The 282891-nt window shown below is 47.3% G+C and overlaps 7 protein-coding genes and 2 long non-coding RNA genes across 30 annotated transcripts in view; 4 read left to right on the top strand and 5 right to left on the bottom strand.

The window, feature by feature from the left end:
• ARL4C (ADP ribosylation factor like GTPase 4C) overlaps positions 1–3255 on the bottom strand; it is a 3425-nt gene extending 170 nt beyond the window's left edge. Inside the window, exon 1 of the mRNA XM_030487468.1 lies at positions 1–3255. This exon is cut by the window's left edge and continues 170 nt beyond it. Coding sequence (XP_030343328.1) covers positions 2519–3097 — 579 coding nt within the window. The 5' untranslated portion in view covers positions 3098–3255 and the 3' untranslated portion in view covers positions 1–2518.
• A 47552-nt stretch (positions 3256–50807) lies between these two features.
• On the top strand, positions 50808–85721 carry SH3BP4 (SH3 domain binding protein 4). The gene is made up of 5 exons (XM_030488357.1): positions 50808–50883; positions 71736–71941; positions 73348–75710; positions 82497–82685; positions 83060–85721. Exons 2-5 carry the CDS (start codon positions 71824–71826, stop codon positions 83282–83284), a joined length of 2895 nt encoding a protein of 964 aa, XP_030344217.1. The 5' UTR covers positions 50808–50883; positions 71736–71823; the 3' UTR covers positions 83285–85721.
• Positions 85722–89376: 3655 nt separating this feature from the next.
• On the bottom strand, positions 89377–120689 carry LOC115608460 (UDP-glucuronosyltransferase 1-1-like). Of its 5 annotated transcripts, none has more exons than XM_030487290.1 (6): positions 104343–105145; positions 97674–97767; positions 92819–92950; positions 92465–92552; positions 91826–92045; positions 89377–90414 (listed from the first exon to the last, which is right to left on the bottom strand). In XM_030487290.1, the coding sequence occupies exons 1-6, from the start codon at positions 105101–105103 to the stop codon at positions 90117–90119; spliced, it is 1593 nt and encodes a 530-aa protein (XP_030343150.1). In that variant the 5' UTR covers positions 105104–105145; the 3' UTR covers positions 89377–90116. The 5 variants fall into 5 exon arrangements, with proteins under 5 accessions (XP_030343150.1, XP_030343149.1, XP_030343147.1 ...); XM_030487289.1 differs by lacking the exons at positions 97674–97767; positions 104343–105145 and adding exons at positions 95430–95570; positions 97815–98554; XM_030487287.1 differs by lacking the exons at positions 97674–97767; positions 104343–105145 and adding an exon at positions 119789–120689.
• Positions 108797–114438, top strand: LOC115608462. Its single transcript, XR_003991547.1, has 3 exons — positions 108797–108903; positions 109186–112950; positions 113924–114438. It is a non-coding gene; the product is annotated as an uncharacterized LOC115608462 (long non-coding RNA).
• A 5899-nt stretch (positions 120690–126588) lies between the features above and the next one.
• Positions 126589–156509, bottom strand: LOC115608461 (UDP-glucuronosyltransferase 1-9-like). Of its 2 annotated transcripts, XM_030487292.1 has the most exons (6): positions 149903–150817; positions 146317–146391; positions 130091–130222; positions 129738–129825; positions 129091–129310; positions 126589–127626 (listed from the first exon to the last, which is right to left on the bottom strand). In XM_030487292.1, exons 1-6 carry the CDS (start codon positions 150770–150772, stop codon positions 127329–127331), a joined length of 1683 nt encoding a protein of 560 aa, XP_030343152.1. In that variant the 5' UTR covers positions 150773–150817; the 3' UTR covers positions 126589–127328. The 2 variants fall into 2 exon arrangements, with proteins under 2 accessions (XP_030343152.1, XP_030343151.1); XM_030487291.1 differs by lacking the exons at positions 146317–146391; positions 149903–150817 and adding an exon at positions 155605–156509.
• Positions 144533–145192, top strand: LOC115608463. The gene is made up of 2 exons (XR_003991548.1): positions 144533–144639; positions 144922–145192. It is a non-coding gene; the product is annotated as an uncharacterized LOC115608463 (long non-coding RNA).
• Positions 156510–161575: 5066 nt separating the features above from the next.
• LOC115608795 (UDP-glucuronosyltransferase 1-1-like) lies at positions 161576–196752 on the bottom strand. 3 transcript variants are annotated; one of them, XM_030488130.1, is made up of 6 exons: positions 173685–174153; positions 167627–168052; positions 165019–165150; positions 164665–164752; positions 164017–164236; positions 161576–162615 (listed from the first exon to the last, which is right to left on the bottom strand). In XM_030488130.1, the coding sequence occupies exons 1-6, from the start codon at positions 174111–174113 to the stop codon at positions 162318–162320; spliced, it is 1593 nt and encodes a 530-aa protein (XP_030343990.1). In that variant the 5' UTR covers positions 174114–174153; the 3' UTR covers positions 161576–162317. The 3 variants fall into 3 exon arrangements, with proteins under 3 accessions (XP_030343990.1, XP_030343989.1, XP_030343988.1); XM_030488129.2 differs by lacking the exons at positions 167627–168052; positions 173685–174153 and adding an exon at positions 195847–196752; XM_030488128.1 differs by lacking the exon at positions 173685–174153 and having other exon boundaries at positions 167627–168533.
• LOC115609025 (UDP-glucuronosyltransferase 1-1-like) lies at positions 179279–183619 on the bottom strand. The gene is made up of 2 exons (XM_030488667.1): positions 182876–183619; positions 179279–180166 (listed from the first exon to the last, which is right to left on the bottom strand). Exons 1-2 carry the CDS (start codon positions 183617–183619, stop codon positions 179279–179281), a joined length of 1632 nt encoding a protein of 543 aa, XP_030344527.1.
• Positions 196753–199296: 2544 nt separating the features above from the next.
• TRAF3IP1 (TRAF3 interacting protein 1) lies at positions 199297–282234 on the top strand. 15 transcript variants are annotated; one of them, XM_030485551.2, is made up of 41 exons: positions 199297–199423; positions 203237–203453; positions 203952–204019; positions 204551–204664; positions 205942–206106; positions 206529–206675; positions 209593–209736; positions 211618–211746; positions 212800–212901; positions 213255–213362; positions 214190–214511; positions 215094–215175; positions 215909–216080; positions 217379–217463; positions 218439–218509; positions 219751–220070; positions 220973–221099; positions 222533–222590; positions 223210–223263; positions 224788–224876; positions 225502–225588; positions 226698–226734; positions 228269–228333; positions 228890–228964; positions 230638–230764; positions 232073–232167; positions 233336–233454; positions 233553–233618; positions 233861–234071; positions 234205–234300; positions 235034–235128; positions 248992–249069; positions 256595–256670; positions 261541–261639; positions 264152–264236; positions 265153–265236; positions 265967–266087; positions 266238–266274; positions 267090–267166; positions 278997–279220; positions 281841–282228. In XM_030485551.2, exons 2-34 carry the CDS (start codon positions 203255–203257, stop codon positions 261553–261555), a joined length of 3798 nt encoding a protein of 1265 aa, XP_030341411.1. In that variant the 5' UTR covers positions 199297–199423; positions 203237–203254; the 3' UTR covers positions 261556–261639; positions 264152–264236; positions 265153–265236; positions 265967–266087; positions 266238–266274; positions 267090–267166; positions 278997–279220; positions 281841–282228. The 15 variants fall into 15 exon arrangements, with proteins under 15 accessions (XP_030341411.1, XP_030341420.1, XP_030341421.1 ...); XM_030485552.1 differs by lacking the exon at positions 199297–199423 and adding an exon at positions 199476–199542; XM_030485560.2 differs by lacking the exon at positions 209593–209736.
• The last annotated feature ends 657 nt before the right edge of the window (positions 282235–282891 follow it).

The following is a 282891-nucleotide window of genomic DNA, read 5'->3' as shown; positions in this document are numbered from 1 at the left end:
GGTACCTCATGAGAGCTGCTCAGTTAAACCCAAAAACGGTCATTCAAACCTATGTCAAGACCCACAACCTTCCAAAGAACCCAGCTCGTTTCCAGAGCCACAACCCAAGCGCTTTCCCTTCACCACTGCTTTGCTGAGGCACATCTTCCAGGCCACCGCCGGCGACGCGCGTCTTCATACAGGGGGAACGAATCGGCACGGGGTTGGGAAACGTCACGGGAATACCACGGAAGCCATTGGGAAAGTCTGTTTAATTATTGCAGAAAGCAGAGTCGGTGGGAACGGCACCGCCGCAGCATCCCACCTCGGCTCAGCTGAACCCTCCAGCTCGCTGTGCTCTGCCACGTCTCCAAGGGGATGCTCTAACCAACACCGAGCTCCAGAGATACATGCCACCAGGCTTCCCAAACCAGTATTTGCTAATCCAAGCTGTACAACAAGGAAGCAAACCCCTGCACGTGTTGCCTTTATAAACCCGATTGCTCGCGGGGAAAGCACAGCTTTACATTTCGCCTCCAAAACAAAAGATCGATGCATGTGGCTTCTGTGGCATCAAAAAGAAATGTGTTAAGTTCCTTTTTCCTCTCTCGACAACAAGTGCCAGCGTTCGAGGTGAAGACAAAGCAAAGCAAAGCCAAGGGAGCGGGAACAGAGCCACCTGAGCTGATGGGACCAGCCCACTCAGCGCACAAGCTGCGACTCGTGTACCCCAACCACCCCAAAAGCCGCTATTGGGAAGGTGCCGCGCTCGTCGCTGCAAAGGGGAGAATCAACTCCCTGACACCTGAAGGGCATTTTCCTTTTGTCTGCTCGGTGCTTTCCCCTTGGCTGCTCTGGGAAAGGGGTTTTCAAATGGGAAAGCTGGTGCAAAATCACCAGGAAAGAACCCTGCCGCGCTGCATGGCTCTAAACTCGGGATATCAGGACCCTGAGGGCTGCCTGCTTCTGCTCTAGGGGCAGCGTGGGAAGCCAGGGAGGGCTGGGTCCCAGGCCAAAAACACACACAGCAAATGGCTTTTGGGCCCCAGTCCCATCCAGGTACCAAAATGTTCACCTACAGAAGGCCTTTTTCAAGGCCAGGTTGGACACAGGGGCTTGGAGCAACCTGCTCTAGTGGAAGGTGTCCCTGCCCATGGCAGGGGTTGGAACTGGATGATCTTAAGGTCCTTTCCAACCCAAACCATTCAGTGATTCTATGACACAGGAAGGCCTATCTCTGCCCCAGGCACTCAGCAGGCAGAGGCAGCAAGGGGCTTTCTGCTGTGAATCGGGTTTAAATCTTCATATATATATAAAACTAACCTCCCCCCCCCATGTTACCCACCCCCATTTCCATGTCTCCTCACACCCTGCCATATTCCCGGCACTGCCGAGTCCCTTTCCAGCAGAGATTTTGCAAGCTCTGGCCATCCGAGCTGTCCATCCCACCCTGCCATGACCCCCCCTCAAACCTGCCTTTAGCAAGCTGTGCCCTGACTGCTCACCCAGCGTGACCAGTACCACAGAGCTTGCTTTTGGCTTGGTTTTATTCCCTAACCCCTAGTTTGGATCACCCCAGCTGGAAGCAAATGAGCACCGTGGAGCTGAGCACAATAAAGACCCGCTCGGGGCTTTGCTTCAGAAGGTGACACGCTGAGTCTTTGAGATGGGGCGCTCCTGGGAGACCCTCGTGATGCTTCCAGCAGCATCATCCCAAATCCTTGTCTTTCTTATCTGCTTTTTCCAAGCAAACAGCTTAAAGCTCAGCACCAGTCAGCTAAGCACCCCTGGCACCGCAGCCTTATAGGGCTGAAGGCTGCCTGTCCTTGCTCTGCACACATCTGCACCCTAAAACACCAGCCTGCGGGGTGGGTGTGTGTCTCCTCACCCATCACCCCCACACACACACCGACATTTTGTGCTGGTCCAGCCCCCCCTTCGGCTTTCAACACCCCTTCCCACCGACAAATGGAGGGATGCAGCGGGAAGCAGCGGGATGCAGTAGCATCGGGGCGCAGCTTGAAGCCCCCTCACCGCTGACCTTGCCGAGCCCTGGCGCTGTTTTCACCCCCCCCCCCCAAAATGTACACGTTAAAGATCCAGAAGCACACTGGGCTCCTCTCAAACGCACTTCAACAGGGTCCTGCCCTGTTCACACACATACACACACACCCCCCCCCCGCACACAAAAGCTTGGTGGTCCCGAAGGATGGAGGGGGTCTCGCCCCAAAAGCATGTTTCCGTCCGGATCCGGCCCTTGGGAGCACGGTGGTTCTCGGAAAGGGGCGGTGGGAAAGGGGAGAGATCCCGGCTCATCGCCCGCAGCCGGGATCTGGGCTTGGCTGGCAGGAGCGGCTTTGTTATCACCACTATTGTCTTTGCACTGGGAAAGGAGGGAAGAAAAATAAGCAACGAAAAAAAAAAGGAGGAAAACAAAAAAAAAATAGGAACTATTAAACCCAAAAGAATCGCTTTGGTTCTCTCGCCCCCTCGGTTCCTTTGTCTGCTTCCCCAATCCCTCCCCGCGTTTGCGGGGCTTCTACCGCTTCTTCTTCTGCTTGAGGGACTTCCTCCGCTTCAGGATCATCTCGTAGAGCTTGTCCATGCCCTCCGTGAGCCCCTCGCCGATGATGGCGCAGGCGGGCTGGATATGGTAGGTGGTGGAAGGGGTGAGCTCATGGAGAGCCAGCTGCTTCTCGATCTCGGCCACCGGCAGGGACTTGGGCAGGTCCTGCTTGTTGGCGATGACCAGCAGCGGGGTGCCCTGGTTCTCGGCGAACTTGGTCACCTTGTGCAGCTCTGTTTTGGCCTCCTCCAGCCGGTCCACGTCCACTGAGTCCACCACGTAGATGATGCCATCGGTGCAGCGGCTGTAGGACTTCCAGAGCGGGCGCAGCTTCTCCTGACCTCCCACATCCCAAAAGTGGCAGCTGATGCCCTTGGCCGTCCCGTTGCTCAGCCGGATCTTCTCCGTGTTGAAACCGATGGTGGGCACGGTGTTGACGAACTCGTTGAACTTCAACCGGTACAGCACCGTGGTCTTCCCCGCCGAGTCCAGGCCCAGCATCACGATGTGCAGGGACTGGAAGGCGGAGATGTTGGACGAGATGTTCCCCATGGCCACGGCTCACGCCGCGCCCTCACAGCCCCGCGCCCATCCCCGCGCCGCCGGCCCGCAGGGGCACGGCTCGGGGTGAGCTGGGACGGGCAGGGAGCGGGCAGGGAGCGGGCAGCGCAGCTCCACGCGGCGGCGGCGGCAGCGATCGGGGACTGGCGGCACCGCCCGGGAGGAGGGACCGCGCCGCCGCCTTCCGCCGCTCCGTTCCCCCGCCCTGCCCGCACCGCCCCTGCCTGCACCGCCCCTGCTCCTGCCCGCACCGCCCCTGCCCGCATTGCCCGGGGTCAGCCCCGCCGTGCGGTACGGGGGGAGTTTCACCCTCCTGCGGTTAAAGCTCGGTTATCCCTACGCTTTCCATCGTCACCGGGCACTGAAATCCCAGCCTGGTTCGTGTTGGAAGGGAGCTTAAAGCTCCTCCAGTTCCAACCCCCTGCCACGGGCAGGGACACCTTCCACTAGAGCAGGTTGCTTCAAGCCCCTGTGTCCAACCTGGCCTTGAACACTGCCAGGGATGGGGCAGCCACAGCTTCTCTGGGAAAAGTCTGTGCCAGCGCCTCACAGGGAAGAGCTTCTAACCCTAAAAATAGCACCAAGCCAAGGCGTTATTCACTGCACGTGAGACACCTTCTGCTGCTCCATTTGTAATCCCGGACTAAGGAAGCCGGGCTGGGGGGTTCAAAGTGGTTTAGGCACAGCTCACAGTGTACAGCACGGCTCAGAGACCCAGCTACTCCTTCCAGGCCAACACGGGGACAGGGAAGCCACCCTTCCTGCATGCTCTGGGCTGCCCTGCTCTTTGCTGCTGCATTTATTCCTGGCATTGCTCCTGAGGCAGCAGCAGGGTTGTTCCTACAATACTACACATCCCTCTTTTACAGCATATGTAGAATAAATATCAACTCTATCTGACAGCTTAACTAGAAAGCCCCAGAGAAAGAAGTGCACTGCAGAAGACAGATACTGCTTTTAATTTAAGATGCTTTCACCACGCAACGTGCAGTGAGGATTGTCAGGCTGGAGTGGGATCGTTTCTCATCTTCCTATTTCATCCTGAGGATGCGTGCTGCAGCTTTGCATGGAGATGAGTACCTGCTAACACATCCCATCGCTGCAAACGCCCGCAGCTCACTCTGATGGGCTCAGAGGCGCAGCTTACATGGGAATCACCATGTGGCGACAGCGTGAAAGGTGCAGGGACCTTTCACACTGTTCAGGGTTTCCTCTGTGACCAGGCAAAGGTAATGAGCTCCCAAGAGCATGTGCAGGAAGCTCTGAGGCGTCACCTCACTCCAGGAGCTGGAGCATTAAAGGAATGCCAGAAATAGAAGAACAGGGTCACATCTGTGAGCAGCGTCACCAGCAGATCCGGCAGCGCTCCCACTTCTCCTGCCTGCATTGCTCCAGCAAAAGCTTTCCTTAGCGCTGCTGTGAAGGATAATCCACAGGCAAGTGCAAGCCGGGCTGAGGAATTCCTCCTCTCCCCTCCATCACTTCTAACCCTCTCCCTCCCTCTTCCTTCATCCCCACTGCTGAAGACAGCTTTGAGTCTCAAGTCCAAAGGCTTCCTTTTCTAAGCAGGACACCAACGTTTCTTTCACCTCAAACAGCCAAGGCCCAAAGGAGAGACTTCCCTCCTGCGCACCCCTCTTTTATTCACGCCAGCATTGACTGTGAGTTAGGAACAAAGGTAAGGTTAGATAGAGAGGCTGATCAAACCTGGGGGATGCTCTAACAAATGGCCTTATATTAGGCGATCCCAAGGGGATGGAGATAAACCAGGAGCGTTGCGGTGGTGATTTATGCTGAGCTAATGCCAGCTATCCATAAATAAGCTGTTAAGATCTCCGCTGAATATTAAGCACAGAAATAACAGTGTTAATCGCAGCGGAGAGGAGTCTGCCAAGTCCATCCAGTGGCAAATTCAGGGAGAGGAAACCCACCTTTTCCATAAGACCCCACCTTCTCCTCTGCTTTCTCACCCGCTTTCCACCTCCCCAAGGTCAAGCAGCCAAGGTTAAAGCCAGCATTAGCATCTAAATGTGTGCCTGCAAGTCCCTGACAAAGGGACCGCTCTCTGGTCCCCAACACTTCTCTCCAGCAGCAAGAAGACTGTTGCTGCCATAGTAACTGTTTTCAGACACGGCAATTACTTCTTCCCACCCCCCATTCTATCCCATCTCCCTTCCCCCAGCTCATCCTGTGCTTCCAAGTATCTTTGGGTTGTTTTCGGGGGATGGAACACAAAGCGCCGGAGCATGCACACATCCCAGAGACGCCAGAGGGATGCTTCCCATGCTTCCAGAGCCCTCTCACGGATTATCTCTAATAGTGACTTTTAATCTGCAGCCAATCAGCCCTCCATCACCCAGGCCGAGCCAAACCTCGGAGCAGCAGCTTTTGCCAGCAGTTTGCTGGCAAATCTGTTGACTCAGAGCAGGGGAAATTGGTTTGCAGAGAGCATCCCAGATCCCGAAGCACGGAGGATCCTCTCCCCCCTCCCCTGCCCCTTTCTTCTTAATAGCATCATTTGGTTTAGTCTGCTCCCTTTTGTTTCTGCATCAAAAGCAGAGACACCAGCCCAAACAAAGCTATCAGGCAGGGCTGTAATTAGGGCTGCCCCCGTTCTTGGGGATCGCTGAGGATAGCAGCCGTGTGACTAATGCCTGGATGTGGGAACACCTCTGGTAGTCATCCTTTTGTTGTGCCACTCTCCTTCCTGCCTTCATCCACTCTCTTCCCAAGGATCTTCCAGCCCACTCACTGGATAACGAGGCCGGGTAATGCAGGATCATTAAGTGCTGAATAGCCTGTGAGTCCCATAGGAGCCTTTTGGATGTTAACTCTGAAGGGGAAAAAGCATCATGGATTTAATGGGACTCCTTTTATCCTGCGGGGCTGCAGGATCAGGGTGATACAGTTTAGGTATCCCCACTGAGAGGGTTAAAGAGGGAGAGCAAAGGGACACAGGGGAATAACAAGAGACAAATACTGAGTATTTCACACCAGGATTATCCCTCTAAGAGCTCACTTCGCACCTCTGCAATCTCTTGGAGACAGCTTCACTTGTGTGTTTTCCTGTGCTCTGTCTCACTCCCATGCTCTGGGGGTGTCCCTGCCCCTTGGAGCGGAGCCCTCCATCCCTGCCCTCTCCTGCCCATTTGAGCATGAAGGCTTTTGGGCCAAGGGCCAAGGAGGTCTTGTAGCTCAGAGGTGTCTCCAGGAGCTCCTGGGTGGATGGAGGATGGAAAGATGTGTGGAGACCTTATTGCAGCCTTTCAATACCTAAAGGGGCTACAAGAAACCTGGAGAGGGGCTTTGGACAAGGGCCTTTGGGCAAGGGCTTTGGACATGGCAGGGGGTTGGAACTGGATGAGCTTTAAGGTCCCTTCCAACACAAACCAGGCTGGGATTCTATTATATGATTCTATGACGGATGGGTGGAGGGAGGGATGGAGAAGGGATGAATAAAAGCAGCAGCATAGTGGAGAAATGACTAAATCCAGGGAGCTCCTAACGCAGGAATGAGAAATAATCCGTTCATCTGCAGCACAGCAGCTCGGCTTCTTTTCATGACCTCAGGTGCCTCCTCAGGCCAAGCGGAGTCCTTCAAGGACCAGCTAAAGCTGACTTTACAGCCTCGTCCCCAGGAAACACTAAACCAGCCACAAACTCCTCCAAAGGAGTTCCACGAGGACAGCCTTACCAAGGCAGCACAAAGTCCATGTAGCCCAGCATCGTGTCTGTAAACAGACAAGGAGGAACAGGACCAGGGCAGATGTGTATCAGAATGAAGAGGGATCTCCTCCATGTGAAACTGCCTGGAAGTGCCCTCTGCAGACTCGCACAGCCCATGTACAGCCCTGCAGGTGAAAGCAAGGCAAGAACAAAGGTTTTCTGGTGGTTTAGGCTGGGATCTCCACCAAAACCCATTCTTTTGGTGCTATGCCTGCATTGCAGCCCTAACCCTGCCTGTCACTTCCCTCCTCCTCCTCCCGGTGCATGAAACCCGGCAGGAGGAACAAAACATCTGCCTGACTTGAGCAGGCAGAGACAAAAGAAGCACAAGAGAGCTCTGTGCCTTTGTCCCTCTCATTCACTGAGGTGACAGACGTCATCTTTCCCCCAGTTGCTGCTGTGCCCCACTGCTGCAGCTGAGGGCACCAGGAGGGGCACGGGGCTGTCTCACACCGCATCAAGCAAAACAGCACCTCTTCCTTAACATCTCTGCTCCGGTTTGGATGTCCTAAGTGACAGCTTGGATGCTTGCAATAAAACCCTGTGTGCTGAGAGTGAGGGAAGCAGATGTCCTCCTTTGATCGTTTTAGAGGCTGAGGTTTTTCAGCAGCCTTAGGGTTTATCTGCTGCATTCGGGACTCCATGCACCTAAATTGCCCCCTGCCCTCAGAAGGGTGCAGGGACATTGCTGGCAGGGGAACTTCACTGGTGCTTCATTCCCGAGCATCTCCTGACCCCCGGGGCTGTTGCTGCTGGGCTGCACCCCCAGAGCGTGAGCAGCAGGTCAGGGAGGGGATTCTGCCCCTCTGCTGCGCTCTGGGGAGACCCCCCCTGCAGTCCTGGTCCAGCTCTGGGGCAACAGCACAAGAGGGACGTGGAGCTGCTGGAGCGAGGCCAGAGGAGGCCCCGGAGCTGCTGCGAGGGCTGGAGCAGCTCTGCTCTGGAGCCAGGCTGAGAGAGCTGGGCTGGGGCAGCCTGGAGAAGAGAAGGCTCCTGAAGGGGAGACCTTAGAGCAGCTCCAGTGCCTAAAGGGGCTCCAGGAAACCTGGAGAGGGGCTTTGGACAAGGGCCCGGAGGGACAGGAGAAGGGGAATGGCTTTAACCTGCCAGAGGGGAGATTGAGATGAGCTCTTAGGCAGCTCTTCCCTGTGAGGGTGCTGAGGCGCTGGCACAGACTTTTCCCAGAGAAGCTGTGGCTGCCCCATCCCTGGCAGTGTTCAAGGGCAGGTTGGACACAGGGGCTTGGAGCAACCTGCTCTAGTGGAAGGTGTCCCTGCCCGTGGCAGGGGGTTGGAACTGGAGGAGCTTTAAGCTCCCTTCCAACACAAACCAGGCTGGGATTCTGTGATTCTCTGATTTTAGCCTTTTTCGCAGGAGGGGAGGAAAGCCCTGGGGAAAAGAGATGTTATTTGGAAAGATACTCCCCCTCTGCTTTGTCTAGGACACATCCAGGGGTGGGTGAGACGCTTCCAGGGCTGAGGGTAAGGGGGGAGCAACCCTTTCCTTCCACCTGGATGATCCATGATACCAGATCCCCAACACCCTTTGCACAATCAGTGCCTAGAGGGGAATAACCCCTGATGGTCCCGGCTTCCAGCTGGGTAAATAACTACACTGAACGACTGCTTTTGTGCTCACAAGCATCCTGGGGCCAGAAGGGAGGAGACTGAAACCCGGCTGGTTTCACAGCCCCAAGACACTGCACTGGGTTTGGATACAAAGCATAGCTCTCTTCGGTCCAGCCGAGGGGAAATAGCGGGGAGAGAGGGAGAAGTACCTGCACTCACCTGGACCTACCCCTGGGAGGGTGTCCCATGCTGTGGTATACACTGAACACCCTGTGACCAGTCACTTGGTGAGGATCTGGCCTTGAAGGGCTCATTTGGAGCTGTGTAACCCCATATGGTGGCAGCCTGGAAGCTCAAAGGCAGGCTAAAACACCTCCACATCAAAGGAAGGATGCTGAAGCGGGGAGGGTTAAGCACACACGTGTGATGTAGAGTGTGGTTCAGGTTTGTCTGCAGGCATATGGTTGCACATCCTTCCCTCATTCCTGTCCTGGATAATGATAGGCCTCAGCACCCTGGCAGAATTCCTGCCCAAGGCCGCACTGGCAGTAATTCTTGGAGCCTATCGAGCTGCAAGCACAGCAGAGAGAAAGCACGGGGCTGGTGGGGATTTAGGGCTCCTGAATCACCCAGTGCTCTCAAGCAGCACAGCAGCATCTCAGGGAACCTCCTGCAGTGATTTGCACCACACATTTCTGCTGAGCCCCCCCGAAATGTCACTGCATTCACTTCCCTTCCCTTCCTTTCCCTTCCCTTCCCTTCACTTCCCCTTCCCTCTTAAAGGAGCTGCTCCATGGCCAGAAGGGAGAACTCCTGCTCTGCACTGCCTTTACCGGGTTACACTTGCTTACAGCTCCTTTAGTCAGCAGGAGCCATGTAGGAGGTCAGCTCCCAGCTCCTAACCCACAGCTGACTAATGCACACCAGCCTTCCACTCCAGGCAGCCCCAAAGTGCCTCTGTTTACACATACCGAGCCTGGAAGGATGAGGTGAGCCCAGGGCTGGCTGGCAGGAGACAGGGAGGCTGTCCCCCGGGCTCTATGGGCAGCACAGGGGAGGGGACACCCCAGTTTTAAGGCAATCAATCATGCCTGTGCCCTGCTGGCTTCCTTCTTACGAGAGGCAGAGGTAGGCAGGGACACCTTCCACTAGAGCAGGCTGCTCCAAGCTGGGAGATGAGCACGAAGAACAGATCAACCTCAGGAAGGCCACCAGAGGGGGACATGACTTGGGAAGGAGTCTAGTTTGGGGCTTTGTGGTCAAACCATGGGACGTCTATGCTGATGCTTGTGAGATTCAGTAGCCTGAGGCCAGGAGAAACCCTGTGGCTCAGAGCTGCTGGTGCTGCTGGTGTCCTGGTCCTCGCTACACATCCTGCTCCAGCCTGTACCTATGTTTGCTGAGCAGGGAAAGGAATCGGAGCTAAAAGCTGCCCTCTTTTGGCCTTTTGTATTTACTGACCAAAGTTCCTCCAGCTGCCCGGAGAAGTGGATTAAGAGCTGGATCAGGAATTCCTTAAGGCATCCCGGAGAGCCAGCACGAGGGATGGGCACTGGACCTGCTGTTAGGTGGACAAGAAAGCATCTTTCCCTGCTTGAACTTCACAGAATCATAGAATCCCAGCCTGGTTCAGGTTGGAAGGGACCTTAAAGCTCATCTAGTTCCAACCCCCTGCCATGGGCAGCGACACCTCACAGTGCCTCCCTTGCATGAATCTCCATTGGGATGCTCTCCAGCTGCCAGGCAGACAGCAGTGGTGGGTACCTATGTGACAGTCACAGTGCTGGCATCTCACTGTCCCTGCCACAGATGTCTGCTCTGTCTGCACAGTGCTGCAAAGGAGCCCTATTTGATACCCTGTGGCACCCCCTGTACTGCTTGGCAGCAAAACCAGTCCAAGGGGGTCAGGGCCAAAAGGGCCTCCCAGAGATGCTGGTGAAGAGGGACAGATGAAGCTGGCCTCTGCCCTGCTTTCCAGAAACCGAAGCAAACCGCATTAGAAGCAATCTGATTTAAACAGGCAGCAAGACTGGCAAAACCTGTTTTCTAGGGCCACCTGGTGATGGCGCAGAGACAAGCCTTGTTTTGGAGTTCGGGGGCCCACAGAAGTCCTTCATACCTTCCCTTCCCCTCTTCCCTTCCCTTTTTTCTCATCAGACCTCGAGTCTGACCTGAGTTTCCACCATTGCCTCAGAAGCCCATGTTTTCATGCTTCTGTGAGCAGTGAGGAGCAGAGAAGGACCCACAGAGGGGGACGAGGTGTTCCCTGGGAGCCAGCGACCACACTGGCAACACCCAAAGCACCTGGTTAAGCTTTGTGAGCTCCTCCTTTCCCCACAGCAGCCACGGCCATCTCTCGCCCAGGCCAGGCAGTGCTTGCCCCGCGGCATTCGCATGTTTTTGCTGCTTCAAAGCTGTCCCATGCCCATCGGTCCCCACCCTGGGGGTCCCTGGCCATGAAGAGCTAACCAGGTGGGTTGTGCCCCAGGTGCTTGGCACTGCTCTTTGCAGTGCCCTGGGGAAGACAGGGACTTCCCAGCTCCTTGCGCTGCTCCTGCTTATTCTTCTGCAGTTAGGCAGCCAAGGGGACAGAGGGACTGAACTTACTGCACCCAGCACGGTCCCCACCAGCGTCAGAGTGAGTGCTGGGGCTCCATCAGTGCCCATCCCTGCTGCCAATCCTGCAGGAGGCTGTTACTTGGAGCTCACTGCCTCAGAGATCAACCCAACCCAGGCTTTCAAGAAGGGGAACTGATGAACCACCCAATTGCATCCTCCTTGTCATTTCAAGTACATGCTGGTCCTCAGGGCATCTGGACCATCTGGGTGGCAGAAGGGTTATTTCACAGAATAATATCAGAGACTAGTTTGTGTTGGCAGGGACCTTAAAGCTCATCCAGTTCCAACCCCCTGCCACGGGCGGGGACACCTTCCACTAGAGCAGGTTGCTCCAAGCCCCTGTGTCCAACCTGGCCTTGAACACTGCCAGGTATGGGGTAGCCACAGCTTCTCTGGGCACCCTGTGCCAGCGCCTCAGCACCCTCACAGGGAAGAGCTTCTTCCGTTGCACTTGTTATCTGTGCATTTATAGACCCAGATTTGTAAAGGCTGAGGCCAAAAAACACCCCAAAACCCAAACCACCCCCATCCCCTACGCAGTGATACAGGTTTGTCTGTGACTGCTGCGCCTCCTCCCCGCTGGAGCCCCTGCTCTTGCGCTCTTGTGTCGCTAGAGGGCAGCGCTGGATCGCGGGATGGAGCTGCTGCTGCAGAGTCCCGCTCCCCCCTCCCCGGCTCCTCCCACCGGGGGTCGCTCGGGCGTGCGGGGCCCGTCCAGCCCCAGAGGCCCACAGCGCCAGGCGCTGTCCTGGCCCGGGCTGCGGCTTTAGGGGTCAATCCTGGATCATAGAATCCCAGCCTGGTTTGTGTTGGAAGGGAGCTTAAAGCTCATCCAGTCCCAACCCCCTGCCACGGGCAGGGACACCTTCCACTAGAGCAGGTTGCTCCAAGCCCCTGTGTCCAACCTGGCCTTGAACACTGCCAGGGATGGGGCAGCCACAGCTTCTCTGGGCACTCTGTGCCAGCGCATCAGCACCCTCACAGGGAAGAGCTTCTGCCTAATACACCTTTATAAATAACATCTTTATAAATATAAGATCTTTTCAAATGATGTGGATGATGGGGCAGAGGGTACCCTCTGCAGTGTGCAGGCGACAGCAGACTGGGATGAGTGGCTGATACACCAAAGGGTTGTGCGGGACCCCGACAAGCTGGAGTAGAATCCAGTTGGAGGCCTGTAGTCAGTGGTGTTCACCAGGGATCAATACTGGGTCTGGTCTTATTCACCTTAAGTTTATCAGTGACCTGGATGAAGGGCTGGAGTGCACCCTCAGCAGGTTTGCTGAAGATGGGAAGCTGGGGAAGTGGGTGACATACGTGAAGCTGTGCTGCCATTCTCCATAGGCTGAAGAATTGGGCAGAGAGAAGCCTAATGAGGTTCAACAAGGGCAAGTGGAGGGTCCTGCCCCTGGAGAGGAAGAACCCCAAGTACCAGCAGAGGTTGGGGCTGACCTTCAGCTGAGAAGGGCCTGGGGGTATTGGTGGATGACAAGTTGACCATGAGCCGGCAGTGTGCCCTTGAGCCACGAGGGACAAGAGTGTCCTGGGGTGCATCAGGAGGAGTGTGGCAGCAGTCGAGGGAGGTGATGCTCCGATGCTCCCCCTCTACTGACCCTGGTGAGGCCGTATCTGGAGCACTGTGTCCAGTGCTGGGCTCCTCGGTACAAGAAAGACAAGGAGCTACTGGAGAGGGTCCAGTGGAGAGCACAGGGATGCTCAGGGGTCTGGAGCATCTCTCCTATGAGGAGCGATTGTGAAAGCTGGGCCCGGTTTATTAATCATGGAGGAAAGGTTTTGGTGACCCAGAGGGATGCTGGGATGCCCAACGAGGGCCAGTTCTCATTCTCCAGGCTCTCACCTCAGCTGGCAAACAGAACAGGGCTCAGCAGGGACGAACACAAGTGACAGCTATTTTCTAATGGAGCTTTCACGGGTGACAAAAGCCATTTTACGCATCCTGCCCTGCACTGCTCCAGCTGGCAGTGAGAGAAGGTCCTGCCCGGGTGGCCACAGCTCCCAAAGGCAGGATATGTCCATCCCCCTGATGTACCTCTCCTGAGAAGGTGACTTCCCAACCACATTGCCGTGGCATGCTGTGTGGTTTTAGCCTCTCTGTAACCACCTACCTGGTGGTTACCACCTACCTGGTTACCACCTACTTCTGCCTCTCATTGAGGGAAAGGGCTGATGACACTGGTGACAGACACACCACAGCCGTGAAACCAGCTTAGGCCTGCAGCTAGTCCCATAATGTGCCTAACAGGAGCAATCAGTATTGGTGGCCTCCCATAACTACCCCTACAACCATTCCTAGAAGGTACCACTTGGCAATGTGCAACAGGTCAAGTTTGGCTGGGGCATGACTGGTGGTGGTTTTGAAAGATACCTCCAACAGGATCCTTGTGCTATGATGGCACCACAGCCCCAAGGATGCCAGGCTCCACCCTGCCCTGGGGCTCAGGGCACAAGAGATGGCACCTCTATGCCCCAGGGGCAAGGCCAGCAATGATGGGCAGCAAGAGGTCTTGCATCAGCAAGGCAGGCAGCTGCCCACTGGTGGCTCAGGCACAGGGGAGGTTGCTGCAGGAGCCAGGTACAAAGAGGAGGAGGTGGGAAACAGGAGGTATCACTGATTGTGGCGCTGATGGTGTGGAGCCCATGGAGGTGGATCCACCCGAAGTTCAAGAACAACCCATGGAGGTGGATACCACTGCTGATGTGGCTCATGGTGGGGAGCCTATGGAGGTGGATCCACCCAAGACCAAGAAGAACCCATGGAGGTGGATCCACCCAATGACCAAAAGGAGTCCATGGAGGTGGACACCACTGACATGATGCTAATGGTTGGGAATCCATGGAGGAGGATCCACCCAAAGACCAAGAAGAACCAGTGGAGGTATATCCACCCAATGACCAAGGAGAGCTCATGGAGGTGGACAACATTGCTTATGTGGCTGATGGTAGGGAATTCATGGAGGTCAACACTTCTGCACATGTGGCTGATGTTGTGGAGCCCATGGAGGTGGATCCACCCAATGACCAAGAAGAGCCCATGGAGGCAGACCACATTGCTTAGGTGACTGATGGTGGGGAGCCTATGGAGGTGGATCCACCCAAAGACCAAGAACAACCCATGGAGGTGGATCCACCGAATGACCAAGAAGAACCCATGGAGGTGGACACTATTGCTCATGTTAGTGATGGTGGGAATCTCATGGAGGTCAACACCACAGCTCTTGTGGCTGATGGTGTGGAACCCATGGAGGTGGATCCACCTAACGACCAATAAGAGCCCATGGAGGTGGATCCACCTAACGACCAATAAGAGCCCATGGAGGTGGACACTATTGCTCATGTAGCTCATGGTGTGAAGCCTATGGTGGTAGTCTCCACTGTTCATGTGGCTGATGGTGTGGAGCCCATGGGGGTGACTCAGGCCACCAGGATCTTCCAGGCTCAGGAGGGAGATGTCTCCAGAAAACCATAGGGGATGAGAAGACACTTGAAAAGTTCCTTTCCTTGCCACCAGTGGAAGAAAGAGAACTGTGTAACGCCCCCTGCTTGGGTGGGTCGCTCTGGCATGCCCAGGTGAGATGAAGATCCACCCCAAAGCATTTATTGGGTTCCTTAAGCATGTGAGAAAGGAGCCCAGCCCCCTCCTGAGTCAAATCCCATGGGAAGCTGACCAATTGTAATGATGTGTGTTTGCAGCTTTCCACAAAGAAGGCTGAAGAAAACAGAGGCTGCATCCAGGCATTTGTCTTTCCATCAGCAAGGAAAGCAAACCATGAAATGAATGTGCCTCTGAGGAAGAAAAGGTGATGATTTAGAATCATGGAATTGTGGAATGGTTTTGGCTGAAGGGGAGCTGAAGATCATCTAGTTCCAGATGTGTAAGAGAATCAGTAGTTCCCATGCTTCAGTTTTGTCATTGCTCCTGAGGAGAGGCCTTGGCTATACCAATGTAATCACACACATGTGATTCCTCATGGATTCATGCTAACCTTTACTTCTTGCTATATTCAGCAGGTGGATGTTGGGCTGGAGCCACCATACATGCATATACAGAGATGTATGTAGGACATTCACATGGGAAGGTGTTGGGGTGGTTGGGTTCCACAGGTGAATGCTGTTTTCCATCACTTTTTCTCCCTGCTCTCCCCCACAACCTGCTCTAGTGGAAGGTGTTTGTGGCAGGGGGTTGGAACTGGATGAGCTTTTAGGTCCCTCCCAAGCCAAACCAGGCTGGGATTCTATGACTCCATGAATTCAGCCTTGCCCCAGCACTTGTACTGCTTCATCTCCTACCAGGAGATGGTCAGTTCCCACCATTGGGCTTGCTCCTTACCCCTGGTGTCCCACCAGCTACTTCCACTGTAGCACCCTTACTCTGGGGCTTTTCAAAGCAGGGTGTGAAGAGGCACCTGCAGCTCCCTTCTGCTTATCAGAAAGTGGTGGGAAGCCTGTCCATGGCCTGCAGCAGTCAGCAACGGAGGTTATACTGCTGGAGGTCTCTGCAAAGACCTGACCTAGAGGGTGGTTTCCAGCTAACCCTGCCTGCTAGGGTGAAAGCAGAGCTGCTGTATTTACTATGTGATGTGGGGCTTCTAGGCAGGCAGACTTTAATGCATGCTAATGAACAAAACAAGTGTTTTCCCCTCCAAGTATCACGTGTTTCCCCAGACTTTCCTGCAGCTCAGCCAGGGAGATACCATCAAAGTGGTACCATATAATGAACCTGCTCTGTGACATTATCCAGCAGGGTTTAATGGCTGCTATGCACAAAAACCCCCACTGCTATTGGGACTGAAAGAGTATATTCCTCTGATTTTATTAAGTGAAAACTTATTGTAAGCCATTTGGGTAAAAAATGGGAGAGATGGAATGATAAAGCAGTGATTCATTCCATGCTAGGAGGTTTATTTAAGAGGAAAAAAAGAAACCAAACCCAAAACCTGAGGTTTCGGATACATCTGGAAAAAAGAAGAAAAAACCCCATTCTGTGACCATAGCATTTCACCACACAATGCCTTTATGGCAGGATAATAAATCTCTGCTAGATTTGGGCTGTGCTGTTGGCCTCGGTGGTAAGTGCCTGCAGCACAGAGTTTACTGGCATCAGCACAGGGTTATATGGCCTTGTTCTGCAGGTCATAATTGGGCTCTTAAACATACACTGAACTCCAAACAGGGAGGGCTTTCTCCCAGCTTGGCGCTGCATCCTGGGAGGCCACCAGCAGTTATCCTTGCTGCTGCTCTGGAGGAGATGGACTAAAGAAGAGTGCAGGACAGTCGTGGCTGCTGATAGCAAGCAATAAATGCTCCTGTTTGAAGACAATACACATCCAGCAATGCCACAACTTTTCCTAGAGGTGGTCACATTGCCGAAGCAGCCCGATTTCAAGAGGAAACTGTGACAGCTCCCTTTTATAGCAGCCACAATAACTGGAAAGCCCCAAAAGATGCAGCCCATCTCCTGCACAACCAAAGCATCTAAGAGCTGAGAGGGAGGCTTTAATTACACAGCAGTTTCCATGACAACCTCCTACATCAAATGGACAGCACAAGTGCTCTCCACTCATCTTCTTGGTCTCTTTTTGCTTCTAGAACAATTAGGCCAGGACAAGAGCCCAGCTGCATTTCAGCATGGTTTGCACAGGGAAGGCAGCCTGATGCCTCCCCCCCACACCCCCTGAGCCCCAGCAAAGGGCACAAGGAGCCTGCTGCTTATTCCCATTGCAATTGCTTATCACCAGCCTTGATGACAAACCTTTCTAGGTGCTGTTGGTGCAGCCAGGAGAGACACTTTTGTGTCCTGGATCTCACCTCAGCAGATGCCACCACCATGGTGACATCTCCCTGACACTTGACTTCACCCCATGCTGGAGGCTGAACCTCACCCTTCAATGGACCCACTGCCATGGGGGTCTGGGCCCTCTGGCCAGGAGAGGACCCTGGTCCTGCTAAAGCACTGGTGACAAGCTAAAGTGCGGGGCTGATAAAGCCAGGCTAGGATAGTTGGGTGCGTGTGTTCGAGCCCTGCTCTCACCCCAGCTGACAGGAGTTCATCGCTACAGGCAAGGTCAAAGGGGTGCTCATTTGCTTCATGAGGAGGATCATGACTTTGGGTGGGAGCACCAGAATACATTGGTAATTAAGTCTTCCTTCATTCTGGCATGGGAAAAGCAGGCAGCAGGGCTGCACTGGGCAGCAGGCAGCCCTAGGCAATGTCATCCAAAGAAATCACAGGTCCTAAGGTGACATTAAGAGGGGAGGAGGAGGAAGACGTCAAGGTGGTGTCCAACTGAAGGCATTGTTCTCTTTTCTCCAGGGCCATGCAAATGGCAAAACACTAATATTTGCTTTTCCATTTCCCTTTCAGCCCCATTGTTTAAGAGCTCAGTCGGAGACAACTTTCCAGCTCACCTCTGTTACCCCGAGCACCAACAGTGCTCAGCCCTTTGCTGAGCCTTTCCCTTCCTTACATTGGCTCGGTGGGAAGGAAAGGCTTGCTAATTCTTCCCAACATGAGAAAACTCATTGTCCCCCTTGACAGCCGTTCAGGAACAGCTGGGTTCGTTGTATTGTGGAGCTGTGTGTTTTCTTTGTAAGGGCTCAGCACTACTTAAAAGGCAGGTCTGGCCCAAGCACGTCTGCCAAATCAAATGGTTGGCTTGCTGTGAAACTCAGCTTAAGACTTTAAGTGGGAAGAGGTCCAACAACAGAGCAGGTCAAAAATCCTGCTTGGCTCAGATGCCTGTTCCTTGGCTCAAGGTTCCTGACAGCAAAGCCATTTTTAGTAGTGGCTGTGTGAACCTTTAGTGCACGCCCTCTTCAGAGAGCACGGCCTGTTCTGCTTGTGCTGCAATGAGCTGAGTCCCACTCCAAATAGGTTTTTATTGAAGATATAAAACTCCAGAAAGACTTGCAGGGACCTTTTTTATGCCTTAAGGATGTCAATAAGGAGGTTTTTATCTCTTTTAAACTCTTCCAACCCTGGTCTTTGCAGGTGGCGCTTGAAGAGGGTGTGGGATCTTCATGAGAAGGACTTGCAGCGATTCCCCTTACCTGTACTTCCTGCCTCTTAAAACCCAGTGAGCTGGTAGCTTTTACAGGCTTAGTAAGAACTGCTTCCAGCCCCTTTACTCGACTTTTACTCCCAGTTTGTAAGACCAAGGGCATGGCCAAACTATAGCTGCACAAGGCCTGCATGTTTCTGACCCCGCCATGTACCTCTGCTGCTCCATGCTCCAAAACCCAAGAGTTTCTCCTTCAGGGAAGGCATGGAAAGCAGGCAGGGGCATTGCAGAGGTGCTGAGTGTACTGCAGGAGGCTGGAATTCCAATCCTAGGCAACCTTTTCCAGTACAACCTTTTCCAGACCCGGCTGCTTGGAGCCAGTGCAGCACTGAAATGGCCGGGCAGGACCACTTCTGCTTCATAGCCTGTCAGGAAACATGCAGTGATATAAACACCGTAAATGGTTTGGGTTAGAAAGGAACTTAAGATCACCCAGTTCCAACCCCCTGCCACAGGCAGGGACACCTTCCACTAGGGCAGGTTGCTCCAAGCCCCTGTGTCCAACCTGGCCTTGAACACTGCCAGGGATGGGGCAGCCACAGCTTCTCTGGGCACCATGTGCCAGCGCCTCAGCACCCTTCCAGGGAAGAGCTTCTGCCTTGGATCTAACCTGAACCTCCCCTCTTTGAGTCTGAACCCCATCACCCCTTGTCCTATCTCTACAGTCCCTGATGAACAGCCCCTCTCCATCATCCTTGTAGCCCCCTTCAGATATTGGAAGCTGCTCTGAGGCCTAGAGCTGCCAGCTGTAGGAAGAAGGTTGGTTATCTGCCTTGTGCTGTGGGGTTGCAAACTCTCTGCGATCCATGTCCTCCCCAAGTCTCCCAGAGGCCCCTGCCCTGTGCGTGCTCTGCAGGGTGCTCAGGTGGAAAAGCAGGGTCCCTTTTCCCTGGTGCTTGCTGCAAAATCATAGAATCACAGCCTGTCAGGCCACACACATCCCCTCCCCTCTGCAGGGCTCTCTGGCCACCTCCATCACCATGACAGCGGGCTGGGGGTGTCACAGAGCACCTTCTGTCCTGGGCGCTATAAATACAGGGACCCCACAGCCACCAGGCAGTTGCTGAGGTCCGAGGCCCGGCAAGGATGGGCGGCAAGAGGCCTTGCACCAGCGAGGCAGCAAGCTGCCCACGCGTGCCTCAGAGGGAAGTGGTTTTGCTTCCCAAGCCAGGCACAAAGAGGAGGAGATGGGAAACGGGAGGCAGCGCCGATAGTGGCGCTGATGGTGTGGAGCCCATGGAAGTGGATCCCCCCAAAAACCAGGAAGAGCCCATGGAGGTGGATCCACCAGAGAACAAGAAGAACCGACTGGTGTGGATCCACCCAAACACCAAGAAGAACCCATGGTGCCGGGTTCCCCCAAGACCAAGGAGAACCCCTAGAGGTGGATCCACCTGCCGGCCAAGAAGAAGCCATGCAGGTGGATCCACCTCCCAACCAAGAAGAACCCATGGAGCTGGATCCACCCGAAGCCAAACAAGAACCCCGCAGAGGCTGGTCTACTTCCATTATGGCCCTCCTGGCAGCTCTGCACCGTACCAGGCCTCCCGACCATGACACCACATTGCTTAGTGCCTGGCTTGGAAAGCTACATTGGAAAGAGAAAGAAGAATAAAGATGTTTTTCTCCTCTCTTATTTCACTGAGCCATCGAATCCCAGCCTGGTTTGTGTTGGAAGGGACCTTCAAGCTCATCCAGTCCCAACCCCCTGCGACAGGCAGGGACAACATCCACTAGGGCAGGTTGCTCCAAGCCTGTGTCCAACCTGGCCTTGAACACTGCCAGGGATGGGGCAGCCACAGCTTCTCTGGGCACCCTGTGCCAGCGCCTCAGCACCCTCACAGGGAAGAGCTTCTGCCTTAGATCTCACCTGAACCTCCCCTGTTTCAGTCTGAACCCATCACCCCTTGTCCTATTGCTGCAGTCTCTGATGGAGAGTCCCTCTCCAGCATCCTTGTAGCCCCCTTCAGACACTGGAAGCTGCTCTGAGGCCTAGAGCTGCCAGCTGGAGGAAGAAGGTTGCTTATCTGCATTGTGCTGTGGGGTCGCAAACTCTCTGCCTTCCATGTCCTCCCCCAGTCTCCCAGAGGCCCCTGCAGAAGGTGCAGTCCCCTTGCCTGGCCTGTAGCCCCTCAAGTTGGCTTTTTGGGCACATCATCCCAGTGGCACAGCCCATCATCCATCTGCTTCATTTCTCTGCCTGCAATTCCTGCGTAGGAAAGTTGGCTTCTTTCTCCTGCCTGTCTGCTGGGAAGGTGAAAGAGCATCTCCAGGGGATGTGCAACCCCTCTGTGTGTTCACCAGGAGCGTGCCAAAGACCCTCAAAAGTCAAGCGCCAAGGAGAGCGAAGGAGCAAGTCAGCCTTAGCCCACCCAGAGACATTTGCCAATGCTTGGTAACCACATGCACCCGGGATTTGACAGAAGCAAAGATACCAAGTGATGGAGCATCTCCACAAACATGGTACCTGCCTCTTCGTCCTGTCCTGATCCAGCAGGTAACCCCCACAAAACATCCAGAAACCCCACTTTTGGAAAGAGAGGTGCATGGAAACAGGTTACAGCTGAGTGGCCACATCACCATGCCTCAAGCAGAGATGAACCCTTGAGGCACTTGTGCTCAGACCTTGGGTTGCTCTAAGTGTCAGGCCCCTGAGGGCACTAATGGCTCTGGATGTCCCTCAAGAGCCTCACCTGGGACCCCTGCCCACCCAGTCTCCATGCCTGGGCCCTGCACTCCCTTCAGCTCAGCCCTGAGCACCTAGTCCTGGCCTGAGCTCTGGGAGGCTGTGTTTAGTGATGCCCCTGTCTCCAGATGGACCTTGGACCTGTCTAACAGGCAGTTTCTCTCAGGTGGGGTTCCCTGGGTGGACCTCACACTTGTGCGGTGGAGAGCTTGTGTTCAGCCCATCTGCTGCATGGCCCTTGGGCTGATGTTGGGGGTCTTTGTGACTGGCCCCATTGCCTGGACCGAGCCCTCAGCTCCACGTTGCAGCCTTGCTCCTGGTGCTGCCTCCAGCCTTCTCTCCTGCTGCTCCGCTCTGGAGCTCAGCCCTGCTCCATCCTCCTGCTGGGGCTGCTCACAGACCCTGGGACCCACACATAGCGTGGCTGGGAGCAAGCTCCTGCAAAGCAGCTCAGGGCTGGAGCACGGGGGGCACTGGCTCTCTTGCACTCACTATGGGGAACATGGGCACGGGCCGCTCTGCCTGCCTCTTCCTTGTTCCCTCTCACCAAAGGATGCAGGCATTCGGCTGAGGGCAGGACCTCTGGCACCTCCAAGAGTACTTTCATTAGCACCCCGGCCTCCTCTTCCTCCACGCTGCTGTGGTGGGATGCTCCAAGGCATGATGCGCGCTCACCCTTTGGTGGGATCGCCCTGCCCTCTGCTGATCTTTGCAGCTGAGGAACGGGGCTGGCAGCCAGCAGCCGGGCCGCGCTCCCAGGCAGTGGATGCAGGGCAGGAAACGGCTAAGGACGCTTGAGGGAGAAACACTCTGGAATTGCCCCTGCCCTGCGCGTGCTCTGCAGGGCGCTCAGGTGGAAAAGCAGGGTCCCTTTTCCCTGGTGCTTGCTGTAAAAGCATAGAGTCACAGCCTGTCAGGCCACACACATCCCCTCCCATCTGCAGGGCTCTCTGGCCACCTCCATCACCATGACAGTGGGCTGGGGATGTCACAGAGCACCTTCTGTCCTGGGCGCTATGAATACAGGGACCCCGCAGCCACCAGGCAGTTGCTGAGGTCCGAGGCCCGGCAAGGATGGGTGGCAAGAGGCCTTGCACCAGCGAGGCAGCCAGCTGCCCACGCGTGCCTCAGAGGGAAGTGGTTTTGCTTCCCAAGCCAGGCACAAAGAGGAGGAGATGGGAAACGGGAGGCAGCGCCGATAGTGGCGCTGATGGTATGGAGCCCATGGAAGTGGATCCCCCCAAAAACCAGGAAGAGCCCATGGAGGTGGATCCACCAGAGAACAAGAAGAACCGACTGGTGTGGATCCACCCAAACACCAAGAAGAACCCATGGTGCCAGGTTCCCCCAAGACCAAGGAGAACCCCTAGAGGTGGATCCACCTGCCGGCCAAGAAGAAGCCATGCAGGTGGATCCACCTCCCAACCAAGAAGAACCCATGGAGCTGGATCCACCCGAAGCCAAACAAGAACCCCGCAGAGGCTGGTCTACTTCCATTATGGCCCTCCTGGCAGCTCTGCACCGTACCAGGCCTCCTGACCATGACACCACATTGCTTAGTGCCTGGCTTGGAAAGCTACACTAGAAAGAGAAGAATAAAGATGTTTTTCTCCTCCTTATTTCACGGAGCCATCGAATCCCAGCCTGGTTTGGGTTGAAGGGACTTTAAAGCTCCTCCAGTCCCAACCCCCTGCCACATGCAGGGACACCTTCCACTAGAGCAGGTTGCTCCAAGCCCCAGTGTCCAACCTGGCCTTGAACACTGCCAGGGATGGGGCAGCCACAGCTTCTCTGGGAAAAGTCTGTGCCAGCGCCTCAGCACCCTCACAGGGAAAAGCTGCTGCCTTCGAGCTCATCTCAGTCTCCCCTCTGGCAGGTTCAAGCCATTCCCCTTGTCCTGTCCCTCCAGGCCCTTGTCCAAAGCCCCTCTCCAGGTTTCCTGGAGCCCCTTTAGGCACTGGAGCTGCTCTAAGGTCTCCCCTTAAGGAGCCTTCTCTTCTCCAGGCGGAACAGTCCCAGTGTTCTCAGTGTGTCTCCATACTGAAGGTGCTCCAGCCTCTGATTATCCTTGTGGCCTTGTCTGGCCTTAAGCCTCCTCAAATAAGGTGCCCAATAATCTGGTGAAGGAGCCTGGCAACTGGTTTCTTTTCAATGTGACTGTCTATGCAGAGGTTACTGGGATCTAGTGTCACCATGTCAGATACTCTCTCATTGCCAGAGCAAGCCACACTGTGTGCGAGCTGTCTGGCTGAAGGTGTCTGCTTGAAACTGGTGGTGAAACAAGGCAGGTGACGACATTTTGCTGTGCATGACATGGGTACAAATGGCCCGTGCTCACCTCCACTGACCTCCTGGAACAGAAAGGCTGGTGACTGGCAGCCCTGAGTGCAAACATGCTGAGCTGGAACAAAAGGTTTGCTGAAGTGAAGGAGAATCAAAGGCAGCTCTCCTGAAGCCAACGGGGGACTTTCAGCGAGTGCCTCAGCCCTGATTTACTGCAGGCATCATGATACCTGTTATGTTTTGTTAAATCTAGCTCCTTGAGCGAAGTGGGAATCGCAGCTTTCCAAGTCTCACACGAAGAGGAAGAAAAGCACAGAACCCCTTAGACTTGGAACAGAAAGCAAATAAAACTGTAACACTTTGGCTTTGTGATAAATATAATGATCTTTAAGATCCTTGCATAATTCCAGTTGTCTGAGAGTGCTGACAGCTCAGAGCTTGCTGCCACGCTGCTTGCGGAAACTGGCCTTTTGGCTTTCTGAGGATACTGAAGATGTCCTGGTAAATATTTACATGGTTTAATCTCCAGTGCTAATCAGAGCTGAGATTATGGGACTCGCCAGAGTTTATTCAAATCAATTCTGCGCTGATTGCTTGCTTTCTGCAAGCTTCTTCCCTGCTGTCCGGATGCCAGGGAAGCTGGGAGTTTATGGAGGTTAGATTTGCTGGAGTACTGCAGTTGCTACTATTCACTGTAGTAGTCTCAAAAGACTTGGCCTTTAGGGGCTGATGTTACTCCCAAATGAGATGTCACCCACATCTTAACATTAGTTAACAATGGGGAATCTTGGTTCGGAAATGATTCTGTGGGGTTTGTTTTTCTTTGAAGCTGTGTTTATAAGAAGGTGGTATTGCTATTGCGAAGCGAGGGCAGTGCATGTGAGCTGTCCTGGCACCATTTCAGCCAATCTTCGAGGTCATGCATGGCTCCAGAAGCTTCTTCTGCAGGCACTGGAAGGGCTCCTTTGGCCCTGCTCCTGCAGAGCTGGCCTGTGGTTGTCACCATTCATGCATGGGGCAGAGGAGATGGAAAATCGTCACAGAACCCTGATCAATGCTCCTGAGGCTGAATTGTACACTCTGTGCAATGGCTTTTCAGGGGCAGGGTTTGCATCCCTGAGCTGGTTAGAAGCAGCGTTAAAGGGTCTGTGCTCTTCTCCAGTAAACTTGCTTGGCAGTGATGCAGGCGTCCTGTGATGTTCTTACCAGGACTTGACTTGGTAACTCAGCTCTAACAGGAGCCTGGCTGTGTCTATGAGGAATCCAGCCAAAGGAAAAGGTTCACTGCTTCTTTCTTCTGCTTCTTTGCTTTCCAAGCTGAAAATGAAGCCCAGCTTGGGTGTTGTGCAGCAGAGGCGCCTCCAGTTTATGGGGTGGGTTGGCCAACGAGGAGCTACATAGTGTCAGGGTAGGCACTGATTTCAGTGCAAGCAGAGCTTTGCAAATACCCCCTGAAGCCTCTCCCTGCTGCCAGGGCTCTTTCTGCCCCTTGCACAGCCAAAGGCTGCATGCCCTGAGCTGGGAAAGCCAAGGACAGAGTCAAACAGTGAGGACAGAATAAATGAGCTACTTGGAAATCAAAGTGTTTTTCAGCACTGCAGCTCCAGCAGTGCTGCCGGTGTCCTCTCATGGGCTTTCTCATGTCTTTGCTTTATAATACCTGCAAAGTTTGCAGCTTGTCCGGGCACATTCTTTCAGTGCTGCTGCACTGAGGCTCTGAGCAGAGGTGAGAAGCTCTCTGTTCATCCTCAAGGCAAGAAAAAGCATCACGCTTTGCTGTTCGATGTGACTTTTCACTCATGATAAGTCCATAAGAAATAAGGGCAGTGCTACCAAATGAGCTTGTCTCTGCTTACTGCTGCTGAGCCCTCAAACAAGTTGGAGAGGGAAAACATCACCAGCATTGCCCTGAATTAGGAATACCTTGGAAAAAGCTATAGTTTGGTCTCCTACATGGAAAAAAACCCTAATTGCAGCTGTCATCTCTCCCCACCAGCATCAGGCTGCTTTGTAGCAAATGCTTGCCCATCTTCTCAAGTCTGCCAGCCAGTTTTGACCTTGCTACAAAGCACAGTGGGTTCTGGTTTGTCACCAGACAGGGTGAGAAAGGAAGCAGGGGGAAGTGTGTTAGGAATGAAGGCGGTGTGAAAAGCAGGGAGGGAAAGTGCCGCTGCACAGTGAGCAGATGGAGGGTGAAGAGGTGTCACAAGCCTCATAGGCGCTGCTGCATTAGTGATGCTAATAAGGAGTGAGGAATGGGGAATGAGTTCTATGGAGCTGATTGGGGTCAGATGGGGACATCTGAGGGCAGTGCTGTCTCCACGCTTCCCCGCAATGCCTGGGACGGTTGGGTGGGAGATGGTAACTCTCAGCCTGAACTGATGGAGGCAGCAGTCTGGAGGCCTTTCCCTCCATAGCATGACTTAAATGTCTGTGACAGTCTCATTGAGTTCTGGGGAAATGGTTGCATTTTGGATCAGGAAACTCACTCTCAGACTCTGGATACCCCCCCTGCCTGGCTGAAATGGCTGTTAACCTGCCCTGCACAGTGTAAAACAGCACAGGGAAAAGAAAACACAGTGGCATACACAGGGGATGGTCCCAGGACCTCTGCAGATGTGATAATCGTGAGCTTTTTCAGGTGCAGGACACATTAAAGCAGGCTTTGAGCATAAGAAGGACATGGAGCTGCTGGAGCAAGGCCAGGGGAGGCCACGAGGATGAGCAGGGGCTGGAGCACCTCCGGTGTGGAGACAGGCTGAGAACACTGGGGCTGTTCAGCCTGGGGAAGAGAAGCTGTGTGGAGACCTCAGAGCAGCTTCCAGTGTCTGAAGGGGGCTACAAGGATGCTGGAGAGGGACTCTTCATCAGGGACTGTAGAGATAGGACAAGGGGTGAGGGGTTCAAACTGGAACAGGGGAAGTTCAGGTTAGATACAAGGCAGAAGTTCTTCCCTGTGAGAGTCCTGAGGCGCTGGCACAAGGTGCCCCGAGAAGCTGTGGCTGCCCCATCCCTGGCAGTGTTCAAGGCCAGGTTGGACACAGGGGCTTGGAGCAATGTGCTCTAGTGGAGGATGTCCGTGCCTATAGGGCACAGCCAACAGCCAGTCTGGGATGTGCTGCGCTGGTGGCACTGAGGAGGACTGGCACTGCTGGCATCCCTTCCTCATGGAGCTTCCAAGCCAGGCTGGGTGCACAGCGCTTTTGACACTCCCGTCTTCTCACCCTAATGGGTGCTGAGGGTCATGAACTCAGGTGGCAGCAATGAGTTTAATGAGTTCCCACTGCTTTAACTGCCAGCCCCTAGTCCTTGCCATGCCCTTCCATGGCTGTTCCTCTGTTCACAGTGCTGCAGAGGACATGCAAGGCGAAGCCAGCCTCAAACTGACTGATGCTGTCCTCATTCTCCTTGTCCAGCCTCTCTTTCTTATCTCCACAGCAGAGGATAGATTTCCCTAATGAACCCACACTGTCCTCATGTTGCCTGATCTGATAGTAATCACTCACCATCCCTGCAGCCTAGCTGTTCTTTGCTGAAGTCAGCTTTCTGCTCCTGCTGCCAGGCTGGGGAGAGCTCTGGTGTTTACTCAACCCTTAATCTCTGCTGCAGCCTGGGGAGCTCCCAAGATGCACAGGTAAGGCTGTGTGGCTCTTGGATTCATGTCAGTGATAGGGCATGGGGTTGGTAGCAAGGAAATGGAGCCCTACCCATTTCAAGTCTGGGTCCACAAGGGTTAAATCTGGCATCCAGCTGGCTCTGGACACATCTAGGCTTATGCTGGGCAAGACACTGACAGCAAAAAGAGGGACCAAAGGCCTCTGGGAGCAGGTTGGGGATGCTGACACAGGAGCTTCAGGGCTGTGTGACATGATGCCCCATGCGGCCACAGGCAGCTGGAGTCCTGGTGCAGTGTTTTGGAGGTCAGACTGACAGGGTCCAGGGCTGGATGCAGCAGCCTGTAGCTCCATGCCCCACAGCTAGCCAGCAGCACAGCTGAATCTGTGTCCCATAGGTTTCCTTACTGGCCTTTCGGAAAGAACAGGGTTTGGAGACTCAGAGACCTGCCTCAGATGTAGAAGATCCTGGTGGCACCAATGGAGATGCTGTCCAGTCAGCGCTGCTTCTCTCTGCCTCCTGTCAGTCCTCAGCTTGCACTGAGCATCTTTCCACTCTTGTTACAAGAGGCACCTTCCTCTGATGCCGTGGGAGCAATTCAGACCCTGAATAAGGCAGGTGCCTGCAGAATCGAAAGGGGAGGATCAGGAACACCATTCCATGGGGGCTGCGTGAATGCTATTGAATAAGAAGTGGCTGATTTGTGCTGTATCTGCTTGCACGCACCTGCACTGGCACACAAAGGAGTGAGGCTGCTGCTCTGCAAGTGTAAGGCAGGCACATTTTAGCCTGTAAACTAGCAATTACCTCCAGCACATTGCCAGCACAGTGATGTTCCTCACCTCAACTCCAAGCACAGCTTGGCCTGTATCCAGCGTCATTCCCCCTCTGCGTCCACAAAGAGCTCAGTGCTCTTTGTACTGCCAGCAGCCTCCAGGATGCAGAGGGCCTGAATTAAGGAGGATTGAGCTGAACTTCATTGCAATGATAGGAAAAGCTGCCAACCACATTCCTGTGACCATCAGGAGCTTTAGGTCAGCTGGAGGCCGAGCAAAGCCATAATGCAAATGGACTGCATCTCCCAATGCTTTTGTGTAACCTTTGAAGCAGTGCACATGGCCACACTTAGATCTCCATCCTGTTCTCCATCTCTTCTAGTGGTAGGGACACTAGTGCCAGGACAGAGAGAATGAGAGCACTCCAGATTACCCCTGGACATTGATGTGACTCCTCATGGCATCTTCCAACTCCTGTAGGTGGGAGCACCCGGTTCCACCCCAGTTTCTGGCAGGCATTGCTTTATCCTGCTTTGCTGCACAGCACTCGGTGCTACACAGATCCTAACGCGCACCACGGGAAGCTGCAAACACATTTCTTGACTGGCAAAACCCAATCCTTTGCTACAGGAAAAGATGCTCTAGGTAAGGCTAATTGGAGAAGGTTTCTTGAACTTGGATCGTGACAACAGTGCTTTGATTTTTACGCTGCTTCTGACATCAGCAGGTCACAAAGCACTTTGCAAAGGAAATCCATGTGTTTCCCATTGATTAATGCAGGAGAGAGTGACTGCTCCAAAAGCCAACGGAGAAGTAGGACATCTTGCATCTGCTGTGTTCCCAGACTCATGTCCCTGCTAGGTAACAGCGTGGTGAGCACTTATCCTTCTCCCTTTCAGCTTTGCACCTCCCTTGCGTCTGTATGTGTGCAATGTCTGCTGCCTCCTTGAGCCCACAAAGGCTGGACACCTGCATGTTGTCTGTAACATAAATCTAATAAATAAAAATAAATCTAACTAAAATACGTCCTTTTTGGGGTATTTTTGCCTCGGGAATGACTCTTTGAGGGTTCAGTAGTTTAAGCTGATGTGTATTAATTTCCTTAGCAAGGAGGAGTTCATGATAATTGTGCATTGCCAGGTGATGTTTGAAACAGGATCTGTGCTGTCACTGTAACTGAAGCTTGGCTGCTCGGGAAGCCTTGGCTGGCTGAATAGGTCTTGCAATACAAATATTTGCCTGTGGATAGATGCCTTATTATTAATTTAAAGTCTGACATAAATCCTGAGCTCAGAAATGCAGATTTAAGCTGCACGAACCAAAAATAGATGTGGCCTCTTGGATGGGGAGCCATTCCGATTACGCTTCCATAATTGGATCATGCTGCAATGGATACCTTAAATTTAGTTACAAAAGGCTAACAAGGAAAAAATGCCAACCATTTATCACAGCCACGGTGCTATATTTAAAGCTGTCAGCGTCTCCAGGATATAAAGTGATCATAAATCCTAGTGATTTGTAACTGGCCATAGGAATCTGCCTTCCTGCTGACACTTAACATCCGAGTTCTCCACGCTTGAAGCCCTTGATTCAGCAATGTAATTAAGCCTTCACCTCCTTTTCGGTTTAGGAATAGCCCTACTGCTGTTACAGGCGTAAATATAGGCATATATTTAAATGCACTGTTCAATCAAGGTCCAAACACTTCATTTATTTCCTTCAGCAATCAACACCTTACTGTTGGTTTGGAGTTAGAGGTACCCAGAATGCTGCTCTCACATTGCATCTAACTGGCCCCAGTTTGAGGCTGAGCTTGAGGCAGCTCTTTAGCTGACAGATGAGAAGTGCAGTAGGCAAAAACCCTGTGTTAAACACAGTCCTCCAGGAACTTTTTCTATGGGCAGCTTGCACAGAAGCCTTTAGGAAAAGATAGACAATAATCAGTCATTTGTAAATCCCCTGAGCCCACTGGCATCATCAGCCCAGTGCCAGGCCTCCAAAACAAGCTATAGAAACCCTTGGAATTGGGCAGGTGTGGAATGACTTTCCTGAGGAAGTTTCTTCTAGGTCTTCACTAGTTCATGCCCTGGAGCTAGGGAGTTTACCTGATTACAACAACTCATTTAGAGCTTCATCTTGCAACCTCTAGTAATGTGGTGGTTCTCACTAGTTTGGCTAAGGACATTTCCATGGATAAAAGCAGTAGAATACATGTTAATTTGAGTTCAAATACACCTGCCTGTTAAAATTCCAAATCAGCCTTGATTTCCAAAAGTGTCCCCTTTTCTTGGGTCACACCAAAGCCAGGTTTGTGCATCAGAGCACCTCTGAGCTGCTGGAACCAAGAGCCCGTGCCACATCTCCATCCGTTCTTAACAAAGACAGGAACGAAGCTCTGGTGTCTCCTAAGAAGTTCCATTAGTTGTTATTAAGTAATATTTTTCCCTTTGCTGGCTGTGGCCTCAGGTGAAGGAGGTATTTTAGCTGCTCAAGAGCCATACAATGGAAAAACATTTGCTTGAATTATGATACAGATAATCCTGCAGGAGCCTGGCATTTGGAAAACTGGCCAAGAAACAAGGCAAGGAGCAATTCTTCTGACTGTGGCTCTGCTTTCCTTTGTGTTTTCATTTCCTACCTTCGTTCCTTTTTCCCCTAAAGCGATGTCAAGCCTTTGGAATGTACTCATGAGCAGAGTGAAGAACAATAACCGAAAAAATGCAATAGAAAAAGGAATTGCTTATAAACCTCCCTTGCCAAGCACGGGAATCCTTCAGGAAACTAATACACGGCGCAGCTCAGCAAATCCCTTAGGAATGTGAGTTGTCCCAGGAGTAAAGAGCGTGCAGGAAGCCTGCTGAGGTACATGTGGGGGAAGTGGGGCCTCAAACAGAGAGATGATGCTCCCATGGTCATCTGGGGGTCCTACACTGCCCTGCATGACCCGTTCTTCAAAGGCTGCCTTTCTCAGCCCCTGTCATGCTGTTTGCACTACATAAGCCCCAGGGTGGGTCTCCAGTTGCTTGGTGGGCTTGACCAAAAGCTCTTTGTTTGCTTTCTTCAAAGACAGGACAGCCCATGAAAGCGGAGTTTCTCCCTGGAGGTCCAACCATGCTGCAGCCTGTGCCTAGCAAATGTTAGTATCTCAGTGCTGTTGCATTGCACAAGGTCGTGCAGAAGGCTGGGTTGTCCATAGGAGCCCAACTCTGGCTGCAAATGGGATTTGCTTGGTCTCAGAGTGGATGCAAAGACTCCCTTGGTGTTGAGGGAATGGCTGTACCTGCTCTAGCACCTTAGGAAGCACTGCATCACCCAGAAACTATGCACCCTGGTGCTCGTATGCATCCTCCACTGGGACTGTAGCCAGATCAAGTGCTTTATTCCAAGAACAGCAGTTCCAGCATCCAGAGCCTGAGGGAGGTATGTGAAGGGTGGATAACAAAAAGCCTGGGAGAGAGAAAATGCAGTCATCTTAAATGACTTCCATCTGTCGTCTCCTGTCAGCCACCGGAGGGGTGAGGTTGGTGAAACCTCCATGGTAGCAGAGGCTTATTGGAATACCGGGTACCAGCGAGCCATGAGGGACAACACGGAGCGAATGCCATTGCCCCCTTCCCTGGCCCTACTGCTGACGATGCTTTGGGTGCCTATCCAGGGTGCTCTCAGTCACTTGCAGTGTTTCAGAGGCTCTCTGTGCAGTAACATTTACACCTCCCAGGAGAGGTTGTTCAGGAAAGGCTCTGTGTCTGCATTCACGCCAAGGCAGAAATCCTCCTGCAGGGATGACTAAGCAGCAGGAAAGAGCACGGTCAAAAATAGCCCACGCTAAGCCCTGCTCTCACTGAAGCTGGAGAGAGCATCACCTTGCCCATGTTCTTATCCAAGTTGCCATGCTGCCACCAGGCATCTCAGAGAGGTTTCAGAAGAGGGCCTTGCCTCTGGATAAACAGGGAGGAACCCGAGCTCACAGGGTTTATGGATGAAAGGAGAGACACAGACTGTCTCCCCCAGCAAATAACTGAGATGATGCAGTCTCTCCAGATAACTCTTGTGCACCCCACTCCCTCTTCAAGAGCCATTTGATGCTGTGCTGCCCAAGTGGGCTTCCCACCCAGTGCTCACTATGGAGCAGGCACACTGTTCCCAGCATTACTTGGGCAGTGGGAGCTGGGGGGTCTTGGAGGGACCCAGAGAGCTGCAATAGGCACTGCGTGGTCTTCCACTTGAATGTGTTGGCATCCCACCTTTGTGAGGCTAACCATGTGCTTGAAGTGGCTTTGAGGGAGTTACTTTTCCTTAGGAATTAATTTCCAAGGGAAAGGTTTCAGCAATTCCATTTTCCAAAAGCATGGCTGGGTTTGAGGGGAGGAAAATCTGCCTGCCAGTGTGGGAGTTTGCTTCTATGCTTGCAGGGGGTAATTCCAAAGGGACAGGGACCGTTTTGGAAGGCTCAAGAGGCACATCAGTAAGCAGTGCAAATCATGGTCAGGAGTGGTGGTCTGCTCACTGATGGACAACCACCCAGTGCTGCATGTGTCTGTGCTGCTGGTTTCTAGGAGCAGTGAGGAGCAGGGGAGCCAGGCAGAGTTTAATTCCTCCCCTGCAGAAGCTGGTAGCTCTTAGTTTGCACTTGAAAGCTTTATTTTCAATGGAAAACTGGGGTCTGAGCTAAACTGAGCTGAACCTGAAAGTGTCTGTGAGGTTTTTGTTTGTGTAGCAACCGGCACAACTATTAATGGAGAGGAAAGGGAGCCAAACCAGGAGCTTGCCAGTGCCCTGAAGCAAAAAATGTTCTCGTTCTTCAGCCCAAACCTAAAACACATCAGCAGAAAAATGAATGATAGCATTTAACAGGAACTACGGCCTTAGTTTTCTACTTTCCTTACAGGCCTGAAGCCCCAGCAGACCACATCTCCCATGCCACGTCTTGACCATGCCATGCTGCTTCTTGAAGTCAGTAAGGTCACCATGCTGCTGTTGTTTGTTCTACAAGTAGATGCAATATTGCCACCCACGAAAGATGCCTGGTGTCTGGAAGAGAACAGGGCTGTGGCATGTTGCAGTGGGAGCTACTGAACTAGCCTCCTTAGGCTTTGAAGCCCTGATGCAGGGGAGAGGGAGGTGGACATGCTTGCAGCATCCTTGCTGTACTTACCCCCAGGTCCTGCTCCTGCCACCCAGGGCCATGCTAGGACGGAAACGAGCATCAAAGCAGACTTCAAAAGGCTCATGTCTGAAGGAAGGCTGAAACTGAAAGACATAAAGGCTTCCACGCTGCCCTTCCCTTGGTGGTCTCATGGCATCCTACACCTTGCTGTTCTGGGGGCTGTTGCATCTGCCCCAAGTTTGCAGTTGAGATTTAGAGGTATTAGGCAGAAGTTGTTCCCTGTGAGGGTGCTCAGGCGCTGGCACAGGGTGCCCAGAGAAGCTGTGGCTGCCCCATCCCTGGCAGTGTTCAAGGCCAGGTTGGACACAGGGGCTTGGAGCAACCTGCTCTAGTGGAAGGTGTCCCTGCCCGTGGCAGGGGGTTGGAACTGGATGAGGTTGAAGGTCCCTTCCAACACAAACCAGTCTTGTATTCTATGATTCGATGACAGACACTCCACAGTGAAATCAATTTTCTTTGACATCTCTCTTGCAAAAAAAAAACAAAACCCAAAAGCAAAAGATTCCCTTCCCCCTTCACTCCTGCCTTGCTGGCTCCTTTGGAAACCTCAGGCTGGCAACATGACTTACACAAGGTGCCAGTAGCAAAGGGAGGAACAGATTGCTTTTGATGTTTCAGTCAAGTTTATGTTTCTAATCATTGTTCCTTGGCAATGATTTACTTCCTTGAGTAAAGAAGACTCAGTCAAGCAGACATCCCAACAGCAGGGTTAATAGTGCTGAAACATCAAGTGTGTAGTGAATGGCAATCATGAATAAATCATGACGCAGAGATCGCAAGTACCACACACAGATTTGAACTGGGAAGGTTTAGTGGCTGCAGTATCCAGTCATATCCCTGAAAGCAGTGTTGGACATGTGCATGCAGGCATGAAACACTGCCATGAGTTAGCCGTGGGCTCAGCCCAGGCAGGGGACCATGCACAGCATGGATAACCATCATCTTTGGTCAGCAAGGCCAGCACGGTGGCTTCACGCATGCCACAGGGTGCTCATGCCTTGTGTTGAGGGAACCGTACAATGCAAATGTGTGCTATGGTCTGATTTTTATCCCACAAACCATGCAGATCCTGCAGAATCACACCGCAGCAACCTAAGTGGAGAAGGAGCAAGCCAAGTGGCTGAGACCTTCTGGGGAGTTATGAAACCTTCTCCTAAAAGGACCTTTCCGCCATAAAAATAGCATTCAGGATCTTCCTTCAAAGTGAATTTGCTCAGCGCTGCTTGGGTTATTTCCACGTGGCTCTGTGGAGCCATAGAGACTTCAGAGCTGAGCTTTGAAGTTGTCCACCCTCCTCCCATGTGCCTGCTCTCACTTTGACCTTCCTTCCACATCAGTAGTTCTCAGTCACAGAAAATATCAAAGGTGTCAGACAATGGCTGGGTCCCTGTTCCCATTGAAGTCAGTGGGAACTCTGCCATGGTCTGGAGGAGAACGTGATTAGAGCAGCAGGGCCCTATGACACACCTCTTGTCCTAGGAGCATTAGACCACTGACAATAAGCTGTGGTAGCTCAGGAGATTAACATTAAGATGGTGGAGGACTCCTTTCCCCTTGGGGACACATGGGCAAATCCAGACTCCATTTGGTGGCCTGTGGGACAGGAGCTATAAGCCAGTTCCTAGCACAGACCCAGAGCTGCAGCACCAAGGCTGTCCCAACCTGCAGGCTCTATACCACCCAACCCACATGTCCTACACCATCCCAGCCTTCATGTCCTTCCCCGTCCAACCCACAGGTCTTAAACCTTTTGAGCCTGTGGCTGGAAACGTGGCTCTCCATCTAAGTGCCAATTGCACTACTGGAGCTCAGGCTCCATCAGAAGAAACTTGTGGTGGTGTTTCAGGTCACAAACTTCTTGACAGGCAACACGGTTTAACATTAGAGACGATGAGACCAAAATAAATGGAGGAAGCTGGACAAGAGAACATAATCAAAGGCATTGAGCCTTTTAAGATAGCATTTGTCTTAATATTTATAGAGTCCTTCCAAAGTCAAGAGACTTCTTCTGGACTTCAGAGACTCAGAGTTGCTCTGTTCTTGTTTATGGCCCTGGTGCCAAAGCAAATCGAGGGGCTGATAAACATTGCACCCTGCCACGCTCTGTCAATGGACGTCTTCCTTGGAATGAAGTGCCTGAACAACATAAAAGGAGTTTCATTCTGCTTTATGTTCTCATCTGTCTCCTGAACAGTTATTTTCAGATGTATACAGGAACACAAGCTCAGCAGGACGTGGGGTTTTTCCTGCTTTTCCATCAAGCTATGGTGCCATGTACAGAGTGTCTCCCTTTGGCATGGTATCGTCCTCATGTGTTCATCTTGTAATTGTGTGGGAATTCACTCATCCAAATTCAGAGCAAGCTCTGGCTGACCAAGGAACGTCTCCCCTCAGGAAAAAGGACTTATTTAGAGGGAGCTTTCACTGTACCTGCTTGATGTTCAGTCTTGGTGAGTGCCTGGACCCTAATTAGAGCAGGGAATTGTGGACTGGGAGCTGGAAGTTGGCACGACTCACAAAGGAGTTTCACTCTATGGTTGCAATCTTCTGGGTTACTGCCGCATCAGTGCAGTGATTAGTGGCTCCAATCCCACTGGTTGGCTATAATGGAATAGAATCGAATGGAATGGAATAGAATGGAAGCCCTCTAACTGTGTATTAATTAGAGCTAATTGCTCACTAGGAAGGAACTCAGACCATCCTAGCTGATGGTGGAAATCAGCAATAGTGGAGTGCTCCTTGAGGAAGGAGGAGCCTTCCCAAGGCAGGAGGGAAAGAGGAGGCAGTGGGAGCTGGGATATATGATGGGAATGGAGGATGGATTAGCACGCAGCAGATGCCTGGCACTGAATTGCGCAAAGCAGTGCAGCAGAAGCGGAGCTGGGCTGCTGGGCTGGGTGGCTTTGGAAGAGAAAGGGAAGATGCCCAGCAGAACCAACAGCCTGAGACTAAGGATATCCACCAGACTAAGGATAAAAGTGGAGGGTCTGGGGTTTGGCTCTTGTGGGTTTGTTGTTGCAGGGAGGAATGTGAGCAATTTCTTGGCACTATTTCTCCCCAGGATATTAGCATTATAAAGGGAGTCGCTGAGAAGCAATAGTTCAAGCTGTTGTTGGCTCAGTTCAGCATCTCCAGTGCTCTTGGGTCTGCTCTGTCCTTTTCCAGTTAGTATAATCTCAGCATCATTTGATTGCTCTCCGCTTTCACATACAAAGCACCCCAAAACCAGCTGGCAGGATAGCATCCCCATTCAGCACAGCAAAACCTCCTGCTTGGGGTTTCTCTGCAGGAAAGGGTCTCTTGACAAGGACAAAACAACAGATTGATGCTTTCTTTCCTTTCCTGATGTGTATGAAGGGATCCCAAATGGGTCTTTCGTGTCTCTTCTGGCTCTACTTCACATTAGGTGTTTAAGCCTAATGAGCTTGCGATCATATCCAGGGCACTCAGGAATGGACAGAGAATCCAAACCCCAAGAGGAGGCTATTTTTAAGGCACAAATGTGCATGGAGCTCAGGGGGATGGTATCTCCCCCTATAGAAAGTTTGGATCCTGACTACCAGATGATGTGCTTCCATTTATAGCAAGCTATAAAACTTTACTGCTTGTCAAGCAATGTTATTACCTGATCCCTCCTGGGAAGAGGGGTTTGACTGTCATTCCAGCATATTCACCTGAGCACAGATGCATGTCCTCAATCATTTTGAGCATCTTGGAAAAGACTTCTCATCCCTCCCATCACAGTCATTCAAGTAACAGATACTGTGGGAAATCACACTGCAGTCAAAACAGAGTTGGAAGAAAGGTTGTTCACGATCTCCTCCACTTTGGGGACATCCAGTCCAGATTAGATTAAATGGAACCAAAAGGTTTCCAGATTGTGTAGCTGTAAAGCGGCCAAGAATGAATGAGTTTTCATGATCCTAGGTCCCCACTGTGGTTTCTTTTGCATTCCTCTGGCCACCCACATGCATTGAACAATGAATGTGCCCCATTTCAGGGACGGTGGGGAGACAAATGGATGTTTATCAACTCCAAATTGCCCTTTGGGCAATAGGAAAGGTATTTTCTCCTCAGCAGGAAAGGCACTGCAGCAGCAAAGTGGAAGCTGGCAGCCCCTGTTATGCTGTGCAAGCTCCTTCAATGAAGGCAGAGCTGGAGCAGCTGTATCCCTATCCAAGTATCAGCCAATGGGAGAAGTGTTTTAAAGTAGTGAACTAATTGCTTAAAAACTAACACATGGGCTTGCATGTGCTGCTAAGTCAGGAGCATGGTGAACTGTGCTCATAAAGAGCCTGAACTTACCCTGTTTCAGTTGGAACCCATCACCCCCTGTCCTGTTGCTACAGTCCCTGATGAAGAGTCCTTCTCCAGCATCCTTGTAGCCCCCTTCAGACACTAGAAGCTGCTCTGAGGTCTCCATGCAGCTTCTCTTCTCCAGCCACATTTGCTTGGGTCTCCATAAACTACATCAGCCCAGAGCAAGGCTGTGAAGCAGTGCTCTGTGTTGTGCTGGGTTGGCCAACATCTCTGGACCACATCCCCACACTGCACAGCTCCTGCTCCAGCGAGGTAAGTGCTATGTCAGTGTGTGTAACCACAGCTTCTCTGCTTCGAGCCATCAAGTTTTGGAGCCATCTTGCCCTGGAGGTAAGAGAAACACCTGGTTTTCTTGTTAGTTTCTTTCTTGGCCACAGGTGATGCTTCACTTGCCTTCAACCTAAGCCGGTGGAGAAAGAGCACTTGGCTGCATCCTTTGCACCAAGATGCCTTTAATCCTGTGGAGCTGCCATTCTTGTTCCTTGTTTGCTACTTGGCTGGAGCCCTGCTTCCCTTCAGCATGTTCCCTGGCTTTGCCTCCAGTCCTACATGGAGGAAAGGTGCTGCAGAGCTACTGCATGGGTTGTCCAAGCCCTGGAGGTACCATTGCAGCAGGTAGATGAGAGGCCACATATGAAGCTGAGAGAGCTGTGCTGCTGGGACAGGAGATGGCATGTCCTTCCTCAGCGGCAGGAGCAGCCCAGAAATAGGTGGAGATGCACAAGAAGTCAGGTCTTTCCTCATGGTGTCACATAATAAATGTGTTGTCTTCTTTGCAGGATCCCCTGGTTTCCTGGAGGCAGGAGACAGCAGTGGCTACTTTCAACAGGTCACCTCTCCTTGTCTGCATGCTCAGATATCCCAGTTATCCATCCCGAGGTAGGAGAAGAGGCACAGCAGCACCCAAGGGTGCTCAAGGAACCTGGCAGAGCCAGGAGGGATGTGGCTTATTCTGGATCAGGAATAAGTGTCTGGATCTATCTTGGACCATACCAGCCACATGGTGTGGTCCAAGTTAGAACAAATAGATCCCTTCACTGGTAGATACCATGCGGCAGGGGAAGAGGCTGTGAATGGGATTTGCTCCTCTAAGAGGCTTTGGAAAAGCTTGTTCAGCGTTTGAGCCCTTATTCCATCATGGGGACTGTGCTCTCCTTTGGGGATGCACAGTGGGCCCTTCTCCCAGCTCAGCTTCTGCCTAAGGGATCAGTTTGGGGTGTCCAAAGGGACAGAACAGAACTATGCCACCTTTCTCACTTGAAAAGGTTCATTTTCAAAGGAGGGGATTAGGAGCAGAGCAGAGCAGCCCTCTGACATGACCCGTGTCTATTGGCAAATCAGGACCTCCTTGTGGCATCTTTCCCTGTACTTTGTAAAATAGGTTGAGTTTCTTGGGCCTGATGTCTTCTGAAAGACCAAGAGAGTGCAGGTGATGTTCTGGAGCTTTGCAGACATCAGATACAGAGAGGGTGATCTCAGCCTCAGCATGCAGCAGCTTGGTCTGGCCACCTTGATGGGGACTTGAACTGCACAACCATTGCTGTCAGCATCCTCTTCTGGGAAGAGGGCTGACCATAGCTTTGCTGGGAGGCCAAAGCATTGCTGGTTTCTCAAAGTGCCTAAAACCATGGCAAGTTCTTTGTCCACAGGCCACACTTCCAAAGAAATAGGTACAAATATGTGAAGTTGAATTCCCTCAGTAAATGATACACCAGGCTTAGCTAACAGCTGCAGTCCTATGGATAGTGACGTGAATGTTAATGGTACATTAGTTAGAAGGTCCAGTGAAGCATGACACTAATCAGGAAAGGTGATTGCATCTGTGTTTTAAAGTATGTGATTGCCCCTGAATCACCGGTCTTTGCTGCTCAGCAGTGGCTGGTGCAGCAGACCCTGCAGCGGGAGGAAGGTTAAGCATTGCTAAAGGGATGTTCTGAGTCTGACAGCTCTGATGACTGTCCCTTGAGACCATTTTGCAAAGCCCTGGGGCTAATGAACATGCCACTCGAGCAAGATATGGTGTGTTGGGATGTAAAGTATGGAGCTGTATTGCTTTTTCAGGCCTGAGCGAAGGTGAAGAGCCTGACAGTGAGTGGTGCACAGCTGGTATGGGCACCTGAAAACCCATTGTGATGAAAGGGATGTTTCATTCTCTCCTGTCCAAGGAGGGTCACAGCTCCTTTGTGGGGCTCAGCAAATCCATTGGGAGACATGGATCTGTTGTCCTGGTGGTCCAGCTTGCCCCAGAGGTATTGGACTCAATGGCTATACCTGAAAAGTGAGCGGTGACCCCAAGGAGCAAAAGTCCTGTTCTCTGGTGTTTGGTTTGGTGGGGAGAGGGATAGATTAATATGCTTTAAAGTAAGCCTGTATATAAATATACAGCACGGGGTTTAAAATAGGTGATAGATATATGTAAAATGATATTTATATACTAACTAACAGTGTATCTATGTTGTAATGAGCATATTCTGAAAGCCCACGAGCTCTCACTGTATTCGTTACAGAAGGAGCAAGGCCTAAACTCTCCTTTCCTATTTTCCCTGCTCCTCCTATTGATTGTGTGTAAGCCAGACATGACTATTTTTATGCAGTCTGGAGCAAACAAAGAAAATACCAGGGAAGTGAAACATGCCATTAATGTCTAGGCAAACTGTCAAGCTTCTGCCTCTGAGAATGATTTACTGGAATCTAATGAAGTCTATATGGGTGACTTATGGACAGCAAAACTGGGAACAGTTATTGATGCTGAAAAAGAGAGTAAGATTAAAATATTCTTGTAACCATTTTCCTCTGGGATTTATGCTTTTCTGAAGCTTTATGATGCTTGGACATAACTCCCGATAGACTTTTACTTTTCAAATGGTGTTTTCACTCCAAATGAAGATTGCATTGGAAAAATGCCTTCAACAACCCTATCTCATCCCAGCTGCTACAACACCCACTACCACAGTGCTCGGTTTTCCATCTGAGGTAGTCTGGAAGGGAAACAGGCTTTTCACATCACTCGTGTGATCCCACCTGAAAAGCTGAGATGTGCAAGAAGAGCCATCTGCAGGGAACAGCATGGCTTAGCTTAGGTTTTGACTTCTTTTAAGTGAATAATGAATGTACATGACACCTCCTTCCTGCTCAGCTGTGGCTTGCATGAAGATGAAGCCAACAAGTGCTGAACAGTTTGCCATATAAATGTTTACCTGCCACCTCCTGCTTCTTCCCCATCCCCAAGGAGAAAAAGAAGGGATTTGGACCTAAATCAAAAGGATTGGTGGAGTTGGGTCCAAATGGGCCTGATGCTCGACTAGGACATAGCTTCAAGGGAAGGTGCTTGAGCTTGGGTTAACCTTATGCAGCAAGGGAGAGGGAGAAATGCAGCTGGACCTGCTCAGGGACAACATGTTGGGCTCCAGCAATGCCTGCCTGTTGGTGGGGCCTTAAAGCTGTGTGTTGAATTGAGTTTCCCAAGGCTGTGAGTTGAATTCCTCATGGCTACCCCCAAGAAACATTAGCCTCCATCAGTGGTGGTGGAGCCTGATTTGGGAGGATCCTTGCCAGCTCCTTCCATCAGACTGAAAGCCAGCAGGCAGGCTCCCTCCACATTGCCTGCACGGCTGCTGCCTGCCTCTGTCCTCGATGGAAGGAGCTTTGCCCACCAGCCAAATGGGTCCCTTTTTCCCTTCCATGGGGTCAGAAATCACAACAGAAAGCCTTGAGGATTATGGAGGGAAGGCTGCTTCCCGCTTCTCCGGCATCCAGCTCACACCACCCAAGAGTAAGATACAGCCTTGTAGTGGTGTAGTGATCAAAGCAAGCCCATGCTTTCCTGTTTGTCTGAGCTCCTGACGAGTACAAGAGCTGCTGTGACTAGATAGGAGCAGTGAACGTGCTCCTGGGGAGGTGCAAGCCTTTTGAACTGAAAACAGCACAGCATGAAAAGCACATCTGTGTTTGCCCAGCCCTCCCACCTCCTGCAGATCCTCCGGGGTGGGAAAACCTCCCTTGACCCAAACGCTTTGCTCTAAGAGGGATGTGGAGCTGTTGGAGCGAGTCCAGAGGAGGCCACAGAGATGCTGCAAGGGCTGGAGCAGCTCTGCTCTGGAGCCAGGCTGAGGGAGCTGGGCTGGGGCAGCCTGGAGAAGAGAAGGCTCCTGAGGGGAAACCTTAGAGCAGCTCCAGTGCCTAAAGGGGCTCCAGGAAACCTGGAGAGGGGCTTTGGACAAGGGCCTGTAGGGACAGGACAAGGGGAATGGCTTTAACCTGCCAGAGGGGAGATTGAGATGAGCTCTGAGGCAGAAGCTCTTCCCTGTGAGGGTGCTGAGGCGCTGGCACAGACTTTTCCCAGAGAAGCTGTGGCTGCCCCATCCCTGGCAGTGTTCAAGGCCAGGTTGGACACAGGGGCTTGGAGCAACCTGCTCTAGTGGAAGGTGTCCCTGCCCGTGGCAGGGGTTGGAACTGGATGAGCTTTAAGGTCTCTTCCAACACAAACCAGTCTGGGATTCTATGATTCTAAGGAAGGAGTTGAGGAGTCACACTTGACTGTTCAGAGCTGTGTGTCAGCATCACTTTGATTCTTCTTAAAGCCCAGGAAGAAACAGCTCCTAGAAAAGCAGCAGTGCTGGTTCTGTGGGGTTCAGCTCGGTCTGTAGGGGACTGTTTGGGCTATGGCTGCCTCAGGTTAGCTTATGGTTTTAAGGTTGCGTTTCTGTGCCAGCTGAAGCCCTGGAGCAGATAAAGCCAGCATCACACAGCCTGATGCAGCTACAGCTTGCCTCTCTGTCCTTCTGTCTCTCACTCCTCAGGGTGATGTAGGCTAAACCATCCCTTGCTAACTGAAAGAATGCTTTTGGGTACAGGTTACTCTATTTCCAGGCTTTTCATTACTGGTTTGCATTTGTCCAGCCAGCCAGAGCCAAATCCAGCCCTGCCAACCCCTGGGACCTCCAACCAGGGGTGAGTTTGGCCCAAGATGTTTCTATCTCTCATAGCTGTCAAAATCAATTTCCTCTGATCAGCCTGAATTGAAATCCCAGCAGAATTAGTTCATCTACTGCTGGATGCTGGATGTAACAGCAAATAAACATCAGGGGCAGGGAAGCCTGGCTGGAGATGAGAAATCTCAGCCTGTGATTGAGAAGTCATGAACCTTTCTTATCTTATCTGTTTGGGTTTCATAACAAGAAGCCTGACGTGGCAGCAGCCTGATCCTGAGCCCCTGCTGGGTGCTGGGTGGCAGACGGACGGACGGACGGACGGACAGACGGATGGATGGATGGGGATGCTGCATGGGGACTGCAGTGTGGGATGGGGCATCCCTACAGGCACAGGATACTGTTTGGCAGGACTCGTGTCTGTCCCGGATCAAACACAGGATCTTGGCATCCCCAGGGCTGGCTGCTGGCACAGCAGTGTGTTTTCTCATGCCCTGCGCTGGGGATGAGTTGAAGGACGAGGCAGGGAGGGAACATGCCCACATTAAAGCCATGGTGGATTTAACACAGCAGGTACTTCATCTGCTGCCAATGTGCAAGCAAATGCTTGTGGGAACACAACAGCCCTGGCCAAGGTCCTTCCAACACAGCTCTTGCCTCTATGCCCATGCTGATTGCTGGTTTAGGGTGCAGCGGTGCCATACCCAGCAGCTTTGTTCCCTTCACCACCTACCCATGTTGTCCTTAACAGTAGTACCTGCAACTGTCAGAGCCCCAGGACCCCTTGTGACCACTGCTCTGGGCATCTGGTGTATCTACATGCCGTGCAAGACCTTCAACCCATCCCACCTCTCTGGAAATGGACTGATTTATTTCCCGTTTGCCTCCAGTAGCTGCTGAGTGAACTAACCCATGGGATGAGCCCATTCCACCAGGCTTCCATGGGAAATCGGTGGCAGAACCAGGACTGGCTGCCCCATCCCTTGACTCCCATCCCTGCACTACCTTGCTGGCAGCTGGCATAGCAGCAGCAGCAAGGAGGAAATGCCAGGGCTTAAGTGATTTAGCTTGGGGAATGAGTAAAATCCACTTATATAGGCTAATTGATAGGGAATGATTCCTTAATTAGACATTATAGAACTGCCCTCTAACTTCCATGGAGGAACAGGACCAATGTGTGGAGGAGTTAAAGGGTGTTTCCTGTGGCTGCTATTGATTTTCCTTCAGAGCTGCTCTTGCCAATTAACTTTTTATGACATAAATTTGTTTGCTTTCAAATATCCAGTTAGAAGCATTTTCCAATACGTTATTTAAGGCCTAAAAATAACTCGTGGATGCTGAGGCTGTGCTTTGTGAAAGCTCAGAGCAGCTTGGGCAGCTTGCCTTCTCACTCAATTATTGATTGTGCTTTCCACTGCATTGGAGACATTCCTGCATGCACAGGGGGGAAACCTTGCCTTGTTTACTTGCTCCTTACATCTCTCACAGTCTCTTAAATCTCCTCCAGCAATGGGTTTGGGATATTTATCACAGCAAAGGATTTATTCCATCACAGAGCTGCCAGCTCCAGGTATTTCCCACTACAAGCACTAAGGATGTATTTCTGTTAAAAGGGGGAAAATACCAGTGATGGGACAGCATATTTCTATCACCACCAGAAAGGTGAGCATTGCACATTTGCTAGCTGGATGATCGCAGAAGAGCAACCAAAGCCTGGCTTCTTCAGCAGCCAGCTCTGATGGATGCTTTTCTCACATTAGGGACTTCTGCGTCTTTCTCAAGGCGGGCTTTCTGCTATTTAATAAAGTATGAGCACCTCATGCACTTCTTTCCTCGCTGAGACATTTACAGGTTCTTTCTTCTCAGCACTGATGTTATTTAATATAAAGTTTTGCCAGGACATATTTATCCTTGGACTTGCCAATACTTGTGTCAGATTTGATTGCAATTAGCCCCAGAGTAGCCTGCCAAGTGAGTGTGGTGGCTTGGACCTCATCTGCAAGCATCAGGACAGAGAGGTGATGAAAGCTCATAGGGGTTGAGCGGACATGAGGTGTGAGAACCAGGGGAGTTGTAAAGGGGGAGGAATTGCATGAACTTCCCCTTTGGAAGATTGCAAATAGTGGAACACTGCATCCCAGAGGAAGCTGCTCTGACTGATGCTTTTTGAGCAGCCCCACCATCACCCACAATGGGTCTGAGTGTTGTCAAAGGCAAAGATAACACAGGACCTGATTCAGAAGCATTGTGCAGGGGAATTCACTTTGTATCCCTGCTCCTTCCCGCATAGTGAATTGGAGCCATAGAACTGGAAAGCACTGCAAAGAAAACAACATTTTGCCTCAAAGCCCTGCTTCTCCCACTTGCCCACGATACCAGCTCCGGCACAGACCACAGCACGAATGGACCACACTAGCCCTGAGTCTTTTCCACCCAATGCCCACTAGGATAGACACCTAGACAGCTGCTCCATCCCTGGCAGTGTTCAAGGCCAGGTTGGACACAGGGGCTTGGAGCAACCTGCTCCAGTGGAAGGTGTCCCTGCCCGTGGCAGGGGGTTGCGACTGGATGAGCTTTAAGGTCCCTTCCAACACAAACCAGTCTGGGATTCAGTGATAACCAGCTTAATCAATGCCACCTCCATCTGCTTTAATAACCCCCAGCACCAGTTTTTCTGCTTTTAAAATGGGAATGATGCTGTTCACACTGGTGGTGATCCCTGTGGTGGATGCTAAGGGGGAAGCTCAGCTTCTGGGCTGGCGTTGCCTGATTGCCACCGTTATGACTGCGAAGGGTACCGTTTCTTAACACCCGTGCAAATAACCCCATGGCACTGGGAACTAAATGAGAGCCCAGCACTTGCCAGCTGGAAAAGAACTGTGTATTTCTTCACTGTGGAAATAATAATGGACTTATAAAAGAGAGGGTGCAAAAAGAACGTGGACCTGAGCGCTTTCCGCTCTCCTTTACATGCTTAGAACAAAGGGATTCAGGCTCAGCACATGCATTTATTAAACAAACCCATTTCTTGTGACTTCGTTTATTTGCAGGGCAGCCGAGCAAACTGCTCAATACACCGTGACCTTGGAACATAATGAAGCATTGAAAAGCAAATCCGGCGGCACAGAAAGGAAGTGTGTTTTACCATGCAAGAGGAGGTATTGAGGTCCAAGCAAGAAACAGCCAAGCAGTTATCTCTGATGGCTTCAATCTCAGCCAGACAGGGCTTTTTTACAAGACTCCCTTTGTTAAAAGAGCCACAAATGGTGCCATGTGTGGAGGGCTCTGCACAAGAGTACCTGGCAGCGTGACATTTTATACCAATATGACTGGCTCGTGCTGCTCTTTGCCCTTGTCAGGGTGTCATAACCCCTGGGACACATGTGCTGGGTAGCAGTGACCATTGCAAAATGCCATCTGTCCCAGCCACTGTATCGTTGTCCTTTGGGGCTGCTCCAAGGAAGGGGACAGAGGATGCCTTGTGCAAGTAGAAGAGGGTTTGCACGTGGTTCTGGATGTCAAACCTAGCCAGGATGCTGGGGGCTAATACAGGAGCTCCGAGCTGGCCCACTGCACATCAGTATCACCCCATTGCCTGCCCTTTCCTGGCCACAAATGTCCCCAGTTTTGTCTCAGAGGCAGGTTTGGGTAGTTGGGGTGGGAGACCTGTGAAGGCAGCAAAGAAGCCAAGAGGGGGATGATGGGGGAAAGGGGGGGGGGGGTTGCCCAGGAGCTCCCGGCCAGAAGGTGCTTGGGTGAGGGTGTCAGCAGGGATGTTCCTTGATGTAATATAGAGTAGCCAGCATTAAGGAAAAGAGAAGGGATTGCAAGTCTGCAATCTCCCTTCCTATTAGCTTGGTGCTTTCTTCTCTAGGGGTGATAAGCCAGGCTCATCTTGGTGGTTAGTTTTAGATAGAGCTGTCATTGAGCCTTGGCATTTTTTGCAGCTTCCGTCATCCTGTTGCCAGGAGAATCTCCCCTGTGAACAAAAGCTGTTTTATTTCGTGCACTCGGACTCAGGGAGGAGAAGAAACTCTCTATGGGAAACCACAGCATTAACTCCTGGGTCGCGGATCTCACCGTGCCATCGGCCAGGGCGGGAGGTGTGGACAGGGGATTGCTTGGCTTCTAGTGAAAGGGAAAAGTGCTGCTTACTGGAGACGGGTGGTTAAAAGAAAGGGCTTGGGTTACAAGAAAAGCTTTAGGTTCCAGTGAGGGATTTTGCCACATGGAGTTGTTTTTCAGGAGGAGGGAGGCTGAGGATGTATGTGTGGTGCAAAGCTCCTTGAAGCAAACTCCACCACCCATCTCTCTGCACAGGGCAGAGCGAGCAGCACCATCTGATGCAATGACGGCAAGGATGAGGGATGCGATGGGAGCAGGGGGGGAAGGATGCTGTAGGTTTTCACCCAAGGACTGCAGAAGGTGCAGCGCTGCTCCCCGGGGCCTCTCTTATCTCTCACCTCCGCCTCTTTGCTTCCCTTTGTTCATTCATTCCAGGCAGCCAAAGAAATGAAAAGCCACTCCGGAAGCCCTGTCATTTGCTTTGCACACTTCCTCCTCAGGCTGCAAAAAAGCTAATCCCTGTTATTAGTAGGAAGCAATTGTTACGTGACCGGGTGTTTACCATCACCTTACAAACACCTTACATACACAAGGGCTGAGCGGTTTGCACAGTGGTCACGGGTGACTTGCAGCCCCCTCATCCCACAGCTTTCCTTCTCCTTTGGCACCAACACAGCCCCAAATTCATGCCCTCACCTGCTGCAGGGCAATAGTTACCTCAGCCGGCATGCCTGGGGGATGCTGTGCTGTGTGTCTTGAAGCAAAGCAAAAGCAAAGGCCAGGATTGTGAATATAGCGTAGGAAATCACTGCTTTTGCCTTCAGCCATTGCAGTGGATGGAGATCTTGTGTAATGTTCACAGCATGTAGCCAAGGAAGGAGTGGAAAAAAAGCCCTCCAGGCTCCAGCTACAAAACCCAATTGGGTAAATGCATGTTTGAAGCAAAGCTGGGTGTTGGAAGAGTCAATCTGCCCTGCTATCATTGCAGCCCAGCATCATCCAGTTCAGAAAATGAAGCAGAAAAAGTCATTAGGGGAGCCTGGCAGAAGGAAGATGAGGCTTCGTTTGCCAGTTCCAATGCTCTGAGACTTCCTTATTAGAACCTTTTTGAGGGTAATTGGTTTTGAAGTGAGAAAGTTACACATCCAAAATAAACCTTGCCTGGATCATTCATTTACTTTATCCCAGCCATAACATCTGAGTACTCTGACCAAGCAGAGTTCAAACACCTTTAAGTGCCACCCGTGTCAGCGATGCTCTGGAGCCTGCCTTGCTCCTTGCCAAGGAATTTAAGTAAATAGATCTGCTGCTTCCAGGGAAGGCAGCAATTCCATAGAGCTATTCCATAGGAGAAGATCTGTCTTGGTACTGCACAAACCGAGAGGGACGTTAAAAACTGCCATCTATCCCTGTATCTATCCCTATCACTATCCCTATCCCTCGTCATTAACCATCACAGCTGTAATTAAATCACAGCAAGGGAAGATCTGCCTGGGAAGAGCTCACCCCAGGGATTTTGCTGGGCTCACCGTCCTAATGAAGCATTATTAAATGCAGCTTGGCAGCCAAGCACTCTCTTCCTAAGCTACGGAATGCACTCTATAGCATGATACAGGCAAAGGGATTTGTTGGACTCCTACCAACATTGGAGGATCATGGAAAAAGCGCTCCCTCCAGCACACAGCAGCAGCCTGCAACAAACCCAGGCTGCAGTGGGACCTCAGGCACTCCCACTGTGGGACAGGCTTTTATTAAATCTCAGTTTGGAAGTGGATTTTATTGGGGTTAGATTTGGGAGCACTCCCATTTGCAATGGCTCTGACCAAGGTTTCAGGAGCTCAGCGTTAGTGGTTGAGCTGCCCCTACTCCTGCATGAGCATCCTGGTTGGAAGAGGCCTTAAAGCTCACCCAGGTCCAACGCCCTGCCACGGGCAGGGACACCTTCCACTAGAGCAGGTTGCTCCAAGCCCCTGTGTCCAACCTGGCCTTGAACACTGCCGGGGATGGGGCAGCCACAGCTTCTCTGGGAAAAGTCTGTGCCAGCGCCTCAGCACCCTCACAGGGAAGAGCTTCTGCCTAAGAGCTCATCTCAATCTCCCCTCTGGCAGGTTCAAGCCATTCCCCTTGTCCTGTCCCTCCAGGCCCTTGTCCAAAGCCCCTCTCCAGGTTTTCTGGAGCCCCTTCAGGCACTGGAGCTGCTCTAAGGTCTCCCCTTCAGGAGCCTTCTCTTCTCCAGGCTGAACCAGCCCAGCTCTCTCAGCCTGGCTCCATAGGAGAAGTGCTGCTTTTATCTGCAATTTCAAAGGCAGCATCAGAGCAAAGATGAGCTCTTCTCTTTCCAAAAGAGCCACATGCACTCATCTGAGTCACGGGTCTGTCATCCTGGACCGGCCCTTCTCCTGAGCACTGTTTAGGCAAACGGAAACAATTACCATTCACTTTTGTGTAAGTGCTTGAGAAACACCATAGGTGAAAGTCTTGAACTGAACTTTAACACGGAATTCCTGCAAGATGAATTTCCAGCCCTGTTATAAAAGCCTGAGCTTGTTAAGGGCATCCTGTCCGGGTCTAATTGCTCACCGGTATCGCTTCCTGGCAGGGGAAGCAGGAGTGGCACACATCCAGAGGTGGGACAGCTCTGCCACCGTGCCCACATGCCTGGCTCTGGCCTGGCTCCCTGCATCACAGTGGGAGCAGAGGGGGCATGGAGCAGCAGGCAGGAGCAGGGCAGGGAGGCAGGAGCCCTGGGGCATCGTCTTGAAGGATGCTGGGGGAGGTTCTTCCATACACACAGATTTTGTTCCCTGACATGGACAACACCCACCCTACAGCCCCTTATTGCTCTGAGCTGCTTCTGGGCATTGCAGTTGGAACTGGATGAGCTTTAAGGTCTCTCCCAACCCAACCCAGTCTGGGATTCTGTGATTCTATGATTTCAACTTTACAGTATCAGAAAAATGTGAAATCAGACAAAGGATGTAGTAGATAAATAAATCAGCTGCTCCAATAATGCTATTAACCAGAGTTTTGCACACACGTGTAGAAGCAGAGGGACAGGAGAAACCTGGTCAGGGTGCCCCAGGTTTCGTGCCAAGGTGCAGATGAGAGCACCCCAGCATTCGTGGGTGCCATCTGAACCATTTCCACCAGCAAAGCGAGATGGAAATGCCTCGTTGCAACAAGAGAACTGGGCTACCCACTGCAGGGAGCTTTCCTTTGATAAACCCCAATGCTCCCAAAACAATGCCAACAGGAATGAGCTCCCAAGGGTGCTTTGAAGTGGTTGTAGGGCTCGTTTTGTTTGCGTTAACCTATATAAAGCCAGCAAAAGGGCTGGATGCCACCGGGGAGCCCCAGCTCATACACAGGTTTGACTGCATGAGGACTTGTGGCCATTCTACTGCAGCCATAGTGAACACCCTGTCTCCTTCTGCAGCACTGGAAGTTTGGGCGCAGGAGGAGCCAACACCAGGAAGAGGAAATTTAATCACCGGATCCCAATTAAATCCAGGAAAAAACAAGGAGGGAGGGGAGGGAAGAGCAGCATCTCGCATAGCCCAGACCTTGCTGTGCACAAAACCCAGTGTTTGGCGCTCAGCTGCTTCTCCCAGGGGTGTTCCAACACTCTGATGGTGCCTGTGGCCACCATTCCTGGCTGCACATTGCGTCCATCCCTGCACTGTTGTGTTTGCTGCTCCTGGCACCCCTTTCCTGACGCCAGCATCCCTGCCAGGCAGCACAGCCACAGCCAGTGCAGGGGTGGGATGCCCAGTGGTGACCTGGTTGGATTCTAATTAGTTTTGGGGGTTTAATGAGCACAAAGCCTTTTATTTTGGCTTTGGCTGCTGCAGGGTCGGAGCCGTTGCAAGCTTTGAAGCCGCCTTCTCCAACTGTGTGGCTGTAACTGAAGGAACTCGGTTGTGCAACTTGTTGCCTTATTGAGGATAACGATTTGGGTTTAACATTTTAGGAATTACTCATGTTCTCCAAGGGGTTTGCTGGTTTCAACACATCCCTGTTAACCCTGCTGCTGCGCCCGCTGTGTGTGCAGAGCTGTAGGGACATGGGGATGGCCATTTGTCTGATCCAAAAGGATGGGGAGACCAAAATGCCCCATCCTGCAGACAGCTCCAGCTGCAGCGCTGAGTTCATGGTGGCTTCCTACAAAGGTGGCAAAACAGTTTCAGCACAGAATTTATATCATGCTGACTAAATGTCCTCGTGGCTTTGCCTCCCTGCTGCTGAGGAAGTGGGTTAATGATGAGCTGTTTAGAATGTGTACAAACTCTTCCCTTAGTATATAAAAGAGGGGCTTTGGACAAGGGCCTATAGGGACAGGACAAGGGGAATGACTTTAATCTGCCAGAGGGGAGACTGAGATGAGCTCTTAGGCAGAAGTTGTTCCCTGTGAGGGTGCTGAGACGCTGGCACAGACTTTTCCCAGAGAAGCTGTGGCTGCCCCATCCCCGGCAGTGTTCAAGGCCAGGTTGGACATAGGGGCTTGGAGCAACCTGCTCTAGTGGAAGGTGTCCCTTGGAACTGGAGGAGCTTTAAAGTCCCTTAAAACACAAACCATTCCATGATTCCATGATTTTCCTCCGTGTACCTTCCCTCTCGCAGTCATTCCCATTACTCCACTACAGGATCACTGGTGTGTGTGTGTGTGTTCCGCTCCTGTCCCCGCAGCACAGGGTCTCTTGTGTCACACGAGGACCAGACCCTTGCACAAGGGACTCTTCACGCCCCTCCGTAACCCCCCACCGCCCAAAACCCGCGCCAACAGCGCGATCCCTCCCGCCCCTTTGCGAGAGGCCACGCCCCCTTCCCCCTGACGTCACCGCCGGCGCGGGGCTGGGGCGGGGCACGGCGGAGAAGCGCTGAGCAGGGGAGCGGAGCGGTGCCGCGTTCCGGGTCCCGGATCCCGGTTCTCCGGTCCTAGTCCCAGGTAAGCGCCGCGCTGCCGGGGGTGCGGGAGCTGCGGGGAGTGGGGGGGGCACCGCCGGTGTGTGCAGTTCCGCTGCCGCGCCGCCGCCGGGGAAAAGTTTGTGGCGGCGGCGCCGGGCGGGCGAGCGGCGGGAGCCGTGTCCCTTATCACCACCACCGCGGTCCTCCCGGGGCCGGCATCCGGTGCTGCGGCTGTGCAACGCCGCGACCCCGCCGTGCAAAGCCAGCGTCCGCGGGCCGTGTGAGCGCGCAACGCTTGTGCGTGTGCAGACGCTGCGTGTGCAGCGCCCGGTAAGCGCGTGTTGCCGTGCGTGTGGAAGCGCGCACACGCCTGCGAGCGGGAGCCAGGGAAGCTTGGCTGGAGCAGGGAATCATCGCAGCAACCAACTTCTGCTCCCGCCCGCCGCACCGCTGCTTTCGGGGGGTTCTGGTCGCGTCCCAGCACCCCGCCTATTGTCCCGCTGGTGTTTGCCAGGAGAGGATGAAGAGGATGGGGGCCAGGTCTCGGGCTTGGCATCCCTGCACCCGGTGGGGAACCCTGGGTGGACGTGACCGGGTGTACTCCGGGGACAATGCACAGGCGTTTCCTGCTGTGTCCAGCCTGGAAACTCGTGGGGATGTCTTACAGCTGAGGCTGGGCTGGCTTTTCTTTCTTATCGCATGTGGGACGTTCCCTGGGAGCTTGAGGCTTTTTTAACAGTGTTGCACTGCCCGTGCATGGCATCTCTTTTCCAGCAGGGTCTGGCCGATGTTTTGCGGTCGCTGACCTTTTTGCTGGCTTCCTGGTGTGTTTGTGTGTGTTGTTTTGCAAGGGAGGGATGCTGTCCAAGGCTTGGGTTATGGCTGTTGCAAGCAGCGGTGCTTGCAGGACTGTGTTCAGCAGGAGAGGTGGACTCGGACAGAAGGAGTGTAACGGGGAGGTGTGAATCGGTGGGGAGATGTTGGAGCTTTGAGCTCTGGTGTTTGGGTACCCCTTTGGGGTTTTGGGAATATCTCTGGTTATGAAGCTGTTCAGAAGTAAATACCTCGGTAGTTACACTCAAAGTAACTTGAGTACAAAGAGGGATGGTGGTGACTGTGATGCAGTTTTGTGCCACTGCCTTAGGTAAAGCTGTGTTGCATTGAAGTCTGTTATGGACCTGGAGGTGTAAAAGGGTGTGGGATGCAAGAGCATAGATTCATAGCATTCACAGACTGGTTTGGGTTGGAAAGGACCTTAAGATCATCAAGTTCCAGCCCCATGCTGTGGCAGGAACACCTCACAAGGCTCTGTCCAACCTGGCCTTGAACACTGCCAGGGATGGAGCATTTACCACTTCTCTGGGCACCCTGTGCCAGCACCTCAGCCCCCTCATAGGGAGGAACTTCTTCCTTATATCTAACCTGAATCTCCCCTGTTTAAATTTAAACCTATTACCCCTTGTACTTGTATGCAAATGCCTAGTACAGCATCCATGCTCTGGCAGGGTGATGCTGAGGAAGCGTGTGTAATGCCCATCGCTGTCCCCCCAGCCTGTCCCTCCTGACTAAAGCTACCTGAAATTTGTAATGATTAAGTTATGACTGTTAATGAACAGAGCAGGGGTTTGGATTGAAGTTGGAGGGGGACGCATGTTGTGTTGACATCTGTGTCTGGATAGTGAAACATCCCCCTCCACTCAAGGAGGACTCATCCTTTATTCCCTAGTGCCTAGCTGCAGCAGCAGGATGCTTAGATTTGCTTAAAACCAACCAACCAACCAAATACCTGATACTGGGAATAATGTTGTCCTGGCATATCTTGTAGCTCTGAATATTTGCATCCGATTGTGGCTCTGTCTCCCATGCAGGCAGCATCAGTACCAGACCCTGCACAGGTGCCCTTGTACAATGTCTCTGGTAACACCTTTTATCTCTATTCCCCCTGTCTTCTCCCACTCTTTCCAGTGGTTAGACACTTGCCCAGGGTCTCTGTGCTCTTCCTACAGCAAGCTTTAACTCCCTGGCAGCGAGCACCAAGAGGATGCAGTTGCCCATAAAGCTTGCTGGTTCCCCATCCCGTGGATGCTCAGCCTTTCCTGAGCACATGTCCTTCAGGGTGGGGATTTTGCTGGCAAAGATGCCAGCTTTCCATATACACTTCCAAAAGAACTCGGGTAGTGGAAGAGAATGTGCTGTCAAAAATAGCAGCGTTGTTCCTTTTAATCAAGTAAAGGCTGAGCAGTGGTGCTGCGGGGAGCGATTGCAGCCCTCGCTTGCCTCTGTGCTTGACATCCTAATTATGTTTTCATTTGAATGAGGAGAGAACTATTTGTGAAGCCAAATATTTATGTCAGCCTGGTGGGGTTTGTTCAGGAGAGCTTGTGTCTATGGGAAGGAGGTGGTTTAGACACTGAGAAAGGCATTGAAATCCAGCAAGGAGCTTTTGGTCACAGAAGCCTGGCTGAGTAAAGGGAGCTCCCAGCTGGAGAGGTCAGGATGTGAAGGATGATTTGCATCCTCCTTAGTCTCCTTGTTCTCAAGAGGTCTGAAAGTTGCATCGCCTCCTGCTTTGGTGGCTGGAACAGAAACACATGCAAATAACCTCACTTTGGAGTCTCAGCCTCAGGTTTGGCTCCTGCCTTTTCCTCTCTTTTCCAGAATTAATTCCAAAAACACCTGAGCTTTGCAGCCTGCCCTGGAGGCTCCTTGGGGAGGGGAAGGAGGTGGGATGGGTTTCCAGCAGGTTTGCTGTCCCTAGAAAGGGTATGCTTTGTGTTGGCAGGGCTGGTTGGGATGCTGCTGGACCAAGGGTGTCCTGGCAGCCAGCAGCATCACAAGCAGCTGTCCACGATGGTGTAGGGCTTCTCCAAGCAGAGCGCTGAGTATCTCCTGCACATTGGCTGCGTATGGCAACTCTCAGAGGGGTGTTGTAGCCAAGTGTTGGCTTCACTAGTGGCCAGTGGATGAGCCAAGTTTGAAAGAGGGGGTACAACCTGCTGGAGAATGGACTGGGGCTTGTTAAGTAGAATATATATATATTGCAGTATATGCAGTGAAATGTTCTTCAGCACTTCATCCTTGCAGGGCTTCTGATCTGGTGTGCTCTTAAATTGCTTGATTGGGACCTCCTGGAGGGAGGCAAATGTCAGGTTTCAGAGGTGGCTTCGGTAGCATGATGTTGCTGTGGATGCTGAATTGAGAGCTTGTTCTTTCTGTTGTGGGAATCACAGTATCCCAGACCGGTTTGGGTGGGAAGGGACCTTAAAGCTCATCCAGTCCCAACCACCTGCCAGATGCAGGGACACCTTCCACTAGAGCAGGTTGCTCCAAGCCCCTGTGTCCAACCTGGCCTTGAACACTGCCAGGGATGGTGCAGCCACAGCTTCTCTGGGCACCCTGTGCCAGCGCCTCAGCACCCTCACAGGGAAGAGCTTCTGCCTAAGAGCTCATCTCAATCTCCCCTTTGGCAGGTTCAAGCCATTCCCCTTGTCCTGTCCCTCCAGGCCCTTGTCCAAAGCCCCTCTCCAGGTTTCCTGTAGCCCCTTTAGGCACTGGAGCTGCCCTAAGGTCTCCGCTTAAGGAGCCTTCTCTTCTCCAGGCTGAACCAGCCAATTCCTCTCAGCCTGTCTCCATCTCTCTCTTCATAATACCCCAGGTCTGGTGCTAGGCTGTTTGGTACCTAGGGTACCCTACTTTCTGGATGCTGCCCCACTGTGATATGGCAGTCAGCTCCACTGTCAGCACCAGCAGACAGACCCATCCAGGCTGCTCCCTAATATGAGACCTCACCTTAAAAAGCACAAAACGAGTCCCCCATCATTTCACATAGGATCTGAGCTCCGTCTTCAGAGCTCCTCGGCCCTGTGTTTGTGAGCAGGGAACAAGCCCTGCATTAACCCTGGTGAGGAGCCAGCGTTGGGCACAGGGCTGTCATTGTGAGAGGGCATTGTCACAAGCACTGTGCCAGCCTTGGCTGGGGCAGGGAGCGCGTGGACCTCTGTGCTGGCCAAGGGCGTGACTTGGAAGCAAACCCCAGAGGGGCAGTGGGAAAGATGCTCCTTGTGAAGGTGATGGGTCTGATTTCTCCCCTTAGAGCCCCTGAAGGGTGGTTTTGGTGCAAGGACACCCGTGCTTCTCAGTTATGAAGCTGTGGGGTTTATTAAGCAGCCTGAGCTTGCTTTGTGGCTATAATAATGTTTGCTTCTTTAAAAACATAAAAGGGGAAAGCACTTGCAGGACCTGTAACTTGGGCTGGTGGGAGCAGGTCCTCCAATGTGCATGTCCTGACAAGCCTCTTTCCTTCCAGCACAGAGCCTTGGCTTTCTAAATGAGGCAGAGACTTGCTCCCAGCAGGTCGGATGGTCACATCTGGTTATGGTTTAATGCTCAAGTGATGTCCCGGTTCCAGCAACACTCCAATCATCCGCAGACCGCAGTGAGGGCTAGCTTTTCAGGATGCTTGTGGCATCTATCCCTTCCCACAGTCCTCATTGCAGCCTGGGGTCCTTCATTTCTCCTGGTGGTCCTTGGAAACAAGTGATTTCAGTGGATATCTGCTCCCTTGAGCTAAAGGAAAGCATGGGAGTATGGCAAGGGCCATAGAGATGCTGTGAGGGCTGGAGCAGCTCTGCTCTGGAGACAGGCTGAGAGAACTGGGCTTGGAACTGGATGAGCTTTAAGGTCCCTTCCAACCCAAACTAGTCTGGGATCCTATGATGAGGTGCACTGATGGCTTACACAAGGGGTAAGTGAAGGAGCGCATGAAATCCCTTTGCTGCTCAGACAGTTTACAGGTCCAGCCACAGCCAAGTTCCCCCTGTGCATCTTGCTGTTTCCAGGGTAAAGTTTGTTTTTAACGGGTCAAGGAGCTGACTGTGAAGCTTCCAGCTCTTTCATCATGTCCTTGGATTCGTGTTTTCCCCCTTTACTAGCAAAGTTGGCATTTTGGGTGTGTTGTGTGTGTTTAGAAGCAAACTGGTGCCCCGCAAGCAGTATCTACTGTCTTTAATCCAGTTTTCTGGTGGAAACCTGGCACTATCTATGGGCTGACCAGTCTGCTGCTCCACTATTAACAACCCCCTGGCCTGTGCCCCACTTCCCCTATGGGATAGTTCTATTTTTAAGCTGCTGATTGCATTTGGAGTCGTGCAAGGGTTTATTTTCGGTGCCTAGAGGTTGTCATTCCCAGCTGCTCTATCAACAGGCTGCGGGGAGCGTAACACTCATTACTGATAGAAGGAAACAAATTGCAATTCCTAAGGCTAAATGTTCTGCCTGCTCTTATGTGAATAGATGCTCCAGCTCTGCCTGGATGAGATGTTGCTTCAGACCCATCAGCAGGAAGGTGCTGTACGTTGCATCCCGTCTCCTTTCCGCTGGCTGTCACATACCATCTGCATGTGAGGGTGATGGATGTGAGAGCAACTTTGTGCCCTCAGACCCGCACGTATTAAAATGCAAAGGCAGAAGGTGGCTCAACCATTTATTTGCTTTAATCCTTCCTGTGTTTCTTCATCATCTGGGTGCTTTTGCACAGATTGGAGGGATGGTGATGCATGTGTGGTTAAATGATGGGGGAAGCTTCAATAATAATAATAATGATGATAATAATGATGTGAAAGCCTTTCCTTCTCACAGGAGAAGCCTTTCCTTTTCTGCAGGCCCTGCAACAGAGTTGCTTCCTCTGCCCCTTCTCCTGCCCCTTAGGAGGATTGCCCTGGGGAGCATCCCATCATTTTCAAGAGGGGAGATGACTGCCACGAAGCAAAACCAGATGTTTTCTAGCTGACTTTAGAAAACACCCCTTCGACACAGCAAAGGAACGTGCTGTGGTATGTAGTTGCTAGGCTGGGTTGTTCATCCTGTGCTGCAGACAAGCCTTGTGCAAAGCTATCGCTTCCCTCTCCTTGGCTTGTTCTCCAGGGGGAAATCCAGGAGCTGGCCGTCTCCCTTCATGCCTGCTTTAGGTTGTGTTTTAGTGGGAAGGTGTTTGCATGGTGTGTAGCCTAGTTTGAATGACACTGGCTGTTTCCTTGGGAACAGAAAAGGCTTTTTTGGAGTTGAACAATGGTGCAAGGCAGGAGATGGGTTTCCATTAGCTCAGTGAGGGCTTTGCACTACCAGTTGTTGTGGTTGTTCTTGATGGTGGCCCACAGCACATCCTGCTCAGGGCTGATGGCATTACACCAGTGAAGTGTTGGGGCAGGGAGTACAAGACATCTTCTTGAGTTTAGAGGGGGCTGAATTTGGAGTAAGTCCCTGGAAGGGTTTGGTTGGACCTCTTGGCTGCAGCTTGGTGTTGGTACAGACATGGCTTTGGCCAGGGGTGGTGGAAGCATCCATCGGTGTTTGCTTGGGAGATGCTTGAGTTGTCCATCTAGAAGACACCTACACCAGGTAAAGAGCGGATGCAGGGGGGGATGGAACTAGAGGATCTTAAGGTCTCTTCCAACCCAAACCATTCTATGGTTTGAATAATCCACGTGATGGTCACACAGGGGCTTGAGACCAAAACCTCCCAGGTCTTGAATGCCTCCAGGAGTAAAAACACTGCTCGAGCTCAGTTCTGGTCACTGTGAGAGATGTTAAAGCTTTTACTCCTGTGTTATTCCCCACTGCTATGCCATGGGCTTCATTTGCATCCATTCCCGGTGCAGCCGGGGGGGGATGCTGGGTCCCCCAGTGAGAATTAAACAAAGAGAAACTTCTCCTTTGGTTCTACTGCTGCAGCTTCCGGACAATGGCAGCGAGCTGAAGGCAGGGAACAAAACAAGCCTTCCCTGGCCAGAAAAAGCCTCTCACCTCTGTGGCATTTCCTTGCTTTCTTTCCCCCTCCTTCGCCAGCCTCCCTTGCCAGCCCCTCGCATCCTGGCCGCAGCATTGAAAACCTGCCATCAGATTAGCTGGGCTGGGGTGGGGTTGCTCTCTGTCAGCATAAGAAGTGTTTCCCAGCCTTGGGAATTGCTCTTCTCCCTCCCCTAAGCACTGTACCTCTCATTTCAAACCCCTCTTTACCTCGTTGCTCACAAAACCCATTGTTAGCATTGTTTTCCTTTCGGTGCATGTGGCTGTGCCTTTGGGTGCAGATGGAGCTGTTAAAAGTGTGTAAGGAAGCACAGGGAATAGTTCCCAATGCACATGGCCTGGGAGCAACCAGTGCTTGCAATTCATAGGGTTTGGAGTTGGAGAAAACAAAAGAGGAGGTGGGTGGGTGCATCCTGCAGAAAAGGAAAAGGAGGTGGGGGGGGGGTATCCCACAAAAAAGGAGGAAGGAGGGCTGCATCCTTATATAAAAGGAGGAGGAGATGGGGGGTGCCTCCCACAAAAAGAGAGGAGGACGTGGGGAGTGTATCCCACAAAAAGAGAGGAGGTGAGGTGGGTGCATTCCTTAGCTTGTCTTCCTGAGCTCCTTACCTATGGATGCTGGTGGCTGCAGATCTATTGTACAAGCTGTACACCCATAGGTTTTCATCCCATGTGCTCATACAGAGGAGGACAAGGAGGTTGTTTGGGAAGGGGGTGAAAGCACAGGGTCTCCAACAACAGGCTGCGTTGGTTTTGGGGTGTTTCCTTGTTGTTTTGTTGTTGTTGTTTTAATACCAGCTTCCCAGGCTGCGTGTCCTCTCCAGCTCCTCCTTGCTGGGGAGCCAAACAGCAGCAGCCACAATGCAAGCCTTTCTTTTGGTCTCCACAAGCATTTTGTTTGGTTATCTCTGGGCATGGGCCATGGACAAAGTATTTACTGTCCCTGGGAGATGGTGATTACCCCATCAGCAAAACTGATAGCTCATGCTGCTGGCTCTGGCCTTGACCACCTTATCATCCTAAAAGTCACAGGCAATGCTGCTGCTTCCCGAGGCTTATCCTATCTGCTTTGCGCCAGACCAGGGGAAAGATGCTCTGGGATTGGGATGATCAGGTAGTGGGTGTCTTTCTCATGCATCCATCGTCTATAGCCTTGCCTAAGCCCACATGGAACCCTGCTCAGCCTGGAGGTGAAAAATAGAGGAAGGTCTGGGGTTTTCAGGTTTAGTTTGGTTGGTTGGTTCTTATTTGGAAGCTGCTTGGAGTCGGCAAATGCTGCTCAGTGCCATCAGTTAAGTGCTTCCAAGCGATTTTCCCCATCCTCTACTGAGGTGTGGCTTGGGCCTCCCTGGAGAGAGCTGGAGCTGCTTTGGAGAGGCACGTCTGGAAGTTAATTGCTGCTGAAAACCTGCTTTAATTAACTCCATTACCAGACGATCCATCTGGCCTCCTGCAGCGCCTGGTGACACCGCGTGAAACCAGGGCACAACCTGGCGATGGGGGGGACACGCTGACTTTTTCAGGTCCCCCAGGGGATGCGCTGTGGTCCCCAGCGCATCCTTGCTTTGGGCCTGCAGGGAATGGGAGATGAGAAGCTCCCCATGACCTGGCTTCAGTGTGTGCTTGAGCGCAGTGTGCTGGGCTGCATCCCCAGAGTGTGAGCAGCAATACTCCATGAACCATCTCCACCACTGATGCCCCATCCCTGACAGTGTTCAAGGCCAGGCTGGACAGGGCTTGGAGCAATCTGCTCTAGTGGAAGGTGTCCCTGCCACCTTGGAACTGGATGAGCTTTAAGGTCCCTTCCAACACAAACCAATCTGGGATTCTGTGACTTCTAGCACCTTGCCCTTCAGCCTCTCTGAGGCACAACTGGCCAGAGCACTTGGTGCTTCTCCAGCTCCTGCTCTTCCTATTAATAGGAGCTATTAAAATGTTCTCCAGATTCAGGATGCAGAACATGACCAGGCATGGAAACGTTAAGCTAAAAAACCTTTAGCCCAGCACGCTGTTTGAGCAGAGGAATGCAGGGCCCTGCAGCAGGGGTGACCTTTCCATTCCAGTGCCATGGGAAACCCTGGCGCAGGCAGGCAGAGGTGCATCCTTTAGGTAATGGGGAGGGATGCGTGCCCTGAAGGGTTTGTGTCCCAACTGATAATGCTGGGGGGGGAAATTGAGGCACGGAGCATGAGTGTTGCCTGGGTTTGTGGAGCAGCCGTGCCTCAAAAAATAGGCTCTAAAATCCCTGCAGAAATGCATTTGGGGATGTGTGGGAATAAATCCCTGTGTCCAGATTGCCCTGCAGCCAGGCAGGATAAAAGGAGTAAAAATACTTGCAGTTTGGCCTAATTTTGAAGGGATTGTGACCAGGAAGTGGTGATGCCAGTGCTGTATCAGATGGTCCCCTCCCTTGGAGGGGAAAGGGGAGGTGTTTTGCTTTGGGAACGGGCTTTGTGGCTTAAGGCTGCTTTGAGGCAATTGAGATTGTGAAAGCAGGACAGAGGGTAGTTACCTCTGGGGAAGCTGGCTGCTGGTCCTGCTGGGATGGATGTTTGTGTGGAGAGCGTGTTCCTTTGAGCTGAGCATCCATTGCTGGGTGCTGGGGGGGAGGATCCCAGCTCATCCCAAGCAGTGCAAAGGCAGAGGAGTCTGAGCATCAGCCTGATTTCTTTCTCCTTCTGTGGGTGGGATACGTGGGAATCGTTGGGGCCCAGAAGTCTGAGCCTAACCATTGCAATCCCTACGTAGTGCTGCAAACATTTCTTCCTCCCTTTTGAGTATAAACCCCTCATCCCTCTTCCTGTACAGAAAAATGTGAGTAATGTTAGAGAAATTTGGGATGAGGCCCAGCAAGTGATGGGATATCCGGCTGAGCCGGTCTCTGACTTCAGAACTCAAAGTTCCCAAATGAAGAATGTAGAAGAAACAGCAGTTTTTGAGGAATTCTATTTGATGTTGGTGCTCTGCTTTATCTTTGTGGAAACTTCAGACTGCAAAACTTGGGAATGGCTTTTCTTTATTGCCTCAGTGTATTTGTTTCATGCTGAAGTACTAGCATGTTTTTAGTTATCCTTAATTCAGTGTAAAAGGAGAGACCTGGGAGGTTAAAATGCTGGTGGATGTTGCCCTTAGCAATAAGGGGTGGCTGTGGCCGTCTTACTTTTGGTTTTCTTTTCTCCTTCTGGACAATGCCAAAAAAGTTTCTCTTTCTTTCCTGTTAATCTAGCACATAAGTTGTTCTGCTAAATATAAATCCATCCTTGTGCGTCAGCTGAGCCTGGGATTTCACTTCTTCTATGTGTCACTTTAGGTTTTAACTTAAAAAGGGGGAAAAAAAACAGGTCCATCTGTATTGGTTTGATATTTAGGCTCTCTTTTTCCCGGCAAGAGCATGTCTAATTCTGGCCTGACCCTGACCCTTTACAGTAGAGTCCTGCAGGGTGCCTATGGGCATCAGCTCAGAGCATCCCTCAGCTCCTGGATAGCCCTTGCTGCCTTCTCTGCTTCTCCTTGCAGAGCTGCCCTATCATTGGCACCAAGATCTGCTGCGCTTGTGGACACAAGCAAGTTGACCCTACAGGGAAGAAAACTTAGGGTGTTGGTGTGAAAGGTGCTGAGAAAGGAAGTATTGTCTAGTCGAGTCAGTGGAGATGGCCATGGATGGTGCCCTGGCATGTTGGCTGTACCTGGGATTGTCTTCTCTAGCTAAGAGCGTGCTGCTTGTAGAGCCCAACCCGTGCTTTAGATATGAAGCCAAAATGAACATACATCACTGTGGTTATCAAAGCAGCCTTGAGGCAGAGCAGGTGGTGGGATTGAAGCTGCTTTCCATAGAAATGAATAAATGGAGCAGGTTCTTTGCTGCATATTGCCAACGTTCAGCTGTCCTTGAATACATGGGGCTTTTTAACCTGATTTTAGGCCGTACATTCGAAGATGAGTTGTTGTTCTAGAGACAGTGGACAGGCTTTGGGCTTTTTCGCGTTCCCTGCGTGGCTATTAGCAAGGTCTTGGTCTTCTTCCCTCTAACACGGGTGCTGTGTTGGCCTAAGACAGCTCTGTACCAAGGCTGATGGCTCTTCACCTCTAATTCAGGCTGTAGCAATCCCCAGTTCAGTGGTGTGGCCTCTTACCTTGGAAATCTCAGCAGGAATGGATGGAGCACCCATTCCTTCCAGCCTTGCCTGGGGCTGACCTCTTGGGGACAGCATAGAGGGAATAACTTGCCTTTTGGAAACATTCCATCTGTGGTGGCTTGGAGCTGCCCATGTTTAGGGTATGCTCATGTGAAGACGCGTCACCACGGTTGGGTGCACACATGGGAGGGTGCTTGCAAGAAGTGCAATGCAGAAACTAGATAGAAAGTGACTCCACTCAACCATAAAAGCCCTGCTTTAAGCAAGTAAAAATCTACTGTTACTTTAAGATGACTTTCAGGTGGCGTTTTAATTGTGCCCATCAACTTAGACTGCAAAAGTCCACGTCTGAGATTGAACCCTGCTTCATCTGGCAATGGGAGCAAGTTTGAGCAAAGGTGAGATTTTTTTCCCAATTCAGGTAAACGACACTTTCTGCACCCAAAAATCTTCCCACAAGGGACACACCATTCCCCAAAATTGCTTTATCTTTTTGTTAAGGATTATGTCCCAGCACAGAGAAGCAGAATGTCTTTGACATGGAGGCTGGTGGAGGTGGAGGCTACAGAGGGTGAACTTGGGCTCTCATTTCATACCACATGAATTCCGAGAGCATCCAGACAAGGGCCTCATGCATTTTAACTGATGTAAAACTAAGTTCAAAGTGCATAGCTTTGTTTGCAGATAAACCTTTCCAATAAACACTTGGGGTCTGAAAATGATGAAATGTGGCTTCTTATCAACCATCTGACCTGTGATGATGGAATCGAGCAGCTTTTAACCTGGGGAGACTGAAACAACAACCTCTGAAGTGCAGACAGATGGGGTGGGTGGTGTTGTTTTGGGTTTTTCCTTTCATGGCACTGTTGATGGTGTGGAAAGTGCTTGGAGCCATCGCTTGGATTCTATCTGGCATCCTTCACCCCCAGGTTGTGCTCTCCTCGAGTTAATGTGCAGGTTGCAGGAAGCCTGTGTGCGGTTTGAAGGGCTTTAATTCCAGGGGTAACTCATTAAACCAGCAGGCGTTGATGGTTGCTGCTGTGTTGCATCAACACTGGCCTGTTTGGGTTGAGCTCAAACACCCTCCTGGCTGGCAGAGGTGGGGGCCGGCACCTGGGAAGCTCAATTCTCCCCTGGGGAAAAGCTCTAATCTCAGTTAAGGCAAGGTCTTTGCTGCTGAAAACTGCCTGCAGTGAGCCATGATGGACTTCTGGAGAAGAGAGGGCTCCTGAAGGGGAGACCTTAGAGCAGCTCCAGTGCCTAAAGCGGCTTCAGAAAACCTGGAGAGGGGCTTTGGGCAAGGGCCTGTAGGGACAGGCCAAGGGGAATGGCTTTAACCTGCCAGAGGGGAGATTGAGATGAGCTCTTAGGCAGAAGCTCTTCCCTGTGAGGGTGCTGAGGCGCTGGCACAGACTTTTCCCAGAGAAGCTGTGGCTGCCCCATCCCTGGCAGTGTTCAAGGCCAGGTTGCTCCAAGCCCCGTCCAACCTGACCACAACTCTCTGTGTGCAGCCGCAGCCAATTCCTTATCCACTGAGTGGTCCATCTGTCAAATTGATGTCTCTCCAGTTTAGAGACAAGGATGTCGTGGGACAGTGTCAAACGCTTTGCACAAGTCCAGGTAAGTGACATCAACTGCTCTGCCCCTGTCCATCAGTTCTCTAGCCCCATCATAGAAGGCCACCAAATTGGTCAGGCAGGATTTCCCCTTAGCGAAGCCATGTTGGCTGTCACCAGCCACCTCATTGTTTTCCATGTGCCTTAGCATGCTTTCCAGGAGAATTTGCTCCAAGATTTTGCCAGGCACAGAGGTGAGACTGTCTGGTCTGTAGTTCCTTGGGTCTTCCATATTCCCCTTCTTTAAAATGGGGGTTATATTTCCCTTTTTCCAGTCATCAGGAGTTTCACCTGACTGCCATGATTTTTCAAATATGGTGGACAAATATGACAATTATGGACAATATGATGGACATCCTGCCTGCAGCATCTGCATCTCTAATGCAGCCCTCTCTTTTTAAATGATGAGCGGGTCAGTAGGTCTGGAGGACCAAGCATGACCAGTGTTTCAGCCTTTGACACTCTTTGCATGAGTAAGTGGTGGTCAGGGTGGAGAAGATACATCTTAGTGGAGTACTTGGCAGGGAGAGCTGCCTGGAGTTATGTGTCTGTGTTGGTCTATGGATGAGTTGGAGCTAGCTCATCTCTGGAGCTTTTTCTTGTCTTCTCAGCGTGTCGCTGCCTCAGCTATGGTGCGAGGCAGCAGCGTCAGTGACTTTCCTGTGCCTGCCCTTCTCTGGTCACACTGGTGGGACTGGTTTCCCAACATTGCAGCCAGGAACAAGAAGAGCTTGTGGCTCTGTGCACTGCACCGGCAATCCCACTGAGAACAGCTACTTCTTTCCATCAGACAAAGACGGAATGAGTGAAAGGTGATGGAGACAGGGCTCTGAAGCATTGCTGCAGTTAAAGCTCAGTCATCATCTCCACTTGGGTGAAGCACAGCTTTTCTGGGACTGGTTGCTTCAGCTTTTGACAGCTCTTGAAGTCCAAATTAGCATCCAAATGATCTAAGTAAGGAGGCACTGCCATGACTGTGGCCCTGAGGGTAGCATGATGATGAGTTCCTCCAGGGGGTTTCTCAATGAAAGCCTTGTACCATGCTTCAAGTTTTCATTGCTCTGCTTAATTTGATGTCTTGAGATGAGGAGGAGAGGTTTGGGTGGCCCCTCTTAAGTGCATCAGGTGTTAATGAGATGGTTCTTGCAGCACCTGTGGAGGCAGGAAACCATTTCCCTTCCTTTTATTTTCCATGGTTGCCCTTAGTCTGCTCTTTGTGGATGTTGACCTGAGATCTTATGCATGACCATGGCATCTCTTCCATCACAGTATAGCATGGGGAGCAGTGTGTGTGCTTGTTTCCTGGTGATGTTCCTAGGTAGGGGCCACACCAATGTTCATACCTTTCCTCCATCAGGTGAGGGCATGCCACCAGTGGGCAGAGCAGTGCAGGCAACAGCCAAAGAGCTTGTTCCAGCATATCTGCTGCAGAGCAGATCGTGCAGACATCTATACGAGGGTGCAGACCTGCCCTTAGATGAACCCACAGCTTACAAAAGGAGAGGTTTTCCTCCTTTTCCAAGGCAGAGGTTGGTAACTGTGAGCCACAGTGGGATGTGTGTTGTCAGACAAGACCGTTTCTTCTTTGGAACACTTCTGGGACATGAGGTGCTGCAGGAGGGATGGGAGGTCCTGATGTTTCTGCGAGCCCCTTCTTGTTTCCTAGAGAAGGGGCTAAACTGACCTGTCTTCTGTTCTGGTGCATCAGCAGTTCCAAGGCCCTTTGAGGGATGTGCATGAGTTCACACGAACATGTTCTTTCTGGTACAAAGAACTTGTGTTTTGTTGTCTTAATAGAATCATAGACTCAACCAGGTTGGAAAAGACCTTCAAACTCATCCAGTGCAACTGTTCCCAGCACTGCCAAGGCCACCACTAACCCATGGCACTGAGGGCCTCGGCTACACAGTGTGTGAACACTTGCAGGGACGGTGACTCCAGCACTGCCCTGGGCAGCCTATTCCAATGCCTGAGCACCCTTTGGGGGAGGAATTGTTCCTCCTCTCCATCTAAACCTCCCCTGGTGCAGCTTGAGGCTGTTTCCTCTTGTCCTATCACTATTAAGGGGCAATTTACCTTTGCTTGGGGGTTTGGAGTTCTTTGAGAGGTATGTGGGGGGGTGGTTTTTGTGTTTTAAGGTGAAAGCATTGACTTGGGAAACCCAAGTGGTGAAGTAGGAGGAGGAAAGGAGGAGATAAGCGAATGTCGAGGTCATGAATCACTGGGGTATGAGGCATTGCTGGCATCAGATGTGCAAAATGCTTGTGCTAGGCTTCTGGAGGGACAAAAAAGCACAAGAGCAGCCAGCTCTTCCCCAGCAAGGCTCAAACTGCCTTACAGAAAAGGTCAGGATCACGGGGAGCAAGACGCTTTGTCTCCAGGGCAAAGGAGAGGAAGGAAGAATTGTCCCCTTCTCCCTCCTAACCAAAACCTCTTGTTCCCCCCTGGCACTTGCTGCCACCAGATGTTCGGAGACCCTTGGAGGCATCCTATGGCCACAAGACTGTGCTGTAGGGCATCTCCATGGTGTCCTGCAGTGGTTCAGCTGGGCAGGCTGGTGGATGGGGCAGGAGGTCACTTGCTGGGGGTAAGCAATGGGGTTGCACCAGTCAAGGTTGGGTCTGTGCTGATGGTGCCAATGTAGAGGATGATGTGGTTTTCAGATGTGCTGGAAGATCTGTTAATACAAGCATGGGAAAAGCAGGCAAATCTTTAGGTGGTCATATTGTTTGCTGCTGGGTCAAAGTATGTTGAGCGACTTCAGCCCAGTGGTCAAGGTAGTGTTGGAGCATAGTCGTGGGGAAGCTCTTGAAGGTGAAGAATCTACAGGGCAAAGCCAAGTTCCTAAATGAGTTACTGATGGTTTTATGACTGTGATAAAAGCAGCATTTCCGGTCAATTCATTGTGTGGGATGAATGAGCTCTGTGGGTAGTGCTGTGGCTCTGGGAAATGAACTTGTAGCTACAAGAAATTGAATTCACTTGTGTTTAAGCAAAGATGACTGTTTTTACAAGAAACATCCAAACCCACTTCTATGTTCATAGAAAAGCTGGAGGAGCTTGACTTTGGAGGAGGAAAAGGCACATTAAAAGCCATTAGCAACAAGTGCCTGGAGTTGGTCTTGTCTTTGGCATGGGAAGACAATGATGAGTGATTGATCAGAAGCTCTTCTCTTCCCACCCTGTGGCCAGGGGTAGGTGGAAGGTTTCCCCTGCACTTGTACCACTTGATGCTTAGGACTTGAGGGGCTTTTTCTGCATTACCCAGGGAGAACAGGCACATGGGGATGTAGTTAGTGTGAGGTTGACCAGTTTGTGTCATGGCAGCTCCTGTTCCTGATGCTTCCCTTGGACATGTGCGTGCTGAGGTGGGATGGACCCTGCAGCTCCAGAGATGGCTGGGAGGTGTGGGATGAGCAGGAATGTACATCAATGCTCCCCACCTCCCTTTGCTGTGTACTGCCCTACTGCAGTTTGGCTGCATGTTGGAAGGACCTGGCTCCATCTCCAGCCTCGATGGTGCTTGGTACCGCTAAGAGCTTCTATTCCTCCAGGGTGTTATCAACCCAAATTCTTGGCAGTGGGGGCTTTTCCATCACTGAGGCTTTTGGGAGGGGTTCTTTCCCACCTGAGTTGGGCTGCAGCCAGTGCTTGCTGGAGAAGTCCTCCCTTGGCCAGCAGCAGATGCTGGGCTGTGTCTTTGATTTATAGCTCAGTATCCAGGCAGTACCGTGATCCCATCAGGACCAGTTTGGCATGATGGATGGATTGGGGAGCATTGGGGAGGATGGGGCTCTGCTGCTGGCACCACTGCACCCCATGGCTCTCAGGAGGTTCCCCATGGTTTGTGGGTCTGGGAGGGGAAAGCCTGTGGTTGGGGTTCTGGGCTGAGCTGTACCAGAGGTTATTCTTAACCTCTTCTGTGCCACAGGATGTCAGGAAATGCTGCCCAAACTGCTGCTGCTGCTCTGTGCCTGGTAGAGAGGAGATTCAGCATCCACGCTGCTCCCCAGCTTGCTCCCAACCGCATTTCTACCCTTTAAGAAGTAGCCAGCCTCTCTGCGAGAGGAACGTGGCTAGGTCTGTGTGTCTCATCTGCCCCTCCCCAAAAGCCTTATTTGTAGCCCCAGCTCATGCAGAGTTAAATCCATGCTTGGCAGGTCCCTACTGATGACAGCTCTGCAGTTCCCCTGGTGGGTGACTCACAGGATGGGCATCCTCGTGATGTCCCTGGGGAGCAGAAACCAAGCAGATGGGGAGGGGAGGTGAAGCAGCCGCTGTATCATCCCACAGAAGAGCAACACGTATCCAGAGAGAATCCCTGCTGCCATCAAGCCGAGGGCAGCACCATCCCTGCTGCTCCTGTGCCCTGGGAAGCTGGTGAGGGTTTGCAGGGTGCCAGCCAGCAGCCGTGGGAATGGGCTCATTGGGGCTTCCCTAACCTTCTACAATTCTATTTTAGGATATTGGAAAGAATAGTGACAGAGCTGGCACCAAGGGGTGTAACCACGATGGATCCCTGCCTGCATGCTGCCTGTTGGTAGGGGAAGCATGCAGTGGGTCCTCCTGGCTTGCATGGTTGCATTTTGCCTGAAAGAAACCTGGAAGAGGGGCTTTGGTCAAGGGCCTGTAAGGACAAGACGAGGAGGAATGGCTTTAACCTGCCAGAGGGGAGATTGAAATGAGCTCTTAGGCAGAAGCTCTTGCCTGTGAGGGTGCTGAGGCACTGGCACAGGGTGCCCAGAGAAGCTGTGGCTGCCCCATCCCTGGCAGTGTTCAAGGCCAGGTTGGACACAGGGGCTTGGAGCAACCTGCTCTAGTGGAAGGTGTCCCTGCCCGTGGCAGGGGGTTTTAACTGGATGAGCTTTAAGGTCCCTTCCAACCCAAACCAGTCTGGGATTTTACCCTACAGCATTGCCTTTCCCTGGTGGGAGGAAAAACATGGTGTGAGAAACAGGTGCGTTTCAGCTGGTTACATGAAGAGATGCTGTTACCTTCCTTGCTCACATGGGGCGAGCACTGGTTGCTCACCAGTCCATGTGTCCATCTGTCCCCCCATCCCCATTCATTTGGATGCTGTTTATGGCTTTGGGTAAACAGATGGGGCTGGGTTTTCCCAGTCTATATTTAATCCTAGTCAGTAATTCAAGTGCTTTCAGAGGAGTTTGCAGACCATTGTCTTAGCTGTGGCTGCAGAAGTGATTTCGAAGCAAATCTTGCCGTGTCCACCCTTATTTCTGCCCCCCATCCTGCTCCTGAGTGTCCCTATTTATTCTCCCATAGCCTGAGTTTAAAGGCTGGCTGGCTATCTGTCCTGCCCCTGCATTCAGAAACATCTTGGGTCTGTCCCTGGGGCCTGTCAGCTCCAGAACACAGCTTCCACCCCACATCCAGCCGTGGGAGTCCTGCACCCCCATCTTTTCATGTGTGAGAGCATTGCTCCATCCCGAGTGGACTGAGATGCAGCCAAGATCCTGCTTTTGGGAAGGGAAATACCTTTTCATAATGGCTCATTTTGTACGATCTTGTTCCTTTGGAGACTGCGAGGTGTGTGTAGGGGGGGATCTTTCCAGCTGTTTCTCCACAGAACCACATCTGTCAGACCTTCAGCATGAAGATTCCCATGGAATTCTATAAATAGAGGAAGGGGATGCATCCCTGCAAATGCCAGGCGCTGTGGGGCTTGTCAGTGATAGTTATCAGTGCACAGCTGCAGTGATTGATAGCAACATTAGTTGATGCTGGATTATGAGGCAGGTCTTTATGTTCATGGCTTGCATTGTGATTGACAGGAGAAAACACCTACCTGTGGCTGGTTTCTGCCTTGCTTCATGCAGTGCTTACCACGCAGAGATCACCTTTGGGCTGTTGAGGTGTTTCTGTTTTTTTTATCACAGGATTGTGATAAAAACAGGATTGTTTTTATCACAAGCATTGCTAAAATGAGTGAAAACTTGGCCACTTGAGCTATTTCTGCAGTGATGACGCAGGGTACCGCGTGCCTGTGTAGCTGTGGTGGGTTTGAACCCTGCAGCTGAGGGTTGGAGGGACCCACAAAAGCCCACCTCGTGTCTGCAGGGTCTCCTTAGGGAGAGGCACAAAGTGTTGAGTAAGTGTTTAGTAAGTATTTCCAGGTCTTTATCTGCCACCTCAACAACTTGTAATTCCAGTCAGTGCTTTGCATTGATGAGGAACAACCCCCTGCCCGCCATGGTGGTGCTTTGCAAAGGGGTGAGCTGGATGGAGGGTAAACCATGCTAGCTAAATAGAGCATCTTTCCTCCTTTCCATTCTCCCCACTGACTGTTCATTGCTTGTCCTTGCTGCTGCTGACAGCTCCAAGGCCTCCCTGTCTTACCTGCTCTGATAAGTCTTGTCTCCAAGCCTGGTTTGTGTGTTCAATGCCTGCCAAGCCCTCTCCACTCACAGCAGGACCTGAAATAATGCTCTTCTCAAAGGGAAAAGTGTTTCCACACAAGTTCTCCCTTCCCTTTTCTGGCTGGAACCCAGTGCATCCCTTCCAGCTAACCACATTCCCAGCATACCAGTGCCAGGGGATGGTTTGGGAAGCATTTCAAGCAGGCTGGAGTATCTCCTGCTCAGGCTCTCCCCTGTGGATTTTCTCTTACAGCATTCCAGAAAAGGGCACCAAATCCTTCAGGGCTTGCAGCTTCTGTGCTGGTGGAGAGAGTCCCACTAGGTTAGAAACAGACAGTTACAGCCAAAGCAAGCGGCTCTTGTCTTCCCCTTCCCATCAGCTCCATATTCCTACCTAAGAAACGTAAGTTTGGAGGTGATTTTCTGCTTGATTTAACTTTCAAGATGAGGGATTTGAATGTGTGGGAGGGGAGAAAGGAAAAACAGTGTTAGGAGTGGATGGAAAGCCCTTTGGCTGCTCAGTGTCTCTGCCCGTGGCAGGGGTTTGGAACTGGAGGAGCTTTAAGGTCCCTTCCAACTCAACCCATTCTATGACGGCAAGTACATCGGGCTGCATACCTGCTCCCTGGTGCCAACCTGGTGGCACAAAGCCTGGCTCGGGTTCTGTGCTTCAGACTTCTGCTAGCAGAGAGGCTCCTGGCTTGCCTGCTCACCCACGTGCTTCTGGCCTTCCTGGCCACCCTCCAAGCTCCACAAGACACGGGTGACACCAGCTGAGGTCTTACCAGCGCTTGCATCAGCCACAGCATTGGCAGTCCAAGTGCTGCATGTTCTGCGGCAGTGGGAGGTGGTTCATTCTCCTCTCTGCTCCGACGTGCTGATGCAGCTGCCCTTCCCCAGGGATGCTGGAAGTGCTATTGCAAGCATTTCTGGAGGAAAAAGGAGATAAACCCCCTCTATTTGTGTTTTTCCTTAAGTGAAGCAGGGCAGTTGGTGCAAGAAGGGATGTTTTTCTGCCTGGTCCATGCCTGGTTGGCTGGGATGCAGGAAAAGCCAGTCCCCATCCCAGGATATGCCAGTGCTGCAATGGGAGAGAGTGATGACCTGATTGAACATGCAAAAATCCGGGTCCTGTGGGCCTTCCACACTTGCTAACCTCTGCCCTGGGCTCCCACAGCATCTGAGTGCTTAAAGGCTTTATAAATATGTATTACAGCAACGTGCAAATGCCCTAAAAGCTCTTATGAAATAGGGAGAAGGACCAATTTATGAGCCTTAGAGCAACATAACCCCAAATAACTCTTACAGGCAAGAGGGCTGCTTTGTACAGGGTTGTAGCCAGCAGTAGCATTGTGCAAGACCAGGCTGTCGTTGCTAACCAAAGCCCTTAGTGATTTGTAGGCAGTGCCGTGCTTACTATGGGCGCTCAAGTTATCTTTATGGAGTACATGAGCATGTGAGAGCTGGGCTGGTTCAGCCTGGAGAAGAGAAGGCTCCTTAAGGGGAGACCTTAGAGCAGCTCCAGTGCCTAAAGGGGCTCCAGGAAACCTGGAGAGGGGCTTTGGACAAGGGCCTGTAGGGACAGGCCAAGGGGAATGGCTTGGACCTGCCAGAGGGGAGATTGAGATGAGCTCTGAGGCAGAAGCTCTTCCCTGTGAGGGTGCTGAGGCGCTGGCACAGACTTTTCCCAGAGAAGCTGTGGCTGCCCCATCCCTGGCAGTGTTCAAGGGCAGGTTGGACACAGGGGCTTGGAGCAACCTGCTCTAGTGGAAGGTGTCCCTGCCCGTGGCAGGGGGTTGGAACTGGATGAGCTTTTTTATGGTCCCTTCCAACACAAACCTGTCCGGGATCTCCCGTATCGGCCCCGCAGGGTCGGTGCGTGCCTGTGGGTGGCGCTGTGGGTCGCGCTGTGGGTCCCGGCGCCTTCGCTAACGCGCTGCGGTTTGTTCCTCTCCCCAGGCTGGTTCCTCTCGGTGACGCCGGGTCCTTGCAGCCGGCTCTGCCCGCGGACAGGCCATGGCTCCCTAGTGCCCCCGGCCCGGCGGCGATGGCGGCGCAGCGCATCCGAGCGGCCAACGCGGGCGCGCTGCCGCGGTGCAAGTCGGAGGGGACGCTCATCGACCTCGGCGAGGGCCTGCCTGAAACCAGCCTCTGCGATGTCAAAGGTGCGGAGGGGTGGGATGGGGTCCCATGGGATGGGTGTGATGATGACCCTTCTCCCCTGTGGTCCAGGACAGGGGTGATGGGGAAGAGCAGCAAGTGCAGCTGCATCCATGAGTGTAAGGATGGGCTTGGACCTGCAACCAAAAGATCCAGCAGCCCAGAATGGCGACAGCAACAAGGGTTTTGTTTTCTTCTCCCCCAGAGCTGGGAGCTTGCAGGTTCCTTGAATAATCTTTATTTCTTCCTTTTATTGCTTTTTTCTTCAGCTGTATTTTACCTTACCCAGCAGAAAAGCTGTGTTCAGGGAAGAAGGGAATTACTGCTCCCCTGGCAGAAATGCACCCGAAGAAATAAATCCAGGTGGAAGTTAGTGTGCGCCAAGGGCCTTTAAAAAGAAACATGCACAGAAGTGATTGCTTTTATGGGTGTAGCAAGAAGAGAGCGAACATCAAACACACTGCAAATGAGATTGTTTTGAATGCAAAAATAGGAATTACTCATGTTCTCCAAGGGGTTTGCTGGTTTCAACACATCCCTGTTAACTCTGCTGCTGCGCTGTGTGCAGGGCTGTAGGGACATGGGGATGGCCACTTGTCTGATCCAAAGGGATGGGGAGACCAAAATGCCCCATCCTGCAGACAGCTCCGGCTGCAGTGCTGAGTTCGTGGTGGCTTCCTACAACGGTGGCAAAACAGTTTCAGCACAGAGTTTATATTATGCTGACTAAATGTCCTCGTGGCTTTGCCTCCCTGCTGCTGAGGAAGTGGGTTAATGATGAGCTGTCTAGAATGTGTACAAACTCTTCCCTTAATATATAAAAGAGGGGCTTTGGACAAGGGCCTGTAGGGACAGTACAAGGGGGAATGGCTTTAACCTGCCAGAGTGATTTAAGGGGTGTCTGCCATTCTAGCCTGTGCCTCTACGAGCTTAGATCCCAACATGCCAGGTGAAATGGAGAGCTGGTAGGAACTGACTCCTAGTCCTTCAAAACTCCCTCCAACACATCTAGTGCATCATACATCAGGGGCTTCACCAGGGCTGTGGGATGCTGGTGTCTTGTACAGGAGCAGCTGCATGGGGCCTCACATTGAGGGGAGGTTTGTTGCTAAGGCAGTCAGCTGCATCAGGAGCATGACAAGTTGCTGCTTCTCCTGTTTTGGCTCCCACTGCTCTTCCCAGCTGCATTAGTGCCTTTAGATCATGAACTCTTTGGGGAAGAGGCACATGAATGTATCAGAAGCACCAGAGGGAGAAGAAGGGGGGAAAATACCTGCAGGTTTGAGAGGTTGTGAAACTACCTTATTTCACTGCTTAAAACAGAGGGGATTCTGACCTGAAATAAATGATTGCAGGTAAGTTGTGACTCTTGTGGATTGCTTACAGTGCTGTTTTCTCCTTGGCTTTGCAGTGCCTTCTCCTAGTGCCTTGCTGATTGACAATCCCACATGCTTTGGAAACGCGAAGGAAGTGATAGCAATCAAAGATTACTGTCCAACTAATTTCACCACTTTGAAGTTCTCTAAGGGGGACCACCTTTATGTCTTAGACACATCAGGAGGGGAGTGGTGGTACGCTCACAACACCACTGAAATGGGTTACATCCCTTCCTCCTATGTCCAGCCTGTAAACTACCGCAACTCTTCCTTAACGGATAGCGGGATGATCGACAATCTACTGGAGAGCCCTGACGAAGGGGTCAAAGAGTTAGACCTGCTTGGAGAATGGACTGATGTGAAAAGGACCTCTGCAAAAACCTACAGTAACAACCCGTTCTTGAATGGTGTCCAGACAAACCCATTTCTGAATGGGAATCTGCAAAGAGTGCCCAGCTCGGACAGAGAGTCCAATTCCAATGTCACTGTTGACTTGCTGCTCTTTGACACAGGGGCTCCTGCTTCAGCTGCTTCCAGTTTGGCTGCTAATAGCAGCCTGGGTAACATTTTTGATGAGTTTCCCTCTACAACTAGGCTGGATCTGGAGCAGCCTGTGAAAAGGGACAATCCCTTCTTCAGAAGTAAGCGCTCCTACAGCTTGTCTGAACTGTCTGTTCTTCAGGCCAAGTCAGATGCTCCAGCATCATCAGGTTTCTTCAGCGGTCTGAAGTCTCCCACCCCTGAGCAGTTCCAGAGCCGGGAGGATTTTAGGACAGCGTGGCTGAACCACAGGAAGCTGGCTCGGTCTTGCCATGACTTGGATTTGCTTGGTCAAAATCCTGGTTGGGGTCAGACGCAACCGGTGGAGACCAACATTGTCTGTAAGCTGGATAGCTCTGGTGGAGCCGTTCAGCTTCCAGACACCAACATCAGCATCCGTGTGCCAGAAGGTCATGTGTGCCCTGGGGAAACACAGCAGATCTCCATGAAGGCAATGCTGGATCCACCGCTGGAGCTGAACAGTGACAAGTGCAGCACCATCAGCCCGGTCCTGCAGATCAAACTCAGCAACATGGAGGTGAAAACCTTCATCATTCTGGAGATGAAAGTATCAGCAGAGGTTAAGAATGACATCATGAGCAAGAGCTTGGTAGGACTGCAGTGTCTGCGGAGTGACATGAAAGAGGGGCCGTACACACCGATGCAGCTGAGCTACTCCTATGGGGACACAATCCAGGTGCAGCTGGAGAACCTGGAGCCTTGCATGTACATCGCGGCCGTAGCCCAGGGGCAGAACATCCTCTATCCTTACACCGTGTGGGATTACATCAGCAAGAAGATCACGGTTGGTGTCTACGGCCCAAAACACATTCACCCCTCCTTTAAAACTGTTGTGGCCATGTTCGGGCATGAATGTGCGCCCAAGACTCTCCTGGTGAATGAGGTCACGAGGCAGTCCCACAGCCCAGCTCCTGTTGCCCTCCAGCTCTGGGGTAAGCATCAGTTTGCTCTGTCCCGGCCTCAGGACCTCAAGCTCTGCATGTTCTCCAACATGACCAACTATGAGGTGAAAGCTAGCGAGCAAGCCAAAATCGTGCGGGGCTTCCAGATGAAGCTGGGCAAGGTCAGCCGCCTCATCTTCCCCATTGCATCCCTTGACCCCAATGAGCTCTCAGACTTCACGCTGAGGATACAGGTCAAGGATGACAAGGATGCCATTTTGACCCAATTCTGCGTCCAGACACCGCAGCCACCTCCAAAAAGTGCCATCAAACCGATGGGGCAGAGGCGGTTCCTCAAGAAGAATGAGGTCGGCAAGATCATCCTTTCACCTCTGGCTGCCACCACCAAGTATCCGGTTTTTCAGGACCGGCCAGTGTTGAGCTTGAAGTATGGCAAGCTGCTGAAGACGGTGGTAAGGCAAAGCAAGAACCACTATTTGCTGGAGTATAAGAAAGGAGATGTCATAGCCCTCCTCAGTGAGGAAAAGATCAGGTTAAAAGGGCAGCTGTGGACCAAGGAGTGGTATATTGGCTACTACCAGGGAAAAATAGGCCTTGTACACACCAAAAACGTGCTTGTGGTTGGGAAGGTCAAGCCCAGCTACTTCTCTGGGCCAGATCTGACCACCAGTCTATTGCTTGAGCAGATCCTGAGGCCCTGCAAGTTCCTGACCTACATCTACGCCTCTGTGAGGACTCTGCTCATGGAGAACCTCAGTAGCTGGAGGTCTTTTGCCGATGCTCTGGGGTACTTGAACTTGCCGCTCACCTTCTTCTGCAGAGCAGAGCTGGACAGTGAGCCAGAGCGAGTGGCCTCTGTCTTGGAGAAGCTGAAGGAAGACTGCAACAACACTGAGAACAAGGAGAGGAAGTCTTTCCAGAAGGAGCTGATGACGGTGAGTCTGAGGGGATCTTAATTCCCTGCTGGGGGAGGTGGAAGTTGCCTCCTTCAGTCTGTAGGAACTCGAGTCTCTCTTTAAGGTATTTCACAGCCAGGTGGAAGTTCAACTCTGTTGTTTTACGTGTTGGTGGGCTCCTGGTTTAATGGCACTAAATGGGGGATGCGCACACACAACATGCGTACATGTTGTGTAAGGGCAGCCAACAGGCTTGCTTTGGAAGGTAGCTTATCTGAAGCCCCTCAAGATCAAGGTGATTTTGGGCCAGTGTCCACTCGATTGATCCCCTTCAATGATGGACACTTCCAGGAGTTACCCAGAGGCTGGTGGTTTCCTCAACCCTAGTATCAAAGTGTGCATCAGTGAAGGCAATACTAGTGGAAAAGCTGTCTTCACTTGGAATCCAAATTTAATAGGTAATTTAGATGATCTTATGTTTGGAAGCCAACTTGGTTTTGGTCAACTCGTGTTTTGGGCAATTAAAGTAGTAATTTGTGAATGATCTATTTGCTGAAATACATTTACATAAACCATACTGACTAATTGAATGCCATGAGGAAAGTCATCAAAACTGAAGTCAGGTCATTTGTGAACTGACAAAGGAGCTATGTCATTTGATGAGCATTTGGTTCCAAGGTGTATGCCTGGCTCTAGTGGCCAGCTACAAGAGAGCAGGATGTTTAGTTAAGCTCAGATTGATGGTTGAAATCCTTCCCAGAAAGGGTCGTCAAGCACCGCCCCATCTCTTTTTGAGTGGCAGCTAAACCCAGGGTACCTCTGCGCTGGGATGCTTTACATCCAACTGTGGCTCATGTTTGCAAATGGAAATGCATGGCTTACTTCTGTCCTGAAAAGCATTTGGGGAAGTGCTGCCTCCAAGTATTTCTAGGGTGCCATTAGGAAGTCTTTTACAAGAAATCATCTTCATGATCATTGCTAGCATTTTATAGAAAGTGAGCCAAAGAAAATGCAGGACAAAATGTTTGGAAGAGATTTGCAGCTCTTGCTTTTAACAGGCTGTCCTGTAGAAGCAGGATAACTGAGTTATGGGGAATCATGTGGTTTAAGATGCTATTCCTTGATTGAATTAAGGAATAGCAACAGCTTCACTTGGCAACGGGTGCAGGCAGCAGCAGTAAAATGAAGTTAGGAGTAGGCAGCCTGGGTAAAGAGGACTCGGCCCCTCACTGCAAGAGAGGGATTGAGGTGCTGGAGCGGGGCCAGAGAAGGGCAATGGAGCTGGTGCAGGGCCTGGAGCACAAGTGTGATGAGGAATGGCTGAGGGACCTGGGGGGGTTTAGTCTGGAGAAGAGAAGGCTCAGGGGGGACCTTCTCGCTCTCTGCAACTGCCTGACAGGAGGATGGAGCCAGGAGGGGGCTGGTCTCTGCTCCCAGGGAACAAGGGATGGGACAAGAGGAAACTGCCTCAAGCTGCCCCAGGGGAGGTTTAGGTGGAGATGGGGAACAATTCCTTCCCCAAAGGGTGCTCAGGCATTGGAACAGGCTGCCCAGGGCAGTGCTGGAGTCACTGTCCCTGGAAGTGTTCACACACTGTGTAGACGAGGCTCTCAGTGCCATGGGTTAGTGGTGGCCTTGGCAGTGCTGGGGAGCAGTTGGACTTGATGAGCTTAAAGGTCTTTTCCAACCCAGTTGATTCCATGATTCTATTTAATTTCCCAAATTCCCTTAAATATAAGGGGGAAATCTGAGGCTGGAGTGTGAGGTGTAAGGTGTTATAAAGAGTATATAGCCCATCATTACCCATGGAAATACTGTCCAGCAAGTTCCCCATGCCTGGGTACCACTTTGTGGCCCGTAGGACAATGTGTTACCTTTGACTTTCAGGTGCTAGTTCGTGCCACCACTGCTGCTTCTGTTGAGGGTTCTTCTGGCCATCATATGCAGTTGTCTCTCTTCTTTCTGGGGCCATCCAGGAGGGAAAAATACCCACTGTGGTAGTTGAGGCTGATGTCTGGCCCTGTGGTTTCCCCGAGGGAGGGTTTGCTCCTTTAATCATTAGCCTGAATGAACAATGAGATGAAATCTGTGCTCCTCTTGCTGGATGCTCGCAAGGGCTTTGTGCTGTTTGCCTTACCTGTAAGCATTTCTTTTATCTATTCCTTTTGTCTCCAGGGCTCCCAGACTGTCTGTAGGTCATGGAAAATCTGTGTCAAACCTCAGTGGGGAGACTAAGGGGAAGATAAAGCTCTTTGGATACTCAGGGAGCAGCTCCTTCAAGGGGAGGGCTGTAAGCTGCAGGAAAACATCCTGCTCCCCAAGGGATGCCTGGAGTGCAGAGCCCCAGAGAAGGTTTTATTTCCCTTGTTTGAATGTAGGCTAATCCTGAGTGTTGGCTTTGTTTGCTCTTCTTTGTGAGTCTGAGCCTGTCGATCAAGGATGAGCTCCCTTTCTGGTGGAAGATGCTGCTGTTCCTAAACCCCTTGGTGCTGTCAAATCCTTCTTAACTTAGGGAGAAATGAGATTGAGCCTGTTCTAAAAATGTAATGTATTTTATTGTGTTTAAATCTGATTTGGTTTGTAACAAAGGGACTTGCTTTCTGATAGCTGCTGGCAAGAAGAACTGGTTGCACTAAGCTCTGATCTGGCCATTGCTTGTCTCCTCTCAAAGGGACTGTGAAGGCCGAAGAAGTGAGGAGGCTTATCTTCCTTGAGTGTTGAGTACACAGAACTGCAGTGGCAGAGCCATGCACCAGCTGCCAAGCATGGAAAAGCCTGATGGTGGTGACTAGTTAATAAGTGATCTGCATTTAATGATTATTGGTTTTAATTGAGCACCAGCAGCAGTTTGTGAAGGTACCTGGGGGAATGTTACTCAGATGTTAGTCCTCACAGCAGGAAGAGAAACCTCTCTCTCCCCTCCTTCCAGAAAAGCCTGGGCACTGATGCAAGAAGAAGCTGGGCCACTGGTACCTGGCCATGCAGTGACTGCACTACCCAGTGCTTCAGAGCTGGGGTTGGACCTATGATAAGACAGAACATTCCTCTCTTTCTCTGGGTTTTTGGTAGGGTGTTTGTATAGAGCCACTCATTTATCATCCTTTCCAACAGATGCTGCTGTTGGGAAAAACATGGGTCTTCTGGGAATGCCTTTGGGCATGTCAGCAGGGAGCTGTGGAAACTAGGAGCTTTTTCTTCTTCAAGCTACTTTTTAAAGGTCATAGAGAAGATGATGTTGGGATTTTTTTCTCCCCATTGTTTTCTGTTATTAGCTCTGCATGCTGCCTGCCGTGTACCAAAAGATAATGCTTGTCCCTGTGTATGCAGACCCCAAAGAGCTGCAAGTGGGCTTAAGCAGTCCTTAATGTCCTGCCGAGCAGAGTGCCCGTTGCTTGGACCTTGTGTTGGCACACCAGAGCATGCCAGACCAAGGTTGTTTATGTTGGGCCCCTCTTACTTCTCTATCCCAAAGCAATCAGCTGGCTAATGGTGGTCACTGTGCTGAATTTGGGTTGAGAGGGAAAGATGGATTCCTGCCCTTGTTCTGACTTCATGGGAACAAATTCCACCACACATATAGATCCTGGATGCTGCTTCCCTAAGGAACCACGCTGCACTGTGCTGAAGACCCAAAAGAATTGCTATTTAAGATCATGTATAGTGCAGTATCTTGCATGTGACTGGTGATTTTAGGGGTGCTTCAGCCAAAAAAAGGGAGTCAAAGAGATGTTTAGTGCCTAAAGCAAGTGTTATTTTTAGGAGCTCCTGCACAGAGCCAACTCCTGTATCCCAGAGAGGATTATGGAAACAGGAGCCTGTGCATGAGCATCCTTTCCTCCGTGGGACTCACCAGCTACTTGGGGATATAGGGCCTTTCTACCTGTGTCTGATGAGGTTCCAGGTAGGAGCTGTGTTGTGGTGCCATCCTAGGCACGGTGCCTGCAGATTCGGGAGTGGACCATGAAGGTTGTGGTGATGGGCACAGGCAGGAGTTGGCCATGCATCTATAGGCAGCCTATGGGGGTTCCTTTACCTTCTAGCCTGGCTTGCTTTCTTCCAGGTGTTGGTTTCCATTATTAGAGGATGGGAAATGGGATTCTGCATTTCAGAGCCAGGATGCAAATCCAGCCTCCCTTGGATGCCTTTTAAGTAGGGGTGCTTCTACGCTGCTTTGAACTGGGATTTGAATATCAAACCACCTCCTTTACTTACCTGTCTGGTGCAGCTGGCTTGGAGCCGTTTTGAGGTTAATAAATGCTTTGAAAGGTGCTGCTGAGGCACAGCCCAGGTCACACCTCAGCAGGGAGCATGGCTGGGTACCAAGGGGTGGGAATGAGGTGGCTGTACCCCTGCTAATCCCAGTCAGGGCCTCCAGGAGAGCCCTGTGTCTGCCCACATTCCATGGGGTTCTGTGGCAGCGGGAGCAAGTTCTGCCCAGGCTAAAAATGCTGTGTTGCTGTTACCACTACCCTTTGGCTCAGACCTTAGTGGCTGTGTCTCCTCCTTGCACCCCATCCCCACCTGGCTTTGGTGCTCTTCCCATCTCCCATCGCCTCTGCCCATCCTCCTGTGTGTTTTCCCCAGCACATAACGTGCATGCTGAGCCTCCCCAGCTCAGATCACCAGGGGCAAAGCACAGGAAGGAGGTGGTTCTGTGGCCATCAGTAGGTTTCAGAGTTAAAACTCGCACTGCACGGTGGGGAGCAATCCGTCTCCTCCAAAACTGTTGCTTTGAGTCATTATACAGTCCCCAACTGCTTTGCTTGATGCTGTTTTCTTGTTTATGTTGAGCAGCAGAAGGAACGAGAGAATCTGTGTCCTATAGCTCTATCCTTCTTAACCCCAGTGGTGCACTTGGCTCTTGGTGGCCTCTTCTGATGCCTCAGACCTGCTCAGCCTCTGGCAAGAGATGGGAGTCATCCATCTGCCTGGAAAGGCAGTTTTGAGGCTGCTAAATCTTGCCCTTCCTAAGGATCACCCCGATCCTCTGCCTGCAGAGGAGAGGGTGATGGATCCATGGGTTGGGTGCTGAGGAAGTGGTGCTGAATAGGAAGTTCTGGCGCAGGTGTGAGATCTAAATGCTTCTTAATGCCCTTAAAGAATAATGCTCTTTGAAATGTATTTTCCTTGCTTGCTTAACAAGAGGGTTTATTACTTCTCCTGCTCACACAGGAAACCAATGTAAGCACTTTGGAGGAGCAAACAAGCGCTGGGCTGCAGCTGTAATTAGAATTGAGCCCAGCTTTAAGCTGGAAGCAGATAAGGGGAAAATCAATGTGCATTTGCCTTGCAAATTGCTGGAGTGCTTTCAGATGTTCCCATCTTCCACCAACTGTCCCTGTGAAACTGCCTGTGTGAGGATTTAACCCTTCTTCTGCCCCAGAGCCAAACCCACTGGGGTTTGCCCACAGCTCTGTGCTGCTGTGAAGGTGAGTGGTGTTCCCGACAGGAGCCAGCTGCTTCCTTCGGTACTCACTGGTGTTTGGCATCCCTTGCGGGGCTGTCCCCCGCATCCCTGAGCTGTGCTTTGCCTTTATGGAAGGGACGTGTTGGAACACTGACCTCTTGGTGTTCACCCATCCTGGAGTGAGCATCCTGAGCACGCTGGTGCCACGGCTCCAGATCTGGCTGGAGGAAAACAAGGAGGTATTCAGCAAATGATCACCCAGGGCACGGTGTGGGATCTCTCTGCTTGATTCCCGTGCTTTAAAGAGGGAATGCCATTTTCCTAATACAAAACACCTTTCTGTAGCCACTTGAGGCTTGAGGTGGGATTTGCCCTGCTGAGGCTGTTGTGGTCCACAGGCTCTGGCAGAGGATAGGGGAGCCCTGGGGAGCAGGCTGTTGATTCTGTTGGTCAGATCCTATCCTCTGGGAAGTGCCACTTAAACCCTTCCTTTCCAGGGCTGTGTTGTGGGGTTTCTCCTATCTCAACTTGCTTTGTACTTGGAGCAGATCTCCTAAAGTTAAGGGTTAGCTCCTGTCTTCAAGATAGGAGCTTTTATCCTCAAGATAGGAGCTAACCCTGCTCTGTCATTTCTTTCCCTAAGTCATCACTAGCTGGCAAACCAGGACTGCTGCTGTTCCTCTTCCCCACTTCTTCCAAACCATGCAAAAAAACTCAGCTTTTAGGTCCATAAATGATGGAGAAGGAGGAGGTTTCTGAACTGGCATGGGGAGGCAGAGGAGCAGTGAGAAGAGCAAGAACATCCCAAGCCAAGCCATAGTCCTGTAGTGCTCTCAACTGGCCCTTTGCCTGGCTCTCACCCCAGCCCATCTCCTCCCAAGGCTGATCATAGTGTAGAATCCCAGCCTGGTTTGTGTTGGAAGGGAGTTTAATCCAGGAAGTTCATCCAACTCCAACCCCTTGCCACAGGCAGGGACACCTTCTGCTAGAGCAGGTTGCTCCAAACCCCAATTTTCTCAGCCTGGACCTTTGTCCAGCTCCCATCCCAAACTGTTCTGGTTGGCTCATACCCACCGATGATGCTCCTCTGGGCTCAGGGGGGGAAGCTGTATGGACCATGCTGGAGATTAGTTGCCTTGATTAAAGGCATCTGTTCTCCTTAGCCCCTGGGATGCTTTAAACTGCTTATGGTGGTGCCTGAACATCTTGAGAGGTTGCCTGGAAGATGAGGCTGGGGAAAGGTGCTTCATTCCATTAATGGGATTACTCTTCTGAGAAGCCTGGTGGCCTCATTTCACCAGCTGCTGCTTTCGAAAGGGAGGCTTTCGAGTGGCTTCTCCAGGGACTTCCCTGCATGGTTCCTTTCCCATTCCTGCCTGCCTTGCCTCTCTCAGTTATTTCTCACCTCTGTCCTTCAGGCCCTGCTGAAGATGGACTGCCAGGGGCTGGTGGTGCGGCTCATCCAGGACTTTGTGCTGCTGACCACAGCAGTGGAGGTGGCCCAGCGCTGGAGGGAGCTCGCCGAGAAGCTCGCCAAGGTCTCCAAGCAGCAGATGGATGCTTATGAGGCCCCGCACCGGGACAAGACAGGGACAGTGGACAGCGAGGTGAGAGCGGATGGAGCTTGGTCTCCATGGGTCCCTTAGGGTTGAGGATACCTTCAGAGAGAGTTCTGCTGGAGCATGTTTCAGGGATAAGAGGGATTGGGGTACGGGGGAGAGATTTTGGGGTGTTCTTTCTCAGGAATGTGCTTGTTCTGGGATGGGGGTGCAATGGGGGTACATTGGATGAGGCTTTCCAGCCTGCCTTGGCTCTGAGCTACTCCCCCTCTGCCCCATGTCCCTGGAGGTGTTCACACACCGTGCAGACGAGGCCCTCAGTGACATGGGTTAGTGGTGGCCTTGGCAGTGCTTGGTTGAAGATTGGACTGGATGATCTTAAAGGTCTTTTCCAACCTGGTTGACTGGTTCTCTGACCACAGGCCATGTGGAAGCCTGCGTATGACTTCCTTCTCACCTGGAGCAGCCAGATGGGCGACAGCTATCGCGACGTGATCCAGGAGCTGCACACTGGGCTGGACAAGATGAAGAACCCCATCACCAAGCGCTGGAAGCACCTCACTGGCACCCTGATCCTCGTCAACTCCTTGGACATGCTGCGGGCAGCTGCCTTCAGCCCACAGGACCACGAGGACTTTGCCATCTAGGTCCTGCAGTGCTGGTTTTGTCCGTATCTCCTTTGCTGGCGTGTTTTTCCTGTGCTTTTTCCCCTTTCTTAAGCAGTTGACTCTAAAAAGAGATGGAGGTTGTTGCTCTTCTTGGGCTTTAAGAGGCCAAAGTTTCTAAGTTCTCCACCAGGACTGGGAATCAGCAGGAGACATCCCTCCTTGATGGGAAGGCATCCAGCAGGGAATGGCTTTTCCTATGGCATTGATACCACTTCTTTCTTACTAAAAAACTTTCAAGGGGGGGAGGGAACGCGAGAGAGATCCCATTTTTTAGGCATTTACAAATAAAAGTCTACTTTTTGTAACAAGCAGGAAAGGTTGGAACCACGGGGGGGGGCTGTGTCTCTTTTTTACACTATAGAACCCCCTTTTAAATCGTTTCGGAGACAAATGTGAGTCATGTAAATGTGTCTTTTGAAGAGGAAAGCACAGTAAATGCCCTTCCTCCCCACCACGGGCAGGCTTGGGCAGGCTACCAGGCAGTAAAGCACTGTGGGAACTGGGGATGTTCTTAGCCCAACAAGCATCTTTCACCAGAAAGGGTTTATTTTAACAGGGAATGTTTAAGTGCTCACACACCATGTAGACGAGGCCCTCAGTGACATAGGTTAGTGGTGGCCTTGGCAGTGCTGGGGAATGGTTGGACTTGATGAGCTTAAAGGTCTTTTCCAAGTGGTTGATTCTGTGATTCTCTGATTTTAGGTTTTGTTCTCAATTTCGTTGATTTCTGTTTGATTTTCATGTCTCTGCAAATCTGTGTTTTCTCATGGCAGGGGATTGGAACTGGGCAATCTTAAGGTCCTTTCCAACCCAAACCAGTCTGGGATTCAAGGATGCCCTGGCCATGTGCCTCCTTGCTCCTACCTGGTCTGGGCAAGAAGGGCACCAGCCTTTGATGTGGGCAGTTCCCCCTTACTGCTGACTGACTCTCTCTTAACACTTCAACTTTCAAGGAAGGATTTGGCTCTTTTTCCCCTTGGGCCAATGATAGGAACAAACTCCTTCAGCACCCGTCCCCTTGCGAGTGCATTTACACCATCTCCTCGTCTGCTTCAGCCATCACAATTGAATGATGATCTTGCAGCGGCTCAGCATTAATGACTGAAGATGATGTGTCAGAAGAGGAGAGGGAAGAAAAGTCACCTCTGGGTTATCAGTGTCTGTATAGAAGAGCTGGTTTATCCATGAGGTTTGCTTTGTCCTCGCCAGCGCTCAGTGTCTGCATGTCCAGTTCAGTGTGCAATGAGAACCAGAGACTGATTAAAAGCCCTGGAGCTCTGTGGGCATCTATTTCCATCCCTGGAAATCCCCACTGAAAAGCAATTGCTTTGCTTCCTTTCCAGCTCTTAATTAAATGCTCCTTGTGGATTAGCTGCTGTGAGGACACCCCTGTCTTGCAACAGGAGGAGCTGATCACAAGTGCTTAGAGGAAAGAAGGTGGTTCAAGGGCTGCTCATAGGTTTTCCTCTTAGGGCAGGTTTCTTTGTCACCAAGGTCCATCCCTCCCCAGGGCTGTCACCTCCTCTCATGGCCATAGCCCACATGCCTGGTGGAGACCCAAAGGTTCTCTTTCCTTTGTAGGAAACCCCTTTGGTGAGGGTCATGATGCATTGCTTGGACTCGCGATGGGCTTTGCTGGCATCTCAAGCCCATCTGGCTCCAGAATCCAGTTCCAGGCTTGGGTTTCCTTGTCTGCTGGACCCTTTTGCACCTTAATAACCCAAAGCCAACTTCTTCAGGCCTGATGCCTCAGAAAACATGGGCTTGAATGACTGTAAATAGATGGAGGTGGTGTTCATCCCTGGAAATGCGGCTCCCAGAGTGACCCTCTAAAGCCTCCTGTTGGAAGCCCTTTGTTCTGATAACAGGCTTTACCCCAAGCATCCCCTGGGGCTCACCTCTTCACAGACTTAATCCACTGGTGAAATTCAGGGACTTCCAAGCTACAGGTGACACATTTAAGGCTTCTTTATTATAATGGGGGTAGGAAAGCAGGATATAAAGGTGTGTTTTTCCCAAAGGCTATGTGCAGAGAAACCTGGCCAAAAGATAGGCAAGCTTTACTCACTGAGCAGTGAGGGGATGACTGATGGCTTGGTTTGGGGTGGAAGGACCCTACATGGAAAGGAGCCTCAGGCTGGGATCACCATGTGTTGGGTTTGTTATTGCACACCAGACTCGCTCACTGCTGGGTTGTGGTTTCCCCTTCTTCCCCCTGCCCATCACTGGCTTCTTTCTCTACACTGAAATAATTTTGCACCCACTCTAAGGAGTTCAGACCAACCATTTGTAGCCGAGACTCGAAGGGACAGCCCCACCATCTACTTGAGCAGCCTCCAGAACATACCAAGCCCCAGGTTCCTGCCCTGCTCTGATTACCCCCCACTGAATGGTAATTAAAGCTTCCAGCAGATGCTTTGCGAAGTCTGGTCCCTTGCTGGGAGGGATGCTCGGTAACAGATGCAGCTTGCTTAGCTCTGCCTTAGCCAAGGGGGCCATGTCACCCCCAGCGTAAGGCTGGTACCATGTCAGGGAGGAAATCTGCTCCATTTGTTCAGGCTGGCTTTTGGAGCCGGGTCATGCCATAGGATAAGCCAGCCAGTATCTGGCTGGAGGGGATTTAGGATTTGCTGGTGATTGAACAGCCCGTGCTGATGACTTGCTTTTATCATTGTAAGCAATCAGATCTGGTGTATGAAACCTTTCACCTGTCCTTAATGGGAAGGGAATTGATGCTGGGAGTGCTCGCTAGTACCTGTCAAAGCAATGTGCAACAGCAGCTTATAGGGAGAGCCCTGACACCCACCTCTTGCCTGGGGTCTGGAGCTGGCCCAAGTGCAGCATGTCATGGAATGGGACATCTCTAGTGCCAAACCCCACTGGGATGCTGCATGGGGATATAGCTCCAGAGAATGATGCAGAAGGCATGGCATGTGGTGGGGCAGCCTTGACTGCAGCCCCCAGCATCACCCTGCACTGCTCCCAGACATGGTGCCTGCAATCCTGAAGCAGCTTTGTGGATGCACATGGATTTTGTGTGGTGGGTTTTGGGTTTGGGATGTTTTCTTTTGGGGGTGAGGGTGTTGCTGTTTTCTCTTGTTTTGTTTTTTTATTAAATGGGGCTGGTGCTGCTGTTGGCAGGTCGCATCCCCTCGCCGCTGCTCCACATTTGCTCACCTTGAGCTTTCAGTGCTTTCCCCCCGTGGGGAAACAAGGCTGAAAGGGGGTTTGGGAACTCCCATGCCACCCCCTGTGACAACTGGATCATGGCTGGCTGTTGGCAGCAGCAAGTATTTACTTCTTAGATCAAGTGAAGTCATTGCAGTGGGAGCATCAACATGGGAGCAGGCAGGCCAAGGCAGCACTGGGACCCATGTGCAGGTGGCTGCCCTGAGCACCCTGCACAGGGAAGGAGGATGGGGTGCTTGTTGGGAGGTCACTGCTGGTTCTTGCTCTGCCCTTGAATAACAGCATGTTTATTTAACCATCTGTGTGACTTGGAAGGAGGCGAGTCCCCCTCTGAGTGCTGTGTCTAGTGGCTGGGCCAGGGCTTGTCTTGGACCCACTAGCTGGGAGATGGAGGAGCCCGAGAGCTGCCTGGAGCTCCCATGGCAGTGGGAGAACCTCAGTGTTGCCCCTCGCCATGAACACTGCCAGGGATGGGGCAGCCACAGCTTCTCTGGGAAAAGTCTGTGCCAGCGCCTCAGCACCCTCACAGGGAAGAGCTTCTGCCCAAGAGCTCATCTCCATCTCCCCTCTGGCGGGTTAAAGCCATTCCCCTTGTCCTGTCCCTCCAGGCTCTTGTCCAAAGCCCCTCTCCAGGTTTCCTGAAGCTCCTTTAGGCACTAGAGCTGCTCTAAGGTCTCCCCTTAAGGTGTCTTCTCTTCTCCAGGCTGACCCAGCCCAGCTCTCTCAGCCTGGCTCCAGAGCAGAGCTGCTCCAGCCCTTGCAGCATCAACCATTTGACCATCAGTTTGTGCCTCCTTTCTGCAAGGGCAGAGAAGGGATTTTGGCTCCTGTCTGTTGGCAGGTGTTTAAAAGCAGAGATTTAAGGGTTTGCTGCCAAAGCTCAGGCTGAGGTGACTGCACCCTGGAGCGAGGTGGAGACTGAACAGCTCGGGGAGAGGAGCAGTGGTCGTTCTCTGCCTCAGTTTCCCCTGCTGGTAAGTGACCCACTCTCAGCTCTGTTACTTACAGATGTGTTGTGGCCAATGAGCTCTCCTTCTCCCAGGAAGTGAGGCAGGGGCCTGGGACTCTGTTCTGCTTAAGGGGCAGCGTGGCTCTATGTATTTCTGAGAGAGTGGCAGTTGGTCAGTTCTTGAGTTCAACCAGTGGCGGTAACAGGAAACAAGAATGACTTTCTGAAGCCCTTAGAAATGATCATAAAAACATGGAAAAATGGATCAAATTGAATGCCTGAAATTGGGAAATTTAAATACTAGCTACAAAGTCATTTGTTGTTATGTTCTGGAGAAGTAGTCACGAAGGCTGAATATGCTGGTGAAAAGAGAAATGGATTTATTTGGGTTCAGTCAGAGTTGGCCTCCAGGGTATCCTCTCTTCTGAGTAGCTGCACAGAAAACCTAGGGAGACAAAAGCCTCATCCCTGTCAGTGTTCAAGGCCAGGTTGGACACAGGGGCTTGGAGCAACCTGCTCTAGTGGAAGGTGTCCCTGTCCGTGGCAGGGGGTTGGGACTGGATGAGCTTTAAGGTCTCTTCCAACCCAGACCAGTGTGGGATTCCATATGGTACTCAAGGGGCATTAAGATAGGACAGCATCCCCAGATTAACTCTTCCCTTGAGAAGGTTTGGGAGGGCCACGTTGCAGTGATGCTACAGCCCCTCTGGTTCTCTTCTCTGCACCGGAGCTGCTTGTCCCACACCTTCTGGCTCCTCACTCACTCTGAAATCCATCCCCGTGCAGCAGGGGCCATATTCATGGAGCATAGATGGGTGAACAAGTCGCTATAACTTCCCCCAGCCCAGCGGCTCTGCCTTGGTGGGGAAGGATGTTCTCCTTGCTCCTTCTCGTCGGTGATACCATTAATGATATTTGACTGTCCTCTGCTGGGCATAGCTGAAACTGAACACAACGGGACTGTTGTTCAGTCCTGGCCCTGCACATCCCCTCAAGCCCTTTCTCTCTGTTTCATTTTTCCAAGGAAAAAGAAAGAGCAGGACGAAAGAGGTGAGGCTAAGGAGAGCAAAGGGAAAAGGAGAAGAGAACACCTGGTTTCTGCTGCTGTTTTGCTTTAATTGTGTTCAAGTTCTTTCCAGAAGACATGGGATGAGCATTTTGAGCCTTCATCCCTTTCTTGTAGCTCCTACACAAGAGGGTTTTGAGTTAAACCCCAACAAATCCAATTAAGATTAATTCTTTTTAACTCTGTTCATCTGATCTGAAATCAAGGGGGGGGGGTTCTCTTGTCCACACAGAGAAAGTCACTGGATGGGGGCAGCCAGAGATGTCACTGCAGGAACTGTGTGGAGCTGCAATAGCTGCATCTTAAAAGCAGGTCAGCTGTCAGGCACAGTGGAGGCTCTCTCTGTGACCCAAAGAAGAGTTTCCTTCTGTTTACCTGGGGCAGGAGGAGGGGAGGCAAAGGCAGAAGATGAAAAGCAAAAGGTCCTGGACAGGTTGCATTGGCATGGATGTCCTCAGGAATCAGGCACTGCAATAGGGACAGGCTGAGGAGAAGAGGGACTGTCGTCTTAAGCTTCACAGCTCCCACTGAAGTACCTGCTTTTTCAAACAGCAATAGAAAAGAACAGCAGCAGGTACATAGCAGGATGCCTGTGCCATGACATACTAGGATGTCCCAGCCTGTTTTGAGCCCTCACTAGTAACTTTAAGGCCTTTTCTAATTTTTTTAGCAGTAGGAACTGTGGCAGCCTCAAGATGTAACCTCTCAGCAAGGACCAAGTCACCAAGCAGTGATGCTGAGAACTGGCTTTTGTGCATCGAGGTAGCTTCCACACCGTGAGGCTTCTCTAGCTCTCTCCCCATGATTGAACAAGCTTTCCCTTCTGCAGCCCCATATCTCTCAAGTTGGAAAACACAAGAGCCATTATTGTTAGAACTGGTGATTTATTTGTAAGGCTGGGCTTTGGGTCTTTACCTGAGCAACACTTACAACAAGTACATCAATTGGGTTTTATAAACAATGCTTACAAAGCTCTGATCACCCAACAGGTAAGCTCCAGATACAGCACTCTGCCTGATGGGGAGCTTGGGTGAAACACCAGTGGCTTTACAATGACTTCCCTGCCAAAACCTTAGTTTTGTTCAGGGGATTGTAAGCACACACAAAACCCATGGAAGATGTGCATCTAGCTGGCTTATGTGACACATATTGTCAGTGTATAACATTTGCCTCTTCTACAACAGCAGCTACACAAAGGTTTCAAAGTGCTTGGTAAACCTGACAGCCTTAAACTAGGGCAAATGGTTCTCCTAAAGCCCTTGAAGCAGTGTCTTATGAAATCCCTGTATATATATCTCTCCATTGCATATAGAGGTAAAAAAAAGAAGTCAGCGTGAGTCCTCTGTACGCCAAGATGTGGAAGCCAGGAGCCTTGGACTTCACACTGATATCTTCCCAAGTGACTGAAGCACTCCTACACAAAGTAATTTTAACAACCAATTCTTAATTAAAGGCAACAATTATACCAGTGAAACAACTCTTCCCATGGTGCTAATTTAAAGGAACTCTTATTTCTTGACCAGAAGCCAGCAGTCAGTGAAATGTGGGATGTTCTCTGATCATCTGGTCTGGAGCAGAGGCTTATCTCCTACCATTGGTTTCACCTGCTAGTGGGACTTGGATTTGGTTGGCTTTCTTGTTCTTCCCTTCTTAGAGAAGCACCTGCGGCAGCAGAACAGGCAGCACTTCAGAGAAATGAAGAGGGAGAGGAGGGCCACGACGAGGAGGAAGGCGAAGACATCCAGGGAGTGGTACTGGATCCAGTTCAGGTCATGAGCAGCAGGTCGGAGGTGTGGGGCTCCTTTGTGCCTCATTACAAATTCTACCCAGTGCACAGCCAGGTCCATGGGGTGGATGGGCCTGTCGAGGTGAAGGTCTGAGAGACGCTTGATGTTCTCTTTGTACCTGTCAAGACAAGATGTTCAGTGGTTCCAATGACTTATGCTTCTGAGACTGTGACCCCAGAGGAAAGGGACACGCTGTCATTTGACTCATAGCCCGCTGGGAACTTCTGTGGTGGTGTTTCCCCACCACCCCACCCTCCCCATAAGAAGGATATGGCCCCAGAAAAGTGGTGCCTTCAATGGCAAAAACAGAGGGAAAGGTTTTAGGAAAGAGGAAAAAGTAAAAGCTTAGTTTGAGCTGTCGTCAAAATCTCTGGGGTGAAGGCATCTGGTTGAAATGTGACTGGGTATAGAAAAGCCTTCAGTTTTTCAAGATCAAGGTGCATTATTATTATTATTCTTATTAATTATTATTATTACTACTGTTGTATTCATTGCTTTAAGAATACTGGTTAGGAAGCAATAGCAATAAGATGACATTTCTTGAAACATGGTGGGGAAGAGGATGCCAAGTACTGAGAAGCCCTCAGAGAAGCAGGGAAAAGGAGGTATATCATAGAATCACAGAATGGTTAGGGTTGGAAAGGACTTTAAGATCATCTAGTTCCAACCCCCCTGCCTGTGGCAGGAGAGTCTTGAAGCTCCCCTTCACCATGATGCCTTAAAAGACCTTGGGCATGCTGACTGTATTACCATGGTGTCTAGAGTAGTTCCCTGTACTGCCTCAGCATACTCTTGCATGTTTCTTCAGCTCTATGCTGGAATTGTCCAGCTTTGCCAAGCCAGGCAGCAGCTCACTGTGCTCATATGAGCACTGGGAGGGGATATGACTGAGAAAGCCAGTCTGTAAAAGGAATGAGGTCTGTTTAATAAACCCTGCCAGCTGGAAGACAATGCTTCCTGCTGTAGCACAGCCTCTGAACTACACTGAGGCACCGCCAGTTGCCTCCTTCTTCCTGCTGCTGCTGTGCAGACAGCATCTCTGGGAGAGCCTCATGCAAAGAACATCAGCCAGGCAGCTGAGCCTTTCAACCTTTTCAGGCTCCCCACTGGCTCACACCACCACCAATTTGGGGAACAAAACCAGTTTGCCACATCTCCCTTCCCAATTGCCTTTTCTGCCATGTTGGATGAAAGCCCTCTACATCACTGCCTGGTCATTTTGGCTTTGTGCTCATCTTTTGTCAACTTGAATTCTTCCATTGCATATATACCCCATCTTCTCTGATACCCAAATCCTCTCATATCAACTGGTTCTTGTCAACTGATGCTTCTATTCCTGGGCACTGAGAAGGACAGTGCTGTTAAAGGGGCAGGATGAGGTTAACCCAGGGCCAGCATATCAGCCTCTCAGCGATGTAACTTTGATATAAGAAGGCATATAAGAACAGATTAACATTCTGTTAAGCTGGAAGCTAGCATGCTGGTGTTACACAGGGTAGAAGGAGAAAGGCTGTGTTTCTATTACTGACTTTTTGTCATTAATAACTGTTTGCAGAGCAGTGGATATGTCCTTTGTAGTCATTTCAAGTACGTTCAGTGTCAGTCCTGCTCCCCGTGACTCTATTCGCTTCGCATTGTCCATCTGGTCTCCAAACAAAGGCATTAGCACCATTGGCACTGCATTGCATATGCCCTCGTAAATGCCATGGGAGCCTCCGTGGGTAATAAAGGCACGAGTCTTAGGGTGAGCTGTGGAGGAAAGAAAAAGTTGCTCAGTTCTTTGACTTAGGAAGTCACAGTAACACATTCTTAGGGAAAAACTGCCACAAAAAATGGCACTGGTAGGTGTCAGTCAAGAACTTTGGGTTGTCGTGTGCATCATGACTTAGGACTGCAGGCTGGTTAAAGACCCCCGGTTTTGACATTAAGGGGAGTCAAGTGTTGGGACAATGTTCCAAACAGAGTTCTTTCATAAGTCAACGCTTTTGAAGGTGCAATCAGATAAATTTCTAAGAGACAAGCTCTGTTTCAAACAGCAAAGGTTGTTAAGGAGGCCCTGTGACCCACAGTGATACAGGGAGTTAGTAGAGATGATGCTAATGGTGCCTTACAGCAGCAGTATGGGATTCAAAGCAACATGCTGGTATCACTCAAGTTATCTCAGTTACCTAGAAGGTCGTTCTGGGGCAGCCATTTGACGAGCTTTACGTTCTTGGGCAGGTTGGGGGGCACCTGTCCTGTGTATCGCCACAAAACCTTGCAAAAGAAGTAAGCAAAATGTCAGTTCTCAGCAAGTGGCCTCTTGGTGCTCCTCAGTGGGTTTGAAAAGCACAGCTGAAAAACATCCATGGTGCATAAACCCCATTTTGTTGTGCAGAATAGCTGGGTGATATTTTCTTGTGGCATCAGGGAGCAGGAGAAAGAAGGGAGGACCAAGCCCACTGAAAGCTGAAGGTAATCATGTACTGTGTTTGGAAACCATGTTGGATTGCTGTGCTGGAAGGAGAAGAGGGAAACCATACCGTTTGAGGAACTGTTCCCAAGGCATCTGCAATTTCTTTGGCTTTCTTTATAGGAATCTCAGAGACCATGGAGCCCAGGGAGAAGACAACGATGCCATGTTCTCCAGAGGCATTCACAATAGCTTCAAATTCCTGCCAACACAAAGCACATCCGTAGTTAAAGTCCTTTTCATGTCATATGCCTTAAGTTCTGTCACGTTCCCACAAAACTGTCAGGAAAGGCAAGAAAATAAGCAGTCAACACAACAAAATGTTGATCAGGAAAATTAGTTATCTATCTATCTATCTATCTATCTATCTATCTATATCTCTCTATATATATCCATATCCTGTTCAGCCTGGAGAAGCTGCATGGAGGCATTGGTTCAGCTTCCAGTACCGAAGGGAGCTACAAGGATGCACAGAGGGACTCTTCATCAGGGACTGTTGTGATAGGACAAGGGGTGGTGGGTTCAAACTAAAACTGGGGAAGTTCAGGTTAGATCTTAGGCAGAAGCTTTTCCCTGTGAGGGTGCTGAGGCGCTGGCACAGGGTGCCCAGAGAAGCTGTGGCTGCCCCATCCCTGGCAGTGTTCAAGGCCAGGTTGGACAGAGGGGCTTGGAGCAAACTGCTCTAGTGGAAGGTGTCCTTGCCCGTGGCAGGGGGTTGGGACTGGATGAGCTTTAAGGTCCCTTCGAACCCAAGCCAGGCTGAGATTATATGGTTCTGTATGAAAATGAGTCCCAGGGAACAAATGAATGGGCACATGTGGCTGAAGAAAGGTGCCCGAATGTTTGCAGATTTGTAGCCTGAACCGGGATTCAGGAGGGACATGAGGAAAGATTGACTTTAAACCAGTCCTGTAGCAAAGTCTGCCTGCTCCAAGACATCAGTGTCTGTGCAGCAAAAAAGATGCTGGAGCAGTTCAGGAGATGAAGTCATCACCAGGCTTTTCCTGGCAACCAATGCCCAGGTAACTACACTGTGGTTTATTTTCCCATTTATTGCAATCACATGCTCTCGATTTAGAGCTAATATTCTTCTTTTCAGACCATGCAGCTGCAAGAGAGAATGAAGATTGGTTTTAAAGGTGTTCTGGTAGCAGATAGCTGTAACTTCTAATATCTGATTTACTGAGTCTGCTTTGAGTATGGCAATATTGAACCACTGCCAGGTTTTTAATCTGTTTTGGTTGGTTGGTTTAACTAATAGAAGGACTAGATGTGTCACTTGAATCCAAGAACAAAAGGATTTTAATGAAGCATAAAACCAGCCAAAGGCTAGAGCATCCTTTGCCATTGAGAACTATTTGGTAAAGCCAGGAAGGAAAGAAAACTAGAGGGAATTGTTGCAGGCCTCAGAGTTAAATGGGTGCACTAAAATGAACTAAATGTTCTTGTAAGTCTGTTGAAATTTTACCTTTAGGGTCTGAAAGGGGATAACCGAGAGTGACTCTCTTTGTTTATGAGTGCCCTGGCTCTTCATTTGAGACTGGATCCCAAACAGAAGGAGCCATTGAAGGTTTGGTGATAGCTGCACCCTGAAGAGCAGACCTGATGCTCTCCTGGGGGCAAAGATGAATTGTAACTCTCATTTCAGGGCTTAGTTCTCTCTTACTAGATTTCTCTGAAAACATGCTCTCCATCTTCATTAGATGCCTGGTTGGGAACTCTCAACTTGGAGTTCTGTATAAACTCCCAGACATCTGGGAACTGCAAAATCCTCCCCACATTACAAATGTGCTTTTCATACTGAATTCTTTGGGCAGTGGGTGACTTGCTTCCTGCAGTTCCGGATGCAGTGGAACACATTGAGCTCTTCCAAGGCCTGTTTAGCCCTATTTATATTCTGTGGGACCAGTCACATCAGTGTTACTCTGTTCTTGGAGTGCTTTTGTGTGCCAAGCTCCAACTTCCTGCTCAGAATTGCCACTAATTTTAGGGAATGTTTTGCAGCCCTGCTTTGGGAATAGAAAATCACCTAAAATAACCTTGGTTTAGTAATCTTTTTAACTAGCATCTGCTCTTCTTGGAGGGTGCCACACGCCACATCTCTGAAATACCTGAGAATAAGAGAAAGCACTAAGAATGAGGAAGATTTCTTAGTGGAAAGTGGCAAATATGCCATATTTAGGATGTTTGGCATAGTTCAATCAAAATACAGTTTTGGGACAGAGTATTTGACACAAAAGAAGCAGATCTCTAGCTGGATGCTGGGGATTCCATTCACTGTCTGGAATTCCTGCAGAAATCCATCAGGACTGTGGTTGCTGCATTGTCCCAGCTAGCACCAAGTCTTGTAAGCTGGTACACAAACCAAAATCACTGGAAATAGGCAGCTTCCTTTGGGGAAGGAATTGTTCCGAATCTCCAGTCTAAACCTCCCCTGGCGCAGCTTGAGGCCGTTTCCTCTTGTTCTGTCACTTCTTACTTGGGAGATGAGACCGACCCCACCTCACTACAACCTTCTTTCAGGTAGTTATAGAGGAGGTTATCGCACAAGGGATGCAGAGCTGCAAAGTGTTTTGCTTTCCTAGCTCCTTCCACCTCGTTCTTTCTGCCGGGAGCTTTGTCTTATGGTGAGAACAAGCAGTGCAGTTAGAGCTAAACTAAAGGGAAAAAAGGAGACTTACCTGAGATAATGCTTTTTCCTGAGTGCAGCTTATGCCTCCGATCAAGACCATGTTAGGCATTAAGGGTCTGGGGTACTCAAACACAAAGTCATATTTCCTGAGCCAAATAGAGGCGTGGCTTAAGAGCTCAAGCACTGTTGCCTCTCGTTGGAGGAATTCTTTGATCAGACTGTTATATGGTGACTAAAGGAAGCTGCAAGGCAGGGAACTGCTCAGGCTAGCGAGGAGGTTGCCCACACGCTGGAGGAACCCCATGCGGTCCGTGTAGCGAGTGAAGAACCTGGGAATGTAGGAAGGAGGATGTGGACAGAGGGTAGCGTGGAAGTCTAGGCTGCATGGCAGTCCCCGCACGAGGTACACAGAAGGGAGGGAGAGATGTTCAGCCACTATTTGTCCACATGGAAAAAAAGGATCCATAAAGACAGCCTCAAATTTGCTTTCTCCAAGGGATTTGATCAGCTCTCTGTTAGACAGGAGACGTTTGCAGGAATCCAAGAACGTGGATGAGATATTTGCCAAATTGGAGAATTTTTCAGAGAAGGGTCAAGGTGTGAAACTCCTATGGCCCAGCTTTTTAAACTCTGCCTCCACATACTCCTTGGTGTAAGGCACGGAGTATGTTTTCATGGTATAATGCCCTGACAAACCTATCCGCAGGTTTATCTCTGGCACAAGCACCACGATCTCGTGTCCCCTGCGTCGGAGCCGCTCCACAACCGGCCGCATGCTGAGCCAGTAGCTGCTATCGATAGGTATAACCAACAGCTTTCCACCTTCAGCAAAGGTCCACGGGAGCAGGAAAAACACAAGACAGGAGGCAAGAGAATGGAATCCCACATTTGAAGAAGCCATTTCCCTTGTGCTGTCAGCAAAGTTTTAAAGAGCCACCAAAGTATTGCAGGGGACGAGAAATGAATCGGGGGTACTTTGTGCTTTAATCTTAACTGAGGGGTTTAATTTTTAACAGGCTGGATTTTTGTAGGCAAAAATAAGCATAATTTTTAACTGTGAGTAAAGATTGGGTTTGTCATTGTAGTGAAGGCTTTAAGTAACTGGGCACTGGATGCTTGAATTAACAGGAGAGGATTCGAATGCAAGAGGGAGCATGTGGCACTGAAAGGCTGAACAAAAGTCATGAATGGGAGGTAACACTTGACCCAGCAATCACTGTTTTCCTAACACCCAGTTAATGATCAACTCCCTGCCTTGAGTCTGCTCAGCTGATTGGACACAAAACTCGGAACAAAGCTTGACCTTTGGAATACTTTGTGCTCTCAGAGGCTAACCAAGAAGCAATGACCGACAGAGATTTGATATAGAGTGGGCTGATAAGGTTTATCTTCAGATTTCTTTCTATATCGTAGCAGTTATCGAAATGAAAGCCCTGAGCCTACAGTGGTATGTGTGATGGTGCAGTCTTAGCAATAACTTCAGCTGTTGCAACACCACTGTGGTCTGAAAAACAGAACAAACCATTGACATCTGCACTATTTACAGAGCCACTGGGGAAACTTTAACCAGCGAGGGAGGGTGGGTACTTACAATCCCAAAGGCTTCTTTTTCCAATCATCCTCTTATATGTTCCCTTACATTGCTTCTTACACAAATTCAGAGGCAAAAGAGCTCCCTCTAATGTCTTTGCATATCCCTGGTTTTGGGGTATTCAAGCACATTATCAGGCTCTACAGCACAGTGCAAGTGCCTGGGTATATCCGCAGAGTTAATTCCACATTTCCATGTTTTGGCCAATCAAATCTCCTGCAATTAATCAGTATTCAAACTGTTAGGGATATTCAATTATATGATCTAGAATTATTTTTGTATTTATCTAGGTATAGCATACATTCCATGAGGGTAGATTGAGATGAGACATTAGGAAGAAGTTCTTCCCTGTGGGGTGAGGGTGGTGAGGCCCTGGCACAGGTTGCCCACAGAAGCTATGATTATAGTGATATGCTTAGAACAAGCTAAGCTATACCTAGGCAGCTCCATAGCTTAGTCAACTTCACCTAAGCTCTCCTGAAGAGAAACCCTGCAGCTGCTTGTAGTGCAAGTCTTGTGATCATCTGCAAGAGCCTGAGATTCCTGCTCCCAAATCACGCCATCCTGGTATTCGCTCACATATTGGCTCAAGCGCAAATACTACTATGGGAAGCATATCTTAAATAATTGCTAAAAAATGCTATATTTAGCATCAATATATGCTAAATGTCATATATATGCTCACCGTGAACCATGACAAACCTTTGATAATGACTGCTTCTGCTTACAGTTGATGCCTCCAACATAGATCATGTTTGGCATTAGTGGGCGCGGATACTCAAAAACGAAGTCGTATCTCATCAGATAAACGGATGCTTGGCTAAATAGTTGCAGCATTGTTACTTCTCTGTGAAGAAACTCAGAAGCTAATTTCTTGTAGTTTAAGTAGAACAGGTCGCAGAATACGTGCTCTGAAACCCCCATCAGGAAGTTCTTCACACGCTCTGCAAATGTCATGTTATCTGAACTGTATGTGAAAGTCTTTGGCACATAAGAAGAAGGACTTGGACACTGGGCGGCTTTGTAGTCTAAATTGCATGGAAGACCACGCATGAAGTACACTGAAGGGATAGAGAGGTATTCAGCAATAATTGGTCCACAGGGCAACACAGGATCCATCATAATGGCATCAAATTTGCTGTCCCGGAGGTACTTCATGAGTTCTTCATTGTATAAGAGATGCCGACAAGAAGGAGTGTACATGTTGGTCACTTCTGATAAATTGCTGAATACTGTGATTTTGTCTAAAAGGGAAGGGTTTCTAAAACTCGTTTCACCAAGGGAATTGTAGAAGTTATCCACAAACTCCTGCGTGTAAGGCACAGAATATGTTTTGATGGTAAAAGATTGTGAGCTTTTAAGGAGCAAAGCAGCATCAGGAATCACCGCAACGACTTCGTGCCCCTTCTCCCAGAGTTTCTCCAGAACCACACGCATGCTCAGCCAGTGACTTCCATCCTGAGGCATAACCAAGAGCTTCCCACCTTCTGCCAAACTCCAGAAAGAAAGAAAAAGAACAAGCCCAGTGTAGATCTGGTACCTCCACATAACTGGCCTGGGGTTATCGGCAGGAAAAGAAATGAATTGTTGCTTCTTACTTCCAAGCAGCATGTGAAAACAAGAGAGAGTTGTACCTTATTTATATTCGGTCTTTAGTCTTTACCTCTACAAAATGTTTACTATGACAGGTTGTTGAAGTTCAAAGATCATGTTTTAGACAGTGATAAAAAGCCCTGATAAGAGTGCTATCAAGGGTTATAAAGCAAAATGCATTTTCCTTGCACTGAAATTATCTTGAATGATTCAGAACAATTAGCAGGATCTTCGATTAGTTGTTTGTGAAGGGATTTTGCTGAGTCGGGGTTATTTTGAGTCACTGTGTTCTTGACAGCCCTGTGCCAGATTCAAGTCAGGAATCTGCTTTTACAGTCACTGAGCATGTTGCACTGAAAGACCCAAAGTTTCTCTTACACCTCAGAAAGGTGCCTGGAGTTCACACAGGATGTTCTCCATGGTAAGCAGGCGTTGGCACAAGCAGCAGTGGTGTCACCAAAGTCACATATTAACCAAAGACCTTTTTATTTAAACAATGGTGCAGCAGACTATGCAGCTCCTGCTCAAGAGGGGCCATAAGAGTTCACAGGTGAGTGGCTTAAGGCCAAACACCTCTTTGAAAGTAATGATGCAGCAGAGGGGCTACAAGAGTTCATAGATGAGAGGTTACAGGCCTAACAGTTTTGAAAGGTGTTAATAATAGTTTCTTTTCAGAAGGAGTCATACGCTGAAGGGAAGGGATGCCATCCAGAGGGACCTTGACACGCTTGTGAGGTGGGCCGATGCCAACCTTATGAAGTTTAACCAAGGCAAGTGCAAGGTCCTACATCTGGGTCGGGGCAACCCCAGGCACTGCTACAGGCTGGGCAGAGAAGAGATTCAGAGCAGCCCTGCAGAAAAGGACTTGGGGGTGTTGGTTGACGAGAAGCTTAACATGAGCCGGCAGTGTGCGCTTGCAGCCCAGAAAGCCAACCGTATCCTGGGCTGCATCAAAAGAAGCGTGGCCAGCAGGTCGAAGGAGGTGATCCTGCCCCTCTACTCTGCTCTTGTGAGACCCCACTTGGAGTACTGCGTACAGTTCTGGTGTCCTCAACATAAAAAGGACATGGAGCTGTTGGAGCGAGTCCAGAGGAGGGCCACGAGGATGATAAGAGGGCTGGAGCACCTCCCATATGAAGACAGGCTGAGAAAGTTGGGGCTGTTCAGCCTGGAGAAGAGAAGGCTGCGTGGTGACCTCATAGCAGCCTTCCAGTATCTGAAGGGGGTCTACAAGGATGCTGGGGAGGGACTCTTCCTTAGGGACTGTAGTGGTAGGACAAGGGGTAATGGGTTCAAACTTAAACAGAGGAAGTTTAGATTAGATATAAGGAAGAAGTTCTTTACAGTGAGGGTGGTGAAGCACTGGAATGGGTTGCCCAGGGAGGTTGTGGATGCTCCATCCCTGGCGGTGTTCAAGGCCAGGTTGGACAGAGCCTTGAGCCACATGGTTTAGGGCAAGGTGTCCCTGCCCATGGCAGGGGGGTTGGAACTAGATGATCTTAAGGTCCTTTCCAACCCTTACGATTCTATGATTCTATGATTAAAGCTTGGCTGTGGTATGAGCCAAGGGACGCCCACACTTGTGTCCTGTGCTTACCAGAAGAAGGGGAGAACAGAGTTTCTGAGCTGCTCCTGCATGTGCTGTGAGAAGACTTTTAAGGTAACTCCCACACGCACACCATGTTGGAAGTCTTGTTCTTTATAACACTCAGCCACAGCCTGTAGCTACTTGATGGTGGAGCCCAACTTTTCCAGGTAGCAGTAAATAGCATAATCAGCAACACAAAGAGCAGTTTGAGAGATTTGAACTGAACCTTGAGAAGAAGGTTTTTGACTCTGAAGTTTGAAAGGTTTGCCTGTGATCAGCTGAGGCTGACGTGATCTGATGTGAGACACTGTCCCATCCCAAGGACTTGTTTAGATATCCAAATCAGATTGATTTGAATAGGATTTAAGCTCCTAATTATTTTTGAGAACCTAGGTTGAAGGGCTGAAGGGTGGTGAGGCCCTGGCCCAGGTTGCCCAGAGAAACTATGATTATAGTGATATGCTTAGAGCAAGCTAAGCTATACCTAGGCAGCTCCATAGCTTAGTCAACTTCACCTAAGCTCTCCTGAAGAGAAACCCTGCAGCTGCTTGTAGTGCAAGTCTTGTGATCATCTACAAGAGCCTGATATTCCTGCTTCCAAATCATGCCATCCTGGTATTCGCTCACACATTGGCTCAAGCGCAAATAGTACTATAGGAAGAATATCTTAAATAATTGCTAAAAATTGCTGTATTTAGCATCAATATATGCTAAATGTCATATATATGCTCACCGTGAACCATGACAAACCTTTGATAATGGCTGCTTCTGCTTACAGCAAATGATGCAATGGAAACTCAATGAGTAAACACAGTATGTGCCTCTAAACAAAGCAATGTCCTTAGATACGGAGAACATGCAGAAACACACGGAAACGTTCAAGATAAACCTTGAAAAGCAATATGTGCTTAAAAGAAGTACCTGACCAAGCAGATCTCATCTGCCATTAAGGCATGTTTCATGGAAAGGGAAAAGGTGGATGCCAGAAGTTTGCAAAAGCAAAACAAGATACAGGAATGGGAGCTGAACAAGAGCAGTGGCTGGAGAAGAGATACGGTTTTATACCCTTCTACCAAGCACATCTGATTGGAGAGAGTTCTGAGTGGTTGCTTCATGCTGTGCAGCAGCCTGGAAGAGTTGTCTTGGAGCAGGTAGGAGTGATGGGATATCTGGTTCGTGAAATGGTTACTTTTGCCAAAGGTACCAGGGTGTGATAAGCACATTCTAAGGCTAATACTGTTACTAAAAGGAAGGTTCATGTTGAAAGGATGTCCTACATGTGGCATGTTAAAAACAAAGTGATTCTCACAAGCCAGAAGGAAGGGGTGTAACATCTAAGGAAACTGCATTAAGAGGAAGGAGTTTCAGACATTAGTACAGTCCTGTTCCACAGGCTGTTTAAGCAAAACCTTTTCCTCTAGCTGGCAGCGAGGTGATATTAAAAGATCAAAAACTAGAGGAGGTGGACAGAAGGTGTTCTTGTGTGCCACAGAGTTAGCGGCAGTACCTATGTTTGCATTTTCATGTTTCAGAGAGAAAAAGATCTCGCATAACAAGGTGATGGTAGAGACAGGCTGAGAGAGCTGGGCTGGTTCAGCCTGGAAAAGAGAAGGCTCCTTCAGGGGGAACCTTAGAGCAGCTCTAGTGCCTAAAGGGGCTCCAGGAAACCTGGAGAGGGGCTTTGGACAAGGGCCTGGAGGGACAGGCCAAGGGGAATGGCTTTAACCTGCCAGAGGGGAGATTGAGATGAGCTCTTAGGCAGAAGCTCTTCCTGGTGAGGGTGCTGAGGCACTGGCACAGACTTTTCCCAGAGAAGCTGTGGCTGCCCCATCCCCGGCAGTGTTCAAGGCCAGGTTGGACACAGGGGCTTGGAGCAACCTGCTCTAGTGGAAGGTGTCCCTGCCCGTGGCAGGGGGTTGGAACTAGATGAATTTCAAGGCTTCTTCCAACCCAAAACCTTCTAGGACTCTATTATGCAGCATTACATATGCCCCAAGGTGGCAGTATGCACTCAGAGATCTACCCAGAGTTGCAGCTGGATGTTACCCTGTGCTAACATACAACAGGCCCTCAAATCTCGTGTTTGATATTTAGTCACTTTCACATAGTCTTTAAGCTCTTCTAACATTTCAGCCAGACATGTATTATCTGTGTAACACTATTATAAAATGATATAAAACAACATTGAAAGGTAAAAACAACAAACTCCTTGAGGGTAACAGTTGCATTCAGAAGAGTTTAAGAGTTGAGTCACTGCATTTGAGCAACACACAAAAGCCCTTTCACATGAATATGAGTCCAGAGACTGAAGTCCATAGTTCAGCCCATTCCAAAGGCAAGAAAAAGAGGTATCTAACAGGAGAAAGTAAAGCTAAAGTGCACAGCTGAGTGCCAAGGTTGAATGCTGAAAATGGTACAGCAAGTACTCCCAGTTAGGGGAATCTATGATAACCTCTTTTAAGTCTCTAAACCCTGGCAGTCAGAATGTATTAACCAGCCAAATCCTTTTTAAATGCATAGGGTTTGTCTACAATGAAATAAATCTGTTGGTGCTGAGAGGCAGATTTTTGGGGGGAGGATGGTGTGAAGAAGTACTCCCTTTTGTTAGCTTTAAGCGTGCTGCCACCACATTTCAGTGTCAGTCCTAGGTGAAGTACTGGAAGAAACCACATATTGGGTCCCCTTTCAGCTTCATTATACTTTGTAGGACATACACCTCTGTCAGGGATCCTCTGTCATAGCTGTTTCAGAGGCTTAGCTATCAGGTTTATTCCATCTCTGCTTTTCTAGACTGAGTGGCCAGTTTGAATCCTCTTAAAAAGGCTTCATGTTTACTGCATGAGATTCAGCTTTGTCTGAAAAATCAGCCCTATTTCACTGCTCTGCAAAGTCAGTATCTGAAAAACTTACTTAAGAGGAATAGTTCTTTCTAAAGCTGGAGAAATGGGCCAACAGCAGCGTCATGAGGTCAGCAAAGGCTAAAGCAAACTTCTGCTGCTAGAATGGGATAACCCCCTGGCACAGGACAAGCTGCACTCCAGCTGGACAGACAGCAGCTCTGCAGGAAGTGACCCAGGGCCTTCGTGGACAAAGAGTTGAATGTGAGTGGTACTGAGTGTGTGCCCTCACACACAACAGCATCCTGGGCTATACAACTAAGAGTACAGCAAGCAGATTGAAAGAGGTGATCCTTCTCTTCTTTTTAGCACTTAGGAGACATGTGAAGACATGCTAGGACATGTTTTAGGCTTTCCAGTATAAAGACAGACATTGATGTATTGAAGCAAGTCCAGCAAAAGCCAGAGAGATGGTTAGGTTCTGGGGACTGTGATGTACAAAAAGGGGCTGAGAAAGATGGGCTTGCTTAGGATTAAGAAGAGAAAGATAAGAGATCTTATTGCTGTCTTCAGCTCCCTTAGCAGGAGGACATAAAGAAGACAAAGCTGCACTCTTCCAAGAGATTAACAGTGACAGGACAAGAGGCAACAGACACAAGCTGCAACATGGAAAATTTTAAATGGATACAATAGGATAATAATAATAAATAGGATATAAGATATTGTTTTCACTATAAGGGTCATAGGAGATACTCAAAACTTGACAAGACATAGAATGGAACAAGCTGAACTCACTGGACATGCTTTGACGAGGAGCTGTGCAGAGAGGCCTGCAAAGAACCTTCCAAACGAATGTTCTCTGAGTCTGTGACAATTCAAGACATAGAAAATCCTCTTTAAAGAAAAAAAGGCAGGATTATAGAGGAAATCTCAAATGAAAGTCTGTCTTGCACATCAAGAGCCTGGAGTGAAGAGGCTACTGAGCAACCTGGTCTAATGTCAAAGCTGGCTTAGAGCAGAGGCACAGGATCAGTGGGGAGTTTCCAGATCTAATTCCATATACACTTTCTCCATCTTTATGCTGTGATATTCAGATGCCTTCACTGAAACCAGTACTGGCACCTCTTTGCAAAGCAAAAGCAGTGTGAAATCCTTGTACTCTCACCCACGGAAAGAAACCATTCAAACAAAACCTGTGTGGCAACTTTTCAGAGTCTGTCAAAGCCTGCAGGAATGACAAGAAAAAACAGAGCACAACCCACCTGAGTTAGCTTCTTGTGAGCACAGTTTACTCCACTAACCATAATCATGTTGGGCATCAGTGGTTTCGGATAGTGTAAAACAAAGTCTAGCTTCATGAGCCAAATGGAAGCCTGGCGCAAGAGATCATTCACAGTGACATCTCGCTCAAGCACCTCAGAAGCCAGTTTGGCATATGGTTGGAAGACAAAATCACAGAGAAAATAATTTATGAAGTCAAAGATTAGATTCTTCACCCTCTGGAGAAAGTTCATGTGGTCTGTATGTCCTGTGAATATCCTGGGGACATAAGAAGGGGGACTGGGACACTGGGTGGCTTCATATTCTAAACCACATGGCATTTGCTGCAAGAGAAACACCGAAGGAAGTGAGAGACGCTCCGCCACTATCTGCCCACAGGGTAGTATAGGGTTTGTAAGGACGGCATCAAACTTACTCTCCTCAAGATACCTGATAAGCTCTTTGTTGTACAGTAGGTGTTTACAGCTGGACAGGAGCATGGCAGAGGTTTCTTTTGTCCGTTGGTATATTCTAATAACTCTTTCCAGGAAAGATCCTTCTTCAAATACATCCTGCGAAAGCGCTTGGAAGCTTCCATCCATCTCTTCCTGTGTGAAGGGGACTGGGTACGTTTTCATAATAAAACTCTTTGCGGGCTTTATGTATAAACTGATTTCAGGTGCAACGACGACTATTTCATGTTCCTTCTGCCTGAGACTGTCCAAGATTTCCCGCATGCTGAGCCAATGACTGCCATCCACTGGCAACACCAGCAGCTTCCCACCAGCAGCCAAACTGAGCACGGATAGGAGCAGAAGTAGCATCACCAGGACTCGTGGAGGAGCCGGGCCCATTTCTCCAGATACGTGCTGAGCGCTACCCAGAAAGCAAGCCGCTGGCAGCACTGAAGCAACAGCACCAGCTCCACTCTTTTAAGCAATCTGTGCTACAGCCTAACTTTTGATCCTTCAGGTATTTGCTGTGTGGTAAATGTATAATCATTGGCTTGACAAAAGGCTGCATAATAAGTGCTTCGTTCCAGCCCAGTCCGCGTGCTGGTGGTGTGGGGTAGATACACCAGACATCTCCCATCTGTTTCTGTTAGGGTGCACAGTCTACACCATAACAGCACAGTGGGGGAACTCAGAAGCCAGTTTTGTGTATGGTTGAAAGACAAAATCACAGAGAAACTAATTTAGGATGTCCAGGATTAGTTTCTTTGCACACTGCAGAAAGTCCATGCAGTCTGCATGTTCTGTAAATACTCTGAGGGCGTAAGAAGGGGGATTGGGTCGTGGTTTCAAAATCTAAACTGCATGGCATTACCCATAAAAAAACCTCCCAAAACCACAGAAGGAACTGAAAGATTAGATATAAGGAAGAAGTTCTTTACAGTGAGGGTGGTGAAGCACTGGAATGGATTGCCCAGGAAGGTTGTGGATGCTCCATCCCTGGTGGCGTTCAAGGCCAGCTTGGACAGAGCCTTGTGCCACATGGTTTAGGGCGAGGTGTCCCTGCCCATGGCAGGGGGGTTGGAACTAGATGATCTTAAGGTCCTTTCCAACCCTTACTATTCTATGATTCTGTGTTCCACCAGTATCTGCCTACAGGGTCTGTAAAAACAACATCAAACTTACTCTCCTCAAGATACCTGATTGAGCACAACAGGAGCAGAACCAGCATTGCTGTGATTTGCGGTTGAGCACTAAGCACCAGGGGACGTCTCTGCAGAAACGGGGTGAGTGCTGCCCAGAAAGAATATTCCCAGCTCCAGGTTTTTAAGCAATCTGTGCTGGCCTTAATCTGGGTGATCTTTAGCCTTACTTGCTGTGTGGTAAGTGTATAATCATGGGTAAGTAACAGAGAATTAATTTGCCACACAAGAATTTTCAGCATAAGAAAATTCCTCCTCTTCTGCCTGTCCAAATCATTTTCTATATGCGAAAGATCAGAAAGATATGAACACTTCATATGGGAAAAGGTCTGGTTTCTTTATCAGTTTTCTATCTTGACACTGTCATGAAAATGGAGATCTGGCTCTCAGAGTTCATTTCCCTGAGAGGCCTCTTTTTGGAGGGATGAAATAGGGCTTGGAAAGAGGAAGGGCAAAGGAACGGGTTTTGCCAGCTATATTTAAATCTGGGTTAGCAACTCGGAAACACCACTCTGGATCAGCCAGGGAAGAGTAAGCCCCAGGGTCATGAAAGCAAACAACATTAATGCATGGAATGCATGAAATGATAATCTGTGAAAAGCAGCCCTAATTATGACGAGTCCTGCACAGAAGTCATAATTTGATGATAGGATAATTTAGTATGGAGGTTGTATTATTTTAAGGCCATTTTACACTACTGGAGCTCTAGGTAAACCCTTAGTAAGGAAACTTCTCAGAAGGCGGTGTAAGCTATTACAGATGCTCCGAGCTGGCCAGCAGCTATGAAAACCTCCAACAGTTATGCAGAAAATCCATGTGGTGAAAGGATAAGCCTTAGACTGACAGAGCAACCAGCACATCAGCTGCTGACTGGTGCATTATGACACTGTTTCAGAGAGGGACTCTTCATCAGGGACTGTAGCGACAGGACAAGGGGTGATGGGTTCAAACTGCAACAGGGAAAGTTCAGGTTAGATCTTAGGCAGAAGCTCTTCCCTGTGAGGGTGCTGAGGCGCTGGCACAGACTTTTCCCAGAGAAGCTGTGGCTGCCCCATCCCTGGCAGTGTTCAAGGCCAGGTTGGACACAGGGGCTTGGAGCAACCTGCTCTAGTGGAAGGTGTCCCTGCCCATGGCAGGGCGTTGGAACTGCATGAACTTTAAGGTCCTTTCCAACCCAAACCAGTCTGGGATTCTATGATTCTGAATTATGAAAGTCTGGTTCTATTAACTGAAAGGATTAATTGTTTTTAAAAATCAGTTGTGACAGTAAACTAAATGGTTTGAGTTCACGGTACTGCTCTGGCAAACACCAGCAGGAGACAGTAAGACAGGGATCACCCTCACTGGTGTGTGTGTGCCTTGTTTGCAAGAGTGCAGCGATGAACTACTTCCACCTAGCCCAAAGGAAACAAGTGTGTAAGCGAAACCACTTGGATCCTGCTAATGCTACAGATAAGTAGCTGCAGGAGTGGGAGAGAATTCAAATCAACCCAGTTTTTCACCTATTTTCTTTGTCTTTACGGTGTAACTTACTGCGCATATAAATCCCACAAACTCATACACACAGAGAGCCTTTGCAAACAGCATTCTCCCTTCCAGGAATATATTTTATCAAGGAAGTCACTGACCTGAGATAATGGCTTTTTCTTTCCCCAGGTAATACCTCCAATAAAAACTATGTTGGGCATCAGTGGCATGGGATACTCAAAACCAAAATCCATTCTTTTAAGCCAAATGTATCCATGGCTTAAGAGCTCCTTCATTGTTACTGCTCTGTGAAGGACATCTGAGGCCAGAAGTCCAAATGGTAAATAGGCAAAATTGCAAAGAAAGGATTCTGATGACTTTAGAAGAAAGTTTTCCACACGCTGGATAAACGTCATGTGGTCTGAGTTGTCTGTAAATATTCTTGGGACATAGGAAGGTGAGTCTGGACACTGAGTAGCCTGCAAACCAAAACTGCAGGGGACTCCCCGTAGAAAGAAAGCAGATGGTATAGAGAGATGCAGAGCCAGTATTTGTGCAAATGGTACAACAGGATCCGTGAGAACAGCATCAAATTTGCTCCCTTCCAGAGACTGCCTCAGATCCTTGTTGTGCAGTAAACTGCTACAGGAGGAGACGTAGAGCTCGGAGATGACTTGAGCCTTTTCATAAAGTTCAGTAATTCTGTGAAGAAAAGGTCTTCTCTCACAAAGATCCTTTGCAAATGCACGCATCCTTGCTCCCAGTTCTGCCCCAGTTGAAGGCACTGGGTACGTTTTGAGAGCGTAATATTCAGATGCCTTCATGTTCAAGTTTACTTCTGGTACGACAGTGACAATGTGGTGCTGTTTCTGGCTGAGTGCTGCCAGCAGTGAGCGCATGCTGAGCCAGGGACTCCCATCCATGGGCACCACCAACAGCTTCCCACCACTGGTCAAGCAAAACAGAGACAGGAAACCCAAAACCCCCGTAGACACTAAGGAACTGTATTCACTTACATGAGCCATGTTCCTAGAAATCCAAAGTCTTTTCATCTGCACTGGCCTAACACATTTTAAGTAGACCAAGAGCCCCCTGCCAGATTCTCACATTCCTCCTTAACGATCCAGCTTTTCCAGCAAAACCAGCCACCAGTTGGCATTGATGAATCACAAGGCATTGATGAATCATTTAAGGGACCTGATAACTCAATGTGGATTGGGCAGAACTGGGCTTTATCTGAGGCTCCCATGGGAATGGATTCATTTCAGATTGATTCTCTGTGCTGATTGATATGAGACTGATAATAAAAGCAGACTTTGAAAGAAGAAATCCCTGTTCTTTGAAGAGTGCTGGCACTTGGAAGTAACTGGGCTTGCTGAAAGCAGCTATTACAATGCTTTCTTGCTTTCCTTCTTTTCACAGGATCATTAGGGTTGGAAGAGACCTCTGGAGATCATCTGTTTGAAGACCCTGCCAAGGAATGCATCCAGGCAGGATTTGGGTGTCTCCAGAGACGACTGTTCTGAAATGCCTGTGAGTTTACGTTTAACATTAAAAAGTGATGCCACTACACAGCACGTTATCTCTGCAAATCCTATGGAGGACACTCTGTGATTTACATACCTCAGCTGTTGTGATTTACATAGCTCAGCACTGGGGCCAGGTATAACACCAGGCAGCAATTTATAGCAGTAAGTAACACTGCAGCAGAGGCTTGCATCAGCAAAGGGAAGCCACCGAATCCATGCTGTCATCCATGACATTACTTTGTTCTTATCCTGACTCATCTCTCAATCATTTATTTTCTTCTTCCAGGAGCAATGGGAAGGAAAGGCCACTCAGTTCCCCCTGTACCTAATTAAATACAGGAAAGATTGGACAGAAGGAGCCAGGAACAGCCCTCTTGTTCCAGGCCAGGAACTGATTCTAAATGGAAGAGGTGCTGATACTACTTCAGATGAAAAGCTACAAGGAAGGTCCCATGTCTGAGCAGTTAACAAGTACTTGTGATAAACTTGTCAAACCACAGGATTTCCTTCTGCCCTACGATGTAACTGTGTGATTCAGAGGCACAGTCTGAAGACAAGAAGAAATCAGGACTGAAGAATCAATACTTCTGCAATAATTACTGTTCCTGGACTATGATTTCTAGCTCCTGAGCAAGATGAGAGTGAGAGTGAGCTTCGTCTTTAGAGGAGAGGCTGATTTGAAGCTGGAGCTGCTACATGCCCTTGCCTAAAGGCAGAATTCTGCTTTCCCAGAGCTTCTGCCTGGGTTTGTCCCTGAGGAGCCATTAAGCAGCTCTGATGGAGAGAACAGATAGGAAAAGCACTGCCCTGATAAAAGTGGCCATGTGGGGGGGAAGAATAGAGGAGAGACTGTCTGTTTTTAAGTAACAATCACAAAGGATAAAACTTTGTCCTTTCTAGGAAACAATGTGATTTATTGCTGAAACTGCTGGATGACACTAACTTCAGAGTCATCATTTGCTGAGGAGAGCTGTCTCCTCCTGTATCTCTTTTCCACTTAATCTCTGGCTTCACATGAGGCTGTTTTACTTACAGCGCAAGCAAGCAAGAATAGGCATCACATGCAGCAGCAACCTAACAGACACCATGAGCACCAACAAGCTAGCATGCATGCCTTTAGACGCCCAAGCAACCACCCAGCAATGTTTCCCTATCCAAACTGGACATCTCCTAAAAAGGCAGTTGAGAATTCAGCTGTCCAGGTTTTGTGATGGAATCTGTTAGACCAACCTTCACTACAACATATTAGCCTTTGGCTTCAGCTGGAATTAAACACAACATAGCACATGATCCCCTCACTGAACAAAATCCCCATGCTGAGCAGACCTAAGGAAAGGAGGTGGAATCCCATCCTGCTCTCCTGGTCTGTTTCTCATGTAGATTTGCTATAAAGGAAGTGTTACTCTAAATTATGTCTTTAGGTAAGAAACATCCATATCAAACACACCATTAAACCTCACTCAGATCATGTATGGATGGCTGCCACACCTCTTCCCTTGTTACCAATCATCAGTCACTGACCTGAGATAATGGTTTCCTCTGTCCGCAGTTTATGCCTCCAATGAAAATCATATTGGGCATTATGGGCATGGGATAGTCAAAGACAAAGTCAAGTCTTTTCAGCCAAACAGATCCATGACTTAAAAGCTGCGTCATTGTCATTGGCTTTTGGAGGAAGTCTGAGGCCAGGCTTTCGAATCCTGAAAAGGCCACACTGCAGGTGAAAGTCTCTGAAAGGCTTATCAGGAAGTTCTTCACTCTCTGAGAGAATGTCATGTGGTCTGTATTTTGTGAGAATAGGCGTGGGACATAGGATGGTGGGTCTGGCGCCTGAGCAGCGTGCATGTCTATAGCGCATGGGACGCCCCGCAAGAAGAAAACAGTAGGGATAGAAAATTTCAAAGCAATTATCTGTCCACAGGGTGTCAGAGGATCTGTAAAGACGACATCGAATTTACTTTCTTCAATGTATTTCATCAGCTCTTTGTTGTACAGTAAGAAACTGCAGGAAGCTTGAAACATGGCAGAGCTCTTCTTGAAGTTATTCCACATATTCATAAACCTGGTCAGGAAAGGATCGTTGCTAAAAGCAAGTTCACTAAGGGCATGCAAACCTTCTTCCATCTCTTCCTTTTTGAAAGGTACAGGATAAGTTTTCATTTCATATGTCCCCGAGGAATCTACCAGCATTTTGCTCTCTGGTGCCACAACAACTATTTCATGCCCTTTCTTGTTCAGCTCGGCCAGCACTTCCTTCATACTGAGCCAGTGGCTGCCCTCCATAGGGATTACCAGGATCTTCCCAGCAGTGGCAGGACTCAGGCAGCACAAGAAGAGGAGCAGCACTGCCACCAGCATGTTGCAGGTTGGATGGGTAGGAACCCACACACAAGAGAGCTCAGCAGGGGTTCACAAGCTTTTGTAGCTGTGCTCCACCCTCGCAAACACCCCACTTGGCAGCGCTTTCTTATCATACCTCTGCCCTTTCAACTTGCCTCTGCCTTTCGGGTGCTCGCAAGTTCACGTGCAATGAAGTCACCATCGGTGAGTAATGATTGTAAAAGATGAGATGATGTTTGCACTTCAAAATGCACGAGCACAGCAAAGGTGTGTCTCCTATTGTACGCTTGGCTCAGGCAAGCTGAAACTACAGCTCAATATCTCAGCCTTCTTCTTCTCACAGTAGGACCTCAGCCTTATGACACTTCTTACCTTTACAACCCAGCAACTTTTGCTGACATGTACTGACAACGTGCTCTAAGGTGCATGGGGATCCATGAAGGAAATGTACACACAGAGTGGATGCCCAGAAGCCCTGCTGACCCCATATGGTAGTAGTGGGTTTACAAAAATCACACTCAAACGGCTCTTTGCCCTCTAGTATTCAAGTTCTTCCATCTCATCTGTTTTGAAAGGAAGAGATGGCTGACACTGAAGGCTGACGCCTGACGGAGTTGTAACCAAGTGTAGTAAGTTGGTATTTTTTAGTAAGTATTTTCTTTCCTAATGAAGCTGAGGCAGGTTGTACAGTGAAACATAACTTACAGTAAAGAGAGATAAATATGAGAAAGCAATGTTAAGGTACCTTAGTTCCATTTTTTGCCTTTTTTCTTTTTAATAACCCAAACCAGTTGGTACAACTGAGGAAAATGACTTCTTTTTTTCATTGATGCAAACATGTATTTTTTGGACAATAAGTAGCCAACAGAACATCTTCCCCCACCTCTACGTAACCCTCCCATCTAACCTCTTGTCCTACTGGATATAAAACTCAGTTGCAGAACAGCAGTTCACGTTGTACCTGAGATAACATAAACTCACAACACGTTTCCAATTCATGAACTCACAAGTTCATGGCCAATGTCAGTTCAGTTCATGACTGAAAGAGTTCATGAACTCTGCGGGTCCAGGTCCTTCTCCAGCTGTAAACTGCTGGGGTTTTATGTTGGTGATAATCTCTCACCATAAAAGTTTATAAGCAGGTGATTGGGCAGGTGCCTTTGGGATACAATTTGTGCCTCCAGGACATTCAAGGCTCTACATCACTAGTGGAGCTTGCTTTCACATTCAGCTTTTGCAAGCTTATTTTCAAGTCTGGTTGGAAAGTTTTGACCTCAATGAGAACCTGCCCTCCAAAAAGAGCAGCCAGATTCATCGCCTACGCTGTCACCATATCAATAATTTACAACATAGATTTGACTGAATGGACATTTTCAAACAGCTCAGGAGAAGGTGATGCACAGAAACAAGCCTCTTGCTCATAACCTCTGAAAAAGCTCTCAAATGAACCCTAGAAGAAGATGCTTTCAAGCTAGATTGACACATGAAGCAAGACAGTCATGCATGTTCAGTCATCCAGTTCCAACCCCCTGCCATGGGCCTGGACACCTTCCACTAGAGCAGGTTGCTCCAAGCCCCATCCAACCTGGCCTTACACACTTGCCCACTCCTGACTGCATGTCCTTTTGAAAGACGCCTTGTGAGCAACTGCTACTCCTTGTCCTTCAATTGAACAACTAGAGTTAACCAAGTAGCACCACAGACTGTTCTGGTAAGAGGATTGGCTCTGCCACTTCCAGCACTAAACATAGTTACCTGGACAAAAGGGGAGGGTATTAGAGCTTTCTTCCACAGTACTCTGTTTTAGGGATACTCACAATTTGCAATACTTGAATATGCCTTTCCTCCTTTTAATCTGCTATAGGATATGCTGTATCTGATTCGAAGACCTGGTTGGTACCCAAAAACCTGATGTGAATTTACAGAAGACATCCACGCCCAGGAAAGCTTAAAACCTGGTTAAATAACCAATAAAAGAAGGGAAGGATACAATTTGGGGGTTAGATACTGACTCCTTGATATAGGTGTAAATGAATCAATCTGGCAGATGGATGTGACAGAAAAAGAACTAGCTAGAAGATGAACAGGTAAAAACTTAAGTCCTAAAACCTTCGATGTGGGTGAAAGGAGGAGTATATGGAGGTATGAATGGACAGCCCACGAGAGAGCTGGGAAAGGAGGACACCATGTGGCAGACAGAGAGCAGACTGTAAGTGTGGGTGTTCCTCAGGCTACTTTTCCAGAGCAATATAGCCAAGTCTTCCAAGACTGGCTTTGGTTGCAAAGACAGCTGTTCCAAGGATGGATATGGCACAAGAAACTGAGACGAAATGGAAGCTAACAAATCTGGCTTCTGTTGGGGAGAAAAATTTGCATCTCACCACAGTTGGGGTGAGCTTCAGTTCAACAAGAAAGCTTATTATTTGCATAAAAGTTAAGTTCACTTAAATTCTCATATCTTATGAGGCTTAGGTTTTCCAGGATATGATATCATCTGACTGCTGGATACTAGGAAATAACATTTCTGCATTAGGCAGGATTCCCTATTAGCTTTCTATCTTTAAATACCAAGGGATTGCCAGTTAGGTTTTGATGTAAGGACACTTAAACATTTCTGTTCTTGCCTTTTCAATAAAAACAAGATGAAGTTTAATACCTGAGAGAGCTTTTTCTTCTCATTACAGTTTATCCCTCCAATAAAAACCATGTTGGGCATCACTGGTCTCGGGAACTCAAACACAAAGTCATATCTCATCAGCCAAACAGATCCACGGCTTAGAAGGTCCACAGTTGTCACTCGCTTTTGGAAAAACTCACTTGCAAGTTTTTCAAATTGAGCAAAGAAAGGCTTACAGTAAACGAACTCCAGCATACGGACCAGCACGTTCTTCACACGTTGAGTAAATATCATGTTATCTGAATTATTGACGAAGAGCCTGGGGATGTAGGAAAGAGGGTTTGGGCACTGGGTGGCATCAGAATTTGTACCACAAGAAAGTCCCCGCAGAAAGTAGATGGAAGGAATTGAAAGCAGCTCAGCAATTATGGGTCCGCACATCTGAGTTGGATCCGTTAAAACTACCTCAAATTTGCTCTCTCTCAGATACTGCATCATGTCTTTGTTGTGCAAGAGGCTCTTACAGTTGCTGAAAAACAACTTGGATATTTCTATGGTGCTTTGGTACGTTGTAATAATGATGTCCAAAAGAGATTGTTCAATAAAATGGGTATCAATGAATGATTTGAGCACCGCAGCTAAATGGTCCTCCTGGTAAGGCATTGGATATACTTTCACTGTATAATTCTGAGGCTCCTTTGGCTTCATATGCAAACCTGTTGACGGTACAACCACAACTTCATGTCCATTTTGCTGAAGTTTCCCCACTACTGGGCGCATGCTGAGCCAGTGACTTCCATCCTGAGGAACCACCAGGATCTTTCCACCTTCAGCAAAGGTTAAAGATGATATCAGAAGAAGAAATATCCCAGTACGTTGGTAGTAACACTGAAATGGAAGAACCATTTCGGTGGAAGGAAACCAAAGAGCTGTACTCTAGAGACATCCCTTGCAAGGGAATTTATTGATGGCAGGAATAAGTATTGAACTTCCCCATATTGCTGTGGTAATCCCTCAGTGTTGCAACTGCTTATGTAACAAGGAAGGTGATCACACTGTTCTTGAAAAAAGATGCCCTCCTTTGAACTCTCTGTTCATTTTTAAGCTTGGAAGCATGGCAGCACATTGCTTCCTTCATGGAATTAAGATGAGGAATGTCACCTTGTAGGAAGAGTTGTGATTAATACCATTGGCTTGGTAAGGACCCAGTGAGAAAATAAGCCTGGTTTTGCTTTCAAAAGGCAACCTTTAAAATATACACAGCAGAATAAATGGAAATTGCAACCCCCTTTCTTTTATGGCCTAGCCTAACTGAGAATACCTAACCAGTATGTAGAAGGCTGGTGTTAAATTCCCGCCTCCTGGAAGCAGTCAAACCTGCATGTCTTACTAATATACCACAGCTACCAAGGCAGGTTTACAGGTGTTTGCTGTTCATTATGCAGACGCCACCTGGCTCACTTTTAGTTTTGAAGGATGTTGTGTGTGCAGATGAGCACCAGAGTAGTTTATGACTTGATGTCTAAGAGAGTCAGAGCCATGTGCCAGCTTGGAGGAAAGGCTTCCCCCCTGGACGCTGAAGAACACAAATTTTATGTTAAACTAAGCTGAAGCTTGAGTGACCCAAGACTGCAGATTCATTTTGCTGTTAAAAGTATCCCATGCGATCAGGCTTGTGTGGGTTATTCTGGGTGGCTCTTTGAGCTGGCAAGGAGTGTTGCAGCTATGGAGCAGCTCTCCACTGTCATGCAAGCAGCTCTGAAGAGTTGAGACTGTTTGGACCATAAGCCACAACCATGGTGAGGGGTTTGGGTGCAGGTGTGCTTACTCTTCACCCTGTGGTTGCTCCAGCTGGAAGAGTCTCTCAAAGTGCTTATCTCTGAGTTGGACTGGTGGTGATGTGTGGATTTCTTTTAACCTGAGCAGCAAACAGTGAGTGGCACTAAGGTAAGAGGAATGTTGCATGAGCAAATTGTTTGTTGAGGCATCCTGGGAGGGTTGATGTTATGTACTGGATTTGTTCTCCTGTTGTTAGATGCGATTGTTCACCTCCTTAAGCTCTGGCTCTTGCAAGCAGGAACAAGCTGCTCAAATGCAAAATACATGTGGATGATGTAATTTGATTTCCCAGGTTTCTAAATGGTGAATCAGGCACAGAGGAAGCCTTGTATAACTGAACCCAGTCCTTTTTTGTGATGCTACCCAGTGTCAGACAAACGCAGGTTGGTAGCTGCTGGCATGACCCTGCCTGTTTCCCCCCTAATGTTTTGCATAGCTATGGAGATACACTGACCTTTGCCTGCACAGGAGAAGGTCGTATGTATATGTAGTTTGACTAGCAGGACTTCAGAGGAAAAACAACCCATAAAAGCAATGCACTGCAACCTGGAAAGTAGTCTTCCCTTAAGTCTTTGCAGTAGACAGCTAAGCAAGTCACAGAACACAGCTCTTATTTCCAGGGCAGCCCCTTCCTAAGCCATAAACAGAAATCATATGAAAATGACAGTATGAGGGCCTGAAATGAGTGACTGTATCCTAACACAAAGTGACATTTAAGGCTGCCCAGGTACATGCAATTGGAAGATTTCCCAACTTTCGGAAGGCAACATGTTTGGCATCTGTAAACATAATACTCTTACAGCCTTTCTAGGTTTCTGTGCATAGCCTTCTGTGAAATACTGTACATTTAGACTTCTCTAAAGAAGGCATTTTCATTTAACCAGAAGACCAATTTCCTACAGGAAGGGAAAGTAAGGCAGTAGTTTCATTGATATGAGGGACTTTTTGTCAAAAGAACTGTGTTTTACAGCTTCCTTCCATTTCTCCTCTTCAAAATATGGGAGGCACAGGGATGTGAACAAGAGCAAAGTGAAGAGGACGGTGAGATGAAGTGTTTGGTTAGAGCAGCTGTTTCAGGTTGATCCATCCTGTTCATTGAAGATGTGCAATGTACGATGGTTAAAGTTTCTTTTTCAAAAGTTGGACTGTTTTTACTGGTCTGATGGTGTGTATTTGACCATTGCAATATAAGACAGATGAACAGCATTGTCAGCTTTAAAGGTGTTCAACATCCTTTACAAAAGCATCACGAACAGATGCGGATTTGATCTGCAGATCAGGCTGCTCTGAACTGCCACTACATTCATCAAAAACTTGGATATTGCCCCCCAGAAATATCCCTTGTATTTGGTTCATGAGCAGAGCAATGTTCTGGCTGCAGAACATGACCTGTTTTCTTAACCCTTATGTTGGAGGAACAAACCACAGGGTCTTTATTCAATGACACCTCTCCTTTACTTGAGCAACTACCTACTTAAATCTGGGGTTATTTTAAGGTTTGAAGTTTACCAGTTGTTTAAATAAGTAATGGGGGGGTTAGGTTAAAGAAATCAACCAAACAAACCAGGAACAACTTTGAAACGTTGCTATAGGTGACATTTCTGAACTTCACTTTGATCAAACCACATGGACTTTGTTTTATGAGCTGCAAAAAAGCAACCTTGAATTCACTTTGGATAAGGACTAGATATTTATCAAGGCATCTCAGATCTCATAGTCCAAGTTCATTTGCAATGTCCCCCTAATGAGGGACTGCTTTCCATGCCAGCATTCAGGTACTTCTGGAGTCATTAGAGGATGATGCTGGCACAGGACCTCTGCTCAGTCAAGATATTCCATCTGATATCCTGCAAGCCCTGTGTGAAACCTCTAGACACATTTGGCAACTGGATTTCTGTTCTGTTAAGGAATATGTAATTGCTACTGTGCAAAGCGCAGGACAAGAGGAAATCCAGCCTGAGCCAGCCAGTGTGGTTACCTCAGTCGCCAAGCTCCCCCTGGCTCATGTTCTCCCACTCCCTCTGAGAGTGTCAGCTATGGACCATACTTATGTCTTAGGAGGGTCAGACAACTTTGGATTGAATTCCCAGCTCTGTGCTGGGTAAGACACATGTGCCCAATTCTGCATAGGCATAAGCTCCTCAGCACCCTGCTGCCTTCAGCTCCAGAGCAGGTACTCCATGGGGCCACATCAGATACAGCAGAAAGGAGCCCTTTTCAGGAATGAGGCCACAGAAAGGACTGTGGCATAAGCTCCTCACCTGAGAAAAGACACCTCATTTTCAATCTCCAGTTGTCTCTCCCTTTCCCAGTCATCTTGTCTTTTGGGGGGTTTTTTGTCTGTTGAGCAATGTGCTACCAGGCTTTATAGAATCACAGAATAGTTAGGGTTGGAAAGGACCTTAAGATCATCTATTTCCAACCCCCCTGCCATGGGCAGGGTCATGTTGCACTAAACCACGTTGCCCAAGGCTCTGTCCAACCTGGCCTTGAACGCCACCAAGAACAGAGCATTCACAACTTCCTTGGGCAACCCATTCCAGTGCCTCACCACCCTCACAGTCTCTTCTCTAGGCTGAACAGCCCCAACTTTCTCAGCCTGTCTTCATACGGGAGGTGCTCCAGACCCCTTACCATCCTTGTGGCTCTCCTCTTCACTAGCTTGTTTTGAAGAACTATCTACTCTTATCATACGATTAGATTTCTGAACAGTAAGGACCAACCCAGGGCTTGCCTCTGTATATGGAGAAGTAGGTTTTGTTCTCCCATATGACTCACTTCACATTTGTTTGCACTGTGCTATTGCCTTGTTGCTGGGCACTGTTCCAAGTGAAATAGGAGGAATTTCTCTGCTGTCTGTAGAAAATATAGCTAGGAAAGGGCAGAGTGAAGACGGGGGAATACGCAAGGTTTTTCCAGGTTTGGAACATGTGATTTCCACCGAATGGCAAATGTTAATGTGAAATGCCAGGTATACAATGAGGGCAGGAATGCTCTTCCCTTGTAGCAAGCTTACAAACTGTTTGCAGCTCTGAGACCTTCAAGGTATAGAAGTAGAGATTTCTGTCATGCAACCAGCAAGAATTTGCCTCTTAGATCTCAAATTACAAAGTGTCATTTTTGAGCCTAAGGTGAGAGAATGCCTTATAATATTGCTCTAATAGTCTAATTTATAATACTATTGCTTATTTGCCTTACTCCTTATTGATTGCAGTGGACTCTGCAGAAGTCTGTTGAAGAGTATAAAAGAAATCTGAAAGTAGAGCTCAAGTATACTGTACTGCAATTGTGCAGTGATCTTGTGTGACCCCTGCCCAGAAGAGAATATGTTCTGCTTCGTGCCTGGAAAGAAATGTCTAGCATTACGAATTGGTTTAGAGACTATATCGTAACTATTAAAAGAGATTTTATCAAAACCGATTTAAATTTCTCTATTTGCTTTAAAAACCCTGCAGGACAATTCTGGTAAAAGCAAATGTCAAGAAATAGGTATGAAAACTTATCTGAGTTTTGCATGCAAGCATCTTTTACCTTTTCATTACCTGAGATGAATTCTTGCCATTTCAACATGACATTTATGTTTCAGCATGATCTACAAACAGACATAACTCAACACAAACAGACAGTTTGGAAACCATATGTCATAAAACCACAACCAAAGCAAGTTAACTGGCTTTGCTGAGCCTGGAATGAAAACCAAAAGACACTTTGCAGAGCATGGTCTTTAGGTTTATGGTCAGATGAAAGAAATATAAGTCAGACTCCATGAAAATGAAATCAAAACCTGGTTAATGAATAATATACATTCACTGAGGGCACTAATTTGTGGCTGGTAAATGAAGCCCATTTTTGGTTGGACTCGTCAGAAAATCCTCAGTAATTCACATCAGTTTTCTGCCTCCATCAAGGTAATTTGGTTTCAGCCTGTGGAAAACAACTGCAAATTCCTGGTTGTATTAAATCGTTACCAGATTAAATAAATAAATGAATAATATTCAAGAAAATAAAAGACATCAAACCCCCTGAAGTTCCAGAAATGACATACTCACATTTCATTGCAAAATGTAGGATTTGGAGGAAAAATCCCCCATACCTTAGACAGTGGTTTCCTCTCAGCGCAGTTTATACCTCCAATAAAGACCATATTGGGCATCACTGGTCTGACGTACTCAAACACAAAGTCATATCTCAGAAGCCAAATGGAAGCAGAGTCCACGAGGTCTATGAGGGACACATCCCTCTGAAGAATTTCAGAAGCAAACTCTAATGCGGTTTCGTAGAAACCGTTACAGTACGCAGGCTCCAGGAGGTAAATCAGCGCGTTTTCCACTCTCTGCAAGAAGGTCATTTGGTCAGAGTTGAAGGTAAATAGCCTGGGTATGTAGGACAGAGGACTTGGGCACTGCGATGCATCGTAGTGTAAGTTGCAAGGAAATCCTCTCATAAAGAGCAAGTATGGAAGAGAAAAATACTGAGCGAGCACTGGTCCGCACATAAAGCTGGGGTCTGTTAGGAGAGCATCGAAGCTGCTTTGATTCACATACTGAAGGAGCTCCTTGTTGCTGAACAGGTTCTTGCACTGATTAAACAGTAACCGGTAAACATGCACTGAGTTGTTGTATATTGCTAGGGTGTTCAGTGGGAAAGGCAGGTCCTTCAGGTGAGTTGCAATGTACTCAGAAAAGCCATTATTCTGGTCTTCTAATGTGTAAGACACTGGGTATGTTTTCACTGTGTAGGCCTGTGCCACTTTCATCTGCCAGCTTACTTCTGGTATAATCACCACCACTTCATGTCCTCTCTCGCTGAGCTTTTCAACCAGTGGCCGCATGCTAAGCCAGGGACTTCCATCCATGGGCAATACCAGGAGTTTCCCTCCATCTGAGAGGCCAGGAAGGAGGAGGATGAAAATCCAGGCACAGCAAAGCCTCAAAGTCATGTTCCTGTGGTCAGAATAAGGACTGTGAAAGTCTTCTTCTTCAGGATGTAGCTTGAAGATGCTTTTGAAGGAAGCCGATGGATTTATATGCTGAGTTGGGCTGCTCTGTCATAATCTTCTGGTTAATGATTTACTGCTTTGGATTATGGGCTGTTTGGGTTGTTTTCCTTTCTCATTACTTGTGAAGCCAAATGCAGTGACCCTTTCCTGTGCTGAGTCCTTGAAGCTTTTATGTTCAGTGGAGAATCAGCTCCTCAGCATGATAGTAAGATTTCCTGCAACTCTCTTAATCATTAATGCATCCTGTCTCACGCCTTGGCCAGGACTAAGGAAGGCAAGTCAGGTGCAAACAGCTCCACCACCACAGCAACAAATGTAAACGGCTTCAACGAATTTGCTTGTGGTTGGAGATGTGGATGTTGAGATAATTTCTCCAAGGACAGAGACCCTCAAGAGAAGGGGAATGGGTAGATGAAGCAAGTCTGAGCTAGCAGGAATCTCCAGAGTCTACAATGATGCCAAGAAGGGACAATGAAGGAGGCTTCAGAGCAGTAATGCAGTTGTTTCACAGCCTACGAGATGGCTCTCAGGCAGCTGAAAACTCCTCATCACTTGCCTATACGTCAAGTAGAGGCCGGAGATAAGACATGTACTAAATGTGTCTTAATGACTACTACTCCCAGCATGGCTTGGGCTGTTCAATAGAGACTTGGGTGTGAGCCCAGCTGTCGGACCTGACTTAGCCAATGAGGAGCTTCAGCACAAGTGTGGGTTTGCAAGAGCAATCAGCTTCACAGCATTGCTTCTGATGTTATTGGTGCCAGAACTATTAGATTCCTAAACATAACTGTGACACGGAAAAATGATGTAACCTAGGATATTTAGAGCCATGTAGCCTCTGTCTCTCAGGCACACACTTTTCTCTTCCTTCCATACCACGGTCAATGCAATGAAATTCATTGCGTATTGTTTTCTTCTCTTTCCTTGTGTAGAGAAACTACTGGAAAAGTATCAGAGAGCAGTTTTCTTTCAGGATAACTTTCCAGAAAATCAAATATGTGAGCTTCCGAGTAGGGGGAGAAGCTCTGAGGTAAAAGTGAAACAAGTACCCTCAGAATCTTTGATTTTATATAAACTGTAAGGAAAAAAGGATGAATAACTAAACCATGTTATTTCCAGGTTTGTAGAAAACGCCCTTTAAAATGATCATTGGGAAAACGACCAGTTTAGCAAACAACCTTTACCACAAAAAGGTTCATTTATATCTTTTGTAATGGCAACCTCCCGTTTGCTGCAAAGGGGTAAGCAGAGAGCTGGCAGGGAAACATCCTGCCCTCCCCTCCCTTCTGCAGCAGGATGCATTTGCCATCCAGACCTTGCAGTGCACTGAACAAGACAGCGAGTGAAAAGGCAAGCCCAGGCTGGGTGAAGTTAATCAGTACCTTAGGGATGTTTCTGAGTGTTTGAGAGATTGCCAGAGGCTCCCTGAGTTGGCTTGGTTATCTGGCAAGGGCTTCTTGATGAGTTAAACTTTGCTGGGTTCAAGGGAGTGCGAGATAACAGTTGCAGGTCACGAGGACAAGAAGAGGATAGTAGGAACTTTGAAGTTGGGTAAGAAGCCACAGAGCTGGATGATGCCAAGGAACAAATGGGCAACCACAGCAGAGATGGACTGTGCTGGAAGTTGGCAGCAGGATCGAGGGACGCTGTGTCAGCACAAGTGTTGCCTGTGGCTCTGTGGCCCTGCTGGCATCATCATGGAATCAGAGACTCCTAGAATGGTTTGGGTTGGAAGAGACCTTAAAGATCATCCGGTTCCAGCCACCCCTGGGAGTGTTGGGTGAGGAGAAGCTCCCCAGCACCCGGCTTCAGTGTGCGCTTTAGCCCAGAACCCCTCCGTGTGCTGGGCTGCACGCCCAGAGCGTGAGCAGCAGGTCAGGGAGAGGATTCTCCCCCTCTGCTGTGCTCTGGGGAGACCTTAGGGCAGCTCCAGTGCCTAAAGGGGCTCCAGGAAACCTGGAGAGGGGCTTTGGACAGGGGCCTGTAGGGACAGGCCAAGGGGAATGGCTTGAACCTGCCAGAGGTGAGACTGAGATGAGCTCTTAGGCAGCAGTTGTTCCCTGTGAGGGTGCTGAGGTGCTGGCACAGGGTGCCCAAGAAACCCTGAGAAGTGAACAGAAAGCATCAGGGAGCTCGTGTGAAGACAAGGAAAAAATTCCACCTTCATCTCAGGAAGGAGGAGAAGACTTGTTCACATCTGAGCTGTAGTAAAGGCCCTGGCGTTCAGCTAAGACCACACATCACCAACTCTCACTTCCTCCTTGTAGAAGGACAAGAGTGCAAACACTCCATTCTCCTGCAGCCCCACAGCCCCATTGGTGGCTCTGCTGCCATGGCCCCTCACTGCCATGTGAGGTGCCCCTCTCCATGCCCCAGGGGCCCACACAGCAATGCTTGAGGGAGAAGGTGCCACAGAGGAGCCCTGACCCATCAGGAACAGTTTCCCCCTCTCCTCTAGGGCCCCCCAGGCACGGCATGAGGAGCCCAGGGCACACCAGGGCAGGGACAGGCAGTGCCTGTGCCCAAGGGGTGGCAGAATGGCACAGGGGAGCGAGCCCCAGAGAGGGGCCTTTTGCCCCACAGCATCCTTCTGCTCCTGCTCCCACATTAGGGCGTCTGCAAGGCCACACACATCCCCTCCCCTCTGCAGGGCTCTCTGGCCACCTCCATCACCATGACAGTGGGCTGGGGGTGTCACAGAGCACCTTCTGTCCTGGGCGCTAGGAGTACAGGGACCCCGCAGCCACCAGGCAGTTGCTGAGGTCCGAGGCCCGGCAAGGATGGGTGGCAAGAGGCCTTGCACCAGCGAGGCAGCCAGCTGCCCATGAGTGGCTCCGAGAGGAGTGGTTTTGCTTCCCAAGCCAGGCACAATGAGGAGGAGATGGGAAATGGGAGGCAGCGCCAACTGTGGCGCTGATGGTGTGGAGCCCATGGAAGTGGATCCCCCCAAAGACCAGGAAGAGCCCGTGGAGGTGGATCCACCAGAGACCAAGAAGAACTGACTGGTGTGGATCCACCCAAACACCAAGAAGAACCCAGGGTTCCGGGTTCCCCCAAGACCAAGGATAACCCCTAGAGGTGGATCCACCTGCCGGCCAAGAAGAAGCCATGCAGGTGGATCCACGTACCAACCAAGAAGAACCCATGGAGCTGGATCCACCCGAAGCCAAACAAGAACCCCGCAGAGGCTGGTCTACTTCTATTATGGCCCTCCTGGCAGCTCTGCGCTGTACCAGGCCTCCTCAACATGACACCAGATTGTTTGTCACCTGGCTTCAAAAGCTACACTAGAAAGACAGAAAAAAAAAAGATGTTTTTCTCCTCTCTTATTTCACTGAGCCATCGAATCCCAGCCTGGTTTGTGTTGGAAGGGACCTTAAAGCTCATCCAGTTCCAACCCCCTGCCCGAAGCGGGTACACCTTCCACTAGAGCAGGTTGCTCCAAGCCCCTGTGTCCAACCTGGCCTTGAACACTGCCAGGGATGGGGCAGCCACAGCTTCTCTGGGAAAAGTCTGTGCCAGCGCCTCAGCACCCTCACAGGGAAGAGCTTCTGCCTAAGAGCTCATCTCCATCTCCCCTCTGGCAGGTTCAAGCCATTCACCTCGTCCTGTCCCTCCAGGCCCTTGTCCAAAGCCCCTCTCCAGGTTTCCTGAAGCTCCTTTAGGCACTGGAGCTGCTCTAAGGTCTCCCCTTAAGGAGTCTTCTCTTCTCCAGGCTGACCCAGCCCAGCTCTCTCAGCCTGGCTCCAGAGCAGAGCTGCTCCAGCCCTTGCAGCATCAACCATTTGACCATCAGTTTGTGCCTCCTTTCTGCAAGGGCAGAGAAGGGATTTTGGCTCCCATCTGTTGGCAGGTGTTTAAAAGAAGACATTTAAGGGTTTGCTGCCAAAGCTCAGGCTGAGGTGCTCGGACCCTGGAGCGAGGTGGAGACTGAACAGCTCGAGGAGAGGAGCAGTGGTTGTTCCCTGCCTCAGTTTCCGCTGTTGGGAAGTGACCCACTCTCAGCTCTGTTACTTACAGATGTGTTGTGGCTAATGAGTTCTCCTTCTCCCAGGAAGAGAAGCAGTGGCCTGGGACTCTCTGTTCTGCTTAAGGGGCAGCGTGGCTCTATGTATTTTTGAGAGAGTGGCAGTTGGTCAGTTCTTGAGTTCAACCAGTGGAGGTAACAGGAAACAAGAATGACTTTCTGAAGCCCTTAGAAATGATCATAAAAACATGGAAAAATGGATCAAATTGAATGCCTGAAATTGGGAAATTTAAATACTAGCTACAAAATCATTTGTTGTTATGTTCTGGAGAAGTAGTCACGAAGGCTGAATATGCTGGTGAAAAGAGAAATGGATTTATTTGGGTTCAGTCAGAGTTGGCCTCCAGGGTATCCTCTCTTCTGAGTAGCTGCACAGAAAACCTAGGGAGACAAAAGCCTCATCCCTGTCAGCGTTCAAGGCCAGGTTGGACACAGGGGCTTGGAGCAACCTGCTCCAGTGGAAGGTGTCCCTGCCCGTGGCAGGGGGTTGGGACTGGATGAGCTTTAAGGTCTCTTCCAACCCAAACCAGTCTGGGATTCTATATGGTACTCAAGGGGCATTAAGATAGGACAGCATCACCAGATTAACTCTTCCCTTGAGAAGGTTTGGGAGGGCCACGTTGCAGTGATGCTACAGCCCCTCTGGTTCTCTTCTCTGCACCGCAGCTGCTTGTCCCACACCTTCTGGCTCCTCACTCACTCTGAAATCCATCCCCGTGCAGCAGGGGCCATATTCATGGAGCATAGATGGGTGAACAAGTCGCTATAACTTCCCCTAGCCCAGCAGCTCTGCCTTGGTGGGGAAGGATGTTCTCCTTGCTCCTTCTCGTCAGTGATACCATTAATGATATTTGACTGTCCTCTGCTGGGCACAGCTGAAACTGAACACAACGGGACCGTTGTCCAGTCCTGGCCCTGCACATCCCCTCAAGCCCTTTCTCTCTGTTTCATTTTTCCAAGGAAAAAGAAAGAGCAGGACGAAAGAGGTGAGGCTAAGGAGAGCAAAAGGAAAAGGAGAAGAGAACACCTGGTTTCTGCTGCGGTTTTGCTTTAATTGTGTTCAAGTTCTTTCCAGAAGACATGGGATGAGCATTTTGAGTCTTCATCCCTTTCTTGTACTCCTACACAAGAGTTTTTTGAGTTAAACCCCAACAAATCCAATTAAGATTAATTCTTTTTAACTCTGTTCATCTGATCTGAAATCAAGGGGGGGGTTTCTCTTGTCCACGAAGAGAAAGTCACTGGATGGGGGCAGCCAGAGATGTCACTGCAGGAACTGTGTGGAGCTGCAATAGCTGCATCTTAAAAGCAGGTCAGCTGTCGGGCACGGTGGAGGCTCTCTCTGTGACCCAAAGAAGAGTTTCCTTCTGTTTACCTGGGGCAGGAGGAGGGGAGGCAAAGGCAGAAGATGAAAAGCAAAAGGTCCTGGACAGGTTGCATTGGCATGGATGTCCTCAGGAATCAGGCACTGCAATAGGGACAGGCTGAGGAGAAGAGGGACTGTCGTCTTAAGCTTCACAGCTCCCACTGAAGTACCTGCTTTTTCAAACAGCAATAGAAAAGAACAGCAGCAAGTACATAGCAGGATGCCTGTGCCATGACATACTAGGATGTCCCAGCCTGTTTTGAGCCCTCACTAGTAGCTTTAAGGTCTTTTCTAATTTTTTTAGCAGTAGGAACTGTGGCAGCCTCAAGATGTAACCTCTCAGCAAGGACCAAGTCACCAAGCAGTGATGCTGAGAACTGGCTTTTGTGCATCGAGGTAGCTTCCACACCGTGAGGCTTCTCTAGCTCTCTCCCCATGATTGAACAAGCTTTCCCTTCTGCAGCCCCATATCTCTCAAGTTGGAAAACACAAGAGCCATTATTGTTAGAACTGGTGATTTATTTGTAAGGCTGGGCTTTGGGTCTTTACCTGAGCAACACTTACAACAAGTACATCAATTGGGTTTTATAAACAATGCTTACAAAGCTCTGATCACCCAACAGGTAAGCTCCAGATACAGCACTCTGCCTGATGGGGAGCTTGGGTGAAACACCAGTGGCTTTACAATGACTTCCCTGCCAAAACCTTAGTTTTGTTCAGGGGATTGTAAGCACACACAAAACCCATGGAAGATGTGCATTTAGCTGGCTTATGTGACACGTATTGTCAGTGTATAACATTTGCCTCTTCTACAACAGCAGCTACACAAAGGTTTCAAAGTGCTTGGTAAACCTGACAGCCTTAAACTAGAGCAAATGGTTCTCCTAAAGCCCTTGAAGCAAAGTCTTATGAAATCCCTGTATATATATCTCTCCATTGCATATAGAGGTAAAAAAAAGAAGTCAACGTGAGTCCTCTCTACACCAAGATGTGGAAGCCAGGAGCCTTGGACTTCACACTGATATCTTCCCAAGTGACTGAAGCACTCCTACACAAAGTAATTTTAACAACCAATTCTTAATTAAAGGCAACAATTATACCAGTGAAACAACCCTTCCCATGATGCTAATTTAAAGGAACTCTTATTTCTTGACCAAAAGCCAGCAGTCAGTGAAATTTGGGATGTTCTCTGATCATCTGGTCTGGAGCAGAGGCTTATCTCCTACCATTGGTTTCACCTGCTAGTGGGACTTGGATTTGGTTGGCTTTCCTATTCTTCCCTTCTTAGAGAAGCACCTGCGGCAGCAGAACAGGCAGCACTTCAGAGAAATGAAGAGGGAGAGGAGGGCCACGATGAGGAGGAAGGCGAAGACATCCAGGGAGTGGTACTGGATCCAGTTCAGGTCATGAGCAGCAGGTCGGAGGTGTGGGGCTCCTTTGTGTCTCATTACAAATTCTACCCAGTGCACAGCCAGGTCCATGGGGTGGATGGGCCTGTCGAGGTGAAGGTCTGAGAGACGCTTGATGTTCTCTTTGTACCTGTCAAGACAAGATGTTCAGTGGTTCCAATGACTTATGCTTCTGAGACTGTGACCCCAGAGGAAAGGGACACGCTGTCATTTGACTCATAGCCCGCTGGGAACTTCTGTGGTGGTGTTTCCCCACCATCCCACCTTCCCCATAAGAAGGATGCGGCCCTAGAAAAGTGGTGCCTTCAATGGCAAAAACAGAGGGAAAGGTTTTAGGAAAGAGGAAAAGTAAAAGCTTAGTTTGAGCTGTCGTCAAAATCTCTGGGGTGAAGGCATCTGGTTGAAATGTGACTGGGTATAGAAAAGCCTTCAGTTTTTCAAGATCAAGGTGCATTCTTCTTCTTATTATTATTAATTATTATTATTACTACTGTTGTATTCATTGCTTTAAGAGTGCTGGTTAGGAAGCAATAGCAATAAGGTGACATTTCTTGGAAACATGATGGGGAAGAGGATGCCAAGTACTGAGAAGACCTCAGAGCCAAGTACTGCCAAGTACTGCGAATTACTGAGAAGCCCTTCCCTTTCAGAGAAGCAGGGAAAAGGAGGTATACCATAGAATCACAGAATGGGTATGGTTGGCAAGGACTTTAACATAACCTAGTTGCAACCCCCTTGCCTATGGCAGGAGGGTCTTGAAGCTCCCCTTCACCATGATGCCTTAAAAGACCTTGGGCATGCTGACTATTACTATGGTGTCTAGAGTAGTTCCCTGTACTGCCTCAGCATACTCTTGCATGTTTCTTCAGCTCTATGCTGGAATTGTCCAGCTTTGCCAAGCCAGGCAGCAGCTCACTGTGCTCATATGAGCACTGGGAGGGGATATGACTGAGAAAGCCAGTCTGTAAAAGGAATGAGGTCTGTTTAATAAACCCTGCCAGCTGGAAGACAATGCTTCCTGCTGTAGCACAGCCTCTGAACTACACTGAGGCACCGCCAGTTGCCTCCTTCTTCTTGCTGCTGCTGCTGCGCAGACAGCATCTCTGGGAGAGCCTCATGCAAAGAACATCAGCCAGGCAGCTGAGCCTTTCAATGTTTTCAGGCTCCCCACTGGCTCACAACACCACCAATTTGGGGAACAAAACCAGTTTGCCACATCTCCCTTCCCAATTGCCTTTTCTGCCATGTTGGATGAAAGCCCTCTACATCACTGCCTGGTCATTTTGGCTTTGTGCTCATCTTTTGCCAACTTGCATTCTTCCATTGCATGTATACCCCATCTTCTCTGATAACCGAATCCTGTCATATCAGCTGGTTCTTGTCAATTAATGCTTCTATTCCTGGGCATTGAGAAGGAGAGTGCTGTTAAAGGGGCAGGATGAGGTTAACCCAGGGCCAGCATATCAGCCTCTCAGTGATGTAACTTTGATATAAGAAGGCATACAAGAACAGATTAACATTCTGTTAAGCTGGAAGCTGGCATGCTGGTGTTACACAAGAGTAGAAGGGGAAAGGCTGTGTTTCTATTACTGACTTTTTGTCATTAATAACTGTTTGCAGAGCAGTGGATATGTCCTTTGTAGTCATTTCAAGTATGTTCAGTGTCAGTCCTGCTCCCCACGACTCTACTCGCTTGGCGTTGTCCATCTGGTCTCCAAACAAAGGCATTAGCACCATTGGCACTGCATTGCATATGCCCTCGTAAATGCCATGGGAGCCTCCGTGGGTAATAAAGGCACGAGTCTTAGGGTGAGCTGTGGAGGAAAGAAAAAGTTGCTCAGTTCTTTGACTTAGGAAGTCACAGTAACACATTCTTAGGGAAAAACTGCCACAAAAAATGGCACTGGTAGGTGTCAGTCAAGAACTTTGGGTTGTCGTGTGCATCATGACTTAGGACTGCAGGCTAGTCAGAGGTAAAGATCTCCATTTTTGACATTAAGGGGAGTCAAGTGTTGGCACAATGTTCCAAACAGAGTTCTTTCATAAGTCAACGCTTTTGAAGGTGCAATCAGATAAATTTCTAAGAGACAAGCTCTGTTTCAAACAGCAAAGGTTATTAAGGAAGACCTGTGACCCACAGCGATACAGGGAGTTAGTAGAGATGATGCTAATGGTGCCTTACAGCAGCAGTATGGGATTCAAAGCAACATGCTGGTATCACTCAAGGTACCTCATACCTACCTAGAAGGTCATTCTGGGGCAGCCATTTGACGAGCTTTACGTTCTTGGGCAGGTTGGGGGGCACCTGTCCTGTGTATCGCCACAAAACCTTGCAAAAGAAGTAAGCAAAATGTCAGTTCTCAGCAAGTGGCCTCTTGGTGCTCCTCAGTGGGTTTGAAAAGCACAGCTGAAAACATCCATGGTGCATAAACCCCATTTTGTTGTGCAGAATAGCTGGGTGATATTTTCTTGTGGCATCAGGGAGCAGGAGAAAGAAGGGAGGACCAAGCCCACTGAAAGCTGAAGGTAATCATGTACTGTGTTTGGAAACCATGTTGGATTGCTGTGCTGGAAGGAGAAGAGGGAAACCATACCGTTTGAGGGACTGTTCCCAAGGCATCTGCAATTTCTTTGGCTTTCTTTATAGGAATCTCAGAGACCATGGAGCCCAGGGAGAAGACAACGATGCCATGTTCTCCAGAGGCATTCACAATAGCTTCAAATTCCTGCCAACACAAAGCACATCCTTAGTCAAAGTCCTTTTCATGTCATATGCCTTAAGTTCTGTCACGTTCCCACAAAACTGTCAGGAAAGGCAAGAAAATAAGCAGTCAACACAACAAAAAGTTGATCAGGAAAATTAGTTATCTATATTCTCTACCTATCTCTACATATATCTCTCTATATATCCACATTCTGTTCAGCCAGGAGAAGCTGCATGGAGGCATTGGTTCAGCTTCCAGTACCGAAGGGGGCTACAAGGATGCATGGAGAGACTCTTCATCAGGGACTGTTGTGATAGGACAAGGGGTAATGGGTCCAAACTGCAACAGGGAAAGTTCAGGTTAGATCTTAGGCAGAAGCTCTTCCCTGTGAGGGTGCTGAGGCGCTGGCACAGACTTTTCCCAGAGAAGCTGTGGCTGCCCCATCCCTGGCAGTGTTCAAGACCAGGTTGGACACAGGGGCTTGGAGCAACCTGCTCTAGTGGAAGGTGTCCCTCCCCGTGGCAGGGGGTTAGAGCTGGATGAGCTTTAAGGTCCCTTCGAACCCAAGCCAGGCTGAGATTATATGGTTCTGTATGAAAATGAGTCCCAGGGAAAAAATGAATGGGCACATGTGGCTGAACAAAGTTCAGGAGGTGCCTGAGTGTTTGCAGATTTGTAGCCTGAACCGGGACTCAGGAGGGACATGAGAAAAGATTGACTTTAAACCAGTCCTGTAGCAAAGTCTGCCTGCTCCAAGACATCAGTGTCTGTGCAGCAAAAAAGATGCTGGAGCAGTTCAGGAGATGAAGTCATCATCAGGCTTTTCCTGGCAACCAATGCCCAGGTAACTACACTGTGGTTTATTTTCCCATTTATTGCAATCACATGCTCTCGATTTAGAGCTAATATTCTTCTTTTCAGACCATGCAGCTGCAAGAGAGAATGAAGATTGGTTTTAAAGGTGTTCTGGTAGCAGATAGCTGTAACTTCTAATATTTGATTTACTGGGTCTGCTTTGAGTATGGCAATATTGAACCACTGCCAGGTTTTTAATCTGTTTTGGTTGGTTGGTTTAACTAATAGAAGGACTAGATGTGTCACTTGAATCCAAGAACAGAAGGATTCTAATGAAGCATAAAACCAGCCAAAGGCTAGAGCATCCTTTGCCATTGAGAACTATTTGGTAAAGCCAGGAAGGAAAGAAAACCAGAGGGAATTGTTGCAGGCCTCAGAGTTAAATGGGTGCACTAAAATGAACTAAATGTTCTTGTAAGTCTGTTGAAATTTCACCTTTAGGGTCTGAAAGGGGATAACCGAGAGTGACTCTCTTTGTTTATGAGTGCCCTGGCTCTTCATTTGAGACTGGATCCCAAACAGAAGGAGCCATTGAAGGTTTGGTGATAGCTGCACCCTGAAGAGCAGACCTGATGCTCTCCTGGGGGCAAAGATGAATTGTAACTCTCATTTCAGGGCTTAGTTCTCTCTTACTAGATTTCTCTGAAAACATGCTCTCCATCTCCATTAGATGCCTGGTTGGGAACTCTCAACTTGGTTCTGTATAAACTCCCAGACATCTGGGAACTGCAAAATCCTCCCCACATTACAAATGTGCTGTTCATACTGAATTCTTTGGGCAGTGGGTGACTTGCTTCCTGCACTTCCGGATGCAGTGGAACACATTGAGCTCTTCCAAGGCCTGTTTAGCCCTATTTATATTCTGTGGGACCAGTCACATCAGTGTTACTCTGTTCTTGGAGTGCTTTTGTGTGCCAAGGTCCGACTTCCTGCTCAGAAGTGCCACTAATTTTAGGGAATGTTTTGCAGCCCTGCTTTGGGAATAGAAAATCACCTAAAATAACCTTGGTTTAGTAGTCTTTTTAACTAGCATCTGCTCTTCTTGGAGGGTGCCACACGCCACATCTCTGAAATACCTGAGAATAAGAGAAAGCACTAAGAATGAGGAAGATTTCTTAGTGGAAAGTGGCAAATATGCCATATTTAGGATGTTTGGCATAGTTCAAGCAAAATACAGTTTTGGGACAGAGTATTTGACACAAAAGAAGCAGATCTCTAGCTGGGTGCTGGGGATTCCATTCACTGTCTGGAATTCCTGCAGAAATCCATCAGGACTGTGGTTGCTGCATTGTCCCAGCTAGCACCAAGTCTTGTAAGCTGGTACACAAACCAAAAAATAGGCAGCTTCCTTTGGGGAAGGAATTGTTCCTAATCTCCAGTCTAACCTCCCTGGCGCAAGCCATTTCCTCTTGTTCTGTCACTACTTGGGAGACCGACCCCACCTCACTACAACCTTCTTTCGGTAGTTATAGAGGAGGTTATTGCACAAGGATGCAGAGCTGCAAAGTGTTTTGCTTTCCTAGCTCCTTCCACCTCGTTCTTTCTGCCAGGAGCTCTGTCTCATGGTGAGAACAAGCAGTGCAGTTAGAGCTAAAGGGAAAAAGGAGACTTACCTGAGATAATGCTTTTCCTGAGTGCAGCTTATGCCTCCGATCAAGACATGTTAGGCATTAGGGTCTGGGTACTCAAACACAAGTATTTTCATGAGCCAAATAGAGGCGTGGCTTAAGAGCTCAAGCACTCTCTCGTTGGAGGAATTCTTTGATCAGACTATATGGTGAATAAGGAAGCTGCAAGGCAGGGAACTGCTCAGGCTAGCGAGGAGGTTGCCCAGGACCAGAGCGAGTGAAGAACTGGGAATGTAGGAAGGAGGATGTGGAAGAGGGTAGCAGGCTGCATGGCAGTCCCGCACGAGGTACAGAAAGGGAGAGGAGACATGGAAAAAAGATCCATAAAGACAGCCTCAAATTTGCTTTCTCCAAGGGATTTGATCAGCTCTCTGTTAGACAGGAGACGTTTGCAGGAATCCAAGGATGAGATATTTGCCAAATTGGAGAATTTTTCAGAGAAGGGTCAAGGTGTGAAACCCAGCTTTTTAAACTCTGCCTCCACATACTCCTTGGTGTAAGGCACGGAGTATGTTTTCATGGTATAATGCCCTGACAAACCTATCCGCAGGTTTATCTCTGGCACAAGCACCACGATCTCGTGTCCCCTGCGTCGGAGCCACTCCACAACCGGCCGCATGCTGAGCCAGTGGCTGCCCATCGATAGGTATAACCAACAGCTTTCCACCTCAGCAAAGGTCCACAGGAGCAGGAAAAACACAAGGCAGGAGGCAAGAGAATGGAATCCCCCTGTCAGCAAAGATTTAAAGAGCCGCCAAACTACTGCAGGGGACAAGAAATGAATCGGGGGGTACTTTGTGCTTTAAACTTAACTGAGGGGTTTAATTTTTAACAGGCTGGAATTTTTGTAGGCAGAAATGAGCATAATTTTCTACTCGTGAGTAAAGATTGGGTTGTCATTGTAGTGAAGGCTTTAAGTAACTGGGCACTGGATGCTTGAATTAACAGGAGAGGATTCAAATGCAAGAGGGAGCATGTGGCACTGAAAGGCTGAACAAAAGTCATGAATGGGAGGTAACACCTGACCCAGCAATCACTGTTTTCCCTAACACCCAGTTAATGATCAACTCCTGCCTTGAGTCTGCTCAGCTGATTGGACACAAAACTCGGAACAAAAACCCTGTCCTTTAGAATACTTTGTGCTCTCAGAAGCTAACCAAGAGCAATGACCGACAGAGATCTGATATAGAGTGAGTTGATAAGGTTTATCTTCAGATTTCTTTCTACATCATAGCGTTATCAAAATGAAAGCCCTGAGCCTGCAGAGTATGTGTGATGGTGCAGTCTTAGCAATAACTTCCAGCTGTTGCAACACCACTGTGGTCTGAAAAACAGAACAACCATTGACATCTGCACTATTTAACCGAGCCACCGGGGAGACTTAAACCAGGCGAGGGAGCGTGGGGCACTTAATCCCAAGGCTTCTTTTTCCAATCATCCTCTTATATGTTCCTTACATTGCTTCTTACACAAATTCAGAGGCAAAAGAGCTCCCTCTAATGTCTTTGCATATCCCTGGTTTTGGGGTATTCAAGCACATTATCAGGCTCTACAGCACAGTGCAAGTGCCTGGGTATATCCGGCAGAGTTAATCCACATTTCCATGTTTAGGCCAATCAAATCTCCTGCAATTAATCAGTATTCAAACTCTTAGGGATATTCAATTATATGATCTAGAATTATTTGGTATTTATCTAGGTATAGCGTACGTTCCATGAAAGGTAGATTGAGATGAGACATTAGGAAGAAGTTCTTCCCTGTGGGTGAGGGTGTTGAGGCCCTGGCACAGGTTGCCCACAGAAGCTATGATTATAGTGATATGCTTAGAAAAGCTAAGCTATACCTAGGCAGCTCCATAGCTTAGTCAACTTCACCTAAGCTCTCCTGAAGAGAAACCCTTCAGCTGGTTGTAGTGCAAGTCTTGTGATCATTTACAAGACCCTGAGATTCTTCCTCCAAATCATGCCATTCTGGTATTCGCTCACACATTGGCTCAAGCGCAAATACTACTATGGGAAGCATATCTCAAATAATTGCTAAAAAATTTATATTTAGCATCAATATATGCTAAATGTCATATATATGCTCACCGGTGAACCATGACAAACCTTGATAATGACTGCTTCTGCTTACAGTTGATGCCTCAACATAGATCATGTTTGGCATTAGTGGGCGCGGATACTCAAAAACGAAGTCGTATCTCATCAGATAAACGGATGCTTGGCTAAATAGTTGCAGCATTGTTACTTCTCTGTGAAGAAACTCAGAAGCTAAATTTCTTGTAGTTTAAGTAGAACAGGTCGCAGAATACGTGCTCTGAAACCCCCATCAGGAAGTTCTTCACACGCTCTGCAAATGTCATGTTATCTGAACTGTATGTGAAAGTCTTTGGCACATAAGAAGAAGGACTTGGACACTGGGCGCTTTGTAGTCTAAATTGCATGGAAGACCACGCATGAAGTACACTGAAGGGATAGAGAGGTATTCAGCAATAATTGGTCACAGGGCAACACAGATCCATCATAATGGCATCAAATTTGCTGTCCCGGAGGTACTTCATGAGTTCTTCATTGTATAAGAGATGCCGACAAGAAGTAGTGTACATGTTGGTCACTTCTGATAAATTACTGAATAATGTGATTTTCTCTAGAAGGGAAGGGTTTCTAAAACTCGTTTCACCAAGGGAATTGTAGACGTTATCCACAAACTCCTGCGTGTAAGGCACAGAATATGTTTTGATGGTAAAAGATTGTGAGCTTTTAAGGAGCAAAGCAGCATCAGGAATCACCGCAACGACTTCGTGCCCCTTCTCCCAGAGTTTCTCCAGAACCACACGCATGCTCAGCCAGTGACTTCCATCCTGAGGCATAACCAAGAGCTTCCCACCTTCTGCCAAACTCCAGAAAGAAAGAAAAAGAACAAGCCAGTGTAGATCTGGTACCTCCACATAACTGGCCTGGGTTATCGGCAGGAAAAGAAATGAATTGTTGCTTCTTACTTCCAAGCAGCATATGAAAACAAGAAAGAGTTGTACCTTATTTATATTCGGTCTTTAGTCTTTACCTCTACAAAATGTTTACTATGACAGGTTGTTGAAGTTCAAAGATTATGTTTTAGATAGTGATAAAAAGCACTGATAAGAGTGCTATCAAGGGATATAAAGCAAAATGCATTTTCCTTGCACTGAAATTATCTTGAATGATTCAGAACAATTAGCAGGATCTTCGATTAGTTGTTTGTGAAGGGATTTTGCTGGGTCGGGGTTATTTTGAGTCACTGTGTACTTGACACTTGGCAGCCCTGTGCCAGATTCAAGTCAGGAATCTACTTTTATGGCCACTGAGCATGTTGCAATATTGACGTGAAAGACCCAAAGTTTCTCTTACACCTCAGAAAGGTGCCTGGAGTTCACACAGGATGTTCTCCATGGTAAGCAGGCGTTGGCACAAGCAGCAGTGGTGTCACCAAAGTCACATATTAACCAAAGACCTTTTTATTTAAACAATGGTGCAGCAGACTATGCAGCTCCTGCTCAAGAGGGGCCATAAGAATTCACAGGTGAGTGGCTTGAGGCCAAACACCTCTTTGAAAGTAATGATGCAGCAGAGGGGCTACAAGAGTTCATAGATGAGAGGTTACAGGCCTAACAGTTTTGAAAGGTGTTAATAATAGTTTCTTTTCAGAAGGAGTCGTTAAAGCTTGGCTGTGGTATGAGCCAAGGGAAGCCCACACTTGTGTCCTGTGCTTACCAGAAGAAGGGGAGAACAGAGTTTCTGAGCTGCTCCTGCATGTGCTGTGAGAAGACTTTTAAGGTAACTCCCACACGCACACCATATTGGAAGTCTTGTTCTTTATAACACTCAGCCACAGCCTATAGCTACTTGATGGTGGAGCCCAACTTTTCCAGGTAGCAGTAAATAGCATAATCAGCAACACAAAGAGCAGTTTGAGAGATTTGGACTGAACCTTGAGAAGAAAGTTTTTGACTCTGAAGTTTGGAATGTTTGCCTGTGATCAGTGAGGCTGACGTGAGCTGATGTGGGACACTGTCCCACCCCAAGGACTTGTTTAGATATCCAAATCAGATTGATTTGAATAGGATTTAAGCTCCTAATTATTTTTGAGAACCTAGGTTGAAGGGCTGAAGGGTGGTGAGGCCCTGGCCCAGGTTGCCCAGAGAAACTATGATTATAGTGATATGCTTAGAGCAAGCTAAGCTATACCTAGGCAGCTCCATAGCTTAGTCAACTTCACCTAAGCTCTCCTGAAGAGAAACCCTTCAGCTGCTTGTAGTGCAAGTCTTGTGATTATTTACAAAAGCCTGATATTCCTGCTTCCAAATCATGCCATCCTGGTATTCGCTCACATATCGGCACAAGCGCAAATACTACTACGGGAAGCATATCTTAAATAATTGCTAAAAAATGCTATATTTAGCATCAATATATGCTAAATGTCATATATACGCTCACCGTGAACCATGACAAACCTTTGATAATGGCTGCTTCTGCTTACAGCAAATGATGCAATGGAAACTCAATGAGTAAACACAGTATGTGCCTCTAAACAAAGCAATGTCCTTAGGTTGCTTCATGCTGTGCAGCAGCCTGGAAGAGTTGTCTTGGAGCAGGTAGGACTGATGGGATATCTGGTTCGTGAAATGGTTACTTTTGCCAAAGGTACCAGGGTGTGATAAGCACATTCTAAGGCTAATACTGTTACTAAAAGGTTCATGTTGATAGGATATCCTACATGTGGCATGTTAAAAATCACTAATGGCAAGTGATTCTCGCAAGCCAGCAGGAAGGACTGTAACATCTAAGGAAACTGCATTAAGAGGAAGGAGTTTCAGACATCAGTATAGTCCTGTTCCACAGGCTGTTTAAGCAAAACCTTTTCCTCTAGCTGGCAGCGAGGTGACATTAAAAGATCAAAAACTAGAGGAGGTGGACAGAAGGTGTTCTTGTGTGCCACAGAGTTAGCGGCAGTACCTATGTGTGCATTTTCATGTTTCAGAGAGAAAAAGACCTCGCATAGCAAGGTGATGGTAGAGACAGGCTGAGAGAGCTGGGCTGGTTCAGCCTGGAGAAGAGAAGGCTCCTTCAGGGGGGACCTTAGAACAGCTCCCAGTGCCTAAAGGGGCTCCAGGAAACCTGGAGAGGGGCTTTGGGCAGGGGCCTGTAGGGATAGGACAAGGGGAATGGCTTGAACCTGCCAGAGAGGAGATTAAGATGAGCTCTTAGGCAGAAGCTCTTCCTGGTGAGGGTGCTGAGGCACTGGCACAGGGTGCCCAGAGAAGCTGTGGCTGCCCCATCCCTGGCAGTGTTCAAGGGCAGGTTGGACACAGGGGCTTGGAGCAACCTGCTCTAGTGGAAGGTGTCCATGCCCGTGGCAGGGGGTTGGAACTAAATGAATTTCAAGGTCTCTTCCAACCCAAACCCTTCTAGGACTCTATCGTGCAGCATTACGTACGCCCCGAGGTGGCAGTATGCACTCAGAGATCTACCCAGAGTTGCAGTCGGATGTTACCCTGTGCTAACATACAACAGGCCCTCAAATCTCGTGTTTGATATTTAGTCACTTTCACATAGTCTTTAAGCTCTTCTAACATTTCAGCCAGACATGTATTATCTGTGTAACACTATTATAAAATGATATAAAACAACATTGAAAGGTAAAAACAACAAACTCCTTGAGGGTAATGGATGCATTCAGAAGAGTTTAAGAGTTGAGTCACTGCATTTGAGCAACACACAAAAGCCCTTTCACATGAATATGAGTCCAGAGACTGAAGTCCACAATTCATCCCATTCCAAAGGCAAGAAAAGGAGATATCTAACAGGAGAAAGTAAAGCTAAAGTGCACAACTGAGTGCCAAGGTTCAATGCTGAAAACGGTACAGCAAGTACTCCCAGTTAGGGGAATCTATGATAACCTCTTTTAAGTCTCTAAACCCTGGCAGTCAGAATGTATTAACCACCTCCTATTAACCAGCCAAATCCTTTTCAAATGCATAGGGTTTGTCTACAATGAAATAAATCTGTTGGTGCTGAGAGGCAGATTTTTGGGGGGAGGATGGTGTGAAGAAGTACTCCCTTTTGTTAGCTTTAAGCTTGCTGCCACCACATTTCAGTGTCAGTCCTAGGTGAAGTATTGGAAGAAACCACATATTGGGTCCCCTTTCAGCTTCATTATACTTTGTAGGACATACACCTCTGTCAGGGATCCTCTGTCATAGCTGTTTCAGAGGCTTAGCTATCAGGTTTATTCCATCTCTGCTTTTCTAGACTGAGTGGCCAGTTTGAATCCTCTTAAAAAGGCTTCATGTTTACTGCATGAGATTCAGCTTTGCCTGAAAAATCAGCCCTATTTCACTGCTCTGCAAAGTCAGTATCTGAAAAACTTACTTAAGAGGAATAGTTCTTTCTAAAGCTGGAGAAATGGGCCAACAGCAGCGTCATGCGGTCAGCAAAGGCTAAAGCAAACTTCTGCTGCTAGAATGGGATAACCCCCTGGCACAGGACAAGCTGCACTCCAGCTGGACAGACAGCAGCTCCGCAGAAAATGACCCAGGGCCTTTGTAGACAAAGAGTTGAATGTGAGTGGTACTGAGTGTGTGCCCTCACACACAACAGCATCCTGGGCTATACAACTAAGAGTACAGCAAGCAGATTGAAAGAGGTGATCCTTCTCTTCTTTTTAGCACTTGGGAGACATGTGAAGACATGATAAGACATGTTTTGGGCTTTCCAGTATAAAGACAGACATTGATGTACTGAAGCAAGTCCAGCAAAAGCCAGAGAGATGGTTAGGTTCTGGGGACTGTGATGTACAAAAAGGGGCTGAGAAAGATGGGCTTGCTTAGGATTAAGAAGAGAAAGATAACAGATCTTATTGCTGTCTTCAGCTCCCTTAGCAGGAGGGCATAAAGAAGACAAAGCTGCGCTCTTCCAAGAGGTTGACAGTGACAGGACAAGAGGCAACAGACACAAGCTGCAACATGGAAAATTTTAAATGGATACAATAGGATAATAATAATAAATAGGATATAAGATATTGTTTTCACTATAAGGGTCATAGGAGATACTCAAAACTTGACAAGACATAGAATGGAACAAGCTGAACTCACTGGACATGCTTTGACAAGGAGCTGTGCAGAGAGGCCTGCAAAGGACCTTCCAAACGAATGTTCTCTGAGTCTGTGACAATTCAAAACATAGAAAATCCTCTTTAAAGAAAAAAAGGCAGGATTATAGAGGAAATCAGCAATGACAAGTTGGACCACAGAATGAGCAAAGGTCTTCTCAAATGAACGCCTGCCTTGCACATCAAGAGCCTGGAGTGAAGAGGCTACTGAGCAACCTGGTCTAATGTCAAAGCTGGCTTAGAGCAGAGGCACAGGATCAGTGGGGAGTTTCCAGATCTAATTCCATATACACTTTCTCCATCTTTATGCTGTGATATTCAGATGCCTTCACTGAAACCAGTACTGGCACCTCTTTGCAAAGCAAAAGCAGTGTGAAATCCTTGTACTCTCACCCACGGAAAGAAACCATTCAAACAAAACCTGTGTGGCAACTTTTCAGAGTCTGTCAAAGCCTGCAGGAATGACAAGAAAAAACAGAGCACAACCCACCTGAGTTAGCTTCTTGTGAGCACAGTTTACTCCACTAACCATAATCATGTTGGGCATCAGTGGTTTCGGATAGTGTAAAACAAAGTCTAGCTTCATGAGCCAAATGGAAGCCTGGCGCAAGAGATCATTCACAGTGACATCTCGCTCAAGCACCTCAGAAGCCAGTTTGGCATATGGTTGGAAGACAAAATCACAGAGAAAATAATTTATGAAGTCAAAGATTAGATTCTTCACCCTCTGGAGAAAGTTCATGTGGTCTGTATGTCCTGTGAATATCCTGGGGACATAAGAAGGGGGACTGGGACACTGGGTGGCTTCATATTCTAAACCACATGGCATTTGCTGCAAGAGAAACACTGAAGGAAGTGAGAGACGCTCCGCCACTATCTGCCCACAGGGTAGTATAGGGTTTGTAAGGACGGCATCAAACTTACTCTCCTCAAGATACCTGATAAGCTCTTTGTTGTACAGTAGGTGTTTACAGCTGGACAGGAGCATGGCAGAGGTTTCTTTTGTCCGTTGGTACATTCTAATAACTCTTTCCAGGAAAGATCCTTCTTCAAATACATCCTGCGAAAGCGCTTGGAAGCTTCCATCCATCTCTTCCTGTGTGAAGGGAACTGGGTACATTTTCATAATAAAACTCTTTGCGGGCTTTATGTATAAACTGATTTCAGGTGCAACGACGACTATTTCATGTTCCTTCTGCCTGAGACTGTCCAACATTTCCCGCATGCTGAGCCAATGACTGCCATCCACTGGCAACACCAGCAGCTTCCCACCAGCAGCCAAACTGAGCACGGATAGGAGCAGAAGTAGCATCATCAGGACTCGTGGAGGAGCCGGGCCCATTTCTCCAGATACGTGCTGAGCGCTACCCAGAAAGCAAGCCGCTGGCAGCACTGAAGCAACAGCACCAGCTCCACGCTTTTAAGCAATCTGTGCTACAGCCTAACTTTTGATCCTTCAGGTATTTGCTGTGTGGTAAATGTATAATCATTGGCTTGACAAAAGGCTGCATAATAAGTGCTTCGTTCCAGCCCAGTCCGCGTGCTGGTGGTGTGGGGTAGATACACCAGATGGGATCTGTTTCTGTTAAGGTGCACTGTCTACACCGTAACAGCACAGTGGGGGAACTCAGAAGCCAGTTTTGTGTATGGTTAAAAGACAAAATCACAGAGAAACTAATTTAGGTTGTCCAGGATTAGTTTCTTTGCACACTGCAGAAAGCCCATGCAGTCTCATAAAAAAAACTCCGAAAACCACAGAAGGAACTGAAAGATGTTCCACCAGTATCTGCCTACAAGGTCTGTAAAAACAACATCAAACTTACTCTCTTCAAAATACCTGATTGAGCACAACAGGAGCAGAACCAGCATTGCTGTGGCTTGCGGTTGAGCACTAAGCACCAGGGGACGTCTCTGCAGAAACGGGGTGAGTGCTGCCCAGAAAGAATATTCCCAGCTCCACGTTTTTGAAGCAATCTGTGCTGGCCTTAATCTGGGTGATCTTTAGCCTTACTTGCCGTGTGATGGGCAAGTAACAGACAACTAATTTGCCACACAAGAATTTTCAGCATAAGAAAATTCCTCCTCTTCTGCCTGTCCAAATCATTTTCTATATGCGAAAGATCAGAAAGATATGAACACTTCATATGGGAAAAGGTCTGGTTTCTTTGTCAGTTTTCTATCTTGACACTGTTATGAAAATGGAGATCTGGCTCTCAGAGTTCGTTTCCCTGAGAGGCCTCTTTTTGGAGGGATGAAGTAGGGCTTGGAAAGAGGAAGGACAAGGGAATGGTTTTTTGCCAGCTATATTTAAATCTGGATTAGCAACTCGGAAACACCACTCTGGATCAGCCCCAGGGTCATGAAAGCAAACAACATTAATGCATGGAATGCATGAAATGATAATCTGTGAAAAGCAGCCCTAATTATGACGAGTCCTGCACAGAAGTCATAATTTGATGATAGGATAATTTAGTATGGAGGTTGAATTATTTTAAGGCCATTTTACACTACTGGAGCTCTAGGTAAACCCTTTGTAAGGAAACTTCTCAGAAGGCAGTGTAGCTATTACAGACGCTCCGAGCTGGCCAGCAGCTATGAAAACCTCCAACAGTTATGCAGAAAATCCATGTGGTGAAAGGATAAGCCTTAGACTGACAGAGCAACCAGCACATCAGCTGCTGACTGGTGCATTATGACACTGTTTCAGAGAGGGACTCTTCATCAGGGACTGTAGCGACAGGACAAGGGGTGATGGGTTCAAACTGAAACTGGGAAAGTTCAGGTTAGATCTTAGGCAGAAACTCTTCCCTGTGAGGGTGCTGAGGCGCTGGCACAAGGTGCCCAGAGAAGCTGTGGCTGCCCCATCCCTGGCAATGTTCAAGGCCAGGTTGGACACAGAGGCTTGGAGCAACCTGCTCTAGTGGAAGGTGTCCCTGCCCATGGCAGGGGGTTAGAGCTGGATGAACTTTAAGGTCCTTTCCAACCCAAACCAGTCTGGGATTCAATGATTCTAAATTATGAAAGGCTGGTTCTATTAACTGAAAGGATTAATTGTTTTTAAAAATCAGTTGTGACAGTAAACTAAATGGTTTGAGTTCACGGTACTGCTCTGGCAAACACCAGCAGGAGACAGTAGGACAGGGATCACCCTCACTGGTGTGTGTGTGCCTTGTTTGCAAGAGTGCAGCGATGAACTACTTCCACCTAGCCCAAAGGAAACAAGTGTGTAAGCGAAACCACTTGGATCCTGCTAATGCTACAGATAAGTAGCTGCAGGAGTGGGAGAGAATTCAAATCAACTCAGTTTTTCACCTATTTTCTTTGTCTTTATGGTGTAACTTACTGCGCATATAAATCCCACAAACTCATACACGCAGAGAGCCTTTGCAAACAGCATTCTCCCTTCCAGGAATATATTTTATCAAGGAAGTCACTGACCTGAGATAATGGCTTTTCTTTCCCCAGTTAATACCTCCAATAAAAACTATGTTGGGCATCAGTGGCATGGGATACTCAAAACCAAAATCCATTCTTTTAAGCCAAATGTATCCATGGCTTAAGAGCTCCTTCATTGTTACTGCTCTGTGAAGGACATCTGAGGCCAGAAGTTCAAATGGTTAATAGGCAAAATTGCAAAGAAAGGATTCTGATGACTTTAGAAGAAAGTTTTCCACACGCTGGATAAACGTCATGTGGTCTGAGTTGTCTGTAAATGTTCTTGGGACATAGGAAGGTGGGTCTGGACACTGAGTAGCCTGCAAATCAAAACTGCAGGGGACTCCCCGTAGAAAGAAAGCAGATGGTATAGAGAGATGCAGAGCCAGTATTTGTCCACATGGTACAACAGGATCCGTGAGAACAGCATCAAATTTGCTCCCTTCCAGAGACTGCCTCAGATCCTTGTTGTGCAGTAAACTGCTACAGGAGGAGACGTAGAGCTCGGAGATGACTTGAGCCTTTTCATAAAGTGCAGTAATTCTGTGAAGAAAAGGTCTTCTCTCACAAAGATCCTTTGCAAATGCACGCATCCTTGCTCCCAGTTCTGCCCCAGTTGAAGGCACTAGGTACGTTTTGAGAGCGTAATATTCAGATGCCTTCATGTTCAAGTTTACTTCTGGTACGACAGTGACAATGTGGTGCTGTTTCTGGCTGAGTGCTGCCAGCAGTGAGCGCATGCTGAGCCAGGGACTCCCATCCATGGGCACCACCAACAGCTTCCCACCACTGGTCAAGCAAAACAGAGACAGGAAACCCAAAACCCCCGTAGACACTAAGGAACTGTATTCACTTACATGAGCCATGTTCCTAGAAATCCAAAGTCTGTTCATCTGCACTGGCCTAACGCATTTTAAGTAGACCAAGAGCCCCCTGCCAGATTCTCACATTCCTCCTTAACGATCCAGCTTTTCCAGCAAAACCAGCCACCAGTTGGCATTGATGAATCACAAGGCATTGATGAATCATTTAAGGGACCTGATAACTCAATGTGGATTGGGCAGAACTGGGCTTTGTCTGAGGCTCCCATGGGAATGGATTCCTTTCAGATTGATTCTCTGTGCTGATTGATATGAGACTGATAATAAAAGCAGACTTTGAAAGAAGAAATCCCTGTTCTTTGAAGAGTGCTGGCACTTGGAAGTAACTGGGCTTGCTGAAAGCAGCTATTACAATGCTTTCTTGCTTTCCTTCTTTTCACAGGATCATTAGGGTTGGAAGAGACCTCTGGAGATCATCTGTTTGAAGACCCTGCCAAGGAATGCATCCAGGCAGGATTTGGGTGTCTCCAGAGACGACTGTTCTGAAATGCCTGTGAGTTTACATTTAACATTAAAAAGTGATGCCACTACACAGCACGTTATCTCTGCAAATCCTATGGAGGACACTCTGTGATTTACATACCTCAGCTGTTGTGATTTACATAGCTCAGCACTGGGGCCAGGTATAACACCAGGCAGCAATTTATAGCAGTAAGTAACACTGCAGCAGAGGCTTGCATCAGCAAAGGGAAGCCACCGAATCCATGCTGTCATCCATGACATTACTTTGTTCTTATCCTGACTCATCTCTCAATCATTTATTTTCTTCTTCCAGGAGCAATGGGAAGGAAAGGCCACTCAGTTCCCCCTGTACCTAATTAAATACAGGAAAGATTGGACAGAAGGAGCCAGGAACAGCCCTCTTGTTCCAGGCCAGGAACTGTTTCTAAATGGAAGAGGTGCTGATACTACTTCAGATGAAAAGCTACAAGGAAGATCCCATGTCTGAGCAGTTAACAAGTACTTGTGATAAACTTGTCAAACCACAGGATTTCCTTCTGCCCTACGATGTAACTGTGTGATTCAGAGGCACAGTCTGAAGACAAGAAGAAATCAGGACTGAAGAATCAATACTTCTGCAATAATTACTGTTCCTGGACTATGATTTCTAGCTCCTGAGCAAGATGAGAGTGAGGGTGAGCTTCGTCTTTAGAGGAGAGGCTGATTTGAAGCTGGAGCTGCTACATGCCCTTGCCTAAAGGCAGAATTCTGCTTTCCCAGAGCTTCTGCCTGGGTTTGTCCCTGAGGAGCCATTAAGCAGCTCTGATGGAGAGAACAGATAGGAAAAAGCACTGCCCTGATAAAAGTGGCCATGTGGGGGGTTGATGGCAAGATGTGCCAAGCTTGTGAAATGCAAACCTATTCTTCACTCATTCATCTTCACAAAGGCCTCTGAATCTGGCGGAAGGGGAAGGGTGGTGATAGGCAGGAGGAATCCATTCCCCAAGACTCAGGGAAGGCTGGCAAGTGAAAGAATTTCAAGGGAAGAATAGAGGAGAGACTGTCTGTTTTTAAGTAACAATCACAAAGGATAAAACCTTATCCTTTCTAGGAAACAATGTGATTTATTGCTGAAACTGCTGGATGACACTAACTTCAGAGTCATCATTTGCTGAGGAGAGCTGTCTCCTCCTGTATCTCTTTTCCACTTAATCTCTGGCTTCACGTGAGGCTGTTTTACTTACAGCGCAAGCAAGCAAGAATAGGCATCACATGCAGCAGCAACCTAACAGACACCATGAGCACCAACAAGCTAACATGCATGCCTTTAGACGCCCAAGCAACCACCCAGCAATGTTTCCCTATCCAAACCGGACATCTCCTAAAAAGGCAGTTGAGAATTCAGCTGTCCAGGTTTTGTGATGGAATCTGTTAGACCAACCTTCACTACAACATATTAGCCTTTGGCTTCAGCTGGAATTAAACACAACATAGCACATGATCCCCTCACTGAACAAAATCCCCATGCTGAGCAGACCTAAGGAAAGGAGGTGGAATCCCATCCTGCTCTCCTGGTCTGTTTCTCATGTAGATTTACTATAAAGAAAGTGTTACTCTAAATTATGTCTTTAGGTAAGAAACATCCATATCAAACACACCATTAAACCTCACTCAGATCATGTATGGATGGCTGCCACACCTCTTCCCTTGTTACCAATCAGTCACTGACCTGAGATAATGGTTTCCTCTGTCCGCAGTTTATGCCTCCAATGAAAATCATATTGGGCATTATAGGCATGGGATAGTCAAAGACAAAGTCAAGTCTTTTCAGCCAAACAGATCCATGACTTAAAAGCTGCGTCATTGTCATTGGCTTTTGGAGGAAGTCTGAGGCCAGGCTTTCGAATCCTGAAAAGGCCACACTGCAGGTGAAAGTCTCTGAAAGGCTTATCAGGAAGTTCTTCACTCTCTGAGAGAATGTCATGTGGTCTGTATTTTGTGAGAATAGGCGTGGGACATAAGATGGTGGGTCTGGTGCATGAGCAGCCTGAATGTCTATAGCGCATGGGACGCCCCGCAAGAAGAAAACAGTAGGGATAGAAAAGTTCAAAGCAATTATCTGTCCACAGGGTGTCAGAGGATCTGTAAAGACGACATCGAATTTACTTTCTTCAATGTATTTCATCAGCTCTTTGTTGTACAGTAAGAAACTGCAGGAAGCTTGAAACATGGCAGAGCTCTTCTTGAAGTTATTCCACATATTCATAAACCTGGTCAGGAAAGGTTGGTTGCTAAAAGCATCTGCAGTCATGGAGTGCAAACTTTCTTCCATCTCTTCCTTTTTGAAAGGTACAGGATAAGTTTTCATTTCATATGTCCCCGAGGAATCTATCAACATTTTGCTCTCTGGTGCCATAACAACTATTTCATGCCCTTTCTTGTTCAGCTCGGCCAGCACTTCCTTCATACTGAGCCAGTGGCTGCCCTCCATAGGGATTACCAGGATCTTCCCAGCAGTGGCAGGACTCAGGCAGCACAAGAAGAGGAGCAGCACTGCCACCAGCATGTTGCAGGTTGGATGGATAGGAACCCACACACAAGAGAGCTCAGCAGGAGTTCACAAGCTTTTGTAGCTGTGCTCCACCCTCGCAAACACCCCACTTGGCAGCGCTTTCTTATCATACCTCTGCCCTTTCGACTTGCATCCACCTTTCGGGTGCTCACAAGATCACATGCAATGAAGTCACCATCGGTGAGTAATGATTGTAAAAGATGAGATGATGTTTGCACTTCAAAATGCACGAGCACAGCAAAGGTGTGTCTCCTATTGTAAGCTTGGCTCAGGCAAGCTGAAACTACAGCTCAATATCTCAGCCTTCTTCTTCTCACAGTAGGACCTCAGCCTTATGACACTTCTTACCTTTAGCAACCCAGCAACTTTTGCTGACATATACTGACAATGTGCTCTAAGGTGCATGGGGATCCATGAAGGAAATGCATACACAGAGTGGATGCCCAGAAGCCCTGCTGACCCCATATGGTAGTAGTGGGTCTACAAAGAGCACACTCAAACGGCTCTTTTCCCTCCAGTATTCAATTTCTTCCATCTCTTCTGTTTTGAAAGGAAGAGATGGCTGACACTGAAGGCTGACGCCTGACAGAGTTGTCACCAAGTGTAGTAAGTTGGTATTTTTTACTAAGTATTTTCTTTCCTAATGAAGCTGAGGCAGGTTGTACAGTGAAACATAACTTACAGTAAAGAGAGATAAATATGAGAAAGCAATGTTAAGGTACCTTAGTTCTATTTCTTGCCTTTTTTCTTTTTAATAACCCAAACCAGTTGGTACAACTGAGGAAAATGACTTCTTTTTTTCATTGATGCAAACATCTATTTTTTGGACAATAAGTAGCCAACAGAACATCTTCCCCCACCTCTACGTATCCCTCCCATCTAACCTCTTATCCTACTGGATATAAAACTAAGTTGCACAATAGCAGTTCACGTTGTACCTGAGATAACATAAACTCACAACACGTTTCCAATTCATGAACTCACAAGTTCATGGCCAATGTCAGTTCAGTTCATGACTGAGAGAGTTCATGAACTCTGCGGGTCCAGGTCCTTCTCCAGCTGTAAACTGCTGGGGTTTTATGTTGGTGATAATCTCTCACCATAAAAGTTTATAAGCAGGTGATTGGGCAGGTGCCTTTGGGATACAATTTGTGCCTCCAGGACATTCAGGGCTCTACATCACCCGTGGAGCTTGCTTTCACATGCAGCTTCTGCAAGCTTATCTTCAAGTCTGGTTGGAAAGTTTTGACCTTAATGAGAACCTGCCCTCCAAAAAGAGCAGCCAGATTCATCGCCTACGCTGTCGCCATATCCATAATTTACAACATAGATTTGACTGAATGGACATTTTCAAACAGCTCAGGAGAAGGTGATGCACAGAAACAGGCCTCTTGCTCATAACCTCTGAAAAAGCTCTCAAATGAACACTAGAAGAAGATGCTTTCAAGCTACATTGACAGATGAAGCAAGACAGTCATGCATGTCTCATGTAGGCCATTTACAGACATCTGTGTTGTCTTTAATATCCAATCAGCAACCATAGACTCACAGAATCACAACCTGGTTTGTGTTGGAAGGGTCCTTAAAGCTCATCCAGTTCCAACCCCCTGCCATGGGCAGGGACACCTTCCACTAGAGCAGGTTGCTCCAAGCCCCATCCAACCTGGCCTTGCACACTTGCCCACTCCTGACTCCATGTCCTTTTGAAAGATGCCTTGTGAGCAACTGCTACTCCTTGTCCTTCAATTGAACAACTAGAGTGAACCAAGTAGCACCACAGACTGTTCTGGTAAGAGGATTGGCTCTGCCACTTCCAGCACCAGCACTAAACACACTTACCTGGACAAAAGCGGAGGGTATTAGGGCTTTCTTCCACAGTACTCTGTTTTAGGGATACTCACAATTTGTAATACTTGAATATGCCTTTCCTCCTTTTAATCTGCTATAGGATATGCTGTATCTGATTCAAAGACCTGGTTGGTATGCAAAAACTCGATGGGAATTAACAGAAGACATCCATGCCCAGGAAAGCTTAAAACCTGGTTAAATAACCAATAAAAGAAGGGAAGGATACAATTTGGGGGTTAGATACTGACTCCTCGACATAGGTGTAAATGAATCAATCTGGCAGATGGATGTGACAGAAAAAGAACTAGCTAGAAGATGAACAGGTAAAATCTGAAGTCCTAAAACCTTCGATGTGGGTGAAAGGAGAAGGAGTATACGGAGGTATGAATGGACAGCCCATGAGAGAGCTGGGAAAGGAGGACACCATGTGGCAGACAGAGAGCAGACTGTAAGTGTGGGTGTTCCTCAGGCTACTTTTCCAGAGCAATATAGCCAAGTCTTCCAAGACTGGCTTTGGTTGCAAGGACAGCTCTTCCAAGGATGGATATGGCATAAGAAACTGAGATGAAATGGAAGCTAACAAATCTGGCTTCTGTTGGGGAAGAAAATTTGCATCTCACCACAGTTGGGGTGAGCTTCAGTTCAACAAGAAAGCTTATTATTTGCATAAAAGTTACGTTCACTTAAATTCTCATCTCTTAAGAGGCTTAGGTTTTCCAGGATATGATATCATCTGACTGCTGGATACTAGGAAATAACATTTCTGCATTAGGCAGGATTCCTTATTAGCTTTCTATCTTTAAATACCAAGGGGTTGCCAGTTAGGTTTTGATGTAAGGATGCTTAAACATTTCTGTTCTTGCCTTTTCAATAAAAACAAGATGAAGTTTAATACCTGAGAGAGCTTTTTCTTCTCATTACAGTTTATCCCTCCAATAAAAACCATGTTGGGCATCACTGGTCTCGGGAACTCAAACACAAAGTCATATCTCATCAGCCAAACAGATCCACGGCTTAGAAGGTCCACAGTTGTCACTCGCTTTTGGAAAAACTCACTTGCAAGTTCTTCAAATTGAGCAAAGAAAGGCTTACAGTAAACCAACTCCAGCATACGGACCAGCACGTTCTTCACACGTTGAGTAAATATCATGTTATCTGAATTATTGACGAAGAGCCTGGGGATGTAGGAAAGAGGGTTTGGGCACTGGGTGGCATCAGAATCTGTACCACAAGGAAGTCCTCGCAGAAAGTAGATGGAAGGAATTGAAAGCAGCTCAGCAATTATGGGTCCGCACATCTGAGTTGGATCCGATAAAACTACCTCAAATTTGCTCTCTCTCAGATACTGCATCATGTCTTTGTTGTGCAAGAGGCTCTTACAGTTGCTGAAAAACAACTTGGATATTTCTATGGTGCTTTGGTACGTTGTAATAATGATATTCAAAAGAGATTGTTCAATAACATGGGCATCAATGAAGGATTTGAGCACCGCAGCTAAATGGTCCTCTTGGTAAGGCATTGGATATACTTTCACTGTATAATTCTGAGGCTCCTTTGGCTTCATATGCAAACTTGTTGATGGTACAACCACAACAACTTCATGTCCATTTTGCTGAAGTTTCTCCACTACTGGGCGCATGCTGAGCCAGTGACTTCCATCCTGAGGTACCACCAGGATCTTTCCACCTTCAGCAAAGGTTAAAGATGACATCAGGAGAAGAAATATCCCAGTACGTTGGTAGTAACACTGAAATGGAAGAACCATTTCAGTGGAAGGAAACCAAAGAGCTGTACTCTAGAGGCGTCCCTTGCAAGGGAATTTATTGATGGCAGGAATAAGTATTGAACTTCCCCATATTGCTGTGGTAATCCTTCAGTGTTGCAACTGCTCATATAACAAGGAAGGTGATCACACTGTTCTTGAAAAAAGATGCCCTCCTTTGAACTCTCTGTTCATTTTTAAGCTTGGAAGCATGGCAGCACATCGCTTTCTTCATGGAATTAAGATGAGGAATGCCATCTTGTAGGAAGAATTGTGATTAATACCATTGGCTTGGTAAGGACCCAGTGAGAAAATAAGCCTGGTTTTGCTTTCAAAAGGCAACCTTTAAAATATACACAGCAGAATAAATGGAAATTGCAACCCCCTTTCTTTTATGGCCTAGCCTAACTGAGAATACCTAACCAGTATGTAGAAGGCTGGTGTTAAATTCCCATCTCCTGGAAGCAGTCAAATCTGCATGTCTTACTAATATATCACAGCTACCAAGGCAGGTTTACAGCTGTCATGCAAGCACCTCTGAGGAGTTGAGACTGTTTGGACCATAAGCCACAACCATGGTGAGGGGTTTGGGTGCAGGTGTGCTTACTCTTCACCCTGTGATTGCTCCAGCTGGAAGAGTCTCTCAAAGTGCTTATCTCTGAGTTGGACTGGTGGTGATGTGTGGATTTCTTTTAACCTGAGCAGCAAACAGTGAGTGGCACTAAGGTAAGAGGAATGTTGCATGAGCAAATTGTTTGTTGAGGCATCCTGGGAGGGTTGATGTTATGTACTGGATTTGTTCTCCTGTTGTTAGATGCAATTGTTCACCTCCTTAAGCTCTGGCTCTTGCAAGCAGGAACAAGCTGCTCAAATGCAAAATACATGTGGATGATGTAATTTGATTTCCCAGGTTTCTAAATGGTGAATCAGGCACGGAGGAAGCCTTGTATAACCGAACCCAGTCCTTTTTTGTGATGCTACCCAGTGTCAGACAAATGCAGGTTGGTAGCTGCTGGCATGACCCTGCCTGTTTCCCCCCTAATGTTTTGCATAGCTATGGAGATACACTGACCTTTGCCTGCACAGGAGAAGGTCGTATGTATATGTAGTTTGACTAGCAGGACTTCAGAGGAAAAACAACCCATAAAAGCAATGCACTGCAACCTGGAAAGTAGTCTTCCCTTAAGTCTTTGCAGTAGACAGCTAAGCAAGTCACAGAACACAGCTCTTATTTCCAGGGCAGCCCCTTCCTAAGCCATAAACAGAAATCATATGAAAATGACAGTATGAGAGCCTGAAATGAATGACTGTATCCTAACACAAAGTGACATTTAAGGCTGCCCAGGTACATGCAATTGGAAGATTTCCCAACTTTCGGAAGGCAACATGTTTGGCATCTGTAAACATAATACTCTTATAGCCTTTCTAGATTTCTGTGCATACCTTTCTGTCAAATACTGTACATTTTCATTTAACCAGAAGACCAATTTCCTACAGGAAGGGAAAGTAAGGCAGTAGTTTCATTGATATGAGGGACTTTTTGTCAAAAGAACTGTGTTTTACAGCTTCCTTCCATTTCTCCTCTTCAAAATATGGGAGGCACAGGGATGTGAACAAGAGCAAAGTGAAGAGGACGTTAAGATGAAGTGTTTGGTTAGAGCAGCTGTTTCAGGTTGATCCATCCTATGCATTGAAGATGTGCAATGTAAGATGGTTAAAGTTTCTTTTTCAAAAGTTGGACTGTTTTTACTGGTCTGATGGTGTGTATTTGACCATTGCAATATAAGACAGATGAACAGCATTGTCAGCTTTAAAGGTGCTCAACATCCTTTACAAAAGCACCATGAACAAATGCTGATGTGCTATCAGGCTGCTCTGAACTGCCACTACATTCATCAAAAACTTGGATATTGCCCCCCAGAAATGACCCTTGTATTTGGTTCATGAGCAGAGCGATGTTCTGGCTGCAGAACATGACCTGTTTTCTTAACCCTTATGTTAGAGGAACAAACCACAGGGTCTTTATTCAATGACACCTCTCCTTTACTTGAGCAACTACCTACTTAAATCTGGGGTTATTTTAATGTTTGAAGTTTACCAGTTGTTCAAATAAGTAATGGGGGTTTAGGTTAAAGAAATCAACCAAACGAACCAGGAACTTTGAAACGTTGTTATAGGTGACATTTCTGAACTTCGCTTTGATCAAACCACATGGACTTTGTTTTATGAGCTGCAAAAAAGCAACCTTGAATTCACTTTGGATAAGGATGAGATATTCATCAAGGCGTCTCAGGGCTCATAGGCCAAGTTCATTTGCAATGTCCCCCTAATGAGGGACTGCTTTCCATGCCAGCATTCAGGTGCTTCTGGAGTCATTAGAGGATGATGCTGGCACAGGACCTCTGCTCAGTCAAGATATTCCATCTGATATCCTGCAAGCCCTGTGTGAAACCTCCAGACACATTTGGCAACTGGATTTCTGTTCTGTTAAGGAATATGTAATTGCTACTGTGCAAAGCGCAGGACAAGAGGAAATCCAGCCTGAGCCAGTCAGTGTGGTTACCTCAGTCGCCAAGCTCCCCCTGGCTCATGTTCTCCCACTCCCTCTGAGAGTGTCAGCTATGGACCATACTTATGTCTTAGGAGGGTCACACAACTTTGGATTGAATTCCCAGCTCTGTGCTGGGTAAGACACATGTGCCCAATTCTGCAAAGGCATAAGCTCCTCAGCACCCTGCTGCCTTCAGCTCCAGAGCAGGTACTCCATGGGGCCACATCAGATACAGCAGAAAGGAGCCCTCTTCAGGAATGAGGCCACAGAAAGGACTGTGGCATAAGCTCCTCACCTGAGAAAAGACACCTCATTTTGAATCTCCAGTTGTCTCTCCCTTTCCCAGTCATCTTGTCTTTTGGGGGGTTTTTTGTCTGTTGAGCAATGTGCTACCAGGCTTTATAGAATCACAGAATAGTTAGGGTTGGAAAGGACCTTAAGATCATCTAGTTCCAATCCCCCTGCCATGGGCAGGGTCGTGTTGCACTAAACCATGTTGCCCAAGGCTCTGTCCAGCCTGGCCTTGAACACCAGCAGGAAGGGAGCATTCACAACTTCCTTGGGCAACCCATTCCAGTGCCTCACCACCATCACAGTAAAGAACTTCTACCTTATATCTAATCTAAACTTCCCCTGTTTAAGTTTGAAGCCATCACCCCTTGTCCTACCACTACAGTCCCTAATGAATAGTCCCTCCCCAGCATCCTTGTAGCCCCCTTTAGACAGTGGAAGCTGTTCTGAGGGTCTCCACGCAGCGTCTCTTCTCTAGGCTGAACAGCCCCAACTTTCTCAGCCCGTCTTCATACGGGAGGTGCTCCAGCCCCCTTACCATCCTTGTGGCCCTCCTCTGCACTAGCTTGTTTTGAAGAACTATCTATTCTTATCACACGATTAGATTTCTGAACAGTAAGGACCAACCCAGGACTTGCCTCTGTGTATGGAGAAGTAGGTTTTGTTCTCCCATATGACTCACTTCACATTTGTTTGCACTGTGCTATTGCCTTGTTGCTGGGCACTGTTCCAAGTGAAATAGGAGGAATTTCTCTGCTGTCTGTAGAAAATATAGCTAGGAAAGGGCAGAGTGAAGACGGGGGAATACGCAAGGTTTTTCCAGGTTTGGAACATGTGATTTCCACCGAATGGCAAATGTTAGTGTGAAATGCCAGGTATACAATGAGGGCAGGAATGCTCTTCCCTTGTAGCAAGCTTACAAACTGTTTGCAGCTCTGAGACCTTCAAGGTATAGAAGTAGAGATTTCTGTTGTGCAACCAGCAAGAATTTGCCTCTTAGATCTCAAATTACAAAGTGCCACTTTTGAGCCTAAGGTGAGAGAATGCCTTATAATATTGCTCTAATAGTCTAATTTATAATACTGTTATTTATTTGCCTTACTCAGTGATTGCAGTGGACTCTGCAGAAGTCTGTTGAAGAGTATAAAAGAAATCTGAAAGTAGAGCTCAAATATACTGTACTGCAATTGTGCAGTGATCTTGTGTGACTCCTGCTCAGAAGAGAATATGTTCTGCTTTGTGCCTGGAAAGAAATGTCTAGCATTACGAATTGGTTTAGAGACTATATCGTAACTATTAAAAGAGATTTTATCAAAACAGATTTAAATTTCTCTATTCGCTTTAAAAACCCCGCAGAACAATTCTGGTAAAAGCAAATGTCAAGAAATAGGTATGAAAACTTATCTGAGTTTTGCATGCAAGCATCTTTTACCTTTTCATTACCTGAGATGAATTCTTGCCATTTCAACATGACATTTATGTTTCAGCATGATCTACAAACAGACATAACTCAACACAAACAGACAGTTTGGAAACCATATGTCATAAAACCACAACCAAAGCAAGTTAACTGGCTTTGCTAGCCTGGAATGAAAACCAAAAGACACTTTGCAGAGCATGGTCTTTAGGTTTATGGTCAGATGAAAGAAATATAAGTCAGACTCCATGAAAATGAAATCAAAACCTGGTTAATGAATAATATACATTCACTGAGGGCACTAATTTGTGGCTGGTAAATGAAGCCCATTTTTGGTTGGACTCGTCAGAAAATCCTCAGTAATTCACATCAGTTTTCTGCCTCCATCAAGGTAATTTGGTTTCAGCCTGTGGAAAACAACTGCAAATTCCTGGTTGTATTAAATCGTTACCAGATTAAATAAATAAATGAATAATATTCAAGAAAATAAAAGACATCAAACCCCCTGAAGTTCCAGAAATGACATAATCACATTTCATTGCAAAATGTAGGATTTGGAGGAAAAATCCCCCATACCTTAGACAGTGGTTTCCTCTCAGCACAGTTTATACCTCCAATAAAGACCATATTGGGCATCACTGGTCTGACATACTCAAACACAAAGTCATATCTCAGAAGCCAAATGGAAGCAGAGTCCACGAGGTCTATGAGGGACACATCCCTCTGAAGAATTTCAGAAGCAAACTCTAATGCGGTTCCGTAGAAACCGTTACAGTACGCAGGCTCCAGGAGGTAAATCAGCGCGTTTTCCACTCTCTGCAAGAAAGTCATTTGGTCAGAGTTGAAGGTAAATAGCCTGGGTATGTAGGACAGAGGACTTGGGCACTGCGATGCATCGTAGTGTAAGTTGCAAGGAAATCCTCTCATAAAGAACAAGTATGGAAGAGAAAAATACTGAGCGAGCACTGGTCCGCACATAAAGATGGGGTCTGTTAGGAGAGCATCGAAGCTGCTTTGATTCACATACTGAAGGAGCTCCTTGTTGCTGAACAGGTTCTTGCACTGATTAAACAGTAACCGGTAAACATGCACTGAGTTGTTGTATATTGCTAGGGTGTTCAGTGGGAAAGGCAGGTCCTTCAGGTGCGTTGCAATGTACTCAGAAAGAGCATTATTTATGTCTTCTAATGTGTAAGACACTGGATATGTTTTCACTGTGTAGGCCTGTGCCACTCTCAGCTGCCAGCTTACTTCTGGTATAACCACCACCACTTCATGTCCTCTCTCACTGAGCTTTTCAACCAGTGGCCGCATGCTAAGCCAGTGACTTCCATCCATGGGCAATACCAGGAGTTTCCCTCCATCTGAGAGGCCAGGAAGGAGGAGGATGAAAATCCAGGCACAGCAAAGCCTCAAAGTCATGTTCCTGTGGTCAGAATAAGGACTGTGAAAGTCTTCTCCTTCAGGATGTAGCTTGAAGATGCTTTTGAAGGAAGCCGATGGATTTATATGCTGAGTTGGGCTGCTTTGTCATAATCTTCTGGTTAATGATTTACTGCTTTGGATTATGGGCTGTTTGGGTTGTTTTCCTTCCTCATTACTTGTGAAGCCAAATGCAGTGACCCTTTCCTGTGCTGAGTCATTGAAGCTTTTATGTTCAGTGGAGAACCAGCTCCTCAGCATGATAGTAAGATTTCCTGCAACTCTCTAAATCATTAATGCGTCCTGTCTCACGCCTTGGCCAGGACTAAGGAAGGCAAGTCAGGTGCAAACAGCTCCACCACCACAGCAACAAATGTAAACGGCTTCAACGAATTTCCTTGTGGTTGGAGATGTGGATGTTGAGATGATCTACTACTAACTACTGGAAAAGTATCAAAGAGCAGTTTTCTTTCAGGATAACTTTCCAGAAAATCAAATATATGAGCTTCCGAGTAGGGGGAGAAGCTCTGAGGAGCTCTAGTGGAAGGTGTCCCTGCCCGTGGCAGGGGGTTGGAACTGGATGAGCTTTAAGGTCCCTTCCAACAAAAACCAGGCTGGGATTCTACGATTTATCTTCGTCCCTGGCTATGTTTTCCAGCAGGGCCAGTCCCTGGTGGCAGTTGGGCAGGTTTTTGGTGTAGTCCGGTTTCTCTTATCTTTGCCAGCCCACCACCGCACTACAGCAGGTTTGTTATTGCTCACCAGACTTGCTCAGTGCTGGGTTGTGGTTTCCCCTTCTTCCCCCTGCCCATCACTGGCTCCTTTCTGTACACTGAAATCATTTTGCACCCACTTTAAGGAGTTCAACCATTTGTGGCCAAAACTCAAAGGGACACCCCCACCATCTACTTGAGCAGCCTCCAGAAGATACCAAGCCCCAGGTTTCTGCCCTGCTCTGATTACCCCCCACTGAGGTAATTAAAGCTTCCAGCAGATGCTTTGCAAAGCCTGGTCCCTTGCTGGGAGGGATGCTCGGTAACAGATGCAGCTTGCTTGGCTCTGCCTTAGCCAAGGGGGCTATGTCACCCCCAGCATAAGGCTGGTACCATGTCAGGGAGGAAATCTGCTCCATTTGTTCAGGCTGGCTTTTGGAGCCGGGTCATGCCATAGAATAAGCCGGCCAGTATCTGGCTGGAGGGGATTTAGGATTTGCTGGTGATTGAACAGCCTGTGCTGATGACTTGCTTTTATCACTGTAAGCAATCAGATCTGGTGTATGAAACCTTTCACCTGTCCTTAATGGGAAGGGAATTGATGCTGGGAGTGCTTGCTAGTACCTGTCAAAGCAATGTGCAACATCAGCTTATAGGGAGAGCCCTGACACCCACCTCTTGCCTGGGGCCTGGAGCTGGCCCAAGTGCAGCATGTCATGGAATGGGACATCTCTAGTGCCAAACCCCACTGGGATGCTGCATGGGGATATAGCTCCAGAGAACGATGCAGAAGGCATGGCACGAGGTGGGGCAGCCTTGACTGCAGCCCCCAGCATCACCCTGCACTGCTCCCAGACATGGTGCCTGCAATCCTGAAGCAGCTTTGTGGATGCACATGGATTTTGTGTGGTGGGTTTTGGGTTTGGGATGTTTTCTTTTGGGGGGTGAGGGTGTTGCTGTTTTCTCTTGTTTTGTTTTGTTATTAAATGGGGCTGGTGCTGCTGTTGGCAGGTCGCATCCCCTCGCCGCTGCTCCACATTTGCTCACCTTGAGTTTTCAGTGCTTTCCCCCAGTGGGGAAACAAGGCTGAAAGGGGGTTTGGGAACTCCCATGCCACCCCCTGTGACAACTGGATCATGGCTGGCTGTTGGCAGCAGCAAGTATTTACTTCTTAGATCAAGTGAAGTCATTGCAGTGGGAGCATCAACATGGGAGCAGGCAGGCCAAGGCAGCACTGGGACCCATGTGCAGGTGGCTGCCCTGAGCACCCTGCACAGGGGAGGAGGATGGGGTGCTTGTTGGGAGGTCACTGCTGGTTCTTGCTCTGCCCTTGAATAACAGCACGTTTATTTAACCCTCTGTGAGACTTGGAAGGAGGCGAGTCCCCCTCTGAGTGCTGTGCCCCTGTGGGCCGGGCTTTGTCTTGGGCGCACAAGCTGGGAGATGGAGGAGCCCGAGAGCTGCCTGGAGCTCCCATGGCAGTGGGAGAAGCTCAGTGTTGCCCCTGGCCGTGAACACTGCCAGGGATGGGGCAGCCACAGCTTCTCTGGGAAAAGTCTGTGCCAGCGCCTCAGCACCCTCACAGGGAACAACTTCTGCCTAAGAGCTCATCTCAATCTCCCCTCTGGCAGCCATGCAGGTGGATCCACCTACCAACCAAGAAGAACCCATGGAGCTGGATCCACCCGAAGCCAAAAAAGAACCCCGGAGAGGCTGGTCTACTTCCATTATGGCCCTGCTGGCAGCTCTGCACCGTACCAGGCCTCCCGAACATGGCACCAGATTGTTTAGTGCCTGGCTTGGAAAGCTACACTAGAAAGACAGAGAAGAATAAAGATTTTCTCCTCTCTTCTTTCACTGAGCCACTAAATCCCAGCCTGGTTTGTGTTGGAAGGGACCTTCAGGCTCATCCAGTTTCAAACCCCTGCCACAGGCAGGGACACCTTCCACTAGAGCAGGTTGCTCCAAGCCCCTGTGTCCAACCTGGCCTTGAACACTGCCAGGGATGGGGCAGCCACAGCTTCTCTGGGCACCCTGTGCCAGCACCTCAGCACCCTCACAGGGAAGAACTTCTGCCTAAGAGCTCATCTCAGTCTCCCCTCTGGCAGGTTAAAGCCATTCCCCTTGGCCTGTCCCTACAGGCCTTTCCCCAAAGCCCCTCTCCAGGTTTCCTGGAGCCCCTTTAGGCACTGGAGCTGCTCTAAGGTCTCCCCTTCAGGAGCCTTCTCTTCTCCAGGCTGACCCAGCCCAGCTCTCTCAGCCTGGCTCCAGAACAGAGCTGCTCCAGCCCTCGCAGCATCAACCATTTGACCATCAGTTTGTGCCTCCTTTCTGCAAGGGCAGAGAAGGGATTTTGGCTCCCGTCTGTTGGCAGGTGTTTAAAAGAAGACATTTAAGGGTTTGCTGCCAAAGCTCAGGCTGAGCTCGAACCCTGGAGCGAGGTGGAGACTGAACAGCTCGGGGAGAGGAGCAGTGGTCGTTCCCTGCCTCAGTTTCCCCTGCTGGTAAGTGACCCACTCTCAGCTCTGTTACTTACAGATGTGTTGTGGCCAATGAGTTCTCCTTCTCCCAGGAAGAGAAGCAGGGGCCTGGGACTCTCTGTTCTGCTTAAGGGGCAGCGTGGCTCTATGTATTTCTGGGAGAGTGGCAGTTGGTCAGTTCTTGAGTTCAACCAGTGGAGGTAACAGGAAACAAGAATGACTTTCTGAAGCCCTTAGAAATGATCATAAAAACATGGAAAAATGGATCAAATTGAATGCCTGAAATTGGGAAATTTAAATACTAGCTACAAAATCATTTGTTGTTATGTTCTGGAGAAGTAGTCACAAAGGCTGAATATGCTGGTGAAAAGAGAAATGGATTTATTTGGGTTCAGTCAGAGTTGGCCTCCAGGGTACCCTCTCTTCTGAGTAGCTGCACAGAAAACCTAGGGAGACAAAAGCCTCATCCCTGTCAGCGTTCAAGGCCAGGTTGGACACAGGGGCTTGGAGCAACCTGCTCTAGTGGAAGGTGTCCCTGCCCGTGGCAGGGGGTTGGGACTGGATGAGCTTTAAGGTCTCTTCCAACCCAAACCAGTCTGGGATTCTATATGGTACTCAAGGGGCATTAAGATAGGACAGCATCCCCAGATTAACTCTTCCCTTGAGAAGGTTTGGGAGGGCCACGTTGCAGTGATGCTACAGCCCCTCTGGTTCTCTTCTCTGCACCGGAGCTGCTTGTCCCACACCTTCTGGCTCCTCACTCACTCTGAAATCCATCCCCGTGCAGCAGGGGCCATATTCATGGAGCATAGATGGGTGAACAAGTCGCTATAACTTCCCCTAGCCCAGCGGCTCTGCCTTGGTGGGGAAGGATGTTCTCCTTGCTCCTTCTCGTCAGTGATACCATTAGTGATATTTGACTGTCCTCTGCTGGGCACAGCTGAAACTGAACACAACGGGACTGTTGTCCAGTCCTGGCCCTGCACATCCCCTCAAGCCCTTTCTCTCTGTTTCATTTTTCCAAGGAAAAAGAAAGAGCAGGACGAAAGAGGTGAGGCTAAGGAGAGCAAAGGGAAAAGGAGAAGAGGACACCTGGTTTCTGCTGCTGTTTTGCTTTAGTTGTGTTCAAGTTCTTTCCAGAAGACATGGGATGAGCATTTTGAGCCTTCATCCCTTTCTTGTACTCTTACACAAGAGGGTTTTGAGTTAAACCCCAACAAATCCAATTAAGATTAATTCTTTTTAACTCTGTTCATCTGATCTGAAATCAAGGGGGGGGTTTCTCTTGTCCACGCAGAGAAAGTCACTGGATGGGGGCAGCCAGAGATGTCACTGCAGGAACTGTGTGGAGCTGCAATAGCTGCATCTTAAAAGCAGGTCAGCTGTCAGGCACAGTGGAGGCTCTCTCTGTGACCCAAAGAAGAGTTTCCTTCTGTTTACCTGGGGCAGGAGGAGGGGAGGCAAAGGCAGAAGATGAAAAGCAAAAGGTCCTGGACAGGTTGCATTGGCATGGATGCCCTCAGAAATCAGGCACTGCAATAGGGACAGGCTGAGGAGAAGAGGGACTGTCTTCTTAAGCTTCACAGCTCCCACTGAAGTACCTGCTTTTTCAAACAGCAATAGAAAAGAACAGCAGCAAGTACATAGCAGGATGCCTGTGCCATGACATACTAGGATGTTCCAGCCTGTTTTGAGCCCTCACTAGTAACTTTAAGGTCTTTTCTAATTTTTTTAGCAGTAGGAATTGTGGCAGCCTCAAGATGTACCCTCTCAGCAAGGACCAAGTCACCAAGCAGTGATGCTGAGAACTGGCTTTTGTGCATCGAGGTAGCTTCCACACCGTGAGGCTTCTCTAGCTCTCTCCCCATGATTGAAAAAGTTTTCCCTTCTCCAGCCCCATATCTCTCAAGTTAGAAAACACAAGAGCCATTATTGTTAGAACTGGGGATTTATTTGTAAGGCTGGGCTTTGGGTCTTTACCTGAGCAACACTTACAACAAGTACATCAATTGGGTTTTATAAACAATGCTTACAAAGCTCTGATCACCCAACAGGTAAGCTCCAGATACAGCACTCTGCCTCATGGGGAACTTGGGTGAAACACCAGTGGCTTTACAATGACTTCCCTGCCAAAACCTTAGTTTTGTTCAGGGGATTGTAAGCACACACAAAACCCATGGAAGATGTGCATTTAGCTGGCTTATGTGACACGTATCGTCAGTGTATAACATTTGCCTCTTCTACAACAGCAGCTACACAAAGGTTTCAAAGTGCTTGGTAAACCTGACAGCCTTAAACTAGAGCAGATGGTTCTCCTAAAGCCCTTGAAGCAAAGTCTTATGAAATCCCTGTATATATATATCTCTCCATTGCATATAGAGGTAAAAAAAAGAAGTCAACGTGAGTCCTCTGTACGCCAAGATGTGGAAGCCAGAAGCCTTGGACTTCACACTGATATCTTCCCAAGTGACTGAAGCACTCCTACACAAAGTAAATTTAACAACCAATTCTTAATTAAAGGCAACAATTATACCAGTGAAACAACCCTTCCCATGGTGCTAATTTAAAGGAACTCTTATTTCTTGACCAAAAGCCAGCAGTCAGTGAAATTTGGGATGTTCTCTGATCATCTGGTCTGGAGCAGAGGCTTATCTCCTACCATTGGTTTCACCTGCTAGTGGGACTTGGATTTGGTTGGCTTTCCTGTTCTTCCCTTCTTAGAGAAGCATCTGCGGCAGCAGAACAGGCAGCACTTCAGAGAAATGAAGAGGGAGAGGAGGGCCACGATGAGGAGGAAGGCGAAGACATCCAGGGAGTGGTACTGGATCCAGTTCAGGTCATGAGCAGCAGGTCGGAGGTGTGGGGCTCCTTTGTGTCTCATTACAAATTCTACCCAGTGCACAGCCAGGTCCATGGGGTGGATGGGCCTGTCGAGGTGAAGGTCTGAGAGACGCTTGATGTTCTCTTTGTACCTGTCAAGACAAGATGTTCAGTGGTTCCAATGACTTATGCTTCTGAGACTGTGACCCCAGAGAAAAGGGACACGGTGTCATTTGACTCATAGCCCGCTGGGAACTTCTGTGGTGGTGTTTCCCCACCATCCCACCTTCCCCATAAGAAGGATATGGCCCCAGAAAAGTGGTGCCTTCAATGGCAAAAACAGAGGGAAAGGTTTTAGGAAAGAGGAAAAAGTAAAAGCTTAGTTTGAGCTGTCGTCAAAATCTCTGGGGTGAAGGCATCTGGTTGAAATGTGACTGGGTATAGAAAAGCCTTCAGTTTTTCAAGATCAAGGTGCATTATTATTTTTCTTATTATTAATTATTATTATTACTACTGTTGTATTCATTGCTTTAAGAATACTGGTTAGGAAGCAATAGCAATAAGATGACATTTCTTGGAAACATGATGGGGAAGAGGATGCCAAGTACTGAGAAGCCCTCAGAGAAGCAGGGAAAAGGAGGTATATCATAGAATCACAGAATGGTTAGGGTTGGAAAGGACTTTAACATAACCTAGTTGCAACCTCCCTGCCTATGACAGGAGGGTCTTGAAGCTCCCCTTCACCATGATGCCTTAAAACACCTTGGGCATGCTGACTATTACTATGGTGTCTAGAGTAGTTCCCTGTACTGCCTCAGCATACTCTTGCATGTTTCTTCAGCTCTATGCTGGAATTGTCCAGCTTTGCCAAGCCAGGCAGCAGCTCACTGTGCTCATATGAGCACTGGGAGGGGATATGACTGAGAAAGCCAGTCTGTAAAAGGAATGAGGTCTGTTTAATAAACCCTGCCAGCTGGAAGACAATGCTTCCTGCTGTAGCACAGCCTCTGAACTACACTGAGGCACCGCCAGTTGCCTCCTTCCTGCTGCTGCTGCGCAGACAGCATCTCTGGGAGAGCCTCATGCAAAGAACATCAGCCAGGCAGCTGAGCCTTTCAACCTTTTCAGGCTCCCCACTGGCTCACACCACCACCAATTTGGGGAACAAAACCAGTTTGCCACATCTCCCTTCCCAATTGCCATTTCTGCCATGTTGGATGAAAGCCCTCTACATCACTGCCTGGTCATTTTGGCTTTGTGCTCATCTTTTGCCAACTTGAATTCTTCCATTGCATATATACCCCATCTTCTCTGATACCCAAATCCTCTCAGATCTTCTTGTCACTTAATGCTTCTATTCCTGGGCACTGAGAAGGACAGTGCTGTTAAAGGGGCAGGATGAGGTTAACCCAGGGCCAGCATATCAGCCTCTCAGTGATGTAACTTTGATATAAGAAGGCATATAAGAACAGATTAACATTCTGTTAAGCTGGAAGCTGGCATGCTGGTGTTACACAGGGTAGAAGGAGAAAGGCTGTGTTTCTATTACTGACTTTTTGTCATTAATAACTGTTTGCAGAGCAGTGGATATGTCCTTTGTAGTCATTTCAAGTATGTTCAGTGTCAGTCCTGCTCCCCGCGACTCTACTCGCTTGGCGTTGTCCATCTGGTCTGCAAATAAAGGCATTAGCACCATTGGCACTGCATTGCATATGCCCTCGTAAATGCCATGGGAGCCTCCGTGGGTAATAAAGGCACGAGTCTTAGGGTGAGCTGTGGAGGAAAGAAAAAGTTGCTCAGTTCTTTGATTTAGGAAGTCACAGTAACACATTCTTAGGGAAAAACTGCCATAAAAAAATGGCACTGGTAGGTGTCAGTCAAGAAATTTGGGTTGCTGTGTGCATCATGACTTAGGACTGCAGGCTAGTCAGAGATAAAGACCCCCGGTTTTGATATTAAGGGGAGTCATGTGTTGGGGCAATGTTCCAAACAGAGTTATTTCATAAGTCAACAATTTTGAAGGTGCAATCAGATAAATTTCTAAGAGACAAGCTCTGTTTCAAAGAGCAAAGCTTGTTAAGGAAGACCTGTGACCCACAGCGATACAGGGAGTTAGTAGAGATGATGCTAATGGTGCCTTACAGCAGCAGTATGGGATTCAAAGCAACATGCTGGTATCACTCAAGGTATCTCATACCTACCTAGAAGGTCGTTCTGGGGCAGCCATTTGACGAGCTTTACATTCTTGGGCAGGTTGGGGGGCACCTGTCCTGTGTATCGCCACAAAACCTTGCAAAAGAAGTAAGCAAAATGTCAGTTCTCAGCAAGTGGCCTCTTGGTGCTCCTCAGTGGGTTTGAAAAGCACAGCTGAAAAACATCCATGGTGCATAAACCCCATTTTGTTGTGCAGAATAGCTGGGTGATATTTTCTTGTGGCATCAGGGAGCAGGAGAAAGAAGCAAGGACCAAGCCCACTGAAAGCTGAAGGTAATCATGGACTGTGTTTGGAAACCATGTTGGATTGCTGTGCTGGAAGGAGAAGAGGGAAACCATACCGTTTGAGGGACTGTTCCCAAGGCATCTGCAATTTCTTTGGCTTTCTTTATAGGAATCTCAGAGACCATGGAGCCCAGGGAGAAGACAACGATGCCATGTTCTCCAGAGGCATTCACAATAGCTTCAAATTCCTGCCAACACAAAGCACATCCTTAGTCAAAGTCCTTTTCATGTCATATGCCTTAAGTTCTGTCACGTTCCCACAAAACTGTCAGGAAAAGTAAGAAAATAAGCAGTCAACACAACAAAATGTTGATCAGGAAAATTAGTTATCTATATTCTCCACCTATCTCTACATATATCTCTCTATATATCCATATTCTGTTCAGCCTGGAGAAGCTGCATGGAGGCGTTGGTTCAGCTTCCAGTATCCAAAGGGGCCTACAAGGGTGCAGAGAGGGACTCTTCATCAGGGACTGGAGTGATAGGACAAGGGTTGATGGGTTCAAACTGAAACTGGGGAAGTTCAGGTTAGATCTTAGGCAGAAGCTCTTCCCTGTGAGGGTGCTGAGGCGCTGGCACAGGGTGCCCAGAGAAGCTGTGGCTGCCCCATCTCTGGCAGTGTTCAAGGCCAGGTTGGGCGGGGGTTGGAGCAACCTGCTCTAGTGGAAGGTGTCCACGCCCATGGCAGGGGGTTGAAGCTGGATGAACTTTACGGTCCCTTCCAACCCAAACCAGGCTGAGATTCTATGATTCTGTATGAAAATGAGTCCCAGGGAAAAAAAGAATGGGCACATGTGGCTGAACAAAGTTCAGGAGGTGCCTGAGTGTTTGCAGATTTGTAGCCTGAACCGGGATTCAGGAGGGACACGAGAAAAGATTGACTTTAAACCAGTCCTGTAGCAAGTCTGCCTGCTCCAAGACATCAGTGTCTGTGCAGCAAAAAAGATGCTGGAGCAGTCAAGGAGATGAAGTCATCATCAGGCTTTTCCTGGCAACCAATGCCCAGGTAACTACACTGTGGTTTATTTTCCCATTTATTGCAATCACATGCTCTCGATTTAGAGCTAATATTCTTCTTTTCAGACCACGCAGCTGCAAGAGAGAATGAAGATTGGTTTTAAAGGTGTTCTGGTAGCAGATAGCTGTAACTTCTAATACCTAGATTTACTGGGTCTGCTTTGAGTATGGCAATATTGAACCACTGCCAGGTTTTTAATCTGTTTTGGTTGGTTGGTTTAACTAATAGAAGGACTAGATGTGTCACTTGAATCCAAGAACAGAAGGATTCTAATGAAGCATAAAACCAGCCAAAGGCTAGAGCATCCTTTGCCATTGAGAACTATTTGGTAAAGCCAGGAAGGAAAGAAAACCAGAGGGAATTGTTGCAGGCCTCAGAGTTAAATGGGTGCACTAAAATGAACTAAATGTTCTTGTAAGTCTGTTGAAATTTCACCTTTAGGGTCTGAAAGGGGATAACCGAGAGTGACTCTCTTTGTTTATGAGTGCCCTGGCTCTTCATTTGAGACTGGATCCCAAACAGAAGGAGCCATTGAAGGTTTGGTGATAGCTGCACCCTGAAGAGCAGACCTGATGCTCTCCTGGGGGCAAAGATGAATTGTAACTCTCATTTCAGGGCTTAGTTCTCTCTTACTAGATTTCTCTGAAAACATGCTCTCCATCTCCATTAGATGCCTGGTTGGGAACTCTCAACTTGGTTCTGTATAAACTCCCAGACATCTGGGAACTGCAAAATCCTCCCCACATTACAAATGTGCTGTTCATACTGAATTCTTTGGGCAGTGGGTGACTTGCTTCCTGCACTTCCGGATGCAGTGGAACACATTGAGCTCTTCCAAGGCCTGTTTAGCCCTATTTATATTCTGTGGGACCAGTCACATCAGTGTTACTCTGTTCTTTGAGTGCTTTTGTATGCGAAGGTCCGACTTCCTGCTCAGAAGTGCCACTAATTTTAGGGAATGTTTTGCAGCCCTGCTTTGGGAATAGAAAATCACCTAAAATAACCTTGGTTTAGTAGTCTTTTTAACTAGCATCTGCTCTTCTTGGAGGGTGCCACACGCCACATCTCTGAAATACCTGAGAATAAGAGAAAGCACTAAGAATGAGGAAGATTTCTTAGTGGAAAGTGGCAAATATGCCATATTTAGGATATTTGGCATAGTTCAAGGAAAATACAGTTTTGGGACAGAGTATTTGACACAAAAGAAGCAGATCTCTAGCTGGGTTCTGGGGATTCCATTCACTGTCTGGAATTCCTGCAGAAATCCATCAGGACTGTGGTTGCTGCATTGTCCCAGCTAGCACCAAGTCTTGTAAGCTGGTACACAGACCAAAATCACTGGAAATAGGCAGCTTCCTTTGGGGAAGGAATTGTTCCGAATCTCCAGTCTAAACCTCCCCTGGCGCAGCTTGAGGCCGTTTCCTCTTGTTCTGTCACTTCTTACTTGGGAGATGAGACCGACCCCACCTCACTACAACCTTCTTTCAGGTAGTTATAGAGGAGGTTATTGCACAAAGGATGCAGAGCTGCAAAGTGTTTTGCTTTCCTAGCTCCTTCCACCTCGTTCTTTCTGCCAGGAGCTCTGTCTCATGGTGAGAACAAGCAGTGCAGTTAGAGCTAAACTAAAGGGAAAAAAGGAGACTTACCTGAGATAATGCTTTTTCCTGAGTGCAGCTTATGCCTCCGATCAAGACCATGTTAGGCATTAAGGGTCTGGGGTACTCAAACACAAAGTCATATTTCATGAGCCAAATAGAGGCGTGGCTTAAGAGCTCAAGCACTGTTGCCTCTCGTTGGAGGAATTCTTTGATCAGACTGTTATATGGTGAATAAAGGAAGCTGCAAGGCAGGGAACTGCTCAGGCTAGCGAGGAGGTTGCCCACACGCTGGAGGAACCCCATGCGGTCCGTGTAGCGAGTGAAGAACCTGGGAATGTAGGAAGGAGGATGTGGACAGAGGGTAGCGTGGAAGTCTAGGCTGCATGGCAGTCCCCGCACGAGGTACACAGAAGGGAGGGAGAGATGTTCAGCCACTATTTGTCCACATGGAAAAAAAGGATCCATAAAGACAGCCTCAAATTTGCTTTCTCCAAGGGATTTGATCAGCTCTCTGTTAGACAGGAGACGTTTGCAGGAATCCAAGAACATGGATGAGATATTTGCCAAATTGGAGAATTTTTCTGAGAAGGGTTGAGGTGTGAAACTCCTATGGCCCAGCTTTTTAAACTCTGCCTCCACATACTCCTTGGTGTAAGGCACGGAGTATGTTTTCATGGTATAATGCCCTGACAAACCTATCCGCAGGTTTATCTCTGGCGCAAGCACCACAATCTCGTGTCCCCTGTGTCGGAGCCGCTCCACAACCGGCCGCATGCTGAGCCAGTGGCTGCCATCAATAGGTATAACCAACAGCTTTCCACCTTCAGCAAAGGTCCACAGGAGCAGGAAAAACACAAGGCAGGAGGCAAGAGAATGAAATCCCACATTTGAAGAAGCCATTTCCCTTCTGCTGTCAGCAAAGTTTTAAAGAGCCGCCAAACTATTGCAGGGGACGAGAATGAATCGGGGGGTACTTTGTGCTTTAATCTTAACTGAGGGGTTTAATTTTTAACAGGCTGGATTTTTGTAGGCAGAAATGAGCGTAATTTTTAACTGTGAGTAAAGATTGGGTTTGTCATTGTAGTGAAGGCTTTAAGTAACTGGGCACTGGATGCTTGAATTAACAGGAGAGGATTCAAATGCAAGAGGGAGCATGTGGCACTGAAAGGCTGAACAAAAGTCATGAATGGGAGGTAACACCTGACCCAGCAATCACTGTTTTCCTAACACCCAGTTAATGATCAACTCCCTGCCTTGAGTCTGCTCAGCTGATTGGACACAAAACTCAGAACAAAGCTTAACCTTTGGAATACTTTGTGCTCTCAGAGGCTAACCAAGGAGCAATGACCAACAGAGATCTGATATAGAGTGGGTTGGTAAGATTTATCTTCAGATTTCTTTCTATATCATAGCAGTTATCAAAATGAAAGCCCTGAGTCTACAGTAGTATGTGTGATGGTGCAATCTTAGCAATAACTTCAGCTGTTGCAACACCACTGTGGTCTGAAAAACAGAACAAACCATTGACATCTGCACTATTTACAGAGCCACCGGGGAGACTTAAACCAGGGAGGGAGCGTGGGCACTTACAATCCCAAAGGCTTCTTTTTCCAATCATTCTCTTATATGTTCCCTTACATTGCTTCTTACACAAATTCAGAGGCAAAAGAGCTCCCTCTAACGTCTTTGCATATCCCTGGTTTTGGGGTATTCAAGCACATTATCAGGCTCTACAGCACAGTGCAAGTGCCTGGGTATATCCGCAGAGTTAATTCCACATTTCCATGTTTTGGCCAATCAAATCTCCTGCAATTAATCAGTATTCAAACTGTTAGGGATATTCAATTATATGATCTAGAATTATTTTGGTATTTATCTAGGTATAGCATACATTCCATGAGGGTAGATTGAGATGAGACATTAGGAAGAAGTACTTCCCTGTGGGGTGAGGGTGGTGAGGCCCTGGCACAGGTTGCCCACAGAAGCTATGATTATAGTGATATGCTTAGAACAAGCTAAGCTATACCTAGGCAGCTCCATAGCTTAGGCAACTTCACCTAAGCTCTCCTGAAGAGAAACCCTTCAGCTGCTTGTAGTGCAAGTCTTGTGATCATCTACTAGAGCCTGAGATTCCTGCTCCCAAATCATGCCATCCTGGTATTCGCTCACACATTGGCTCAAGCGCAAATACTACTACGGGAAGCATATCTTAAATAATTGCTAAAAAATGCTATATTTAGCATCAATATATGCTAAATGTCATATATATGCTCACCGTGAACCATGACAAACCTTTGATAATGGCTGCTTCTGCTTACAGCAAACGATGCAATGGAAACTCAATGAGTAAACGGAGTATGTGCCTCTTAACAAAGCAATGTCCTTAGATAAGGAGAACATGCAGAAACACATGAAAACGTTCAAGATAAACCTTGAAAAGCAATTTGTGCTTAAAAGAAGTACCTGACCAAGCAGATCTCATCTGCCATTAAGGCATGTTTCATGGAAAGGGAAAAGGTGGATGCCAAAATTTTGCAAAAGCAAAACAAGATACAGGAATGGGAGCTGAGCAAGAGCAATGGCTGGAGAAGAGATACGGTTTTATACCCTTTTACCAAGCACATCTGATTGGAGAGAGTTCTGAATGATTTCTTCATGCTGTGCAGCAGCCTGGAAGAGTTGTCTTGGAGCAGGTAGGAGTGATGGGATATCTGGTTCGTGAAATGGTTACTTTTGCCAAACGTACCAGGGTGTGATAAGCACATTCTAAGGTTAATACTGTTACTAAAAGGCTCATGTTGATAGGATGTCCTACATGTGGCATGTTAAAAACAAAGTGATTCTCGCGAGCCAGCAGGAAGGACTGTAACATCTAAGGAAACTGCATTAAGAGGAAGGAGTTTCAGACATCAGTATAGTCCTGTTCCACAGGCTGTTTAAGCAAAACCTTTTCCTCTAGCTGGCAGCGAGGTGACATTAAAAGATCAAAAACTAGAGGAGGTGGACAGAAGGTGTTCTTGTGTGCCACAGAGTTAGCGGCAGTACCTATGTGCGCATTTTCACGTTTCAGAGAGAAAAAGATCTCACATAACAAGGTGATGGTAGAGACAGGCTGAGGGAGCTGGGCTGGTTCAGCCTGGAGAAGAGAAGGCTCCTTCAGGGGGAACCTTAGAGCAGCTCCCAGTGCCTAAAGGGGCTCCAGGAAACCTGGAGAGGGGCTTTGGGCAGGGGCCTGTAGGGACAGGACAAGGGGAATGGCTTGAACCTGCCAGAGAGGAGAATAAGATGAGCTCTTAGGCAGAAGCTCTTCCTGGTGAGGGTGCTGAGGCACTGGCTCAGGGTGCCCAGAGAAGCTGTGGCTGCCCCATCCCCGGCAGTGTTCAAGGCCAGGTTGGACACAGGGGCTTGGAGCAACCTGCTCTAGTGGAAGGTGTCCATGCCCGTGGCAGTGGGTTGGAACTAGATGAATTTCAAGGACTCTTCCAACCCAAACCCTTCTAGGACTCTATCGTGCAGCATTACATGCGCCCCGAGGTGGCAGTATGCACTCAGAGATCTACCCAGAGTTGCAGTCGGATGTTACCCTGTGCTAACATACAACAGGCCCTCAAATCTCGCGTTTGATATTTAGTCACTTTCACATAGTCTTTAAGCTCTTCTAACATTTCAGCCAGACATGTATTATCTGTGTAACACTATTATAAAATGATATAAAACAACATTGAAAGGTAAAAACAACAAACTCCTTAAGGGTAACAGTTGCATTTAGAAAAGTTAAAGAGTTGATTCACTGCATTTGAGCAACACACAAAAGCCCTTTCACATGAATATGAGTCCAGAGACTGAAGTCCACAATTCATCCCATTCCAAAGGCAAGAAAAGGAGATATCTAACAGGAGAAAGTAAAGCTAAAGTGCACAGCTGAGTGCCAAGGTTGAATGCTGAAAATGGTACAGCAAGTACTCCCAGTTAGGGGAATCTATGATAACCTCTTTTAAGTCTCTAAACCCTGGCAGTCAGAATGTATTAACCACCTCCTATTAACCAGCCAAATCCTTTTCAAATGCATAGGGTTTGTCTACAATGAAATAAATCTGTTGGTGCTGAGAGGCAGATTTTTGGGGGGAGGATGGTGTGAAGAAGTACTCCCTTTTGTTAGCTTTAAGCTTGCTGCCACCACATTTCAGTGTCAGTCCTAGGTGAAGTATTGGAAGAAACCACATATTGGGTCCCCTTTCAGCTTCATTATACTTTGTAGGACATACACCTCTGTCAGGGATCCTCTGTCATAGCTGTTTCAGAGGCTTAGCTATCAGGTTTATTCCATCTCTGCTTTTCTAGACTGAGTGGCCAGTTTGAATCCTCTTAAAAAGGCTTCATGTTTACTGCATGAGATTCAGCTTTGTCTGAAAAATCAGCCCTATTTCACTGCTCTGCAAAGTCAGTATCTGAAAAACTTACTTAAGAGGAATAGTTCTTTCTAAAGCTGGAGAAATGGGCCAACAGCAGCGTCATGCGGTCAGCAAAGGCTAAAGCAAACTTCTGCTGCTAGAATGGGATAACCCCCTGGCACAGGACAAGCTGCACTCCAGCTGGACAGACAGCAGCTCTGCAGGAAGTGACCCAGGGCCTTTGTGGACAAAAAGTTGAATGTGAGTGGTACTGAGTGTGTGCCCTCACACACAATAGCATCCTGGGCTATACAACTAAGAGTACAGCAAGCAGATTGAAAGAGGTGATCCTTCTCTTCTTTTTAGCACTTGGGAGACATGTGAAGACATGATAAGACATGTTTTGGGCTTTCCAGTATAAAGACAGACATTGATGCAAGTCCAGCAAAAGCCAGAGAGATGGTTAGGTTCTGGGGACTGTGATGTACAAAAAGGGGCTGAGAAAGATGGGCTTGCTTAGGATTAAGAAGAGAAAGATAACAGATCTTATTGCTGTCTTCAGCTCCCTTAGCAGGAGGGCATAAAGAAGACAAAGCTGCGCTCTTCCAAGAGGTTGACAGTGACAGAATAAGAGGCAACAGTCACAAGCTGCAACATGGAAAATTTTAAATGGATACAATAGGATAATAATAATAAATAGGATATAAGATATTGTTTTCACTATAAGGGTCATAGGAGATACTCAAAACTTGACAAGACATAGAATGGAACAAGCTGAACTCACTGGACATGCTTTGACGAGGAGCTGTGCAGAGAGGCCTGCAAAGGACCTTCCAAACGAATGTTCTCTGAGTCTGTGACAATTCAAAACATAGAAAATCCTCTTTAAAGAAAAAAAGGCAGGATTATAGAGGAAATCAGCAATGACAAGTTGGACCACAGAATGAGCAAAGGTCTTCTCAAATGAACGTCTGCCTTGCACATCAAGAGCCTGGAGTGAAGAGGCTACTGAGCAACCTGGTCTAATGTCAAAGCTGGCTTAGAGCAGAGGCACAGGATCAGTGGGGAGTTTCCAGATCTAATTCCATATACACTTTCTCCATCTTTATGCTGTGATATTCAGATGCCTTCACTGAAACCAGTACTGGCACCTCTTTGCAAAGCAAAAGCAGTGTGAAATCCTTGTACTCTCACCCACGGAAAGAAACCATTCAAACAAAACCTGTGTGGCAACTTTTCAGAGTCTGTCAAAGCCTGCAGGAATGACAAGAAAAAACAGAGCACAACCCACCTGAGTTAGCTTCTTGTGAGCACAGTTTACTCCACTAACCATAATCATGTTGGGCATCAGTGGTTTCGGATAGTGTAAAACAAAGTCTAGCTTCATGAGCCAAATGGAAGCCTGGCGCAAGAGATCATTCACAGTGACATCTCGCTCAAGCACCTCAGAAGCCAGTTTGGCATATGGTTGGAAGACAAAATCACAGAGAAAATAATTTATGAAGTCAAATATTAGATTCTTCACCCTCTGGAGAAAGTTCATGTGGTCTGTATGTCCTGTGAATATCCTGGGGACATAAGAAGGGGGACTGGGACACTGGGTGGCTTCATATTCTAAACCACATGGCATTTGCTTGCAAGAGAAACACCGAAGGAAGTGAGAGACGCTCCGCCACTATCTGCCCACAGGGTAGTATAGGGTTTGTAAGGACGGCATCAAACTTACTCTCCTCAAGATATCTGATAAGCTCATTGTTGTACAGTAGGTGTTTACAGCTGGACAGGAGCATGGCAGAGGTTTCTTTTGTCCGTTGGTACATTCTAATAACTCTTTCCAGGAAAGATCCTTCTTCAAATACATCCTGCGAAAGCGCTTGGAAGCTTCCATCCATCTCTTCCTGTGTGAAGGGGACTGGGTACGTTTTCATAATAAAACTCTTTGCGGGCTTTATGTATAAACTGATTTCAGGTGCAACGACGATTATTTCATGTTCCTTCTGCCTGAGACTGTCCAAGATTTCCCGCATGCTGAGCCAATGACTGCCATCCACTGGCAACACCAGCAGCTTCCCACCAGCAGCCAAACTGAGCACGGATAGGAGCAGAAGTAGCATCACCAGGACTCGTGGAGGAGCCGGGCCCATTTCTCCAGATACGTGCTGAGCGCTACCCAGAAAGCAAGCCGCTGGCAGCACTGAAGCAACAGCACCAGCTCCACGCTTTTAAGCAATCTGTGCTACAGCCTAACTTTTGATCCTTCAGGTATTTGCTGTGTGGTAAATGTTATCATTGGCTTGACAAAAGGCTGCATAATAAGTGCTTCGTTCCAGCCCAGTCCGCGTGCTGGTGGTGTGGGGTAGTTACACCAGACATCTCCCATCTGTTTCTGTTAGGGTGCACAGTCTACACCATAACAGCACAGTGGGGGAACTCAGAAGCCAGTTTTGTGTATGGTTAAAAGACAAAATCACAGACAAACTAATTTAGGATGTCCAGGATTAGTTTCTTTGCACACTGCAGAAAGTCCATGCAGTCTGCATGGTCTGTAAATACTCTGAGGGCGTAAGAAGGGGGATTGGGTCGTGGTTTCAAAATCTAAACTGCATGGCATTACCCATAAAAAAAACTCCGAAAACCACAGAAGGAACTGAAAGATGTTCCACCAGTATCTGCCTACAAGGTCTGTAAAAACAACATCAAACTTACTCTCCTCAAGATACCTGATTGAGCACAACAGGAGCAGAACCAGCATTGCTGTGACTTGCGGTTGAGCACTAAGCATCAGGGGATGTCTCTGCAGAAACGGGGTGAGTGCTGCCCAGAAAGAATATTCCCAGCTCCACGTTTTTGAAGCAATCTGTGCTGGCCTTAATCTGGGTGATCTTTAGCCTTACTTGCCGTGTGGCAAGTGTATAATCATGGGCAAGTAACAGACAACTAATTTGCCACACAAGAATTTTCAGCATAAGAAAACTCCTCCTCTCCTGCCTGTCCAAATCATTTTCTATATGCGAAAGATCAGAAAGATATGAACACTTCATGTGGGAAAAGGTCTGGTTTCTTTGTCAGTTTTCTATCTTGACACTGTTATGAAAATGGAAATCTGGCTCTCAGAGTTCGTTTCCCTGAGAGGCCTCTTTTTGGAGGGATGAAGTAGGGCTTGGAAAGAGGAAGGACAAGGGAACAGGTTTTGCCAGCTATATTTAAATCTGGATTAGCAACTCGGAAACACCACTCTGGATCAGCCAGGGAAGAGTAAGCCCCAGGGTCATGAAAGCAAACAACATTAATGCATGGAATGCATGAAATGATAATCTGTGAAAAGCAGCCCTAATTATGACGAGTCCTGCACAGAAGTCATAATTTGACGATAGGATAATTTAGTATGGAGGTTGAATTATTTTAAGGCCATTTTACACTACTGGAGCTCTAGGTAAACCCTTTGTAAGGAAACTTCTCAGAAGGCGGCGTAAGCTATTGCAGATGCTCCGAGCTGGCCAGCAGCTATGAAAACCTCCAACAGTTATGCAGAAAATCCATGTGGTGAAAGGATAAGCCTTAGACTGACAGAGCAACCAGCACATCAGCTGCTGACTGGTGCATTATGACACTGTTTCAGAGAGGGACTCTTCATCAGGGACTGTAGCGACAGGACAAGGGGTGATGGGTTCAAACTGAAACGGGGAAAGTTCAGGTTAGATCTTAGGCAGAAGCTCTTCCCTGTGAGGGTGCTGAGGCGCTGGCACAGGGTGCCCAGAGAAGCTGTGGCTGCCCCATCCCTGGCAGTGTTCAAGGCCAGGTTGGACAGAGGGGCTTGGAGCAACCTGCTCTAGTGGAAGGCGTCCCTGCCCATGGCAGGGGGTTAGAGCTGGATGAACTTTAAGGTCCTTTCCAACCCAAACCAGTCTGGGATTCTATGATTCTAAATTATGAAAGGCTGGTCTGTTAACTGAAAGGATTCATTATTTTAAAAATCGGTTATGACAGTAAACTAAATGGTTTGAGTTCACGGTACTGCTCTGGCAAACACCAGCAGGAGACAGTAAGACAGGGATCACCCTCACTGGTGTGTGTGTGCCTTGTTTGCAAGAGTGCAGTGATGAACTACTTCCACCTAGCCCAAAGGAAACAAGTGTGTAAGCGAAACCACTTGGATCCTGCTAATGCTACAGATAAGTAGCTGCAGGGGTGGGAGAGAATTCAAATCAACCCAGTTTTTCACCTATTTTCTTTGTCTTTATAGTGTAACTTACTGCGCATATAAATCCCACAAACTCATACACACAGAGAGCCTTTGCAAACAGCATTCTCCCTTCCAGGAATATATTTTATCAAGGAAGTCACTGACCTGAGATAATGGCTTTTTCTTTCCCCAGTTAATACCTCCAATAAAAACTATGTTGGGCATCGGTGGCATGGGATACTCAAAACCAAAATCCATTCTTTTAAGCCAAATGTATCCATGGCTTAAGAGCTCCTTCATTGTTACTGTTCTGTGAAGAACATCTGAGGCCAGAAGTTCAAATGGTAAATAGGCAAAATTGCAAAGAAAGGATTCTGATGACTTCAGGAGAAAGTTTTCCACATGCTGGATAAATGTCCTGTGGTCTGAGTTGTCTGTAAATGTTCTTGGGACATAGGAAGGTGGGTCTGGACACTGAGTAGCTTGCAAACCAAAACTGCAGGGGAGTCCCCGTAGAAAGAAAACGGATGGTATAGAGAGATGCAGAGCCAGTATTTGTGCACATGGTACAACAGGATCCGTGAGAACAGCATCAAATTTGCTCCCTTTCAGAGACTGCCTCAGATCAGCGCAGTAATTCTGTAGAAGAAAAGGTCTTCTCTCACAAAGATCCTTTGCAAATGCACGCATCCTTGCTCCCAGTTCTGCCCTAGTTGAAGGCACTGGGTACGTTTTGAGAACGTAATATTCAGATGCCTTCATGTTCAAGTTTACTTCTGGTACGACAGTGACAATGTGGTGCTGTTTCTGGCTGAGTGCTGCCAGCAGTGAGCGCATGCTGAGCCAGGGACTCCCATCCATGGGCACCACCAACAGCTTCCCACCACTGGTCAAGCAAAACAGAGACAGGAAACCCAAAACCCCCGTAGACACTAAGGAACTGTATTCACTTACATGAGCCATGTTCCTAGAAATCCAAAGTCTTTTCATCTGCACTGGCCTAACACATTTTAAGTAGACCAAGAGCCCCCTGCCAAATTCTCACATTCTGCCTTAATGATCCAGCTTTTCCAGCAAAACCAGTCACCAGTAACCATTCAAGGCATTGATGAATTATTTAAGGGACCTGATAACTCAACATGGATTGGGCAGAACTGGGCTTTGTCTGAGGCTTCCATGGGAATGGGTCCTTTCAGATTGATTCCCTGTGCTGATTGATATGAGACTGATAATAAAAGCAGACTTTGAAAGAAGAAATCCCTGTTCTTTGAAGAGTGCTGGCACTTGGAAGTAACTGGGCTTGCTGAAAGCAGCTATTACAATGCTTTCTTGCTTTCCTTCTTTTCACAGGATCTTTAGGGTTGGAAGAGACCTCTGGAGATCATCTGTTTGAAGACCCTGCCCAGGAATGCATCCAGGCAGGATTTGGACGTCTCCAGAGACGACTGTTCTGAAATGCCTGTGAGTTTACATTTAACATTAAAAAGTGATGCCACTACACAGCACGTTATCTCTGCAAATCCTATGGAGGACACTCTGTGATTTATATACCTCAGCTGTTGTGATTTACATAGCTCAGCACTGGGGCCAGGTGTAACACCAGGCAGCAATTTATAGCAGTAAGTAACACTGCAGCAGAGGCTTGCATCAGCAAAGGGAAGCCACCGAATCCGTGCTGTCATCCATGACATTACTTTGTTCTTATCTTGACTCATCTCTCAATCATTTATTTTCTTCTTCCAGGAGCAATGGGAAGGAAAGGCCACTCAGTTCCCCTTGTACCTAATTAAATACAGGAAAGATTGGACAGAAGGAGCCAGGAACAGCCCTCTTGTTCCAGGCTAGGAACCGATTTTAAAAGGAAGAGGTGCTGATACTACTTCAGATGAAAAGCTACAAGGAAGATCCCATGTCTGAGCAGTTAACAAGTACCTGTGATAAACTTGTCAAACCACAGGATTTCCTTCTGCCCTACGATGTAACTGTGTGATTCAGAGGCACAGTCTGAAGACAAGAAGAAATCAGGACTGAAGAATCAATACTTCTGCAATAATTACTGTTCCTGGACTATGATTTTTAGCTCCTGAGCAAGATGAGAGTGAGGGTGAGCTTCGTCTTTAGAGGAGAGGCTGATTTGAAGCTGGAGCTGCTACATGCCCTTGCCTAAAGGCAGAATTCTGCTTTCCCAGAGCTTCTGCCTGGGTTTGTCCCTGAGGAGCCATTAAGCAGCTCTGATGGAGAGAACAGATAGGAAAAAGCACTGCCCTGATAAAAGTGGCCATGTGGGGGGCTGATGGCAAGATGTGCCAAGCTTGTGAAATGCAAACCTATTCTTCACTCATTCATCTTCACAAAGGCCTCTGAATCTGGCGCAAGGGGAAGGGTGGTGATAGGCCGGAAGAATCCATTCCCCAAGGCTCAGGGAAGGCTGGCAAGTGAAAGAAGTTCAAGGGAAGAATAGAGGAGAGACTGTCTGTTTTTAAGTAACAATCACTAAGGATAAAACCTTATCCTTTCTAGGAAACAATGTGATTTATTGCTGAAACTGCTGGATGACACTAACTTCAGAGTCATCATTTGCTGAGGAGAGCTGTCTCCTCCTGTATCTCTTTTCCACTTAATCTCTAGCTCCACATGAGGCTGTTTTACTTACAGCGCAAGCAAGCAAGAATAGGCATCACATGCAGCAGCAACCTAACAGACACCATGAGCACCAACAAGCTAACATGCATGCCTTTAGACGCCCAAGCAACCACCCAGCAATGTTTCCCTATCCAAACTGGACATCTCCTAAAAAGGCAGTTGAGAATTCAGCTGTCCAGGTTTTGTGATGGAATCTGTTAGACCAACCTTCACTACAACATATTAGCCTTTGGCTTCAGCTGGAATTAAACACAACATAGCACATGATCCCCTCACTGAACAAAATCCCCATGCTGAGCAGACCTAAGGAAAGGAGGTGGAATCCCATCCTGCTCTCCTGGTCTGTTTCTCATGTAGATTTGCTATAAAGGAAGTGTTACTCTAAATTATGTTTTTAGGTAAGAAACATCCATATCAAACACACCATTAAACCTCACTCAGATCATGTATGGATGGCTGCCACACCTCTTCCCTTGTTACCAGTCAGTCACCGACCTGAGATACTGGTTTCCTCTGTTCACAGTTTATGCCTCCAATGAAAATCATATTGGGCATTACAGGCATGGGATAGTCAAAGACAAAGTCAGCTCTTTTCAGCCAAACGGATCCATGACTTAAAAGCTGCTTAATTGTCATTGGCTTTTGGAGGAAGTCTGAGGCCAGGCTTTCAAATCCTGAAAAGACCATATCGCAGGTGAAAGTCTCTGAAAGGCTTATCAGGAAGTTCTTCACTCTCTGAGAGAATGTCATGTGGTCTGTATTTTGTGAGAATAGGCGTGGGACATAGGATGGTGGGTCTGGTGCATGAGCAGCCTGAATGTCTACAGCGCATGGGAGGCCCCGCAAAAAGAAAACAGTAGGAATAGAAAAGTTCAAAGCAATTATCTGTCCACAGGGTGTCAGAGGATCTGTAAAGATGACATCGAATTTACTTTCTTCAATGTATTTCATCAGCTCTTTGTTGTACAGTAAGAAACGGCAGGCAGTTTGAAGCATAGCAGAGCCCTTTTTGAAGTTATTCCAAGTATTCATAAACCTGGTCAGGAAAGGATCGTTGCTGAAAACAGTTTCACTAATGGTGTGCAAAGATTCTTCAATCTCTTCCTTTTTGAAAGGTACAGGATAAGTTTTCATTTCATATGTCCCCGAGGAATCTACCAGCATTTTGCTCTCTGGTGCCATAACAACTATTTCATGCCCTTTCTTGTTCAGCTCGGTCAGCACCTTCTTCAAACTGAGCCAGTGGCTGCCCTCCATAGGGATTACCAGGACCTTTCCAGCAGTGGCAGGACTCAGGCAGCACAAGAAGAGGAGCAGCACTGCCACCAGCATGTTGCAGGTTGGATGGATAGGAACCCACACACAAGAGAGCTCAGCAGGGGTTCACAAGCTTTTGTAGCTGTGCTCCACCCTCGCAAACACCCCACTTGGCAGCGCTTTCTTATCATATCTCTGCCTTTTCAACTTGCATCTACCTTTTGGGTGCTCACAAGTTCACGTGCAATGAAGTCGCCATCAGTGAGTAATGATTGTAAAAGATGAGATGATGTTTGCACTTCAAAATGCACGAGCACAAGAAGATGTGTCTCCTATTGTACACTTAGCTCGGGCAAGCTGAAACTACAGCTGAATATCTCAGCCTTCTTCTTCTCACAGTAGGACCTCAGCCTTATGACACTTCTTACCTTTAGCAACCCAGCAACTTTTGCTGACATGTACTGACAATGTGCTCTAAGGTGCATGGGGATCCATGAAGGAAATGCATACACAGAGTGGATGCCCAGAAGCCCTGCTGACCCCATATGGTAGTAGTGGGTCTACAAAGAGCACACCCAAATGGCTCTTTTCCCTCCAGTATTCAAGTTCTTCCATCTCTTCTGTTTTGAAAGGAAGAGATGGCTGACACTGAAGGCTGACGCCTGACAGAGTTGTCACCAAGTGTAGTAAGTTGGTATTTTTTACTAAGTATTTTCTTTCCTAATGAAGCTGAGGCAGGTTGTACAGTGAAACATAACTTACAGTAAAGAGAGATAAATATGAGAAAGCAATGTTAAGGTACCTTAGTTCTATTTCTTGCCTTTTTTCTTTTTAATAACCCAAACCAATTGGTACAACTGAGGAAAATGACTTCTTTTTTTCATTGATGCAAACATCTATTTTTTGGACAATAAGTAGCCAACAGAACATCTTCCCCCACCTCTACGTATCCCTCCCATCTAACCTCTTATCCTACTGGATATAAAACTAAGTTGCACAATAGCAGTTCACGTTGTATCTCAGATAACATAAACTCACAACACGTTTCCAATTCATGAACTCACAAGTTCATGGCCAATGTCAGTTCAGTTCATGACTGAGAGAGTTCATGAACTCTGCGGGTCCAGGTCCTTCTCCAGCTGTAAACTGCTGGGGTTTTATGTTGGTGATAATCTCTCACCATAAAAGTTCATAAGTAGGTGGTTGGGCAAGTGCCTTTGGGATACAATTTGTGCCTCCAGGACATTCAAGACTCTACATCACCCGTGGAGCTTGCTTTCACATGCAGCTTCTGCAAGCTTATCTTCAAGTCTGGTTGGAAAGTTTTGACCTTAATGAGAACCTGCCCTCCAAAAAGAGCAGCCAGATTCATCACCTGCACTGTCGCCATATCAATAATTTACAACGTAGATTTGACTGAATGGACATTTTCAAACAGCTCAGGAGAAGGTGATGCACAGAAACAGGCCTCTTGCTCATAACCTCTGAAAAAGCTCTCAAATGAACACTAGAAGAAGATGCTTTCAAGCTAGATTGACAGATGAAGCAAGACAGTCATGCATGTCTCATGTAGGCCATTTACAGACATCCGTGTTGTCTTTAATATCCAATCAGCAACCATAGAGTCACAGAATCACAACCTGGTTTGTGTTGGAAGGGTCCTTAAAGCTCATCCAGTTCCAACCCCCTGCCATGGGCAGGGACACCTTCCACTAGAGCAGGTTGCTCCAAGCCCCATCCAACCTGGCCTTGCACACTTGCCCACTCCTGACTCCATGTCCTTTTGAAAGATGCCTTGTGAGCAACTGCTACTCCTGGTCCTTCAATTGAACAACTAGAGTGAACCAAGTAGCACCACAGACTGTTCTGGTAAGAGGATTGGCTCTGCCACTTCCAGCACCAGCACTAAACACACTTACCTGGACAAAAGCGGAGGGTATTTGGGCTTTCTTCCACAGTACTCTGTTTTAGGGATACTCACAATTTGCAGTACTTGAATATGCCTTTCCTCCTTTTAATCTGCTATAGGATATGCTGTATCTGATTCAAAGACCTGGTTGGTATGCAAAAACTCGATGGGAATTTACAGCAGACATCCATGCCCAGGAAAGCTTAAAACCTGGTTAAATAACCAATAAAAGAAGGGAAGGATACAACTTGGGGGTTAGATACTGACTCCTTGACATAGGTGTAAATGAATCAATCTGGCAGATGGATGTGACAGAAAAAGAACTAGCTAGAAGATGAACAGGTAAAATCTGAAGTCCTAAAACCTTCTATGCGGGTGAAAGGAGAAGGAGTATATGGAGGTATGAATGGACAGCCCATGAGAGAGCTGGGGAAGGAGGACACCATGTGGCAGACAGAGAGCAGACTGTGCATATGGGTGTTCCTCAGGCTACTCTTTCAGAGCAATATAGCCAAGTCTTCCAAGACTGGCTTTGGTTGCAAGGACAGCTCTTCCAAGGATGGATATGGCATAAGAAACTGAGACGAAATGGAAGCTAACAAATCTGGCTTCTGTTGGGGAGAAAAATTTGCATCTCACCACAGTTGGGGTGAGCTTCAGTTCAACAAGAAAGCTTATTATTTGCATAAAAGTTACGTTCACTTAAATTCTCATATCTTATGAGGCTTAGGTTTTCCAGGATATGATATCATCTGACTGCTGGATACTAGGAAATAACATTTCTGCATTAGGCAGGATTCCTTATTAGCTTTCTATCTTTAAATACCAAGGGGTTGCCAGTTAGGTTTTGATGTAAGGATACTTAAACATTTCTGTTCTTGCCTTTTCAATAAAAACAAGATGAAGTTTAATACCTGAGAGAGGTTTTTCTTCTCATTACAGTTTATCCCTCCAATAAAAACCATGTTGGGCATCACTGGTCTCGGGAACTCAAACACAAAGTCATATCTCATCAGCCAAACAGATCCACGGCTTAGAAGGTCCACAGTTGTCACTCGCTTTTGGAAAAACTCACTTGCAAGTTCTTCAAATTGAGCAAAGAAAGGCTTACAGTAAACCAACTCCAGCATACGGACCAGCACGTTCTTCACACGTTGAGTAAATATCATGTTATCTGAATTACCGATGAAGAGCCTGGGGATGTAGGAAAGAGGGTTTGGGCACTGGGTGGCATCAGAATCCGTACCACAAGGAAGTCCCCGCAGAAAGTAGACGGAAGGAATTGAAAGCAGCTCAGCAATTATGGGTCCGCACATCTGAGTTGGATCCGATAAAACTACCTCAAATTTGCTCTCTCTCAGATACTGCATCATGTCTTTGTTGTGCAAGAGGCTCTTACAGTTGCTGAAAAACAACTTGGATATTTCTATGGTGCTTTGGTACGTTGTAATAATGATATTCAAAAGAGATTGTTCAATAAAATGGGCATCAATGAATGATTTGAGCACCGCAGCTAAATGGTCCTCTTGGTAAGGCATTGGATATACTTTCACTGTATAATTCTGAGGCTCCTTTGGCTTCATATGCAAACTTGTTGACGGTACAACCACAACAACTTCATGTCCATTTTGCTGAAGTTTCTCCACTACTGGGCGCATGCTGAGCCAGTGACTTCCATCCTGAGGTACCACCAGGATCTTTCCACCTTCAGCAAAGGTTAAAGATGATATCAGAAGAAGAAATATCGCAGTACGTTGGTAATAACACTGAAATGGAAGAGTCATTTTGGGAGAAGGAAACCAGAGAGCTCTACTGTAGAGGCATCCGACACAGTCTTTTATATGAAGGTCCTTGCAAGGGAATTTATTGACGGCAGGAATAAATATTTAACTTCCCCATATTGCTGTGGTAATCCTTCAGTGTTGCAACTGCTCATATAACAAGGAAGGTGATCACACTGTTCTTGAAAAAAGATGCCCTCCTTTGTATTCTCTGTTAATTTTTAAGCTTGGGAGCATGGCAGCACATCACTTCCTTCATGGAACTAAGATGAGGAATGTCACCTTGTAGGAAGAGTTGTGATTAATACCATTGGCTTGGTAAGGACCCAGTGAGAAAATAAGCCTAGTTTTGCTTTCAAAAGGCAACCTTTAAAATATACACAGCAGAATAAATGGAAATTGCAACCCCCTTTCTTTTATGGCCTAGCCTAACTGAGACTACCTAACCAGTATGTAGAAGGCTGGTGTTAAATTCCCACCTCCTGGAAGCAGTCAAACCTGCATGTCTTACTAATATACCACAGCTACCAAGGCAGGTTTACAGGTGTTTGCTGTTCATTACGCAGAAGCCACCTGGCTCACTTTTAGTTTTGAAGGATGTTGTGCGTGCAGATGAGCACCAGAGTAGTTTATGACCTGAGGTCTCAGAGAGTGAGAGCCATGTGCCAGCTTGGAGGAAAGGCTTCCCCTCTGGATGCTGAAGAATACAAATTTTATGTTGAACAAGGATGAAGCTTGAGTGACCCAAGACTGCAGATTCATTTTGCTGTTAAAAGTATCCCTTGTGATCAGGCTTGTGTGGGTTATTCTGGGTGGTTCTTTGAGCTGGCAAGGAGTGTTGCAGCTATGGAGCAGCTCTCCACTGTCATGCAAGCAGCTCTGAGGAGTTGAGACTGTTTGGACCATAAGCCACAACCATGGTGAGGGGTTTGGGTGCAGGTGTGCTTACTCTTCACCCTGTGATTGCTCCAGCTGGAAGAGTCTCTCAAACTGCTTATCTCTGAGTTGGACTGGTGGTGATGTGTGGATTTCTTTTAACCTGAGCAGCAAACAGTGAGTGGCACCAAGGTAAGAGGAATGTTGCATGAGCAAATTGTTTGTTGAGGCAGCCTGGGAGGGTTGATGTTATGTACTGGATTTGTTCTCCTGTTGTTAGATGCAATTGTTCACCTCCTTAAGCTCTGGCTCTTGCAAGCAGGAACAAGCTGCTCAAATGCAAGAGTATGTGGATGATGTAATTTGATTTCCCAGGTTTCTAAATGGTGAATCAGGCACGGAGGAAGCCTTGTATAACCGAACCCAGTCCTTTTTTGTGATGCTACCCAATGTCAGACAAACGCAGGTTGGTAGCTGCTGGCATGACCCTGCCTGTTTCCCCCCTAATGTTTTGCATAGCTATGGAGATACACTGACCTTTGCCTGCACAGGAGAAGGTCGTATGTATATGTAGTTTGACTAGCAGGACTTCAGAGGAAAAACAACCCATAAAAGCAATGCACTGCAACCTGGAAAGTAGTCTTTCCCTAAGTCTTTGCAGTAGACAGCTAAGCAAGTCACAGAACACAGCTCTTATTTCCAGGGCAGCCCCTTCCTAAGCCATAAACAGAAATCATATGAAAATGACAGTATGAGAGCCTGAAATGAATGACTGTATCCTAACACAAAGTGACATTTAAGGCTGCCCAGGTACATGCAATTGGAAGATTTCCCAACTTTTTGTCAAAAGAACTGTGTTTTACACCTTCCTTCCATTTCTCCTCTTCAAAATATGGGAGGTACAGGGATGTGGACAAGAGCAAAGTGAAGAGGACTGTGAGATGAAGTGTTTGGTTAGAGCAGCTGTTTCAGGTTGATCCATCCTATGCATTGAAGTTGTACCATGTACGATGGTTAAAGTTTCTTTTTCAAAAGTTGGACTGTTTTTACTGGTCTGATGGTGTGTATTTGACCATTGCAATATAAGACAGATGAACAGCATTGTCAGCTTTAAAGGTGTTCAACATCCTTTACAAAAGCACCACGAACAGATGCTGATGTGCTATCAGGCTGCTCTGAACTGCCACTACATTCATCAAAAACTTGGATATTGCCCCCCAGAAATGACCCTTGTATTTGGTTCACGAGCAGAGCATGTTCTGGCTGCAGAACATGACCTGTTTTCTTAACCCTTATGTCGGAGGAACAAACCACAGGGTCTTTATTCAATGACACTTCTCCTTTACTTGAGTAACTACCTACTTAAATCTGGGGTTATTTTAATGTTTGTCGTGTTTTGAGCCCAGCCGGTAACTCAGAACCACGCAGCCACTCACTCACTCCCCCCCTTCTTCTTCCCCCTGCTCCCGGAGGGGTGGGGAGGAGAATCGGAAGAATGTAACTCCCACGGGTTGAGATAAGAGCAGTCCAGTAACTAAGGTATAATACAAAACCACTACTGCTACCACCAACAATAATAATGATAAGGGAAATAACAAGGGGAGAGGATACAATTGCTCACCACCCGCCGACCGATAGCCAGCCCGACCCGAGCAGTGATCTGGGTCTTCCGGGTAGCTCCCCCCGGTTTATACACTGGGCATGATGTGCCATGGTATGGAATACCCCTTTGGCCAGTTTGGGTCAGGTGTCCTGTCTCTGCATCCTCCCGGCTTCCCCTCCTCCCTGGCAGAGCATGAGACTGAGAAAGCCCTTGGTCACAGCAAACATTACTTAGCAACAACTAAAAACATCGGTGTTATCAGCGTTGTTCCGAGGCTGAAAGCCAAAAAGACAGCACTGCACCAGCTACTAAGAAGGAGAAAAAATGACTGCTACAGCTGAACCCAGGACAGTATCCACCGCTTTTTCCATACCATTCATGTCATGCTCAGATCCCACATTTTTTAATATACCATTGCTTTTGTCTTTTATATATGTACATATATACACCCACACCCAAAGAGAAAGATATTATTCCTTAGTCCATGGACCAATCCCTATAAAGTTGCTGAATTCATCCAGTCCATGATGTCAGGCTCCATCTCTTTTAATAGTCTTTTAGGGCAGGAGGGACGGTGTGTAGTGTTGGGCTGGTGCCTGCTGATGACACCGCCAAACTCGTCTGGTCACTGCTGAGCTTGTCTGGTTTCATTCTTTGTTGGGGTGATGATTGGAGGGAAGTCAGGGTCAGTTGCTGGTGACTTGAAGATATCTAGCTGGTGGGCTATAAAAGTGTTATAGAGCAGGCAACAGCATACAATTGAGTTCATTGGCTATTTTCCCCCCATATTAAATCCCCTTGAGGTACACATCGGACTTCCCCATCTTCCTGCATTACCCACCAAGTATATCCAGGTCCCTGAGCAAAAGCAACCCCATGTGTGGGTTTGCCTTTACCTGAAGCAGGAATAAACCAGACTGTCTTCCCCAACAAATTCTTTATGTGCACCACAGGAGCTTTATCCCCCTCCACAGTACGTAAAAGTTCTGATTGGGCTGGGCCAGCCCTATTGGCAGATCCCCTAGTGTTGACCAACCAGGTAGCTTTTGGTAAATGTGTATCCCAGTGTTTGAAAGTCCCACCACCCATTGCTCTCAGTATGGTTTTTAACAGCCCATTGTACCGTTCAATTTTCCCAGAGGCTGGAGCATGGTAGGGGATGTGATATACCCACTCAATGCCATGCTCTTTGGCCCAAGTGTCTATGAGGTTGTTCTGGAAATGAGGCCTTTGTCTGACTCAGTTCTCTCTGGGGTGCCGTGTCGCCACAAGACTTGTTTCTCAAGGCCCAGGATAGTGTTCCGGGCAGTGGCGTGGGGCACAGCGTATGTTTCCAGCCAGCCGGTGGTTGCTTCCACCATGGTAAGAACATAGCGTTTGCCTTGGCGGGTTGGTGGGAGTGTGATATAGTCAATCTGCCAGGCTTCCCCATACTTGTACTTCAGCCATCGTCCTCCATACCAGAGAGGCTTTAACCGCTTGACTTGCTTAATTGCAGCACATGTTTCACATTCGTGAATAACCTGGGCAATAGTGTCCATCGTTAAGTCTACCCCTCGATCACGAACCCATCTGTATGTTACGTCTCTGCCTTGATGGCTTGAGGTGTCATGGGCCCACCAGGCTAAAAATAATTCACCCTTATGTTGCCAATCTAAGTCCATCTGAGCCACTTCAATCTTAGCAGCTTTATCCACTTGCTGGTTGTTCTGGTGCTCCTCTGTGGCCTGACTCTTGGGTACATGAGCATCTATGTCGCGTACCTTCACCACCAGGTTCTGCACCCGAGCAGCGATATCTTGCCACAATGCAGCAGCCCAGATGGGTTTACTTCTGCGTTGCCAGTTGCTCTGCTTCCATTGCTGCAACCACCCCCACAGGGCATTTGCCACCATCCATGAGTCAGTAGAGATAAAGTACTGGCCATTTTTCTCGTTCAGCAATGTCCAAGGCCAGCTGGATGGCTTACACCTCTGCAAACTGACTCAATTCACCCTCTCCTTCAGCAGTTTCTGCAACTTGTCGCAGGGGACTCCACACAGCTGCCTTCCATCTCCGATGCTTTCCCACAATACGGCAGGTCCCATTAGTAAACAAGGCATATTGCTTTTCACTCTCTGACAGTTCACTATATGGTGGGGCCTCTTCAGCATGCATCACCTCCTCCTCTGGTGACATCCCAAAATCTTTTCCCTCTGGACAGTCCATGATGACTTCTAGAATTCCTGGACGACTGGGATTTCCTATTCGAGCTCGTTGTGTAATTAGCATGGCCCACTTACTCCATGTAGCGTCAGTTGCATGATGTGTAGAGGAGACCCTGCCTTTGAACATCCAGCCCAGCACAGGCAGCCGGGGTGCCAGGAGGAGCTGCGCTTCAGTGCCAATCACTTTTGAAGCAGCTCAAACCTCTTCATAGGCTGCCAGTATCTCTTTTTCAGTGGGAGTATAGCTGGCCTCGGATCCTTTACATCCCCGACTCCAAAAGCCGAGGGATCGACCTCGACTCTCCCCTGGAGCTTTCTGCCAGAGGCTCCAGGTAGGACCATTCTCCCCAGCTGCGGTATAGAGCACATTTTTCACATCTGGCCTGGCCCAGACTGGTCCAAGGGCTACTGCATGAACTATTTCTCGTTTAATTTGTTCAAAGGCTTGTTGTTGCTCAGGGCCCCATTTGAAATCATTCTTCTTCCAGGTCACGTCATAGAGAGGGCTTATAATCAGACTGTAATTTGGGATGTGCATTCTCCAGAACCCCACGACACCTAAGAAAGTTTGTGTTTCTTTCTTGTTAGTTGGTGGAGACATTGCTGTTATCTTGTTGATCACATCTGTGGGGATCTGGCGACGTCCATCTTGCCATTTTATTCCCAAAAATTGAATCTCCTGTGCAGGTCCCTTGACCTTACTCCGTTTTGGCAAAACCAGCCTTCAGCAGGATTTGGATTATCTTCCTCCCTTTCTCAAAAACTTCTTCCGCTGTATCACCCCACACGATGATGTCATCAATGTATTGCAGGTGTCCTGGAGCTTGCCCCTGTTCCAGCGCAGTCTGGATCAATCCATGGCAGATGGTAGGGCTGTGTTTCCACCCCTGGGGCAGTCGGTTCCAAGCGTACTGGATGCCCCTCCAAGTGAAAGCAAACTGTGGCCTGCATTCTGCTGTCAAAGGGATTGAGAAAAATGCATTGGCAATATCAATTGTGGCATACCACTTGGCTGCCTTTGGCTCCAGTTCATATTGAAGTTCTAGCACGTCCGGTACGGCAGCACTCAGTGGTGCTGTGACTTCGTTCAGGCCACGATAGTCTACTGTTAGTCTCCACTCTCCATTAGACTTTTGCACTGGCCATATGGGGCTATTAAAGGGTGAGTGAGTCCTGCTAATCACTCCTTGGCTCTCCAGCCTACGGATCAGCTTATGGATGGGAATCAAGGAGTCTCGGTTGGTGCGATATTGCCGCCGGTGCACTGTTGTGGTCGCAATTGGCACTCGTTGTTCTTCGACCTTCAGCAACAGAAGGATCCTCTAAGAGACTGGGCAAGGTCTGCTGCTTAATTTCCTCTGTCTCCAAGGCAGCGATACCAAAAGCCCGTTGATACCGTTCTGGGTCTTTGAAGTACCCTCTCCTGAGATAGTCTATGCCAAGGATGCATGGAGCCCCTGGACCAGTCACAATGGGGTGCTTTTGCCACTTCCTCCCAGTCAGGCTGATTTCAGCCTCCAGTACAGTCAACTCTTGGGATCCTCTTGTCACTCCAGAAATATAAATGGGTTCCACCCCCTGATACCTTGATGGCATCAGGGTGCACTGTGCACCAGTATCTATTAGAGCCTTATACTTCTGTGGGACTGATGTGCCAGGCCACCTGATCCACACAGTCCAGTAAACCTGATTGTCCCTCTCCTCCACCTGGCTGGAGGCAGGGCCCCTCTAATAGTGATCATAAGATTGTCCACTTATGTCTTCTAGAAAGGCATTAGTATACCTTATCACAGGAGCTGGAGTAAAATCAGCTCTTCCACTCCATCTGGGAAACTGCTCACCAGAGACTGGAGCAGCAACTTTCATGGAAAGATTATCCTTGACCGTTGTTCTCCTCTTCAGTTCATGCACCTGTTGCTCCAGAACTGAAGTAGATTTTCCATCCCACTTTCTCATGTCTTCTCCGTGATCCTGCAGGTAAAACCATAGGGTGGCCCATGGCGTGTACCTCCTATATTTTCTCTCTCGAGCAGTAGGGCATCTTCTGTTAATAGTTGAGACATGGGTTGGTACACGTGGGGAGCTGGATAGATCGGATAAATCGTCTCTCAATTGTTTGAACTCCTGGGACAGTTTTTCCACAGCTGAAATGATGGAAGGGGTGAGATTGTCTTCAAACTCTCGGAGTTGACGAATCAGTTCATCCACTGTTGGTGGTGTTACTTCATTCCAGGTCATTGATGCCAATGAGTGGGCATATGATGATGGTGCACTCCCTGTAAGTTTCCGCCACATGGGTCGTGTACATTCGACTTCATCTGCATCTACAGATGTATTCCTGGCATCCGGCCTACGACAGATCATCTCTAGAATGGCTGATTCCCTCAGAGACTGGATGCCTTTCTCTATCGTGGTCCAGTTGGCTGAGTGATTCATAATATCGTCCTTGTAGGGAAACCTTTCCTTCACAGCTGCCAAGAGCCGCCTCCAAAGGCTGAGGGCTCGCTTCTTTTTTGAGATCGCTTTGTCAATTCGTCCTTCTCTAGCACGTGATCCCAGCTGCTTGGCTTCCCTACCTTCTAGTTCGTGACTGTCGGCCCCACTGTCCCAGCATCGGAGCAACCAGGTGACGATGTGCTCCCCTGGAAGACAGGTGAAATCTTTTCACATATTCCACAGCTCAGTCAAGGTCTGGGGCCGAGAAGTCACCTCTTCTTCTTCTTCCTCTTCCTCTGATCCACGTAGTAGTAACTCCTGTTCAGATCCTGTTCCGTGTAGTAATTGCATTGGGACTTCATCTTTCTTCACTGTAGGGGTTGCTTTTTGTGCCTCTCATTTGCTTTTGCTTACAGGGGCAACAGATATTGTCACAAATTGGCCATTTGGTTTAGCTGCAGTGTTTATCACTGTGGTTGGAGTGGCTGCAGTGTCTGCCACTAGGGTTGGAGTGCCTGCAGTGTCTGTTGCTGGGGTTGGTGCAGCTGTTGTGCTTGGGGGTTGAGTAACACCAACAGCTGCATTGTCTGTTGCTGTCAGGGTTTGAGTAGCTGCTGTGCTTGTCACTGGGGTTGGTGTAGCTGCTGTGCTTGGAGTTGGAGTAGCTGCATTGTCTGTTGCTTTGCCATCAGATCCAGAGACATTTTTTTCCCTTTGAAGGTTAGTGTTGAGCAGGGCTCTGTAGGAATAGGCCAAACCCTAGCACGTTGCAGCGAGTTGTCCCTCTCTGGTATGACCAGGACAGCACACCTCGTTTAAGTGTTTTACTAGTTTTTCCGGATGTTGCACATGTTCAGTGGTGAAGTTCCAATGCACTGGAGGGGCCCACTGGCCTAGATACTTGCCCATACTATCCCACACACCCTGCCACTCATGACCGTCCAGCCTCGGGCAAAATCTCTTGGTGGTCCTCCTATATCGTCGTCTAACCCTAGACCAGATTTGAACCCGATACTGCTTAACTTTTGAGATCAGACGAAATAGGGTGTTCCCAGGGCGGGATGGCCGCGGGTAAAACACACTCCGTATGTTTGCCAACATGCTGATCCCCAGCACAATCAAGCAGGCAGGTCTCAAGGGTATTCAAAGGCCATCCAAAACCTTCAGAACTCTCAAATGCTGTTGTAAATAGCCTGGTGGGGGAGTGGGGGGTGTAAGGGAATGCCTCCTTCATAGGTTGACCCCCCGAGGAGAAAAAAAAAGATATGCAATTGCTAAAAAATTTCATTATATACTTCCCAAAGTATACAGGTGGTGGCCATGCCGGGAGTGCAAGCCAGACCAGTTTCATGATCAATGAGTCTATTGTATTACAAGTCATTACCATGAAGTACAGTGAAACAAGAACCTTAGCCCAGGCCCCCCAGCCAATAAACACTAAACCAGCAAATACTGGCTGTAAGTAAGGTACGACATGCTGAAACTCTGAGATCAAGCGCAACAACTCTGAGAGCAAATAAATCAACATTGTGATGAGTAGTAACAATGAATACTTATCACAAATATGATTAGACACACTCTGGTCAGATCTGTCGTTATCTCAACCCTTCATGCCCCACGTTGGGTGCCACAAAGAACTGTCGTGGTTTGAGCCCAGCCGGTGGCTTGGAACCACGCAGCCGCTCGCTCACTCCCCGCCTTTTTCCTCCCCCAGCTCCCGGAGGGATGGGGAGGAGAATCGGAAGAATGTAACTCCCACGGGTTGAGATAAGAGGAGTCCACTAACTAAGGTATAACACAAAACCACTACTACTACCACCAATAATAATAATGATAAGGGAAATAGCAAGGGGAGAGGATACAATTGCTCACCACCCGCCGACCGATACCCAGCCCGACTCGAGCAGCGATCTGGCCTTCTGGGTAACTCCCCCCGGTTTATATACTGGGCATGACGTGCTGTGGTATGGAATACCCCTTTGGCCAGTTTGGGTCAGGTGTCCTGTCTCTGCGTCCTCCCGGCTTCCCCTCCTCCCTGGCAGAGCATGAGACTGAGAAAGTCCTTGGTCGAAGTAAACATTACTCAGAAACAACTAAAAATATCGGTGTTATCAGCGTTGTTCCGAGGCTGAAAGCCAAAAAGACAGCACTGCACCAGCTACTAAGAAGGAGAAAAAATGACTGCTACAGCTGAACCCAGGACAATGTTTAAGTTTACCAGTTGTTTAAAAAAAGTAATGGGTGGTTTAGGTTAAAGAAATCAAATAAACAAACCAGGAACAACTTTGAAACGTTGTTATATGTGACATTTCTGAACTTCACTTTGATCAAATCACATGGACTTTGTTTTATGAGCTGCAAAAAAGCAACTTTGAGTTCACTTTGGATAAGGATGAGATATTCATCAAGGCGTCTCAGGGCTCATAGGCCAAGTTCATTTGCAATGTCCCCCTAATGAGGGACTGCTTTCCATGCCAGCATTCAGGTGCTTCTGGAGTCATTAGAGGATGATGCTGGCACAGGACCTCTGCTCAGTCAAGATCTTCCATCTGATATCTTGCAAGCCCTGTGTGAAACCTCCAGACACATTTGGCAACTGGATTTCTGTTCTGTTAATGAATATGTAATTGCTACTGTGCAAAGTGCAGGACAAGAGGAAATCCAGCATAAGCCAGCCAGTGTGGTTACCTCAGTCGCCAAACTCCCCGTGGCTCATGTTCTCCCACTCGCTCTGAGAGTGTCAGCTATGGACCATACTTATGTCTTAGGAGGGTCAGACAACTTTGGATTGAATTCCCAGCTCTGTGCTGGGTAAGACACATGTGCCCAATTCTGCATAGGCATAAGCTCCTCAGCACCCTGCTGCCTTCAGCTCCAGAGCAGGTACTCCATGGGGCCACATCAGATACAGCAGAAAGGAGCCCTCTTCAGGAATGAGGCCACAGAAAGGACTGTGGCATAAGCTCCTCACCTGAGAAAAGACACCTCATTTTGAATCTCCAGTTGTCTCTCCCTTTCCCAGTCATCCTGTCTTTTGGGGGGTTTTTTGTCTGTTGAGCAATGGGCTACCAGGCTTTATAGAATCATAGAATAGTTAGGGTTGGAAAGGACCTTAAGATCATCTAGTTCCAATCCCCCTGCCATGGGCAGGGTCATGTTGCACTAAACCATGTTGCCCAAGGCTCTGTCCAACCTGGCCTTGAACACCACCAGGAACAGAGCATTCACAACTTCCTTGGGCAACCCATTCCAGTGCCTCACCACCCTCACTGTAAAGAACTTCTACCTTACATCTAATCTAAACTTCCCCTGTTTAAGTTTGAAGCCACTACCCCTTGTCCTACCACTACAGTCCCTAACAAACAGTCCCTCTCCAGCATCCTTGTAGCCCCCTTCAGACAGTGGAAGCTGTTCTGAGGTCTCCATGCAGCGTCTCTTCTCTAGGCTGAACAGCCCCAACTTTCTCAGCCTGTCTTCATACAGGAGGTGCTCCAGCCCCCTGATCATCCTCGTGGCCCTCCTCTGCACTAGCTGGTTTCGAAGAACTATCTATTCTTATCACACGATTAGATTTCTGAACAGTAACGACCAACCCAGGGCTTGCCTCTGTATATGGAGAAGTAGGTTTTGTTCTCCCATATGACTCACTTCACATTTGTTTGCACTGTGCTATTGCCTTGTTGCTGGGCACTGTTCCAAGTGAAATAGGAGGAATTTCTCTGCTGTCTGTAGAAAATATAGCTAGGAAAGGGCAGAGTGAAGACAGGGGGAAATCGCAAGGTTCTTCCAGGTTTGGAACATGTGATTTCCACTGAATGGCAAATGTTAGTGTGAAATGCCAGGTATACAACGAGGGCAGGAACGCTCTTCCCTTGTAGCAAGCTTACAAACTGTTTGCAGCTCTGAGACCTTCAAGGTATAGAAGTAGAGATTTCTGTCGTGCAACCAGCAAGAATTTGCCTCTTAGATCCCAAATTACAAAGTGCCACTTTTGAGCCTAAGGTGAGAGAATGCCTTATAATATTGCTCTAATAGTCTAATTTATAATACTGTTATTTATTTGCTTTTTAAATTTATTAATTTACTCCTTATTGATTGCAGTGGACTCTGCAGAAGTCTGTTGAAGAGTATAAAAGAAATCTGAAAGTAGAGCTCAAATATACTGTACTGCAATTGTGCAGTGATCTTGTGTGAGCCCTGCTCAGAAGAGAATATGTTCTGCTTCGTGCCTGGAAAGAAATGTCTAGCATTACGAATTGGTTTAGAGACTATATCGTAACTATTAAAAGAGATTTTATCAAAACCGATTTAAATTTCTCTATTCGCTTTAAAAACCCCGCAGAACAATTCTGGTAAAAGCAAATGTCAAGAAATAGGTATGAAAACTTATCTGAGTTTTGCATGCAAGCATCTTTTACCTTCTCATTACCTGAGATTAATTCTTGCCATTTCAACATGACATTTATGTTTCAGCATGATCTACAAACAGACATAACTCAACACAAACAGACAGTTTGGAAACCATATGTCATAAAACCACAACCAAAGCAAGTTAACTGGCTTTGCTGAGCCTGGAATGAAAACCAAAAGACACTTTGCAGAGCATGGTCTTTAGGTTTATGGTCAGATGAAAGAAATATATGTCAGACTCCATGAAAATGAAATCAAAACCTGGTTAATGAATAATATACATTCACTGAGGGCAGTAATTTGTGGCTGGTAAATGAAGCCCATTTTTGGTTGGACTTGTCAGAATATCCTCATTAATTCATATCAGTTTTCTGCCCCCATCAAGGTAATTTGGTTTCAGCCTGTGGAAAACAATTGCAAACTCCTGGTTTTATTAAATCGTTACCAGATTAAATAAATAAATGAATAATATTCAAGAAAATAAAAGACATCAAACCCCCTGAAGTTCCAGAAATGACATACTCACATTTCATTGCAAAATGTAGGATTTGGAGAAAAAAAAAACCCCATACCTTAGACAGTGGTTTCCTCTCAGCGCAGTTTATACCTCCAATAAAGACCATATTGGGCATCACTGGTCTGACATACTCAAACACAAAGTCATATCTCAGAAGCCAAATGGAAGCAGAGTCCACGAGGTCTATGAGGGACACATCCCTCTGAAGAATTTCAGAAGCAAACTTTACTGCGGTTCCATAGAAACCGTTACAGTACCTACGCTCCAGGAGGTAAATCAGCGCATTTTCCACTCTCTGCAAGAAAGTCATTTGGTCAGAGTTGAAGGTAAATAGCCTGGGTATGTAGGACAGAGGACTTGGGCACTGTGGTGCCTCATAGTGTAAGTTGCAAGGAAATCCTCTCATAAAGAACAAGTGTGGAAGAGAAAAATACTGAGCAAGCACTGGTCCGCACATAAAGACGGGGTCTGTTAGGAGAGCATCGAAGCTGCTTTGATTCACGTACTGAAGGAGCTCCTTGTTGCTGAACAGGTTCTTGCACTGAGTAAACAGTAATTGGAAAACATGCAGTGAGCCGTTATATATTGTTATGGTGTTCAGTGGGAAAGGCAGGTCCTTCAGGTGAGCTGCAATGTACTCAGAAAAGCCACTATTCAGGTCTTCTAATGTGTAAGACACTGGGTATGTTTTCACCGTGTAGGCCTCTGCCACTCTCATCTGCCAGCTTACTTCTGGTACAATCACCACCACTTCATGTCCTCTCTCGCTGAGCTTTTCAACCAGTGGCCGCATGCTAAGCCAGTGACTTCCATCCATGGGCAATACCAGGAGTTTCCCTCCATCTGAGAGGCCAGGAAGGAGGAGGATGAAAATCCAGGCACAGCAAAGCCTCAAAGTCATGTTCCTGTGGTCAGAATAAGGACTGTGAAAGTCTTCTCCTTCAGGATGTTAGTTGAAGATGCTTTTGAAGGAAGCTGGTGAGTTTATATACTGAGTTGGGCTGCTTTGTCATAATCTTCTAGTTAATGATTTACTGCTTTGGATTATGGGCTGTTTGGGTTGTTTTCCTTTCTCATTACTTGTGAAGCCAAATGCAGTGACCCTTTCCTGTGCTTAGTCCTTGAAGCTTTTATGTTCAGTGGAGAACCAGCTCCTCAGCTTGATAGCAAGATTTCCTGCAACTCTCTTAATCATTAATGCATCCTGTCTCACGCCTTGGCCAGGACTAAGGCAAGTCAGGTGCAAACAGCTCCACCACCACAGCAACAAACGTAAACGGCCTCAACGAATTTCCTTGTGGTTGGAGATGTGGATGTTGAGATAATTTCTCCAAGGACAGAGACCCTCAAGAGAAGGGGAATGGGTAGATGAAGCAAGTCTGAGCTAGCAGGAATCTCCAGAGTCTACAATGATGCCAAGAAGGGACAATGAAGGAGGCTTCAGAGCAGTAATGCAGTTGTTTCACAGCCTACGAGATGGCTCTCAGGCAGCTGAAAACTCCTCATCACTTGCCTATACGTCAAGTAGAGGCCAGAGATAAGACATGTACTAAATGTGTCTTAATGACTACTACTCCCAGCATGGCTTGGACTGTTCAATAGAGACTTGGGTGTGAGCCCAGCTGTCGGACCTGACTTAGCCAATGAGGAGCTTCAGCACAAGTGTGGGTTTGCAAGAGCAATCAGCTTCACAGCATTGCTTCTGATGTTATTGGTGCCAGAACTATTAGATTCCTAAACATAACTGTGACACGGAAAAATGATGTAACCTAGGATATTTAGAGCCATGTAGCCTCTGTCTCTCAGGCACACACTTTTCTCTTCCTTCCATACCACTGTCAATGCAATGAAATTCATTATGTGTTGTTTTCTTCTCTTTCCTTGTATAGAGAAACTACTGGAAAAGTATCAGAGAGCAGTTTTCTTTCAGGATAACTTTCCAGAAAATCAAATATATGAGCTCCCGAGTAGGGGGAGAAGCTCTGAGGTAAAAGTGAAACAAGTACCCTCAGAATCTTTGATGTTATTATAAACCGTAAGGAAAAAAGGATGAATAACTAAACCATGTTATTTCCGGGTTTATAGAAAACGCCCTTTAAAATGATCATTGGGAAAACGACCAGTTTAGCAAACAACCTTTTCCACAAAAAGGTTCATTTATCTCTTTTGTAATGGCAACCTCCCATTTGCTGCAAAGGGGTAAGCAGAGAGCTGGCAGGGAAACATCCTGCCCTCCCCTCCCTTCTGCAGCAGGATGCATTTGCCATCCAGACCTTGCAGTGCACTGAACAAGACAGCGAGTCCAAAGGCAAGCCCAGGCTGGGTGAAGTTAATCAGTACCTTAGAGATGTTTCTGAGTGTTTGAGAGATTGCCAGAGGCTCCCTGAGTTGGCTTGGTTATCTGGCAAGGGCTTCTTGATGAGTTAAACTTTGCTGGGTTCAAGGGAGTGCGAGATAACAGTTGCAGGTCATGAGGACAAGAAGAGGATAGTAGGAACTTTGAAGTTGGATAAGAAGCCGCAGAGCTGGGTGATGCCAAGGAACAAATGGGCAACCACAGCAGAGATGGACTGTGCTGGAAGGTGGCAGCAGGATCGAGGGATGCTGTGTCAGCACAACTGCTGCCTGTGGCTCTGTGGCCCTGCTGGCATCATCAAGGAATCAGAGACTCCTAGAGTGGCTTGGGTTGGAAGAGACCTTAAAGATCATCCGGTTCCAGCCCCCTGGGGGTGTTGGGTGGGGAGAAGCTCCCCAGCACCCGGCTTCAGTGTGCGCTTTAGCCCAGAACCCCTCCGTGTGCTGGGCTGTACCCCCAGAGTGTGAGCAGCAGGTCAGGGAGAGGATTCTCCCCCTCTGCTGTGCTCTGGGGAGACCTTAGGGCAGCTCCAGTGCCTAAAGGGGCTCCAGGAAACCTGGAGAGGGGCTTTGGACAGGGGCCTGTAGGGACAGGCCAGGGGGAATGGCTTGAACCTGCCAGAGGGGAGATTGAGATGAGCTCTTGGGCAGAAGTTCTTCCCTGTGAGGATGCTGAGGCGCTGGCACAGGGTGGCCAGAGAAGCTGTGGCTGCCCCATCCCTGGCAGTGTTCAAGGCCAGGTTGGACACAGGGGCTTGGAGCAACCTGCTCTAGTGGAAGGTGTCCCTGCCCGTGGCAGGGGGTTGGAACTGGGTGAGCTTTAAGCTCCCTTCAACCCAAACCAGGCTGGGATTTTACGATTGATCTTCATCCCTGGCTATGTTTTCCAGCAGGGCCAGTTCCTGGCGGCAGCTGGGGAGGTTTTTGGTGTAATTGGGTTGCTGTCATCTGTGCCACCCCACTATCGCACTACAGCAGGAGCGGGGCCCGCTCCAGTCCCTCATGCTGCCGAGGCAGCGTAGGTCGTAGGGTCTCCATGGCCGCCCGTTCCCCTCCACTCCGCAGCGAGCCAGCGTGAAACTACAACTCCCAGTATGCCGCGCGGGGCGGCCCTGCTCCCGGCGGTGCTACACTACGACTCCCAGCAGGCCTTGCGCCCTGGGGCCACTTTGCCGGCCGGTCTTTGCTTCGCATCGGTGCCCGTGCTCGGTGCTTCTTTGGCGGCCGGTGTGGGAGGGACCCTCGATCGGTGGAGCGGGGACCGCGGCTCGGCCCAGGTACGTGGAGCCCCGGAGCCGCGTCCTGGAGTGCTTTGCGCGGCGCCACAACAAAGATGGCGGCGGCCGCGGCGCCTGGGTGCTGTGGGGGGGCCCGGCTCTAGTGCTGGCTCTGAGCGGTGAGTCCGTGTCGGCCGCGGCGGGGGGGCCGTGCCCGGCAGCTCCAGGGCTGCGGGCGATGGGCACAGGGCACCGGTACTTGGCCTCTCGTCGGTACCGGTGATACCGCGTCTGAGTACTGGGCCTCCTCCTTAGGGAGAGGGAGAGCATATGGGAGGTCGGGCGAGGCGCAGGGAGCCGGGTGCGTTCAGGCTGCGGGAAGGAAGGCGAAAGGGAGACCGTGCTGCTTGAAAGGAGGGTGTAATGTGGTGGGTCTGTCTCATCTCCCAGGTAGTAAGTGATGGGACAAGAGGAAGCGGCCTCAAGCTGCACCAGGGCAGGTTTAGATGGAGATGAGGAACAATTCCTTCCCCAAAGGGTGCTCAGGCATTGGAACAGGTTGCCCAGGGCAGTGCTGGAGTCACCGTCCCTGCAAGTGTTCGCACCCCGTGTAGCCGAGGCCTCAGTGCCATGGGTTAGTGGTGGCCTTGGCAGTGCTGGGGATAGTTGGACTGGATGGTCTTAAAGGTCTTTTCCAACCTGGTTGAGTCTATGATTCTATTGCTGTTGGGAGAGCATAGGTGCAGCCTGATTCTGGTAGGGCACGCACTAGGGTAAGATGAGAGGTGCCAGCCCCAAGTTACAACACAGGAGATTCCCATGAGAGGTAATGAATGTAGGGCAGGGACTTAGGGGTCTCCTTACATGGAGTTATCCTAACTTTGGGAAGGGCAAGGCCCTATTAATCAGTGTGGTCTAAGTTATCCTAGCATTGTGAGCATGTTGGACCAGAGACGTCATCGAGAGATGGGTTCTAATTTGTGTATTATTTTTAAGGGAGTGAAGCTGTTGGCAATGATTTTAGGATCCAGGAATAAGGAGTGAGGGAGGATTTGGCACTGTCCTGCTGAAGTGGTTCTCTGGAGCGGTGGGTGGGTAGGTGGGTACAGCAGACTGTCAGTTCATTGCTGTCTCCTAGAGACATGCCTCTTTATAGTGAACAAACCTATTGGGAAGAAGCTGTTGTGCATTCCAGTGGGGGAAAAATGGGAAGGGTCATAATCTTTGGATGGTTAAATGGCACCTTCCACTAGACCTCATTACTCCAAGTCCTGTCCAACCTGGCCTTAAGGAACTTCGTAATGTTCATTAAGAAGTATCTCCAGCCATGTTATTATATTTTGTGGGGCTTATAAGGGGACATCTACTGTAGGAAGTGCTGAAGAAGTGTTCTGGAACAAGCAGAGTGAACCCTGCTGCGCTGCTTCGTAGTCAGCTGCTCTGAGCATAGCCTTTTGCCTAAAAACTTCTACTTGGGAAGGACTAAATGGGCTTAATGTAATGCTATTTTATATAAAGAGTTTTAGGGTGTCCTGGGTTCAGTTGTAACAGTTATTTTTCTTCTTCTTAGTAGCTGGTGCAGTGCGGTGTTTTCAACTTCAGCCTGAGAACAGTGCTGATAACATACTGATGTTTTTAGTTCTTGTTAAGTAATGTTTACTCTGACCAGGGACTTTCTCAGTCTCATGCTCTGCCAGTGAGGAGGGGCACAAGAAGCCAGGAGGAAGCAGGCAGGACACCTATTCCAAACTGGCTAAAGGGGTATTCCATACCATGGCACATCATGCCCAGTATATAAACCGGGGGGAGTTCCTCAGAAGGCCCAGATCGCTGCTGGGTATCGGTCGGCGGGTGGTGAGCAATTGTATCCTCTCCCCTTGTTATTTCCCTTAGCATTATTGGTGGTAGCAGTAGTGGTTTTGTGTTATACCTTAGTTACTGGGCTGCTCTTATCTCAACCCATGGGGTTTACATTCTTTCCATTCTCCTCCTCACCCATCTGGGAGCGGGGTGGGAAGAAAGGGGGAAGTGAGCGAGTGGCTGCGTGGTTCTGAGTTACCAGCTGGGCTTAAACCATGCCACAGGGGATGTCTGATGAACAACCAGTTGGCTGAATGGGGACGTATCAACTACATTTAGCTTTTCAAAAGGCCTTGAGCAAGGTTTGCCACTGAAAGCTCTTAAATTAAGCTGACACAGGAGAAGAAAGTTGTTCCTGATTAAATAATCAGGATTCCTATCTTCCTAAATGATAGGAAACAGTAGATCAGCTGCACAGAGGGGAGTTTCTTGGTATTTTCCCTAGAGCCTGCACTTAGCATATCATAAACGATCAGAAATAAACTGTGAGTGCTGAGATGATTAATTTTTCTTCAACCTGTTGCAATAAACACAAGTGCTGTCAGTGATGCTTTTAAGTCTTGATGCTAATAGGCAGCCGAATGAAACAATAGCAGATAATATGCATTGTAGGGAAGTCCAAAGAGGTGTAGCATGGGGCAGAGATGATCACAGCTTTATGGTTATAGCAGGTTAGATCTTAGGCAGAAGTTCTTCCCTGTGAGGGTGCTGAGGCACTGGCACAGGGTGCCCAGAGAAGCTGTGGCTGCCCCATGCCTGGCAGTGTTCAAGGCCAGGTTGGACACAGGGGCTTGGAGCAACCTGCTCTAGTGGAAGGTGTCCCTGCCCGTGGCAGGGGCTTGTAACTGGATGAGCTTTGAGGTCCCTTCCAACACAAACCAGGCTGGGATTCTATGTATGCACACACATGTGTATTTCTGTAGAGTGTGTAGTGGTGGGGTTTGAAGTGAACAAACAGGAGCGAGACCTTTGGGCAATAATAAAAATTACTTAAGAAAAGTAGTTTAGTGCTCAGCAGTTGTCCAAAAAGGGAACAAACCACAGCATTATTATTTGGCTATAGAAGGCCATGGTTTGTGCACATCTTCAGCACTGGAGGCAGATATGGTCTCTGATCTCAGAATCAGGTAAAGGAGAAGTTCAGGGGGTTCAGAGAAGGTAGGTAAGGATAATGGAAGATAGGGGCAAGTTCAGTTGTAGGAATGAAGATGTCTTGGGAAGAAATGTCTGAGTGGAGTATGATAAAGGTCTGTAAAATTGCCCATGGAATGAGGGTAAATAGGGGACTGACTGTTCACTGCTTCAGGATAACTCACTAATACCTCACTGCTTACTCACTGCTAATGCAAGAGCTACAACCATATGAAGTTATCTGGGGCCAAGTACAAACCAAAATGGAGCTGGCTTTGGGACTCCCAGGCCGTGCTAAGAGGTTGCAAAGCTTCCAAAAAGGACTGGAAAACCTTCCGTAAGAAGAATTAGTTGCATTGAGTTTCTGGCTCAACCATCTGGAAGCAAAGATAATATTTTCATAGAAATAGTCAAAAATACAGTGCTGTTTTTACACTTACGGCCAATACTAGGGACAGGTTACTTGTGCATATAGATTTGTTGAGAGAGTTGTTGAGTGTGAGGAATTTGATGAGTTTGAGAGGCTTTACACACCTTTCCTATAGAGAACAGGGCAACTTGAGCACTAGTTAATGCTGGATGTTTAGAAGGACCTATTTATTTTGCTATCCATGATTTTGCAGATCCAAATTGATACGTGATCTGTTTGCTTCTGGTTAAAAGACTGTTCAGACCTCTGCTAACATAAATGCTTTGAGTTCACCTCTTTTTTTGTTAAACTGGTGCACACTTTTGTATGGATCTGAGGTTAATTTTTCGAGTGAACAGAATAAGATGAAACAAACTCTTCAGTCAGGGCTGAGATGTTCATCTTGGAGGATTAGAGGTGGGTGCATTCCATTGCATTTTGTATAGTAAACACAGTATTTCCCATTTTTAAAGGACTCTTTTGCCTTCACAATGTTCGGGGACCTGTTTGAAGAGGATTTTTCCTTTATTTCCAACCATCATTGTGGAAAAGCAAAGAAATCAAAGCCCAGAGATTTCGAGCCTCCAGCTCCCAGGGATTTCACCAACTTAAGTGGTATCAAAAACCAGGGTGGGACCTGCTACCTCAATTCCCTTCTGCAGACCCTGCTTTTCACGCCTGAATTTCGAGGTAATGTGTCAAAAATTGTCTTAAAATAAGGTTGGAATTGATATTTTACAGTGGTTTGCATTTGCTTTTTAGTTAAAGAAACACTGCAAACACAGATCAGGAGCAGTTTACTTCAGTTCTCTTCAAATAAGTGATTACAAAATAGAGCTGTAAAAATGGTATTGTCATTTCTGCACAAAAGACAAGTATTTCTATCTCTCCCTACAGGTGGACAGTTACAATGTGTGTAACTAAGAAAGGTTGTTGCTGTCTGTCAAGTGGTGTTCGTTTTCGTTAATGCAACCACTGATTCATGAGAAGACACTTTGCCATTAAACACCTTCATGCTTACTTCTACTTGATTGTTGTAGCTTGAACTAGTTGCAAAGTTGAAAGATGTCCAGAAATGTTGTTTAATGTTTTCAGTTGCCATAAGTGCTTGAGAGTTAAAACACAATAAATCTTTAAAGAGGGGATATTGTCTTCTTTTTAAATAGGCATTTTTCTTTCCAATTGCAGAAGCACTGTTCTCTCTAGGACCTGAAGAACTTGGGACTCTGGATGATAGCAGTAAACCAGACGCAAAGGTATTTAACTTTTTCTTGTCATTAGCCACTTCTGAATGTTGATTCATAGAATCACAGAGTGGTTTGGGTTAAAGGTTAAAGCTCCTCCAGTCCCAACCCCCTGCCATGGGCAGGGACACCTTCCACTAGAGCAGGTTGCTCCAAGCCCCTGTGTCCAACCTGGCCTTGAACACTGCCAGGGATGGGGCAGCCACAGCTTCTCTGGGAAAAGTCTGTGCCAGCGCCTCAGCACCCTCACAGGGAAGAACTTCTGCCCAAGAGCTCATCTCAATCTCCCCTCTGGCAGGTTCAAGCCATTCCCCTTGTCCTGTCCCTACAGGCCCTTGTCCAAAGCCCTGAGTAAGGTGAAGCACTGGATTCTTGGGAACAAGATCTGATGTTTTGTTCTGAGTTGAGTAACCTGTGTTATAAAAGCAATAGATAGTGATGGTTTATTACATGTCTTGTATGAAATTATTTTTCTCTTTATTGAAATGAAGGGTTTGAAGACTCTTTCTCATCTCTTGGCTGTATTTTGGGTTTTATTTCTAGGTTCGAATAATTCCATTACAACTTCAACGGTTATTTGCTCAGCTTTTGCTCTTGGACCAGCAGGCTGCATCTACAACAGACCTTACTGAGAGCTTTGGGTGGAACAGTCATGAGGTACAATCACCATCAGTGACACCAGCACTGAGAACTGCTGAATGAAAAGATTTCTTTCCTAAGTCTGACATCTAAGAAATATCTGAAAATACTTCAAGTTGTAGAGATAGCATTGAATTTGGTCAACTATTATTGTATACTGTGTCTCACATGGGTGGGAACTGGATTGAGAGCAGCCCTGAGGAGGAGGACTTGGGGGTGTTGGGTGAGAAGAAGCTCCCCATGACCCGGCTTCAGTGTGTGCTTGAGCCCAGAACCCCCCCATGTGCTGGGCTGCACCCCCAGAGCGTGAGCAGCAGGTCAGGGAGGGGATTCTCCCCCTCTGCTGCACTCTGGGGAGACCCCCCCTGCAGTCCTGATCCAGCTCTGGGGCAACAGCACAAGAGGGACGTGGAGCTGCTGGGGCGAGGCCAGAGGAGGCCCCGGAGCTGCTGCGAGGGCTGGAGCAGCTCTGCTCTGGAGCCAGGCTGAGAGAGCTGGGCTGGGTCAGCCTGAAGAAGAGAAGGCTCCTGAAGGGGAGACCTTAGAGCAGCTCCAGTGCCTAAAGGGGCTCCAGGAAACCTGGAGAGGGGCTTTGGACAAGGGCCTGTGGGGACAGGACAAGGGGAATGGCTTTAAGCTGCCAGAGGGGAGATTGAGATGAGCTCTTTGGCAGAAGTTCTTCCCTGTGAGGGTGCTGAGGCGCTGGCACAGACTTTTCCCAGAGAAGCTGTGGCTGCCCCATCCCTGGCAGTGTTCAAGGCCAGGTTGGACACAGGGGCTTGGAGCAACCTGCTCTAGTGGAAGGTGTCCCTGCCTGTGGCAGGGGCTTGGAACTGGATGAGCTTTAAGGTCCCTTCCAACACAAACCATTCTGTGAAGTATGTACCAGTTTACAGCAAGCAACAGAAGAAATTTGGTGTTAGATACAATTTCAGTAGCTTTTCCTTTGTTTTTTACAGGAATATTATTCAACAGCAGTGAGGGTGCTTGTCCTCAAATACTTGAGATTCTAACCTGAATTGAACTGTGTAACTCATCTTGGGGTTTAGTCTCAATCCACCTGAGTGAAAAGTGTCCTATTTGGGTTGTAGTTTATGTACTTGTAGCCACTCAAAGAGCATAATTAAATTAAGAATAACAATAAGAAAGGTAGCAGTTTACAACTCAGGGAAGTAAATGCATGGGTAGTCATTGTGGCAGCTGTCTGTCACACTTAACATATGTTGGTTTTAAGCAATAAGCAAAGCAGATGCCATTGTTGAAGTTGTTGAAGTTGTTTCTGTTTGATCCTGCAGGAGATGAGGCAGCATGATGTGCAGGAGTTGAATAGGATCCTCTTCAGTGCTTTGGAAACATCCCTTGTGGGGACTTCAGGTCATGACCTTATTAACCGACTGTACCATGGGATTGTTGTCAACCAGATAGTGTGTAAAGAGTGCAAGAATATCAGTGAGAGACAGGTAAAGGCACACAATGCTCCAGGAGAGGTTTGTGTTCTGTCTCTTGAAGATCCTTTCAAAGTTCTTGGGTTTTTAAACCCCAAAAATCATGACATCTTTCTTGAGCGTCACTGGTGGCCTTCTTGAACCTGGGTACTGTGTATTGGTTAGGGCACTGCAGACTTCAACACGTGACACTTATGCATGACTTTAAGTGTTGGCTGGCATTTTCTAAACCACCTACATCAGCGTGTGACTCCGAGGTGAAAAAACAAGTGTTGTTGCATCTTCAGAGTTCGCAAGCATTGCCTTTAGTAGATGCAGTTAGCAGAGAGCTGAACAGTGAGGTAACAACAGTAAAACATATCTTTACAGTCTTCTGTGCCTTCTGTAATTTCAAAAAGGTGTGGTTTACCTTATTTTTCTGTTGTACTTCTGCACAGGAAGATTTCTTAGACCTAACTGTGACGGTAAAAGGTGTTTCTGGCTTGGAGGAGGCCCTGTGGAACACATACGTAGAAGAAGAGCACTTTGAAAATGAGAACTTGTATCGATGTGGAGCCTGTGATAAACTTGTTGAAGCTTCCAAGGTAATGCATTGGTGATTCTCAGTGTTCAGTTTGCTAACAGGAATTCTGTTTCCATTGCTGTGTCTGGCTTTGGGCATTGCTTTGGCCATTTCAGAGGATAGGCTGAAAGATCTACTAGAGCATAAAAAAAACTTAAACAGATCCATATAATGAAAACTGTGGAAATTCTCCCATTTGGGTTCTTCAAGACAGAGAAAAATAATGAGAGAGAAAAATAATGAACAACTGTTGCTGTGCACAGGGAAATGGAATCGATTGATCCAGATATTGCCTTGTTCCCCTGACACTGAACAGATTCTTACAGTGATAAAGTAATACTTTCGTAGGCGTTTTCAGTATCTTCTGTAGTGCTAGAGCCTTCAGGTGAGTAAGAATGTCTTCATGCAAGGAACCTTGCAGCTATTCTAATGTATAAGACACTGGTTATGTTTTCACCGTGTAGGCCTCTGCCACTCTCATCTGCCAGCTTACTTCTGGTATAATCACCACCACTTCATGTCCTCTCTTGCTGAGCTTTTCAACCAGTGGCCGCATGCTAAGCCAGTGACTTCCATCCATGGGCAATACCAGGAGTTTCCCTCCATCTGAGAGGCCAGGAAGGAGGAGGATGAAAATCCAGGCACAGCAAAGCCTCAAAGTCATGTTCCTGTGGTCAGAATAAGGACTGTGAAAGTCTTCTCCTTCAGGATGTAACTTGAAGATGCTTTTGAAGGAAGCCGATGGATTTATATGCTGAGTTGGGCTGCTTTGTGATTCATGGCCTTTCACTTCTAGTGAATGATTTACTGCTTACATTTGTGCTCAGCTATGGGTGACACCTGTTGGGTTTGGGTTGTGTTTTCCTCGTTACTTGTGAAGCCAAATGCAGTGACCCTTTCCTGTGCTGAATCATCAAAGCTTGGTGTTCAGTGGAGAACTTTGACATTAAGCTTGTGGTGTTTACTGAGAGTGGCCCTCTAGGAGCCAGGGCCAGGGAAGGGCAGCCCAGTGAGAGCTTTATGGGCCTTGTAGGTCTTTGAATTGCATTTACCCAGAAAAAGTGATATTTTGTTTTCTTCTGTGCTACTTTTTCATGTCATGTCCTTTTTTCTTATTATTCCCACTATTTTTTGTGAAGGCGAAGCAGGCATAGGCTGTCAGCACACGCTGCCTTCCATATACTTTGCCCTCTTCACAACAAGAAAGCTCTCTGCCATAGTGCTGCGATTCTTCTGCAGCAGGATGAGTGCAATCCAAACCTTGCTGCCTTCTTGATGCAGGAGTGGTTGCAAAGGCAAGCTGAGGACAGGGGAAGTTAATCAGTGACTCATGGCTTGGTCGTAAGGGCTTGGTTGGGTTAAACTTTGCTGGGTTCAAGGGAGTGCAGGCTAAGTTGCTTACCGCTCACACGCGATCATCCAGTGGGAACTCCGAACTCGGGTGAGAAGTCACATAGCTGGGGAATGCCGGGGTGTGAGTGGACAAGGTCAATGGAGAGGAGCTGTGCTGAAAGGCTGGAGCAGGGAGGAGGGATGTTGTGTCAGCACGACTGCTGCCTGTGGCTCTGCTGGTGCAGTGCGTGTGATCACTGCAGGCTCTGGTGATAGAGTCAACCCTGGCAGCAAGTGAGGGCCAAATGGGTCATTCCAGGCTTGGTGGCAGCATTAGGAAGCCCAACAGTGTGCCCACCTGCCCACATCTAGCCTGTTTCAAAGGCAGGATGGCCCATACCAACCCACTCCATTTGTCCCTCCCTTCAGTACTCTGTGGATCTTTGGATGTTATTCTTCCCCCTTTTTTGTACTGGCCTCTCGAGATATTAGTTTAAGAATCTCATGTTCTAGAACTTGATTGGATTTCAATGGTACAGTCTGATTTTCACCCTAAGCTTGGAAGAACATGCAGAATCCTTTGTTGCCACTAAGCTCTGCAATGTAGTCTTCACAACTGATGCAAATGGAATATCTAATTCAAGGGGTTTCTAATCCATATGTGTATTCCTGGGAGGCTCTCCATTATGTTGCTGCAAATGGAGAGTTGGATGGAGACATTGGAAAGGCTCAGAAGTGTGTTCATTGAATCCACGTTTACATTCAGAGGTGATGCAAGACGGTTGGTTTTGTTCCACACCAGGGTTCCTGATGTGCTTGTGTCCCAAGTTGTTTGATCTTAATATTTTCCATATTAAAAGGAATTATGTTGGATTTCCTACCTTGAAGGTCCTCTTCTGTATAAATGAACTCTTAACTCTTGCTTGGTTGCTCTTGTGGCTGGCTGTAGGGATGTTGTGGATCCAACCTGGCCTTGAACACTGCCAGGGATGGGGCAGCCACAGCTTCTCTGGGAAAAGTCTGTGCCAGCGCCTCAGCACCCTCACAGGGAAGAGCTTCTGCCTCAGAGCTCATCTCAATCTCCCCTCTGGCAGGTTAAAGCCATTCCCCTTGGCCTGTCCTTACAGGCCCTTGTCCAAAGCCCTTCACAGGGAAGAACTTCTTCCTAAGATCTAATCTAAATCTCCTGGTGGCAGGGGCTGGGAAGATGCTGTTTACTCCAACTTCACAAACTCAGGGGTTTGAGGCAGTTACTTCTTAGGGAAGACTCAAGAAAATCCTCACACCAAAAACCTGTGGGTTATGGAAATGTAGTTACTGAGTAGGATTTCAGCAGTGTCCTCCTTCATTTTCTGTAGCAGGATAAAGGATGGAAGTGGTGATCACCATTTGAGGAAGGCGTAGGACTTAACGGAGGGGAAAGATCTGGATTGCTTTTAGGACGTATAGTTGGTAGGGAAATTGCAATAGGGAATCGAGAAGGCATTTTAAAACTGAATACACTGCCTGCTTGTAATGAAGCCTTGTTAAAGAATAGTTGAGCACAGCAAGGTGGAAACCCTCTTTTGTTCTAACTGTGCTGACAGTGTGTTTAAACTACTTTCCAGTCTGCTAAGCTGCGCAAGCTGCCGCCCTTCCTCACCATCTCCCTCCTGAGGTTTAACTTTGACTTTGAGAAGTGTGAGCGATACAAGGAGACGAGCTGCTACACGTTCCCCAGCCAGATAAACCTGAGGCCTTTCTGTGAGCAGGTTTGTACTGTTACACTTGTTGAAGTTTCTATATAGAATCATAGAATCAACCATGTTGGAAAAGACCTTTAAGCTCATCCAGTCCAACCTTTCCCCAGTACTGCCAAGGCCACCACTAACCCATTGCACTGAGGGCCTCATCTACATGGTGTGTGAACACTTGCAGGGACGGTGACTCCAGCACTGCCCTGGGCAGCCTGTTCCAATGCCTGAGCACCCTTTGGGGAAGGAATTGTTCCTCCTCTCCATCTAAACCTCCCCTGGTGCAGCTTGAGGCCGTTTCCTCTTGTCCCATCCCTTGTTCCTTGGGAGCAGAGACCAGCCCCCTCCTGGCTCCATCCTCCTGTCAGGCAGTTGTAGAGAGCGATAAGGTCCCCCCTGAGCCTTCTCTTCTCCAGACTAACCCCCCGCAGGTCCCTCAGCTGTTCCTCATCACACTTGTGCTCCAGGCCCTGCACCAGCTCCGGTGCCCTTCTCTGGCCCCACTCCAGCACCTCAATGTCTCTCTTGTAGTGAGGGGCCCAGAACTGAACACAGGATTCGAGGTGCAGCCTCACCAGTGCCTGGCACAGGGGGATGATCTCTTCCCTGACCCTGCTGCCACACTGGTGCTGATCCAGGCCAGGATGCCTTTGGCCTTCTTGGCTGCCTGGGCACAAGCTGCTCATGTTCAGTTGCCATCAACCAGCACCCCCAGGTCCTTTTCCCCCGAGCAGCTTTCCAGCCACTCATCATAGAATGGTTCAAGTTGGAAACGACCTTAAGCTCACCCAGTCCTAACCCCCTGCCATGGGCAGAGACATCTTCCAGTAGACCAGGCTGCTCCAAGCCCCGTCCAACCTGGACTGCACACCCAGCGCTGCCGACACAGCTCTCGGCACAGGCTAGGCTCCTGCACCCACCACACCAAGCCCCGTGGCCCCTGTCTCCCTCCCCACCGCCGCTGCCCACCACCCTGCACCTATACCCCGGCCAAGGTCAAGTTCTCTTTTAGTTGGCATTTTGTCAGGGAAAGGTATTTGAGAAACTTTGTGGGCTTCTCCTCTGTCCTTAATTCTAAATTTTTGAAATTCCGGTTAGTTTTCAAAAGGCCACTTTCTGGTTGAGTGGGAAGTACCTTGTAGCTACGTGAGGGGAAAGGGTGTAATCATTACCTAGAGCTTAATCCGACATTCTCTTGAAAGGAAGATTATCACCTGGAAATGAAATCCAGTTGCTTTTTGTACTGCCATTGTCTGATAACAGCATGGAGAAATTTAGCTATATTTTAATATGGTTAATGTGCCTGGAGTTAGCAAATTTTTCTGAAGGATCTGTCTTTGCATCATATCTCTGTATTTTGATTATAAATAGAGCTACACTGTTGCTTGTTGACAATTTTTGATCCCTAAAATACATAAAGAATGTACTTAATGGAGGCACTGGTATTGAAAAAGACGTTTTCCCACTGGCATGTTGCAGGGCAAGCTTGGAAAGTTCTCAGTGTTTGCATTTGAGGAAGGTCTCCCTCCCTCCCATGTGCTTTGTGTATTTAAACGTGTTGCTTGTTTTTCTCTAATCTGTTCAACAAAATAAGCCTGGTTTAGAACAAACAACTTGAGGTATTCCATTCTTCGCAGCAATATGTCATTGTTTTAAACCTTGAATTTCCAGTCTTGTTCAGAATCATGCTTAGAAGGTTGCTTAAAAAGCCTGTGTCTTGGTCCGTGGTTTGTGTCAGTCCATACTTGTGTTCCTCAGTGCTGAAAAGCCATTTCAATCTCTGCACCTGCAAATGCACCTTGAGAAATAACCTGAAGCGATGCTGATGGTGTAAAACTGGCCTTGTGTGAAAGACTTACTGATGTGTTATTGTTACTATTATTGTTTTTCTTTTTAAAGACTGAAATGGATGATTCAGAGTACATGTATGAGCTCTTCTCTGTTATTATACATAAAGGTGGCTGCTATGGAGGACACTATCATGTTTATGTCAGAGATGTGGATGAACTAGGAAACTGGCAGTTACAAGTAAGTCCTAAAGGTTTTTTCTACCTTGCTTGATACGTCTCATGTTTCAGAAAAGCATGAAGAGGTAATGGATGAAATGTACACCCAAATAATTAATATTTGAGTGAGGCATTTGGTCTCTTCCCTCATGGAGAAGGCTCATTTTCCACAGTACACGATGTCTATCAAGATTTTGTAGCAAACTGTAGCTTTCTGATTTGCTGAACCGTCTCACATAGTAATCATAGGATCCCAGAGTGGTTTGGGTTGGAATAGACCTTAAAGCTCATCCAGTTCCAACTGCCTGCCACGGGCAGGGACACCTTCCGCTAGAGCAGGTTGCTCCAAGCCCCTGTGTCCAACCTGGCCTTGAACACTGCCAGGGATGGGGCAGCCACAGCTTCTCTGGGAAAAGTCTGTGCCAGCACCTCAGCACCCTCACAGGGAAGAACTTCTGCCGAAGATCTATCCTGAACTTCCCCTGTTTCAGTTTGAACCCATCACCCCTTGTCCTATCGCTGCAGTCCCTGATGAAGAGTCCCTCTCTGCATCCTTGTAGCCCCCTTCAGACACTGGAAGCTGCTCTGAGGTCTCCACGCAGCTTCTCTTCTCCAGGCTGAACAGCCCCAATGTTCTCAGCGTGTGTCCATATGGGAGGTGCTCCAGCCCCTGATCATCCTCGTGGCCTCCTCTGGACTTGCTGCAACAGCTCCAGGTCCTTTTTACGTTGAGGACACCAGAGCTGCACACAGTGCTGCAAATGGGGTCTTGTTCTCAGGCTCACTATTTCTTTCCCACGTGAATTCCTATGTGTGCTCAAGACGAGCACGGTTATTGTAGTGGATGTCTCCAGATGGCTCTTTGTAAATACCACAGATGGCTTTTTTTGTTTAAGAGAATAAAAATAAATTCTGAATGCCAGTGTTCAGTCCATAGCAGGTGGCAGAGGCAGCTTATCACAACTTCTTCCCACTCTGAAATTGTGTCTGCTAACTTTAATACAGACTATAATCAAACCCCACTGCTTGCATGTGAAACAACAGTATTTGTGAGTCCCTTCTTTTTCTTTTACAGGAAGAAGAGGATAAGGTGATCGAAGATAAGGCTGCAAGAGATACTGAAAATGCCAAAGAAACAGAAAATCCATTGGCAGTCTTAAAAGGGATTTTATCAGAGGTATGGTATGTAAAGAGTTTATTCCTTTGATTTTGATATTGGGGAACCTCGAAGGTGGTGGTAGCGTATGCAAAAGTGGGCAGGTTTAAGTGTACAGAACTCTTCTGAACAGTGTGGAGCATATAAAACTTGTAACTTAACCTGCCTTAGTGCTAATAAGTGGTTCTTCATGCACTAAAGGGCCCTTTTTGAGTATTTCTCAAGTGCTTACTTAAGCTGTTGTCAAAGGTGATGTGACATTGGCTTATTGACAAACAGGACTGAGTGAAGCCCTTCAGAATCAGATACTTGTGTTGATCCCTTGGCTTTGGTAGCCTTTGTTCTCCTCATTTTCAATTATTTTTTTTTTGTAGGAAGAATCTAAACAAATTCCTGTGGATCAATTGGGGCAGAAATTACTGGAGAAAAAAGGGGTGTCCTGGAATAAGAAGTACCGAAAGCAGTATGGACCATTGCGAAAGGTACTGTGCACGTATGTGAGTTTGTTTTGTACTGTTAAGATCACTTTCCATTTCTGTTCCTATTTAAGTAGTCAGTAGAATAATTGCAAGTGCTGGTCCTTGGGCTAGCAAGGTAGAGCATGTGTAAAAGAGGTCCCTCTATTCTGCTCTCATGGGACCCCACTTGCAGCACCGTGTGCAGTTCTGGTGTCCCCAACATAAGAAGGACGTGGAGTTGTTGGAGCAAGTCCAGAGGAGGCCACAAGGATGATCAGGCGCTGGAGCCCCTCCCATATGGAGACACGCTGAGAACATTGGAGCTGTTCAGCCTGGAGAAGAGAAGCTGTGTGGAGACCTCAGAGCAGCTTCCAGTGTCTGAAGGGGGGTACAAGGATGCAGAGAGGGACTCTTCATCAGGGACTGCAGCGATAGGACAAGGGGTGATGGGTTCAAACTGAAACAGGGGAAGTTCAGGTTAGATCTTCGGCAGAAATTCTTCCCTGTGATGGTGCTGAGGCGCTGGCACAGACTTTTCCCAGAGAAGCTGTGGCTGCCCCATCCCTGGCAGTGTTCAAGGCTGGGTTGGACACAGGGGCTTGGAGCAACCTGCTCTAGCGGAAGGTGTCCCTGCCTGTGGCAGGCAGTTGGAACTGGATGAGCTTTAAGGTCCTTTCCAACCCAGACCAGGCTGGGATTCTGTGAAATACATGTGGAAGCATCAGAAACCCAAATTTGAAGTGGTGGGGTTTGTGTCTCAATTTGAGGATGAATCAGATGAAGTAGATAATGCAGGCTGCTTGTATTGAAAACCAGGTTTCTTTTTCATCTTGCTTTTGCTTTTGTTTTAGTATTTGCAGAATCATCCTCAGATATTCCAGTTCAGTCCTGATGAAAACAAGGTTGGTCTGAGGGAAATACACAAGCTCACGTTTAAGTCAGATTTTCAAGGCCAAGATCTCCAAAGCCCTCCTCAGAAGAATGATGTCCAGTGGGATTCAGAAAAAAACCCTCCAAGGCTAAAGGACAGTTCTGCTGGTTGTCATTGGTTTGATCTGAATGATTCCAAAGTCCAGCCAATCAAAGAAAAGGATATTGAGAAACAATTTGAGGGGAAAGAGAGTGCCTACATGCTGTTTTATCGCAAATCTCAGTTAAAAAGACCAGCTGAAGGTACACAAAGCTCATCTTGATATTCTGGGGGCTTCCTTCATTGGCAGTTTGTTTTCGGGAGGGCAAAGGCTGTTGGACATTTCAGTGCTTTGCAAGAACTGAAGATAGAGATTTCCTTCTAGTGATCATTTGCAGAAAGGGTTAACTGAAGAATACAAGGTTACCTCCAAGGAGGTGGTGACCAATTAGTTGGCCGTAGCTGACTTTAAGCCAGGTTGGACAGGGCTTGAAGCAACCTGCTCTAATGGAAGGTGTCCCTGCCATGGGCAGGAACTAGATGAGCTTTAAGATCCTTTCCAACCCAAGCCATTCTAGGATTCTAACATGTCTTTCTGAAACAAATATAAGGTGTTGCTAACAGCGTTCATGTATCTGTTTCCCTTAAGGAAAAATTGCTGGGATGAAGTAAAAGCGCTTGTTTGTATCATCTTGTAGTTTAATTTTCTCTGTTAGGAAAGGATGCAAAGTTATTGCTCTGAATTTTCAATGATTACCATACTGTAATGTCTCATCTTGATCAGTTGTTTGCCAAAACACATGTCAAGCAGCTGAGGTCCAACTAACCTATGGTATCTGTTGCAGCAAGAGGAAATCCGAGGTACAAAATACCCACACATCTTCTGAATGAAATGAATGCTGCTAATACTGAGCTGCAAAAAAAGAGGTATATTAATGTAACTGTACCAATCTCTTGAACACCATTCTTAATCTGCAAATCTCCAAAGGGACTTAAATTGAATGAAACTCAGAGTAGAGCCAGATGGAAGAGGGGAGATTGAGATGAGCTCTTAGGCAGAAGCTCTTCTCTGTGAGGGTGCTGAGGCGCTGGCACAGACTTTTCCCAGAGAAGCTGTGGCTGCCCCATCCCTGGCAGTGTTCAAGGCCAGGTTGGACACAGGGGCTTGGAGCAACCTGCTCTAGTGGAAGGTGTCCCTGCCCGTGGCAGGGGGTTGGAACTGGAGGAGCTTTAAGCTCCCTTCAACACAAACCAGTCTGGGATTCTACAAGGATATAGATATAAAGAGGAAGACATGGCAGTGTCTGTCCTGAATCAATGTCACTGCAGTTTTTCTGTCTCTGCCTTTCAACAGAGTACTGATCTGGAAAACAGTCTGAAAAACCCTACAATCTCCACATCCCTAAAGATGAAGTTTGTCATTCTGTTTAGAAATGTTGACTAAGTTGTAGAACTACCCAGAACATACTGTTAGAGTGCTTATGTGGAGGATGTCTCTGTATTATACGTCGTGTTTGCACACCTCTTGAAGAAGGGCAGAACGTGACAGTCAGTTTAGCCATGATGGTGTCAGTTCCAGGCCACAGAAGCATCTCTGAGATAAGGCAGCCATTTGTTGGGGTTAAATTCTCTGCCTTACTCTTGTGTTCCTCTTCCAAAGAGTGGAATGTGACTCGGCCAACAACGGCATGGATTTACACCTCCACTTGAGCTCGTGTTATATGTTTCACAACGGGGCTTTGCACCCTGCACTTACTTGGAAAGAGAGTGTTGTGGATTTGACTATTGATAGAAGGAAAACACTAGGAGACCTTCGGCAATCAGTATTCCAGGTATTTGCTGTGTTAAATGAACTCAAATTCTTAGTTTTTACTTGGGCCACAATTTTTATCTCATTGAGAAGTGAGAGACCTCACTTAGAGTATTGTGTACAGTTGTGGTGTCCTCAACATAAAAAGGACATGGAGCTGTTGGAGCAAGTCCAGAGGAGGCCACGAGGATGATCAGGGGCTGGAGCACCTCCCGTATGAAGTCAAGCTGAGAACATTGGGGCTGTTGAGCCTGGAGAAGAGAAGCTGCGTGGAGACCTCAGAGCAGCTTCCAGTGTCTGAAGGGGGCTACAAGGATGCTGGAGAGGGACCTTCATCAGGGACTGTAGCAATAGGACAAGGGGTGATGTGTTCAAACTGAAACAGGGGAAGTTCAGGATAGATCTTCGGCAGAAGCTCTTCCCTGTGAGGGTGCTGAGGCGCTGGCACAGACTTTTCCCAGAGAAGCTGTGGCTGCCCCATCCCTGGCAATGTTCAAGGCCGGGTTGGACACAGGGGCTTGGAGCAACCTGCTCTAGTGGAAGGTGTCCCTGCCCGTGGCAGGGGGTTGGAGCTGGATGATCTTAAGGTCCTTTCCAACCTCAAACCAGTCTGTGATTCTAAGTTTTCAACAGTAAAGGTAGTTTGAGGGGACTAAAAGCCCCTGTAGGTTTACGCAGATGGAAACATTGGTTTGAGGTGTGTTCTTGAAGTATTGATAAAGCCATAAAATTCATGAAACTTTTAACTATGTGGACTTTAAAACTCTAAGAATGATTTACATTTGGGCCACATGGGCATGAATTGGCATGTTACATGCTTGTTCTGAACATTTCAGGTTGACAGATTTATCTTTGTCTTTTCAAGGAGCCAGCTGGCCTTAAGAGGAAGTAACCAAGAGTAGTTTAGAAAACAGAAAATGAGTTAAAAGCAATATGTACCTATTGAATGTGGTATCTTTGCATTTATTCTCTGGAATATGACAATTTATACAATACTTTTGCATAGATATTTCCACCAAAGCTAACTCAGTGTCAGGAAACACTGGTTGCTTTCCTTGTACCTCCCAATCTGGTTAATGTCCACTTGAAACTTTACTTTTGTCTCTCTGGTGACAGGTCTGGAAGGCCAAGTCCTAAATGCTTGACTGTTTCCTGCGTTCCTGGCCCAGTTGAGATAAATCTCTGTGACTTGTTACTCGTCACCCAGTGAGCTTGGTAGCCAGACTGCAGCAGTGCTCAGCAGAGTTGTAATGCTGAGTGCTGTGAGTTATTGCTTGCTGGTGGTTTATTTCTTTGACTGTTTTTATTCTTCCTAATTAGATGTTGGAATCTTGGGAAGGAGACATGGTTCTCAGTATTGCCAAGCCTTTACCGGCAGGACTGCACCTTTACCAGATCCTTGATGGTAAGACTAATACAGGCAAGGCTCCCATGTTATTTACATGCTGTATTTCTGCAGACATTGAGCATTTCATGTGTAAAACAGCTTGGAGATGTGTATTAATGGACTTTGAGTCTTCAAACTCAAACTTATGTGCAAGTCCACTGCAGTTATGTTATTTAGGACACTCTTGTTAGTGAAATGAAGGGGTTTGAGACTCGGTTGTATGTAGTCTTTGTTGTGAAGTACAGTAAGATTGTGGATCTTATTCAAGTTAAACGTACTTGCTGACAAAAATAGCAGTTGTGTATTTTGACCTTGATTTGCTTAGCAATGTTTGCTTTCATAGTATTTACCTAGTAGGTGTTTGCCTAGTAGGTAAATACTCTGCCTAGTAGGTAAATACTCCACCTAGTAGGTGGAGAAGATAAAAGAGGAGCCGGGGTGAAATCGAAGCGTAGGTTAGACTTAAGCTGAAGTAGCAATTCTGTAAAGGAACATGCTTACATGAGGAGTACATTATTGAGTAGTTAGGATTTTAAAAAGCATGAGTTCTCTCTCTAGTTTTGCACTGTTATGCAATTCCAAGGGTTTGTCTTCAAAAGCCATTTTAATATTTTATAGTCCTTTTACCTGTTCCAGAAAATGAGGGTTCTACCAGCACATAATCCAACTTCCCCTGGTGGTGACTTCAAAATGGAGAGGCACTCATAGCTGCTGTCAGTATTCCTCCACGTGCTAGTATGGTTCTTTAAATGACAATCTGAATCTGACTTTACCTCTTTACTTGGTGAGAATGCTGTAGGGGTGTTTACCTGCTTGTGGGGCCCTTGCTACATGAGTGAACCCTAACTTAGCCACCATAAATTCTGACAACACAAGCTTTTGTACTGATACGCTTGAGCCAGAGTAGAATGTGCCACTATATTTCAGTTCACCAGCTGACCCTGCTTATCTGTTTTGTGGGGGGCAAGAACTTGATGATTTGCTCCTTTTTAGGAGATGAGCTGACACTGGATGGCATTGGGCTGGCTGATGGAGCAGATGTCTTTGTGTGGAATGGGAAAGAGGTAAAAGAATCAAATACCCTCTCTGCTTACCTGTTCTTAAGAGATAAGGTGTAGGTACCCGCTGCCAGTTACATCAGAGGATGTTCTGAAAACATCTGGTGCCTCTTGGACAGAGATTAGTTGGATGGTTGATAGTAATGCAATAACAAAAACTTATGCCCTGTAGTGAATTCTTTACTATGGGAGTGCTGAGGCGCTGGCACAGACTTTTCCCAGAGAAGCTGTGGCTGCCCCGTCCCTGGCAGTGTTCAAGGCCAGGTTGGACACAGGGGCTTGGAGCAACCTGCTCTAGTGGAAGGTGTCCCTGCCTGGGGCAGGGGGTTGGAACTGGATGAGCTTTAAGGTCCCTTCAACACAAACCAGGCTGGGATTCTATGATTTCACATATAAAGTGAGGCCTGTTAATGATTACTTCTATGCATGATCTCCCTGAAATACTGCACTACTTTTCTACTGTTGCAAATTCCTTTTAATAGTAAGGCTTCTGCTTGACTTTCAAATGCTTGTAGTAGAGCATTTTGTCCTATCTCTGTAATGGGAGAAAAATGTTAGATCTAATAAAATATTGGATCTAGATCATGCTTTGCTGAGAAAGGTTGGACCAGATGATCCTTGAGGTCCCTTCCAGCCTGGTATTCTATGATTCTAAAGTTCTGTGATACTTTTAAAGGACTTCTGTTGTAGAAATACATGTTTTCTTTCTGATCTATCAAAAACCCCCTAACAAAACCCAGCCCCAAACCAAAAGAAAACATTTAGTAAGAGTCATTCTTCTTTTGGTTGTACTTATGGTACGCTCTTCACTACTTCAGCTTCCGGCTGGATTAAATTGTCTTCTGCAAGGAACTATATTCCTTGCCTAAGTTGAGTATCAGGAAGGCCAGATTTTGAAGTTGAACTCCCTTGATCTGCCTCAGTCACAGTTTTGGGTAGTTCTTTAATATCCTGAAGGGCTGAATTCCTCTGGTTTTAATCTGATGGAGGCCAAATATTTCCCAGCTACTGTTAGCAGTATATTTATTTACATGCAGACTTGGAACAGACCTTAGCATTACGCTTTCTCTTCCCAACACCTCGGAGTTATTCCAGTTGTTTGTTCAGTAGGCATTTGGTCAAAGGTGGTTTGTTTCTAACGAGGAGAGAAGGTCCATCTTTTTCCTCTCAATAATTATTTATTGCTGTCCAGCCTCTTCTGTATTGTGTTGATCCCCACAGCTTGAATCTTGCATTGCTTTCTTCAGGTTGGTGGCACGAAGGTGATGACAGGCCCTGATCATGAACCTGTGGTCATAAACGTTCTTCGTTTAGCGGAGTACAACGAGGGAGGGAAGGGTCAGCACTTCACAGAGTCACAGCACGTCTTTTCCTGCAGCACAAAACTGGGTGAGCTGCACAGAGCCTTAGCACCATCCGGAGGAATCATTCTAAAGAACCTCTCGGGACCAGAGAAAGAAGCTAAAAACTGGGAAGTTCTTCTGGAAGAAGATATGAACAGAACAGTCAGAAGTGTTGGTCTGACGGATGGATGCTCAGTACTCATCTTAGACAGCCATGACCAGAGGTAGCCGTTTGAATTGCATGTATAATTCAGGAAAACAGCAATTTTGGCAAAATCTGTTTAATTCAAATTATGCCAGCCATGATACATTCTTTTACTTGTCACTCTGAGCTTTTTAGTTCAAGATAATGTACTCGTAAGTTTTGGAGATCAGGTACTTACTAACTCTTAACTATTTCTTTGCTCTTGAAGTGCAGATTCAGTCATATCCTTTAACTTACACTTGTAAAGGGAAAAACTTGGTGAGAACAACTTGTGTACTGGCACATCTTGGCATACCCTCAATTCCTGAGGTTTGAATTGGGTGGTTGTCCAAGGGTCTTAGTGGGAGGAGAGAACAGAGCTATAGCAGAAGCAACTTTGCTGAATCTCCGAGTTGAATCTAAAGATGCCCAGGTATCTGGTCTCATTTCACTTCCCAGTGCATAATCCTTAGGTTAATTCCCATTTTCAGAGACGTGTATGTGCTTGCTATATAAATTCTGACTTTCTAGTTGGAACAGTACTGAAAAATGGAGATTAAATCAAGCAGTGAGAGGTCGACCCCTCAGCTTTTGATGTTGGGATGCAGAAGATCTGCATCTTTTAGCTGCTTTGGAAGTGATGGCACTGAAGCACAGCTCCTCCTTGGCACCCTGGTTAGGTGACTTAGACTTTAAAGTACCTTCAGATATCAAGTCCCGTTGAAAGCCACTTACCAAAGCAGTGTTTATGGGTTTATTCAGTCCAGCCCAGAGGTGCCTGAATGCTGCCTGAGGCCTCTGACTCCTACTCTGTGAATGCCATTACTATTAATGACTTGGACATTATGGGTTTATTTGAGAGCTTTGCTATTCAATGATCTAGCCCAGAAAACAGGTGGATTTCCTGTCTTTCACCATCTTTTTACTGCTCATTTTTTATAGCTTCGTGAATGTGTCAAGTGGCAATTTGACTGCTTTTACATATGACATCAGCTGGCTCCAAGTGAAAAACTTCTGCAGAACAGGAGATGAAGAGAAACATGTTAAAATCACTGCCACTATAGAAACGGTAAGGAGTCACATTGGTCAGAGACATAACACAGGCTGTTTCCCAGGAAAACTTGGCCGGAGCACGTGGGCCAATTGAGGAGGAGTGGATTTAACCTTAGGGCTCGAGTTTTTCTGTGATGAAAATCATAGGCTCAACCAGGTTGGAAAAGACCTTTAATCTCATCAAGTCCAACCTTTCCCCAGCACTGCCAAGGCCACCACTAACCCATGGCACTGAGGGCCTCGGCTACACGGGGTGTGAACACTTGCAGGGACGGTGACTCCAGCACTGCCCTGAGCAGCCTGTTCCAATGCCTGAGCACCCTCTGGGGAAGGAATTATTCCTCCTCTCCATCTAAACCTCCCCTGGTGCAGCTTGAGGCCGTTTTCTCTTGTCCCATCCCATGTTCCTTGGGAGCAGAGAGTAGCCTCCTCCTGGCTCCATCCTCCTGTCAGGCGATTGCAGAGAGCGATAAGGCCCCCCCTGAGCCTTCTCTTCTCCACGCTAAACCCCCCAGGTCCCTCGACCGTTCCTCATCACACTTGTGCTCCAGGCCCTGCACCAGCTCCGGTGCCCTTCTCTGGTCCCGCTCCAGCACCTCAATGTCTCTCTTGTAGTGAGGGGCCCAGAACTGAACACAGGATTCGAGGTGCTATACTGTGCAACTCGGAGTTACAGTTACTGGGATACTTTGCATGCTGTGTAATGGGACTGTAATGCAGGTAGCTTAAACCAGTGCAGCTACATAACTGGGTTTTAGTGAGAAACAACATTCTTTTTAGACCATCCCGTAAGTGTATGTTTGGCGAGGCTATATCAGTAAAGCAGAAAAAGATAATGGAAGAGGAAGATATGGATTGAGAGCAGCCCTGAGGAGAAGGACTTGGGGTGTTGGGTGAGAAGAAGCTCCCCATTACCCAGCTTCAGTGTGCGCTTGAGCCCTGACCGACCCCGTGTGCTGGGCTGCACCCCCAGAGCGTGAGCAGCAGGTCAGGGAGGGGATTCTCCCCCTCTGCTGTGCTCTGGGGAGACCCCCCCTGCAGTCCTGATCCAGCTCTGGGGCAACAGCACAAGAGGGACATGGAGCTGCTGGGGCGAGGCCAGAGGAGGCCCCGGAGCTGCTGCGAGGGCTGGAGCAGCTCTGCTCTGGAGCCAGGCTGAGAGAGCCGGGCTGGGTCAGCCTGGAGAAGAGAAGGCTCCTGAAGGGGAGACCTTAGAGCAGCTCCAGTGCCTAAAGGGGCTCCAGGAAACCTGGAGAGGGGCTTTGGACAAGAGCCTGTAGGGACAGGACAAGGGGAATGGCTTTAAGCTGGAGACAGTGTGTATAGTGTTAGAAATAAATATATCCAGGACTCATTTCAGTTGAAGGCTGCATTTTGTGGGCTGGCATGTGAACAGCAGGTGTGTTACTGGCACTGTGCATTAGAGGTGTTAATACTGCTTTCTTTTAGGTGATGGCAGATATAAAAATGAAAGCTATACGGGAGCTTCAGCTTGAGGAGGAGCTGGGTAAGTGCTCAGCTGCTTTCCTTTTACATCTGATGATGTTAGAAAATCCATTGGTGTGAAGAGGTTTTGGGTTTGCTTTTGAAAAAAAGAGGGTATAGAAGTCTTAATTCATCTAATTCTGAATCAAATTGTTTTTTTTCTTAGCTTAGAAAATATCAATGGGTGCAAGACTTGATTAAATACATTTTATGAAGCTCTTCTTTTTCAGAAGGTGTTTGAGTAGGAATAATCATGTATGTTACTACAATATTATACTGAGCATTGAAGACTTATTCTTTGTAAGCTTATTCCTTTCTTTAAGACAATCCACTTTTCTTTCTTGAAAGTTGTTTTTGATGCCTTTACCTTTGGGAGCACTAGGTCAGTTTGTATTGAACAGCGTGTGGCTGACAACAGCTTCAGAGAGAAAAACCTTCACTGAAAGCATCATGACTAAGACTGTTCAAGAAGTCTTTAGGAATCTCTCTCCAGTTGGGCTTTTGATGTAATCCCTCCAGTGGGAGGCCTCAAAGATAACCCTGTTAATCCTAAAGTGTTATCTGTTTGAAGTTCTAAGCCATATTTCCTCCTTATTGAATTACTTACTATATTTCTCTCTTTCCTGCTTTTTTTGGTTCAGCAAATGCCAGCTGTCTGAGACCTGTCAGTGGAAATGGGAAACTTCTGTCTCCAGGTGAATTTAATCATTGTTCTGTAAAAAGTTCAATTGGGAAACTTAAAGCTTCCCTTTGTCCTTGCCTGGGAGAAGCACACACAGAACTCTGCTGAGTTCCAGTGTGTTTGGGTTTGTGGTTTTGTTTGGTGGTTGGGGTTTTTCCCTCAGTTTTCCTGTTCATTAGCAGTACCAATACAGTGCTAGAAGTCAAACTTTAATAGAATCATAGGATCCCAGACTAGTTTGTGCTGGAAGGGACCTTAAGATCATCCAGTTCCAACCCCTGCCACGGGCAGGGACACCTTCCACTAGAGCAGGTTGCTCCAAGCCCCTGTGTCCAACCTGGCCTTGAACACTGCCAGGGATGGGGCAGCCACAGCTTCTCTGGGAAAAGTCTGTGCCAGTGCCTCAGCACCCTCACAGGGAAGAGCTTCTGCCTAAGAGCTCATCTCCATCTCCCCTCTGGCAGGTTCAAGCCATTCCCCTTGTCCTGTCCCTCCAGGCCCTTGTCCAAAGTCCCTCTCCAGGTTTCCTATAACCCCTTTAGGCACTGGAGCTGCTCTGAGGTCTTCTGGAGCCTTCTCTTCTTTTTCTTGTATCCCTAGTGAGTAAAACTAGGGATGATCAGCATTCCTGCTTGTGTTTAATGACCACTGGCCATATGCTTCAAGACTGTGGGAATTAACATTAAGTTCTGTGTTCCATACTTAAACTGGAGTCTCTAAGTGATCTGCTTTGATTCATATTTAATACATTTACAGAGCAACTTCCTAGATGTTCCAGGAAGCAGTCATTGTTCCCTGTCTTCCTAACTTATATCTCCTGAAACAAAATGGTCTAAGTGTATCTGTCAAGAGTATTGATGCACAAGGCTGGGGTTTCAGAACAGCTTGAGCAGCAAGCTTGGGTCCTGTGGTGATGGAGGAAGCACTTTTAGGTTTCTCTTTACTATGAGAAGGTAGTTTATGGCTGTGGAGTCTGGAGCACGCTTAATAACATGTAATTGTTGTCTTTAACTCCTTAACTTGGACATACAGGGAAGGCAGAGTCACATCCTTCTCAGAGGAGCACATGAAAAGGGTCAGAGGCAGCAGACACAAGTTTCAGTGAGGGAAATTCCAGCTGGTATGGAGTGGGGAGAAGGGAATTCACACTGGGAGGCATCAATCAGTAGACAGGGAGTCCTGAGAGGCTGGTAGATACCCATCCGTGGAGCTGTTCAGTTTGACTGGGAAAAGCCCAGAGTCAACTGATCTGACTGCAGAACAGGGGTTTGGACCCCACAACCTGCAAAGATCCATTCCAATGTAAATGATTCTGTCAGCCCATATGCAAGGAGTGCTGGGGAGGAACCTTTACACAGATGTTGCTTTGATCTCATCATTGGAGGCTTACAGATGTGATGTCAACACTGTGGAAGTGAAGCGCTCTAAATAACGCTGAGCATTTTTATCTCACTCTAAAGAGCAGCATAATAGAATGGGTATTTTCAGGAAGCAGCAGATGATGATGGTGTTCTCTGTGGTTTTGTCCTTCCTGAAGTGCCTGAGGATTATACTGTCAAGGAAGCAGAACTGAAGATGGGAAGCTTGCTTGGGCTGTGTCATGGGAAAGCTCCAACCTCCACTCAGGTATAGTAGTAGTGTGACTGAAAAGAGTCTTGTGCTGCTTCTCTGCTTTGTTTAGAGTTCCCAATGTTTCGTGTACTCCTCATTTTACTCTCCTCCATGGTTGAAAATGGCATAGAAACAAATGCCCGGTGGCACTAAGAATTACACATTTCAACATGAAGGCTCTCACCACTTAGTTGCAGAAGGCCAAGAGCATATATGTGACCAGTTAATATAGCTCATGTGGGTAATGGTAAATCACTTTATCATTCACCTCTTCGTGCTTGTCCAACTCTTGTGCTCTGCTGTGCATATAAAGAGCACAAAGGAAGAAAAGGGGGATATTGCCCTTGATATCTACAAGTTGTAGATATGCAGGAGAAAAAGTAGATATGTATTTCTAAAGATCAGAGTGCATTTTCAGCAGACGTGCAGATGATTAATGAAGATCTATTTATGGCCATAACTCAATTGCGTGTGCTTCTCTGTACTGCTTGCATTGTTTGCTTTAGCTCCAAGGAGTTTCAGTGCTGTTTGACTGATGGCAGGAGTGCAATAGCTGCTATATGTGTGCAGTAGGGAATGTTACTTCACAGTATTTCCATACTGCAGTATGTGTTCTGATAGCTTATACTTGCATTTTCAGCTCTTCTTGTACTTTATTGTTGGGAGTGACCAAGTTGCAAGCCCTGAGATGGAGATAGTTGTGGAAGAGACCATCTCTGTCAAAGAAGTAAGTCTTGCTGCTTTGAAAAGCTTTTCTCATACCTGGCCCAGGTCTGCTTCTCCTGGAGAACTTTGCCTTAGCGTCTGCATCACTTTAGGTCACCAAGAGACACTGAGGCAAAGGAAGTGTTTCAACGCTAAAAGGCCTTGATCTTTTACTCACTAGTAAAGAGAGATGTTTGTTTTTTCCCCAAGAATGAACTCAGCCCAGCTGCTCTGTGCATGGCAGCCACTCCTTCTGTACACAGTAGTCCTCAGAATGATAACACACGCCTGGCACAGCCTGCCACAGTTCTCCTGTAGCTTATCAAACTCTGAATGCACACAACTGGAGTCAGGAGGAGCTGAGCATGGAGTGAAGGAAGCAGTTCTTGGTACTACCAATGCAGAGTTCTGGCACAGAGAGCTAATGTCGATGAGTAGTGACTGGGAAGTGTTGAGTTTGCACAATTGCTTTTGAAAAGGTGCATCTTCTAGCTCTGGGGCAGAATTTGTTCAAGTAAAGCAACAAACCAACAGCACAGATTTGGGTTTTTTTCCCTTAAAAAAGTTTGTAACAGCTGACTCACCTGCACAGCATTCCAGTGCCTAAAGGGGCTCCAGGAAACCTGGAGAGGGGCTTTGGACAAGGGCCTGTAGGGACAGGACAAGGGGAATGGCTTGAACCTGCCAGAGGGGAGACTGAGATGAGCTCTTAGGCAGAAGCTCTTCCCTGTGAGGGTGCTGAGGCACTGGCACAGACTTTTCCCAGAGAAGCTGTGGCTGCCCCATCCCTGGCAGTGTTCAAGGCCAGGTTGGACACAGGGGCTTGGAGCAACCTGCTCTAGTGGAAGGTGTCCCTGCCCGTGGCAGGGGTTGGAACTGGACGAGCTTTAAGGTCCCTTCCAACACAAACCACTCTGGCATTCTGTGTTAGTAATTTCTTGCCTGAAACCAATACTTGCAGGGTTTCATACATAGCTCCAGTAAAGCAGGTGTAATTGTATAGTTTTTAGGACTTGACCAGGAATCAGTTGCTCAGTCTTTGTTAGAACATTCCTGTATAGATTTGCTGAGAACTTTATTTCCCAACTTGTGAATTAAGTCAAGTCTCACCATATGTTTCTTTTATTTCAGTGTCTAAATTTAATGCTGGAAAAGTCTGGATTATCAGGTCAGTTGTGTTATTGTTTAATGATTTTTATAAAAGGAATTCCCAGATTTCTAAGACAGCTTTTGCTACCCTGAAACTTGGATCATTCAAACTTACGACTTGGATGTGTCATTGTAATGTGAGGAGGGGAGAGAATTATCACTCTCAGTCTTGCTCTGATAAAAGCTGGCTGTGCAATTGCTCTTGAAAAGCAGTTCCAAGCTCTCTATTTAATCAAAATATGGCAAAATCCACAGTTCCAAGACTATTGGCTTGGGAGCAGGTGGAGGTTTTTGGCTGCTTTGACAAGATTTTCTGTTCTAGTGGGAACCACTGCACGAGATTAACTGTAAAAAAACAACTTTTGGTTGCTTTGCAGACCCAAGTTATTCCAAATGAGATCAGTTGGGCTGTTACTTGGGAATCTGAGTGGTGGCAGTTACTTGTGGGAAGGTTGAGATGAGCTCTTAGGCAGAAGTTGTTCCTGGTGAGGGTGCTGAGGCGCTGGCACAGGGTGCCCAGAGAAGCTGTGGCTGCCCCATCCCTGGCAGTGTTCAAGGCCAGGTTGGACACAGAGGCTTGGAGCAACTTGCTCTAGTGGAAGGTGTCCCTGCCCGTGGCAGGGGGTTGGAGCTGGAGGAGCTTAAGGTCCTTCCCAATCCACTCTGTGATTGTTACTAAGCTTTTACATGAGGATTATGGAGGACATAGAGAGAGCACAAGCGTGACACCTGAATTTCCTGGCTGAACTTCTCTGTCCATTGATGTTGAGAGGGAGGAAGGAGAGAAGAGACTTGGAGTGGCATTGCATTCCAGCTTCCATTCTGAATACTCGTTGAATACTGAGTATGTGTTACAGTGGACTGATGGCTCCAAAAGCCATCAGAGTTCACCTGAAAGACATTACAATCAGAATACACATTGAGTAGCCCAGCTGAAAATGAAACATTGTGCTCTTATGTACATGTACGTATGAGCTGAAAAAGTTCAAGATGCTTTGAAATAAACTTCACCTTTTTCATTTCCCTACAGTGGAGGGTTCCTGCCAAGAAACAGTGCTTCTGGGTTTAGTGCTTTATTTTCTATGAGCAGTTTTGAACACTTTATTTATTCTTCCTGTCTCTGGTGCACTTTACATATAGGTGGTAAATGTAAAGTATTGTAGTTTCTGGACTACACCATCTCTTTATTTCTCCTGGTAGACAGTTGAAGAGGGGGAGTTGGATTTTCCTTACTGTGTGGTTTTCATTTTAGCAAGTCTGTCATTGATTTAAATGGTGAATTGGCATGAGAATTCCTTCACTTCCCTCTTCAAACAGGGAAACTATTGGATAGGTGAGGAAGAGACATTTCTGCAAGTAAGAGAAGGCCATTTCCAAAGAGCAAAGTGTTTCTAGGGCCTGGGGATGGACATGAAGGTGGTACTTCAGTCAGAGTTGTGGTTCAAACACAAAGAAGCACAAGAACCCCTTACCACTGATGGAGAGGTCTGTAATGGCTTGTTTTGAACCCCCATTCTTGGCTAATGCATTTCCCATCTGTATGTTTTTGGTAGGTGACAACTGGCACTTGAGAAGGATTGACTGGTGCTATGAAGCAGGGGAAGCATTGAGTCAGGAAGTAAGAGGATCCTCTTTTTGACTTGAATCATGCTGTGGTTGGTTTACTCCCACTTTTCTTTGGAGACTTTCCCTGGAGAGAGCTGCAGCACCACAAACCCGTGGTGGGTGTTTGCGTGCTACAGCAGCACAGACACTGCTGTATTCTCACAGCCCTTCTGAAGACGCTGTTGGGATACCTGTGGTGCAAATGGAAACCTTGGGCACCTGCCCCTTATGGTTAAGCCATATGCAGAGAGCTTTTTCTAAAGGCTTACTATGCATTAAAGGGATGTCTACTAAGAAGCATGAGGTGTCAGCTGGTGAGACGTGGAGTGCAAAGGAAATACACAGCTCAACAGGATGCTCTGGAAGGACTCCTGCAGAGCAGACTCCTGTAGGTGCAACATTCTGTGCTGCTGCAAAGCTGCCTCTGATTGATGGATGTTAGATCGATATTCGTGCTCTTTGGTGGACCTTTGGCATGCGTGGCTTAAGAACCCACCAACATCTGCTTTGGAAAACAAAGCCCAAGAACATGGAGACTTACAACTCTGTTGTGCTTTCTCTTCCTACAGAATGCCACTCTGAAGGAACTTAATGTTTGCAGAGGAGATACTTTGGTTATAACTGAAGGAAAGCTTCCACCAAAGGTAAAACCAGAGAGATTGTGTGCTGTAGTCACTTGGCAGTGGTTGGAGACTGGAATATGACAGTTACATCTCTTTTGTCCTCTTGCATGTCTTTAAAATACTTCAGTTGAAGAATTCTGGTTGACAATAATGAAGAATTATTGTAGTTTTACATCTCTTTTGTTTTAAATCAACTTCTACAAGATTTTGAGTCTATTTATTCTTCTTTCAATTGCTGTAGTAAAAGCCTTGCCCATTGCAGCAGCTTTGCCTAGAAGATCTGTTAGCAGGCCTGGCCCTTAGTGCCATGGGTTAGTGGTGGTCTTGGCAGTCCTGGGGTAGTGGTTGGACTTGATGATCTTAAAGGTCTTTTCCAACCCAGTTGATTCTGTGCTTTCTGGCATGCCCAGTTCTTGTGAAGGCACAACTCTTAGACTGCTGCCTCCTCCCACAATGACAAACCTGAAGTGTTTGCCTTCAGATTTAGCCTGAGGAAGTTGTTTGAAACCACAGGGCCCTGCTGGGAGACTCTTGACAGTGATGACTACGAAAGTGGAAGGATTCTTTACTAACAAACTTAAAGCAGTATCATAGGACAGGTTGTTGGGGAAGGGTTCTTTAAAGGTCACCTAGTTCTGATCTTTCATAGGTCAGGTTGCTCAGAGTCCCATTACACCTCACCTGGAGCTGTTGTATGGATGGGGCATCCATAGTTTTTCTGGACAACCTGCTCCAGGGTCTCACCACCCTTATGAGCAGAAGCATTTCCCTCAGCCTGCTCTTATGTGCTGCATGCCCCAGCCCCTCACCATCTGGGCCCATAACACACACATCAGTATCTTCTTTCCTGGTTCTTAGGAGACCAGAAGGGGACAGAAGAATCCAGATGTAGTTGCTGAGTAGCACGTAGTGCTGTGAGGGTGGTGAGGCACAGGAACAGGCTGCCCAGAGAAGTCATGGATTCCCCATCGCTGGAAGTGTTCAAGACCAGGTTGGGCTAGTTGAGCTAGTAGGGAAGCCCTGGCATGGTGTAGATGTTCCAGGGGAGCCATGCTGGACGTGGATCCACCTCCATGGGCTCTTCTTGGTCTTTAGGTGGATCCACATCCATGGGCTCCCCACTATCAACCACATGGGCAATGGTGTCCACCTCCGTGGACTCCTGACTATCAGCCACATGACCACTGGTGTCCATCTGCACAGGCTCTTCTTAGTGTTTGGTGGATCCACTGCCATGGATTCTTCTTGGTCACTGCGCGTATCCATCTCTATGGGCTCCATACCATTAGCCACGCAGTCAGTGCTATCTCCCATCTGATACCTCCTCCTTTTTGTGTGTAGTTCCTGCAGCCATCTAGCATTTCTCTGCCTCAAAAGAGGGCTTGGAAGAATAAAGCTTCATCTGGAAAAGTCATATCTGTGTCCAGAGCTCCAGACAACAGTGTCACTCAGTTGGATCTGCAATGTGACAGCAGAGCCACGATGGGGCTGTGGGGCTGCAGGAGGATGGAGTGTTCACACTCTTGTCCTTCTACAAGGAGGAAGTGAGAGTTGGTGATGTGTGATCTTAGATGAACGCCGGGGCCTTTACTACAGCTCAAATGTGAACAAGTCTTCTCCTCCTTCCTGAGATGAAGGTGAAATTTTTCTTTGTCTGCACATGAGCTCCCTGGTACTTTCTGTTCACTTCTCAGGGCTTCCTGAAAATACCCATCTGGTGGTTCAAGTCCTCAAGTCCTAAGAAACATGGAGAGCCTGCACAAGACCAAGTGAATGGGCTGACTTGCCAGATGGATGCTTTGCAGGTGTCTCCTGCAGGAGGTGAGCTTCATCACTGTTGGAAAGGAATTGTATGGCCCGATTGTGATTGCTCTGAGTCAAACCCAGCATTTTAATCCAGAGCCTTCAAATCTTTCTGAGTGTAGCAGTGTCTGCACAAGTTCCAGCAAGTTTTTGGTGAGAGGAGCCGCTTAGGAGGCAGCTGCAGTTTTCACAAGACTTCTAATGCTGGATGGTGGGGTTCTGATGGTTCTGATGTTCCTTAGCTACATTGAGGCAAGGGTAATTTTGAAGCAGGGGATCTTCTCTTATAAGAAGTAAAATGGCTTCTCCATACCTGAAGGCAGTGGCAGTACTGTAAAGCATCTACTCCATGAGCACAGACGTGATTGGCCCTAAGTGCCAGACTCCTGGTACCACATTTAATTCATTTCAGGCTGTGTTGCTTTTTGAGAAGCTGTAGAAGGAGTGATGAGTAAATTTCACACAGCATAAAAGATCTTACATAGAGTATTTGAACCTGCTTTTCATAGAATCCCAGACTGGTTTGTGTTGGAAGGGACCTTCAGGCTCCTCCAGCTCCAACCCCTGCCACGGGCAGGGACACCTTCCACTAGAGCAGGTTGCTCCAAGCCCCTGTGTCCAACGTGGCCTTGAACATTGCCAGGGATGGGGCAGCCACAGCTTCTCTGGGCACCCTGTGCCAGCGCCTCAGCACCCTCACAGGGAACAACTTCTGCCTAATGTCTAATGTACATCTCCCCTTCTTTTGAAATCCAACCCAAAAAGTAGCTAGGGCAGGAATATTGAGGGAGGGTTGAGAAAGAAGAGGAAAATTAATGGGGGACAACGTTGGAAAATGGGAAACAACCCAATTTTCTACAGGAAAAACGATATAGTTCCTTTGCTGGTGAGTTGTGCTGCAGAGCAGGACCCTGCTCGTTTGAGAAGGTCTCTTTGCATTTGTTTCCTTTTCTCTCCGACTTTCTCAGTTTTACTTCACCCTTAATGATTTCAGTAGCACAGGTAAGAGAAGCTGGAACTTTCCTTTCACCATGCTTTACATTTCAGAGTCATAACCAATGAATTGATGCTATTTACAAATGGAATTGGCTCTGGATTTCAGATTTGCCCTATAGGATCAGTTGGAACTCTTCCTGTCTGGCAACTAAAAAGCATGTATTTATCAACTGTGGATTAGGTTTTTCTAACTGATCTCCAAAATGAAATGAGGTCAGGTCCTTCTGTAAGTGAAATCTCATTTTGAAGTGACTCTTATGTTGTAGGATGCTAAACAAAGTCATGTTGACTCTTCTGTTGTTTGTTTCTTCCTCTCCTTCCCATCTAAAGATTCACCAGAACACATCCACACAGGCATGGATCTTTGCTATGCTGGCACTATAGAAATAACAGGAGAGGCTTCTTTGGAAGATCTGAAGATGCAGGTTAGATGTTCTCCTGTCTTGGAAACTTCCAGCAACACCGGGATTAATTGAGCTCTATTAATACCTATTTCTATTTCCTTTTCCTTTGTCTCCAGTATGTTCTGATATGGCATTTGCTTATATGCCATGTTCAGTGGTAAGTACCAAGAGGCAATTGGAGCATGTAGCTCCGACACTTCCTTAGTGCATCCCCTGCAGTTGCCATTCTACCTCTCATGTGTCCTGACCTCAGAAGCCTTGTTGCACTTTGTCTGGAACTTGGCTTGAGCCCTACCTTTATTTCACAGTGTAAAAATCCTCCAGGAGAAGCACACACGTACAAGCACTTCCTAAAAAGCCACTTTTCATTCCACGTTGCTCCTGTTAGTAGTTTGTTGCACCTTTTTTTTTTTTTTTGTGGTTTGTATGTTGGATCTAATGAAGAAAGAGTTGCTTTTGATGCACAGAAGGTTGTGTTTGTCATTCAGGAAGGCCAGAAACTAAGGTGCCTTTTTATGCCTTTTTTAACCATAAAAGTACGATTTTAATACACTGCACAAAATCGCCAAAACCTCAACCAAAAAACTCAATCCCAAACCCACCAAAGATGTAAACCAATCCTATCATAAAGCTCTTTATTTTGTAGGCAGTTAGTGATTCTAGTTAAACTACACGGGGAAGGGTATCTCACCTGATTCTTGTCCATAGCAACACTTACTCAGCTTGGGTTTCAGTCTCTGCCAAACTACTGCTGTGAAAAACTGACCATTTACTTACATCTTGTGAACAAGAATTGTCTTGGCGTGAAAAGAGTATTGTGTCCTTGGTAAGGGCTTTGAGGAGCTTGCTCAGTGCTTGGCTGGAGACTGGGGCAGTGATTCCATCAGCCTCATTCCCTCACGCTTGTGCAAATTTGGGTTCCAAAAAGAAATGTGATCCATTTTTGAAGTGTAAGTTCAATTGGGAAGTGTTGGGAGGGAGTGAAGTCCAACTCGCTTGGAGGTCAAAAAGTCAATATGTCAATGATAGCCACTACCTGTAAGTCACAAGCAATATAGCTGGTGTGGAATAACCAAGTACTTTGCGCTGATCCTGATAGCTTCAGTCTTGCATTGAAAGTTCATCAGGGGGTTTCTTTTCTTTTCCATGGAGACTGGCTGCTGACACTATGGAAGTGTTTCTTTTTCAGGCTCTGACCTTACCATGCTGCCAGGAGCAGGTTGTCCCCCTGCCCTCGTTCCTCAGAGCATGGACAGTGGACAGCAAGCGCCCAGGCAAGCTTTTGCGAAGCAACAAGCAGCGACTGAAGTAAGTTTCTTGCTGAAGGCATAAGCAGCAGTGGGACAGGTCTACTTGGCTAAAGTGATTTAGCCAAGTGATTTATATAATCTTTATTTTGCTTTCAGTGACTATAGGCTGGGTGCCAGAGTGGAAATCTGCATAGAACCTTTGCAAAAAGAAGAGAATTTGGGGTAAGATCTCCAGATACTTCTTTCTTACAGCAACACGTTTGAGATGAGACTTAGCCGAGCAGCTTTGCTCTTAAATGCTGCCTGTCAGCATTGCAGCTCTCAGGCTGGGAGAAGACTTTGGAACTTGTTTTCTCCTTTCCATAAACAAAACTAAGGGAGGGCAGAAGGGAGTGAAAACTGGGAGTTGTGGATTCTGAAGGCATGACTTACTGGAGTGATCTGTTTCCTCTTTCTGATGACAGCCCGCATGAACTGCTGCTTCGAGTCCAGATGGGAATACCAGGGGAGAGGGACTACTATGACTCCATGGATTTGGTGTGGGATATCTCCAAGGAATGCACAGCCTGGGCACTGAGGCAGAGAGTGGCTGCTCACTATTGTCTCCCTGTGGAGAAAATTGAAATAGCCAAATACTTCCCTGAAAGATTTGAGTGGCTGCCAATATCCAGCTGGGTAAGACCTGGAATGACAAGATCCAGCAGTGGTATGGGTGGGAGAAGTATGTGTTGGCTTGTGCTGCGGTTCTTGAGCTAACATGTTAAAGCAGATTTCTGACGTAGGAATCTTCTGCTTTGATTTTCTTCAGACACAGCAGATCTCAAAAAGGAAAAGGAAGAAAAAGCAGGAGAGTTTACAGGCAGCACCTTACCACCTGAAGGATGGAGATGTCATTGGGGTGAAGGTAAATCAACTTGGCTTTCATTGTTGCACAAGGATTAGGTTCAGGCACTGCCCCCTTGGCAGTATCTTAACCTCTTCCAAATTTTCATACGTCCTGCTACATCTCCATCAAAGTACTGGGGTGCAGATGTGGACAATACACTGTGTGGGTAGGAAAATTTTTGCTACTGATGCTTTTTGGTCTTTTTCTCCTGTTGTTTAGCAACCTGATGGAAGTTTCATGCTTTTCCCCCTTAGATCTGGGTACGGGCACTAGAAGGCAATACCTTAGAGGCTCTGGTGCAGCTCTCAGTGCAGGCAGTCACTTCCTGCTCTGCTCTTGAATCCTGTCCAGAAGAAACTGGATCTTTTTTCTTGCCCTCATTTTATTGACTATTGGGTTTTTTCCAGCTCTGAGTAAAACCCAAGAACCCTTTAAAAATCATCTTGTAAATTGCAACCCATTACATTATCCAAAGAATTCTTACCGATCTATTTAATTCCATACAAAAGCATTACACAGCAGGATATAGTCTCTGCATAAGGCGAATTCACTGTTAAATGCAAAAACTAAACAGAGGAGCCAACAAAATGCTTTGCCTTGTTGAATTTTCCCTCTTAGTTAACTTGGAAGTGAATGACTGTCACACTAGTTAGAAGAAATGCTCTGAAAACTCCCTGTGTAACTGAGTAACGGGTGGGAGATAGTTTTAAGTATCTTAACTTTTCATCTACCAAACCTTTTTCCACACCAGAACCTTCTCCTTGATGACATGAAGGACTTCAGCACACTGAGAGATGACATCGGGAAAGAGAAACAAAGGCAGCTTACATTAGAAAAGAAGAAAAGGTATTGAGTGCTGACATTTCTTCTTCATTAGAAACGTAAATACTGTTCTTCGTTGCTTTTCAGCCTAGCTTCATACTTGAATAACTTTTTGGGGCAGTGCTAGCTGGATGCTCGTAGAGCACACAGTTCCACTATTCCTCAAGGAAGTGGTGCTCAGGTAATTCAAACTCCTGGCTTTAAGTGCTGTGGTCCTACCCTCAGCCTTAGTTTGTTCTCTTGCAACACAATGCAATGTTTGAACTTGCCCTTGGAGATGAAATATGAACTCCTTGGCTGCACTGGCCCTGCAAGGGTGAGCTTGGAATGTCATTCTTACAACTCTCTGGAAATCATGTTTTAGTCCAGGCTCATGCTGCTGTTGGTGCTAAGGCTTCACACTCATAGAACCCCAGAGTGGTTTGGGTTGAAGGGCCCTTAAAGCTCTTCTAGTTCCAACCCCCTGCCACGGGCAGGGACACCTTCCACTAGAGCAGGTTGCTCCAAGCCCCTGTGTCCAACCTGGCCTTGAACACTGCCAGGCATGGGGCAGCCACAGCTTCTCTGGGAAAAGTCTGTGCCAGCGCCTCAGCACCCTCACCAGGAAGAGCTTCTGCCTAAGAGCTCATCTCCATCTCCCCTCTGGCAGGTTAAAGCCATTCTCCTTGTCCTGTCCCTACAGTCCCTGATGAAGAGTCACTCTCCAGCCTCAAATAGTTCTTTACTAATAATAGGTATCTTGTTTTATTTCTCTTCTCACTAGCCGGCAAGCTGAGCGCTTACAGCACCCAGGCTTCTCCGAGGAGAAGCTCAACATGAAGCACCGTAAACCAGAAGTGGCTCTTTCTATCAATGTGGGTGTTTTCAGATAGCACCAGGAGATGACTTGCTCACCAGACCATAGTACCCATGTACTCGATTGGAATGGAGTAACCTCGCCTGGAGCAGCAAGAGGCTGTGCCCCGAAGCGTCTTGAAGAGTCACGGAGACGAAGTGGATTCAGGATAACACTGATTTTCTTCTAATCTCTCCTGGGGAAGTTCTTCAGCATCCCCTTTATCAATGTGGTACTTACTCTCAGGCTAGTTAAAATGCACTTTATCCATGAGAAAATGGATTAATATATTGTAGAACCTTTTGGTGACTCTTTTGTAATGACCCTAAATTTTTTTGGGCAGATGCTGATGTCTTGCACCATCGCTGCTGAGTTTGCTGAGGTTTTTAATGCAGTCAGAATCATCTCCTTTTAGAGTTTTCCTTTGGTTTTTTCCCATCTCTGATCACTGAAGTTACTGGTGATACCAGGATTTGCTTTTGTCCCTTAACCTAAGCCTGTAGTAGCTGAGTCAGATATCAGGAATGAAGGAAATATGGGCAGAGGGTACAAAACTGACTCAAAGAAGAGCAAGTTCAGAATCTGCCAAGCTCTAAACCATGGAGATTTTTTGTGGTATGGAACAGCAGCGTGCTGACCTTATGTTTCAAAGTTGCCAGGGCTTTTTTGTTGTCCATAAGCTTCATTAACAAAGCATGGAAAAAATAGGTGGATCTGATGTTTGGATTTAAGTTGGGGTTTTTTTGTACTCTGGAAAAAGGCTTGGGTTAGTTTCAGTCTTCTTCAGAGGACTTTCCCTCATTGCTTATCTTTTCAATAGCTCTGGTTTGTTCATATGGTACATGTGAGGAAATGGAAGTGTTACTGGTGGTGTCACAAAGCTGACTGACAGCCTCTGTAACAGAGGGGCTGATCACCCGCTGAATGCAGGATCGAAGGTTCTTAGGCATCAAGTAAAATGGTTATGGAATGCTTGTGAGATTGGGTCTTGAGCTTCAGATGCCTGTCATTAGCTGATGAAAGACCATGTTTTTCTTATCCTTGAGGCTGGGAATCAGGGTTTAGTAGAAGCTGATGATTCAGTATCATTATCAACACTTTTCTAATGCTTACAACACTTGTACGGTGGGACAAGGGGACAGTTTAGTTTCCCCATTGCCTCAGCTGTAGCTTCGTTTTACTTGACTCTTGCAATCCTAGTTCTCTGGGTGGATTTCCTGACTGAGGTGAGGGCAGCAGTTGCTTTCCCCATCTTATTTTGCATCACCTTCTTCCCTCTCACCAAGTGCTCTTGCGAGCCAGGCTTTCCAGAAAGGTAAGCAAGAAAGGTTTGTGTTTGCAGGTTGTCCCATTGCATTGCATTTGCTTTACTGTCACTTGAGTTCCTTGCTGGACTGCTGTGCTGAGCTCAGCCTTCCCCACTACCTTGGAATAACTCCAGTCTCTTGAAAGCACAACCTCTGGAGCAGTTTAAATCGGGATTACAAGTGCTGAGGTTGGGATTTTAGTACGTGCCTTTGTTCAAGTGTAATGTAGCAGCTGCACTGAACCAATCTTGGATTATTTCTAATGTTGGCTCAAAATGCATTGTCTTTTCTTTTTTTTTTTTTTTTCCTTAAAACTATTGTGGGATGTTCCACAATGAGAAAGTTCCTTAAAAATGGGGGTGGGGAGAGGGAACACCTTTGTAAAATGGAGTCTTTGTGATTCCAGTTGATGATGGTTATATTCCAAAGCCTGGAAAAGCTTTCATCTCTATTTTTCAAGTGTTCTGCACAAAATAAAAAGCCATTTCTATATGTCTATTTGGTTTGTCTCTGTATGTCTCAGTGACACATGGTTTGGGAGTGGGATGAATTGGTTTCCAACATAGGACGGGGCACAACCTTCACTGAGCTTTAGTGTTCACATCTATTCCCAACACACCATCTGATCGCTGTGCAAGAAGCTTCCCCAAGTAGATTGGGATTGCTCTGTGCCAAGACCTGGGTTCACCTGGAGAATTGGGATTTTGGAGCTGATTAAATGGACTTTTAGCTTGTGCTTTTTCCCCAGTTTCAGAAAGTGTGCTCTAGCATCCCATTATTTCAACTCCTTGTTTGTGCACATTAGATTAATCTGTTGTGTTTTTCAAAGGAGCTACCACGAATCAACTGATGGCTCTGCATAAAGAAGGATGGATTGCTAAAGAGGGGTTGTCTATGGTATGTGTTCCTGGTGCAGCACTTGTAAAAGGGTGAGTGTTCCACTCTGGGAATCCTGCTGTGGGAAAACTGTATGTTCTCTTTTCCTTGTAACTAACTCCAGTTTGCAGGAGGAGAGTGGGCTGTGACAAAACAAAGCCAATTCCTGCTCACTTCCGTCCTCCCTCTGTGGCCACCGAGCAGAGCCGATACATTCTGAAGGGTGTTGCGTGTACAAACACCAAGAGGTAAGAGCGATGGTATGTGGGGATGGAACTGGGAAGGAAAGAGTGAGGGGCTCTATTTTGGGAATTGGACACTAATTCTGCTGAACTTGCCTTGTAATTATAATTAAGGAATAAATATTCAGCCCTTGTCATTCCAGAATCACAGATTGGAGTTTGAAGGGACCTTAAAGCTCATCCAGTTCCAACCCCCTGCCACGGGCAGGGACACCTTCCACTAGAGCAGGTTGCTCCAAGCCCCTGTGTCCAACTTGGCCTTGAACACTGCCAGGGATGGGGCAGCCACAGCTTCTCTGGGCACCCTGTGCCAGCGCCTCAGCACCCTCACAGGGAAGAGCTTCTGCCTAAGAGCTCATCTCAATCTCCCCTCTGGCAGGTTAAAGCCATTCCCCTTGGCCTTTCTCCAGAGGATCGCTCCCCTGTGCCATTCTGCCGCCCCTTGGGCACAGGCACTGCCTGTCCCTGCCCTGGTGTGCCCTGGGCTCCTCATGCCGTGCCTGGGGGGCCCTGGAGGAGAGGGGGAAACTGTTCCTGACGGGTCGGGGCTCCTCTGTGGCACCTTACCTCTCAAGAACTGCCTGTTGCCAAGTGTTACGTGGGCCCCTGGGGCATGAAGGGGGGCACCCCACATGGCAGCGCGGGGCCGTGGCAGCAGCCCCACCATGGGGCTGTGGGGCTGCAGGAGGATGGAGGCGAGGGCCTCACACACCCGCCGCCCCTGTTGCTAGGGCCGCGCTGCGCCTAGCAACAGCGGGCCGCGCCTCTGCGCTTGCGCGGCGAGGTGCCGCGGGGCAGGCCGGGAATGCTCGGGGCCGGCCGCGGCGGTGGCGGCGCGGTCCCGCCGCCGCCGCTATGAACGAGGCGGTGTTGCGGCGCACGCAGGAGTCCTTGGGCCGAGTGATCCGCAAGCCGCCGCTCACCGACCGGCTGCTCAGTAAGCCGCCCTTCCGCTACCTGCACGACGTGATCACCGAGGTGGGCCGCCAACCGGCCGGCGGGCCCGCCGCGCGGTTGCTATGCAACGCGGCCTGCCTGCGCGGCGGCTCCCCCTAGCGGGCGGGGGTATGGCTGCCACGGGGGGGGTTGGAACACGGGCTGTAGGGGGACCCTCGGCGGCCATGGGCGCTCCCGTGTCTGCGAGGGGGCACCCGGCACATTCCCGGGGCTCTGGGGCCTGTGCGGGGCTATGCTCAGGGTGGGGAGTAAGTAGGGGTCAGGAGGTTTAGGCTAGTGAGGGTATCTCAGTGCTTTTAGGCTGGTTGGTGGCATTAAGACCAGATGAGGGGTCTAAACTCTTCTCCTGAGCCTGTTGTGGATGTGCCAGGACGTTGTTTTCTCACCTCTTGTTGTAAAGTCACCCCAGCAAACCAGGCTTAAGTTTTACACGCACTGAGCTGCTGCTTTTATATATAGTCAAGGTGAAGTCAACAAGGGAATAATGCAGAACTGCGTTTCGAATGCATGTGCTGGTGTTTGGGTTGTGGAGCTCTTGGATTCACCAAGTACCAAGGTTAAAGGTGGAATTAAATGGGAAGGGAGGCCTGAGCCATAAGCAAGGATTAAATCTTACTGTTCCAGAGACACAGCCTGCTCTAGTTCTGTCTCTGAAGGCAAGTCAGGCCAGTGTATTTCCTCTTGCCACACAAGCTTTGCTGAACTTACTCTTAACTTTCTCTTCTCTTTTGAAGGTAATTAGAGTGACAGGTTTTATGAAAGGACTTTACACAGATTTTGAGTTGAAATCGGATAATGTTAAGGTGGGTACGAAACTGCCTCATTTATTTAGCTTGAATGTTGGTATCCTTTGAAACTTGCCACTTTTGGTCTTTCTTGCCTTCAACATCAAGGGCCTGTCTGTAGTTTTGTGAAGGAACTGGAAAAGGTGTTCTTGCTCGATGGTTATATTATGCAGTATGTGGGGTGGGCACCTAGAGATGGATGTGACACAAACAAGCTGCCGTGTGTAAAGAACTCCTTCTGGACAGTATCAAAGCAGTGAGGGTTAATCTAGGACCAGATCTAGGTTTCCCAAATGCTACAGATGAAAAGAAGCGTTATGTAGCAAGATTGCCTTGAAGTAGTGAGGTGTTGATGGGAAATCCCAAGCACTAGAAATCCATCAAACCCCTTTTAGAGTCTTGTGGTCTCTCAATGGAACGTATGGCTTTATATTTATTGTTCTGTCTATGTGTCTGTATATACAGATACAGATAGATATATACTGTATACATATAGGCAGTAAATATTCTTGCTTAATATCCCACTACTTGCCAAAGCATTTGTCTGGTATATGCATTCCACAGTAGGTTTATTATGGTATGTAAATAGCTAATTCCTGAAAGAGGATGTTACTGTTATTCCTGAAAACTGCTTTTTTTTAAGCACAAGAGTGAATTTAGTCTCTGCTGCTCTTCTATTGTCTCCCTCTTTGCTGAGCTGATCCTGAGTTCTCCAACTACTGGCTTGATTGGAACCTTTGGTCACTTACTCATGGTGTATATCACAGTGTTTGTATGTTGCTAGTTGCATAGCTGCATCCCTTGGTGATTGTTCGACGTAGCAACTGAAAGTATGAGGTCTGTGGGCCTGGCTTGTCATCCATACAGCCAATTGCAGGGATGGTTTATGCACTTCTTAGAGCTAACTATCAGTCTGAGATGTGTGTTTATTTCTGGGACTGTTCTTATTGTTGGTACTTACTAAACAGATTGTTGTTTTATTGGTACTGTCCCTGTTGAAGCTTGTCAATGGGTTCTGTGATGAAGAGCAGCTTAGCACTTTGTGGATGGAGAAAGCAAATTTCTTAGCAATTCCTGAGTAGGTCTTTGCTTGTATTTACATCCTGTGATAGCTGTGAAGTTGCACCAAGCTTGAGCATCTCTCTGAGAGTTTCTTACACAGTCCATGAGATCATGCTTTCCAAGAGTTCAGGCAGAGGAGATCAAACTGCTGTAGTGTGGGGGAAGACACCTCTAGCTCCTGTTCCTCTCCTCAAAACACTGGTCAGGAGAAAGACTTGGCTCCCACAGGCTGCTTCCTTCCTGTCAGTTGGAGACCAAAACTACCCACAGAGAGCCAGAGTCTGAAAGCAGCGGCCAGAGTCCATGGTGTGAGTAGCTGCATGTATTTCTATGTGAGGGTGAGCTGCTTTATGTAACACCAGGGAATGACGCTCATGGGGTGTGAACATCTGGCAGGAGATGCACAGACTTGGAATGGGCAGGATGCTTTCAGAAGGCAAGAACAGGTTTGTACCCACTGTGACACACTCCCCAGTGCCACAGCCCACACTCTGTTTGCTGTGGGCTGGGAAGAATTGGCAGGTCCTCTTTGCAAGCTGGCTGTGCTGTTGCAGATCATGAGGTATGGAGAAGGAATTTAGGAAAGCCTAAAGCTCATGGTCCAGCCTCTGTGGCTGCTCGGGCTGGCTCATGCTCCTATTGCCTGCTACGCAGCATCATGCACGCATACATGCAGCAACCGTCTTCGTTGCTAGTTTCAACTCCCTCTCCCACCTGGACATAGCAGTGGGGTCCTGAAGTACCCACTGCTGCTTCTGTGCTACCTTTAATGTCCCCACTGTTGGGGATAACACGTTCTGCTTGGATTGCTGGTTGTCTCCTCCTGCATAGAAAGATGCAGGAGGCAGGCTGGAAGCATCCCAAGAGCCAAATCTAGCCTAGAGAGCATGCACATGGACTTCAGCGAGTTCTAGTTCGGTTTAGGGATGTATAGTCATGCCAATCAATTGGAGAGAGATGTAAAGAGGATTTAAAGCATGGATTCCTTAATTTATTGAAACAAATACACCTCTTCTCCCAGCTATAATTGGATGATGTTGCTGTCTGTGTATTTATCAGAAAGGTTCATCTTGTTATGCTGAGTAAAATGTTCTCTTATGAACAGAAAGATTGGATATCAGGCTTGCTCTTTTAGTCTTTTAATCACATCAGTGTCATATATATATGTGCACACAGAAAACATCTTTATATATATATATATGTAAAGTCCTATCACTTGAAATAGGGGAGATATCTTCCCTATTTCCTTAAGCTCTCAGCACTGTTTCAGATGTTTGCTACTGTGCTAGGATTTTATTTATCAATCCTTTTCTCCTTGGGTTCATGAGGGTTTCTCCTAAAGACAGAATACACTGATAACTGCTGAAGGTGACAAGGATGTAGGAAGAAAGTTTGGATCTTTGTTTTGGATTTATTTGGATCTAAACCAAAACATGTTTGCATTAGGATAGTGGCCTGTCTCCTTCCCTAAATTAACAGACTGCTTATGTCCTTGGAAGGATGGGCGACGATTTTAATAGAGGAGGTTGCAGTATTTCCTTCCTTTCTTTTTTAATGTTTGAAGGAAGGGAGCACTGGTGAGGGTGATGTGTCCCTGATGTTAATGCAGACAATCTGAAAATGTCAGCTATGTGGTAGTTGTTTGTTTTAATCCATTTGGAAGAGTCACAAGATGGGAAGTACCCTGCCTCTGGAGACTGTCTTCCCATGCCTTTAACTATTGTACATGTGCTTGCAGCAGAACCCAGCTCTTGTTTACAGAGAGTGGCTCTGGGAGCTGAGGTGCCACATGAGTAGCTCTAGTAAGCTCCAGAAGACATTTTCAGCCTGGAGAAGAGAAGCTGTGTGGAGAGCTCAGAGCAGCTTCCAGTGTCTGAAGGGGGCTACAAGGATGCTGGAGAGGGACTCTTCATCAGGGACTGTAGCGATAGGACAAGGGGTGATGGGTTCAAACTGAAACAGGGGAAGTTCAGGTTAGATCTAAGGCAGCTCTTCCCTGTGTGGGTGCTGAGGCGCTGGCACAGACTTTTCCCAGAGAAGCTGTGGCTGCCCCATCCCTGGCAGTGTTCAAGGCCAAGTTGGACACAGGGGCTTGGAGCAACCTGCTCTAGTGGAAGGTGTCCCTGCCCGTGGCAGGGGGTTGGAACTGGATGAGCTTTAAGGTCCCTTCCAACACAAACCAGACTGGGATTCTATGATTTGATGACACTTATTACGTGCAACAGAAGTAGATGGTGCTACCTGATGGCCTGTAGAGCATGTTGGCCTTGCTGGGCTGAGGAAATACCGGTGTCTGCATTGGTATGTCTGTCAAATTTGACCCAGGTCGTTGTGGATCTGTGCACTTGAGATACTCAGACAGGAAGTGTGGTGCAAGATCAGGTGTTTTACTGGGTAATTACAACTGTTCCTTTTTTGAATGAACTGCAATGGCGATGGGCTGCTTTTCAGTTTGAACGAGGTAGTTAATAGGCATCTGTTCAAAAGCACATAAACCCACCCAAACAGAGCTCTTTTTACATGGGTTTACTTTTGAACAGGCTAGCACAATACTTCCTTTATCTCCATTCATGAGTGTAAAGGATGAGTGAGTAACTTGCTGGTCAATATTCCTTGAGTTTCATTATGTTTTATTAGTAAACTCCTTTTTCTTTTCCCCACCCTGAGTATTCTACAGCAGCAGAGACTTCCCAGCCTGATTTCATCCTTGAGGCCAGGACCCCTCCAATACAGTTTTACTTGGTGGGGGTGTGTTTATTTTTCTTCTTCTGTTTTTGCCTAATCACTAGAAGACATCATCTCTACTGAAGGGCACTTGGGGGAAGTTGTTTGTAAAGAATAATCATCAAACTAAAACAAATCTGGTAATTGTGGAGATAAAAAGATGTGCCTGTGTCCTTTTCCCACCATCTTCTCTATGTTTTCTTTACTCACTATTAAGTCTGGTTTGTAAAGTACATGTACAAGCATCTAAGTCCCTCAGTTTAGACTCGTATCAGTCCTGTAACTTTGGGCTTTCTGTAGGGAAAAATACTCAGGGCAAGAGCTGTCCTTCTGAGCAACATAGGCTGTAACAGTCCCGTTAAAACTCTTCAGTGATTCTTTTACAACCATTTCTTCAACAAAACTTTATCTTCTTTAACATGTAATGCTTGAAACTAGATTGCCAACGGTCTTACAGCGCTCTTCAAATGCACTGGACCTGAATGATGAACACATTAAAAAGAGAACGTTGTACTTCCACTTTGGATGTTCCAATTCAATGTTCATCCCTTGTCAATGCTGTCGTTTCTTAATCAGAAATAAACAGCTAACTATAAACCAAGGGCAGGCCTCTTTACTGACCTTGCAAACCATGTAGTGCTCCTGTTGCATGTGTTTAAACTGAAACAGGGGCTTGGAGCAACCTGCTCTAGTGGAAGCTGTCCCTGCCCATGGCAGGGGTTGGAGTTGGGCGAGCTTTAAGGTCCCTTCCAACACAAACCAGTCTGGAATTCTGATTCTATGAACTATTCCTCCCATCAGAGTTTTCCTAGTCTTTAGGTGGTGCATGGAATTGTTTTGGAGTCTCAATATTCTTTCTGAATTGCTCCTCTACCAGGATAAAGATGCTAAAATCAGCTTCCTTCAGAAGGCAATTGATGCTGTTGTGATGGTAACAGGAGAGCCACTGTCAGTAAAACCAGCGCGTGTTGTGGCTGGGCATGAACCTGAGAAAACCAACGAATTTCTTCAGGCAATTGGGAAGTGTTGCTTAAATAAGGTATGACCTCACTAGGTGTATTTTATACATGTAGTGTTATCTTATCAGAGGTTATTTGTAATAGACTTCATTGACACTCACCTGCTATTTCTACTAGTGGGCAACCTGCTCTAGTGGAAGGTGTCCCTGCCTGTGGCAGGGGGTTGAAACTGGATGAGCTTTAAGGTCCCTTCCAACACAAACCATTCCAAAACCATTCCATGGTTCTATGATTTCATTACACAAGACAAATGTTGGATTAACACTTCAAACAAGAGACAGGTAGGATGTGATCCTTAGCAGAGCCTGAGCCAGGTACCCACACAAGCACAGTCTGGGTATTTTAGTGCTTTTAATGTACACTGGGTTTTCCATTTTTCACTTGTTTCCTTGATCATTTAATAACGTTTATTACCCTTGAAGAATGACAGGAAGATTCAGAACTTTGGGGTGCAGACACATTAATTCTATGACCAGATTCTGCCACCTTTGACTTGATCTTTAAAATTACATCTTTATTGAATCTCTGATTCTATAATGAAAGTGATTTTTCCAATGTGCTGGATCTTTTTGGGTGGTTGGTTGGGTTGGTTTGACAATAGAAATGCAGCAAAGGAGAATTGTTTGAGATGAGGAAAGCTGAAATTCATAAATGTATGCACAGAGACTGGATGAGTTTGAAAATGTCTTTGATGGAACAGCTTTGTAGGCTGTTGTGATGAGATTTAATATCCAGAGGATGAAATCTAAGCTCGATGTGCATTGTGGCAAAGATTTCCTTCAAGTCTTTAGCTTTAGACTCTTAGTGCTGAGCTGGGAGTTAGTTCGGGCACAAAAGTTAGTGTCCGACTGTGAAACCCCACCAAAATTCAGAGGTTTGCATTTACAAACCAGGAGAGAATCAGGAGTCAACCCCCAGGGCAAGATCAGGTTTAGTTTTCTTCAGGAAGGAGAATTCCCAGGCAGTGGGATGATGATTTATTTTCCCCTTTTGTTTTTGGTTAATGCAAAGTCTTTGCCACTTGGCCACGAAACCTTGTCTTGCTGTCTGAATGTTGTGATTAATAATAGCTTGTCTTCTTAATACATGATCTAGATGCAAAAGCTTTTTAACCACTGTAACTGCAGCTTATTGAAAGTCATTCTTAATGTAGCTTTGTGTTCTTTAGTGACTGTTACTGCGTGAACAAGTATGAGGTGAAAGTAGAGTGACTTAAGAGTGGATGTAGATACAACCTAGTGTGGTTTTAAGAATGTTTAAGCAATCCAGCAGTCATGGTTTAAGGATTTGACAGTCATCTACCTTCCCATTTTGAAAACTACTTCAGTTACTGCAATGAGAATTGCTCCTGTGTTAGGATACCTAAAAATCACAATATACTTAGCTAGCTCTGGTTTATATAATCACATTATTACAAGGATTACAAAGAGATGTTTGACACAATAGCATTATTTCTGCTCTTTTGGAAACATTCTTTCACAGGACTAATATGAGCTTTCTTTATAAAAAACAGCAGAAAAGCAGAGGAAAAACCACCCAAAACCACCAACAAGTCACGTTGGTTACAGAGTTAGGGAGAAAGGAGATATTTAGTGAAATCATTTACTCATATATGCCCTCTCCCTGGCAGTGTTCAAGGCCAGACTGGACAGAGCCTTGGGTGACATGGTCTAGTGAGAGGTGTCCCTGCCCATGGCAGGGGTTAGAACTAGATGATCTTAAGGTCCTTTCCAACCCAAACCAGTCTGGGATTCTCTGATTTAAATGATGCTTTTTTATTCCTTGCAGCTGTCCAGTGATGCTGCTGTTAAAAGGATCTTAGCTGGGGAAAGAGCTGATGCTAAAGGGAAACCTCCCACCTCTAAGTCTCGAGACAAAGAAAGCAGAGAATCCAGAACAGAGGAACGAAAAAGCCATAAAGATAAAGAGGTAGGACTTTGCAAGTGTTGTGGGGGAAGGGGCTGCCGCTGGTTATGGCTTGTTGGGTTTTTAGCTTGTGGTTTTGGCTGTGTAAAGTAACTGTGTGATAGAGTTGCCATATGTATGAATTAATGTTTGGTTTTCCTTTCTTGTTAGGGTAGAGGAGGTGCTGAAACTAAAGACAGAAGCTCAAGTGGAGGCAGAAGAGCCAAAGGAGACTTGAAAGAGGGTGAAGGAAGGGAAAAGGAAAGCAATAAACATAAGGATAATGAAGACAGGCACAAAGACCCTGAAAGAGACACCTTTAAGGAAGGAGAAAAACAAGAAAGGGAAAGAAGCAGAAGCAGAACAACCAAACAAGGAAGAGAAACAGAAAAACATAAGAGCAAAGGAGACATAGAACAAGAAGATGAACTCAAGCTTGATAAAGGACAGGAAAGAGAGAAAAAATATGAAGCAGCAAGAGAAAAGGACACACCGAAAGGAAGAGACAAAGATAAGGCTGGGGACAGAGAACGAGAGAAAGACAGGGAGAGAGGGAAAGATCGGGAAAGGGATAGAAAAAGAGACAGAGAAAAAGATGGGGAGCACTTAAGAGAACATGGAAATGATAAAGCAGAGAAAAAGGTAATTGAAATCTGATTTCAGAGAGTAACTTTCTGCACACTGTGGTAGAGGCTGAGTGTTTGTTCTACAGACCTGGCATGTGCTTTATCGAATAGAAATGACTGCCATGAAGTGAAAGTTTCAGTGTGGATTTGATCTGGTAAGAGTGTGACTGAGGTCATGTGTGTAACTTCATGTATGTCTCCTGATACATCTTGACTTGAGCCATCAGCCTCATCTGACTGTGCTTCTTGAACCTGTAAGAAGCAGTTTCTGTTCTGAACTGTGCATGTCTGAATTCTTCTGATCACATTAGACTATGTTTGGCAGAGAGTGGTGCTAGCAACTGTTGCTATGTACTTACATCCTCACATGTCTTCCCTTCAATGCATGCTGCTCTTGCAGCTTTTAGGGAAGATGAAGCTGAAGAGAGTTCCTTTGGGCCATAACTCGTCTCTCTTGAGCTTACTTTGTCTGGAGCAGGACACACAAGATAGAGTTGCCTATCTATATTATTTTTCTGGCTTTCTAAATCAGGCTGCTGGCTTCCAGCCATCTAAATTCTTGCAAGGGTTCTCTGTTTGCACTGGACTCTGCATGTCATCATATCATGCATATCACTGGACTCTGCTATGTCCTTAAAAAGGAATACATCCACCACTTCCCCATACTTCAGGCCTTCTCGGTGTAAAGTCCTAGATGGCCCAGAGTCATCTCTTCATTGCCTTTTGTTTTGTTGTTCTTTTATCTTCTCTCTTCCCCCTCTAAGTACTCCAGATTCTCCTATTCTGGTCTGTTACGTGCTGGTTCGTGGTAGAAACTCGGGATTAATGGACATCAAAGATGCTTCTGTTAGGGAGTAGCTTGATTTTGTTCGATGTGAGAAAGCACTTTTGTCATTGTCTATCTGCTGGCCATAAGGATTCTCGCCTTCCTGGTATTACTGAGAGAGAACAATGTTATCTGAGAGAGCTGGGCTGGTTCAGCCTGGAGAAGAGAAGGCTCCTTAAGGGGAGATGTTAGAACAGCTCCAGTGCCTAAAGGGGCAGCAAGAAACCTGGAGAGGGGCTTTGGGCAAGGGCCTGTAGGGACAGGACAAGGGGAATGGCTTGAACCTGCCAGAGGGGAGATGGAGATGAGCTCTTGGGCAGAAGCTCTTCCCTGTGAGGGTGCTGAGGCGCTGGCACAGACTTTTCCCAGAGAAGCTGTGGCTGCCCCATCCCTGGCAGTGTTCAAGGCCAGGTTGGACACAGGGCCTTGGAGCAACCTGCTCTAGTGGAAGGTGTCCCTGCCCGTGGCAGGGGCTTGGAACTGGAGGAGCTTTGAGGTCCCTTCCAACCCAAACCAGGCTGGAATTCTATGATTCTGTGATTTTGCTCAGTTAGTCTCCTATGCAGGGAAGCAAGGTAAAGAGGGCAGGTGGATGGATAAGGTACATCGATGCACGTTGTAATGTGCTCAGTTCTACTCTATGCTCATTTCCCCTTTCACTTTATCCAGGTAAGCAGCTCACTCCTCAGCATGCTCAATCTAAACCAGTTAATTTCTTTTCAGTCTGCAGATGCTGAGGAATCCACACTTAGAAAACCACGGAGGCCAACTAAAGACAGCAAGTGCCAGCCAGATCCCGAGGTTAGTAGTATGGAACATCTGGGAAGGTGAACACTCTAAGTGTTGCATTTTAGTATGGTTTGGGACTTTGCCTGAAAGAAAAGTAGGGTTGAAAGGTAGGTACATGAAGTTTTAGGGCTTTCAAATAGATGCTTGTCTGTTTATTTGGGGCTTTCTGTGCTTTCTTTGTTCAAAGTTTTCTGTTTATTCCACTAAATCTTTCCTGGAAAGCTGTTACATTGGGATGAGGTTTTTTGAACTTTAATAGAAATGACTCTTTTGGAAAGCAAATGTTGCATCTGAGCGTGTGTTCTGCAGCTGGATGATGGTAGGGCAGAAGAGCAACTCACTGATTGCCTCTGAACAGTAGCTGTTGCTCGTGATACCATTGTGTCTGCATCTGCTGCTTCTTCCTGACCTGAGGCACTTTGAGGAGTTCTAGAACCATATGGCTAAATGTTTAAAGAGTGAGACCTCAATAAATTAACCTGAAGCAGCTCAGGCTAGGCAGAAACAGGCAGGATCCCAAGTCTAGCAGGAGTCTCTATTGAGAGTCTATGGGCCACTGACATCATTGTGTCTTCTACATGAGATGACAAATTTATAGCTATTCTTTGACTGAAATCCAAGCCAACTTTTGAAATTCTTGGCACTTGGAGGGAGAGCTTATAAAATAGTTTTTAGCCTGAAGCAAATGTTCCTGGCCAAGTTCAACTTCCTGCAAATTGGGTCTCCAATGGAAATTCTGAGCCTCATCTCAAACTCTGGTAGTGCTCTTGGGCACCACAAGAATACACTGGGGCAGTAAAGTTTCATTTCCCCTTTTAAGTGCTTTTGGGAGTCATTCCAAAGCATGTGGGTTTATTACCTTAGATCTAGATGACATGCTCCCCTCTACTTGCTTGCATAACAGTAAATGCTGCTTAGTTTTTAGGTGATGAAAACACACGCTTTAGACCAGTGGGTGACAAACGGTCAGCATCTGAAGGCTGTGGAAGAGAGAAATGAAATGAAAATGCCCCCAATGAATTTTTAGAGCTGGAGAACTAAGATAGCTGCACAAAGTGACTTAGAGGCAATTCCAGCATGAAATAAGTGGAAAGTGCATCTAATGGACTGGGGTTGATCTTCCTGTCTTTACAGTAGGGTAATGCCTTTATTTCCAGGGATTTACTCTGATTTAAACTACTGGAACTCCATTTAAGAAACATGGCAGTGAAACAAGTGTATTAAAAAGAAGTGAAACATTTTATGTCTTCATGCACATGAAAAGTATTGACTCATGTTTTACAGCCTCTGCTGCATAATTAATTAAACTTCAACATCTGTCTTTAGCTTTTTGCAAGTAGAATACAAGTGAAACCATTTGAGGGTGCTGGGGCGCTGGCAGAGGGTGCCCAGAGAAGCTGTGGCTGCCCCATCCCCGGCAGTGTTCAAGACCAGGTTGGACACAGGGACTTGGAGCAACCAGCTCTAGTGGAAGGTGTCCCTGCCCGTGGCAGGGGTTTGGAGCTGGATGAGCTTTAAGGTCCCTTCCAACCCAGACCTAATATATGATTCTATATTAGGAGTCTTAATAGCTTTCTATCTGTATTCATGCAAGTCTTAATTTTTCTTGCTGCTGATTATGAGAAGCCAGCTTTAAAATGGTACTGAAACTTCGACAGATTGCCTTTTGGTTTTATTTCAATGTATTCCTCTGGTACTACAGAAACTGTGTATGTTACCCACCATGTCATAGTCTCACATGAGTATCTGTAGTTACCTGGAAGTAAAAGAAAGCAAGTCTTAGTATGAATTGAGACATTTGGTTACCACGTGGCAATCAGAAGAAGACTACTTGCTGCTTCCTGGCTAGCTGTTGCCTGCCACACTGTCTGTGGTCAGAGTGAGTTGAGTTGTGTTCTGTGAGCTCTCAGTCCACCTTAGGTAAAAGTCATGTTTAAAACAAACACTTCATAGCATGACTTGTTGACCTGCTCAATAATGAAGAGAACTTTGTCTTTTGACAAAAAGTGACTGGGGTCATAGAGCTTCTCAGCATATGGTGCTGTTCAGATGCAAGTGGCTGCAGAACAGGTATGTCATTTACCCTAAGGCCAAACACATTGGAAAGGTCTCTTCCATTTTACAGATGGCAGCTGAACCTCTTGGCTACAGCTTTTTGTAATATCCTGTCACTTTTCGCCACTTCTAGAATGACTTTATTTTTGCCCTACAAACTGTATTGCTCTGGAACTGGTCACTTGAATCAGCCTCTAAATCATATCTAATGAACTTCTATTTCTGTTGGAACTCATCTTGACTGTATAATGAAACAACTACTGAGTGAAAAAAAGACAGAAGCAGCAGAGAGAGTTGTTGCATGGAAACGTGCTGGCCATGGCTCAGGTAGTTTTGTTCTAGTGCTGTGAATGACCCCTTTCTTATTGGTGTCAGTTATTCCTAAGTGGCTCCTACTATAGAAATCCATCCTTCAAACTTAGAGTTTAAAAAGCAGGATTTTTCCAATAGTTCTTTTTGTGTTGGAAAGGTTTGTATTAGCAGCAGCTACCACCAAGAGAACACCATCTTGTGAGCCTGCATGTGAGGAAAGGACAATTGATGGCTATTTTTCTAATCACTTTTATCACACAGCAGTTCGATTGACCTTAGCAAGTAGAGATCTTTTCCTTGTTGCTCTTGTACACGAAGAAATTCTGCCTGTTAAGAATGATGGTCGTTTTAGGAGGAAATACTGGAAACACAGAGTTTGAAGGAAAGAACAAAGAATGTCCTTGAGAGATACAGAACTTATAGTAAAAGCATTAGAAATGAGCTGTGATTATTTGTTGAACAACAGCCTGTTGCACAAGATTACAGAAAGTATTTATATATGTAGTTGTATTTATATAAAACATATAAATGTGTATATATGTATATATATAAAATGTCTACGCATGGACATACCATTTACAATATACATACAAATATAACTCATGGCATTGTGGCTCTAAATAGAAGAAAAGTCTTGTGGAGGGTTGATTGAATTAGATTATAGTTCACAGACTTAATGCTTGTTTATTATTAGTGAACTATCAGTGAATCTGGTGAATTAGAGGGGGAAGATCGTAGTGGCTGATTTGTAGAATCACCAAATCCCAGACTGGTTTGTGTTGGAAGGGACCTTAAAGCTCATCCAGTTCCAAGCCCCTGCCACGGGCAGGGACACCTTCCACTAGAGCAGGTTGCTCCAAGCCCCTGTGTCCAACCTGGCCTTGAACACTGCCAGGGATGGGGCAGCCACAGCTTCTCTGGGAAAAGTCTGTGCCAGTGCCTCAGCACCCTCACAGGGAAGAGCTTCTGCCTCAGAGCTCATCTCAATCTCCCCTCTGGCAGGTTCAAGCCATTCCCCTTGTCCTGTCCCTACAGGCCCTTGTCCAAAGCCCCTCTCCAGGTTTTCTGGAGCCCCTTTAGGCACTGGAGCTGCTCTAAGGTCTCCCCTTCAGGAGCCTTCTCTTCTCCAGGCTGCCCCAGCCCAGCTCTCTCAGCCTGGCTCCAGAGCAGAGCTGCTCCAGCCCTCGCAGCAGCTCTGTGGCCTCCTCTGGCCTCGCTCCAGCAGCTCCACGTCCCTCTTGTGCTGTTGCCCCAGAGCTGGATCAGGGCTGCAGGGGGGGGTCTCCCCAGAGCGCAGCAGAGGGGCAGGATCCCCTCTGTGACCTGCTGCTCACACTCTATTGATGCAGCCCAGCACACGGGGCGGTTCTGGGCTCAAGCACACACTGAAGCCGGGTCCTGGGGAGCTTCTCCTCACCCAACACCCCCGAGTCCTTCTCCTCAGGGCTGCTCTCAATGCTGAGAGTGAACATTACTGTTGTCCCCCTTCCTTTCTTGGGTGGGGAGCGTTTTTTCTTCCTTTATGCATGGAGTGTGTGTGGCTGGAGGAGGTGTCAGCAGGCATGTACAGAATTGTTTGAGCAATATAAAGTCACTGATAGAAACTATTCATGGCATCCTTTCATGAATGTAGAGGTTGGTTGTTGCATGGAAATGAGGAAGAATTGACAGGATGTCTTTTCAAAGCATACAGCTCTTCTTGACCTGCTGAAATATTAGAAATCATGGTTTCCTTATGTCTGAAAGTGAAAATCAGCCTTTTTAAAGGTTAATAAGGAGGGAAAAGCAGCAGATTGGATGGTTTACAGCAGGCTCCTGTATCCTCTCCAAATAGGAGTGTAATTACTCGATCTAGGATGTGTGCATACATCCATCTAGGATTCCACTCCAGTATACGACTTCCAGGATAGTGTGAGATGAAGTGTAAGATTTCTTACTCTCCAGTGACTGCTGCTCAAAGTCTTGCAGCCTATGAATTTGTAAGAAAAAGAATGACCTCTTTTTATCTCCCTTTGGAAAGACTCAACTCATAAATGTGGCAGGATTTATGTTTTTGTGTGCTACCATAGTGATGAAAGTTCAGCTTGTACTTTGCCCCTGTTGCCAGTGTGCACATGTGGCTCCACAGAAATGTTCAGCACTGTTTGTGGTCACTACCTGACATAAATAAATGACTAAATCCAATCCTCCAGAAGCCTCATCACCTATTCCCAACTCCTTCCCCACCTGTGCTAATAATTACATCACCCAAAGAGCTGCTGAAGCTTGAATGTGCCAGATGTGGCCTGCGGGCCCATAGAGCCACACTCTGCTGCTATGTAAGCTTTACTTCTACTCCTTGCATAGTGTTGTGATTGTGAAAGCTGGTAGTAATTAAGATGAACTAAGATTGAGATTAACCACTTCAATATTAGCTCGATGTTTTGGACTTCTGTTTTGCTTTGCAATGTGCCAGTAGCTCCTAAAGAGTGAAACAAAAATAGTGGTAGCTCTGGTTGTGGGTTAAATAATGATTTAAATAAGCCAGTTAAGACAGTGTAAGTTAAAACTAGTTTCTGTCAAAGCAGGACCATGTACTGTCCATGCAGCTAGATTTTGCTGAAGTGGGGCTTGATTTTGCCTGATTGAATGCCTGGAATCCTGAGCATGGAGGTAAAGGAGATGTAGTTTCTAAAGGACCTGAACTAAGTGTTAAAGCTGACTCTTGCATAGACTGCTCACTTGTCCATAAAGCACCTCCAAAGAGTTCAACTTCTCAACAGTTCCCATTGTCCTACATACAAGGTACTATGGAAAACAAATGTTCTTTTACAGGTTATTGGAATGTAGAACCATAGGTTTGGGTTGGAAAGGACCTTAAAGCTCCTCCAGTTCCAACCCCCTGCCACGGGCAGGGACACCTTCCACTAGAGCAGGTTGCTCCAAGCCCCTGTGTCCAACCTGGCCTTGAACATTTGCATAGAAATGGAAGAATTTGTAGTTCTCATTTCTTTTATCTCTATGGACGTTATCTGCAGGGCTGGAAAATACACCTTGGATGCAAGCTGCTTGAACTGTCAATTCACACAAACTGCAAAAAAGCAGATAAGGAGGAAATCCCATGAGGTGCTAAACATTACAGGATTTTGAATAAGGTGCAGAAATGTGTTCTAGGGAAGGAAAGTGCAGAAACAGAATGATGGTATTGTGTAAATCACCCGTACTTCATTTGTTGTGTTCACAGGTGTTTGCTTTCTCATTAATGAATGCTGCTAATGAAATCAGGGAGTTAGGCAAAAGGACAGGAAAGGCTTGTTCAGCCTGGAGAAGAGAAAGCTGCTTAAGGGGAGACCTTAGAGCAGCTCCAGTGCCTAAAGGAGCTACAAGGGAGCTTTGGAGAGGGGCTTTGGGCAAGGGCCTGTAGCGACAGGACAAGGGGAATGGCTTTAACCTGCCAGAGGGGAGATTGAGATGAGCTCTTAGGCAGAAGCTCTTCCCTGTGAGGGTGCTGAGGCGCTGGCACAGACTTTTCCCAGAGAAGCTGTGGCTGCCCCATCCCTGGCAGTGTTCAAGGCCAGGTTGGACACAGGGGCTTGGAGCAACCTGCTCTAGTGGAAGGTGTCCCTGCCCGTGGCAGGGGTTGGAACTGGATGAGCTTTAAGGTCCCTTCCAACACAAACCAGGGTGGGATTCTGTGGAAGTTATTAGAAGCATGAATGGCTTGCTGGAAGCTACTGGTTTGTTAGTATATGCAGTAGTGTAAGAAGCAGGAAGCCCTGTATGTTCGTAGTGGGCCAGATCCCATTGCTGGCTCCATTGTCAGTCTACATGTAAGCAGAAGTCTGCCCCTTTTGCTAGCCAGGATTGGTGTAAGGAGATGGACTCCTTCCCAGCCTGATCTCATATCCAGAAGTTTTCTTGGGCTGGCAGGAGTCCTCCTTTACACCTTGCACCTTCCCTGCAAGCATTTGGGCCCCATCTGTGTTTCAGGTAGAGTGGAGTAGTAAATCTGTACCATAGCCTACCTTTAGTAATCACAGCTGTAACAAAACCTGCCTGCTCTTGCTATGATGGTGTTTTGCGCCTTTTTGTAGGGCAAGTGCTGTAGCGGCCTTTGGCCTCTGGTGCTACCTGTGCATGGGCTCAGTTCTTCCTTTGCACACAGGGGACATTGCAGTCCAGGAGACCTTGTCTCTTGGAACTGGTGTTGATCTCATCTCACAAGAGGCAGCTACTTATACACATCTTTTTGCCCAACCTCCAGCCAAGTGGACCTGCTGATTTAACTTGTTCCTTTCCATGGCTGTCTGACCATTGAAATGTGGAACACGCAGAAAGTATTGTCAGTCAGGTGTTCTTCATTTCAGGCATAGAAATCATAGAATGGTTTGGGTTGGAATGGACCTTAAAGATCATCTGGTTCAACTTTCCTGCCATACAAAGAAAACAGAATAATCCTTGTGTGCTTGCCTACTTTAATTTCCTGGCCTCTGAATCACTTTGGAGTAAGGTCAGAGGCCTCACAAGTGTCCTGAATTTTTCTCTAGTTTGATGTTTTCCACCTTGGAACTCTTCTGCTTCTTGCTGCACCAGTTGCACTTTCAGATCATCCACTGCTTGTCTGCTGGACTTTCTTGGAAGTCCCATTTCTTCCCTTGTCCAGGGAAGTTGCCACTTGAATAGAGGACTCTGCAGGTCTAGTGGCACAGGTTTTTAGTCTTTGCTTCTGTTTTGAAATGAAATTTAAAAGACTTCTCAAAGAGGAACTGTATTTGATGTAGCTGAAACATGCAGGTGATTGTAAGCATCTTACTCATTTTGTAGCTCACTAGTAGCTAAGCATTCTATCCCAAGACAAGCAGTGGTATCACAGATGCCCTCCAGGTTTCACAAGGTTGCTCTACCTTGGATACTCTTAGTATACATTTGGGAATTGTCTTTACAATAATGAAATCTAATCACATAGGTTTATGTAAAAGAAAATAGCATGTATTCAGGAAAATACCTGCAGACGTTGAGGAAAATAGACTGGAAGTGTTCTTAATCTTGCATGTGTGGGTCAGGTTTGTGAGTGTTTTTTATGTATGATACAGATAGATAAAAAAGCAACAGATGTAAGTAAATTTATATTAAAAAAAAAGATCATTTTTATAGATAATGATATAAATTTGTGGGCTTTTATTTTTTAAAGAGTGAAAGTTCTTCAGGAATCTCAAGGCAGCCTTCAACAAAAGGATCAAGGCAACGCGCCAAACCCAGAGGAGAAGGTAACTAGAGGGAGGATATTATCTCTATTAAATATGCTGGAGGCTTATTGAATAGGAATAGCAGAAATACTCAACTATCCATGTTTATTATTTTCAGTGCTTGTTTTGTACTCCCACTCTGCATTTATGAAGCCAACAGGCAACTTTGCTGCATGGATTTGATACAGAGAAAGTGGTGCTGGATTCTGTTTGCTCGCATTCCTCATGCATGATTGCAGATGTAAATTCAGCCTGCTCTTGGTATTCCTTGTGTTGTCTCGGAATGGCCTTTTTCAGTTGGTCTTTTAGTTTCACAAGAACTGTTTCTTTGCTTAGGAATCTAGCAAATTTAGACAAGTATGCCTTGCAAAACCTGGGCTTGTATTGGTATTCCTGTCCCTGAGGGTTAGTGGACCGTATGTCCCAAGTTGATACAATTATTGTACTTTACCTTTATATAAAGTCATGTGTAAAGGTTTATTCAACGTTTACAGCAGAGCAATGATCAGCACAGTATTTTTGGTTTAGTAAGACTTAAGATATGTTTTTAAAGGTTATTTTAGTAAGGAGAAAGATGTTTGTGAGGCAAAATATGCTTTCCTATAGGGATAAATCATACAGCCATGAACCCTGAGTTAGTAACTTTATTGCTTACTAGTATTTGGGAGAAGTCCATGGCACCTGAGGAGATGCAACTGTAGGACCTGGGGGAACTAGTGGATGAAGTAGCCAAGCTGTTATCCATCATATTTGAGAAGTCCAGTAAAGTTCCTGCTGATGGGAAAAGGTGAAATATAAGCCCCTATTTTTAAAAAAGGAAAAAAGGAAGAGCCAAGGAACTAAAGGCCAGACAGTCTCACCTCAGTGCCTGACAAGATCATGGAGCAGATCTTCCTGGAAACCATGCTAAGGCACATGGAAAATAAAGTGGTCGTGGGTGACAGCCGGCATGGCTTCACTAAGGACAAATCATGCCTGACAAATTTGGTAGCCTTCTACAATGAGGTCATGGCATTGATGGATAAGGGAAGAGCAACTGATGTCATATACCTGGACTTGTGCAAGGCGTTTGACACTGTCCCACATGGCATCCTTGTCTCTAAACTGGAGAGACATGGATTTGACAAGTGGACCACTTGGTGGATAAGGAATTGGCTGGATGGTCACACTGAGTTGTGATTAGTGGCTCAATGTCCAAGTGGAGACGAGTGATGAGTGGTGCTCCTCAGGAGCTGGTATTGGGACCAGTGCTATTCAGCATCTTTGATGGCGACATGGACAGTGGGATTGATGTGCCCTCAGCAAGTTTGCTGATGACACTGATGACCATGTGTGGTGCAGTGACATGTGGAGGGAAGGGATGGGATCCGGAGGGACCTGGACAGGCTGGAGAGGTGGGACCATGGGAACCTCATGGAGTTCAACAAGGCCCAGTGCAAGGTCCTGCCCTTGGGTCGGGGCAATCCCCAGCACAAACACAGGCTGGGGGAGACTGGATGGAGCAGTCTGAGGAGAAGGACTTGGGGTGTTGGGTGAGGAGAAGCTCCCCAGGACCCAGCGTCAGTGTGTGCTTGAGCCCAGAACCCCCCCGTGTGCTGGGCTGCACCCCCAGAGTGGGAGCAGCAGGTCAGGGAGGGGATCCTGCCCCTCTGCTGTGCTCTGGGGAGACCCCCCCTGCAGCCCTGATCCAGCTCTGGGGCAGCAGCACAAGAGGGACGTGGAGCTGCTGGAGCGAGGCCAGAGGAGGCCCCGGAGCTGCTGCGAGGGCTGGAGCAGCTCTGCTCTGGAGCCAGGCTGAGAGAGCTGGGCTGGGGCAGCCTGGAGAAGAGAAGGCTCCTGAAGGGGAGACCTTAGAGCAGCTCCAGTGCCTAAAGGGGCTCCAGGAAACCTGGAGAGGGGCTTTGGACAAGGGCCTGTAGGGACAGGACAAGGGGAATGGCTTGAACCTGCCAGAGGGGAGATTGAGGTGAGCTCCAAGGCAGAAGCTCTTCCCTGTGAGGGTGCTGAGGCGCTGGCACAGACTTTTCCCAGAGAAGCTGTGGCTGCCCCATCCCTGGCAGTGTTCAAGGCCAGGTTGGACACAGGGGCCTGGAGCAACCTGCTCTAGTGGAAGGTGTCCCTGCTCGTGGCAGGGGTTGGAACTGGATGAGCTTTAAGGTCCCTTCCAACCCAAACCAGGCTGGGATTCTATGATTCTATAAACCAGTTTAATGTCGCTGTTGAGAAGATACAATAATGCCTGTGAATTGATGTCTCATTCTGGCTAAAGGCTGGTACTGTTTCGACTAATGAAGCATGAAGATCTTCATACACTTCGTCTGGCAATGTCACTGTTACTAATGCATGTATAGAGATTGTGTGTTGCCATGTTTCTTGCCAAGCACCCACGTTTTCTTTGGGTTTCTGTTTTAGCAGGTTTCCATGTGTCTGAGGCAAAATACTGAAAGGGGTAGGAAATAAATGAAATATGTGTTTAGGCACGTAAAATACCTTTGAAAAAGGGCTGGCATTTTGTGTATGAATGGTTGTTGCATAGGAGCTTAATTCAAGTTGGTGCTTGAACACTGAAGATTTTAGGTTGCATCTCATGCACTTGTGTGCTGTGAGGTTTTAATAATTTTCCAGCTGAAAAATTCCATCTGGATTCTATTAAATATAGTCTGATTTTACTACTTAGTGATCCTTGCTGATCCTATAACTTGTGCTATTTCCCAAGATCTGAATATTTGTTTTATAGCCTGAACTGGCCCTCAACTTAGTGACTAGACATGCCCTGTTTTATAGGCTCATCCCTTCTTTCAAATCAAGATCCAGCTTTTGGGATCAATGTAATATGGTCAATGACTAATGCTCTGTTTTGGCTTTAAGGTGAATATTATAAAAGCCTTCTGATGAAGCAGCAAGTCAGTGCACTCAAATTTCACTTTACTGAAGTGATAAATACTTTGGGGCATCAGTTGTCTTCTTGTTCTAATGCAGCAGAGCTGCAGTAGGTGAGTAGTGCTCATAAATGCTTTCTTACATTACTTACTTACATAGTAAGTAATCCAGAGGGGAGTAGAAACCTTCTGGAGCTATTCTCATGCCTCTTGCCCACTGGTCTCTGTAGTTACTGGTGATGATCAGAGCTTTCTGTGTTTTCTAATATTAACAGAGATAAAGAAATTCTCAACAGGAGAAGCCAAAGGTTTAGCGTCATCACTGAATAATAAGTGTAATAAACCAAAGTGAAGTGGTGAATGGAGGATTGATAAAGCAAAAGCAGGTATATTTGCTATCCTGGTAACTAAACCAAGTCACACCAGCATTTGCTCACCTCTGTTATGAATAAATTCCTAATGGAACTGGAGCAAAAGTGTGTTGTTTGGTTTATAGTTAATGTTACATTTATTACTATGCAGCCAATGGCTGCTTTTTATAGTTGCAACGTGCCTTGCAGCAAAACTTATGCTCTTAAATGAGATCTGAACAGCGTTTCCCTTAAGACACTGAATTACTTTCTCAATGGAAATCATAGAATTCCACCCTGGTTTGTGTTGAAGAGACCTTCAAGCTCATCCAGTTACAACTCCTGCCACAGGCAGGGACACCTTCCACTAGAGCAGGTTGCTCCAAGCCCCTGTGTCCAAGCTGGCCTTGAACACTGCCAGGGATGGGGCAGCCACAGCTTCTCTGGGCACCGTGTGCCAGCACCTCAGCACCCTCACAGGGAAGAACTTCTGCCTAAGATCTAACCTGTGCTTCACTGCCTTCTGTTAGTTTGGCTTTTCTGCTAAGCTCAGACCTCATGGATAACTTGTGCAGGATGGTGCTGAATGCTTAAATGCTAGTTTCAGTTTTATTAAATGGCAACTTCTCCTGGCCTTAGTCTGCACAGGTAAATGAAAGTGCTGGTGGACCTCTCTCTGCTGTGTGTTCATCTCCTCCCACAGTAGTAGAACTCAGCATTTTTGTTGCAATGGACTGTATCTTTGTGGATACTTCCCATGGCATGGGTGGAGGAGCAGATCCTCTGCTATTCATCTGTATGTCCTGAAAGCTTCAGCTTTATGCTGCATGCAGTAATTTCATGGCTGGTTTTGCTAGCGTGGAATGTTTCAGCCAAGCATTAGGCACTGAACATATTACTCCAAGTGAAGGGGGAGTTATGTGTGTGTGTATATTGTTAATGATAAGCCTAAAGCTAAATATTCTGCTGATGCTATACAGACCTTGTAAACTGTATGAGTAGTTTAACTTGACCACATGTATTCAATGCACAGGTATATGTTCAGCAATGATGTACAGATGTAATTGGGGGGAATGAATTGGAGATCGTTGGTAGATTAAATGGTCTTTTGGCTTTTTGCAAAAAGAAACCACTTTTAGGTAGCAACAGAAGAGGACTGTGTTTGAGGACTAGGCTCTTCTATAGCATTACCAGCAAGGTGGGGAGTTCAGCTACCAGAAACCAGCTTTTCTTGCTTAATATTTCTTAATGGCTTTAGTTTGAGAAGTGTTTAAAGCCTTTGAAACAAACCCAAGTGCACTTTGCATTCCAAGCAGTATACAAACAATAGTGTGTATTTTAGCAATTAGTTTATTAGTCATTAGTTTATTAGGTAAATATTGTATTCTTTCACCAGCTCTCAGGCTAATAAATAATATCTGGGAACAGTTTCTGAATTGAAGAAGTTGCCATTAGTTTTCAGCAACATGAGGAGTTCAACCAGCAGTCATGTAAAAAGGCTTTGTGAACTTGGAATGTTATTTATTTACACCTAAGATGGTTTATTAAAGCAGGATAACCCTGAAAGAAATAGTAAATATAACAGGAATTTAGCATGGCTTTTTCTTTTCATCTTTTAATTGTATCTTTGGTTTCATTTGGCTATAAACTGTTGTGTTCTAGAAGCTGTGGAAGTGAAGAGCGTGGCAGATAGGATTTCAGAGGACAGTGTTGCTAAACTGCAAGAGAAGGCTGAACCAGGACTTGAAGAAGAAGAGAAAGGTAGGAGAATAAAAACTTGACTGCCTTGGACAGGCTAACTCCAGTGCTTGGGATTGAACTTGAATCCATGCAGCTAGATGATTTGAGGAGAGTGATTTATGCTTAACCCAACTGCTCCCTTGTGTTTTAATCACATCTTGTGATGAATGTCCTGGTTTGAAAAATGTACCTTCCCTGATAAAACAGTTACTTTTAGTTTCTCTTTCCTTACTCTTCTGCATGTTTTCAGAGCCCAGTGCTTACAGTGCCCCACGGAAAGTGCATGGCTGCTGCATGTGAAGCCCTTGGTGACTTGTTCTGTGTAAGAACAAGCTGCCTTTTTGTACAAGTATTTGGGAGTTCCACTTAATGCTTGCATTTGACAGGATTTTAAAGGAAAATTCCATCTCTGCATTCTTAGTTCTCCATTTTTTTTCCAAGTTCTATATAGCTCCCAAGGCACATGTTGCTAATGAGGTATTTGTATCTAGCTACAGCGTACATGGAGCCATAGAAGCAAAATGTAGGAGGAAGAACTGAGATTTAAGCAAAAAAGCTGCATTTTTGTGTTCTGCAGGTCCAGATGCTTGACCTCATTGGGAGAGTTGATGCCAGGGATGTGGGAGGTCAAAGACTGTTTCCCAGTCCACCTGTGGCTTTCAGGGCCTCAGAGCTGTGTCAGGCTCATGAAATGTAGACATTTGGCCAAGACATTTGTGTGACCTTGCACAAGTGGGAGAGCTTCCATGCTTCCTTTTAATCCTTTGGACCTGTCTTGTCTTATGGAATATATCTGTTATGGAATATAACTTTATATTCCTCTATTTATAATTTGAATGAGGAGTACCCCCAGGTTCACTATTGATTTGGATTGCCTTCTCAAGTGGCATAAGAACCAAGTATTGTATTGACTGGTCTTTGCTTTCAGCTTTATTCAATAAGACAGTGTAGCATAGTAGTGCATTAGTGAAACTTCATTTGCTGTAAGTTCTTACAGAGGTCAAGTTGTCACTCACTCACTTCATAGCCTTCACTGTTGGAATGGGAAATCAATTCTGACAGTCATTGCAGGTAGCTAAAAGTTGGGTGCTATTTGGAGTAATCAGAAGACAGTGGAGTAATCATAAAATAGTGATCAACTGTCCCTTTATGGACTTGATGATCTTAAATGATCATTCTGAGCACTGAGATGTTTTTTTTGTTAGGTTGGGGTTTTTTTCTCCTTATAAATGAGGATTTGTCAGCACATCAGTTACTCTCCCTTGGTGTTGTCCATTAGGAATCCTCGCTGGATTCATGGCAGCCTCTTAAATAAGAAGTATATGTGTAAAGCTTTCTGGCAGAAGAGTGTTTTGGCCTGCCTCAGCTATTTGCTCATATACCCCCGAAGCTACTTAGTTTCCGCTTTCTTTATACATAAATGCCCTAAGTAGAGCAAGAAGGGAGGAACAATTGAATTTCAGGTCACTCTATGAAAGTGTACACCTGCATGAGGCTTGCAGGGCTCCTGGCAACTTTTGACTTTCTATGGAGTGAGTAGCTGTTATGTTAGTGTGATGCATGTTGAGATGTAGTGAGAGCAAGTAACCAGCTGACTATAGAATCATAGAATCATAGAATCCCAGCCTGGTTTGGGTTGGAAGGGAGCTTAAAGCTCCTCCAGTTCCAACCCCTACCACGGGCAGGGACACCTTCCACTAGAGCAGGTTTCTCCAAGCCCCTGTGTCCAACGTGGCCTTGAACACTGCCAGGGATGGGGCAGCCACAGCTTCTCTGGGAAAAGTCTGTGCCAGCGCCTCAGCACCCTCACAGGGAAGAGCTTCTGCCTTATCTCCAACCTGAACTTCCCCTGTTTCAGTTTGAACCCATCACCCCTTGTCCTATCGCTACAGTCCCTGATGCAGAGTCCCTCTCCAGTGTCCTTGTAGCCCCCTTCAGACACTGGAAGCTGCTCTGAGGTCTCCACACAGCTTCTCTTCTCCAGGCTGAACAGCCCCAATGTTCTCAGCCTGACTTCATACGGGAGGTGCTCCAGTCCCTGCTCATCCTTGTGGCCTCCTTGTTTAATGGTAGCTGTTTCTTTGACAACAAGAGAAGTTTCTTTGAAAACAAGGTAAGTTTCTTTGAAAAGAGAAGCAGTATAGAACCCTTGATGTTGAAAGGGATGGCCAGATTGAGGTCAGCCAGTCCAACCCCCTGCTCAAATCTGGGTCCATCTTACCATGAAACTATGGAAGAATTGAGATGACACCACTTTCACAGATGAGGGAATTTCACAATATTAAGAAAGAAATAAAGAATCAAGACATTTTGAAATGTTTATTTTCAGTGTCTCTTTTGAATTGTGAATGCTCCAAGATGTGGAAAACCTGGAAGTTCACAAGATATAGAACTTTATATAAGCTTAGAGGGATTTTCTGTGCTGGATTTCATGAGCACACGGTCAAGTCTAGTGCTGATAGGATTCAAAATACTGTCGTGAGACAAGTTAGATCTGCCTAAGCCAACATTTTATGTTTGTTGTGTTTAATAGCAGGAGAAACAGAGGATGTGGCTCCTGAGAAGCCTGCAGAAAATGGTGAAGTACCTCTTGACCTTCCACCTCAGCCCATCCAAAGGTATGTTCCTATCCTTGTATCAAGTTTTGATGTGCCTGGAGGCAATACAGTCAGTCCAGTTGGAAGCAGCAAGGAAACTTGGAGCAGAATGTTTCTACTAGTGGTACCAAATAATAAGTATTATCCCATGTATGGTTTCCCTTTATTCACTTTCATTTCCTTCTATAAGGAAAACTTTAACATTGTGAAGTGTTTCAGGCTTATTTTCTAAATCCATAAAGTGCCTCAATGTGCTTATTAAAATATGAAAGATGTGTGGAGAGTCTAATGAGAAGAACACTGCGTTATATACCTGTGTTTCATAAGTGTGGTGTTATGGATAAGATGAACTTACCTTTTAAATCCTAATTTACTTTTTCTTTGCTCAGCAAAGCCTTTTGTAATTGTATCGGGGGCTCCAGGAAACCTGGAGAGGGGCTTTGGACAAGGGCCTGTAGGGACAGGCCAAGGGGAATGGCTTTAACCTGCCAGAGGGGAGATTGAGATGAGCTCTGAGGCAGAAGCTCTTCCCTGTGAGGGTGCTGAGGTGCTGGCACAGACTTTTCCCAGAGAAGCTGTGGCTGCCCCATCCCTGGCAGTGTTCAAGGCCAGGTTGGACACAGGGGCTTGGAGCAACCTGCTCTAGTGGAAGGTGTCCCTGCCCGTGGCAGGGGGTTGGGACTGGAGGAGCTTTAAGGTCCCTTCCGAGCCTTGGTCTTACACAGATCATAGGGGTTTTTATTTTAGACACATTTCCTAGACTTCCCTAGACTCCTATCAGGATAGCAAGCGCTGTGATATTGGATTGTATACTGGGGATGTTTTCAGTGGGTTTATGCATTGGCTAGGTTACTCAGCTCATATGTGTCTGTTCCTTTGGAGGATGTGTCAGGCTTCCTTTTATACTGTAAATGAAACAGCCTCTTTGCTATTGCAGACGAATTCCCCGTCCTGGAAGTGCAAGACCAGCACCACCCAGAGTAAAACGTCCAGAGAGTGCTGAGCTCGTACCTCCAGAAAGGTAAGGACTGAGGAACGTGGGTGCAGAGCAGATGTTTCTAGCTCTTGTGCCACACTAGTCTCAGATCTTCTATGTCTCACCTGCTGATGAACAGCTTTAGGATGGATCATGGAATCCTAGAGTGGGTTGGGTTGGAAGGAACCTTAAAGCTCACCTAGTTCCACCCCCACTGCCACAGGCAGAGGCACCTTCCACTAGACCAAGATCATCTCTCTGCTCATTGTTTGAGACTGGAAAATTCAAGTCCATTTTATTTGTTTGATTGTTTCTGCAAATCCAGTGCATTATCTACAAGTTATGGTTGGTTGTCATATCTGGAAGTTCAAACCCACAACTTTTTTGCCTTTGGGAACTCAGAAACGGACAACCTTATAATGTTCATCTACTCTATCACTGGAAGAGATCTGTAAAACATGCAGTGAATATCCCATGTTCAAAAAAGGCTGAAACAGCCACTTGAAACTATGGACAAAATGGCTTACTTGATCTCTGATAAGTGCCAGTCACTGAAGTAGTGTGTTTGGAAGGGAAAGATATGTCCTTCTGTGAGAGGAGGATGGCTACTTTGGGCAGTGAGTGGAAATGTCAGAGTCTGATGTGCTTGTAGTTGCTGCTGCTTTATTTTATGGGAAGAAAGGAGGGTACTGCTGTCTTTTCTCTTCTGGATAGATCTCATTAGGGTTTCGGGACAGATTTTAATAGGTTTTCATTTTCATTGTGTCTCTTACAGGAGTGGTAGTGGTAAAACAGTCTCAAACGTGATCATAGACCAGCAGATTTCTGATGATGATGATGACCAGTTTGTGGTGGAGGCAGCACTGCCACTGCCCGAAGTGCCACATGTGGAAATGGTCTGTTGATGTTGCAAATCATAGAACCTTTTTCCATACTTTGTTTGTAACTTCCTTGTTTAAGTAGCTTCTAGCTGAATATTTTTGTAGAGTTGTGTATTAGAGCAATGCCAACTGTGTCCAACTAAAGCTGTCTTCCTGCATGTGTAGGAGCCAGAAGCGGAGCTGGTTGAAGATCAAAAGCATGGTATGTTTGCTTTTACATATTTATATATAGATACATATCATAAACCCGTGAGTTTCAAACAAATGCTGAACACTTAAAATGCTGAATGAAGCAGCAAAATACCTCCTGAGGGTAGGAGCTTGCAAGAAAACCCCCAGAAATTCACTCAAATCAAACCCAGTCTTGTTTCCTTGTGCAGCTGGATTTACAACTGATGTTCAGCAGAGTTTCTATACAGCTTTAATGTCAGCAGGATTAAAAATTCTGCATCAAACTCAGAAATGAATGTTTCTTACTGCGTCAGATACATCTTGTCAGCTGTAGGAGATGGCATTGGCTGCTCAAGGCAAGTTACAGAAGAGCTTTTAGGACAACTTCTTAACATTTATGCTTACTTGGGACTTCAGATCTCTGATTCAGGGGCTTCTATTATGGCTACACTGGATGTGATTGAGGCAAATATGCTTGTTTGCATCCAAAATCTCCTTGCAAAGGAGTATCTATGAACTTTTATTGTGCAGTTCTTGAACTCTTCCAAAAGAGGGATGCAGAGGAAAAGGTTCATACAGCTCAAGGAGCAGGTTCTGTACCAAGAGTCATTCAGTAAATGATACTGATGATACAGTTCAATTTAGAGGACATTGGAGAAAATAGACCAAACAAGAAATACCTTGGAGCTCAGGAATTAAAATACATCATGGAATGCTGTTCTGTTGCTGGAAATTGTTAACACTAACAAAAATCATTAAGCAGTTGAGTTTGGTTTGATTGTCTGATTGTTTCAAACAACGCTTCAGTGCCAACCAATGCTAAGAAATGTACTGGTTTTTCCACAGGTGGGCTTGTAAAAAGACTCCTAGAAACAAAGAAAGATTACGAGGCATCACAGAAATCCTCAAAGACGACAGAGAAGGTAAGATGGTAATGGCCTTTCTAGAACTGTGAATGTTAAATACTGTGATTGTGACCTTTTTCTCTGCCTCAGATGTGGTTTTTTCCCCATTTATGATCAAGCTTTCCTCCTTGATTCTTTTAGTTCTCCATTAGGCTGTCAGATGTTACCTCCTCTGTGTAGTGCTCTCTTTTTCTCACCTGTCATTTCTGTGGTTTGGTTTTTATTCCAGGATTTCAGGGAGGTTTTTTAGCCCTTTCTTTTGTGTCCCACAACAAAATCTGCTGATTTCAGTCTAGATGGAGTAGGGGACACTGTGTATTTGTGCAGCTGCAATATTAGTGTTTCAATCCTACTTGTCCTCTAGGCATTTGAAGAGCAGTGTCCTAGTGCCCAGCAATCACTATCACTAAAGCAATCACTTTAATAAAAGGCATCTCTGGTGCAATTAACCATATAAAATATTATTATTATTTCACCAAATGTTGCCCTAGTATACCTCAGCATTCAGGTCTATGAATATAGTTTGATTATGATAGTGATATGATAATCTTACGATATATTATGATATGAAGTGATTTGATGTGAGTTGTTCCACAGTCAGTAGCTGGAAAAAGGAAGGTAGCTTTTGGTTTTGCTATTTTTTTTCTTGTTCGTTGTTCTTGTTGTTTTGGTCACTTAGAGTCTAGAAAGGGTCTAGCAGTGATCACAAACCAAAAGCAAAAGGTTGAGCCCCCTGATTTAAGTGTCTTCCTCTTCCAAGTGGAGACCTCTTGGTTTTTCCAACCTTGTAAAGCTCATGTTACAAGCAGCAGCTAAAGGCCGAGCATTTCAATGGACTTCTCTGATCCATTGGCCCTTTGGAAAGTTTCTAAATCACTATAAACTAGTTTGATGTGCTAGTGAGGAGGCACTGAGGAATGCACTGCGGAGTTCTGCTCTCAAAACAGACAAGCACATAATGTGTTGGAGGGGGTGAGTGCTTTCCATGAACTCATTAACGTTCAATTCCAATCACATCGTCTCATTTTGTTAATGTTAATTCAGTATTGTAGGTTGTTCCTACCTATGTTTGTTTCAGGCATGATCTGTAGTTTGGCTTGCTGCAACTCAGACCTCAAGATACCAGCTTTTCACTGAGTATCAATCCTTTCAAATAGCCTTGACCACTTGACTGCCTCTTTTGGCTTTCTGAACTGTAGTAATTTGGCAGTGAGTAATGATACTCTAATAGGTGATGAGCCAAGTGTAAAGCAGTAAAAAACTGCCCCTGAGGACTAAACCCATGGTAGACTGTGTTAAAAACCTGGTCTTATAGTACTTCCATGACTTTCTAATCACCTCTACAATCTGCAGCAAAAGTGACACAAGTGTTAACTTTTAGGATTGGAATCTGGGGAGGGTAGAATCAACAATTCTCTGAAATAGAGGTACTCCTGTATGCTTTCCTGGTAATGCGTTATGCTTCCATACAGACCAGCCTTTGCATTTCTTCCCCAGCAAGTTGAGAAAGCTATATCAGCACTGGTGTGGCAGCAGGACCAGGGCACTGATCACCCCCCTGTGCTGGGCACTGGTGAAGCTGCACCTCGAATCCTGTGTTCAGTTCTGGGCCCCTCACTGCAAGAGAGACATTGAGGTGCTGGTGCGGGGCCAGAGAAGGGCACCGGAGCTGGTGCAGGGCCTGGAGCACAAGTGTGATGAGGAACGGCTGAGGGACCTGGGGGGGGGTTAGTCTGGAGAAGAGAAGGCTCAGGGGGGACCTTCTCGCTCTCTGCAACTGCTTGACAGGAGGATGGAGCCAGGAGGGGGCTGGTCCCTGCTCCCAAGGAACAAGGGATGGGACAAGAGGAAACGGCCTCAAGCTGCCCCAGGGCAGGTTTAGATGGAGCTGAGGAACAATTCCTTCCCCAGAGGGTGCTCAGGCATTGGAACAGGCTGCCCAGGGCAGTGCTGGAGTCACCGTCCCTGCAAGTGTTCACACACCGTGTAGCCGAGGCCCTCAGTGCCATGGGTTAGTGGTGGCCTTGGCAGTGCTGGGGAACGGTTGGACTGGATGATCTTAAAGGTCTTTTCCAACGTGGTTGATTCTGTGATTCTAAGTTGGGATGGCACATCAGACTCCTGGGGGGTTATCTTCTTCTCTAAAGTTTGGGACTGTCTGAGATCCAAGCCTGCTTGCCTGGAAGAAAATTCCTGTCATGTATTGCAAGGGATGAGCTTGATGAAGAAAATGAATCCTCCTTAGAATAGGAAAACACCTTTAGTTTCCTGCTTATAATCCATTATGAATACTTACAGCTTTATCCAGCTTTGTGACTCACAACCCATTTGTTACAGATGTGCAGCTTGTAGCATCTTTGTACTGATCATGCAGCACCATTGCCTATTCCTAATCAGTATGTCTGGTGTGAAACTTTGCCTGCTTGAATCAGTTCTGTCTTTCTATAGCTGTTTGGAGAAGAGAAGGCCTGAAAGTTGATATTGCTCTGTTTATGCAGTAGCCCTGAAGTTCATGATGTTGAGCTGGCACTCGCGAGAACAAGTTGTTCCTGGTTTTATAACTAGGTGGTGCTGTTGAATCATCAGTCCCCAGGCTAAGTTTGGGGACAGCATGAGGAGTTCATCTACTAATGTCTTCTGCCAGTGCATAATCGTGCTGTAGGCTGTGCTGTTTGGTATTGTGGCCTGTCAGCTAGACAGAAAAAGGGACAACAGGGGAGGGTTTACAGAATCGCATGGATTTCATCCTCAGGAAGCTTCCTCTGGTGGTTGTGCTACATTTTCTGGGGTTTTTTCTGAATAACTAACTAAAACAATTCCCTTAGATTGTCTGGTTTTAAATATACATGGACAATTGTGTCCTACAATAACCATTCAGGCCCATTGCCTATGTTCACTCTCTAAAACATTCATTCAGTCCTTGTTTGTCTTTTGTTGCATCTTTTGAAGCCCTGGTCTGTGTTAGCTGAGCTGAACTAATGGTGGAAAATAAACATGCTGACTTCCTAGTCCATCACGTGAGGACTTGCATACAATGCGGAGCTCCTGGAATATCACCTGATCTCACATCCAAGCAGCTGGCTGCTACTGCAGGAGATTTCCTTACTGCTACTGCTTTCAAATGATGTTGTTGAAGTTGTTGAGATCCAGAGAGAAGTGTAGTTTTCCTGACAACAGAGGAAAAAATCAAAGGGAAAGATGATTAAAACTGCACAGAGTTGGTGACTGGGACATGGCAGATGTAGTTCAGGGAAAGATGAGCTGGAGACTTTACTGAATCCTGGGAGTTTATTTTAGAGGCCAAACACTGTGATAGGAGAGACGGTAAAAGTAAAATCACAGAATCCCAGGCTGGTTTGGGTTGGAAGGGACCTTAAAGCTCATCCAGTCCCAACCCCCTGCCACGGGCAGGGACACCTTCCACTAGAGCAGGTTGCTCCAAGCCCCTGTGTCCAACCTGGCCTTGAACACTGCCAGGGATGGGGCAGCCACAGCTTCTCTGGGAAAAGTCTGTGCCAGTGCCTCAGCACCCTCACAGGGAAAAGCTTCTGCCTAAGAGCTCATCTCAATCTCCCCTCTGGCAGGTTCAAGCCATTCCCCTTGTCCTGTCCCTCCAGGCCCTTGTCCAAAGCCCTTCTCCAGGTTTCCTGGAGCCCCTTTAGGCACTGGAGCTGCTCTAAGGTGTCCCCTTCAGGAGCCTTCTCTTCTCCAGGCTGACCCAACCCAGCTCTCTCAGCCTGGCTCCAGAGCAGAGCTGCTCCAGCCCTCGCAGCAGCTCCATGGCCTCCTCTGGCCTCACTCCAGCAGCTCCACGTCCCTCTTGTGCTGTTGCCCCAGAGCTGGATCAGGACTGCAGGGGGGGTCTCCCCAGAGCGCAGCAGAGGGGCAGGATCCCCTCCCTGACCTGCTGCTCCCGCTCTGGGGGTGCAGCGCAGAACACAGGGGGGTTCTGGGCTCAAGCACACACTGAAGCCGGGTCCTGGGAAGCTTCTCCTCACCCAACACCCCCAAGTCCTTCTCCTCAGGCCTAGTCTGTATTTCCAACATGTCATTGCCTCTGGGAATGTTTGATAGAGTAGATATGCAGAGGCTAGCAGGTGGGGGTCTGACATGCTCATGTTACCTAGCACCATGAGTGTGTCTCATCTGTGAGGGATTTTCCTAACATCACAAGGAAGGCAGAGGCAAGATTTTTTTTGTTGCAAGACTGCAGAGCAGCAATTTTGGGAGGAATTGTTCTCTGGAATCTCTCTGGAGAGAGGCAGCAAAAGTAATTAAAAAGAAGGAAGAGTTTCAAGTGCTTTATTCCTGCCAAGTGGTCTGTGCAGGCAAGTGAAACCACGTCCTGTTATGGTGACGGGACTGCAAGAATGGGTCAATGAACTCTGTCCAGTGTGATGCGTTCAAATGGCCATAAGGTTTGTGCCAGGTCTTGCTCTGCAGTCTGCTGGGAAGCAGAATCAGTCTGGGATTTGACCATTTCTCCAGCTCTTCTATTTAATTTGTTTTCCATCAAACTCTCCAGGAGAAATATCTTCGCCATCAGTATGCAACTGAATTCCAACATGTATTATGCACTGGAGAGGGAACTAGAAGAGTACTTCTGTAGTTTGGAGCAAGGTAACCAGAAATCCAGTGAAAAGCTGAAAGAACTACTTGCTTTGGGAAATGAAGTCTGGTGAAATGACGGGTGATCCTTGTGTCTGTCAGGAAGAATGTTCATCCTCCCTCATTTGCTTCAACTGTTCAATAACTACAAAATAATGACATCTTTTCCCAGTTACATTCATTAGGCTTTAAAGCCTCGTTCTTCTGCCAGTTGGGAAAATGAAGGGAGAAAAAAGATATCCTGCAACTTTCAGCTAATACTTTCTTAAGTGCAATATTCAGCAAAAACCATGATCAATGGATCTACTATCATTATTAATCAAGTAGATTAATCTGACTTAGATGATCTTAAGGTCCTTTCCAACCCTGACCGTTCCACGAGTCTATGATTCTATGAAGTAGATTAATAACTAGACTAATAACAATTAACCTGACATCTTATTAATCATCTAGAAATTAAGTGACATTGGTGAATTCATACTTAATCCACATATAACAGCGATGAATTCTTGGTGCTGTTTCACACAGTTAACTGCTGATGGCTGAGGAGCATTTCTTTGTGTTAAAAGCATTCCTCTGCAAGCTTTTTCTCTGCTGCATTTCCCCAGCATGCATTTGCTTTTTAAGAAGGTTTAATAAAGCAAAAGAAGAGCAAAGGGAAGAAGCCTGAGACTTTCATCATCGAGGTTTTGCATGTGCAGGAACTTAAAATAATATACACAATTTTCAGGTCAAACAAAGGGGTCATTCTGGAAATACACAAGATTCTGGTGCCTTGATTAGCTGTGTTCAGCCTAACAAATTCCTAAAAAGACTTCCTAAATGTATTTGTTTAGAATCTAACCCTCTAATGTTAAACAGAGAAAGAAACAGATGTTACATTTTGTATTCCACTTCATTTATTTCATGTGTGGAAAATGTAGGCAGGTTATTAAATAGTTGAAGCGAGCGGGATCACAGAATTCCCATCTTTGCACTACCAAATACAGTTCACAGGCTTCAGCAGAGCAGCAGCTTTGAGGTTTCTGTGAGGAACAAGTGCTATTAAATAGCTTAGCACCTGGATAATATTAACTTTAACTACAAATATGATAAATTAGGTATGTACTTCTAAGCTTAGAACAAATACAATCACTGCTGATTCTGTTTGTTTAAAGTTCTTCAGGTCATCGATTTTTACATGAATCCATCAGCTGCACGACATTGGGTGTCCCCTCCAGTCAATGCAATTAGTAAGGTGTCATGTTAACCAGATGTATTCCTGTGTCATGGAATCCCAGCCTGGTTTGGGTTGGAAGGGACCTTAAAGGTCATCCAGCCCCAACTCCCAACACCTTCCACTGGAGCAGGTTGCTCCAAGCCCCTGGGTCCAGCCTGGCCTTGAACACTGCCAGGAATGGGGCATTATTATCTAATACTTAAATGTCCCCCAACTCTCATTAAAACCCCTGTGATCCAGAAGCAATTGTGTTACAAGCTGTGAACACAGGAATGGGATTTTTGTCACTCTTGGGGTATTCCTGGTATCGTGGCTCCTTTGCTGTGGCCTTTGCACCCAAAATGTTCTGTCCTGTGGGTACAGTACAAATACACCATGAGACAGCAGATGGATATGTTAAACTGAAAGGCTCTATAAAGTGCAGTGAGACAGTGATTTCCATCCCTTGGATGCAGCAGTGTGGTGTAGGATACTCTACAGGTGATTTTCATGTATTTCAAGAAGCTTAGTAGTGATTTTGGCTGGGGAACAGACTGGTGTGAGAGCTGTTGTTTAACACAAGGAACAGATTTATTGTAGATTCGTTTCGAAGAGGAGAGAGGCTGCTTTTTCAAGAGAAAGGAGGTTGTGGAACCAGAGTGGAAGCAATGTGAGCAGAAAGCCGGGCAGGTCTGGCACCCATTGGTACTGAATTAATACTATCTACTATTGTTGTCTCTTGGCATGTGTGTGGTCAGACCTGTAGGATTCTGCTTAGTGTGCTGAAAACCTCACTTAAATACATGAGGTTTTATGAACTGACTTCTCCCCAACACTTAGTGCATGTGAAGTAAAGCAGACTCGCTCTGGGGGCTGAGGTGGGGTGTTTATGTCTGTGTGAAAAGTCCAGCTCTTTTTGGAGGTATCAAATGTGAAATGGGGGGAATGTTGTCCCTAAAAACCCAAGAAAAACAAGCCCTCTTGAAGGAGCTCTCCTTTTATTTGCTTTTGGTGCCTTCGAACTCAGAAGCAGGTCAGATGAACTCTGGTAAATGTAATGGTAAAGAACATTGTGTCTCCAATTCCTTGGCCTGTTACTGAACTCGGTACCTGGCATAAGCAGAAAAGCATCCTGTTCATTTGAAATGATTTAACATTTACTGGTTTCCCTGTGTTTCTGTGAAAGAGTTTCTTATGGTGATCCCTTGTGGATAGTTACAATCTGCTTAAAATGCAGACTCTGTAAAAACCAGGAAAAGAAAACACCCTTTATGATCAAAAAATAGTTCGTACAATAAAACCCACCCCACCTTGTTGGTTTTACATTGAATGGATCAAAATGACTTGTCCAAAATGAAGTTTCTGTCCTGTCCTGTAGAAACAGGTAGGGAGGGAAATGGTACAGCTCAATAAAACTATGATTACTTGGGTCTGTTTTCATGGTGGGACATAACAGAATACTTAAAAGGGGCTGCAGAAACTCTGAAGTGCTTCATGGATGGTTGTTCTAATGTAATTCATATTGAAAACCTTTAATTAAAAAATGGAAGCAAAGGAGAAGCTCTGTCAAAGTAAGCAAATACTGCTTCAAACATACATCGTCTTCAAACAGTAGGGAGAAAAAATAAGCTTATGACTCCTTTAGCTTAGCAGATGGGCAGACACTTCAGATGCCCTCAAAAGCCCAGCTATCAGACATGATATTTCTATGTTTCTATGATGTCTGCCCTGTGAATGATCCATGTTTAGGAGCTGTGCACACTGCAATAGTTATACCAATTGCTTTAGCCAGGGTGAATTCAACCCAAGTAAATTCTGGTGGTTTCTGGAGTCATGTTGATAATTTCCTTGCTTAGGTCCCTGCCTCTGAGTCCACGTTGTGTTCTGTTCACATTGAGGTAATGGGAAAGGCAGACTTTTTCCCAGGAATCCAAAATAAACATTTATCTTGGTGCCTTATGAAAAACACGGAGGAAAGGAAGCGTGTTGGGCCTACAGAAGTGATAGAGTCTTTTATATAGGGATAACTTATTGATTCTTGGGCTTTTGTGAAAGGAGAGTGCAGTGAGGTGTATGGCCTCATTAAATAGGCTGGAACAATTCTGATTCTGGCCTTTTTTTTTTCCTTAAGACTGAATATATCCTGTTACATGTTTGTGCAAAAGGAGCAAAGGTGGCATTCAGGACTCTTACCACCCACGTTGCCTGTTGTAATAAACCATCTGCCATTAAGTCTTAATGGTTTGAGAGAGTGTCCCACGTAGATGTTAACCCATCACTGGAAGCATGAAACTGAAAGCACACAGTATGCCCCCCGCCTCCCCAGTTAGGTACTTGTAATCATCAATAGCTGGCAATGCTTGAGTGCTTCATGGGGATCATTCTCTCTCCTGAGCTCAGCTTTCTGTATCTTGGCATCGTGGTGTAGCGCAAGTGTTAGTGAAGTGAAAGGAAGAATTGATGGTGAGGGACAACAACCATCCAATTGAGCTACCGCACCCTCCAGGTACAAGGCAATTTGTCTTGGAAGCTTGACATTTAAGTGCTCCTCCTTTAGAGAGGTACACTAAAAGCCTCTTGCATGTTCTTGCTTTGATATCATATAGTATGTGTTTGAAAGACACAGGGGTTTTTAACAAGACTATTCTTCCTTGGGCAACATGGTCTCTAGTGTAAGGTGTCCCTGCTAATGGCAGGGGGTTGGAACTGGATGAGCTTAAGGTCCTTTCCAACCCTAACCATGCTATGATGATAGTTCTATGACTCTCTTGTTGTGCCTGTTTAAGTCTGAATAGTATTTAATAGAGTTTTAGTGGTAGTGTGTTTCAGTACTTGAAATGACTTTGGATGGGATAATGTTTTGGCCTGTTTATGTCAAGTTTGAAGAATTGAACTACACAAAGGGACACTAAAATGATTTTTTAATATTCACTAATATGCTTTAAGGGCATCTTCCTGATTCATAGCAATATTCCATGGTGGTTTATTATTACCCGTATTACAAGGGGTGATGGGTTTAAACTGAAACAGGGGAAGTTCAGGTTAGATCTTAGGCAGAAGCTCTTCCCTGTGAGGGTGCTGAGGCGCTGGCACAGACTTTTCCCAGAGAAGCTGTGGCTGCCCCATCCCTGGCAGTGTTCAAGGCCAGGTTGGACACAGGGGCTTGGAGCAACCTGCTCTAGTGGAAGGTGTCCCTGCCTGTGGCAGGGGGTTGGAACTGGATGAGCTTTAAGGTCCCTTCAACCCAAACCAGTCAGGAATTCTATGGATCTGTTCATACATCTTTACTGGCTGCAGCAAGGTGGTGGGACAAAAGAGTATTTCCAGAGAGAAACTCTCATCCACCTGAGGTGTGTGCGGAGACCTAGTAAATAGCTGGCGTGCAGGACCCTGTCCTATGATCTGTGCCTTCAAGGGCACCTGAGCAAAACCCATCTTCTCTGCAAGATCAACAGGGAGAAAAGCTGGACCGCGCTGATGGGAACACCATTGGCCATCATGTTCAGAGGCTGGCCAAGGACGAGACTAGAGGAGAAGCAGCTGTGCTCAGAACAGGGGTGCTCACCAGTTCTTGAGGGATGATATGGGTCCTGAAGCAGCACTTTTGTCTTTACCTTGTAAAGGATGGTAAACACATGGATGACTCCAGAAAGTATCTAAATACCATGGTTTATGTCATGTAGTATAATGAAACACCTGCTTCTGTGACAGAGGTATGGGCCGAGTGAGAAGGAATTAAGAGGAGTGTTATTTTTAACAGTTTAGCCAGCACTCAGGAATTGACTTAGGAAGTGAAGGTCACAAGTTCAGCAGCATTTGTCACTTAAGCCTGGTTCCTAATTAAACAACTTTTAACATTATGAAGTTGCAGTATACTCACAAGTGCCACAGTTTTCATGCACCATGTGTGTGGTAAAACACATGCATCAGACAGGAGTAAATCTCAGCCTTCCAATCTTCAGAAGTATTTTCTTATACATATATATTCTTTTATATATATATATATATATATATATATGAGTTCATCAGTGAGCCAAGGGCTGCTGAAATGTCTTTGGCAATAGTCCCTGTTGCCTCCAAACACAGCTGAACAAACAGCCCACAGCTCACACAGGGAGACAGGCCAATTGGGTAGGAGGGCAGGAGGGGACAGCGTGGTGGATTCCATGTCCCAGCACGAGGAGAAGCACACTGCCACCTCTGTGTTTATATAGCCACTAGGAAGTGGGCTCAGGAACTGGTTGATCCTGTGGTTGGGGTGGTAGAGAAAGACCTTTCCAGTTTTCCAGCGTATATTAAATGACTGAAATGACTTTAAATAAACTTAAAGCTTTGTGTGTCTCAAAAACCCCCTCGGTTTGGGAATTTGACCCGTAGGGTTCTTGGAAAGAAAGAAAAATGAGGTTGTTTTTTCTTGATGGGGGAGAAAAACCCAGCAGTCTGTTCTTTAAAGGCATTTGTTGCTTTCAGGGAAGGCTTTCCTGGAATCAGATTATTACAGTGTGTTAGTAATGTGGCATCACTTTGCTCTTTTTATGGCATCCTTTTGCTCTTCGTGACTTTGCCACTTTAGGAGGCTCTTTCTTACTACATGTATTTAACGTGTAGTAAGCTGGAGGCTTCAGGAGATTGACCACAGAGACTCTGCTGGCTGCACATGAGGGAATCGTGCACAAGACCAGATTATTTCTGAGTAGTGGAGTTTAGCGAGGCCACAGCTGCAACCTGCATGATTTTACAACCACTGTTAGCAGAAGCACAAGGCATGGAATAACCACCGTCTATTTTAGCTGTGCAGCACAAAGTGCTGTTCTTAGGACCAGCATTAGGAGCTGGAAATCCAGATACAGAGAGTTGAGGGAGAGAAGCATCTTGAAGGGACTGATCTAGAGAACTGGAAGGAGGTTGTACCCTTCAGCATCAGCTGTAGCTCCCAAGTAGCAGCAAAACACTGTAGCAAGCATGTCCAAGGAACATTGGTGGTACAGTAGCCTAAAACATGATCTGGAGTGATGTGGTGACAGCTTGGACAGAGCCTTGGGTGACATAGTCTAGTGTGAGGAGTCCTTGCCCATGGCAGGGGGTTGGAACTAGGTGATCTTAAGGTCCTTTCCAACCCAAACCAGGCTGGGATTCTATGACAGTACAGCCTTGCCCCACAGACTGCACAAAGGGTGGGTGGGTGTATGTGTGATTTACACAGCAAATGGCAGCCAGTGGCAGCAGTAGATTGATAACAAAAGTGTTGTTATTACATGTCTGGTGAGAGCTTCTGGTTAGTGATGCCACATTAAAGCACAGAAATTTCTCTTTTAATATATGGAAGTAAGTTAAAGTAAACCATAACAGCTGGGCTTGTTCAGCCTGGAGAGGAGAAGGCTCCTGAAGGGGAGACCTTAGAGCAGCTCCAGTGCCTAAAGGGGCTACACGAGGCCTGGAGAGGGGCTTTGGACAAGGGCCTGTAGGGACAGGCCAGGGGGAATGGCTTTAACCTGCCAGAGGGGAGATTGAGAAGAGCTCTTAGGCAGAAGCTCTTCCCTGTGAGGGTGCTGAGGCGCTGGCACAGACTTTTCCCAGAGAAGCTGTGGCTGCCCCATCCCTGGCAGTGTTCAAGGCCAGGTTGGACACAGGGGCTTGGAGCAACCTGCTCTAGTGGAAGGTGTCCCTGCCCATGGCAGGGGGTTGGAACTGGAGGAGCTTTAAGGTCCCTTCCAACACAAACCAGTCCGGGATTCTATGATAAACCATGGCTGAATGCAAAGGTTTCCCCTCCTACACCCACAGCCTTGGGAAAGATCATGTCGAGAATGAGAACATCAGTGAGATCATTGAATGTGATCAAATACTAATTTTACTTCTATGCGCTTGTGGTTTGAAAGACAATTTTCCTATTGCTGATGCTCTTGCACAGTTCTGTAGCAGTGCTCTGCAGTGGTGACTTGGATAGTTCGTGCTTTCTGCTCCTTTGTTTCTAGACTGTTGCTTTGTTTCTTCTTAGTTTTCTTTAGTTTCGATGCTTTCCTTCTTCTTCATCCCTTTTAGGAGAAGCCCTTTGTATCAGAAGCAGCCAGGAAGAGAGAGAGAGACTTGGTAGCCAAAGAAATTGAGAAGTTTCAGGTCTCTATTCAGACTCTGTGCCGGAGTGCCCTGACACTTGGCAGGATCATGGATTACATCCAAGAAGATATGGATGCCATGAAGAACGAGTTGCAGATGTGGCGGCAGGAGAACAGACAGCATGCAGAAACTCTACAGAAAGAGCAGAGGTGAGTGTGGGCAGGGAAAGGTTCATTTGTCTTTTGAGACAGATTTCTGGGTTTGGGGAGGGTTTAACTTGTTTTTCAAAGCAAATTTGTCATCAGTCATTTCTGTGGCTTGGACTTGAAATGTTCAAGTCTTTTCAGCTCAATTTCTCATGATGTCCATGACAGCAGAGATGCAAATGTGTGTTCGATAGGAAAGGGCTTGATGTGTTTGCTGCTTCTCACAAATAAAGGAGCAGTGGAGGAAGAGCCAAGTAGATGTGGAATGGGACTAGGAGTGGATTCCTAGATCACAACCTGCTCTCTCTGTGCCATTGAATTCAGTGTGTTCTGCAGTGGTGTTAATAACAGCTGTTGGCTGTGCAAGGTTAAAAGACCAGCACTGGAAAGCTGGGAGAGTGAAGGTGATGTGCATGATAGAAACAAGGAGGTCAAGCTGCAAAACAGTTTCTTTGGCCTTACTTGTCTTTATGCTCTTTGAAACCAGAATGTTCTCTCCAGCTGTGCGCCCTCTGATCTTGACCATGAACTAGGTAGTGATGAGCTTGGATTCACAAGCAGCCTAGATTTGCTGTTACCTAAATGAGTGTGCTTCATCCATGCAGAAGCAGGAATGGGTGGCATTCTTAGCTGCTAAGTCCTATCTTGGTAGGTAGCAATGTGTTAAATCTTGGAATTTACAGCAGCTGGCTTAGTCCACTGCCTGGGGTGGGAACTAAGGCTTTCCTTCACATATAAAGTGTAATGATGTTAATTCCTTGCACTTACATAGCACCTTCTATCCCAAACCTTTGACAGGCTTTAAAACTCTGGTTGGCCTCAGAATGCAGCACCGCTGCAAAGCGGAAGGAAACGGTGTTTGGCTTTATTTTATGGTTGGAGAAACTGAGGCATTGACTCACTCGCCTTTGCGCTGCACCTAGTGACGTGTTCTATGGATCCTCATCACATCAGTGCAGTGCTAAGGCATGTCCAGTCCTTCAGGAAAGAATGACAGAGTATGGGACATGAAGAAAACAATGCTTTCCATGTATACTGCAGTTTGGATGCTTGTCTTTTTATTTGCTCCTGTGAAAGACAGTTGACAGATCCCATTGGAGAATAGTGTGATTTCTAGCAGTGCTTTATGCTAATGTGGTGGAAAAAAGGGGAAAGCTAAATGAATTTGGGATGTGGACTTTATCTAGAGCTTAAAGCTCAGAATGACAGGAGGCCAGTTTGCTCTGTCATTTCTCTGCCTGTTCAGCATTCTTGAAGATCAGCAAAGCATTATGGAAGTGGGCCCATTTGTTGTAAAGCCAAACAGCCCCATTCACTTAAGATGTATCAGTGTCCTTGTTTATTAGCAAAGGATTTATTACATTTCCTATTAGTGTGGAATTACCTGCTCTTGTCAGCAGCTAGTGATGGGTCAGTTTTCATATAGAATCACAGAATCCCAGACTGGTTTATGTTAGAAGGGACCTTAAAGCTCATCCAGTTCCAACCCCCTGCCACGGGCAGGGACACCTTCCACTAGAGCAGGTTGCTCCAAGCCCCTGTGTCCAACCTGGCCTTGAACACTGCCAGGGATGGGGCAGCCACAGCTTCTCTGGGAAAAGTCTGTGCCAGCGCCTCAGCACCCTCACAGGGAAGAGCTTCTGCCTAAGAGCCCATCTCAGTCTCCCCTCTGGCAGGTTCAAGCCATTCCCCTTGGCCTGTCCCTACAGGCCCTTGTCCAAAGCCCTTCTCCAGGTTTCCTGGAGCCCCTTTAGGCACTGGAGCTGCTCTAAGGTCTCCCCTTCAGGAGCCTTCTCTTCTCGAGGCTGCCCCAGCCCAGCTCTCTCAGCCTGGCTCCAGAGCAGAGCTGCTCCAGCCCTCGCAGCAGCTCCGTCGCCTCCTCTGGGATCACTCCAGCAGCTCCATGTCCCTCTTGTGCTGTTGCCCCAGAGCTGGATCAGGACTGCAGGACTTCAGGAATGACTTTACTTCAGACATTCTTACCTCAGAGTGTAGTAGAAACCCCTCTTGTCTCTTGTCAGATGTCTAACTGCTGCAGCTTGGTGCTGCTGGCAGCTACTGGTGTCTTACTGCTGGCTTGTTCATTCATTGTTGGAAATAGCTGGTAGGAGGCCAGCAACCTCCACAGCAGTTTCATTTGTCCTTCTCTGCTACATGCTTCTCCCATTTAAGCTCTTGTGTGAGGCCCAGAGGGATGAGTGTTACCATGTGTATCATGGTAGGATGCAGGGACCCCTGTAAACCCCTGTAAATCCTTAAAATCATGGAATGATCTGGTTTGGGTTAGAAGGGACCTCTAATGATCATCTAGTCCAACCCCCCTGTGCTTGACATCTGCCTAGAGTGGGGTGAAATAATGGCAAAGAGCCTGAGCAGAAGAGCTGCATTAGCCAAGAAAGGGCTGTTTAGTGTTTAATTGCAGGTGATCTCTCTTGAACAATCCTCTTCTCTGTGTTGTTAGCTTTGCCTTTGTGCTTCTTACTCTAAATGTTCTTTCACTTAGAAGGAAGGGTGGGCACAACTTAAATACATACAGTACTTTCAGGTACTGTATGTGCTTTCTTGGAGGCTTAAGTAACTTAACACATTTCCACTCACATTATGCTCTTTGTGTCTCTTTCAGCATCACAGACAGTGCTGTTGAACCATTAAAAGCTGATCTGGCTGAACTGGACCAGCTGATTAAAGACCAGCAAGACAAGATCTGTGCTGTAAGAGCTAATATTATAAAGAATGAAGAGAAAATCCGGAGGATGGTCCTTAGCATCAACCTGTCTTCCAAAAGGTGAAGAACTGGAACTGATGGACATTCCTACCAAATAAAACCAAAATAGCACAGAAAACAAAGATATCCCTTGTTGAGATATAAAATGTTTAGGGACCCGAACCCTAAAAATTATATAAAAGCCCATTATTGCATTGGTCTTTAGATGTTGCTATTACCTGGGAGAGAATGATATTCATTTGAATGCTCAAGTTGCAGAGCTATTAAAATAACTTGTTTGTTTAGATGTGAACTGCTGTTACTCACTCACCAGGTCCTCACAGCCCTTTTACCCTCCCTGGCCTGTTGAGCACAGTTTCTGAACCACTTCTCTTTCCATCTCCTTCTTCTCATTGCCACTGAGGTTCCTTTTGAATGTGCTGTCATGATACTACTTTTGCCCCCTTAAAGAAATCATAGAATCATAGCCTCATGGAATACCAGGTTGGAAGGGACCTCAAGGATCATCTGGTCCAACCTTCTCTTTACTTTGAATGCATATATTTGATAAGAAGTTGGAAACAACCAATCTCCTGCAGGTCAGAAGGTTCCTGAATCCTGTTTGTTGTTCAGAGGGAAGATGATCTACACACCAGAGATCAAGAAGTAAAGCCTCGTGTAACCCGCACTTCTTTGCATCATTACAGAGATGGTGTCATGTGTTCAGAGCCATTGGGAATCTCACTGGGAACAACTGAAAATGCAATCCATGCATCACTGTGTAAGGGAGCAGAAGTATTTTATCTGCACAGGTGTTAATTCCATTTTTATTGCATCTGTTCATTTGGAAAGGATTAATTTAAGTACCTCTTTCCTCCCAAATGCACGTTTCTGTAACGTTTTGTATGTGAATAATTCCACTGATTTATTTTAGTTAACTGCAGGTGTCTGTGCTGTTTTCCTAATGACC

Source organism: Strigops habroptila, chromosome 5 (assembly GCF_004027225.2).
Source record: "Strigops habroptila isolate Jane chromosome 5, bStrHab1.2.pri, whole genome shotgun sequence".
Classification (NCBI taxonomy): domain Eukaryota; kingdom Metazoa; phylum Chordata; class Aves; order Psittaciformes; family Psittacidae; genus Strigops; species Strigops habroptila.
Note: the sequence above shows the minus strand (reverse complement) of the source record. Positions and strands in the feature narration are given on the sequence as shown.

Coding starts and splice junctions, on each gene's coding strand:
- SH3BP4 (XM_030488357.1), top strand. CDS start 71,824: ATGGCGGCGCAGCGCATCCGAGCGGCCAACGCGGGCGCGCTGCCGCGG. Junction 75,711..82,496: donor TCCAGAAGGAGCTGATGACG/GTGAGTCTGAGG, acceptor TCTGTCCTTCAG/GCCCTGCTGAAGATGGACTG. Junction 82,686..83,059: donor CAGGGACAGTGGACAGCGAG/GTGAGAGCGGAT, acceptor CTCTGACCACAG/GCCATGTGGAAGCCTGCGTA.
- LOC115608460 (XM_030487290.1), bottom strand. CDS start 105,103: ATGGGCCCGGCTCCTCCACGAGTCCTGGTGATGCTACTTCTGCTCCTA. Junction 92,951..97,673: donor AGAAGCAGTCATTATCAAAG/GTTTGTCATGGT, acceptor TTGTGTTGGCAG/GAATTTGAAGCTATTGTGAA. Junction 90,415..91,825: donor ACAGTTATTAATGACAAAAA/GTCAGTAATAGA, acceptor TTGTCTTGACAG/GTACAAAGAGAACATCAAGC.
- LOC115609025 (XM_030488667.1), bottom strand. CDS start 183,619: ATGCGCCCAGTAGTGGAGAAACTTCAGCAAAATGGACATGAAGTTGTT. Junction 180,167..182,875: donor AGAAGAAAAACCTCTCTCAG/GTATTAAACTTC, acceptor ACCCCTGCTGAG/CTCTCTTGTGTGTGGGTTCC.
- LOC115608461 (XM_030487292.1), bottom strand. CDS start 150,772: ATGGTTCTTCCATTTCAGTGTTACTACCAACGTACTGGGATATTTCTT. Junction 146,392..149,902: donor AGAAGAAAAAGCTCTCTCAG/GTATTAAACTTC, acceptor TTTGTCTTTGAC/TATCCCATGCCTATAATGCC. Junction 130,223..146,316: donor AGAGGAAACCATTATCTCAG/GTCAGTGACTGA, acceptor TTGTGTTGGCAG/GAATTTGAAGCTATTGTGAA.
- LOC115608795 (XM_030488130.1), bottom strand. CDS start 174,113: ATGGGCCCGGCTCCTCCACGAGTCCTGGTGATGCTACTTCTGCTCCTA. Junction 164,753..165,018: donor TGGGAACAGTCCCTCAAACG/GTATGGTTTCCC, acceptor TTCTTTTGCAAG/GTTTTGTGGCGATACACAGG. Junction 164,237..164,664: donor GCCCCAGAACGACCTTCTAG/GTAGGTATGAGA, acceptor TTTCCTCCACAG/CTCACCCTAAGACTCGTGCC.
- TRAF3IP1 (XM_030485551.2), top strand. CDS start 203,255: ATGTTCGGGGACCTGTTTGAAGAGGATTTTTCCTTTATTTCCAACCAT. Junction 226,735..228,268: donor GGAAAAGTCTGGATTATCAG/GTCAGTTGTGTT, acceptor TGTTTTTGGTAG/GTGACAACTGGCACTTGAGA. Junction 235,129..248,991: donor ACATTAGAAAAGAAGAAAAG/GTATTGAGTGCT, acceptor ATTTCTTTTCAG/TCTGCAGATGCTGAGGAATC.